The 288,358-nt window shown below is 43.5% G+C and overlaps 6 protein-coding genes, 2 long non-coding RNA genes and 1 pseudogene across 17 annotated transcripts; 7 read left to right on the forward strand and 2 right to left on the reverse strand.

Annotated features, from left to right (window-relative positions):
* Nucleotides 1–10,174: 10,174 nt before the first annotated feature.
* MRAS (muscle RAS oncogene homolog) lies at nt 10,175–67,571 on the reverse strand. Of its 3 annotated transcripts, none has more exons than XM_037061199.1 (6): nt 67,306–67,571; nt 39,784–39,994; nt 20,686–20,839; nt 19,213–19,312; nt 14,863–14,942; nt 10,175–13,544 (listed from the first exon to the last, which is right to left on the reverse strand). In XM_037061199.1, exons 2-6 carry the CDS (start codon nt 39,974–39,976, stop codon nt 13,445–13,447), a joined length of 627 nt encoding a protein of 208 aa, XP_036917094.1. In that variant the 5' UTR covers nt 39,977–39,994; nt 67,306–67,571; the 3' UTR covers nt 10,175–13,444. The 3 variants fall into 3 exon arrangements, with proteins under 3 accessions (XP_036917094.1, XP_036917093.1, XP_036917095.1); XM_037061198.1 differs by lacking the exon at nt 67,306–67,571 and adding an exon at nt 66,911–67,219; XM_037061200.1 differs by lacking the exon at nt 67,306–67,571 and adding an exon at nt 66,750–66,880.
* Nucleotides 67,572–78,656: 11,085 nt separating this feature from the next.
* On the forward strand, nt 78,657–129,676 carry NME9 (NME/NM23 family member 9). Of its 6 annotated transcripts, XM_037061206.1 has the most exons (12): nt 78,657–78,802; nt 79,155–79,191; nt 84,676–84,733; nt 85,539–85,642; nt 87,161–87,232; nt 88,842–88,958; nt 90,073–90,148; nt 92,805–92,887; nt 95,152–95,244; nt 96,225–96,379; nt 97,789–97,925; nt 99,745–100,200. In XM_037061206.1, exons 2-12 carry the CDS (start codon nt 79,159–79,161, stop codon nt 99,897–99,899), a joined length of 1,083 nt encoding a protein of 360 aa, XP_036917101.1. In that variant the 5' UTR covers nt 78,657–78,802; nt 79,155–79,158; the 3' UTR covers nt 99,900–100,200. The 6 variants fall into 6 exon arrangements, with proteins under 6 accessions (XP_036917101.1, XP_036917105.1, XP_036917106.1 ...); XM_037061210.1 differs by lacking the exon at nt 84,676–84,733 and having other exon boundaries at nt 78,658–78,802; XM_037061211.1 differs by lacking the exons at nt 78,657–78,802; nt 79,155–79,191 and adding an exon at nt 81,298–81,317.
* On the reverse strand, nt 102,680–203,845 carry ARMC8 (armadillo repeat containing 8). 3 transcript variants are annotated; one of them, XM_037061201.1, is made up of 22 exons: nt 203,547–203,845; nt 179,580–179,656; nt 168,358–168,429; nt 166,844–166,986; nt 166,644–166,741; nt 162,211–162,303; nt 157,093–157,173; nt 155,529–155,604; nt 155,342–155,432; nt 153,428–153,488; nt 151,298–151,498; nt 146,078–146,173; nt 130,799–130,881; nt 130,413–130,494; nt 126,829–126,915; nt 124,024–124,116; nt 121,469–121,618; nt 120,202–120,297; nt 112,079–112,174; nt 110,569–110,641; nt 109,109–109,202; nt 102,680–105,101 (listed from the first exon to the last, which is right to left on the reverse strand). In XM_037061201.1, exons 1-22 carry the CDS (start codon nt 203,589–203,591, stop codon nt 105,068–105,070), a joined length of 2,022 nt encoding a protein of 673 aa, XP_036917096.1. In that variant the 5' UTR covers nt 203,592–203,845; the 3' UTR covers nt 102,680–105,067. The 3 variants fall into 3 exon arrangements, with proteins under 3 accessions (XP_036917096.1, XP_036917097.1, XP_036917099.1); XM_037061202.1 differs by lacking the exon at nt 179,580–179,656; XM_037061204.1 differs by lacking the exon at nt 151,298–151,498.
* Nucleotides 162,319–184,967, forward strand: LOC118997532 (40S ribosomal protein S8-like; annotated as a pseudogene).
* LOC118997534 (uncharacterized) lies at nt 172,845–173,631 on the forward strand. Its single transcript, XR_005068678.1, has 2 exons — nt 172,845–173,093; nt 173,310–173,631. It is a non-coding gene; the product is annotated as an uncharacterized LOC118997534 (long non-coding RNA).
* Nucleotides 203,846–213,290: 9,445 nt separating the features above from the next.
* DBR1 (debranching RNA lariats 1) lies at nt 213,291–227,928 on the forward strand. Its single transcript, XM_037061205.1, has 9 exons — nt 213,291–213,354; nt 216,605–217,057; nt 217,808–217,932; nt 219,246–219,326; nt 221,900–221,985; nt 223,469–223,693; nt 226,143–226,223; nt 226,466–226,611; nt 227,054–227,928. Exons 2-9 carry the CDS (start codon nt 216,861–216,863, stop codon nt 227,745–227,747), a joined length of 1,635 nt encoding a protein of 544 aa, XP_036917100.1. The 5' UTR covers nt 213,291–213,354; nt 216,605–216,860; the 3' UTR covers nt 227,748–227,928.
* A 12,104-nt stretch (nt 227,929–240,032) lies between these two features.
* Nucleotides 240,033–251,651, forward strand: A4GNT (alpha-1,4-N-acetylglucosaminyltransferase). The gene is made up of 2 exons (XM_037061167.1): nt 240,033–240,443; nt 250,905–251,651. The coding sequence occupies exons 1-2, from the start codon at nt 240,033–240,035 to the stop codon at nt 251,517–251,519; spliced, it is 1,026 nt and encodes a 341-aa protein (XP_036917062.1). The 3' UTR covers nt 251,520–251,651.
* A 10,477-nt stretch (nt 251,652–262,128) lies between these two features.
* DZIP1L (DAZ interacting zinc finger protein 1 like) lies at nt 262,129–277,629 on the forward strand. The gene is made up of 8 exons (XM_037061171.1): nt 262,129–262,686; nt 265,908–265,996; nt 267,444–267,450; nt 269,211–269,429; nt 270,037–270,186; nt 272,013–272,147; nt 276,976–277,194; nt 277,462–277,629. The coding sequence occupies exons 1-8, from the start codon at nt 262,186–262,188 to the stop codon at nt 277,627–277,629; spliced, it is 1,488 nt and encodes a 495-aa protein (XP_036917066.1). The 5' UTR covers nt 262,129–262,185.
* A 4,588-nt stretch (nt 277,630–282,217) lies between these two features.
* Nucleotides 282,218–286,437, forward strand: LOC118997537 (uncharacterized). Its single transcript, XR_005068679.1, has 3 exons — nt 282,218–282,250; nt 284,805–284,938; nt 286,378–286,437. It is a non-coding gene; the product is annotated as an uncharacterized LOC118997537 (long non-coding RNA).
* The last annotated feature ends 1,921 nt before the right edge of the window (nt 286,438–288,358 follow it).

The raw sequence follows: 288,358 nt of genomic DNA on the forward strand, positions 1-288,358 counted from the left end.
AGGGGGAAATGGAATAGCTGTTGGAAACAAGATCAATCATGCAATCTGATCATCTGTGAAGCTGGCTGTCACAAGTCAGGGTTCCAGTTGCTAAGCAACTGTAATGAAAACATTTTATGTTTTCATCGAGATAAAAACTAAAACCACAATAGCTTTGAGCACCATCATATGGGGGCACACCACACAACCCACCAACCACAGCATTGAGAAAACACTTCCACCCCACACTTCTAGTAGGTCTAGAAATGATGAACTAGACCTACTGGACCTCTGGAGAGAGAGATTTGGCAATGTCTGTGGGATGGGATCCTGCAGCCAGAGGTGGGCAGGGAGTGCAGGCCAGAGTGTCTCAAACTTCCCAGCGCCACAGAATCACTCAGAGGGCTTCTTAACCACAGATTGCTGGGCCCCGCCCCACAGTTTCTGATTCAATAGGCCTAGAGTGGGGAGAATTTGCCTTTTCCTACACGTTCCCAGGTGATGTTCAACAGTTGCCCCGGGACCTCACCTTGAGAACCATTGGCCCGAAGTGGGGCTTTGGAATGTGCCTGTTAATAGGCTCCATCTGTGGTGGAGGTGCTCATTCTGTAAAACGCTGGCTGCTGAGTGAACAGGTCAGCGGTCAGGGACTTGGGGTCTTCTAAGGTGGTGGTAGCGGTGGGACTGTGTGAGTGTGTGTGGAGCCTGGTGAGAAGCGAGTCAGGAGGAGCCTGCCTGAAACTCCATGGGGCCCCCACATTTCCTTGTATTTACCTGGGAAGCCTGAAGCAGATGAAGCAATCCATCCCCAGAAGGCGTTTGAAATCAGCCAAGAGGGATTAGGGTTTGGCTGTTAGGGCGAAGTGTCCAGCGGAGCCAGCCTTGTCTGAAGTGAAGAAGCTGATATGATACACAGAGGGCTTCGTCAAACGGCTTCTGAGAAGGCCTGGCCCTGTGCGAACGCATTAATTGTGAACTTGCTACGTTCCAGACCCTGAGTCCCCAGGGTGTACATTTATCTGGGTACAAGCAGCCCTAGAGGGCAGAAAGTCCCAGAGGGTAGGGGTGAGAGCTGGGCAGGCGGTACAGGGGTCTGACCTGTGCTACTGGGTGCGGGGCGGGAGCTCCGTGGGAGAGCGAAGGCTTCCCTAGTGGAGAGGAGGCTGGGAACGGACCCACTTGCTCTGCGCTGCTGCCCCCTGGTGGACAAAAATAACACTAGTCCGGCTTCCCCCACGAGCTCCGAGCAGGCAACGAAGGTGGGGAGGGGGCCCAAAAGGCGGATAATAATACCAGCTGGAGCTACTTCAATAATAATGCTAACTCTGGGGTATTGAGAACTTTCTATGTGTGACAGGGAGTAGTCTAAGCTCTTTGAATGCACCACCTTATTTAATCCCCGCAACAAACAGATAAGGACTCGCAGGAGCCCTGTTATCCAGATGAGGGCGCTCTGGCACAGAGTTGAAATAACTGCTAAGGTCACGATGTTAGTGAGAAGTGTCCTTTGAGCCCAGTTTGGGGTTGGCACGGAGGGTGCGCTTAGAGTCCTGGCTTTGCCAGTCGGGCCGGTGAGACCTTAGGAGAGTTATTTAATTTCTCTGAAGCCCAGTTTCCTCACCTGAGAGATGTTGAATTCCTCCTCAGCAGACTCAAGGAGGAGTAACCTGGTGGAAACCTCGCAGCACTTGCCTTAGCGGCCCTGCAGGCCGGGGGGCGCCATTCACAGAAATACCCTGTCAATCAATAGTGCTCTCTGCGCTGGGCAACCCTCGAAAAGTGGCATTCAGCTCTCCGCCCGGCCAAAAAGAGTCATCTCTGTCAATAAATCCCTCGCCTTCCCTAACCTCTGACACCATGTCCCTCAGAAAAATGTGTGTCACATCTGAAAATCTTCCTCACAGAGAAGGAAGAATTAACATTTTTGAGCTTTAGACCGTGAAAATCTGGCTTATACTGGGCCTAGGAATCAGCTATAGCCAGATAGCCTCGCTGGGTGACCCAGGGGGACAGAGAACCCCTCACCCTCTCACTCCCACCCTGTGCAAAACAAAGGCCCTTTCCTTTCCTTGGCTCCTCCTACTGGTCCTGCTGACTAGGTTGGGGACTAGTGGGTGACCTTGGCCAGGAAGACTCAGTGGGCTTTGGGAAGAGTTGTTGTTAGAGAAAACAGGAATCTAATTGGCTCTAGGGCCCAAAGTGAAGGGTTTGTAGAAAGACTGATGTTAAGAGGCTGAACCTGGGCTGTGATTGGAGATAGCAGCCAGCTGAGCATGTCTTGCTCTGCACCCTACCCTTGGGAAACCTGTTGGAACAAGCTCTTGATCTTGGGAAGAGTGAGAGGATGAGCAGGGAGTTTTGGAGTAGCCAAAAACTCCTGTACATTCTGGCGCACACTTTTTGATGAGGACAGAATGTATTATTGAATAAATGTTGGGACAACTGCCTTCACACAAAGCTAAAACATATTTCACACCTAACTCCAGAGTAAATTTTCAAGGATTAATGTTTAAATTAATAATAAAGTACCTACTATGTGCCGGTGGTTGTTTCTAGAGCTTTCAGTGAACTAACACATTTAATCTTCACTATGAAGGTATGAGGTATGAACAATTTCATTGTATTATTTGATGGATAAAAGGTCATCTAGAAAAAAGTGTAAATGTAAAGTATAAACATATACATATATGAGGAAAGACCCCGTTTAGTATTACACCAAAGGCAAAAACCATAATGGATAAAATGAGAGCTTTGAATGTTTAAAATAAAAATATCTATAGTGTAAAAATAAATTATAAATAAAATTAAGAGAGAAATTACATTCTATAAAAATTTTTTGCAAAAATGTAACATATAAGTGGTCAGTAAACTTAATACATAAAAACCAACAAATGAGGAAAAATGAAATCTCCAATAGAAGTCAAAGAGGGCATAATAGCATTTCTATGAGAAATAAAAACTGACAAATCATAAAAAAATCCAATCTTCCTGGCAGTCAAATAAATGAAAATAAAATGGAAGTCGATGTCACTTTCTTCATGTTTCCACTAAGCAAATCTTTCAAAAAAGATGATAACATTCAGGGATGATGAAAGTGCAGGAAATGCTGGTTCCTATCCTGGTTCACACACCTTCTCGTACAGCTGACAATATTCCATTTTATGGGTAGAACATTATTTATTTAATTAGTCCCTGATTATTGTTCACTCAGATCATCTCCAAGTGTCTTATGAATGCAAAGATAAGCTTTATTCATTATTCTTTGCATCTTTGATGATTTCTGTAGGAGAGTGTAATATTTAGGGTAGATCATTTTAAGCCTCATGATGCCTACTTGAAACTTGCCAGCCATGAAGGCTGACTCTGATTTGATTTGTAAGAGGAACTTGGTGAAAGCAAAGCTCAGAAGAGCCCTGGGACCCAGGAGAGGCGAGGGCAGCTGGCAGAGTGAGTGGAGTGTGGAGGCTGCTGCCTTTCACGTGAAGACCACTGGGACATGGGATGAGGCAGACAGGGGAGAGGCTTGAGGGCAGGAGCTGTGTCCAGAGGAGGGGGCCGAGCCAGTCATCTACGGGAGAGTGGGGATGGGGTGAGGCTGGGCCTCCTTGCTGATGCCCCAGCCCGAGGCCTGCCTGACCAGGGAGGCAGAGGGGACCCTAGAGGACAAGTTGGCTGGGACTGGGATCCTAGCACCCCACTTACTGGGGCTGAGTGCTTGGGCAAGTCACCCAGCTCCTCCAGGCCTAAGTGAGGTGACCCACGCAAAGCATGATGGCTGGTTACTTGCTCAGGGTTCAGTAAGTGGTCACTGTAGTTACCAGCAAGCACTCCAAAAACATTCAGTGGTTTGATTCTGGGATCTTGGCTAACTAACATTTAAATAGATTCTATGTGCCGGCCATCCTTCTGACAGCAGATATCTAATTCAAACCTGACAACAGACCAATAACCCAACAGTCCAATTACTATCATCTACCCCAGTTGACAAATGAGGAAGTCGAGGCATAGAGAGGTGGGCCATCACCAGCAGCAAAGCCAGGCCAGGGTACTGTGCCCTCGCCATCACACACGCCCACACAGCATACATGCACCAACAACGTCAGAATCTCAGCAATGCCAACCACAAAGACACAACAAAAATTCTAGACTTTTATTTTGGAGGGGGTGAATGTGCAGGGAGATGAGTTGCTATATTAACAAAGAACAGTCGTAGTGCCCTTCATCAAGGACTCCTGCAGGCTGCCTACAAGGGAGTAGGGCCAAGCGGGGTCCCTGTCTGTGGGGTGCTCCCCTGGGCTGGAGACCAGAGGCCTTCAGACTGCACTCGAGGGCTCAGGTCTCACCTACTCTGCTAAGTGCCGGGCTGGGCTGGCCGGGCCTAGCTGAGAAAGGGCTGGACGAAGACAGCAGGAGGGACAGGGCTTGAGGCTGTGTGCCTGGAGGAAGTCCAGTGCCAGCGTTCGGGGAAATGACAGTGAACTAGGTTTAAACACTGCTTCCGAGTCACCAGGGGAAGTTGGTCTGCATTCAGCTCACTTGGAAGAAGGCGGGGATGTGGGAGAACATGGAGAGATTTTCCTCAAACAAGTTGAAATGAGAAAGGGTGGGGTGGCTAGTGGAGAAAACTTGTGCTCAGCATGGTGCAGGGCAGGGTGCAGCCAGGGCAGGGGAGGGGTGGATTGGTAAACTGAGGAGCCAGATAGAACTGGGTGCAAGTTCAGGCTCAGTCCTTGGACCTCAAGTTTCCTCTCTATATGACAAATACCATATCACCTACCACACAGGGTGCCTGCCTGTGGGGATTAAATGAGATAATATGTATAAATACTGTGGAGCCTGGCTTTCAGTAAGGGCTCTATCAAACATTTGCTGGTCACTAGTGTTTGCTGTGCATTTACTCTCTAAGCGTGTAACATGGGGTATAATTCAGGATTAACAAAGTGTGGTACCGGACCAGTCACATTACATTTCAAAGAAGTTGCAATGAGTACAAATTCTCAGGCCCCATCCCAGACCTGCTGAATCAGAAAAGCCTGCGTTTTCACCAACCTCCTAGATGCTGATGAAGTCTGAGAACTCCCACCCAGCAGTGATTCATACTGTTATAGAACAAGGTGAGCTTTGGAGGAGGGAGGCTGGGGAACAGGCAGACGTGGAAGTCGCTGAGAGACCGACCCTGGGAACTACAGTATTTGAGGTCTGCAGCTGGTCTGGGGGCTGCCATAGGCCAGGGGGCTGGGAGTGCAGAAGGGTAGTAGGAGCCTGTCTGACTCAGGTATGGAGGCCCCTGCTGATGTCTGCAATAGTCATCAATTAATTTAATAAACACTGTGTTAATTTGGTACCACCGGGCCTTCCACAGAAACGGAGGGATGTGAGGAATGCAGTATGATGGTAGATTCTGACTGGATGGATCAACAGGTCAAAGCCAGGCTCTGAAAAAACCCGCTGTGATGAAAAGAGGTAAGTGTCCACTTACAAAGGGCTGGGAAGCTTTGGACACGGCTCCCCCAGGCAGTTGTTTCTTCTACTAACCAGTCATCCCTGAGAAGCCATTGTATGCAAGGGACCAGAAGGCCACAGAACCCTCTCGTGGTGTCCGCCCTGGCCGTAGGGCTGAATCACCTGGGAGCCCGAACCAGTCTTCATACCTGGGCCCCCACCCAGGCCACTTGCTCCAGGTTATCTGGGGTGTGGCTTGTGCTTCAAGATTCCTCCCCCTCCTCCTGAAGTGACTCTAAATCTAGTACACAGTCCTTTGCAAACCACTGGCACAGGTGGATGGGAATACGGGATGACGGCATCAGACTTGAGATGGCCTTGCCGCCTGCCTCACATCTCTCCTCAGCCTCCATTCCCCAGCTGGGCTCCCACCCAAGTAGTCTCTGGGCCGTCACAGCCTCAGGATTTCCTCCCCCTCTTTGCCAATTCTGGACCAGGGTGTTGGGGGGGCCTGCGTGGCAGGTGGTGCTGACCGCGGTGGGGGAGGCAGGGAGTGAGTCATGCGTGGGTCACACACTTAGTCATTCGGGGGAACTGGGAGATGCCAGGCCGGCCCCCTCCCTCAGGGCGTTGTGGGGGTGAGTGCAGGGATGTGTCAACCAGAGCTTCTTAGAAGGGGAGATGGATCTTTGCTCTTTCGTTTCCTCTTCCTGTTCTCAGCGCCTGTGAAACTACCAGAAGGGTCTGGATTCAGAAAAGGAGGCTCAGGAGGCCAGTTCATTTTTCCGCGAGGCACTCACGACGGGTGGCACTGTGAGACTCTGATAAAATGTGATCGTGTCTCCGAAAGACTGCGTGTGCCTGCGGAATTCTGCGTGATTCTGACAGGGGCAGGGTGCCAGCCAGCCCTCCTATCGCCCCACAGAGCCAAGGTTAATCATCCCTGTCCCAGGGTCCCTTGAGTCCAGAGGCAGGAAGGAGGAGGAAAGGGCCTGGGCAACTTTGTGGAAACAGCCAGCTGCTGCCATTTACCTGCAGGTAAGGGAATTTTTAATTTTGACCTCCCTGTGTTAATTCAGGGGTTCCAAAAGCTTAGGGGGCATCCGAGTCTCTTGGAGGGCTTGTTAAGTCCTCCTCAACTCCGAATTGCTGGCTCAGTGGCTCTGAGAGGAGGCCAGATAATTTGTATTTCTTACAAGTTCTCAGGTGACAATGAAGCTGCTGGTCTGGGGACCAAACCCCAAGGACCACTCATCCAGTTGTTTTACCTCTGCTGGTCCGCTCAGGCGCAGGTCCCACGACTGACCAGGAAGCTGGGTTTGAGTCCGAGTTCGTGGTTCGCCACCATGTTGCCAGGATATACATGCTACTGAAAAGCATCCATCAGTTCTTGGATCCGTGTAAACTCAGCCTTGTGTTTTGATTGTTTGTTTGATTTTCCACATCAGCATGATAATGAGCAACTTGGCACAACGGGAGCCCAGGGAGTGAAAGTCCCCGGAAGGAGTATCTCCGGTTTGCGCAGAGCGCTCACCGCCTGCCCGAAGCACAGGCCCTGCGAGGGTTTGCAGCTCTGATTGTTCGAGTGTTCTTGTTTTTCACGAGGAACACAGCTGCCCACCTTTCAGGGAAAATGCTAGAGCGTTTGAGAAGCAAACAGGGCGCCCACTTGCCTTTGCGTAAAAACTTCCCACAGTCAAGGTGCTGACAGCGGGGACATTTCTGAGCTCGCAGCCTGGCCCGGCAGAATCGGGCAGCGGCTGCTGACAGAGGAGCAAACCAACTGCTGAGAGGAGTGCCCACGAGGCTTCTCCTGCTTGGACGTGGTTGAACTGGGCCCCGAGGCACAGTGTGTCCGGGGCTGGATTTCATTCTGATGCCGAGCTGGCGTCCTAGGGCAGTGACACTCACACCTCACTGTGCACTTCGATCACCTGGGGCTCTTGTTGAAATGCAGATTCTGACTGAGATGTTTGGATCAGGGCCCAAGCGTCTGAATTTCCAACAAGCTCCTGAGAGAGGCAGATGCTGCAATGCGGACATGGGTGACACCTGGGAACTTCAATCCACTGCATCTTCAGACATTTGTGAAGGTGGAGGTGGAGTTTAAATAGGTGGCTCTGGTATGTACTTAGGAACCTTAGAAAGTGAAACCTATAATCTTCAAAAGTCGCGTAATTAGTGGGCCCAGTGTGCACCTGAAATTTTCCTCTGGTCAGTGAACAACCTCCTCACCTACAAGGTTTATGAAGCTCCTCCCTGTGGCTCCCCCAGGTTGGGGAATTCCTCTCAGTGCACAGATCAGGGTGGTTTGTCATCCGTGTCACACTGTGAACCCCTGTGACAGTCATTGGGTTTTAATGTCCTCTGTTGTCCTCCTGCTGTGTGTCTCAGAACTCAGAAAGTATTTGTTGCCTGAATAAACATATCTGATTTCCTTTCTCTTGTGGGTAACGAACACCAGCCCATTACTAAGTGTTTAGTAGCGTAACCCACTGAGACATGTCTTAAAAATAAGATAGAGAAGCCACTGGGGGTGGGGAGGGGGAGGCATCATTTGACTTCCATTTTACCAAGCTTTCCCTGGTTGTTGCATTGAGAAGGGAGTGCAGACAGACAACAATGAAACAGGCATGAAAGCTGGTGGCTTGGGCAAGAGCGTTAGCAGTGGAGATGAGACACAGGTGGGCTCTTGACATACTGTGCAGGCAGAGTCAGCAGGATTTGCTGACAGATGGGATGTGAGGTGTGAGAGAAAGACTGGAATCGAGGACGACTGAGGCTTTTGGCCTGAGCAACCGGAAGCACTGAGCTGCCCTCCGCTGAGCCGGGGAAAGACATGGGCATGTTCACTTTGAGAAGCTGTACTTGAGACATCCAGGGGGAGATGTCAAGTAGGCAGCTGGTTATACGTAGGGGGTTTGGGAGCTTCAAGCTGGACATAATGCTTTTGGGAGTCAACAGCATGTAAAAGGCCTTTAAGTCTCGAGATTGGATGAGATCGCCAAGAGAGTGAGTTCAGGCAGAGAAGAGGACCAAGCGTTGAGCTCTGGGATGCTCCAAGGTTAGCGGGTTAGGTGGCAAAAGAGGAACCAGCAGAGGAGATCAGGGGAGCAGAAGCAGTAGAAGAAAGTTTAACAAGGAAGAGGGAGTAATCAACTGTGTCAACGCTGCAAGGGGTCAAACATGAGAATAAGAACAACCACTGAAGTCGGCATGATGAAAGCCATTGGAAACCTTGAAAAGGGTGGTGGTAGAATGACGGGTGAAATCCTCTTTGGAGCAGTTTAGAGAGAAACAAATGAGAGGACTTCATGACAGTAAGTATAGGTCACTCTTTTAAGGTAGCTTCCTGCGAAAGACAGCAGAGAAGCAGGTGTGGTATTTAGCACAGGAGGTGGGTCAGGAAGGTTTTGTTCTTATTTTAAGATGGGGAGGTTCCAGTAGAGAAAGAACTGATGGTACAGAAGAGAGAGATGGCTTGGCCAAGTAGTCACCAGGTCCAATCAATACAAAAATGAGATCACATTGTACAAAAGACTGCAATCCTGTGGATGGGGGCAGGGGCGGTTCCCATGAAAAGCAACATCAGGCAACCCAATAGGTGTCCTTAGGGCCCTGCCTGGGCAGCTCAGTTCGATAGAGTATCATCGCTATTTACTAAGGCTGCAGGTTTGGTCCCTTGTCAGGACACACACAAGAATCAACCAATGAATGCATAAATATTGGCCAAAAGGTCCATTATGTTTTTTCCATATGATGTCTCTAGTAACACTTAGTTGTCTTTAACTTCATTCAAAACAATTTTGTTAGATAGCATTGTGACAGCTGTCATATATATCAGCATGCACTTAAAAAATCAAAATTGGTGAGTTTTTGTATAGCCATTTTAATATTGAAGATGGAAGAAAATATGCAACATTTTTGGCATATTGTGCTTTATTATTTCAAGAAAGGTAAAAGTGCAACTGAAACACAAAAATTATTTGTGCAGTGTATGGAGAGGTGCTGTGACGAATTTGTCAAAAGTGTTTTGTGAAGTTTCTTGGTACTGTTGCCATTTTGGACAAATAACTCTTTGCTGTGGGGCTGTCTCATGCATTGGAAGATGGTTAGCAGGACCCGTGGCCTCTACCCACTGGAAGCCAATAGCCGGAGACAGCCAACCTACTCAAAATATCCAAATCAATAAAGTTATTGGTCAAAATGAAAAAAAAATTGTCTTTTATTTTGTGGAAAAAAAGTAATGGACTTTTTTTCCAACTCAATAAATGGAGCAGCAAATCAATGTTTCTCCCTCTCTCACGCACTCCCCCCCCTAAAAATCAGTAAGTTAAAAAATATTTACATTAAAAAAAGCAAACCCAAGAGCACCATTTTTAGCCTCCTTACCATGAGCTCACATGCCTAGCTGCGGCCCTCAGTCTACTAAGGAGCTGCACACTCCTGGTCCACTCGCAGGCAGGGCGACTGAACTTCAAAGCAGGGAACTTGCTCAAAGGCACAGAAAGGCTGGTGTCAGAGCTCAAATCCAGGGCTGCCAAACATGGGAGGCCATGTCTCCACACTGCTGCACTCACCTGCCTTCCTCCTCTGGCTTCTTGGAGGAAGGAGACACTTCGAGCGGCCCCCAGTGGTCTCCTTACTTCAGGTTCTCCTGCAACAGATGGGTGTCCAGAGCCAGACACTGGCAACTCACAATGTTTCCAGCGAAAGTTGAGGAATATTGGAATAAGAGGAAAGAAGACAGACAGGTGTTCCTTGTTTCTTTATTAATGAACTGAAATACACAAAGACTTAATAAAAAGTTACATACAAGGCTCAAGCATCGCTGAGATCTTCAGGCATCACTCTCGTTTCATGACAATGTCCACCTGTTACTACTGTGTAACAGAATCTGGGCGCTCACAAGCGCTCCGTTATTCAAGTATCTTTCCTTTTAAGTAAACCCGACATGGAATTTCAAATCCAAAGGGCTGCTGATGGAGGAAGCCTCTCTATGGCTCTGGATTTCCTGTAACACACGAAGGGCCTCTGAGTTAGAGCTGCCAGGTGTTAGTGGGTCACATCTGGCAAAGTGAGACAGGCCACACTGGGCCACCAGGCACTCTCCACAGCAAGCGCCACAGGAAGGTGGGAGGCAAAGTCCTAAGAAAAACCATCTAAACTTCCCCTGTGTGGCAAAGTGCAGAGGAAGTCAGTGGCCATACCCCCAGGCTGTGGGGGTGGGGAGGATGGCTAGGATTACCTGCTGGGGAGAAAAGGAGCCCTTGAAGGGGGTGGGTGTCAGAATTTTAGAAGGAAATTTGAGAGCACACAGTGCAAAGGCATGGGTTATAGGATTTCAGGAAGGGTGTGCTCCAGGGGATGTACCATTCAAGCAGTTTGGAAAAATAGTGGGAACACTGGATGTCATGAAAGATATGAGTCCCACTGGGCTCCTCAGTCATGGAGTAGCACAGCCAGCTGCTTCCCAGACTGATCCTGCCAGGTGACCATGGAGAAACTGCACCGGGGATGCCCCAGGGCACACTGGCCTATCTGAAGCCTTCACTCCCACAAGGGCCCATGATTCTCTAAAACACAAAGAACTATCTTTTAAAAGTGTTATTCACCCATCTCACCTATGAGGAAAATGAGGTCACAGGAGATGAAGGTTGACTATCGGTCAACAGCAGAGGTTGCAGAAGGCCACGCCCTTCACCAGTTTCTCCCTAGGGCACTGCGGAGTTCAGCTGTGGGATGAGGGCAGGATGATGCCCTGCAAGGCGGGGCTGGGGAAGGGGCAGGTGCATCACCCCTGTTTGGTGGGGTTGGGGTGGTGGACTAGAAGTAGTTGGAACCCCATTTGCCTGGTTACCTTCCTGGCTACGGGCTTCATTCTGCGTCAGCTGATCTGCCTCTAAGACTCTCCGTGTAGTGTTCAGGGAGTCGCCGGCTCCACAGAGGACCGGGTGTGCTGGTGGTGGTCTGTGCCCCGGAGATGCTTTCCGACAGTGGACACTGCCCTGTGTGCGGGGCTTCTGGTCCCACTCCACCACGGCCTAGGTGCCAAGCACCTCCATCCTGACTCCCTCCCTCCTGCCCTGCCTCTGCCTGACCTCCAGTTTGCAGCTGCCGTCAAGCTGCACACGGCTGCTGGCTCAGGAGCATCAGGGTTGGAAAGAGCCTTGTCCTGCTCATGTTTAAGTGCCCCTCAATGAACATTATAGGATCTTGGGAAGCTGTGAGGTGCCTGATCTGGAATGTTCTTTGTTACCATTTCTTTTAAGATAACAGAAAAAGAGGCCATTTACACCGATAAAGAAGTTCGATTTCCAGCAAAAGTCTCAATGGTTTCATTCTGCAGCAGGATCGCTCTTGGGCTGACCCCACGGTGCTGGTGATCTCGCTGAGGTAGCAGCTCAGCACGCTTTCAAAACTGGAGGACCCAGGTGTCCCAGCATCCAGCTGGGCACTCCTTTTCCCCGGGGTCTTTTCTCCAAACAGTGGCCAGGCCACCTGCTAGGGATGCTCTGGTTTGCCTGGTGACCTGACACGTAACATTTAGGAAATCAGGCTCACTAGCTGCGCTGCCTGATCTCCCGACCCCCTCTCAGCGGTGCCCTGCTGTTCTGCTGCCCCTCCTCTGCCACCCCGGCCCCCAATTCCAGTCTTTGGATCTCAGCAGCAGCACCTGAGAGGGAGGTGGGCATCATCAGGGGGCCGGGGGACTGTACCCTTGTAGAAACAAGCGTATGAGAGTGGTAACATCACCTCCACCTTCCTTTCTCCTCCAATCACGTGTTACAGTTAAGATCCAAGGGGATAATCAGAGCAGGTGCCAAAAAGGCAACCGGATGCTCAGTTTGCACAGGCTCAAAGGGGCCGTTATTTACTGGGCATGAGACGTGGCCGTCAGTTGATCAGAGGGAAAACGGTCTCAGGTGTTGGTGCTGTCTCAGAAAGAGCGGTACCGGGTCACTTTTGGGTGAGATTCAGCACGAACCAGAATTTCCTGGATGGCGTCCACATCAGCTCACTCTGATGTGGAGAAGCGTGCAGACCTGTGTCAGTAGGTCGGTGTCGGAGAGGCACCAGGCAGCGAGGACAGGAAGCCCTGTCACCGGCCGGGAAGAACGGAAGCGAACCCACACTGACTGGAGAGGAAAGGAACATACACACAGGCCTACCTGCTCACTTGAGTTTATACATTTCCAGGGTAACAGCGCCCCCTTTAGAGCAGACATGCTCCTGCCAGCCACTCCCCTTGGCAAAATAAAGTTGGTTCCCAACATCTGCAGTAAAGCCCTCCAGGTAAACATGTCTCTCGTCTCTCCAGTTCATAGGCCATGAGCCGGGCCTGCTTCTCCCGAGGCCTCCAGCTGCAGCCTCCATTCACTTCCAGTCTCATGGTCACTGTACTTTCATACTGAGCTGAGTTTTGGCACTGCTGGGAAAACTCAGTTTAAAAAAAAAACACCACAAACTCACAATATTCCAGACAGGTTGTCAGAGAGATCTGCTGAAGACGTCAAAGTTCACCAGGCAGTGGGCACAGAACCCCTTGATACAATAATAATCACTAAAATAATTTAAAAATCTACAAAAGACACCCAATCTCAGACACCGTGGACTGGAGACAAGGGGTGAATTGGGTCATGGCTTGTTTTGCACCCTGTATGTGGTGGATAAATGCTTCCACCTCAAACCAGCACTACGTAGTAAAAAAAAACAAAAAAAAACAAAAAAAAACCAGCAGACACCAAGGGGTGGGGAGGAATCGGGCTGAATCAGCATGAGGGGCTCGGTGCTGCTTCTGTGTAGTGGTGCTCCCCTGTGTCTCGTGAGACACAGGAAGGCCTGTGCCCTTTTGGTGAAGCCAAACCCAACCTCCTCCCTGCCCACCCTCCCTCTCTCCCTTCCTGTGCCAAGTCCTTGGGTCAAGGGTCATGGTTAGAAATGGTTTTCAGTGAGGTTAGGCAGCAGAAGGGTCCTGAGGCCTGGCCAGTGCGTGGTCACTGTGCCCAGGGCCTCAGGCCCATCACAATATCACACACTGAAGTTTGTGGGTGCCAGTGGCCCGGTCTCCCCGCCATTTGGTCTTCTTCTTCTTCTTCTGGTTTTTTTCTGGAATCTGCTGCCTTTTGAGACAGTGAAGGGCAGAAAATCCAAGTCAGAATGGGCTTTGCTTCTCCCTGTTCCTTTCCTCCCTTGGCCCTGGGTCTGCAGGGCTGGGGGCTCATGAGGGCAGGATGGAGGGAGCTGCCTCACTGGCCAACCTGCAGGCCCCGGGGAGAGGGTCGGGTGGGGAGGAGGCTTGGGGATGGGGGAGGGGGGGGAGACACAGGTGCTGCTGTCCTAGGTGCTCAGGAGGACAAAGCCTGGACAGTGTCTCTGAGGTGAGGGAAGAGGGGAGGGGGAGAGGGCAAAACCCGCCATCATTCTGTGGCCACGCTGATCTAAATCATGCTCTACCTTATGTGCTACATAGTGTTGACCTGCATTTCCATGTTTCGTGTTTTAAATAAAATGGCAGGTCAGCCGAGTACAAAAGCCTTACACATATTTTCTGTTAATTTTTCCCATGCCTCGGAACTAGAGGCCTGTGCCCAAGACTTCACCACCTCCTAGTGATAGCACATCCTAAATGGAGACAAAATGTCCAGGAGGAAAGTAATTTCAAGAGTGCATCGGATGAAGCTGCAGCGTCTCACTCCACGCTGGGAGGCTGTGGAGCACCTGTGGCTGCGCCTGTTCAATGTGCTGGGGGCTGTGGGGTGGCGGGACTGGAAGGACAGTGTTAGAACGGGGTTTCACAACAACCAGCCGAAGGCAGAACGCTGAAGGCATGGTGTTTGGGGACCTCTGGTTAGGCTGCTCTGTGCATGAAGATTTTGGAAATGGGAAAGGTGGGCCATGGGGAGAGCCGCCAGGAGGCTGTTTCAGTCACCGGAGCACGAGGTGATTGAGGCTCGAACCCTGACTATGCAGAGGACTGTATGAGAGACTGCTGACTGGGATCGTGCTGCTTGAAGACAGACCGTGTGTGGGGTCTGGAAAGGGACACACGCTCTGCAATCTGGGCCAGAGAGTCGGAATGTGGCTCGTTCAGGTGAAATGTCAAAGGGCAGCTGCGGGGCTGGGGACACATGAAGGCGGGATGGAGGGGCTTCCTCACCAGCTGACCTGCAGAACCCAGGGGAGGCCGGAGGAGGCTGAGCTGCTGCCTTGGGCAGAAGGCACTTCCCTTTGGCTGGTGATGGGGTGGGCAGTGGAGTGGGCAAGGGTAGGTAGGGAGAGGGGAGGGATGAGGAAATAAATGGAGGGGCAAGAAATCTAAAAACAGGCCCCAAATGCCCAGCCTCAGCCTTGGATCAAGGAACCTTGTTCCTCCAGCCCTCCTGGTGCCCATCTTGCTGCAGACAGAGGCCCGTTTCTAGGGAGGCGTGTGGTACTCACCTAATTACTCTAACCAGGTCATGGAAGGCTTTGTCCACGTTGAGCGGTGGGTCCTTGGCACTGGTTTCTATGTACGAAATCTGCAAGGCAAAGCTCGCTTTGGGTAAAAGCTCGCTTTGGGCACTGAGATCCGCACAGACCTGTTCCCTAAAAACTTGAGTTCTCAGACATCTTGAGGAACCGTTTGCTTTTAAAGGCCCCCCAGAACCCCAGCTCCAGCAACCCCAAGGCCCTTCGGTGGCTTCTCACCAAGGCCGGGAAGTTTCACTGACAGTTTGTTCAAGTCCCTCTTGTTCTCTTACCACAGAGATGTTTAATAGCTCCCTAAAAATAGAATTAAAATGATCTTTTTATATACTTGAAGACTAAAGACTTTCATTTGTCAAACCAAAATATGTTCTGATTCCACTCCTTTCTCTTCCTGAGGTCTATTTCTCGACCTTGGGGGGACGTCTGTCGCTCTTCCCAGACCTCCAGAGGAGACTCGGCAGGAACAGCTGAGGTGAGGCTGTGCCACGGCCAGGATGCTGAACCCCGGGGACTGCTGGCCGGTCTGCACCTCCCACCCTGACCAGGCTGCCCGACCCAGCTCCTCTGTAGCCCCCAGCTCCAAGCTCCGCCTCATTTACTGAAGGCTTGTATCTGCATGTTCGATGCACAGTAATCAGCACTGGGCTGAAAGGCAGCCACGCATTGGGAGATATGGCCAGCGTGACCCTGCAGAAAGGGTTGTGAGGGCCATGTCCACACCAAGCCTGGCAGAGAGATGAGAACAAAGGCCCCGTGAGGTCAGGACACAGCCCTGAGCACTTGTCCTCACCCATAACAGGTACCCCACAAAGTCAGGAAGGGCTCACCCCCATTGCCCCAGGAGAGGATCACCCAGCACACACGGGCCTCTGCGCATGAGATGGAGGTGAGCCAACTGTGACGGGACTGAAGGACTTTGGAATTTTTCCTCATTTCTTCCTCATTACAAAATTAAGACATTTCATTATAACACATTTGAAAAAGAAAAGCACAGTAAATAGAATAAAAATGATCAGCACTTTAAACACGGGGTGGGGAGGTAAGTTGTTATTTTAGAGGAGTATTCGCAAACACGTCCTACTCATTCTTTCCATCAGGTATCCCGGTGAGAGGTCAGACGCTCACACAGGGCTGCGGCATCAGCAGGAGGAGGGTCCCCTGGTGGCCACTCAGACACAAAGGTCAGCGCGCAAAGGCAGGGCTCGCCTCAGAAACACTCATCTGACTAATACTTGAGCGGCTGATAAGCCCACAGGGAAACTGCCCTGCCCCACAGGCTGACGGACTTAAGGATGTTCTGTGAGATGACCGTGGGCTTTTTGGCCTCCCAGGTAGGTGTCAATATCCCTTACCTCCCTTAACCCTATCTTAACCATCTGAGGTGAGCGAGCGTCTCCATTTTGCAGCTGGAAAAACAGAGCTTAAAATGGCAACATACCTGCCCAAGGCCACACTGTGGAGATTCAAGGTTTGAACCAGGTTCATGTTCCACTTCCCACCTGGCCTCCCCAGGGTGGGATACTGAGGTCACCTTTGGAGCTTCTTCCAGGTGTGGTAGGTGTCCCAGTACACCTGGCACCAGAGTCCTGTGTGAGTCCAGGACCATGTGCTTCCCTGTGCACACCCAGAGGGGAAACGGAACGGCACCTGCAGCTGTGGCTGAGCCCTACCTGGAGCCCTTGCGTGTCCTACAGTTCTGCCAGCCCTGTGAGCCCCAGGTCCCAGAGCCTCACACCACAGCCGTCTGTCCCATCGCATCACTCGGAAGTACGCGAGCTGTAGTGTCCCCAGGTCCCCAACACTCTCCACCTCCTTTCTGCGCGTCCTGCCTCTACCACTGAAGAAACACTGATGTGTGTTAGCTGGCTCTTAGAATTCTAGGATTTGGGTAGCGACAAGGATTTCGGTAGCAACAAGACCGAGACCAAGGGAGGCCCTGCAGTGAACAGGAGTACCACTTGACTCCACCAAAAGACTGGAAATGCCACCTTCCTGCACCGGGTGGGGCCACCTGACTTGGTCCGCTGAAGAAAACTGGTTTTATGAGCTCTAAGATGAGCCTGTTGTCTATAGGAGCTTGCAGAGTATTTGGCCAAATGATAAATGAGGCAGCAGCACTGTTTTTACCCCAGGTTCGGGGTGGGGAGGGTACTACTCAGGAGTGTGAGGCCCCTGGAAGCCACCAACCTCCTGGGTCTCCTTCACTTTGATTTGCTGTGCCCTGCTCCCCACCCCCCACCTGGGGCTGCTGGGAGGAACACAGAAGGGGTTTGCAAAAGGCCTTAGCAAACCCTCTTCAGGTCGCTGTATGAAGCTCAAGACTGAGTGGTGATGGCTCCTCAGGCCTCTCTCTGTCTGGGATGTTGGGCCAGTGGAGGGGGCCTGAGTCTAATGCTAAATCAGTGGTCAGTTCCCAAGCCTCATCTAGAGACTTCTGAGCAGCGCCCTTCACGGCTGGTCGGCCCTGTTCTTGAGGAGTGGACTTTGTCTGGCTCCATGACACGGCATTCTGGTCCTCAAACACCCCTGAGCGCTCAATCCCTCCTGCTGCTTCCCCCTCAGTCCCCCACGTCGCAACACCCAGTGTCCCAGCCTTGGTTCCGGGCCCCCCCACTATGTGCAGCCACTCCCTCGGGTGCTGACTTACCCCCATGCTGCTGACTGCCCGGGTTTACCTCCAGGCCGGTATACCTGACTGCTGTCTCGGCATCTCCGCTGGATGGCTGCCTGGCTACTCACACTAACGAGATCTAAAGCCCAGCTCCTTGTCTCCCCCAGCCCTGTTACTGCAACTTCCATTTTCCGAAAGTGACTCATGCCCCACATCTCGGAGTCATCCTCGATTCCTTCCCTCCTCTCTCCCCCCAGCCAATCTGTGAACAGGTTCTGTTGGCTCTCTTAGAATTGCATCCAGAAGGCAACCATTTCTCACCACCTTCACGAGCTCCACGTGGGCCCACATTAGCCTGCACCCCGGTTATGGCAGCCCCTAACTGGTGCTCCTGCTCCCACCCGTGTCCCCACAGACCACTCTCCACGCGGCCACCAGAGTGAAGCTCTTCAGCCATGTCTCAGGCCGCATCGCTCTTCACCAAGACTCTCCAAAGGGGTCCCCTCACCCCGAGTCCATAAGCCTTAAACCACCTCCCTGACTGCATGCCTGCTACTCACCCCTCCCATTCCTGCTCCAGCTACGCAGGCCCCTTTGCTGCTCCCCACACGCCTGCCTCAGGGCCTCTGCACTGAGTATTACCTCTGCTGGAACATTCTTTCCCCAGATACCCACAGGGCTATTTCCTCGCTGACACACAGTCTTCCCTGCAAGGCCTTCCCTGGCCACCCTGTTGGGGGAAGCACCCCCTCCACCCCACAACCCCAACCCTCTCCCCTGATTTACTCTTTTCTCACAGTGCATGTCACCTCTGACACAGGCTAACTGCTTTGTTTATTGTCTATTCCTGCCACTAGAAGGAAAGTTGTGTTTCCCAGGGCCTGGAGTATTGGATGAACGTGTGAAGAAGTAGAAGGCAGAGACAAGTGGGACAACCTCTCAGGGAGCCCCTTCCTCTACTCACAGAGCCGGGCCCACTGGGCAGAGAGCAGGGGCCAGCCGGCGGCCTTCCTGGTAGTCACGGCAGACTTCCACATAACTGACCAGTGAGGCCCAGGGCCGGGCTGTGCCAATGTGCACAGAGGTGGGAAGTCCAGTGACCCCACCAGCACCATCCAGATGGCAAAGAGGCATCACAGTGAACTAAAAACAGAACCAATGTGTCTGCCGACACTGCATGGCCTGGGAAAAACCTTAGGTTGAGTACTTGTAAAGTGGAAATCATTGCATCTACCTCAGCGTGTGGCTGTGAGGAGTGCCCCCCCAGCACGACGCCTGGCACAGAGCCGGCTTAGTGGATGGCAGCAGATCCAAGAATTCTGAGCATAATCAGGCAGCTGGCTCAGAGACGGGACAGAGCCAACCCTCCGCACAGCCCAGAGACCAGTCTGCTGCGTCGGGGGCCAGGAGGGGGCTTGTACGCTACAGTTCGCAGTCCACTGTGTAGGCACCCGCTCCACACGTTACAGCCTGTAATGACTGACACGAGGGTGCTTTCTCTCTGGGCTGTTGTTTCATTTCACAAAATACCCCACGTCACATGTGTCCGCTAAGCCTTTCCGTAGAACCCAGCCCACCACGCACGAGGCTCGAGTTCCATTCACACAGACAGGACTGCAGGAGTGATGGGGTGTTGACTTCTGTACACCCCCTGGCACCCCCCAACACACACACACACACACACACACACACACACACACGAAACTTACATTGTGTTTGGTTGCCATTTCCTTTCCTTGCTCCCTGGTGATTTTCCTCAAATGCATCAAATCGACCTTGTTGGCCACAAGGATCATGGGGAACGACTCCCTGGAAAACAAAGGATCAACAACTCGAGAATTTTCGCTGCCCCCACCCTGTGAGGCGGCACAGCCATATCTCAGGCATCACACAGCACAGAGCAGCAGCCTCCTCGGTGGCCTGGGGCTGACTGAGTCCTTTCTTTGACTTTCCGGGGAGGGAAAGAGGCCTGAAGGCAGCTGGTGGTCTTGGTTTAAAGGCTTAGGACTATTGCAAGACGAGTCAGGGCCCCCCGCCCAAGGGAACCCCTGGCTCAGAACTGTCAGCGAGGGCACCAAAGGGCTGCTAGCCAGGGGCTGGGTTCCCAGACCTGCTCTGTTCCATCTCTCCGTCACCCTGACGCACCAGCCATGCAGGGCTGCGGCAATGACTCGTGAAGAGCACCAGGGCCAGGGTGCGTCACACGGCTGGCACTCAGCGTCACGCACGCAGCTGCAATCAGGATAGCTCTCAGGAAAGGAAGGGCGGGATCAAGGGACATGTCTACCCTGAAGGTTCCCCCTGGCATATGTGGCCGAACTGCTGTCCAAAGTGAATAAAATGCCAGTCTGGCAGCAGCTGCATCAGCACTAACTATTTTTATTAGGAAAATTATAATTGGACACGTAAAAATGTACTTTATTATTTTCCCTTGCACTTCTTTGGTTAGCTAGAAGGATAGATAGTTATGTACATCTCAGTCATTTCTATTTTCTCTTTTGAGATTCCTACAGTCAGGGGCTGAACCCACATTTCTCTTCTAGAGTTTTGTGTGAGTGTGAGAGTGTGTGTGTGTGTGTGTGTGTAGAGAGAGAGAGAACTGTGTGTCCCTTTACCTTGTAAAGTTATTAACACTTTGCCTTTGAAGTAAGTGTTAACTGAATTTTTTAAGTTTACTGAGATTTCCTCAAAGTTTGCCCTTTTTACTTTCTTTACATTGCTTTTTTAAGGCACCGTTAACTGACAAAAACAGTCAGGCTTAAAACAGACTCCAAATTATTTAACTATTCCATATAATGCTAAGAAAAAAAATAGCCTTTAATTAGGGGCTTACATTCAAATGTGATTTGACCAACTACAATGTATATTGGAGGGAAAAAACCTTCATTTTTTCTTTGTAGTAAAAAAAGTGGTTAAATTGGAGCTGAAAAACAGAGATGTTTCTTATAAGCCCTTAATTCATTGGTGGGATCATTTAGGAGGGATGGGAGGGGCTGACGCCTGGAAGCTGTTTGAACCTGTAGAAAGAACTAGTGTAGGAGTCGGAGGGACCAAGGTCTGAATTCAGCCTGCCCCTCCACACCTCAGCTTTCACCTGAAACATGAGAGAGAGACAGAGACAGACAGACAGACAGAGCCTGCTCTGAGCCCGGAGCCGGGGAGCTGGGCCCAGCTGTGCTCACCTGTCCTTGACACGCAGGATGAGCTGGTGGAAGCGGTCCACGTGCTCAAAGCTGGCCTTGTCCGTGACGGAGTAGACGATGAGGAAGCCATCCCCTGTGCGCATGTACTGCTCCCGCATGGCGCTGAACTCCTCCTGCCCAGCCGTGTCCAGCACTGGGTGGGAGGGGGCCAGTCAGGGCTGTCACCAGCCACCCTGCAGACCTCCACGCCACTGCTCTGTTTCCTAACATGGGGATTGTCAGGGCTGCTCTGAGTTAATGAACTAAGGCCCTCAGAGCCACGCCTAGCACAAAGATGCCCTGCAAGAGTGTCTGCTGGGAGCTTGTTCTATCTGCCTGGGGCCCTCTCCGCATGTCTGGGCCTGGACTCCTTCCCCTGAACCCTCCTTCTCCCCACTCCCCTTGCCTTGGCAGCTGACTCTGACCCACAGCATTTTGCTGTCTGAGCCCCCGTGACTCTCCGCACCTCTGTACAGACCCTTCTTGGCACTGTTCTTGCTACCTGTTTAATGGGCGCCCCCACTTGACCCTCAGCATCCAGTGGCAGGGACCTGGTTGTGCAAGTCACCCATCTGCTCCGGGGGAGCCTGGCACAAACAGCACCCAAACAAGAGCTGACTGAATAAATGAATGCGAAGTCTATCCAATTTTGATCATCCATGTATTCATTCCTTTAAGAAATATTTGAGAGCCTACTACGTGCTGGGCAATGTTGTAGACACTATCGATATAGGGTGAGGGAAGCAAAAGCCTTGCTCCCAGCTCACTCTACTCTCTGACCAGACGGAACTTTCTCTCTCCCCAGAGGCAGTGGAGCAGCTGGTCCCAGATAACAAGTACTTATGATCTAGTAGGGAGACAGATACGTGAATAAATAATACAATGTCCAGTGGAGATGACCACACACGATAAAGAGCCCTGCGGCCGGTTGGAGGTAACTGGCAGAAGTGGGTGTCATTTTGGATAGGGAGGCAGGGTATCTCACAGGAGGTGATATGTGAGCAGTGACTAAATGGTGGCAGGCAGAGGGCCATGTGGCCTCAGGGCACAGCGTTCCAGGCAGAGGGGACGCAGGGAGGAGGCGTGTGCCAGGGCAGGCCTGATGGCCTGGGGAGCTGGGGGGCAGGTTTGGGGGCCTGCTGCACCAGGGTAAGGCCTACATCATTCCAAGCAAGAGAGGGGCCCCTGGAGAGTCTGGGCTGGAGAGTCACATGATCTGAATGAAGGACATTTGAGAAGCCTCTCCTGGATCCTGGGCAAGCGCAGACGAGGAGTGAACGCAGAGACATGAGTTAGGAGGTGGTTAGTACATAATCCAGGCACCAGGGGGTGATATGGGGGGGGGGGATGCTGTGAGAAGTGACCCGATTCAGGTCATTTTCTAAGACAGAGCCAGGGCTTTCCAGAGGGACTGTGGGGGTGTAGCGGGTGAGAGAGAGCATCACTGAGGACAAGGGCTATTTGGGCCTGAGCCAGCTAAATAGTGACGTCAGATGCTGTGATGGGGAAGACTGGGTGAAAACAGAGTGTGAGAGGCTCAGTTCTTGACACAGGCTTGTTCTCCTCCCATAATAAACAAGGGGTCGGGCTCCTGAACTTCAAGTCCTTCGAGTTCTGACACCCTGGAATTATTTGATCTGGATATAAAATGAAGGGGCTCAGAAAACAGTATCAACGGCTGAGGACCAGTAGGGGAGACTGAGGCAGTTTCCTCAATACTTCCCAGGGAGGGACAGGAAGACCACATGTTTACCTGGAAGGAGTGAAGCCTTTTTTCCTAAATAAACCCCACTCAGAACTGCCATTAAAAAAAAAACCAGAGGAAATGGCATGGATTTGGCTGAAGGAGGGGTGGGAAGACCTGTATTGAACAGCAGAAGATATTAAGGTAATATTGTAATTAATGTACTCATAGATTTTGAGTGTGTATATTATCTAAAACAAAATCTAGAGACTTGGGATATTAAAAATACAATTATTCAGAATAAAAAAAGTCTTGGTAGGGAGCTGAAAATCAAAATGGACCCTCTGGAAAGAAAAAATAGTCATTTCAGACATCAGAGTTCTTAAAAATTATATTATACATGCTTTCTAAAAGAATTCTTGGAGGATATACTCCAGCAAAGTGAAAAATGAATCTACAAAAAAGAAAGATGATTACTGTAAATAATAATAAGCAAACACAAAATGCAAGCATTAAGTTTAAATATTGTTACAAAATTTGAAGAAAATGAATGAGTTTAGAAATAAAATCTATGATGATCCATAAGCAAAGATGGGGGCTGAGAAAAAGTAAATCACTACTAAGTTCTTGCTTCATTTGGGATTACATCCCAATGATGACAGAACAATGCAAGTATCCACACACACACTTGTGTATGTATATGTGTGTGTGTATGTCTATACATGTGTGTGTGCATGTATAGAATAACCACTGGGACAGAAGTAAAATTCAGAACTTCCAAATACTTAGAAAGGGAGACAGAACAAAGTAACTGGGACCAATCCAACAAAAGGCCTTAATAAACTAACCAAACATATGAAAATCGAAACAATAGCTGTGAAATAAGATGGCAGAAATAAATCTAACTATAACTAGTTACTATAAATGGAAATGGGCTAAGTTCACCTATGAAAGTAAATATTTTGTATCTGAGCTCAGGGTTTTCTGGAGGCTTTTTTTATTATTATTTTTTTTTTAGGTTACACATATAAGTTAGATCATATGATTTTTGTCTTTATCTGATTTATTTCACTTAGCACATGCCCTCAAGATACAACTATGTGGTTGCCAATGACAAGATTTCATTGTTTCTATGGCTGAATAATATTCTATTACGTATATACATGGAATAAACACTTAGGCTGTGTCCATACCTTGCCTCACACATAATGCTGCAATGAAGGTGGCATGTATCTTTTGAATTAGTGTTTTCATTTTCTTCGGGTACATACCTAGAGGTGGAATTTCTGGATATGGTATTTCTATTTTTAATTTCTTAAGGAACCTCTCTACTGCTCTCTATAGTGGCTACACCGGTTTACATCCCCACCAACAGTGTATAGAGTTTCCCCCTTTCTCCACACCCTTGCCAACATTTCTTATGTCTTGTCTTTATTCTAACAGGTAGGTGATATCTCCTTGTGGTTTTCATTTTAATTCCCTGATAATCAGTGATGTTGAGCACCTTCTCATGTACCTGTTGGCCTGTGTGTCTTCTTTGAGAAAATGTCTATTCAGATTCCTCTGCCCATTTTATAACTGGACTCTTTTCTTTTTCTTTTTTTGCTACTGAGTTGTACGAGTCCTTTATACATTTGCAAATACTTTCTCCCATTGCTGTCTCATTTTGTTGTTGGTTTCCATTGCTGTGCAGAAGCTTTTTAGTTTGATGTAGTCCCGTGTGTTTATTTTGGCTTTTGTTGCCTTTGCTTTTGGTGTCAGATTCAAAATCATCTCCAAGACTGAGGTCAGGAGCTCACAGGTACTCGGAACAAATCAGTGGTCAACAGAGGCAGGGAGGAGAGGTGGGGGAAGGGGGGTGAGCAAAATGGATGAAGGTGGTTTAAAGACACAAATTTCTAGTTATAAAATCTATAAACCATGGCTAGAATTTATAGCATGGTGACTATAGTAAAAAAAATACTGTATTGTACCTTCCAAAGTTGCTAAAAGAGTAGATCGTATAAGTTCTCATCACAAGAAAACTTTTTTCTTAGTGTGTATAATGACAGCTGTCAATTAGATTCACTGTGGTGATCATTTTGCAATATATACAAATATTGACTCATTACATGGTATGCCTGAAACTAATATGTTATATGTCAATTATACCTCGAAAAGCAGATAATGAATATAAAATCCATTTGTCTACTACTACAAAGATATACATATATAAAATTAAATGTCACAGAAAGATAAAAAAATGAAAGAATATGCCAGCCACATGCATCCACAAACAGACTTCAGAGCCAAAGCAATAAACAGGAAAAACCAGGGTATTTATAATGGGAAAATCATGAAGTGCCAAAATCACAGATCTAAGCATCTAAGAATGTTGCCTAAAATATAAATAAGTATATGTATATGTGTGTATATACATACTTATTTATATATACACATACTTATTTTTATATATAAGATTCTTAAAAACAGGAATTGACAAATTCCATAATCATTGTGGGAGAATTGAATGGACTTCCCTTTGAGATAGAAAGACAATTGGACAAGACACAGAGAACTTCACGCTCAAACAGGAAATAAGCATTTTTAAATACACATGAAATCATCACAAAATTGGCCATATGTTAGGCTATAAATAAAAAATGTCAACAAATTCCAGAAAGCAGAAATCATATAAGCTATCTTTTGCCTATAATGCAATAAGATCAGAAATTAACAGAAACATGAGCATAAAGGAATCTACCCACTTGAACATTTTGAAAGCTATACGTCTCTAGAACCCCCCAGTTAAAGGGAAAAGCCAGTTAGAAATGTCCACCAATCAACAGTAACCAAACCTCTGATGTGAGGCCACAGTGATACTCAGAGGAAAAATACAGCTTCAAATGAATTTTTGAAAACAAGAAAGACTGAAAATTAAGTAAGCATTTAAATCAAGAGTCTAGAACAGGAAACATAAATACAACCAAAGAAATAAGAAATCATCACTAAAAGTAGAAATTAGGAAAATGGGAGAAAGGAAAGGTATTGATATCTACAAATAAAAAGTTCCTTGAAAGGACCAATAAAAAAAAACACTACCAAGTCTCATCAAAGAAAAAAAAGATAAACATTTGGAATTATGAAAGGCCAATGATTATTAGTATATATATATATGTTTAATTATGAGAGAAAACTATATGCAGTTTTATGGCAATAAATTTTTGATTCTTGATGAAATAGATAATTTAAGAAAATATAAAGAAGCACAATTGGCTCAAAAATATATAAAAGTTGAATAGGCCAATGATTATTGATGAAATTGATGAAGTAAAATCTACCCCATGAATGGCACAAAGCTAATCTTGTAATCTGCAGATGGTTCCAGAGCATGGAAAACACAGAAACTTTCTGACTCACAGTCAGCGCCCAGTGTAACCCTGACGAACTGGACAGAGAGGGCATGTGGGTCTGTGGCGACTGCCAGACCCGCCCACTGCAGGGAATGCAAGCCACCCACATGGGGACCCGGGGAGGCATATTCGGTCATCCATTGTCCAATTCTTTTCTTTTTTTAAAGATTTTGTTTATTTATTTTCATTTTAAGCATGCTTGTTTAAGGGTTTGGAACTTAAATGTCACCTCTTTACATGCACATGCCAATATCAACATTCACCCCACAGCTCCTTTTTAAACAGCAGTGGCACTGAGGTACAGTCCCTATGTCAGTCTCCCACGGCAGCGTACAACACTGCAGTGGTGCTTCATTGACAATGTTGTGTGGCCTTCACCGCAACTGGTTTTAGAACACATTCGTCACCTGGAGAGAAACCTTAGGTCCACAGGCACACATTCTCCACTTCCTACTGACACCATCTTCCCTCCCTGCCTCCCTTAAACTTGGGCAGCTACTCATATGCTTTCTTTTCTCCAGAATTGCCTGTTCTGGACATTATATAAATGAGATCATACAATATGTGGTCTTTGGGAGTGGCTTCTTTCACTTCACCTCATGTTTTCAAGGTCCGTTCATATTGCATGTATCAGTCCTTTATTCCTCTATTATTGAGTAACATCCCACCGCATGGATACGCGGCATTTACTTATCAATTCGTCAGTTGAGTTTGAGCTGTTTCCACTGTTTCCTTCAGACAGGCCAGGCTGGTTTTTGAATATTTGTGTACAAGTTTTTGTGTGGGCATTCATTTCTTTTGGATAGCTGCCTGGGAGTTGATTTGCTGGTCATATGGTAACTATATTTAATCTTTTGAGGAACTGACAAAGTATTTTCCAAAGTGGCAGCACCGATTTACAATTTATGAGCATTCTAATTTCTCCACTTCCTCATTAGCACTTGTTATCTGTTTCTTATTACAATCATCCCCACGGGCGCGAACTGGTGTCTCACAGTGGTTTTGCATCTCCAACGGCCAATGATGCTGAGCGTCTCTTCATGCATGTTGGCTGCTTGTACATATTTTCTGGAGAAATACTTATTCATATCTTTTGCCCATCTTTAAATTAGGTTTTTGTGTCTTTATTATTGAGTTGAAGGAGTTCTTTAGGTATACCACATGCAAGTCTTTTCTTATCAGATACATGGCTTGCAGTTTTTTTCCTTCCATTCTGTGGGTTGTATCTTTACTTTATGGTGAGCTTTGAAACACAGAAGTCTTTAATTTTCATGAAGTCCCATTTATTTATTTAGTTTTAGAGAGGGAGAAGAGAGGGAGAGAGAGAGACATTGAAGTGCAAGAGAAACATCAACTCATTGCCTCTAGCAAGCCCCCAACTCGGAACCTGGACTGCAAACCCAGGCATGTGCCTTGACTGGGAATCCAAACGGTGACCTTTCAGTTTTCAGGCCAACACTTAGTCCACTGAGCCACACTAGCCGGGACACCAATCATTCTCTAAGCACCTAGTCTGTACCAACTGCTTTGCGTGGTACTTTGACTGGTGAAAGACTAAGATGCATCTGGCTATCAAGATACCTAGAGGGCAGCTGGACTGAAGAAAAATAATAAAATGAAGCAGAAATTGGTACATATATGGGAGATCTAGGGAAGGGTGGAGGGGCGGTTTCTTCAGCTTGGAAGGATAACGGAAGGTTTAGCAAAGAGGAGACATTTAATCCTGCCCTGGAAGGAAGAACAGAATTTGACATGAAAAGATGGGGCCTGGGGAAGGTCTTCTGGGCAGAGAAAGAGCATGAGCGAGGGCCTGGAGGCTGGGAAAGAGACCAACAAGGAGGCTGGGTGCTGGGGTAACAAGGTTTGGGAGGGGGAACAGGAAATCGAAAGAGGAGACAGGGACATCTGGTATACCTAAAGAACTTCGGTGCTAAATGAATATGTTTGAACTTTGTGGGCCCTAGAAAGCTATCAGAGGTTCAGAGAAGGGAAGGAATATAATCAGAGTTTGGCAGCCAAAGAGGGACGGTTCTGGAGGCAGGGAGACCCTGGAGGCAGGCAGGTGTGTTTGAGATGAAGTGAAAAGAGCGAATGGGGCACAACAAGGACACAGAACACAGGAAGTGGTGGGGGGGCCTCGGGGAGAGAGAAGAGTTGAGGGCACCTCGAAATCCCAAACCTTGGGCCCCAAGAGGGCAGGTTCAACCAGGGAGGAGGACATGGGGGCTACGCTGGGCCTAGTCTGGGGTGAGGTCCATTCCTTGTTCCCTCCCCGCACGTGCACCTGGAAATGCCTGGCCACAGGCCCCTCGTCAGCAGTTCTGCCTCCAAGGCTTCCTGGAGGAGGCTGAGGATAGTGGGCAGCGATGCTCTTAGGAAATGATTCCGCCTGTATTCCCCCTGCCTGCTGTCACGAAGGTGGGAGGACTTCCGAGACAGAAAGCATTAGTCACCGTGGGAGAAGAGGTGTTCTGCTAGTGCGAGTGTGTGTGTGCACAAGTGACAGAGAGAGTGTGTGTGTGTATGTGTGACAGGCAGCCAGGCTGGGGAAGGAGGGAGAAGTGAGTAACAGAGATTCTGGAGACAGAGGTCAGCCCTGTGCTCCTCTGCTGGCCTGCCCCAGTCCTCCCACCTGAAGGTTGATGGGGCAGCAGTGTTGCTGAGGGAGATTTAAGTAGAAACCCTTGGGCTGCTCTTGGATCTCGAGGATTTCAGAAGCCGAGCTCCACATGCTTGGTGTGATGCATGGGGCCCCAGGCAGGGTGGCCAGCAAGGAGAGGTCACCAGCCTGAGTCTCTGCTGAGTCCTCCTCCCCTCCCCCACTTCTCTCTCTCCCTCCCTTTCCTCCTCCACTGCCCTGCTTCTCCAGGGCTTCTATAATAGGGAGGCAAACCCTGGCATGGGGTCTGGGGTATCTGACCTTGGCCTGCAGCCCAGGGTATAGTCTGAGCTCTTTGGCTAAAAGTAGGTCCATCTACCATGTTCCTACTGGCAGCAAGCACAGTGCCAGGGACCTTAGACACACACCCCTCTCAGTCCTCCTCAGGGCCTTGGAAAGAAGGTATTATTGGCCCCTAGTTCAGGTGAGGAAACTGAGGCTCAGGGAGTTAAAGGGATCTGTTTAAGGTCATATGCTGGGAAGGGGGGCGCTTCCGGGTACCCAAGGCCCAGTTGCCCCAGCTGGTTCAGCCTTTCTTCTCCAACCAGAGGGTGTGGGTGCAGCCCCCTTTGTCCTGATTCTGAGCATTTGCCCAAGCCTGCCCAGGGCAGTCATGGCTCCAATGCCCTGGAGCTGGCCACAGTCCGCCCCCCTCCTCAGGGCCAGGCCTCTGACCTCCGTCCCTGAAGCTTCCTTACTGTGTGTGCCATCAGATCTCCGAAGTCTGTGCCTTCAGGTCTGGCTCTGCTCCCTACTGTGGGGTGGAGCCCCAAAGGGGGGGACCCCAAAAGCTTTAGCACCAAATGAGAGCTCAAAAAGGAACTGCAGGACGACTGCACAGATCCTGGGCGTGCTACACCACAGGGGCTGTTGTGCTCAAACAGCCCAGGCCAGCGCTGACGTTTTAACTTCTGTAACAGACTCTTCAGGGTGACGGAGAGTAGAGATGATCATTTCTAGAGGCAATATGCCTCCAAGGACCATGCCTGTTGTGGTCTATGTCTCTGATCCACAGGCGCCCCATGGGAGGCAGAGGGTTGGTTGTGTCCATTTTACAGGGAGTCTGGTGGGGAAGCCTGTGTGCCCTTCCTGGGAACAGACTTCAGTGAAGTAATGCCTCCTAGTTGAGCATCAAGAGTGATGAACACTCTTTAACACTGTAACTTGCACGCCCCTTTCTGGGTAAGGGCGTGGATGGAGTAGGCTGGGTGCTGGGTGGAAGTGCTATTCCCAGAAAAAGAGCTGCTTTCTTCTGCAAAGTGCTGGCAGGGCATAGCCGAGCCACTTGGGAGTCTCCGAGGGTGGAAGCTAAAATCCAGTGGCTGGTGTGGCTGGCTCACTGGTGCAAGGGGAAGATTCCCTCTGGCAGTGGCTGAAATATGCCAGTACTTGACTTCAGACAATATCAAGAGAGAAGTGCTGACCACCCGACCCTGGGACCCAGCTGGGGACTGGGGGCACTTGGGACATGTTTTCATGAGGCCCACAAAACCTGAACTGGCGGACAAATTGCATGTATGGGTGCATGTTCTTTCAGGGAGATGGACCATGGCTTTGGGGGATTCTTAGAGGAGCCTGGGACATCATCCCCCCATGTCACTCTCAGGGAGGGAAGAGAAGAAAGAGGGGAAAGGGCAGCAGGAGGACTCGGCCGTGCAACCAGGAGCTCAGGAACATGCAGGGACAGATGGCAGCCTGAGGGGGGCAGGACATAGAGAGGGACAGGGAGGCGAAGTGTTGACCTATAATCCCGTTCCCCCACATGACCACTCTAGGAAACCAGTATCTTACAGGTGCAGAGGCTGAGGCAGGGCAATGTTAGTGACCAGACCAGATCAGGTTCATACTGCTAATGAGCAGACGAGGCACAATTTGAACCATGCTGTCTGGGTCTGAGCCTTGCTGAGCTCTTGACACCATCCTGTCTTTAACTGGGGAGCCAGCACTGGGGCCCAGAGCTGGTGGCGTCATCCAACATAAGGGCAGACAGGTAAGATCTCAAACCTGCTGGGCTGGTGCATTCAGCTCAAACTGGTCATGTGTTATTCTTGAGTTAGGGCAAAGCGCAAAATGAACTACAGGAGTACAGGGCCTGACTGTCAGCAGTGTAAGAGGAAAACCACCTGGGGTGTGGGGTGCTGACAAGCTTGGAATGACTCCAGGCTGTGCTGGGACTTTGAAGGGACAGGGCATATGTTGCATTCCACTTTCATCACTCAGCCTTGTTTAGCTGACTCTGGGTCACTGGCTAATGGTGGGTCTCTCAGCTCCCAGGCAGCCTAGTGGGGCTATGGTGAGCACAGAGGAAGATTAAGATCCTTGGCTTTGGGGTCAGAGGCAATGGGGCTCCAATCAGCTGTGTGACCTTGGACATGTTACTTCCCCACTCTGGGTCTTATGCCCTCACCTGCAGAGGCTTGACCAATCAGAGGGCTGCTGGACAGGCCTTGGGACCCTTGGGGACACAGGGCAGCAGCAATGGCAGCAATTTTCCCATGATACAGAAGTATTTCGCCATTTTACCAACCGGTACAGTAGGAGTGGTGCATGTGGCTGAAGAGCAGCCATGCTCGCCTGCAAAGTGGTACACTCCAATTCAGCAGCACTGTTCCAAGGATGAAATAAAACAGTATTTGCAAAGCCCTTAGCCCTCGGTCTGGCCTTCAAGGAAAGTCTGGTCACTGGTAACTGCTAACACTGCTGGGAGGGCAGAAGGAGCAATGGTGAAAGACAGCCTGGGAGGCAGCTCTGGCCACAAGGTGAGGAAGGAAGGACTTTCTACCGGCCAGCACTGCCCCCGGCGCCTTGCAGATCAGTGAGCTCACATTCCTAGAAGCGTTCAAGCAGTGATGGCTGATGGAACCAGGATAAAGGTCAGGCAGGGGCCTGCAGGGCTGGACTTCATAATCTCAGGCCAGTAGAAAAGAGGAAAATTCCTTCCATATCACTGTGAGGAGGAAAAGGGGAGGATACACCCCACCCCGAGTTGGAGCCATAGAGAAGTGCCCACTGTGTAGCTGACCTGAGGGCTGCCAAGCATGGAAGCCCACCGTGCAAAACCCTGGCTCAGAAAACTTTCACCGAATGATCCTTTTCCTCCCACTGCCCTTCCAATGTCTTCCCTTTGCTCTCCCTAGAAAAGAATGTGGATTCTAGTGTTCGGGGAAAAGCCAGGTCCAGGCCCCTCCGGGAAGACAACAGCACTTGTGTCTGAGGTTTGGGCAGAAGCCAGGGTGGAAACGTCCCAGCTTCTGAGGGTGCAGGAGAAGAGCCAGGACTTTGGCTCTTTGCAAAGACTGAGCCCCTGTGGTAGATATAGGGCACCGAGTGGCCATAGAGCTGGGCCCAAGAGCCCCTGGGTAGGATGGGTGTCTGGAGACTCGGGAACCACTGCTGTTTTCTGTAGATTGAAAGAAAGATGAAAGGTCCCAGAGGCTGGCTGGGCACAGGATGGGGCGGGAGGTGGAAAACGAGTGTGAGGGCCCAGAAACACTTGTTCTTATTATAAGTGGGCAGAAGATTTCATCATCACCCTACCCTGTAAGCCCGAGACTTGGGCTGGCTTAGGAGGTAGCAGGACAGGACAGGGGTTGTGCTTGGCAGAGTTAAGAGCCCCCAGAGCCCGGCTCTGTCTCTGGCTAGGGCTGGCCCTAGGCAAGCCCTTCTCCACGTGCACCACAGTTTCCTCAGTGTAAAGTGAGGGGGCTGACACCACAGAGCTCCGTGCCTCCCTGCCCCAGCCCGACCGACAAAAGGGGCACGCGAGGCTCCAAAACAGACAACTGAAAGCAGGCACGGGGGCAGGTATTTGCACACCCACGTTTAGCATTATTCCCAACAGCCAAAAGATGGAACCAGCCCACGTGTCCATTGCTGGATACAGGGATACACAAAAGGTGGTGCATACATACCACGGGATATTATTCAGTCTTAAAACAGAAGAAAATTCTGGCACATATGAAAATATGGATGGACCTTAATGACACTGTGCTACATGAAGTAAGCCAGTCACAAAGGACAGATACTCTTTGATTCTGCTTATATGAGGTCCCTAGGATGGCCAGATTCACAGAGACGGAGAGTTCAGGGGTGGTTGCCAGGGGCTGCAGGGAGGGGGATGGGGATTCGTGTTTAATGGGCACGGAGTTTCAGCTGGGGAAAGTGAAAAGTTATGGACGTGGCTGGTGGTGGGGTTGCAGAACAATGAGAATGTCCTTAATGCCACAGAAACCCATACTTGAAAATGACTAAGATGGTAGATTTTACGTTGTGTACATTTTTCTGTCTAGACACACACACACACACACACCCCTCCAGGACTCTGCTCAGCCTCCGGTCTTTCTGATTCACGAAGCCTGAGAACTGGGGTACAGTGATCCACACAGTTGAAAGCCAGGGTGAAGCGGGGTCCGAAGTCAGAGCCCAGGAGAGAGGGCCAGAGAGCCGGTAAGTGGGGGAGCTGATGTCACCCCACAGTGAAGGTGGACACCTGACGGTGAGAAGATGTTCCCAGAGCTGGGCCCTCAATAGAAAGAGGTGAGACAAAGGTCCCAAACACTTGTGGGAAAGAACTCGGAGTGGACTTGCTCCAAAGCCTGGGGGTCTCACAGGCACTGGAGAGGCTGGCTGCTGGCCCCAGAGTCAGCTGTCTCCTGTCTGTGGTATTCTGGGAGGACTAGGGCCATGAGGCCCCTTGAGAGAAAGTAAGAAACAGGTTTATAATTCTCACAGAGAAGGCTTCCTATCAAACTCAGGAATCTCTGAGATTCACGGAATCTCAGGAACCTCAGAATTCCTGAGATTCCTGTCAGGACAGGAGCCCCTGACCCTCTAAAGGACCTTGGACCAGGAGGAAGAAGGGCAGGTGAATGTGTAGGTTGGTCCTGATAATGGAGGCCACACCCCCTGCCCCCCTCCCCCTATTTCAGCTCTCATTCCTGGAAGCACAGGAATCAGCTGTGCGAGGTGCGAGACTGAGTGTACAGGAGACCAGGGGGAGTTCAAACCACTGCTGGCCCTCTGAACCTCTGGGCTTCTCCATCCAAATGGAGATAACATTAGAAGCTACCGCAGTTGTGTTTGTACGGATTGACAGAGAGCATATGGAAAGTGCTTAGCTTGGGCCTTCTACACAGTAATTGCCCAATAAATATCTTTATTGTCATCGTAATTATCATCCTCCCCTCCATCATTGTCATTGTTGTCGCTATCATTAGCAGTATCATGCTGCTATGCTTTTGCTCTTTCTAATTTTGGAAGAAGAGAACCCCAGAGTTCAGAACACTTGGTAGGTGCCCCAGGCTTAGCCACCCCCTCCCTCCCATGGTGTGAACTCCAGGGAAGCAAGGCCTTAGGGTTCTGGATGCCCATGGAAAGTCCTGTTCACCCCAGGGCTGCAAATCACCCCAGAGGGGTCAGAGTTATACTTGAGACTAACCAACCAGCCTTTGATTAAAGTTCCCCAAATATGACGCATCTTTTTAAACATTGGACTAATAAATACTTAGCTGCAATGTTTTAAGCCTTCCTTTTCTTAGTAGAAGACCTAGTAGACTGGAGAGGTGTGCTAACCTGAGAGTGGGAATCACACCTTTGCTCCTGAGGCAGGCCTGGGTGGGCGATGCCCTAAGTCAGGCCTGACCCTGGCGGAGGATTAGAGGGGTGGCACCTAAGGGGAGCCCAGGGGCTTCAGAACACAGGCTTTCCAAACCCACGTTACACAGCGGTGCCCGGCCGTGCTGCCCTCTCCCGCTGCTACTGCTGTCGTCGTTATCACAAAACCTTGCTCAAAACCCCCCTCGAGGAGAAGTTTTGTTTCCCCTCGGAAGTAAATAGAATACAAGTTACTTTTTAAAAAATGTGAAAAGTTTTTGCAGGTGCAGAGAGAAATAATATTTATTGAGCTCTAACTAAATACCTGGCGTGGTGTTACTCTCTTACATCCATCATGCAATGTTTTCCAGAATGTTTTCGGTGGAAATAGCCTAGAATGATGGGCAGAAAATAGTCTCTTTAGGAAACCCTAAAGACGATATATCCCACCAGCAGGCTTGTAATGTATGTTCATCTACTGAAGGTTAAGTCCTATAGTAAAGAAACCTGTTTACATTCCTTTAATTCAGTATGTCCCAAAGTGCAACATCTGTCCAGAAGGTATCCAGCCATGCAATATGAAAAATAGAGACATTTATTGAAGAAGATAAAAGATACAAGAAACACTGTACAAAGGATAATAACACCTCAGTCCCCTTTAAAATAGGTGCCTTGGGACCTGACACAGTTCTCCCAATCACCATCAGCTGCCCAGTTGTATTTTCCTGAATCTCGTCAGTGGTCTGAAATCCCTTCCCTCTCAAAAGTGATTTTAGTTTTGGGAAAAGCCACAAGTTTACGGGCACCAAATCTGGGCTGTATGGGGGCTGAGTCACCTGAGTGATTTGATGTTTTGCCAAAAAACTCTGTATGAGACGTTATGCACGAGAAGGCACACTGTTGTGCCGAAGCTGCCAATCACCAGGTGCACATAGCTGCAGCCTTCTGGACCATCCAATAGTTTCCATGGAGGAGTGTTCAAACTTAATACAAAATTTGATGCAGATTCATTGCTCTACTTGCTCAGTCCTTTTGAATGTGACAGCCACACAGTACACATGCTCCCTCAACAGCATCTACCACCCCCACTGACTAGTACAGTGATGTCATCACTATTCACGCATGGGCATTCCAGTCCACTCTCCTCGGCTCCTAGGTTACACTGATGTCATGCAAATCATTCTCATTACATTAACAATGGATGCACTTCTTCTGGACAGACCTCATACATATTCGAATAGGTGGTGTATGAGATGATTTTAGAAAGTTTATAAATTTATTTTTTTTAATTTTAACTTGATTTGAGAGAGAGACAGAGAAATATCAGTTTGCTGTTCCACATATTTATGCATTCATTGGTTGCTTCTTGTATGTGTCCTGACCAGGGATCGAACCTGTAAGCTTGGCCTATTGGGATGACACTTTAACCAACTGAGCTAACCAGCCAGAGCCATACAGCTTTAATTTGAATAGTTATATGTATTTACTTTAACATGTGTTAGAAATAATATAGCTAGCACATCAAACCCGTGCCTGCACACGTATTGTTCAGGATTCACTCATTCATTCACTCAATCATTCCACATCTACCAGGAGCCGAGCAGTATTCTACATGCTGAGGATATAGAAGTAAATAAAATAAAGCCCCTGCTCTCATAAGTGTATATTTTAGTGGGGAATGACAAAAATTGAAGCAAACAAATAAACACATTAAACAAATATATGCTCAACAGTAAAAGGGAGAACCAGGAAAAAGCCAGGCAGGGGCACAGGAGTGAGGGGTAGGGTGGGTACAGCTGTCGAAGGCTTGCTCAGGGGAGGCCTCTCAGATAAAGTGACATTTAAGCGGAGGCATGAGTAAAGCAATAATGTCCTTCTGTAGCAAGAATGTTCTAGGAGGAAAGAACACGAACACAAAGTCCCTGAGGGGGAAATGTGTTTGGAGCCATCAGGTACCTGATGGAACTGTTCCAAGGCCCAGGGCTGCAGGCAGGCCCAGGAAGGACGGCGCTTTGTAAAATCAGGGTATCATTCAGAGAGGACAATAGTCATCCTTCAAAAACACTTTCACTTCAAAATTCAGTGGCTTTTAGTATATACACAAAGTTGCATTTTTTTAACTGATAATTTGGTCTGGTTCTGGTCAAGGTAGAGTAACAAGGACCAGATTTACCTTCTCAGCTGAAACAACCAAAAAAAAAAAACAGACAAAAATACATAAAACAATGGTATTCAAGACACTGAACATCCGGCAACAAAGAGTGGTGACCCCTGCGACGTGAGATAAAGCAGGTGAGGGCACCTGTTAGTGCCCGATTTACAGCCTGGAGAGAGTGTCCAGGCCACAGTGCAGGGAGGGAAAACCAGAGTCAGAGAATGTCATTTTGCAATAAAAAAGGGGTCAGTTCATCAAGAGGAGGCATTGGCCTCACACATTTATGCACTTCATAACAGGTGCCCAAGTCCCGGCAGCAAAAACTGATAGGAAAAAATAGGCAAATCCACAATAATACTCTGAAATTCAACACCTCTCACTCTCAATAATAGACGGCACAACTAGACAGAAAATCAATAAAGAAATAGAAGACTCTGACAACACTATTGACCAACTTGATCTAATTGACAGTGATCAAAGACTTCATCCAATAAAGCAGAAAACATGTTCTTTTCACGGCACGTGGAATGTTGCCCAACACAGACCATATCCTGGGCCATAGGACAAGCCTCAATGAGTTTAAAGAATTCAAATAATATCCTGTATGTTATTTGATACAATGAAATAAAAATAGAAATGAATGACAGAAAGATCTCTGGAAATTTACTAAATACTTGAGAACGAAATAATACATTTTTAAGTAACCAGTGGGTCAAAGATGAAATCAAAGGGAAAATTAGAAAGCATTTTGAACTGAATGAAAATAAAAACATAACTTATTATATTTTGTGTGATACAGCTAAATGAGCCATTAGGGAAGATTTATTGCATCAAATGAATACCTAGGAAAAAACAAATGTTCAAATCAATGACATCAGTTTCTACTTTAAGAAATTAGGAAAAGAGAGAAAATTAAATCCAAAGTAGGCAGAGAAAAAAGAAAATACTAAAGATGAGAGTGGAAATCAGTGGAGCCAAATGGGAAAAATCAATGGACTCAAAAGCTGATTCTTTGAGAAAATCAGTGATATTGGTAAACCTCTAGCCAGCAGCATAAGGAAAAAAGAAAAGACACTAATTACCAATATGAGGAATGAGAACAGTCGCATCACTACAGATTTACAGATAATAAAAAAATAAGAGAATATTATGGCCCTGGCTGGGTGGCTTAGTTAGTTGGAGTGTTGTCCTGTACTAAAAAGGCTGCAGGTTCGATCCCTGGTCAGGGCACATACCTAGGTTGTGGGTTCAAACCTCGGTTGGGGTGTGAACAGGAGGCAACTGATTGATGTTTCTCTCTTTCTCTCTCTCTCACCCCTCCCCCACTCTTTTCTCTAAAATCAATAAACATTTCCTCGGGTGAGGACTTAAAAAAAGAGAGAATATCATGAACAACTTTATGCCGATAAATTTGATAACTTTGATGAACTAAACAAAATTTTGAGATACAAACTACCAAAGCTCACTGAAAAAAAAAATGAAGAGATTACCTGAACAGCCTTGTATCCATTAAAGAAATTGAATTTGTAGTTTAAAGTTTTCCTAAAAAAAACCCCCTCAGGCCCAGATGCCCTCTTGGGTAAATTCTACTAAGCATTTAAGAAAGAAATAATACCAATTTTGTTTAGACTCTTCCAGAAAAATCGAAGGGAGCATGCTTCCTCAGTCATTCAATAAAGCCACCATTATTCAACATTACAAGAAAACTACAGACCAGTATCTCTCAAGAACATAGACACAAAAATTCTAAACAAAATTTTAGCAAGTCAAAGCCAAGAACATATACAAGTACAATTCATCACGACCAAGTACAGTTTATCATGGGGATGCAATGTTGATCTGACATATTAACAAACTAAAAAAAGGGAAAATCATATGATTATCTCAGTAGACACAGAAAAAGCATTTGACAAAATCTAACATCCACTCCTGTTAAAAACTCAGCAAAAGAAATAAGCCACCCAAACTGGAAAGAAGTAAAACTCTCTTTACTCAGACATGAACATCTATGCAGAAAATCCAATGGAACCTACAAAAAAGCTAGAATATGTGAGTTTAGCAAGGTTGTAGGTTATAAGATTAATATACAAAATTCTATAGTATTCTATACAAAAAACTCAAAACTGAAATATAAAAAAAGTATCATGTATAACACAGATGTAGGTATAAAGCTGACAAAATATGTAAAAGGCCTATGCACTCGGAACTGCAGAACAACCAGTGAGAGAATTAGAGAAAACTTAAACACAGGGAGAACACTAACAGGCTCAGGGCAGGGAGCTCAATATTGTTAAGATGTCAGTTCTCTCAAGTTGAGCTACAGATTCAACATGATCTCAATCAAAATTTAGAGTTTTAGAATTTAACAGATTCTATAATTCATATGGAAATGCAAAGGGCCTTGGCTAGCCAAAACAACTTTGAAAAAGAACAAAGTTGGAGATTTAACAGTACCCGATTTCAAGACTCATTATACATCTACAGTTATCAAGACAGACATATAGATGCAAGAAATGAAATCTATGGATGAACAACTTTCATCACAGGTACAAAGTCAGGAAAGGACAATCTTTCCAACAAATAGTGCTGGAACAATTGCATATTTGTATACCAAAAAATAAACTTTGTTCCACACCTCATGCTGTATAAAATATTAACTAAGGGTAGATGATAACCCTAAAACCATTAAACTTCTGGAAGAAAATACAGGAGGAAACTTTTGTGACCTTGGTTTAAGTGACAACTGCTTAGATTCAACAGCTAAAGCAAGATTCACAAAAGAACAACTGATACAGGGGACTTCACAAACACTGAAAAATCTGGTCTTTGACAGACCCTACTAAGAGAACGAGAAACAAGCCACAGAGTGGGAGAAAATATTTGCAGATCACATATCTGACAGAGGACTTGTATTCCAGCGGTTTCCAAAGCTTCCCTCCTATAATGACATTCTATGATCAATGGCTCCTTGTTGAAGAGAGAGACACAGCGAACAGAGTAATAATCAGGAAGAATCTGGAGTAGTGGTCCCTAACTTCACCATTACCTGGAGAGCTTATTAAGACACAGACTGCTGGGCCTCACCCTCAGAACTGCTGAGTCAGTAGGACTCGAGGTTTTTCATTTCCAGTAAGTTCCCTGGATGCTGAGGTTGCTGGCCTGGCTACCACACTTGGAGAACTACTAATCTCGACCAATTAAGCCTGAACTAGAAACACAATGTCAGATGAGAGTTTTTTCCCCCACCAAGGGACAATTACCAAATAAACTATACTGATTAAGAAATTTATCCCTCCCCCCCTTTTTTTTATTAGCTAGAGACATCTATAAATGCTAATCAGAGCTTCTGACCAGCAAGAAATAAGAAATATGACATTACTGAGTTGGCATGAGTCTAGCCCTGCCTCTTTGTTGAATACACATTTTGGTTTCCACAAAGCTGTTCAGAATTCACCTTGGAAACCATATATGGCCTTGAACCAAATGTCTCGTAATACCAATTGTTTCCTAAGGGCAACTTGCAGAAAACCATCACGCCCCACCAAAGCCTGTCGGCCGTCCCTGACCCTCTGCACCGACCGCCTCCACCCCCGCAAGGGCTGTCGCCAGGTCTCACCGTCCAAGATGGCCCACTGATTGTCAATCTCTGTGTGTTTCAGGTAGGAGTCTTCGATGGTGGGGTCGTAGTCAGGCACAAAGATCTTCTGGAAAAACTGGATGGTGAGGGCACTCTTGCCCACACCCCCATCCCCCACCACCACCAGCTTGTACGTGGGGAGGTTGTCACTGGGGACGGCGCTGCTTGCCATGTTGCTGGTGGGTCAGACCTGGGGAGGCAAGACAGGTGGAATGAGGCAGGAACCTTTTCCTCTCTGACCTAGGGGTAAATATTCGTGGCTTCTCTTGCCTTTTTATAGCATGATAACCGCTCCCAATTATAGAAAGTTCTGAAAATAAAAAACTGCAGAAGAAAATTAAAATGTCACCCCTGGTCCCACCATCCCAAGCCAATCATGTTAAAATGATTTATTCGATCATTCGCTGAATACCAGCTTTGTGCCCAGCCTCATCTTGGGGAAACAGTACTACCAGATGCCATGTGATCTTTAATAAGTACAGCCAAAAGCCATGTCAAAGCAGCTTTCCCACCACGAACCTGCACCCCATACCTGGGAGGTCGTTAGTCTGAGCGGGGATAGCACAGAGGGTCCCCTTTCACACCAACTCTGCTCCACTGGACTGCCGTGCTAAAAGGGTTTGAGGCTGTCTTTGCTTAGAGGGAAAGAGGGCCCCAACAGCTTAGCACACCTGAGCTCAGAGTCTCAGGGGCCCCCTCCAAATCTCAGAATTCTGTCATCCTGGCTCCTGTCCCTCGGTCTTCTTGAGTTTTATTATGCACAAAGTCATGCTAGAATCTCGTGGCATCTGGTCAACCCTGTTCTAGTTGGGGAGGGGAGGAGCAGGGCTTGGCTTTGTTTTAATGACATGCAGCCCTGCTAAGGCAAGAGTTCTCAACCAGGGGAAATTCTCCCCTCCACCCTGGGACATGCGTGATGTCTGGAAATATTTTTTGGTTGTCAAAACCAAGTGGGTGTTACTGGCATCCAGCCAGCAAAGGCCAAGAGTGCTGCTAAACATCCTATAATGCACAGGGCAGCCCCCCATGACATAGAGTTGTCCATGTTAAAATGTCAATACTGCCAAAGTTGAGAGACCTTGGGTTAAGGTGACTAGGAGGGAGCTAGAAATATGGGGCCAGGATACGGAGAATAATTGGGCTGTAACAGCTGAGGAATGATTGTGAAGAGGCAACAGAAATAAGGAGTGACCTTTGGAAATAGTGTCACAAAGTGACAAGGAGAGGCAGGCAGGGGGCAGGGAAGAAGCACTCAGAAAAACAGAGATAAACCAAAAAGGGAGCCCACTGGCTCCAGGAGGAGGGGGGTGACAGACCAAATGTTAAACACTGGTAGGGGCGAGGGGACAGTCACCTAAAGAACAATCTGAGGGCTGTTGCCAGGGACCTGCACTGCCAACTGTGGGCCCTGCCAGAGAGAAGCAACACCACTTCCTGGGTCGCATGAGCACTGACCCTCAGCTGAGGAGGTGAAGGCTTCATCCTCCCCAGTGTATGTGCAAGTTGGGAGAGGCAAAGGCACAGTGAATGTGTGACCAGGAAATTTAAGGACGCATAGCAGAGTGCAAGGAGGTAGTGGCCTTGGGGGGACACTGGACTGGGTGCCCGAGTGCATTACTACGGTCTGGGAAGGCCGCTGACCTCTCCGAGCCATGGTTCCCTTGCCTCGCAGATTAAAGGGCAGGCTCTGTGCAGTTATTTCCAGCCCCAGAAGAGTGCTCCGGTCTACATTTCAACAGAAAGGGTGTTGGACACAAATGTGGGCTATGTGGCCACACTGATTTGCATGGGGTTCCAGGCGAGAGTCGTTGTGTAATCTTCCGCAGTTACTGAAGCTTGATGTTGACATTCAGGATTTCCCTGCAGCGTGGGGAAGGAAGGGTGAAAGTGCAAATCTGTCCACAGACCAAGACTGTGTCTGCTGGACCGAGACTGCACTTGTATAAACATATCGAAGTTTCAAATGGACATACCCTGTCTTGCAGCTATACCAACATGTGAAAATTTATTCTAAGCTGATAGGCTGACAAGCATAAAAGATGTTAAGAATTGGGAAAAAATAAGAAAATAACTTAAAGGTTGGGAGGGGTAAGTTAAAGAAAAAGTTATCCACACAATAGAATAATATGCAAGTACAGCATAGGAAATACAGTCAATAATACTCTAATAAACTATATATGGTGTCAGGTGGATATGAGATGTATTGGAATAATCACTTAGTAAATTATATCATGTCTAACCACAACGGAAACTAACATAATATTGTGTGTCAACTGTAATTGAAAAATAAATGATTTACATTAAGTACCCATGACTGCATGTCCATGAAACTACGTGTCTGTGAACACACACATCTAGGTGTGGGTCCAGGCAGAGAGAGGACTGGCAGGTGACTGTCTCCAATGCAGATTTCAGAGCACTTTCTTAGTTTTCTATTTTCTGTAAGAAGCATGTCTTATGTTTGTACACCAGAAAAGCCTAACAATATTAAAATGTTCCCAAAAAAAACCAAATGTTCAGGCCACCTTAAAATGCCTGATTCTCTCTCTTGCAAGAGGGGATTTAAGCTCCTTTGGTACAGGATAGAGGGAGCAGGGGCCAGCTGTAGCCTAGGATTCGGTTCCTAGTCTCTCCACAAAGGTAGGGTAGGCTGACGCATCAGTGCACTGAGTTCTCCCACGTGATGGAGAAGGAGGGTCAAGGGGCCACTGAGGAGTTGGAGGGAGACAGACTTGGGGAAAGGTGGGAGAGAGCCAGCTCCCTCTTTCCTTTACCTTTCAGGTTGGGGGACAGTGGTGTCAGCTCCTCACAGTCCCTCCTCAGCTGCTGTCCTGACTTGGGGTGAATGGTGACACTGAGCAAGGGCAAACGTGCTTATCCGTGAAGGAGGCTGTTTTGAAAGCTCCCTTCCACTCACTGCTGGCAGCAACATGAACAAAACATACTAAGTGGGTGGGAAGGTATTGGGAATGAAAATTGTTTCTCTTGATTTTCTTCTCAAAATAAAACAGGATAAGAAATGCACTAGTAAATGTGATAGACCACATGAACTGAACCTTTGAGTCAGCGCTCAGACCACCCACAACAGAATCACCTGGGGACTTGCTAAAAACTGTCCTCCGCTTGTCATGCAAGGAGGCCAGCAGAGAGCAGTCAGATGAGGGCCCCCTTCTCCCATGGTGCCCAGTGCTCGGGGGTTGAGTTCCCAGAGACCACAGGGAGCCAGCTGAGGGTTCCTTCCCAACTCAAACTGTATGGAACAGGGTTGGACCAAAACTGGACTGGATCCCTTGTGGTGAAAAACCCTTCAGTGCTGCCCACAGCTGATGGGTCGAGTCTGGGCTCCAGCATCGCCTGCCATTACTGACCTCTCCACTGGGCAGTACCTGTGCTGCAGCCTCTCATACTCTGCTCTCTCCTCCAGCCAACTTTGTGTTCTTCCAGTGTGCCCTTTGCTCACACTGAGTCCTCCGCACAGCCCTGAGGCTGCAGACAGAGCAAACACCTCTTCACAGGTCAGGCCTGAGCCCTGGAATTGCATTCCCCTGAGAGGCACTCCCTGTACCCTGGGATGGAGACCCAGAGCTGCTGGTGCAGAGGCCACCGTCACACCCAAAATCTACACATGTATTCTGCACCAAAGGGCAGAGAGTGTATCTGGCCCCTGTCTGTACCACAAAGCCTGGCACAGCACCAGCATGGAGCAGATGCTTGCTAAAGGAACTGGAAGCTCAACCCTGGCACTTCCGAATAACCGTCAGACCACCTGCGGGCCACAGGCCTGGCCTCTAAGGAGCAACCCCCCCAGCCAGGGATTAGGACTGTCTCCCTCCCTCTACCAAGTTGAACCAGTCACACCAATAAGATCTTTCTGGAACAAGTTGTGAGCCCAGGAAAAATATAAGGCATTGCCAGGATGAGAGAAGGAGCCCAGAAAACTTCCTCAATTCATACCACTCTCAGCTAGATCTTCTGATGAACATGTATTTCCAGTCCTCAACCTCTCCCCAACACTCCCTGACTAAATGATGTCTTTGTAAATGGGGAGGGCAGTCAAAACGCCAAAGAATGTAGTGCATACTACACTCCTACAAAATAGGCTGGTCTCCTGTGCACAGAGAAAGATTTTTTAAAAGTCACCACAGACTATGTCAAAAAATCACCACAGGTTAGAAAGTTGATTGGTAGTTGAGGAGTGAAATGTTTATATTCACAGTCTATTCAACTAGACAGCATGTTGGAGATCACTCTAGAATATTGGTTCTTGACTTCTAGTCAAGATGGCAGCATAGGTAAATGTGGTACTCAAATCTTCCCACAACTACATCAAAATCACTACTAAACTACAGAACAACCATCATTCAGAACCACATGATATCTAGCTGCATGGAAGTCCCACAACTAGGGATTTAAAGAGGCCAGAGACTGGTAGGAGGGGTGAAAATGCTGAACAGGTTGGTCCCACACCCACATGTGGTGGATAAAAATTGGGATATTTTAACTGCAGAGGTCCCCCTTGTGGAGTGAGGGGTCCAAGCCCCACACCAGGGCTCTAGTGCCAGGAAGAGAAGTCCCCATAATATCTGGCTGTAGAAACCAGCAGGGCTTGTGGCTGAGTAAGACAGAGGACTTCTGGAGTGTCAGGCATTCCTCCTAAAAGGCTCACACATGGACTTACCCAGACTCACTCCCTCTGAGCTCCAGCACTAGGGCAGTAGCTTGAAAGGAACACGGGACATACAGGAGAAAGTGAATTGTCTGGCAACAGGGAGAGAGCTGGGAGGGCAGCTTTCTGCCAGACAAAAGTGCTGGCAGAGGCCATTGTCCCTTTTCTGAGCCCCTCCTCAACCACAGAGCTGGCAACAGGGAATCAACAGTAGACTAGATGAAGCCAAGAATCAAATCAGAATTTGGAATATAAGGAAGCAAAAAACACATCCAATCAGAACAACAAGAGAAAAAATCCCCCCAAATGAGTACATTGTAAGGAGCCTCTGGGAAACCTTCAAGTGTACCAGCATTCAAATCATGGGGATGCTGGAAGGAGATGAGAGAGAGCAAGAAATTGAAAACCTATTTGAAAAATTAATGACAGAAAACTTCTCTGGCCTGGTAAAGGAAATAGACACTAAGTCCAGGAAGCACAGAATCCAAAACAAGACAAACCCAAAGAGACCCACACTAAGCTGCATCATAATTAAAATTCAAAAGTTAAAGACAAAGAGAGAATCTTAAAAGCAGCAAGAGAAAAGCAGTCAGTTACCTACAAGGGAGTTCCCATAAGACAAGTCAGCTAATTTCTCAACAGCGACTTTGCAGGCCAGAAGGGAGTAACAAGAAATATTCAGAGTGATAAAAAGCAATGACCTACAACCAATATTATCCCACCCAGCAAAGCTATTGTTAAGAGTCAAAGGACATATAAAGAGTTTCCCAGACAAGAAAAAAACTAAAAGATTTCTTCATCACCAAACCAGTATTACATAAACTATTAAAGCGTCTTCTTTAAGAAGAAGAAGAAAAAATTAAAATATGAAGAATAAAATGGCAACAGATACATATCTACCAACAACTGAATCTAAAAAATAAAATAAATAAATAAACAAGCAGAAGAGAAACAGACACATAGATATGGAAAACATTCTGATGGTTGCCAGATGGGAGAGGGTTGGGGAACTGGGTGGAGAAGGTGAAGGAATTTAGAAGTGCAAATTGATAGTTACAGAATAGGCATGGGGATATAAAATACAGCATAGGGAATATAGACAATAATATTCTAATAAGTTTGTATAGTGTCAAATGGGTATGAAATTTATTGAGATGATCACTTAGTAAGTTATATAATGCCTAATCACTAGGGCAAAACTAATATAATATTGCATGTCAACTGTAATTGAAAACTAAAAAAGTATTAAAAAGTTTTAAAGTTAGAATAGAGTCTAAGGTACAATATGTGCAACGAGCGAGTCATAGCTTTAATGTTAGGATGTTAAAATATTCAATGATTCTTATTCTGCTTCATAAAAAAATAATTTACTATAGGCATACCTTGTTTGACTTTTTATTTTTTCAATTTATTCATTTGAGAGAGAAAGGGAGAGAGAGAGAGAAACATAGATGTGTTGTTCCACTTATTTATACATTCATGGGTTGCTTCTTGTATGTTCCCTGACTGTGGATTGAACCTGCAATTTTTGCATATTGGGATGACACTCTAACCAACTGAGCTACCCAGACAGGGCCATGCAGACCCTGTTTCACTGCACTTCACAGATGTTGTGATTTTTACAAATTGAAGGCAATACCCTACACTGGCAAAAATATTACAACTCACTTTCCTGCAACCCTCACGCTATTGTGGTGGTCTGGCTGCAGTACCTCCGAGACCTGCCTGTAGCAGCTGTTCTCATTTATCTCCCCAGTTATTAAAATGCTAATAATAGGTATTGCTGACCTTTTACTATAAATTTAGGATATTTAGACAGGGTAATTAATTTATCACTATCTTATTTTTTTTGGAAAATAGTTTTGAAAGAATTGTAGTGTCATTAAACATATTGATTTTCACTTTGTTCAATGTCAGAAATGGTAAAATGATATACGTAGGAAACTGAATTAAGAGGAGTTTAGACAAATGCATATGAATTGAATTCACTAAAATAATTTGCTAATGCTCTGGCCAGTGTGGGTTCAGTGGGTTGGGCACTGTACTATAAACTGAAAGGTTGCCAGTTCAATTCCCATTTGGGGCATGTGTGGAAGGCAACCGGTTTCTATCTCAGATCGATGCTTCTCTCTCTCTTCTTCCCTCCCTTCCCCTTTCTAAAATCAAAAATAAAAATAAATTAAAAAACCATTTGTTAATGGCAAATTGTGAACGGAGTGACAGTCCAAAGTAAGATTTATATACAAATAATTAAATTATATTTGTATCACCTCAAGCATATATTTGCTTCAAATACATGAATGTTTTTAACTCAATACATTTTCTGGTGCTGCTTCATGTGTCAGAATTTCTCCCACTGGAGAATATATTAAAGACTATTGTTTTCACTGATTTTTATTGCTAAACTACTACCTAAGAAATAAAAAAATTATAAAAAATAAAATGTTCATTCTTTACCATTGAGGGGTGTCATGGATGGCCCCTTTGAGGTGGGAGGTTGGTGGTATAAGGTGGACCCAAAGTTCTCCTTAAATTTCCCCACCAATTTTCCATGCTAGATTCTCTCCTCCAAAACAGCTGACTGATTTTGAGTGCATTCCCATTCACAGCCTCAGTTTCTTATTTGTGAGATGGGGTTGGTTAGAAAATCATATTTTGCAGAATTACCCAAGCATATAATTTAAATGTCTGAAACTCACCCAGCTGAGAGGAGTTCAGATTTTGTTCTCGAGCCTCACTGTGTGTGTGTGTGTGTGTGTGTGTGTGTGTGTGTGTGTGGTGTGAGAGAGAGCAAGAGAGAGGGAGAGAGGATTTTCCCATGGTTCCTCTGCTCTGAGGGTCCCCATTCCAAGCCTCCTGCCTCCTCCCCTTTCCCGCCATCTCAGCCCCATTGCAGCCAGATTAAATAAGCCTGTGTGGGAACATCACCCATCATTTAGAACATTGTTTCCATGGGAAATGGCTATGAGGTTCCAAGCAGCCCCCTCCACTCAGAAACCAACTTCTGGAACGGCAGCCACTTGGCAGATGGGTGCTGGCTCCCATGGCAACCACCTCTCAAGAGCCCCTCCCAGCACACAGGCAACCCAAACCCTTGCTTCCACTGGGAACTTCTTCCTAAAAGGCAATACCACTGCCTCGACAACTCTGATAATGTGTCTGTGAAAACTTCAAGCATCTTTAAGCCAAGAAATAAGTGTTCGAGGCTGCTGCCTGGCCTTTGCTCCTTTCTCTCCCCATGGTTAGCACCATCTTGCATAATGTGAAGTTGTTTCCTGAGTGGCAGATTCACCAACCCTGAGTGTCTTGGAAGTTCTACGAAGACAAGAGCCATGCCTCCTCATGTCCTTGCCTCTCAGAGGACTGGGCAGGGCCCAATCTGTGTTCAAGGTCTGTTCAATGACTCCACACTGCCCTGAAGCAACCTTCTACCCACTCATCCTCCCTCGGGCCAGGAAGCAGAGGGTGGTGCCTGTTCTTCTCATAGGCAGGCTCACGTCTCTAGGATGACCCCAGAATAATTGCCTCACCCAGCAATTTCCAAGTGTGCCTGGAGGAGGGGTGGGGGCCCCAGACCTCCAGAGAGCAGTCTGGTGCAAAGCCCCCGTTGGATCTTCGGGGGGAAAGACTGGGCAGAAGAACAGCCTTCAACTCTGCAACCTGGTTGCTGGAGTTCACTCAAGCCCCCATACAGACCCCTTGTATGACCTAAAGCAAGTTTCTTAATTTCCAGGAGACTCAGTTCCCCCATTTATAAAACAGGAAAACAGGGTGCTCAAGAATGTGTAAGGTCCCAGTTTAAGAAAAAAACTGGGGGGCTCCCCAGCAAGGGCATATATGCAGTGACATGCAAAGCAGTTGTACCTGGTCTTTCTCCAATGTGGTAGATGCCAGTGATTCAGACCATTTCCCTGCCCCATCCACAGCCCTAAGAGTACCTAGGGCTGCCGGATGACTCGATACCATGTCAGATATAATGCCTAGGACAGCTGTGGGCTCTCAGCACATGGCAGTCCTCAGTGGTTATTGTTAGGGTGGGTGGGGATAGGAGGAAGCTCCAGCTGGACTTTGCCAAGACGGACATCCTCACAGTAACCTGAGTCCGAGGAAGAGACCACCAATGCTGTATTGCTTCTTTGTTCAGAGGGCACCAATCCCCAGCTCCCACAGGGAGCCAACGAAAATAAAACCCCACTACATTCCCTGCTTGGGTGTGACTTCTCCCGGCCTCATCCTGCAGACCAGGAGAATCTCACCGGGGTGCGCAAACCCCAATAAAGCTCTTTATTGCCTATTTTATGGCTGACTGGCATTTCTTTCTTGGTGGAGCCTAAGAAAACCTCTCAGTTATATCACCAAGTTTTCCCCTTCTTCCAAGGTTCCCAGCTTCTAGGGCTTCTACAGATGTTACTTCCCAAAAGAATACCCCCAAACACTGCCCATTTTTCTAGGTGGGCATGTGAAAGAAATGGCTTCAGCTGTAGACATTGCCAAAGATCCATGGGCGTCCTGGCCTCTCTGTGTGCTGCATCTCCACAGCCACCACTGCTTCCTAAGCAGTGTCAGACAGTCCTGGCCAGAACAGATGGTACCTGGGAGAGGCCACCGAGCAGTAGCATCGCCACCATTTAGTGATGTCTGCGGTGGCTTGGTTGGACACCAAAGGTCATGCTTGGAACCATCACATCACACTGCCTTGAATTCTTTTGGCAATTAACTTTGCAGCATCACAGGACTTTGCTTTGATTGTCATTGTGACTCACTGACCCATAGGGTTATCTTTGCACCTGCTTCCCTGGCCCTGACTCTAGGACACAGACTCAAAGCTGGGGCAGTGGCCAACTCAGAGCCTCTCCCAGGGATGCTGCCGCCTTTATGGAAGGTTTAGTTTGTACAGCTTTTGCTTCTCTATTTCTATACTAATCCTTTTGAAGATTCTCCTGAACCCCATCAAGTTGTTTGAACTACAAGTTGTTTGAACTACAAGTTGTTTGGGTAAATAAGGCTAGAAGAGGGGGACATATTCTCTATTAACAGAGCTCTTGGGGGAGTGAATGGACTTCTAGTCACATTGAGCTGAATCAGCCCTGGGAAGCTAATTTCACCTCTCTGATATCTGGGTGTGCCCAGCTCGGGGTGGGGGGGGGGATGAGGGCACAGTGGGGGGAGTGACCCAACCCATGTAGAGGAAATGGCTCTGAATTCCAAGAGCTGCCCTTCCCCTCTGCACAATTCCCAGAAATGGGCAGCTTCCCCAGGGCTGCTGATTTGCCACCTAAATGGTGTGTGGCCCTGCCAGGGTCCAGGCGACTTGGCCTCCCTTAGGACTTCACTATCCCTTCCCCAAGACTTTGCTCTAGCCCTTTGCCTCACACTCTTGCTGATCCAAAGCCAGCACGGCCACTGCACTACGCAACCCTTTCAGGAAGCTACCAGTGCCCTCATCACACTTCATTATTAAGACTTAACCACCCACCCAACTTTGTGTGTTATTTTATGCTGTAAAGGATGTTCAACACCATTGGCTCTAGATGGCGAGTCTGTGACATGGGTTCAGCCCCTCCCACAGCCATGGCAGACATCACTAATTGATCACAGTCCTCTTTCCTGCTCAGTCTTAGAACCCTTTTCACACAGCACCCTTGGCAGCCAGAACTGGATGACTGATTGGTCCAGAGAGGAAATTTGTTTGCCAACCCAGATCTACACAACAACTCATCTGGTCCCCTTCAAAACATCCCACCTGGTAGCCATCCTGTTCCATGGGAAGAGCTCAGGACCTTTAGGGGTAGGTAGCCTTCCTGATTACATCTGGAGATAACCCACAAGGCTTCACTCTCTCCTCCTCGAGACTTAGCTCCAGCCCTTTGGTCTCTTTGCCAATGCGAGCCCAGCATGTCACTGCGCACTCTGGAGATAACCAGGTCTCCTGTTGGCTAACAGACTGTATTACCTAAGTCTTCTGTTAGTGCATCAGCCCCTGCTTTTCTACTGCATCAAATCCAAACTCCTCTGCTGGGATCACACATCACACCTGAACTGCTGGCAGAAAAGGTCAGACTGGGTCCAGAGATCCAGGCAAAGGCCAATGCCTGAAGTTACCCAGATGTGGGACACAATGCCCTTGGGTTTACTCACAGCCTCCAAGTACCTCGTGCTTCCTTCTACCACAGTTGTTAACACTGGTCTTCCCATTAGTGTGAAAGTGCCTCCTGGACAGGGCCTGGAGCTTGGCATCTACACCCAGCACTGAGTCCCAGAGCAGGTGCTCAGAAACCACCTGGTGCAAGAATTGTAAGAGTGATCATGTTAAAATCAATACCAACACTTAATGTAGCAATGTGCCTGATGCTATTGAAAGATTTTACAAAATTCACTCATTTAAATCTTCCACCAGCCCTGTGAGGTGTGACTTTGATTATCCCCAGTTTACAGTTGAAGGAAATGAGACATGAAGGAGTAAAACGACTTTTCTAGGGTCGTGCAGGCATTGCAGGGACCTGGAACCACATAGTGTGGCTCCAGAGCCCAGGGCCAGCCCATCATGTTGGGCATTCTGTGGAGGCTGCCAGAGGCCAGGTGGGTGTGGGGTCAGTCCAGGCAGCAGAACCAGGAGTTTCAGTGGAAAGGTCAGCAGTGAGCCAGGGAGGTGGTGAGACAGTCAGAGAGGCCCCCAGGCCACAGGTCCCTGTGGGAGGAGCAGCTAAAGATGTCAGTGCCTGAGAGGCACCCAAGGCAAATACTAGTCACTGAAAGCAGAGATGCCCTTCATCCCCACAGGGACAAAGTCTACAAACAGGACACAGGTATCATACTGCCAGGTGGCCTCCTGCACCGAGGACCAGGGAGGAAGCTGGGGGCATCAGGCAGCTGCCTGCATTGTGGGAGCACCAGGTGGCTTTGACACCCTCTTTTCCCAGCACCTGCATGTGGAAGCCTCTCCACTGTGCTGGCCGCTGCCCCAGCCCCATCCTGTCTCCTTGCAGTCCTACACATAGGCTGCTCCTTCCCCAGCTTGGGGCTAGCTTCCCACCTGGAACCCTTTACCAAAGAGCTTAGGCTACAGACTCAGATGACCTACAACCTTAGGCAAGTTCTTGACCTCTATACCTTGGTTGCCTCTTCTGTAAAAGTGGGGACAGTGGCAGCATTTGCTTCATGATGGTTGTGAAAAGCAACACATTTATTTGCTTGGCTCAGCATGTGGCCCATAGTGAGTGCTCAGTAAGCATCAGCATCCTTCCAAGTCCCCTGTCCTCCAGGAAGCCCTCCCTGCTCTCCTTCCTGAGTTCACGCCTGCAAACTGGCAGGTTCCACAGGTGACAGCTCAGCTCAGCCCATCACCACACCTTCCTCTCATGCCACGTGCAGCCTGGTCCCAGCTCCCCCATCCCACCTTGGGGGGCAGCATCACCACTCAGCCTGCTACTGTCCCCCCTCACAGCAATGCCATGGGACAGCAAGCCCCCATATGATTGCTGGCTGAATGATGGGAGAGATTTAAGCTCCTCAAAGACATTTCCCCAAGAATTCAGGAGATGCTTGTTCACTGAGTAGAGTGCAAAAAGATACCAACATACTGGGAATTCAGCATAAACTATGGTTTCCCTCTCTGGTCCTTAAATCTGAAAGTGCTCTCCATTGTAAAACCCATCCCCTCTCTGGCTGCCTCCTTGAAAGGAAAAAACAGGACACATGACACCTGAAAGGGCCCAGTTTTATGATGCAGGAAGAGCAAACTGGACAAGCCACCAAATTTGCAATACACACATGCTCACACTGCCGAAGCCTTGCACACCCAGTAAGTGCTTCCAGAGCACATACAGTGTGCCTGGTCCTGGGAGCTGGGGAGAGCAGGCTGAGTGAGCGCAGGCCGCTGGCCTTCAGGCTCATGGTGTGTGTGGTGTGGGAGGGAGCAGACCGAGAGAGGGTGACAGCACACAGAGCTAAGTTCTGTGGGGGCACAGAGGAGTGAGAGGCCTCTTACCCAGCCTGGGGCCACTGCAGAAGGCTTCCTGGTAAAGAGGATGCCAAAATGGCATCCTGGAGGCCACATAGGTGGACAATAAGAGAGAAGCTATCCAAGGCAAGGAACAAACTGCAAAGATATAAAACAGTGCGGTGTGAAAAACCCAGGAGGCACCAAGTGTAGCAGGCTGGTGGTGGCAAGGAGAGTGGGAAGGAGGCTCCTTTTGGCTCCTAGACAACTAGGGATCTTCCTGGTTGCATCTTTAGTACCAAGTACAGTGCCTGACACACGGTGGCTGCTTCACAGCCCTGAATAATGCAGGAACCAGTGCCGGGCTACAGGGCGAGGCAGGGGAGAGCACAGAGGCCCCATGTGCCCAGGAGGCCCTCCGACCCTGCCCTCCACACGGGCCTGCAGGAGCACAATGGCCGCTGACTGGAGAGCTGCCCCATCCATGGACTCCATGACCTTCTGATGACCACAGTGAGGTTAACCAGCAAGAAATGACCAGCGGAGGCTGGATAACCTGCACAGGACAAACTCTCTAAGTGTTCCAGAAGCTCAGAGGCCAGGGGAAGCAAATGGAAAAAGGCTACAGAGTCAGGTGGGAGCAGGAAGGTCACACAGGGTGTGGCACAGCCCCAGAGGCCTGAAGGCAAGAATGTGTGCAGTGGAATTTAATGTCCCCATTTTGCCAGCAGGGAGAGGGGGAGGGGGAGGGGGAGGGAGAGGGAGAGGAAACTGAAAACTAAAATTCTGCCCTGCTCACCACCCAGCTAGTTCAGGGCAGCCCATGGGTCTCAGAACCAAGGGACCAACGAGGGCCCCAGTGTCTCAGGGTCCACACAACCCTTCAGAACGACGTGTCCCGCCAGCATCCCTGAGTCCTGGGGATGCTGCCACCTGGCCACTTGACCCTCTTGGTCACAGAGCTTCCACCCTAGGCTCCCAGAGTGTTCCCATGCCCAACCACTGAGAACAAGGATGTTCTCAACCCAGGGGTCAGAGGCAGGGCTCACCATCTCCCCTCTGTCACAGCCTGGCTCACAGCTTCCTGGAGTGGCAGCTAGGGGCAGAAAGGAGGAAGTCACTTTATGTTTAAATTTTTATTTTCAGTCCTGGGGGGCTATTAATATTTTCCTAGGGCTGGGAAAGTCTCACTTGTAGTTACACAGAACTTCTCAGTCTTAGACAGAAATCTGCATGTTCACTGGAAAGTCATGCTGGTGGTCACGCCATCAGGGAAGGCCAGCTTCAGGACGCTCTGGGATTCCCCCAAAGGAGGGTCCTCTCACTCCCCGAAGCCTGGCAGGCCCCTCCAATTCAGATTCAGCTGCCCCCTAAGCCCCCACCAAGGGGAGGCCCCTGTGAGTCCGTGTCCTCACTGTACCTCTTTGGGCTGCTTAGGCCCCATCCCTCATAAACTGGACTCAGCCCGCAGCGCCCACTGCCCCCTGGCCTCCAGAGCCCCTTTCCCACCTTTTGGCCTGGCATTCTCTGTCTATTTCTCCTGCAGAGGCTCAAGCATCCCTTTACTCAAATCTGAGGCCAAGGCCTAGCAACTGCCGAAGCCTCTGTGGCTAGGCTCTGATCTCTGCCCAGGCCACCTCCATCAGCACCGCCCTCCTTCCATGCCAGCTCCGTTGTCTCTCAAACAGTCCCTGAGCACACACACTGTGCCTCCTGGAAAAACCACCCTCGGGTGCCTGGAGCTCTCCTTGCTGACAGGGCACGCAGGCACCCCTACTCTCTGGTGCAGCTTCTGCCCCCGCTTATTCCTCATACAGCATCCTTAAGTACGGGGGTGGCACTTGACTTGTCAGGGCTCCAGCCCCGGGCAGAGCACCTCGAAGTCTGCCAACGAATGTTCTCTGCCTGCGCTGTGTTTCCTCTGCTGGTGAAAACACCCCCTCTGTAAGGAGTGGCTTCCCTGTCTTCCCCAGGAAGCCTTTCTTAAACCCAGCTTCTGGAAGTTATCCTTCCTTCTCCTTCCTGGGCCCTGTCCTACCTCTCCAGGACTCCTCCCACCGAGCCACCTTGCTTGTGTCTGTGGACGGCAGGTGGCAGCCCAGGGGGCTCTGCAGCCGCTGCTCCCTTTGGCTGCTCTCAGCCACCTCACCGTGGAGGCGCTACTGTTTACTCTCTGTTAGTGATGAGGGGCCCTGAGGTCACAGAGGCTCTGTGGCTTGTCCAAGGCTACACATCTCCATCTGCAAGTGACCACAAGCTTCTGCCTCTCCTGGGAGCATGCCCCTTTCCCTTCCCCCCCACTCAAGGAGCAGGGAGTTGTGTTCCTGTCACAATTTCCCTGCTAGGTGGGGCAGAGGGCACAGAGGGCTGGACCTCCTCTTCGTTATCTCAGGGTCCCCCTAGAGCCCTGGGACAACTTTCTGCGCAGAGACGTTCCATGTGGCTGCTGTCTGCATTTCCAAAATGCAGGGTTGGCATGGAAAACTGGGCAGGCGTCTGGCTTGGGAGAAAGGCAGGGGAGAGGTGGCGGGGGTGCTATGCCCGTGGGCCACACGGAGGCCAGAGGAGTGAGTTGGTGCCTCTCCTCAGGGAGATGCCATGTGAGGATTCCCACCAGACACATGGGCACCAACCCAGCCAGAGGAGTAGGTGACAGCAAGGGGCTCCTTTCCTGCCACCTACGCTCCCAAACACTGAGCACCCTGCTGCTCCTGGGGCCCAGTGACACCCCACCCTACTCCAAAGTCTCTAGATGGCAACAAAGCAAACCCTCTCGTATGACCTTTCTCCTGAGCGGGCTGTGTGGAGCTAACCAGAACACAACTTCATGCGTTGTCCCACAAGGCTGTCCCAGACCAGGGCTCCCTGTCTCATGGATCCAAACCAGTGCCCTTTGGTCAGTGGCCTGGGAGAGAAACAGAGGTGGCGAAGGAGAGCAGAGGGAAGGCCTGGATGCCAGAGGCAAGGGTCCTTCAGCAGCAGCAGCCCCTGCCTGTTGGGTGGATGCTTCCTGTCAGGGATGCCTGTGGCTACACCATAGCCCCCCAGGTCCTGGCTGACCACATCTCAACGGCTCTACCCTGCAGCAGCAGAAAGGGGGACTCGGGAAGCAAAAGGACACAGGCCAGGCCCTCCATCGTGAGAGAGGGAGGGCAGGTAGAGCAACAGGAAAAGGCGGGGCCTGTGGCTAACAGGAGACCACCGCTCCCCCTCCCCCGCACCAGTTAAGGCTGCAGCAGGGGCACCTCTGTCACGGGGCAGCCAGATAGTCTGCATTTTGAAAGAGTAGCTAGGAACCTGGATTTTTATGCAAGACTGATATTTTAACGTTGGCAACACATTAAAAGGTTTTACACACATTATAAAAGCTGAACAAATCACCGCCCTGGGTGGCCCCAGCCCACAGGAGCACCTGCCGCCACCCCTGGCTGCCTGGAGTGTGCCTTGAGCACGCGCACACACCAGATGGCGAGGCCACTCCAAGGCAGACGGCTCCTTGCACTGCTTTGGCCCGGCCTGGCTTTGGCCACCAAGCAGTGTGAAATCTCACCACTTTGGAAATGGAAGTGGCACTGGGGAAGAGCAGGCTTACTCAGCCTGAGGGAGACTCTCCCGTCCAGCAGTTGGCAGGGGACGCCTGGAGTGGGTCAGAATACGGAGAGGGGGTGGGCAGAGAGGCACATTCAAAAGTGACTGGTTTGACTTGTTTCCATCAACTACATTCAAATTATTAAACACCATTAATGAAAAATGTGGTAATTTTTACGTTTGACCCCCCAAAATGAGAAGAAACAGGGTCTGGGCTCTTTCCTGAGGTGACCTAGTCTCCNCTCTCCAGTCCAGCAGTTGGCAGGGGACGCCTGGAGTGGGTCAGAATATGGAGAGGGGGTGGGCAGAGAGGCACATTCAAAAGTGACTGGTTTGACTTGTTTCCATCAACTACATTCAAATTATTAAACACCATTAATGAAAAATGTGGTAATTTTTATGTTTGACCCCCCAAAATGAGAAGAAACAGGGTCTGGGCTCTTTCCTGAGGTGACCTAGTCTCCATTTTAAAAGAGTAATCAGACTTAGAGAAGGAGCAAGGGCAAAAAAATAAGAGGGAAACTTCCTGAAACGAGGTGGGCATGGCAATGAGCAGCCTGGGGCGGTGTGGGATTTTCCTCTGCGGAGGCTGTGAAGCTGGCCTCGGAGGCGGGTCTGGCTGGCTGGCTCTGGAGGTGAACAGGTTTGCAGGTGGGGAGGGGTGACTCCTCAGGGACTCTTCTGAACTCTGGATCTTGAGCCCATTCAGCTGGGAGGGCAGGAGGCCACTTTTCACATCTCTCTCCCCAGTCTCTGAAGAGCTGCAGCATTTTCCCTGCCCTGGTCAGCAGCCTGGCCAGGCTGGACAGCAAGCCCTGGACAGCAGAGAGGGGACGAATGGCAGAGCAGGGCAGGCCCACTCCATCCCCAAGGGGTAGGACCCATCCAGAAGCTGCTGCTGGCGGAGGGGCCAGACTCCTGTCCCTTTTTCCTACATATAGCACTTTCATAAAAGGTCATAAATCAAAGCATTTGCCCCTCTCCTAGGTGTGCGACCTCAGGCACATTGCTCAACCCAATTGTGCCTCAGTTTCCTCACCTGTGAATAACAGTATCCACCTCACGGGATTGTTTAAAGGACAGAATGTGCTAGAATAGTACCTGGCACATGAAGTGTTTGCTATTATTATTATCATCTGTATGCACGCCGTAGAAACTCTTGCCAAAGACCCCACTTCACCAAACAGGCCAGAAGAGTGCCTGGAGCCACATGGAACTGTGTTTTCTGGATCACCCCAAAGTGCTCGGGAGAAGGGAAAGGAGGGCGACAGGTGTTCCCTTTGAGTCACAGCTCACTCTACAGGGAGACTGCAGGCACTCAACTGGGCTGAAGTATCACTGCCGAGCCCCCCCAGGGTTTGCAAAAGAAGCGCATTTCATTTCTGAGGACTGGAGGAATGATCACAACCCACAATCCATGCTGGCTTGTTTCAGCGGTTCAGGCAAAGGGGAAAGCTGTGGAGCTACATCCCACCCCACAGCCCACCTGATGGGGACGATCCACGGTGGATGAAGCAGGGGGAAGAGCAAATGTTAGGAGAATGGAAGTGGATCTGAAAGGCCCAGTTCTGAATCATGGCTGCGCCACATTTCAGCTGTGTGACCTTGGAAATATTATGAACCTCTCTATGCAAAACTATTATTGGTGAGTGGCAACAGCAACCATCTGAAGGTAGAATCAAGCGGAGTCCTGTGGCCAAGGTTGATAACTACAACGCATGTTTATTAAGTCCTGACCACGTGTTAAACACTTTCCATGTACTTCCCTGGCCACCTTCACCAGCCCCCACACCAGACTAGGTCGTACTCTTACAAAACACCCAGCTGACTTGACGGCACTTTGCATCCTGGTTCCCCATTGCTTGATTGTTTATGAAGTAATGATCCCCACTCAACTGTCGGCTCCAGGAGGGCAGGGCCTATCCGTTTTATTCTCCACTGTATCTCTGGTCACCAGCACATGCCTGGCATAAAGAAGGTGCTCAATAAATATTTGTTGACCTACATTAGCACTAATAATCACAACTACTCTGCAAAATGTTCTAACGGGACTGGGTGGGAATTAACACTTGGGTTTGCTCTGGCTATTGGGAAAGAAGACCTGACCTAAGTAAGAGCTTGGTCTGGCCAGGGTCAATGACAGCACTAATCCCAGAGTCTCTGCTGGTCTCACTGCAGGTAAGTAAAGGTGTAGGGCTGGGGTGGAAACTCTTACTTAGACTAGATCTGTAATGGCTCTTTTCAGATGTAAAAGTACAGGCCCACAGCCCAGTCTAGAATAGCCATCATCATCGCTCTGCAATCAAAAGTAATGGAAATTGGAGTTTTCAGAAGTTCTGGGGAAAGTGTCCAGGAACATTGGCTCCTGGAACAGGACAGTAAATGAGGTTTGAGGAGACAGACAGCCGGGGAGAAACTCTCCAAGGGCGTGAGCAGACACGGAGAGGATGTCTGAAAAGTTTTAACTTCTGCCCTGTTCTGAGCAATGGGTAACCAACCCCCTTTCTTATCAGCCCTTGGTGAAAGCCTGCTACACGCAACAGCCTAAAGGCTTAGTGGGGCTTAGGGAATGAAGAAGCCAAAGCCTATTGTGCACATGCAAAGTGTGGCAGCTGACCCTGCCAGAGGCCAGACGGCCACTGGGCACAGTCCTCACCCTGCAATTCCTAGAAATACTGCAGACTTAGTTGATGCTTGAACAATTTTTTTAAAAAATTATATACTCAGAGGATTTCTACAAGGAGAAGTGCTTTGGGAAGAATGACGAAATATTGAGGGGAGCACCTCCCCTTTTCTACATACATGGGATGAAGGCCTGACCCACACAATCAGACCGGAGCACAGAGAGGGACGGGGTGGCTGGGTCATCTGCAGCATCGTCCCCTGTTACAAACATGGCAAAGGAGGCTCACAGCAGCGGGGACTCACCCAAGGTCACACAGACAACAGGGAGGGGGCAGAGACTGGAGCCCCTGCCCATCCACGTCCCTGCCCGCTGTCCTGTGGGTCTTCCAAGGAGGGACGGGAGGACCGAGACCTCCTCTATGGCCCTGCTGGCAGGTCCAGACTCCCACCCAAGACCCTCCCTGGGGCACCCCTTCCACTCAGAGAGGCCCCCCAGGCTTCCACCCAGCTTTCCTACTCAATCGCACTGACTCTAAATAGAAAAATGTCCCTGTTAAATGCTTTATCAGAATGGTTGTTTTGTTGAAGTGCCAAGTGACCTGCTCCCGCTCCCCCTTTCCATCCCTCCAGCCGGCCCCCATGTGAGTCCAGAAGGAACACAAAGGCTTTGTTTCCTTATTTTGATTTCCTCCGTAAAATCTCAAACATGCAGGAAACACCCACCCGGTCCCAGAGAAGTGGACTCAGGCCGCTGTCCACTTCAGGAGGGTGGGGCTGGGGGTCAGGGAGTCGGGGGAGGCAGGAAGGTTCTGATGCCAGCTGACCTTCACCCTGGGAGTGTCACCGGGGCACCTGGGGCCTGGCTTCCTTAGCAGGAAAAGAAAGGCTTTGGTGTGAGGGGCCCGAGGTCTTCCCAGCTCTGCCGCCCAAGGACTGTCAACCTGAGGAATGTGGGTGTGGAGGGATGGCTGAGCAGACAGATCTCATACAAGGTTTTTATTTTTTATAGATGCCCCAAGGCTTTGGGACAGAGGTTCCACCCTTNGGGGGTCAGGGAGTGGGGGGAGGCGGGAAGGTTCTGATGCCAGCTGACCTTCGCTCTGGGAGTGTCACCAGGGCACCTGGGGCCTGGCTTCCTTAGCAGGAAAAGAAAGGCTTTGGTGTGAGGGGCCCGAGGTCTTCCCAGCTCTGCCGCCCAAGGACTGTCAACCTGAGGAATGTGGGTGTGGAGGGATGGCTGAGCAGACAGATCTCATACAAGGTTTTTATTTTTTATAGATGCCCCAAGGCTTTGGGACAGAGGTTCCACCCTTTTCCATCATCTCCGGTTCCAATAAAGCAGGCATTGAAAGAAGAACATGACAGAGGCTATTTTGGGCTGCTGAGCCTACTTGTGAGGGAAGGGTACGCGCCAAGAAAGATGGGTTTGCCTCCATCTCTTCCCTGGGACCTCATTTCCAGTGGAATGGAAATATAAAGGAGGAACGTGTGCGTTATCTAAAACAGAGGCTTTTAAAGAAGATATGTTGATATTCTAAAGAATAAAAAGGAAAAAAAACCTAAACTGAATTAAAATTAATTTTCTTTTGAAATGATTATGGAATGCTCTGGGGAGGCAAGAACCTGCCCCAAGGACTCCCCAGAAGGGTCAGCACCTAAGGGGAGAGTAGGCCTCCCCAACCCACCACACCTTCAGCAACCGCTACACAGCTCCGTGTGCCTGTGCAAACTTCCACTTTCCATCTGGGTACCTGAGGGGCAGCCTGACACATAGTGTGTACAGCGGCTTCTTTTAAAACCAGAGCTTTTCTTGAACACATGGGCCTGCAGCCTCATTTCAAATAAAAAGATTGGGGGGGCAGGCTTTGGGGGAGGCACCCTTCTGCTTCATTGACCTGTTTATTCCTATCTCAGAGCAATGCAACTTTAATTCCTCTAGTTCTCTGGTGTGTTTTAGTAGCTGGCAGGGCTGGTCCCTTCTTCTTACTCACCGACAGGTGTCTAAGTAAGGGAGACACTTCATTCTGGCCAACTTCTGGATGGGTTTAGAGTGGGCCAAATCAGAAACAGAGGAACGCTTGCAAGGCTTTTGCAGGAATCTGAGTGAGAGAGGTTCCGGCTGGAGCCAAAGGGGAGAGAGTTAGAAACGAGGGGAGGAATTTAAGAAATAACCCAAACCATCAGGATTTGAAATTTAAAAAAAGGGGGGGGGGTCTGCAAACAAAATGTGTATGTGTATTTCTGTATCGTCAGATAGGAACCGGCTATAATGTGTTTTATAACGTGTTTAACTGCCTTCACTGGTATAGTCTCTGATCACTTCTATGGGGAGACAAACCCCAACAAAGCAGACTCGATCGAGGTCTTTGGGTGCCCAGCCCTTGCTGGCTTTGCAGCGTCTCCCTCAGGTGAGGGAGACGGGCACAGGCCGTGCTGTTGTTTGTCGGCAATTCGGGGGCAGAAGACACTTCAACTCGTTTTCACCACTTAATGAAGAGGATTCTGGGGCCACCTCAGGCCCCTAGTGGGTTGTGACTCCCTGAAAGTGGGATCTGCCTGAGTGTGGAGGCTTTTCCAGAAGTGTTTGAATCTTTTCTGCCCAGATTTAAAAAGCACTGCTCTGCGAAATGTTCTAACTCCAGCCCAAGCTCCACACAAGTGGGATGGCATCAGGCTCCAGCTCCGGAGGCAGCGGGGGGGTGGAAAGGAGAAGGCTGTGAACAGCTGGGTGAGAAATGGCTCCCGTTGTCATGGAGAGCTTCCACCCTCTGCAGCTGGAGGGCTGCCTCTCCCTCCCCCACCCTCCAGGACCAGGGGCCAGGCACCTGGGCACCTTCTTCCTGGGCAAGCAGAGGGAAGGGAGAAACGGAAAGGTGAAGTTAGGAATTAGAAAGGTTCTATGTTGTACTGCCGTCTTCCTTCCTTTAAAGTAGTTCTAGACTTTAGAATAGAAATGTATTTTGTTAAAGATCATTTCAGATGAGCTACTCAACGAGTTGCTGTCATATAGTTATAAAAGGAAAATCATATTCCTTCTTTCCCCTTTCCAAATATATACACCCACCCTTTAAATGATAGTTCAGTTTGGGCAGCTGCCGCTAAATTATGCTCTGCAGTCTGGCCTGAGCCCACCAGGGTCAAGGCAGGTGTTTTCTGAGGGCAAATCCACTTTTTGGAAAAAGGTTAAATCCAAAAATGTATGCTCATCCTGCTCCCCTGCGCTCTCTCCCCATTGTGGTCACAGGCAACAGGAGGACCCATCAACACCTCGATGGGCAACCAGATGGCATTTCCAAAAGGCCACCGCAGGCTGAGGACAGGCCCACATGAAGGATGAGGGACATGTTCTAAGTCCTGCAGTGCCATGCAAAGGACTGAGTGGGCAATGGGTACATAGTGTTTGTTATATTACCCCTTACATTTTTCCATTCTTATTTTTTGTTAATTCAAAAATCCACCAGGTGCACAAATGATTCAGGGGTTCGTGGCTAACTATCTTTGGGTTCCCTTGTCTGCCTGCCAAGCAGCCGCTTCTGCGTCTCTGTGGGTTCTGCTGCCTCCTGACGTCCCCTTTCCTCCTGAGGCCTTTGCTCCCTGTGGCACTGATTGCATATGGTCAGGCCCCCATCGGATGTGTCCTATGAGCAGCAGGAGAGAAGAGATGTATGGTTTTCAGTCTTCCGGTTCCCGGAGCAGTGCAGAGTGAAAGGAGGAGCATGTGCTCGGGACCAGGCAGACCCTGGGCAGACTCCTTCCAGGCTCTGATTCTCTCCGAGTAGGACTGGGAGTGGTCTGCTTAAACTCTCCAAGTCTCAGGTCCCTCATCTGTAAAAGGCTAACAGCCAAACTGTGAGGCTTGGAGGTGGTGAATACAGAGTGTCTGGCCCACCAGTCTTTGTTGAAGGAAAGATGGGAGAGAGGGAGAGGCGGGCAGATGGACACACGGAGAGGCCGTCTTTAAACCACACCGTTTGAGGAGCAGTTGAAGTAGATAGAGCTGCTGGTGCTGGAGAAAGGCATGACTGTCAAAGTTTCACGTGAGACAGATCCAAAGGGACAGCTTAAGGGGATAAAGGAAGAACTTTGCAAGGGTGAGAACACCCCCTCGGGGGCAGACTGACTTGAGAGGCAGCAAGCTCCCTGAATCTAGAAGGATCCAGCTAAAGCCTCACAGGCTGCATGGGAGGGACTCCCCTGTCCCAAGTTTCCCAGCCTTTACTCAAGGGATCATTTAAAAATCTTTCTTTAGCCTTAGTCTGAGCTAAATATTCATTAAAAAAAAGATTTGATATGATGCCTACATTTTTAATAGTAAGTATAAAACTAGTAAGCGTTGCATGTGTCCCCACGAGAATCATCACCCTCACCACTATGAGAAACGTGCTCTACGGGTCGGAACCCAGTCTACATAGGCTCCAGGGGCCCCTTTAGGACTAGGATCCTGTTATCTGAAGGTTGCCTGAATGCTGATAATACTCTTCATTGTATAACCCTTTCTGGTTACCCAAGCACGTTCTCATCTGTGTATTTCATCTAATCCCCTTGACAACCCTGAGGGCTCAGCAAAGAAGTCACACATGGTGCCTGGGGCCCTGCAGCATGGGACCCTCCCAAGGCCCTACAGAGAGTCCTGAAGGGCGGCAACCAGAGTTCAGAGTCCCCTGCTCTCCACCCCGCCCTCCCTCGCTCTACACACTGCACAGCTAAATCATTTTCTGGTGCTTTCTGAAATCTCATTAGCAATACAACCCAGACGTAAATTTAGATAGACAGATGCCAGGCTCTCTTGATGAGAATATGCCCCTCTGAGACCCAGAATGTCACCTCAGCAACCAATAATGGCCCACATTGTCATTTGGCCATTGGCCATCAGCAGGCCCCACCTAGTGAAGCTACCAAGAATATTAAAAAACACTGAGTACTAAAGGACATTGCTACTTCATGACCCCCGCAAGACAGATGGCTGCAGGAAGCCGCCTTGGATCATGCTAAGCGGTTAACAGGGCCTAGGGGCTCTTTGAACCCCAAGGTGGGGGCTAGGCCAAGGAGGGCCCTTTGGTGGAGTCTCTGAGAATAGGCCGGAAACCTCATCACAGGCAGCAGAAATGCTACCCAGAAGACTGGACATGGGCACCAAGGAATGCATAGCGGGCAACAAGGAGGGCAACATTGGTTTGTCTGAAGCATGAGGTGGCAGAAGCATCGCCTTCTTGGTCAGAGCTCCACAAGACAGACTCGCTGGCTGACTGCACAGACTTCACCTCAGGCGGAGAACTGACAGCTGTCCCACTCTACTTTCATTCTTGACACTGTCTGTACCACGAAGGCATGCTGGCCCGGTGGGGAGGCAGAGTAAGTAACACAGTAAATCCTAGGTAAACAGTAGTGAAGCAATCTCGCTTAGACCAGGGGATCTAACAGGGATCCAGGACTTGTTTTCAGAGATCCCCAAATCCCCTGAATTGTATACCCAAGCAATTTTTCTCTGGGCTTCTCACTGGCATATTCAAGAAACTGCCTGTCCCATGAAAGGACTTGCTGGATGGAAGTGGCACTGATTTCCCATTCCTGTGTACACAGACCTCATATGAGCTGAGAGCATCTTTGGGAAATCTAAACTCTGTTTAATTCACTATTACTTGGGGTCTGTTATTTGCAGCCAAAAGCATCCCTACTGATCCAATACCATAGGGCCCAGTGACATCATCCATGACTACGAGGATTAGTGAGTCCTCAGAGTCCACCAACAAAACTTCTCAAAGCTTGAATTCTCTGCTCAGCCTCTAGAGAATGGACACCTGCCAGATGCCCCAGGTGCTGGGAACTCTGCCAGCTCCTTCCTTTTTTTCATTCCCAGACAAAGGTAACTGTACCTTTGTATAGCCAGCCAGATTCCTGTCTTGGGCCTGGCAGGAACAGAGCTTCTGGAACTCAATGCACACCCTCTGGACGCTTGAGAACATTCCAGCTTTGCCCAAGAATGTGTTCCCACTTAGTTCAGATGAGTATGGTTTGTATAAATGATACAATGCTCACAAGTAGGTATGTTTCCAATCACTTATAGGGAGGTACACTCCATTTGAGGGTATTTCATGGGTAGAACAATGATCACACCAGATGTGAAATATAAAATAGAGGTCACATATCCCTGAGAACTCACTCAGTCTAGCAGGCTGGTTGCCGTGAGATCCCGACTGACGTTAGGGCCCGGAAGCTACTTCAGCTCCTCAGAGCCCAGTGGTCCTCCCTGGTTCCAGGATCACTCAAGCTCAGGAACCAACCCCAGGGATAACTACTGATATGTCACTTTATAAGCAGCTCAGATCATGAAAGGTGTAAAATACTTGCAATGAGAGCTAATAATAAAAGTTATACCTGTCACAGAAATGTTTTATGTATACGAAAACATGAGTAGGGGAAAAATACAAACTGCTCTATGCAGAGGCAAAGCTGGCAACTCGGGAAGACCTTCGCTTGCCTCACCAGGGCTCAGCAGAGGGCCTTGACCCCCCTTCTCCATAAGGAAATGTTGAGGCCACGGGGTTGGGGGGGGTGGCGGCAGGAAGGCAGTTCCCACCAGAGCATCAGGTTTACTCAACACTCACTCCTCCCCAGGAAGAGGCTGGCAGACCCTGCAGCCTTGAAACCCCCAGAACATCAAAGCCCATGCTGCCTGGCCTGGCGGAGAAAGGACAAGCACCATAACCCACAGACAGAGAGGCCATAACTGGCCGCTGGGCAGGGAGAGCAGACCCAAAGATGAAAATCATGGCCTGAAACATTTTTAACCCCAGTCAGCAGGGACACGCGATTTACAGGAAATTAGGAGATTTACAAAATGCTGGCCAGCTCAAGTTTCTTCCCTCCAAAGAGGAGCAGGAGAGACTCTAAGAACTGTCTCAGTGAAAGTGCTTCATTCAGAGCAAAGCCCATGACACATGTCAGTTATTAATACACAGCAACAGCTCACCACCCCACACATCCACCCACCAGAGTCAGTAGCACAGAAGCATAACACAGGCTGCCCCTGGAGCCTTCGAGCCGGGCACAGCCCGAGACCCTCACAGGAGGGTCCTGAACAGCTGCATGGTCTAAAGCATGATCTCTAGAAAGGCCCTTGGGCACATTAGTGACCGTGTAGCACCAGTTCACCACCTGCATACGAGGATAGTAAAATCTTTTCTGCAGGAGGCTTGTCCAAGGATGATGAAGCACATCCATGTCTGGTCTGCGTGAGCCCTGTTGGCTGCTGTCATTTCAGTAGCACTGAGGGGTTTTCAGGTCAGATATCCTTATTACTCCTGCTGGCAGGGAGGTCATTCTTTTGAGGGCTTGTTGGGGGGGGCGGGGAGGTCAATGCCGAGCCTTGTCCTGGTCAGGTCCAGGACAGTGGAGTCCTGGAATGGAAAGAACTATTCTAGCCCAAGCAGGGACCCATGGTGGGGAAAAAGGACAAGCCCAGGGCTCTGTGATAAGGACCACGATGAAGTGGCCCTTGTCCACCTTTCCAGGCTCGGCTTTGTCCCCAGCCAGCACAGACTTTGGTTCCAGCCACAGAGTCTAACAGGGCCGTTGGATGCCCCTGCCAGGCATCACCTCCTCTAGGAGGCCTTCCCTGACCTTCCACGCTCCCAGAACCCCTGAGCTTTCCTGATCCCAGGCCCGACCACGCTAGGCTGTGGCTGGGTTTGCGCCCCTACCTTCCCCTTGGACCAGCAGCTGGCACTGTGCCCCACACACTGTGGGTGCTCCAGCCACGTCTGGTCAATGAATGAGCCCGGTCCTACTTGTGAACAGAGCCCCAAGCGCAGCTTAGAGTTGCTTTTGAAGAAGGCTGCTTTTTGTTATTCAGCTGAATTTGACAACTCCACCCGCGGATCCAGAGCTTGTTAACGCCATTTTAAAAGGGGAGAAAGGGCCCCCCACCCCCCACCCCACAGCCGTGTTGCCCACCTCCTCTCGGGTTCTCGCCAGGCAGACAAGGAACCCAACGGCGATTATCATAATAAAGGCTCTTTGGGAGGTCAGCAGGCCCTCCCCACTGGAGTCTCAGTCGTGGCCGATTTCTCGATCGAACACCGTTATTCGTTTTTCGGGAGCCTGTGGTGGAGTCTAAAGACTACTTACCGCCGGTCCCAATCAATGCACACTCAGCTCGGAGAGCGCGGCCGGGCCAGGGGCGGCCACACCTCCGCCCCGGAACAAAGCGCCAGCCCGGGCTGGGGGCCGAGAGGGCCAGGCGCCCTCCCTTCTTCTCTACTCCTGCGCCCGCTGCCCCGACCACTCACTGTACGCTCCAGCCCCCGCTGGGCTCGGGCCCTCAGGTCGCCTCCCCCATGCTCCAGCCCGACTGAGGGCTCTAGCCCGCTGGTCTCTCTGGCCTGTCCCCACCCTGGCGCCTCCTTAAAGCGACCGCGCAGCCCGCGAGCGCCCGGAGCGCCTGCCGCGCGGCGCATTCCTTATATTGCAACAGCGCCTTCTAAAAATAGAGCGCTGCGAGCGCGGGGGTAGCCGGCCCCACGCCGCTACCCAGCTGCCCCCGCCTGCACCCCGGCGCCAGGACGCGCTGCCCTCGGAGTGCCAGCCACCCGCGCAGGGTCCCCAGGACGCTGCAGGGCGCGCACGAGCCTGGCCATGGGGCCGGTGCCCCCTCCCCCCACCTCCCGCGGCCCTGCGCACTTACCCGAGTCCCACTCGTGGCTCCGTGGAGCTGACTTTAAGGTGGACGCAGAATGGGAATTTTTCCCGGCCCCTTTAAGAGCCTCTGCGCTCCAACCTTTAAATCTCCACTGGGCCCAGCCAACTTCTGAGCCTCCCCAGTCCTACGTGATCCCGAATTCGATTAGAATCTTAACCTTAACCGTATTCCTTTAGAATCTCCGGGCGTGTGTCTTTCTACATCCTGCCTCCAGGGTCGCTTTTCCAGGCCCTCCTGGGGCACCGAAGTTCGTTCAGATGGATGCGACGGGGATAGGCGACACGCGCGCGCTCCCTTTCCTTGTTTCAGTTCCGCTAACTCGTCCACTGGCGCCATTTATCCCTCTTTTAAAAATAAAGATAGAATTCGCATATTAAAAAAATCTACTTTTAAAGCCTTCAACTTAGCGGTTTGTAGTTTATTTGCAAAGTTATGCAACCCTCACCATCACCAGTTTCCAGATCATTTTCATAACTGGCCCCCCTCCCCCGCAAAATCATACCCACTTGCAGTCACGCCTCCTTTCCGCCTCCCTCCACCCCTGGGAAACCACCAACCTACTTCTGGTTTGCCTCTTCAGGACATTGCATATAACAGGAGTCATACAACATGTGGTCTTTTGTGACCAGCTTTTGGCCCTGCACGATGTTTCCCAGGTTTATCTGTGGAGCAGCACTGATAACACTGCTTATCTCGACTGAATAATATTCCATTGTATGCGTGTGCCGTGTGTTGTTAATCCGCTCATCAGCTGATGGACAGTTGGGTTGTTTGTGTTTTGGGGGCATTATGAATAATAAAGCTGCTATAAACGAGTCTTTGTATGAACATATGTTTTCACTTCTCTTGGATGTATACTTAAAAGTATAATTGTGGGTCATATGCTAACCATGTTTAATATTTTGAGGTCTCCCCAAACTGTCTTCCAAGGTAGCTACACTGTTTGTCATTCTCACTAACCACACGTGAGAGTTTCAGTGTCTCCATGTTCTCACCAACACTTCCTACCATCTGTCATTTTTTATTAGAGCCATCCTAGTGGGGGTGAAGTGGTATGTCATTGTACTTCTGATTATCAGTGTCATTTTTTAGACGTTCCTTTTGTGGGTGGACCTTTATAATGACTTGGAATGACTTTTACACATTCAGGGAACCTTATCATTTTGAGACCTTCACCCTCCACCCCAGGCCTAAAGGGACCTTACTTCCCTGGGTTCCTCATGCCCTGCTGGGGCTCCCAGTGTGATGCAGGTTTCGATTGGCATCCCAGGTAGTCATGCAACCAGTCTGTGAGAGCTACTCTGCCCCCACCATCCCCTGCCCCCTGCTGTTCTGAAGGCACTTCAGACCCCAAGAGTCCCCATGCCAGGCGGATGTGGATTGAGTGCAATCAAGAGTATGTCACTTTCATAGGGAGTAGCCGAACTGATCGAGGAGGGACCCGAGGGACAGATGTCCATCTTGACTGGCTGGGCCTTGCCCTAGGAGCTGCCTCTTCCTCTCTCTTCCATTTACCACAGGCCGTGGGGGAGGCAGGCAGGAGTCTGAGTGTTTTGGTTGTCTGTCAGCCCTTGATGGGTTCTTCTGTGAAGACACTCTCTCCTGGGCCCTGACTGGCACAGTGGCCAGACTTGCTCGCAGCTTGAGTGGAAATGTTTGCACAAGAGTCAAAGACTTACCCCTTTCTACCACTTCCATACCAAAATCTTTAATAATTTATCTCTTCGGAAATGGAAGTACACAGCTAGTGATCACACACAGGTACCCTAGATTCACTGAGGATAGGATTAAACCCTGCAGGCTGTGGCTGGGGTCTTCAGCAGGGAGCCTAGCCCATTTGGGCTGTGTCCTCTGCTCTTCAAACCCCGAAATGAAACACGGCTCAGTTGCTGGCAGATAGGGGTTTCAGAGCACAGGGTCACTGAACAGAAAAGTGAGACCTGGGCTTGACAGTTCATTCACTCAGTAAACACCGTCGGAGCACCTACTGTGGACCAGATGCAATGGCAGAGCCTGCCTCCAAGCAAAAGCAGAGTGCCATCGAGGCATGAGTGGTGTGGAAATCACTGGGAGCCCTGACTGGTGTGCCTCAGTGGCTTGGGCATCGTCCTGCAAATGGGAAGGGAACAGCTGGAGAGTTCAATTCCTCACCAGGGCTCATGCCTGGTTTGCAGTCCATGTCTCAGGTTGGGGGCACACAAGAGGATTGATGTTTTTTTCTCCCTCCTTTCCTCTCTCTCTAAAAGTAAATTAGTGAAAAAATGTAAAAGGCACAGAGTGGAGATGGCACAGGAGCCCAGAAAAGGGTATGGAAACCAATGCTGGAATGAAGAGGAGAGAGAGGCGATGATTGAACCAGGGATTGAAAGACTAATAACAATCAGATAAACCACTCAGAGACAGAAAATCTTATATGCTGAGGCATGAGTGAGCCGAAGTCTTTCCAAAAACTCCAGCAGATTCGAATGGCTGAGTAGGTGTGCTTGGGGCATGGCAGAAGCCAAAAACCCAGGCAAGATTCAGGCCCAAGTTTCAGGTCCTGAGGGCCAAGGCCAGCCACAGGATGTGTGTTCCCGGGATGGGGCAAACATCAGAGGCTCTGGACTGACCCAGAGTAGAACTTCCCTGCTCAATGACATGAGCAAATGTGCCTCATCCACCGTGATGTATCCTGTGCTTGCCTCTGTGTCCTGAGACTTGCTGAGTGCCATGCTTAAGAGCAGAGCCAAGCTGCACCTGGGGGTTAAGTAGGCAAGCCTGGAGGGTGGGGGCACTTCAGGGCCAGGAGTCAGCCAGGTCATTGTGACATAATCTTCCTCCAGAATTCCCAGCCGCAGTGTGGTCCTTGGGGGTTAAAGCAGCCCTGGGCTCCTGAGCACTCAGAGTGTGCCCGACATGGGCATAGTGATGGGCCTGCACACCTCCCAACGACCTGTGTTACCCACCCTGTCTCAGACATAAGGAGACCCCCAAGCCCAATCCCACCCAGCCAATAGACTGACATACAGTCTATTATGTCTTTGGCCTCGATGCGCCAGTCAGTGGCTTGTGTGTTTGGTGTTGGGAAAGCAGGGAGAAGGTGAGGAAGGATACTAACACTCGTTCCGCCACAGTCTCTCCAGGCCTGTGGCTGAAATTGGATCTTTTCACTGACCCTGAAAGCACCAATTATGGGTTAGCAGAGGAGCCTCACCCACCCCATGCCTGTTCATCCCCTCAGCTGACCTTTGTTCCGTGCCAAGAACAGGCCTCTCTTCCTCGGGCTGCCCATGATATGGCACCAAGAACTACATGGTCTTTGCTCAGGGTTTTCATGGCCTTTACTAATCCATGTTCAGTCAATTCTCGTCTTCAGCTTTCCTTGTGACCCCTCCCCACCCTGCTCCTGGCCTATTCAGAGCCAGGCCTACTTTCCCTCCCTGAGGCTCACGGCTCATCCCTCGCATGGGCTTCTCTTGCTCTCTAGTGGCCGGAAGAACAGTTTTCAACCAGTCTACTTCCCCCTCATGGCCAAACTTTTCCAAAAAGTTGTCCATACTCAACTAATATGTTTGTTTTCACCCCCATGGCTCTTCCTTTGTTTAAATTAAAGTCCAGTGACTTTTAAATATTTTGGGCTGCAACTCAGAGGAAAGATACAGGCTTGCATTGCAAACGAGAACGTACACATACACACACAAAAATTTCATGAAACGATACTTATCTTGACTATGTGTTGCACTCTGATCTGTCCTATTCTGTTTCACTAAAAACTGCCAACAGGACCTCTACATTGATTCCATGGGCGGTGACCTACAGTCTGGAGAACATTGATTTGTATTTTGACAATCCAGAGCCTCCAGGGCGTGACATTACAGCAGAAATTTGCCAAGAAAGAAGAGTCAACCAACTCTAAGATTTTGAAATACATGCTAGAACAATAGTTTGAAAAGAGAAAAGGGTTTGGGTTTTCAAAGACCTAGGAAATTTTCTCTCCTGGGCAGGATGGAGTAGGTTGTGGCAGCCCAGGGCTCCTTCTGCAGTGAAAGAAAGTGAGGCTCTCCAGCTGTTCCCTCCCTCCTCCCCCAGCGCATTTGCCAGTTAGGGGCTCTGGCTAATGATCAAGCTTTGCCCAGAAGGGAGATCTCTAATGGAGGAAAGAGAAACCAGCAAAGCTTTTAGTGGCCACATGGTACTTGAATGACAAATTGGAACACAGGTGGCCTTAAAAATACAACCAAGTTTCTCCACATGACATTTGCTGTGTTCTGGGCCTGGGAATGCGTCTAGCAAGCAGAGTGAAATCTTCCGTAGTCCCATCATGCTTAAAAAACAAAGGCTCCCCAGAAAGAAAGGGCCTGCCTCAAACACAACGCCAGCACCGCCCTCGTGATATTTGCCAGATTTTAAATCCCCACGGGCACAGAGCCCGGAAAGGGGGGTTGGGAACCTCTGAAGAGCAGACCTGAACCTCCACAGTCCTTCAGGGCTGAAGATAGAGGGACCTGAAGGTTCCTAATCAAAATCCACATGTGAGGAATAGGTGTATTGTATTTTTATAAGACAATCCAGGGATGGATTGTCTTATAAAAATTGAAACTCAGCCCCAACCCAGCTCAATTTTTCACTGGGTTGAGATGATCATCCCTCACCCCTCTCTGCTTAAAGGAAGAAAGTGGGAAAACTTCGTTTGGCAGATCACATCGTCTGAAGTCTCTATATTTCCTATATACAATAAAAAAATAACTAAGCAGGTGAAGAGGCACGAAAATATAATTGATAAGCAAAAGGAAAAAATAGACAATAGAAGCAGATACACAGACCATTCAGATGCTGGAGTGAGTAGACAAGACTTTAAAATAACTGTGGCAGAAGGACTGGCGCGCTCAGACAATTGCTGGCAGAAGCACAAAGTGCTATATCCACAGTAATTCGGACAAGGAAACTTTAATGTACAGAATTATTAAGTATAAGAGGGGACTACCTACTAAGGGAAAAGATGACTCTAAAGAATTATGGTTAAAGCAGACAGAGAGGGCATCCCCCAGGGCTAAGGCAGAACACCCAAGGAAGGAACAAACCCGTAAGAGGCCCTGACCCTCACTTTCTACCACCAGGCTAAGAGTCATACCTTTTTGGTGCCTCGCTGGGTGATGGAGTTCGTCAAAGTTCCATGCAGGTGAAATTCACTGGAAAGCATTCTTCTTTGGTGCTGAGGGAAGCCTTTCATGGAAAGGTACTGCACTGTGGAAGTTGCTGGAAAGTTGCCCTCTGGGAGATTGGAGGAAGCTGCCAGTAGAGACAAGCTATGTTCTTCTGTGCGGCCACAGGTGTAACAACCCTGTGCTGCAGGAACCCGCCCTCAGGACCAGGAAGAGAAACCTTGCTCCTGCAGTGCTGTCCGTACTCTCTACTGACAACACTTAACGTTATGCCAGATGACAAAGAAGAAATGTTGGTGGGGTACAGCTCCATTAACACCAGGCAGGTAATTAAGGTTGGATTTGGAGCTGAGAGGCACTACTGGCTTTGAAAAACTGTCTAGTAGACTTCCAGCTGAGATGGAGGTGTAGGTAGACACACTGTGACTCCTTGCACAACCAAAAGGAAAACAACAAATTTAAAAACAAAAACCAACCAGAACTGCCAGAAAATCGAACTGTATGGAAGTTTGACAAGCAAGGAGTTAAAGAAGAAACATTGATCCAGACCGATAGGAGAGGTGGAGACGGGTAGCCAGGCGGAGAAGACTTGTAGCAAGGCAGTGGCTGGAAGAATGGGGTGGGCAAGGCAGCAGCTTGCAGACGGGGTGTTCCCACATTTGGGTGCAGATAAACCGAGAGGAACAACTGGGAAGCAAGACATACTGCACAACCCACGTTTACAGCTTAGGGAAATAAAGCCTCAAACCTCTGACTGAAAAAACCTGTGCGGGTTGAGGCGGAAGGAGAAACTCCCAGCCTCACAGGAAAGTTCATTGCAGAGACTCACAGGGTCCTAGAACATACACAAACCCACCCACCCAGGAATCAGCACCAGAAGGGTCCAATTTGATTGTGAGTATCAGGAGAAGTTAGTGAAATCCAGCAAAGAGCAGAGCAAGCAACACTGTTCCCTCTTGGACCCCTCCCCACATACAGCGTCACAAAGGAGCGACCTGGGTTGCCCCTAAGGCTCTGCCCCTTTCAATGTAACAGGTATGCAAAGACAAAAAAAAAAAGGCCCAAATGAAAGAACAGATCAAAGCTCTAGAAAAAATACAACTAAGCCACGAAGAGATAGCCAACCTATCAGATGCACAGTTCAAAACACTGGTAATCAGGAAGCTCACAGAATTGGTTGAATATGGTTGCAAATTAGAGGGGGAAATGAAGGCTATGAAAAGTAAAATAAAAGAAAATGTACAGGACACCAGCAGTGACGGGAAGGAAACTGGGACTCAAGATCATCTGTTTGGAGTAGAAGGAAGAAATAAACATTCAACCAGAACAGAATGATGAAACAAGAATTTAAAAAAATGAGGAAGGTGCTTAGGAACCTCCAGGACAACTTTAAACATTTCAACATCCAAATCATAGGGGTGTCGGAAAGAGAATAGGAAGAGCAACAAATTGAAAACTTATTTGAACAAATAATGAAGGAGAACTTCCCCAGTCTGGCAAAGGAAATAGACTTCCAGGAAGTCCAGGAAGCTCAAAGAGTCCCAAAGAAGTTGGACCCAAGGAAGCACACACCAAGGCACATCATAATTACATTACCTAAGATTAAAGATAAGAAGAGAATCTTAAAAGCAGCAAGAGAAAAGGAGACAGTTGCCTACAAAGGAGTTCCATTCCCATGAGACTGTCACCTGATTTCTCAAAAGAAACTTTGCAGGCAAGAAGGGGCTGGAAAGAAGTGTTCCAAGTCATGAAAGGTAGGGACCTACATCCAAGATTACTCTATCCAGCAAAGCTTTCATTTAGAATGGAAGGGCAGATACAGTGCTTTTCAGATAAGGTCAAGGTAAAAGAGTTCGTCATCATCCAGCCCTCATTATATGAAATGTTAAAAAGACTTATCTAAGAAAAAGAAGGTAAAAACTATGAACAGTAAAATGACAACAAACTCACAGCTATTAACAACTGAACCTAAAATCAAAAACAAAAATGAACTAAGCAAACAACTAGAACAGGAACAAAATCACAGAAATGTAGATCACATGGAGGGTTATCAGCAGGGGAGTGGGAGGGGAGAGGGGGAGAATGTACAGAGAATAAGTAGCATAGATGGTAGGTAGAAAATAGACAGGGGGAGGGTAAGAACAGTATAGGAAATGGAGAAGCCAAAGGACTTATATGTACGACCCATGGACATGAATTAAAGGGGAGGGGGAATGAGGGTGGGAGGGGGTGTGCAGGGTGCAGGGGAATAAAGTGGGGGAAACAGGACAACTGTAATAGCATAATCAATAAAATATACTTAAAGAAAAGGAAAGCTATTACAGTAGAGTCTACTAAAGCTAAATATACACCTACCTTCTGACTTAACATTTCTACTTTTAAGTATACACCTAAGAGAAATTAGTAAATATATTCACCAAAAAACATTTATAAGAATATCTATAGCAGCCTTATTCATAATAGCTAAAAATGGGGACAACTTAAATGTTTATTAGCTGAAGGGTGAATATATTCTGGTTTATTTATACAATGAAATACTATACTTCAGTAAATAACAAGGAAGTAGTGACATGTCAACAACACAAATGAATCTCACAAACATTATATTAAGTGAGAGGAGACAGATGGGAAGGACAACACACAGGAAGCCCAGTACAAAGTAAAAGTGACTGATGGTGATAGATGTCAGAAAAGTGACTATCTCTTGGGCAAGGGCGGTGCCAGCCCAGTCTGAAAGAAGAGCCTGGAAATGTTATGTTATCTCGGGTGGTGGTTATGTGGACATACACAAACGTGAACATTCACCAAGCTATGCATTCATACTTTACATATTTCAATGTATGTGTTATATTTAAAAATTCAAATTATCCCCACCTACATTAATATGTTGAATAAAATAAAGGAAAATGTTGAATGAAATAAAGGAAAGCATTGATAAAATAGATGAAAGGGTTAAATGGTTTGCAAAACCAGGCTAAGATCCTGGGTTCTCAACTGCTGAGGAAACCAGAACGCAACTGCGCAACTGCGTGAGGGACACCCGGCACATGCCCCGCCTGGATAATGCGTGGCACGTGAACTAGAGCGGTGTTCTCCAGACTCCAAGACATCCAGTTTCTTGCAAGAAACCCTGGCTGCTCAGGAAGATGTGCCCCTCCCCCAGAGCACAGGCTCGGGTGTCTAGAGAGGGAGCCCACCCTGCAGGGGCTCTGGGTGGAGCGTGGAGAGGCAGCCAGGGAAGCAAGGGAGACAGGAGGGAGGGCTCCCCGACACGGGGCTCCTGCGGGCACCACGAGGAGAGGGAGTGAGTATATGTAAGAGATAATAACAAAAACACGTTAGAAGGAGAGATGAAAGCATTCTTCATACATTCTTCCTAAAACCAAAGTACAAAAGTAAAATAAAGACTGCTGGGAGCAAAAAAGGGAAAGAAAATGTTCCTGGTGTGCAATCTGGATCACAGAAAGGTTTCCCTTGAGTGAATCGCCACCTTGTGGCAATGAATGTGACTTGCAGGATAAAGAACAAGGGTTTGTTTTTTCAATCTTTGGATTCCAAAAGCAAAATTAACGATGAAAAGGACCTCCTTAGGGTAGGCCTAATTAAAGCAGATGTCTTTTAAAAAAACATCTGACATCTAACCCTTTTCAAAAAAAAGTGTCTGTCTTTTGGTGTGCTGACAGGAAGAGTTTAGTGCCTGGTTTAAATTTTACTTGGGGAACTAAGTTCAAAGAGAGATTTCAAACCATTCCAGGGCTCGAGTAACCACCATGTAACCACCGTGTGGCAACAAACACCACTTGCATCCAGGAGACCTGTGCCTTACAGACATTATTACATGGATGTGCCACAGTTTGATTATTCATTGACCATTGAAGGACACCTTGATTACTTCCAATTTTTGGTGATTGTGGATACAGCTTTTATAAATGTTTACATGCAGGTTTTCATGTGCACATAAGTTTTCAGATCAACTGGGTAAAGATGCAGGAGCATGACCACAGATCAGAGGGTAAGACTATGTTTAGCCTTGTAAGAAACTGCCAAACCGTCTTCCGCAGTGGCTGCACCATTTTTTGCATTCCCACCAACAATAAGTGAGAGTGCCCGCTGCTCTGTGCCTTTACCAGCATTTAACACGGTCAGTTTGGGGGATATTGGACAATCTTATAGGTGCATAGAAATATCTCGTTATTGTTGTGATCTCTAATTCCCCAGTGACAAATGAGATTGGGCATCTTTTTCATTTGTTTACTTCTCACTGTATATCTTCTTTGGTAAAGTATCTGTTCAGATCTTTTGACGGTTTTTAAATTGGGTTGTTTTCCTTTTGTTGAGTTTTGTATACTTTGGGTAGAAGTCCTTTGTCAGATATGTGTTTTGCAAATACCACTCCCAGTTTATGGTTTGTCCTTTCATTCTCTTACATCTTTTGCAAGGCACAAATTTTTAATTTTAATAAAGTCTAACATCACTTTTTTTCTTTCCTGGGTCATGCTTTTGGTGTTGTGTTTAAAAAGTCATTGCCAAACCCAAGGATTGCCTAGATTTTCTCCTATGTTTTTTCCTGGAACTTTTGTACTTTTGTATTTTACATTTATATCTATGATCCATTTTGAGTTAATTTCTGTGAAAGGTGTAAGGACTGTGTCCATATTCATTCACTTATTTATTTATTTATTGCAAATCGATGTTCGATTATTCCAGCACTGTTTTTTAAAAGATTTTCCTTTCTCCACTGACTTGTCTCTGTCCCTTCATCAAAGGTGAGTTAACAGCATTTGTGTGGGTCTATTACTGGATTCTCTATTCTGTTCCATTGATCTATGTAACTATCCTTTCACTAATATCACACTGTCTTGCTTATCGTAGCTTTACAGGAAGTCTCGAAGTCCACTGGTGTGAGTTTTCCAACTGTGTCAACCTTCTTCAGCCTCGTGTTAGCTGTACTGCATCTCTTACCGCTTCATATAAACTCTAGATTCAGTTTGTTGGTTTCCACAAAACAGCTTGTTGAAATTTTGACAGAAATTGTGCTTAATCTATAATTATGGAGAGAAGAATTAACATCTTAACACTACTGATCCTTCTTATCCACAAACATGGAATTTCTCTCCATTTATTTAAATATTTTCCATTTCTTTTATCAGCTGTTGTTGATTTCTAGTTTAATTGTATTGTTTCTAGTATGATCTGAGAACATACTCTGTATTATTTTTATTCTTTTAAATTTGTTGAGATATGTTTTATGACCTAGAATGTGGTCTGGCTTGGTGAATGCTCCATGTGGCCTGAGAAGAATCTGTCTTATGCTGTTGTTGGGTGAAGCATTCTTAAATGTGGATTATATCAAGTTTATTGGTGTTGTTGCTCAGTTCGACCATATCCTTGCTCACTCTCTGCCTGCCAAAACTGTTCAGGACTAGAAAAGTAGTGCAATGTCTGAATATAATAGTGGGCGTGTCTGGTTTTCCTTGCAGTTCTATCAGGTTTTGCCTCATGTATTTTGATGCTTTGTTAAATGCATGCACATTAAGTATTGTTGTGTCTTCCTGGAGAACTGACCCCTTTGATATTATGTAATGCATTCTCTTCATCCCTGATGCATTTCCTGCTTTGCCTGAATTAATATCGCCATTCTAGCCTTTTTTTTTATATCAGTGTTAGTATGGCATAGCTTTCCCTACCCCTTTACTTTTGAATTATATGTGTCTCTCTATTTAAAGTGGTTTTCTACAGACAACGCACAGTTGGGACTAGTTTTTATCTACGGACAATCTCTAACTTTTAATTTGTGTAGACTCTTCACACCATGTTTGTAATTGTTTTCTATGTGTTTTACTTGACTTTCAGACCTAATTTTGAACTTGTAATTTTGTATTCTCTCTTAAAGGGAGCCCCTTAAAAACTGAAGTCACCCTGCCTGGTATGCATTAAATAACTTTTAAAAAAAAAGTGCACACCAGCCCTGGGGGGACAGGAGGGATGCAGGGATTCAGGGACAAAGCTGTGTTGTGTCTCCGTGCCCCGGGTCTCTGCTGGGTGGGTCCAAATCCCAGTTACTGACGAATACTTCAGCCAATGAGGATGTTCCTTTAGTCCAATTCTGAGGGCAGGGGGCGGGACTCCCACCTGCCCTTTCACTGGGCCCAGAGTGGGCGTGTCTTACATGTACGAATGTTTGTTGCCTGGCTCACTTCACTTTGGTCTATGTTGCCATGACGACCGTGGCTGGGTCGCGGAAGACTGGGTTGGAAACTCTCGCTGCTGCTCGTTGAAGACTTCGTACCCGTCGAGAGATCTTTCGCGGTGGTTCAATTTCCCAGGAATACGTTTTAACAGTAGGAATAACAGCGTTCTGTGGCCTTTCCCTCCCCCCAGATTCTCTGGCTGGCACCCCAACTGAGGCCTCCGCGCGTGCCCCTCAGTGGGCTCCGCGGCTAGGAAGGATTTCATAAATCCGCAGTAAATGCACCCTGACCCCCGCCAGCCACGAGAGTCCCGTGGGCTGCAGGCTCCGCTTCCACTGTGGGGTGTTCATTTTGCATTGGTGCATTTATTTGCTATCACTTATATTTACCTTAAAGAGTGCGGGGGTGGGGGTATTGGGGCGGGGGTTTTGTCAGCAGTTTGTCATGAATCTGTGAAGGGGGCAGGCCCCAGCCAGCAATAACAGGGCTTCTGTCTTTGCAGAGCCATGGGCAGCAAGAAGAAGGAAATTGCCCTGCAGGTAAGCCTCAAGGGGCACATGCTTCCANCCACGAGAGTCCCTCGGGCTGCAGGCTCCGCTTCCACTGTGGGGTGTTCATTTTGCATTGGTGCATTTATTTGCTATCACTTATATTTACCTTAAAGAGCGCGGGGGTGGGGGTATTGGGGCGGGGGTTTTGTCAGCAGTTTGTCTTGAATCTGCGAAGGGGGCAGGCCCCAGCCAGCAATAACAGGGCTTCTGTCTTTGCAGAGCCATGGGCAGCAAGAAGAAGGAAATTGCCCTGCAGGTAAGCCTCAAGGGGCACATGCTTCCAGCACTTGGTTGGGGTTGGAGGATGAGGAAGATGGTATGGAGCAGGAAGTTCAGTATAGAGGTGATATTCTGTTTGCCAGCAGCGTATGACAGGCGAGTTCTCAAACGTGAATATAGACCTCAGATTCCGAGTGATGACAATGTTTGTGCACCTAAATATACCCAAACATAACATTCGATTTAAGCTCTTTATGTTTATAGTGCTTATGCAACCCTGAAACTCCAACATGGATTAAAATAAAAGTACAAAACCAAGCAAATGTTGATCAATATAATGCAATGTGAAGTATTTTTTATTGAAATATAACTGCAACTTGCTGCACAAATATGATATAGATTCTCCTTCATTTGGGCATACCTCTGTAACTGTGTGCTCCGGAGACTTAGTTCTCCCACGACTGATCTGGTCAATCATTTGCTTATTCAACACTGTATTTGATATTTTATGTGCTGTGCATTTGTCATGTAGAGTGCTTCACTGCACTTGCCCTTAGGACAAGTGAATCCATAGCCAGCATCCGCTCTTTCCTCCTGGTCTTGGACAGTAAGTTGTGGGTGATTCTAAGATGATGGTAAAAACATACAGGCATGGGCTGTGGAATTGGGGGGGGGGTGTTTTGTCATAAGGGATGTAGGAGAGCCAGGAGGAAGATAATCTGCAATATGGGGACACGTCTCATAGTCAGCACTGCCCATCGGGACAAATGCTCAGGCTATAGGCACCCCCTAGAGAGACAGGCTATTGAGACGCATAACTTCACTTCCATCGTTCTCAGTGGCACCAGCATTTTGCATGTGAATTTCAAAAGCCTAGTGATTGAAAAAAAAGGAAAAAGCAGTGTCACTTGAGGGTAGTACATGGATGGGGAGGGTGTAGGGAAGGGAAGAGCTTCAGGCTGGAAGCCTAAAGACTCGATGTATTTCTTGACTCTCAGCCAACTCTGGGACTTTGGATGAACCACATAACTGCCTATCTGTAGAATGAGGATGTTGGGGGACTTATCCCTCAGGGACTTCCATCTCTAATGTTCTAATAGTCTATAGTTAGGAAGCTTGCCCCCTGTATAGATTTTACCTGTAAATAAATACTAAGTACCTGTTCCTAGCACTTACTGTAGCATACATCATGTCCTCAGCCTCTCTGTACCTCTATAACCTTTATGTAAATGGAAGGGGGGGAATAATCCTTAACCTGCAGAGGGAGCCATTGTGACAACACTTCTCTGGACACTTCCAGGCTGGTCTGAATACCGTCTGTGGTAGCTGTGAGACTTTTGCCTCCTGTGATGCTTTTCATGGGTCTATATCTATAGGGATATGTCCCTGTATCCTGTTTGGGGCTAATAACATTTTTTCTATTGAGAATTTTATTTTCAGTTATTTATAATTTTAAGATTTATTTATTCATTCATCCATTCATTCATTTTTAAATATTTTATTTATTTATTTTTAGACAGAGTGGAAGGGAGAAAGAGAGGGAGAGAAACATCAATGCATGGTTGCCTCTTGTGTGCCCTCTACTGGGGACCTGGCCCACAATCCAGGCATGTGCCCTGACTGGGAATCGAACTGGCAACCCTTTGGTTTGCAGGCTGACGCTCAATCCACTGAGCCATACCAGCCAGGGCCTAATAACATTTTTTTAGCAATTTTTTTCATGTGTTTCCCCAGAGCTCTTGAGTTGAATGCAGCACTTAGAGTAAATGTTCCATATTCTGAGGAAGGGGGCAGGGGGTGTGCCCTGAGGCATCTGTGCTGACTCTCCACCTGGTCAACACCTTAAAAGCAATGATCTCGGGTCTGCCAACCGAGGAACCCTGTTCTCTCTCTGGGTAAGACTATTTAGAGTTCCTTCTGTGGCTGAGACAGAAATGACAGGACGTCCAGGGACAGTGTAGTTGAAAGGTGCCACACATTCCCCATTCATTCCCTACCCAATGTAGGGAGGGCTTAATAGAGTCTGGGTGTTCCTCATACTGTCCTGCTCCTGCCCTGCTCCCAGGAGGGAGATTCTTCAAGTGTCCAGAGAGTCCTGGCTGCACTGCTAGTGCAGCTCACTCCCTCACAGGGGTGCTCCGCCCCCAAGGACAGCTGAGCCTCTGAAAGTGACTGTGACGAGAGACAGGGTGGGGTTGGGGGTCAGGGTGGCTCTTTGGAACCCTTCTATCACTTTCCTCAGGACTGTAGTTGTGGACCCAGCATACAATCTACTAGTTACAAAGGGAAAGAGAATAATTTCACGGTGGAGGAGCCTGACAGGCCACCTTAATCAAGTGGTCAAAGTGAACATCAGCCGTAATGAGGCAGATGAAAATTGTATGTCACCTGATAGGAGGAACACGCTTCTACCCAGTTCCAACCAATTCCAACAAGTTCTAACCAGCTCCAACCAATCCAACCGGCTCCAATCAATTCCAACCAATCCAATTAATCCAGCTCCAACCAATCCAAAGATGCACAGCCTGACTGATCAGGAGGAAAGAGCAGACACACCCAAACTGAGGAACATTCTACAAAATAACCAGTATGCACTCTTCAAAAGTGTCAAGGGCATGCAAGGTCAAAGAAAGACTAAAGGACTACTTATTCCAGACTGAAGGAGACTAAAGAGACCCGACAAATCTGGTACATGATTCTAATTAGAGCTTTTGCTACCAGGACTTTATTGGGAGGATCGGTAAGACTTGAATGGAGTCTAGGATTACATAGTAATAATATATGTATTTATATCCTGATTTTGGTGGTTGTACTGTAGTTATGTAGGGTAATGTATTCAAGAATAATGGAGTAATATGTTGGTCGTTTACTTTCAAATAATTCAAGAGAAAAAGTTATTTATATTGTACTTGCAAATTTTCTTTAAGTTTGAAATTTTTTCAGAATCAAAACATTATACAAAATATACACTATTTATAAAGAAGGATAATATGTATTTCTCCTTGTATTTAATTTTTGATGTAAAAACAGAATACTTTGTAGATTAGAGAAAAATGTGAAGAAATGGCAATAAATTCAACTGTCAATTATTTTTGATGTGGATGCTTGCATATAGTTTTTAAAAGATGTGCAAAATGTATACACCAGCTGCAACCAACCCAACCAATTCCAAACAACACAACTGGCTCCAAGGAATTCCAATCAACTGCTGAGAAAATTAAGGAAGATTTAATAGATGATGAGAAACATCACATTCATGGACTGGAAGACTTGAGCTAATGTTTCACTTGTTTGCTAAATTGATCCATAGACTCAATGCAATCTCAATTAAAATCTCTGCAGGAGTTTGTGCAGAAATGGCCAAGCTGGTGCTAAAATGTTCATGGAAATACAAAGGACCTAGACTAGCCAATACAATCTTGAAAAAGAAAAAATATGGAGGCCTCACACTGCCTGATTCCAAGACCTATGGTAAAGCTATAGCGATCAGAATAGTGTGGTATTGGCATAAAAATAGACAAACAGGTCAATGAGGGTCAATGAAACAGAACTGACTCCAAAGTAAAGCCATACTTATGCTGTTAGTTGCTTTCCAACACAGGTGCCAAAGCAATATAGCTGGAAATAAACCTTCTGAACAAATTTTGCAGGAACAACTGTGTGTCCTCATGGGAAAAATTAACTACAATCTTTCCCTTGCAACACACACAGAAATTAAGTTCAGATGGATCACAGACTTAAATGTAAAAATTTAAATTCTAAAGCTTTTAAAAGAAAATAGGAGAGCATCTCTGTGACTCTGAGGATTTTTTTTGGAGGCAATGGAAAGCACTAACCATAAAATAAAATTTCATAAATTAGACTTTGTCAGTATTAAAAACGTCTGTTCAACAAAAGACACTGTTAAGGAAATGAAGAGGCAAACCACAGACTTAGAAAAAATATTCACAATACTTGTATCTGACAGAGAATTTTTACCTAAAATATATTAAGAAACCCTCTATGATCTAGTAAAAAGGCCAACGATCCAGTAAAGAAAGTGGACAGACCAATGGGTATCTTCTCAAAGAAGATATGCAAATGGCTGATTAATACATTAAATATGTTGAACACTATTAGTCACCATGGAAATGCAATTAAAGTCACAATAAGATACCACTATATTATTGTTAATGTGGCTAAAACGAGAAAGACCTACATCACCCAATTTTCGTGTGAATGTGGAACATCCGGAATGCTTAACCCTCGCCGATGGAAGTTTACAATGGTACAACTGCTGTAGGAAAAGCACTGGAAGTTTCTTATTAAACTGAGCATACATTTACCCTGTGTTCCAGCAGTTCCACTCCTAGGTCCTTACTCATCAAAGAGAAAGGAAAATGAGAACACAGTAAGATTTAACAAGAATGTTCGTAAGTCTTTATTCATAGTAGTCCAAACTGGAAGTAACCTAAATATCTATCAAGCAAATTATGATACAGTCATACAGTGGAATGTGCTCAGGAATAAAAGTGGACAAACTACTTACACACAGCTACACCAATGGATCCCCAAAAATACGCTGATGAAAGTAGCCAAAATGATATATATGTATTATTTCATTTATGTGAAGTTAGACTAGGCAGAATGAGTCTGTTGTGGCAGGAAGCAGGTCAGGGTTTACCTGGAATGGGGAGCGACTAGGAGGAGACCCGAGGAAACTTGACGGGAGGATGAAAGTGCTCTGTATTGTGACGGGGGTGTGGTCGCATGAGTGCATGCATTTGCCCAGGGTCATTGAACTGTAACACTTCAGTTCTGTGTACTTCACTACACATAATTTATATCTCAATAAAATGTATAAGGAGACAAATGAGTACCACTCTGTGCAAATATAGATAAATGTCAAAACTTAATGTTGAATGAAAACACAAATTGTAACAAATATCCACAGTATATTACTATTTATTTACATTTACAGGCACAAAATTATTTTAAATATTGCCTTTGAACAAGTAGCAAATAAAAATTATTTTCTTTAAAATTCCTGACATTTTCTTAGTATAGGGGTTATTCCTAGAGGAGGAGGTAGGAAAAGAGGGAAGGAGAAAAGGAGATTGGGAGCAGAGGACAGTTTGAGTTGTATTTGTAACTATTTCATTGACACAGAGAATGAATATGAATGAATATGAAGATGAATCTGGAGCAAATATACCAAAGTATCTCCCCCTCAGTGCTCTCAGTAATACAATACTTGTTCCTCTTTGATGTCAGGTCAACATCAGCACCCAGGAGCTTTGGGAGGAAATGCTCAGTGCCAAAGGATTAACTGGTAATTTAAGATAATTGTCGAGATCCATCCATTTCAGAATTGCTAAATGACAGATTTACTCTGAAGAGAAAACCTATAATGAGCACCATTTTCCTATCACCTTGAATTTCATGAATAAAGAGCTGGGTGATTTCTTCATGTATATAGATCTGGCCTGAACATCTGCTGGTAAGTTCAGATCAGGACACTAGTTGGTACTGTTGGAAAGCAGGCCGCGGGGGCACGTGCAGTAGAAGACAGGTACCCTCACACCCCACCCTGGCTCATGCCACCGACTGGACCGAAGAAGACAAGGGCATCCGAGTTCCACCTAGGTCTCTATCACATTCACTTTCCAGGGGAACAATGTTGACTTTATAAAGCAGATAAATGACTCTACCCAAAGCAAGTCATTTTTAATCTACAGGGGAAAAGGTCAAAGCTGTGTTCATTATCAAGGTAGCCAAGAATTTATTGTCTGCTGACAGGTCACCTGCAGTGACTTCCTTTTAGAATAGGTGGTTTCAGTACAATTGAAATATTTATTGAAGGCTACTCATTATGGTAAAGGGTCCATGTTATGTAAATGATTTCCTACCTTACCTACTTTGCTGTTTTGAACTCAGGCCACTGAGTTGCTAAGGAGGAGGGGTAGCTGTGTTTCCACGTTTGTTCATACTCTGATGGAATAATAAATCCTTATAACCATTAATATCCCTGCAAACAGACATCCATCTGAGGGAAGTAGAACATGCAGGTACAAATTTTGCCTCACATGGCAGACTCTGGCGCTCACTGAACCTTCCTGTTCCCCGGTTCTGCCCAGTTGTTGATGTCTATCAAGGCTGGTGTGGCCCCTGCAAACCTGTGGTGAGCCTCTTCCAGAAGATGAGGATGGAAGTTGGCCTGGACCTTCTGCACTTTGCATTGGTAAGGCCCTCTCTTAGCAGAATGTCAGACTACATCGTAATAAGAATTAAACATTTAGCCCTGGCGGGTGTGGCTCAGTGGATTGAAGACTGGCCTGCACACCGAAGGGTCGCCTGTTCGATTCCTGGTCAGGGCACATGCCTGGGTTGTGGGCCCATTGGAGTGTATGCGGGGCAACGGATCTGTGAGAGGCAACCAATGTTTCTCTCTCCTAAGGATGTTTCTTTCTCTCCCTCTCTTTGTTTCTCCCTTTCCCCTTTTCTAAACATAAATTTTAAAAACCTTTAAAAAAAAGAATTAACCATTTAAAAACAGGAACAGGAAGAATAGGCTCCCTTTTCAGATCATTGACAAGGCATCAGCTGTGGATTTCATATCTGTCAGGATGCGTCCCAGTTTGTCGGGGGATGAAGATTGCTCCCCTGCCCCCACCTCACGGACAGCCAGTCTGGGCCCGGCCGGTCAGGGTGCTGTGCACAGGGAAGGAAAGCGTGCCGCTCCAACATGCGTGCTCCTTCCTGGCTCACAAGCACCTTGAACCTTGAAGTTTCACTTTCAGAGCGCAGGCTTTCGAGATTTCTATCCTCTGCTCCACAAAGGGGAACTGTTAGTAAACATTTACTTGGTTCTAGTATGGAAATGGAGCAAATTCCAAAGAAGTGTGCAAGAGACACTCCAGGGGTTTGAGGTTCATGGACTGAACGCAGGAGAAAATACGTCTCATGCTCATTTCCCAACGAGTTTGACTTCAAGGACTTTGTCCTTCCTGTCTCCGCGAGGAGTCAGTCCGGACGCTTCTGCGGGATGTGTGGAGGGAACGCCGGGACTGGACCGCCGGGCGCTGCGGCGGTCGGAGCACCTTCCGCCTCGGAGCTTGCCCGTGGTGGCAGCCGCTGGATTTAGGCCGTGAGCTTCCTTGTGCTGGAGGAGAGGCTGGGTGCAGAGCAGGAGACACCCTGTTCCCCTCTCCTTTGTTCCTCAAAAAAGTATATTGCCAACAATTTTTGCCAATTTATTGACAGGACAGTTGTTATGATTCCAATGAAAAAACAATTGGAGAGGCATGAAAGCACGTCAGGGCTTCATCTGGGGAGAGGCAGTTACGGGACGTGTGACGTATGTGTGTGGTGTGTGTTGGTGTGTGTGGCATGGCAGTGTAATTCATGTAGTTGTATGTGTGTGATGTGTGGTTGATATGTGGTATGTGTGTGTGGTGTGTCAGTCTGCGATATGTGATGTGTGTGCTGTGCATGTATGTGGTATGTGATATGGGTGATGTGTGTGATGTATGGTGTATGTGGTGTGTGGTATGTGGTGTGATGTGTGTATATGTGATGTGTGTGTGATGCCTGGTGTGTGTGGTGTGAACCTGTGAGTGTATAATATGTGGTATTGTGTGTGAGTGTGTGTGTGATGCATGGTGTGTGTGGTGTGTGTGGATTGTCCCGTGTGGTTTCCTGCCACCGTGCCTTTGCTCCTGCTGTGCCCAGGGTCCTGATGACGGCTGGTTTTCGTTAGGCAGAGGCAGACTGTCTTGACGCCCTGGAAAAGTACCGCGGGAGGTGTGAGCCAACCTTCCTGTTCTATGCAGTAAGTACATTTTCAGAACCAGAACTATTTGATGGTTGTGTATCATTAGAGTTCAGACAGATGAGTATTACTGGCCTTCATTCTCACTGGGAGCACACTGATGCAAACAAGTGTTCTCCTTGACTGTCCTTGTGGCCGAGGGCACTGCCCACTGGCCTGGTAGGGAGAGGCCCCTCTGAGCAGGGCAGCTTCCTGACTGGCCGTGCAGGGGAGAGGGCAGGAGTCACTGAAGTGCTCCTGGCTCCCGGACACCCTTATCTGAGGTTTCACTCTCTGAATACAGAGTTTCAAACGTTCTGTCCTCTGCTCCATAGAGGGAATCTTACAGCAAACAGGAACACTCCTTTATGGGGTGGACAAGCTCTGCATTCACTGTTTCTTAATCATAAAATGTGAAGGTTGCTTACAGAAAGCCAGGAATGAGAAAAACTATTCAGACTGAAGATAATTTGGACGTCTTCAGGTGTGACATCCCTGCTCCACAGCCTCAGGGCCCATGTCATACATGGCTGCCTGAAGGCAGCTGACTGACCTTCCTCTGACCCAGTCCAACCCCTCGTCATACGTCAGGGAAACTGAGGCCCATCTTCCCAGGCCTCCTGATAGCCAGGCCAGGTTTGTTTAGTTTGGAAACCTTTGGGCCACTGCCCTTAACAGGACAAGGCCTGCAGATTGGGAGTTTATGGTAAAACAGTATTTGAGCCTTGAGTTTTAATAAGGAGACTGAAGGTACGTGATGAAACATGGGTGGGGTAAGAAGAAGTGGGAAGCAGCTGAGGTGAACATGCCCCCAACCAAACTGACACGGGGGTGATTCGCAGAAAAGGGGACATCACCACAGTGGTTTTCTTGCTTGAGCCCCTGGTGATGGAAGCACCACCACAATCGGCCGTGTTGGCGCCTGTGACCAGCGGGCGGGCAACTTTACAAGCTCTCACCCTGTGGTGGTCCACTGAGGGGCAGATGGAAATGGAGGAGGACCCACTCTGTGTGACCTTCTCCCTCCCCAGATCACTCCTTCGTGAGCCATATGCATAGAGACTGTTGAGCAAGAGAAAGCAGGAAACTCAGGTTCACCCCAAACACCATCTCCACTCTGAGGTGTCCCTGACCACCCAGATGGAGCAAGGAATTGCACCTCCCCGAATTCCGAGCATCCTGCACATCCCCTATCAAAGCAATGATCTTATTTTATTGTAATTGTTTGGCATGATCACCTTCCTGCCTCCACTCGGATCCCCATTCAGGGAACAACTGTGTCTTTTGATGCTTAGGGCTCATATTCTTCACCTCAGTCTCGGTACTTGGCAGAGTAAGTGCTTAATAGGTGTAAGGTGAGTAAATGGGCCATGTATAGGCAACTCACATCCTGTGTGGCCCTGTCCCTTCCTGAGCTGACTCCCCATTGCCCTGAAGGAAACTTTGAAAGGAGGAGCATGGGGTAAAAGGCAGAGAAATGGATGGAAGCTCTGGGCCTGGGGTTGATGGCCCTTGACCTTGGGCACACTCCTAATCAAAGCGTTTGGACACCCTCGCTGGCTCTTGAAAGAGATCAGTACCTGGGAAGAAGGTTTCGTGTGGTCTGAGTAGCGCATTTGTCCTGTCCCAGGGAGGAAAGCTGGTGGCTGTGGTTAGAGGAGCAAACGCCCCACTGCTGCAGAAAACCATCCTAGAACAACTAGAGGCTGAAAGGAAGGTGTTGGCTGGAGACGCAGAACGGAAAGGGGTAAGAAGGTCACCCGTGCAAACGGTAGATTCCTGGGTGTGCTCGAGGCCAGCCATTCCCTCCCCCTCCCCCTAATGTTCCTGCAGCTGTCAGCTGGAAGCTTCATTAAATGCCCACCCAGGTCCTCGCTGAGAGCTCAGGGGACAGCGTTGTACCCACTATGACGTGTGCATTTTGAAGTCTTTAAAAAGTTGTCCCCTTCATCCAGAATACTTTAGCTTCTTTTATCCATGTCCCTTTCCTCCCTCACTTCAACTTGTCACAGGGCTTTCTGGGTCACTGACAAGTCAGAAATGAAAATAAAGTTATGAAATCGAGAAGTGGTCGGTGGAGTCCAGCCTCAGGGTGAAATCTATCCTGGTGACCTGCTCCCATCACCCCACATTCCTGAAAGTTTTACTTGTGATCCCTGAGGGCTTGTGTCTTGAATTTTAGGCATTAACTCTGTCAGAGCCATGAGAAATGGGGTCATAACTTGTGGTTTTGATACACTATTGCCATGATAAGGCAGACTGAGTTTTTCATAAATAACTGACTTTGAAAAACAATGCACCTTAGGTAGAGGGAGGTATTTCCTGGTGCTTTGAGTATCTGCCAAAGGAGCTTTCATGTTCAGTGCTCATTGTCAAGGTCTCATTCAATTCCAAAGAGCAAAGCCCTGTTTTCATAGACTGGATTAGAATCTAATCATACCCACCCCCCCAAGAAAACTGGCAATTTCCCCCCAAGAAAGTCGATCACAAATGCTGGTGCCTCCTCCAGGGAAAATGAGCTCCCTCTGTACCACTTCCTTGCACTGTGGAGCCAGTCGCTCAATATTTACTTGCATTTCAATTCTTCCTTTGTCTTCTTGCCAACTCTGTGTCTGTATCTGTGCCTGTGAAAACAGGCAGAATCTAAACCTTAAGATCAGCACCGATTTCCTTGTCTTCAGACCCACTCACCACCCCGCCCCCACCGCACAACTACTGAAAAAGGATCTCGTGGTTTCCCAGACTGAAAATCCTTTTTTTGCTCTGCATTTTGAACTTTTGTTGTTTTGGCTTCTGCAGGAAGGCTTGGTGGTGATTTCAATTAGTGCTAACTCCTTCTGTTGGTGACCAATTTGTGTCAGGTTAAAGATGAGGTGCTTTCTGAGGAAGATGAATGTTTCTCCCACGAAAAGGACGATGGTGAAGATGAGGACGTGGGTGAGTGCAGAACCAACGTCCTGGGCAAGAAGGCAAAGCAGACTCAGGTTTGATGTTTTGTAAAAAATGTGAGTAGTCAGTTTACCAGTCAATCTTAACTCTGGGAAGATTAACCATAAAACAGTTTGTCTCCGGTCACCTGACCTCAAACATCCTATCAGACCTCCCTGCTGTCCTTTAATGGCATCTTGGGCACTTTTCACAGCTTTCTGATCATGTTTAAATATAACAAGTGTGACTTTCACAGCAATTACTGGGCATCAGGAAAAGCACCATTTAATAAATGGAGGACGGCGACATTAGTGTTGCAAATTAATGATGTTGGTGTCTCCTCAGTCCTCATTTGAGCTGAAGAACTCAAGTTTCTCTTTTTTACCTTTTTCCTGAAGTGTCAGAAAGTCAGCTATACTGAACACCTTCCCTCCCCTAGCCCTGTACCCTCTGCTTCTTATTCCCCATGTATCGGCTCACGATTCAATGCTGCTGGACGTGGCAGTTCCTCCTGAACCTCCACTAGGAGAAGAACTTGACCTGAGAGTGTGAAGAGAAGCCAGAAGCTAGCAAGGCTGTGGCAGGAAGGAGGAAGAGGCGGTGACGCTCCAGAGGGAACCAGGACTAAGTTCCGGAACCCACCTGGAAAGAGAAGGGAGATTTTGATTACCGCTTGAAGTAGGAAGGCTGCTTATCTGTGTGTGGATAATGAGGACAGTTTGAGTTGGCTTCTAACAAGTAAAGAGGTCCAGTTTAGGAGAGCAAGAAAGGTCAAGTGTGCAAAGAAGGATCATTGATTTGGCTTTTGTAGGAAATATTTATTGCCTCCTTTTTTAGATTATCTTCCGTTTCTGCACCCTCTCCCCGCACTTCATTATTTCCTCTCGAATCAAGTCTCTCCACCTAGAAAACAACGCAAAACCCGACCACTGCCCTTAGCCTGCCTCTTCATCACGCCGAGCTTCCTGAACACTGTCCGCACTCCTTGGGCCACCCCACCTTCTGCTGCTGCTTTGACCTGCTGATCTGGCCTCTGAGCCTGGTCCTCACCAGGGCACCAGGGACCTTCTTTATGTCAAATCCAAGGGACAGTTTCCAGTCATGTTCTTTTTTAAAAGATGCTATTATTTACTTTCAGAAATACAGGAAGGGAGGGAGAAAGAGAGGGTGATAAGCATTGATGTATGAGAGAAGCATTGATTGGTTGCCTCTTACATGTCCCCAACCAGGGACTTGGCTAGCAACCCAGGCATGTGCCCTGACCGGGAATAGAAGCGGTGACTTTTCAGTTTGCAGGCTGACGCCCAACCAAGTGAGCCACGCCAGTCAGGGCCCAGTCATCTTCCGCTGCATCTTTCTGTAGACTTGGATGCCACTCACCATGTCTTCCTTCTCAAAATCCCCTTCTGTCTTGGTTTCTGAGACAGCATGACCTTCCTTGTTTGCCTCCTATGTCGCTGGCCTCTCCTCAGCCTCCCCTTCACACTGGCTTCTTTTCTTTTGCTCCCTTTTCAAGCTGGAATTCTCCAGGCCTCTGCTCTGGCCAACTCTCTTCTCACTGTATACTCCAAGCGGATCTCACTCACTGGTCAATTCAGAAGGACTTTTATTGTAAGAGTCCCTCAAAGTCTGAGTGTTCATAGGATGCTATAGATAGTACGCACAGAAAAATGAAGTTGTTGCTTAAAACAACTCACACCTTTGCAGTACACGTTTTTAAGATTTTCAAATCGTGTCAAGTTTCATTACAACAGAACTGTAAAAGTTGAGAACAGAAGGTAGATAGGGGGATACAGAGTCTGTGCAGAGTGGAGGTTGCTCACCAAGGCCAAGTTCGTACAAACAGGAGTACAACGGGGACAGACTCATGGACTGGACATGGGCTCCCTCCAGCTTGTGTGGGCCTGAGCAATGGATTGTGATTATGTGGCATCTCTCTCAGCGCCACAGCCGATGGGACCTAAGTAAAGGACAGCCAGTCGGGAGACTGGTCAGTGAGCTATGACAGGTGTCTTGGCTCCAAACAAAAAGCTGGCCAATACAGTCTTCTCTCAGGGGAATCTGAATGGAGACAGCGAAGACTGGAGCTGCAACTTGGTCAATGTGCTGGCACTGAAAACTCATGTCAACTCAGGCCTCGGGCAGCCATCGCTGCCACATGCCAGGAAAGTTAAAAAGAAGCTTTGACAAAGGAGCCAGTAGAGTGAGAGAAGAACACAGTAGTCAGCAGCTAGAGGTCAAGAGTCGTGGGAGGGTGATAGGAAGGAACAGAGTAGCCAGGCCTGCCTTGCTTTTGCTCCTGCTCCCCACTCCCTGCCCTGCAGGCCTACTCTTTCAGCTGTTTCTGGATTCCTGGAGAATCTTTGATCTCCTGGCTACTCCTGGCTAATCTTTGATCTCCTCTCCCCACTCCCTACTCCCTCCCTCCCAGGTTTGGGTCCCTTGCATGTCTCTGTCCCTTGCAGCCAGGTTGAGGTTGAGGTTTGGAGCCAGACCTGTGCTTACACGCAGTCCCGGTCTGCAGGGGCACACCTGGGAGGCCCAGCGAGGGAGTCCCAGGAGCTGTGTGCAGAGGTTGTATGGCCCCAGCAGACGGCCTCCTGAGGGCCTCAAAGATGGGCACTGTGAGCCCAGCATCTGAAGCACCATCATTGTCTTGTTGCAGTTTCATCAGAGAAGACCTGTACCTTGGCAATCATTAAACCAGATGCAGTGGTCCATGGCAAGACTGGTGAAATTATTATGAAGGTAAGTGAGACAACACTTACCCTACAGTCTGTCCTCATTCTTCTCTGGTGGAAAAACAGGTGGGGCACCGTGCACCCTGTCCTTCTTAGAGGGAAAAGAAAGCTGTGAAGGAGCTTAACCCAAAATTTCACTTGAGTAAATTTAAATTTTAAATCTAATCAGGAAAGATATACTGAAGATGAAGGTTGCCACTGCTTTCTAAAAAATATATTTTATTGACTATGCTATTACAGTTGTCCCATTCCCCCCCTTCATTCCCCTCCACCCTGCATACCCCCTCCCACCCACATTCCCCCCACTTTAGTTCATATCCATGTGTCATAAGTTCTTTAGCTTCTACATTTCCCACACTATTCTTATCCTCCCCCCTGTCTATTTTCTACCTACTTCTTCTCTGTACCTTTTCCCCCTCTCTCCTCTTCCCATTTCTCTGTTGCTAACCCTCCATGTGATCTCCATTTCTGTGGTCTGTTCCTGTTCTAGTTGTTTGCTTAGTTTGTTTTAGGTGTGGTTGTTAATAACTGTGAGTTTGCTGTTCACTGTTCATATTTTTCGTCTTCTTTTTCTTAAATAAGTCCCTTTAACATTTCATATAATAAGGGCTTGGTGATGATGAACTCCTTTAACTTGACTTTATCTAAGAAGCACTTTATCTGCCCTTCCATTCTAAATGAAAGCTTTGCTGAGTAGAGCAATCTTGGATATAGGTCCTTGCCTTTCATGACTTGGAATACTTCTTTCCAGCCCCTTCTTGCCTGTAAGGTCTCTTTTGAGAAATCCACTGACAGTCTGATAGGAACTCCTTTGTAGGTAACTGTCTGTTTTTCTCTTGCTGCTTCTAGGATTCTCTCCTTCATTTTTATCCTGGGTAATGTAATTATGATGTGCCTTGGTGTGTTCCTTCTCGGGTCCACCTTCTTTGGGACTCTCTGAGCTTCCTGGGCTTCCTGGAAGTCTATTTCCTTTGCCAGATTGGGAAAATTCTCCTTTATTATTTGTTCAAATAAGTTTCCCCCTTGTTTTTCTTCCTCTTCCCCTTCTGGTACCCCAATAATTTGGATGCTGGAACTTTTAAAGATGTCCCAGAGGTTCCTAAGTTTCTCCTCATTTTTTTCGAATTCTTGTTTTTTCATTCTTTTCTGTTTGGTTGTTTCTTTCTTCCTTCTGGTCCACTCCATTGATTTGAGTCCCAGTTTTCTTCCCATCACTATTGGTTCCCTGTACATTTTCCTTTATTTGGTCTTAGCATGGTCTTCGTTTTTCCATCTAATTTGCGACCAAAGTCAACCAATTCTGTGAGCATCCTGATAACCAATGCTCTGAACTGTGCATCTGATAGACTGGCTATCTCTTGGTCACTTAGTTGTATTATTTCTGGAGCTTTGATCTGTTCTTTTGTTTAGGCCATTTTTTTTTGTCTTGACATGCCTGTTATGTAGTGAGGGGCAGAGCCTTAGGTGTTCACCAGGGCGGGGCAACCACACTTCACTGGGTTGTGATTCTGTATGTGGGGTGGTGGGTCCAAGAGGAAACAATGTTGCTTGCTCCACTCTCTCTCAGATTTCAGTCCCTTCCCCCACTTCCCCCAAGCAAACTAGGCCTTTCTGGTGTATGGGTTTGTGTACATTCTAGAGCCCAGTGGGTCTCTCCAACAAACTCTCCTGTGAGGCTGGGAGTCTCTCTCTACGCCTCAACCCACACAGGTGTTTTCAATCCTTGGTTTGAGGCTTTATTTCCCTGCGCTGGGCCCTGGGTTGCTCGGTCTGTCTTGCTCCCCAGGTTCACTTGGTTTATCTGCATGAATGTGGGACTGCCCGGTCAGCCAGCCACCATGCATGCCCTTTCCTGCTTCATAATCGCCGCCTCGCTGGGTCTGCTCGCTGCCATCTTGTGCGCCCGAGGTGCCTTGCTCACCCAGTGCCACTGCTTTTTGTGCCGCGACCCCTCTCCACTCAGCCGCCAGACTCCGCCCCACCACCGGTCTGGATGAATGTGTCTATTTTAACTCGTTGGTTGTCTGACTTCCAGACAGTTCAATTTTCTGTCAGTTCTGGTTGTTTTTTTGCTTCTAAATTGTTGTTGTCCGTATTTTGGTTGTGCGAGGAGGCACAGTGTGTCCACGCACGCCTCCATCTTGGCCGGAAGTTGCCACTGCTTTTAATGTTGCTTTTCCCATGATCTTCTTTTCCTTTTCAACCCATTTCAATGTGAATTTGAGCTTGATTTACCCTCTCGTTCAGAATTTGTGTATATACATCCTGCAGATCCAGGAAGCTGGGTTTGACATTTTAACAAGTGAAGAGAGAACCATGACCGAGGCAGAAATGCGACTCTTCTACCAGCACGGAGCCGGGAAGGTCAGCTCACCTGCTCCTGCGCGTCCGACGCACTCGCGTTCCTTCCTCTTTCGAGTGTGCTTACGGGTTGCTATTAGTTGGGGAGAGATAGAGTATTGTGAAGAACAAGAATATGAACAGCTGTGAATTGGCTCTCAGGATAATATGATAGGCTGTATCAGGTAAAAGTTCTTTGGTTGCAGGAAGAGATTTTGATTCTACCTTAAGTAATGAAATAAGGAATATCATGAAATGATATTCCATGGCTCTTGGAAATGAAGGACTTGAGCAAGGAGGTTCTGGGGAGAAGACAAACCAGGACAGTTGCAGGGATCTCAGGAGCCAAACCTCACAGCAGTCACTTTAGCTGCCACTGTTGGAGAACTCAGGTGCACCCAACTCTCCATTTGTGTCTGCTTGACTCACCTACTTGGGAGGGGGGTCCGGTGGGCCTGGCGTGGGTCACAGCCCCCTCTCAGGTGACGTGGGTGTGTGGGAGGTGCGGATAGATGTTATAGTTGTCAGCTGGACTAGGGCCAAGTGATGGAGAGGCTGCTCCCTAAAGGAAAACCAGAGTGCTGTTCCTTGACGAAGGGGAAAGGATTGCAAGGTACTACAATAATAATAATAATTATAATAATAATTATTATTATTAAATAAATGAAGTCTCAACTATACCCTGCCCCTTGGTTATCCAGTGTCCACATGATTTTTATATATGTGGTCTTTTTAATACCCCTACCCAATTTATTATGGTCTCATGCTCAATCCCAAACAAATCAACTCAAAATCTCATCTTCTGCCTTCAGCTTACATTCAGCTTCTCTGGGTGTGGTAGGGTATCAACAACACCCTTCCCAGCCTCCCTCCATGGGCATGCTGGCTGCCAGCAGGGCCGCTCGCTGGTCCCCCACCCACCCTGTGGGTGGTATGGGCCCTGCTGACTACCTGCAGGCCCAGGGTCCCCGTCCTGGATCCCTGTTTCTCTTCCCTGTTTCCAGGAGTCATTAGAAACGCTGGTACATCACATGTGCAGCGGACCAAGCCACCTCCTGATCCTCACCAGGCCTGAGGGCACTGAGGATGCTGTCACTGCCTGGCGAAACTTCATGGGACCCTGTGACCCCAACATGGCAAGGAGGGAGCAACCTGACAGGTGACATCACAAGCTGGGGTCCTATCATCCATCTCATTACCTGCATCCAAGGAAGCTGAGAACCTTACTTGATGCTAAGCCCAGTATCGTGGGTAACAGAGGGTTCTCTGATGGCCACGACCCCCCTCTTTTTTATGTATTTGGGGAGACCCTGACAGCTTCACCTCTGATCCAGTCCCCAGCCCTTCACTGCCTGTCTCCTGTGGCCTGCCTCCTTGCTGCCTCCTCTGTCCTCTTCTGAAGGCTGTGGCTGGACCCAGGCCTCACTGCCTGCTCTGCAGCCAGAGGGTCCCATAGTGTGGTCTCAGGACCACTTGCAACACTCACTCCGGACATACAGACTCCAGGCCCCCAGGCCTGCCAAGTCAGACTCTGGGTGGGGCCTAGGAATATGCACTGGACTCAACACCCTCCACCCCTACTCCCCACCCTGGGTGTCCTGAGCATAATAAGCACACTGTTCCATATACTGTGCCGAGCTGCCTTGGTCTGTGCCTTGCCCCCATGCGTTTCCAGCCTGGCACCACCAATGCCAAAGCCACTGTGTCTTTCCCTTAAAGCTGAGAGAGGCCTGGCCAACAGGAAAGAAATGAGCAAGAGGTTAAGTTAAGTAATGGAGGCTGTACTTTGTAGTTGAAGGGGCTGGGAACATTCATACATAAGTAGACCTGGGCTAGTGAAGGACAGCCCAGTGCTCAGAGCCTACGTCACCACAGATTTAGGCAACCCCTTCTCTGAGCCTCTGCTCTCTCATCTGTAAAATGGGGATATGAGCATCTATCATGGGAAACCCTAGAGTGTCATGGTTGAGACAGACTTCAGAATTTCTTCCTCTGTGGGACCTTGGGCCATGCTTTGATCTCTGCCTCAATTTCCTCATCTGAAAAATGGGTACTAGTGTGGGACCTACGCTAGATGTCCATGGAAGAGTAAATGGGCACATGCATATGTATGAAGCACATAGGACAGTGCTTGACACACCGGAAGTCCTAGCAATGTTGGCATTAGTGGTGGGTTACAAAGGGATTAACTGTGCAAACCTATACGAAGCCCCGCTGGCGGCCAGCCTGTGGTTGTAATGCCAATAAAATGGTAGCTCCTGGCTGACACCATGACTCACGCCATTTTCAAACTGGGACTCACGATGGTCTCCCTCCTGGGGCTGGGGCACACATAAAATGAGAGCTTGTATGTGAAGCCCCCGGCAATATGCCCAGAATGCTGCCGTGACGGGATAGATGTCAGCTAGTATCGTCCTGGCTGTTGTTCTTGGCATTTCCAACAGAGAGAAAGCCATTTCACAGAAATGCCGGGTGCTGATTGGTAGCTGGAGACCATGTTGCCAGAGAGCAAAACATTTCTTTTGAAATGAAACAATTGTGTCTTGTACATTTTGCCAATGCTCCCAGTCTCCGCGCTCAGTACGGCACAGAAATGCCCTTCAACGCGGTCCATGGAAGCCGGGACAGAGAAGACGCCCGTCGAGAACTGGCTTTGCTCTTCCCCGGTTTTAAGTTTTCAGACCAAGTTCCAGAAGCCCCCCTGGGTAAGTCATCGAGGCAGGTTTGGTCTTTATTAAATCTTTGGTGAATATGGGATGGGGTTGGGGGACTGATAATAACTACGTAGTGATCAAGTCTTCAGTGTAGTAAGAAATTTTCCTGCTCAGAAACAGGAGCCATTATATAACTTCAGTAGCAGTCCTGATCAGTGTGGTCTTTTCATAGAGCAACAGTGGTGCTTTTAAATCACATTACATTTTTTTTCCTGCCTTCTTACTTCTGAAGCCATGTTTTTGTTGCAAAGTTACTTTGCATTTTCCTGTGCCAATCACTGGGAAAATTTAACTCAACTGGAAGCCTTTGGCAAAGCCAGTCATTCTCTCCCTTCCTTTGTGCGCTGCAGACCCCACGCTGCGCCTTCGGCGGGTCCCTGAGCAGAGGGTTACACGGAAGGGCCTCTGCCTGGAGCCTGCCGTCACCCTCACATTCCTTAGCACCCAGTCACGCTGGCTCATTCCTTCCCAATCTGGGTGAGAAACCTAAGGAGTCCAAAGTGCATGTGGCCTACCCCATTGCACAAGTGGGACAATCAGGCCCGGCCCTGCTCCTGCTGCGGAGGTCACCTGCGTTTCTTGTTTGATCCTGAGGTCAAGTGGAAGGGGCCAGAGGGTGAATATCCTGAGCAAAGCAAAGGATGTGTGTGTGTGTGGATTTTTGGGAGAACGCTACAAGCAGATCTGAAATAGTAATAACCTGTGGTGCCCAAACGTTTGGGTTTTAACCAATTTATTTACCTAAATGTTTGGTATGTTCATGGTTTTCTCAAGATCTGAATCCAGCCAAGGAAGAGTAGGTGTCCTGAGGGCAAGGTCGGGCTGGCCCTCATTTCATCCTTGTCACTGCCACCTGAGGGACTAGCTGAGAGTGCAATGGCTTAGGGAGCTGAGAAATCATGGAAAGTACGAAGTTTACACATCCAAGTCCTCACTGTGGTTCTTTAAAGCCATGCTCCTGCTGGGAGGGACTCTCGCTTTGGCGGTGGTGGCGCTGCTGTGACTGGCTTATGCACCTGACCTCAGCGAGCCCGTGATGCACTTCCTTATGGACACAGGGTCATGGGACATGTGCTTCCTTTTCAGAGGGGTGATTGGAAACAAGTAGGTCTGACTCAGATGCAAGACTGAGGAACAAGAAGAGTGGATGGGCTGGGGAATACTCATCATCGGGGCCACTGAGTTGAGTGTTGGGAGATCATGAGGCTGGCTTTGGGCCTCAGGTGATAATGGCACAGGGCACAGAATTTCAGAAGGGTCTGAGCCCAAATCCCATCTGGGGAGTAAGTGTGCAGCCTTCTGTGGGCATGACTTTGAAGCAGCCTCCCAGAGGAGTTGATGTCCTGCCCATCTGTTTGCTGTGCCATGCCTTCCCAGGGGGCAGGGGCAGAGTGTGCTTTCAACTGACCCAGCACTTTTTCTGCTAAGGGGCAGGGATCAAGGACACTGGAGACACATAATCCTGGGTTTGAATCCTGGCTCCGCTATCTACCAGCCGAATAGCCTCTGCAAAGTTAATTTACCTTTTAACCTCAGTTTCCTCATCTGTGGAATGGAAATGACAGGCCCATTATAGCCCCATAATAATACCTCTGTGAAAATAATCGTCCTCAGACGACTGTTGTGAAGACAAAAGATGTCAAGTTCTTAGCCTTGTGACTGATGCATACTAAGTGCTCAACAAATGTTACTCATTCTCCTACTTCTTTAATTTCTAGTCCCTGACACATATATCCTGACCCCTAATTTTATTGTCTGTGTAGTTAGATTCGCTTTGCCTGTTTCTTGGTGGGTGCTGTGTGGGACACAGGACTGGGACAGGGCTCTTTCGGAAGTCCTTCAGAGCGTCTGTCGTCCCACAGACCACGAGGAAGAATGAGCGGTGAGCCCCACCGAGGTGCTTCCTTTCCCCGAGGATGTGGACTGAATGGATGTGCCGCCTCCAGAGCACCTGACCTGGGGTGAGGCCCCCAAAGGAAATGTCAGTGCATTTGCACCTGCTGCACAGAAGGAAACTTCTAGGATTGCACGCTACCCTTTTGAGTGCTGAAACTTTTTTAGTTTAGCTATCTTTCATGAACAATAAAATACACAGTTTCCTGCCTTGTTAAACATACACTTTATACTTTTGCGGGGCTATTTCTAGGATTTCACTGAAATAAGTGGGTATCAGTTATTACACTCTGTTCTGTCATTTGCGGGGCACCCTGAGTTACATAGGACAGTGGTTCCCCAATAATCTATTTTATGAATAAACTATTTTAGAGCTTAACTTGCTTGAAACTATGAGCTTAACTATAAGCTTGAAAGCAGTGCACAGGACTGGCTGGGACGCGCCAGGGCACACGGACTTGGAGGCAGGTGAGATGGGCTGGGAATCCCTGTGGTGCTGCAAGACCTGCGTCCGCAGAAAATCAGGGTGTGTTCACGAAGGGATTTTGGGGATCACATTGGGAACCAGGGCCCACTGAATTTTCTTGACACTCCCTATCCCCATCTTTTTGGGTTCTCATTTTGGCTAAAGCCTAGTTTTAAAACCTGAGAGCTCCTCACGGACCCATGGACCCAGGTTGTTGTTTCCAACTTTCACCAAATCGCCTGGTTTTGTTGCCCCTCCATGGTCATGTCCTTAAGGGATACAGGTTTCCAGCAAAAAGCGACTACTCTCGCCCCATGAGCATCAGCACGCACGGCCATTACCTCTTACCAGTGTCCTCTTCGGTTTGGTTGTAAGTTCATTGAGCCCAGGCAGAACCTTCCTCTCTGACTGAGCAAAAGGCTGTGTGTGGTTTTCTGCATCACGAGGTGAAAGGAAAATGGCTGACTTTCTCCAGAACACTTTGCTCCTCTGACTTGAAGTTCTTTAAATGGGGAGTGAGTGCCCAGAAGACCGCTCTTGTCAGGGGCATTACTCTTTCCACAGCCCATAGCATAAGGCACTCTGCTGGCACTGGAGATGGGGTGGGGCGAGTTGGGCTTCATGGAAGTGGAGACCAGAGCCCCATTGTGATGGGAACACCCACGCCCTTTGCACGCAGACCCCTGTGTGGAACAATGCAGCCCGCCCCCAACAGGACGGTAGAGAAGTCGAATCCACTGTTTCCCACCCCTGGACTCCAGCCCACCACAGGGCTGTGCTCTCCCCCTTGCGAGTGGGCTCGAGGGGGAACTCAATTGCTCTGCGCTCACCTCAGAGCAGGCAAACGCTAGAACAGCTGGAGCCCTACTACGCCTGGTCTTCCACACCACAGGTGCAGAGTGGCTCCCAATAAGCTGCACTGGGGGTGGGGGCACCTAGCTGACAGCTACCTCATCTTCCCAGAAGCTGGGAGGCCAGGATCTGCCATCACCGGAGAGAGGAGCGATGGAGTGACCAAAGCCTCCGAAAGCAGGGAGGGTTAGGTGACAGGAGTGGGCCTGGGGTCGGGGAATGACCTGTGCTGGTACGTGGGGCAGGGCGGGACAGAGAACTCGGGGGACACTAGGCCAGAGGCCCGAGTAGGAGGAGTGTTGACACGCCCTTCCTTCTTTTAGAGTGGGGTGTTTTCTCAGAATCCAGAAGGATCGCAGCAGGAATGGGGGTGGTGATAATGGGGCAGGGTCCCTTTAGGAGAGTGGCTAAAATGTCAGCCCAGTCTCTGAGGATGGGACTTGCTGGCAGTGACGCTGTGCCTGGCTCCCTCCCCCAGAAGCCAGGGGCTGCAGGAAAGCCACCACTTGGCGTTAAAGCCTCTCAGCTCCTGCTGTGAGTACCTGACAGGGCGGAGGGCGGACTGCCTGGCAGACAAGGTCAGGAGCCACAGGCTGCAGAGACAGAGGGGGAAAGAAAGGCAGAGGGCTCATGTAGGCCGCACATGGCCCTTGGCGGGGTGGGGCGGGGAGCGGGTGGTGTCCCTCAGCTTTCTCTCAAGCTAGGGCACGGACTACAATTTCCCTCAAGCTGGGGACTGACATGTGCCTCTTCACTCAGTGAGGAGGGGAAGTCAGTACAAAGGGGCTGGGGCAACACTAGCCTCTATCCCAGGTGGCAAGGTGTTGGGATTGCTCCATGTTGGCTCCCAGTCAGGGTCGGGGGCCAGTCCCCCTTTCCTCTCCTTTCTCAGGCATCAATTCCAAGTTCCCCCCACAACAGGGGAATTCCCTCTCCTCCTGCCAATCACCTCACCATCCCTCCCCTGCCCCTGCCCCCACCCCTGTGCTCTGGAGTAGGGATCCTTGGCCTTCTCTCTATTTTTAGTGAGAGAGATGCAGGAGTGTGCCGCACGTCACCTCAGGAGGTGCGCCTCTGCATTTTAGAGACGATGAAAAGAAGGCGGCACAGTGCGTGAAGGGCCCGTGGATCCTTGCAGAGAGGTAGCAGCTGCTCATGAACCGTGCAGCTGGTCATCTGCCAAACTTCGGGCTGGGTCCAGGTGGCAGTGGAGGTGTGGCATACTCAGGGGAAGAGGAGAGAGGTCAGAGGGGGCAGGCACAACTTTGGGGAGATCCTGGTGGCTGGGAGTGGCCACCCAGAAAGGTTCTTCTGGCCTTCAGGAGACCAGGAAGAGAGGAGCCCCCAGACTGCCACAGAGGCCCCCCAAAACTGTGGTGACCCTTGGGCACCAGTCACCCCCTCTGAAATGCAAAGCCACTTTCTGGTTTCTTATTCACCAAAAATCACAGGTTGCAGAAGCCAGTACACGTTACCTCCTAATATTTCCTAATGTTCTAGATACTTGGAAAACAGACTCCTTTATAGAAATTGCCATGGTCTTTCTTGGCTTTTATTAGCATGTGTTAAAACCGTATCATCCAAACACTACCAGAAGAACACGTGTTGTTCTGCATAAAGTGCTCAAGGAAAAAAATGCAACTTATTAAACTGGACATTCTTTTCTAGTTCATAAATTTTGGGTTACAATCAGGGCACAAAAGGAGAAACAGAATGCAGTATTAGAGAGAGCGAGAAGCTTAGTTACGAACTTGGGTGAAGACACAAGATCACGCCCCATTCCTCCCACCTCCTTGCTGACTGAACACTGCACCTGTGTAGAGCAGCAAACAGCTTTGTTTTAATAAATACATTTTCCTTCATTCAAATCAGAGAAGTTAATTATAGTAAAGCACTTTTTCTTTGACCATATGTTTATAGCCACAGGCAAGATTTATCCACAGAGTTGAAGTGTGAAAGTATTATTTCATTGGGCCTTTAGCTTTCTGATGCTACCTGGGTTCAGGATTGTCTCAGCAATTCATTATTGGTTTCCTTGTGTTTATTACCTGGTACTTTGGAATACCAACTCTATAGTGTTTTGTGTCTCAAATGCCAACCAAGGGTGTTCTCCCACACTGACAGCTGCACAAAACCCAAGTGCCAGTTGTGATTGATCTTTAAATTAAAATTGGTCTGAAAAAAGAACAACTTAGAAATCTCTGTGTTTGAATCTTGGGTGGTCATGTTGAGGACAGGAAGAACTGCATTAAATACATTTAAAAACATTCATTTGCAATCAGACACATTTGAGTCTTCCAAGGAAGGTACAGAGTGGTGACGCGGCGGCTGTGACGCAAGCAACCTCATCAGGAGCAGCTGGTGGGCCTGGGACCCTGTCAGAGGCACGCACTCGCGGCCAGCTTCTGGGCCACAGACCACGCTTCCTGACAACAGTGCCTTTGACTTTCTTTAACAAAGGGAAAGGAAGGCTGGTTCTATCTTCAAACAGTCAAGAGCAACCTCTGTTGAGTTCACCTTGAAGCTGACCCAGCAGCTGGAGCAGACGCCAAGCTATGGGCTGCAGCAGGGCTGAGCAGCACTCGCCGGGAGAAGAGCTTATCTTCAGGCCTCCCGGGAGAGTCCCTGTCCTTCTTCCAAACTTCAGTGCTTTTGGCTTCTTGCAGGAAACAGTCTTAGCCACATCTCTCACTAAAATTTCTATATCATTTTCCAAAAGGACACTCAACAGCAGACCTGAGTGACTAGTATGGAATTTGCCACACCCCGCTAAGAGAAAAACAGCTTTCTAAACTATCCTGCGTTTGGCTTCTTTCCACAGATGGGTGTGTAGAACATTCTTGAATCTCATAGTGATATATGCTGCTTCAGGAAGCACAAGGCGACCCGACGTTGTTTCCAGGAGGTGATAGCTTGAGCATAAGGTTCTATGACTGGGTCTAACTCTTGCCAGATAACTGCTGCACCAATGACAGAACTGAGGGCAGTTGGGAGGCTCTGGGTGCCCAGTTCCTGCCAAGGAACCAGGGTTATGGCTGGGCTTTCACTATCAGTAGTTAATATTTCCCTTTGATGCTTCAAAAGACCTAAGCTGAATCTTGTACTCCACCCTGTATGTCTGACTTGAAGTCGGAGAGCTTACTGAGTCAGGCCGATACTGACGGCAGTAAGAGGCTAGCTTACTATTTTGCACAGCACCATGTATCATGCCTGTTATTCAGGCCAACAATAGCCAACCTTTCCTTTTTCTTTTTTTTTATTTTTTTGTTCTTTTATAAAGAAAATCTATGTAAATTGAGGTTCAGAAATGCATATATTTTTTACTTACAAATATTCATCTGACCAAAATTCAACATAACCTTTATGGAACACTTAACAATTGTTTTGTTTTTAAAATAACATTTCATTCAAACTGTATATAATTCAGTAAAGTTTTTTTTTTTTATACAGCAAGCAATGCTTAAACCCTGGAAAATCTGTAGAAAAGAGATTTTCACACAAAATAAGAAAAGAAAATTTTAAGATATCCCCCCTCACACATCCATTCATCCTGACCCTCGTGCACACGCACACACACAACTGTGTACACACAGACACATTCATTCTCACTCACAAAGTGGCTGCAGCATAGGCAAAAAATTGTAGGTCCAAAGGAAAACGGTCGATTGTTCTAATAAAGAGTCCAGGTAGTTCGGGAAAAAAACCAAACCAAAACAAAACACAATAGTCCTCTGAGGAAATTACTACCTCAAAAATATGTTCTCAAGATGAATTTGAGATCTAAGCCTACCAAATTGCTTTTGCAAAACAGCTCCCTGCAGTCCAAGGTGACTTGTGCAAATAGAAGGAATCAAATGAGGCTAGTTCCTGTACTTCCTTTAACAAGGATGTGGGATGCTCACAGGTGCCCAGGGTGCTCGAGTCACGCCAGGTACTGCTGCAGTGCCGTCTTGGCCCTGAAATCACAAAGTTCCTTTGGTCATCATCTCAGAAGTATAAATGAGGAAAAAAACCTAGGGCTTGAAGATGGTAGTGGGCAAAGTCTAAAATGTTAGATTCCCCAACGTGAACTGGGGTGAGACCAGCCGGGCACCTGCCCTATGGGGGCAGAAATCTGCAGTCAGAAGACACTTCCAACCCAGCTGGCTGCATCCCTCTTCCTGGGGTTCTCAGAAAGGGCAGCTCTTGTTCTTACACCTGCTGCAACCCAGTGACACTGCAGTTTTCCTTTGTCACTGGCACATAGTTGTCGCAGATCTGGAATTATGGTCTATTGCCACGCAGCTTTTATCTAGTGCTACAGGACACCTCGAAGGACACCGAAGGTTTGGTAAACTAAAAACTGACTCAGGAAGGTGTTTAGGTGCTGATTAGAAGGTACGTGGAAAGGCTAAGAGCTCATGGGAAGAGGCAGCATCATGGTTCCAATGTCTTAAAACTGGCTACAGTCTCATCGCATCTTCTCCTGATGATGACACTGATCGACATGGGGTGTGTGTTTGTTATGGTGCCCGAATGCTCACTAGTTGCAGAGGATCAGGTATAATGTGGGCAGTGACTGGAGCTAGGGCTGAGGCGGCCTCCCTTACTACTCACTCCTATTATGAGCTTAGCAAAGTTTCTAAAGACACAGCAATTATGGGAATTAAAAAGTCAGGTTTTAGTAATGGCTTTCCCTTCTATGTTAACTAGGAAAGGCTAACATTTTCAGTTACTATTAGCTGTTGAAAGCAAGTAGATCGGGCATGCAATAAGCTGGACTCAAATGCAGTTTCTGTACGGCAAAGTAATAGATATGATCTACAGTTTTAAAAGTGGTATACTTAGGGATATTCTTGCAATTATCTAAGACTCTATAAAGATAATAGTTACAACAGTTCAACCCATCAGAAGACTGTCTCCAAGTTATGAGTGAGCTAGGTTCTACAAGGAAATCTAGAGAACGAGTTTATGATTGATGTCATGTTACCCCGAATGACCATCCACCTCTCCCCCAAAACCTGATGCCCTCTGAGCCTGGGGTGGAGAGGGCTGGTCAGCAACGGTTCCTCACCTGTGTTTGAAAGTCAAAGGCTCTGGAAGCCTTAACAACAGAAGAAACCTGAGAAGTGTCTACTTTAGATAACGGGCTTTACTGTGGCACAGGGTGGGAATGTCCACAAGAGGGTCTTGATCAAAACTCTGTATTACTCTTTAAAACTGCCAATTCAGACTCCTGGATCTTTCTCAGAGGTTAGCTGAGACTGTGCCCTTACTGTTTCTGCTATCTATTATTATCTAAGGAAGCAAGGTCATCTTTCCTTGGATGAACTTAGGTAGGGTAGTTCAGGCCTTTATTCTAGAGGTTTAAGTTTAGCAACTGTTGAAAACTTATGCGCCATACAAATTTGAACAATACCAGACTGGTCTAAGCCATGTAGGCCAGGGCTCAAACCTACCCTACATCATGCTGGTGAGGCCTCTTGTAATGTTCCAGGTCATCCCAAAGGTGATTTGCAGCAGAACCGCTATCATTTCTGAACAAACATAAGAGTGCTACTCAGGGAATAATCTGGCTCTTGGCCGGAAGGGATGGGCTGATAGAGCCCATCATTTAAGCCAGCGGCTATTACTACTGCTGTGGAGGTGGAGGTGGAGGCTCTCAAGGTACAGCTCAAATCCAGCCTTCACTTCATGGCTGGCTTTGACTTGCCTTTGATGAGACACTCAGCAGCCTTGGGCTACAGTCAGTTATTCAGGGATTTCTCTCTCTTCCTTAAAGCGCTGGACTATAAGCTTCAGGAAGGCACAGGCCCAGCTCTGTGTGCTCTAGTCTGGCACAGACGTTCATCCTGGGAAGAGTTACCAAGTGCCTCTTCCCTTTGGGGGATCAGGCCAGCAGGCTGTCGACTATGACACAGTGTGGTGTGTTCTATGGGAGCAATGGAAGCACAGAAGGGGTCCCTGGCATAGGCTGGGGGTTAGAGTGGAAAATAGATCAGGCAAGACTTACTGGAGTTTTGAAGGACAAATGGCCATTGTCTAGGCATTCTCTTCCGCTTCCACGACACCTATGCACCTGGATCTCTCTGCCTGCCTCATGGGATGCTTCTTCCATTCCTGTGCTGACCTTCCACGTCTTTTCCTATATGTTCAAGGACCCCAGAGTATGGTCCTTAGCTCTCCTACCTCCTCTCCTCTCTTATTCTCCCTTGGTGACCTCATCAAGCTCCGTGGTTTTATATACCATCCAAATTTATATGCGCAGCTCCACTCTTCCAAGTCCCTTGTTTATTTAACAGGCACCTCAAAGTTGGCATGACCAAACAAGAATTCTTGATTCTCCCTACCCCTATCCAAGTCTCTTACAGTCTTCACCGTCTTGGAAAATGACAACTCCTTATGCAATTGCTCAGGCTAAAACTCTAGGCATTTTTCTTTCCTCTCTTTCTTTAACATCCTATATCAAATCCCTGAACAAACCCTGTTGGCTCTACCTTGAGATTAAATCCCGAATCTGACCATTTCTTGGTACTTCTACCACCATCACCCTCATTTCTTATGTACATGACAATAGTCTTGAACTGTTCTCCCTGTTTCCATTCTTGCCCTGTTACAGATGATTCTCTACACAGCCCCCAGAGAGATCCTCTGAAAATTCAGATCAGATGTCTCTTTTGCTCAGAACTCTCCAATGACTTCCTATTAAACTCTGAATAAAATCCAAAGTCCTTACTATTGGCTACGAGGCTCCTTACCTGCTCCCCACCACCTCCCTGAGCCCACTTCTCTCACTTCCCCCTTTCTCTTTTTCTCCAATCCATGGTCTTCCTGCTATTCCTTGAACATGCCAAGCTCATTACTGCCTCGAGCCCTTGAACTTACTGCCCCTCTGCCTGGAATACTCTTCCTCTAAACATCTGTCTGGCAGACTCACATTTCATCTAGGTCTTTGATCAAATGTCACATCCTCAGAGAGGCCTTTACTGACTAATCTGTATGAAAAGAACTTTTCTTATTCTCTAGTCCCTCAACTTGCTTCTAGTCATAGTACATCTCATTACCTGCTAGCGCATTAAACATTTGTTTATTGCCTGTCTTTTGAACCAGAATGTAAGTGCCACAAGGACAAGGACTTACATTAATTTTATTCACCTTTATATCACTGATGCCTAAAACGGTACCTGGTAGAGGTTAGTATTACAAAACGAACAAATGTCTGTTGAATGAATGGGGCATTCTGAAGAGAGGGGACTGAGATGGCAAATTAAGGTGGAACATGGAAGTGTGATACCGGAACAGGGCAGGTAGGATGGACACAGGTAGGAAGGGGAACGTAGGGGAGGAGAAAGGCAGAGCCAAACCATGGTGGGCTTCTGAGTAAGAGAATAAAAGAGTTGATGTTTCTTGCTATCATCAGTGTAACGCACAGAAGTGAGTTGAAAAGTGAAGGCTGTGTTATAGAGCGTACACGGCAAGGAAGAAAACTCTGGCTATTTCGAGGTTAGAGGAATCTCTGGAGATGACTCTTGCCTCTCACAGTAAAGGGTGAGCTCTTTGACAACAGGGACTCCTTAGTTGTCACTGCTGTATCCCCAGCAGCCAGGCCAGCACATGACAGCTGCACAGTGGGGTTTTGAGCCAATGCTTTATTAATTAATAACTTCCTTTCTGCTTTCCAAAAGGCCACATGCACTTCTATTCTAATGATTATGGATATGTAAAGGAGTAACTTCTGGATCCTCCCAGATACCTACTAAGCTGGCCCAGGCTTGTGTTAATTCAGAGTAACAGGAGGATCTTTATTAATCTGCTAATTATTAGTTTATCTCTTACTCAAACATCATAGTTGGCTCACAGAAAATTAAAAAAGGAATCCAAGAATCTAGAAGATTTTAAGTTTGGCCATGTTAATTACTAAACAATTCAAATTCTTCATAAAAGAATCCAATGTGCCCCAAAGCAAGGCCCTTTTGATACTCACTTGTCACAAAGGTTTGAATCTGGTGACTGACTCAGTTTGTGTAGAATATCTACAATGCCCATGTCTCGTAATTTATCCTGGCGTTCTTGTGAACCTAAGAGATTAAAGCTAACAGGTTACTGGGCACATGACCCAGGCAGCGGCTCTCCTTGGTGTACAGTCAACCACCTAGAAGAGTCTGCTAGTGTCCTTCGCTCTCCACCCTCCCACCCTCTTGGCCTCCCCCTCTGTGTAGTCGGAACCCCTCCTGCTTCGGTGCTCCAACAGTGTTCCTTCCAGCCAGTCTCTCGGCCTCTAGACCCTCCCTCCTGCAATTCACCCTGAGTTCTGCTCCTTGATAATTTTCTCCACAGACTGTCAGGTTCGGGTCAGATTCTGCAGCCTGGCACAAGGTCCTCTGTCATCTGACTCCAGCTTTATCATTTCTTTCTGGACACACCAAGCAAGGTTCTTCCGACCCCAAACAGAACTTGTTCTCCTCTTTAGTTTCTCTTCCTCCCTCCACTGACCCCCCAGTGCTTTGTGCTGCGTCTCATCAGCACGTGGTCGTTTCAACTTCACAGCGTTCTGGTCTATCCTTTAACTAGACTAGAAGCTCCTGAGCGGAGCCTTGTTTCCCTGGTGCCTGGATGGTACTTGGACTCTCGGGCCTGTACCTGGAATCCAGGTTCCCCTCCCCCTCTGATCGGGATGCAGTTGCTCAGTGGGGCAATCCGCCCGGGGTCCTTCCTCCCCACTGAAGAGCCTCGGTGACTCACTCATGTACTGACCCCTCTAGACCCAGTGAACCAGAATCTCTAGGGGTGGAGCCCAGAAGTCTGCGTTCTAAAAAGTTCCCCAGGTGACTTCTGTGCAGCCAACCCGCACTGAGGCCCAGTGCTCTCCTGTATCTGGGGGCTGGAATCATCTTCGGAGCTTTAAAAAACTTACACCCAGAGCCCACTCCTCAGATTCTGAACTCATTGGTTTGATGCCAAAATACCCCAGGAGATTCTAATAAACAGCCAATGTGGAGAACCTCTGACCAACAGAGGCCTCCCGACGGGATGACCGCCTCACAGCCACACTGCGGTTCTCATTCCTCACCACGGCACCCTCTTCTCCACTCAGCTTATTTGCCCCTGGTCCTTGTAAGTGTTCCTCTGCACGCAGCGAAAAGCCCATCCTCCCACTCACTCTCACCTCTCTCTTCTCCAAGTGCGTCTCACTGCCCCCCTCCTCAGCTCTCTCAAGGGCAGGGGCTGCCACTCACTTCTACAGTGTAGACTCCAAGGTGGGGGCTCAGTGTGAACTGTCAGCTGACTCAGGCTCCTCCCAGTTTCCCAAGGTGACGCTGTTGGGTACCTGGGGCCCGGGGAGCCGTGCCTCTACTCCCAGGATCTCAGGGACGGCTGCTGCCTTCCCTGAGCGGGACTTTCTTCCCATAATTTCCATCAGAACAAATTTCACCAATCTCTTACCTTCCTCTTCATTCCATATGAGGTTTGATATACAAAACATAGCGGCAAGCTGCAGTTTGACATGTGAATGACCCTATTTGATGCAAAGAATAAAAATAAAAATGGAGGTAATCTCATTTTAGATTATTTTTGTGTGTGTGACATACTACAAATAATCCCAAGAGCCTAAAAGTTTGAAGCAGGGGGTTCAAACTCAAATGTCTTGAGGGGCCACAAAGTTAGCACTGATGAGTGACTGGATTAGACTGAAGACAATAAAAAATGACGGAGGACCTGGCAAACTTGGGAGTGAAGCCTTGCCAAGACATTTACCTTCAAATTTTAGACACCCTCTGGCTGGCCACACAAAACACCTCTAGGGCAACAGAGGTGCCCTAGATAATGATATTTAGGGCATTTTTAAAATTTATCATTCACCTCTAGGGCAATTTTGTAATTTATCATTCAGGCCACACTGACATAAGGCAATTCTAAGCTTGTGGCTAAAGCTATGGTTTACGTCTATTAGGAAACATTAAGGTCACTAGCAGCCAATAATTGGATAGGTAGACATTTTGTATTTGTCCCTTCAGCTACTGATTGTCTGATTTAAATTACTCTTAGTTTTATAGGAACATCTCCAAAAATAACAAGACTGAGTCTTCATTCCCCACAAAGCAAAAGGCTGCTGGTTGGATTCCCAGTCAGGGCACATGCCTAGGTTTCTTGTTAGGTCCCCAGTCAGGGCATATATGAGAGGCAATGGATTGATGTTCCTGAGATTTATGTGTATCTCCCTCTTTCTCCCTCCCTTCCCCTCTCTCTAAAAATAAGTAAATAAAATCTTTAAAAAATAAAACAGAATGGAATGTAAGAACCTATTCTTGTGGAGAATGAGGGCGCAGGCTTGCTGGAGAATCACGGGAGGGAGCCAGGCAGTGCCGAGTGCCTCTCCAGGTTGTAAATGTGAATTCAGCACGACCCAGTCAGCCTGGCTCTGTGCCATTCTCTACAGCTGCTGGCTCTGACAGGGCAAGCGAAGAGCACACAGGTTCACCCACGGTCAGGGCTTTGCTACACCACATCAGCAGAGTAAAAAGAGGATGAGTGTTTGATACCCACATTTTGGCACCTGGCAATTCCTGGTGATACGATCAAGGGTATCGTCATAAGAGTTGGTGGCTTAAGTGTTTGTAAGTAGGTGGCAAAATGTATTCGACAGTAACCAGATCAAGGAACAGGTGCCAGAGGGCTAGAGGGTTCACCCACATAAAATCAAAGCCTTGAGGGAAGACAGGGATTGGGGGATGGGAGAAACCCGAACGCCCAGGTCTTCACTGAGTAAGAGGGAGGCGATCAGATGACAAGGGTGGGGAATAGGGTGGATGATAATACTGCCATGGCAGAAGCTTCTGGGTCTTGCTCTTGTTTCTTTTTCTTTAGGACAGAAAAGAGTTCCTTGAATCTGTTAGAAGTCCCTGCCTTCTAATGTGCAGCTAGTGCAGAGCAGTGAAAGGAAACCAAGGCCTACCATGTAATACTTGATTTTCTGCAGGATGTCATCATTGGTCATAATGAGCTCTTTTGCTGTTGTCCCATCTGCTATGTTGGCTAGGATGCACAGTGTCTGGAAAAGAACAAAGGGCCAGCGATCAAGAAAACTCTCAAGTCCTAAGGCTCAGCTATCTCAGGATTCTGGGCAGTTTCCCAGATTGGATTCTTACAGGTTCCAGTCTGAATGCCCTGACTTCTCACCCCTGGCCGCACTGCCAACAAGAGTAACAACACCTAAGGAACCCAAACATTTCAGTGGTATATTTCTGGGCATAAGACATTGCTGGGCAAAGGCACACATGTCTTAAAGTTCATGCTATCGCATAAATAAAAGAGAAAACAATTTAATATTATTTTCCTAAAACTCCATTACTAAACTCCATTCCTTGTGACTGTCCCACAAGGTTTCTTCAAAGAGGCAGTCTCTTTGGGGCAAGCTTCTGAAGTGTTCCAAGTCCCCTCCCTCTCTTTCCAAATGCTACTTGCTCACAAGCACCTGTTCTTCTGGGGAAAGGCCTGAACCCTGTCCACTAGCCATGCACTCGACTTTTCTTAAACCTATTACAGGAAAAGAAGGGAAACAAACTGTGGACTCAAGTTGGAGAAAATTATTTGAATTCAGACTCCCCCGCCCCACCTCTCATCACTTTCTTTGTGTGGTTCCTGACTGATGCTGCTCCTGGACTCGGTGTCATTCCCTCCAAGAAGCTTCCCTGACTTGCAGTTCAAGCGAGCGTGCTTACTTTGTGCTTTCTTGGGCCTGTTTTTATCTCAGTCACACCACAGTGAAATGTAATTGTGTGAAGCCTTCCAAGTTCAGGCGTGAGTCTTATTCCTGTTTCGTCTTGATGCCCTGGGGAGTGCCTGCACATTGCGGGTGCTCAGTAAAGTCTGTTGAATTGCCGAGGCCGGCACTGGCTCAGAATCCCTACTGCAGTCCTCCACCTGCACTCTGCTCCTGCCTCCTGTGCGTCTGGCTGCCAGAGTGGAAGGACAGCTAATGCAGCCAGTCTCCTCCTCTGAGAGTGGGCCTGACGTGGAGACCGGAGCCTGCGCCAGCTGGCAGGACACACATCTTGAGGACAACCACCACATTGGAACTAGAGGAAGACACCCTCAGAGGCAAATAAATCATAACAAAGAGACCTCGATATGCCCCAGAAATGGGAGAGAGATGACCTGGGGAAGATGCTAGATGTCCAAGTGATCTGGTACTTGGTGAGTCTGTCAGAAGTCTCGGCAGGGACAACACCCTTGAATTTCTCAGGACAGATAAAGCAGTCGGGGGAATAAACAGGTTGGGAATATTTTCTTCCCTAACTTTTTATTATTAAAAATTACTAAATTTTGAAACAGAACAGTACAATGAGCACCTACCCATATATTACCACCTAGATTCCACATCATAAACACCGTAACATATTTGTCCTAAAGAGTGTATGTGCGTGCATGTATGTGTTTGTGAAAGTGCTTATTTTTTTACATCTTTTTTCTGAACCATTTGAAAATTATCATGATACTTAACTTCTAAGTATTTTAGAAAATACTAAGAATAATGACATTTTCCTACATCCTACAATGCTATCATTATGCCTAAGAAAATTAATAATAGGTATGCACTCTTGGTGAGTCTCTTGTGGGGACAATCCTATGAGGGGACAAACATGAGCATGACAAATGGAATTCACAGGAGTAATTAGTTTGGAAAGGAGCTGATAGTCAACTGTTTTTAAGGGGTTCAAGTTCAAGATGACATCAGATTCATGTAACTGAGGATTGCTCATCCTACATTCTAGCCCCACTGGGTCACTGCATACAATGAGTATCCACTCCTCTCCCCCTCCTCCCCAGCCTATGTCCTAACACTCTTGCAGTCTATGTCTGGCACCATCAGGCTCAGTGATGAAGGCAAAATAAAGACTCTTCTAGTTCTGCTCTCTCTTCATGTGATTACAGAAAGGCTCAGAAAAGGAAGCTTCACAGTAATCCCACCTTCCAAGAGAAAGTCAGCAGGATGATACTCATCAGCGGTAGTGAGCCCATCCTCATCAGCGAGGTGCTACCAGACTTCATGAACACAAAACCAAACTGCAGAGGGTGCAGGCAAGTGATGGAAACAGAAGGAAAGCCTGGCTGAGAGGTGGGGAGGGGCAGCATGGGGAAGAACCATAACTACTTTCTCTCCTATTCTCAATTTTCCACCTATTCCTTACGAGAAAGACTCAGTCCTTGCGAGAAAGACTGAGTTGGCTAGAGCACCTGAGAGGAAATAATAGAAATGACTCTAACCATGAACAAGAATTTTAAGGGCTTCATGACTTGGGTATTCCTAGAAAGAGGAAAAAATGAATGACAAACACCTTTTTGAACTACCTCACTCTTACCCAGGAAAACAGAATGTAAGGTGGGATTTATGGACATATTCCTCAGAAAAGGCTGGGTCAGCAAGATAAGTGAGTGATTCCCCTTCTCAGAGTGTTAAAATATACCCACGCGTCCTCGGGCTTGTATAGCACGGCAGAGTGAACTACAGTTCGGCTTTGAAGCCCACATAACCCCTATTGTAAATATTCCTATGGAGACAAGAAATCAAATCTTAAAGAGATCTATTAGTTTGTAGGCCAAGCCAGTTTTACATGATATAGAGAGCAGAGTTACAAGCTATATGCACACACATGTGAACTGAAAATCAAAGATATAGAGTATTAACTGACAAACTATGGCCTGTGGGCCAAATACAACCTATGGCCTGTTTTTGTAAATAAAATTTTATTGCAAGACAGTCATGTCTACTTGCTTACATATTGGCTATAGCTGCTTTCAGGCCAGACCAGCTGAACAGTTGCTACAGAGACTGAATAGCCCGCAAAACTTAAAATACCTGTCTTGCTCTTTGTAGAAATAGTTTGCCAACCCCTGAAAGAGAGAATAGAAAAATAACAGAGGAGAAAAGAAATATCAATGAAACCAAAAGCTGTTTCTTTGAGAAGACTGATAGATTGATAAACCTCTAGTAAGAATGACCATGAAAAAAGGAATCACCAATAAAGAACAAAAGAGGAGACACTGCAAAGAATACTACAAACTTTAAAAAGATAGCAAGAAAATATTACGAACAATTTTATGCTAACGAATTTTAAAATGTAGAAGAAATGGACAAATTTCTTCAAAGACACATAATACCTAAGCTCACCCAAGAAGAAATTGATAACCTGGATAGTCCTGTATCTATAAAGAAACAGAATTTGCAGGTAAATACCTATCCACAAAAGAAATGCCAGGCCCAGATGGCTTCACTAGTATATTTTGCCAACATTTTAAATAGAAAGAAGAGCAATTCTTCAAAAATTCTTGCAGAAAATTGAAGGAGCATCTCTACCTTATCCCTGAGGCAAGCATTACCCCATGATCAAAACCAGACAAAGACATCACAAGAAAACTCTGTCATGAACAGAGATGTGAGCCATTCCTTACCAAATTTCAGTAAATTGAATCCAACAATATATGTAAGGGATGAAACATAATGACCAAGTGGGAGTCATGAGAGATTAGTTTAACAGCTAAAACCCAGTAAGTAGAATTTGCCATATTATTCAAAGTAAAACAAAACAAAAATATATCAATAGATGCCAAAAAAGTAATTGACTGAATAAAAATCCAAGATCCACTCATGATATAAACTCTCAACTAATTAGGAAGAGAAAGGAATTTCTTCTACCTAATAAAGGTATGAAAGATCACACCTTACCTATTTAATGATAAAAGACTGAATGCCTTTCCTTTAACTTTGGGAATACGGCAAACATGTCCACTCTCACCACCTTTACTCATTGTACAGAAGTTGTAACTAGAGCCGTAACACAAAAGAGAAATGATGCAATAGCATATAGATTGTAAGTAGTAGGTAAAACTGTCTTTACTCATATGACATCACTTGTAAAAAATTCTAAGTGATACACAACAAAACTAAAAAGTGAGTTTAGCCAGACTGCAGGATCAAAGGTCAATATACAAAAACTGTATGTCTATATACCAGCAATGGGTGACTAAAAATACATTTTTTAAAAACACTCCTTTCAATAGCATCAAGTATATGGTATACTTAGGAGTAATTTGACCAAAGAAGTATAATACCTACATACTGAAAACTACAAAATACTGCTAAGAAAAATTAAAGAAAACTTAAATTGGTAAAATACTGTATTCACAAATTGGAAGACTCAATACTAAGTCATCACTTCTCCTCCAATTGATCTACAAATTCAATGTAACCACAATCCCAACAGGATTTCTTTCTGGTAAAACCCAATAATACAATTATTAAATATAGCAAAATTCACTCTTTCAGGGTTAGTTTTACTTGAAAAATGTATGGAGCCTTACAACGACCACTACCATCTGCACTCAGCACACACAGCAGTTCTACCCCTCCTCTCCCCGCGATCTCCCCGCGCTGCCCCTCGACAGCCAAATGCTTCCCCTGCCTTCAAGCCCTGGAACCCTGTATCAGCATCCGTCTGTTTCTATTGCTGAATGGTATTCCATTATGTGGGTATAACAGTTTGTATTGTCCTTACCCAGTGAAGGGATGTTCGGTTTGTTTCTAGTTTCAGTAATTACAAATAAAGTTGCTATAAACTTTTACATACAGGTTTTTGTGTGAACATAGACTTTCATTTTGCATGAATAAATGTCTAGGGATGGGATTGCTGGGTTGTGTACTAAGTATATGCTTAACCTTATAAGACAGTGCCAAACTATTTTCCAAAATGTATCATTTTGCATTCCCATCAGATGCCTTCACCCTTGCTAGTAGTACTTGTGTTGTCTGTTGTTTTAAAAAGTATAGTGATTCCAAGTGATGTGTACAAAAATTTCACTGGGGAGTGTCTGTTCATATCTTTTAATCAGTATTTTTTTAAGATTTTATTTATTTATCTTTAGAGGGGAAGGGAAGGAGAGGGAGAGAAGTATCAATGTATGGTTGCCTCTCATGGGTCCCCTGCTGGGAACCGGTCCGCAACCCAGGCATGGGCCCTGACTGGGAATCGAACCACGATTGTCTGGTTCGCAGGCCCACGCTCAATCCACTGAGCTACACCAGCCAGGGCTATCTTTTGCTCAGTTTTTATGTCTGGTAGACTGTCTTTTCTATTGTTGAGTTTTCAGAGTTCTTTATATCTTCTGAACACAAGCCATTGGTCAGGTAAATGATCTCCAGTGGAGGACTTTTCATTTCATTCCCTGAACAGTGCCTTTCACACAACAGAAGCTTTAAATTTTGATGGAAGTCCATTTGCCTTTACTAGATGATGTTTTTAGTGTCACATCTACGAACTCTTTGCCTAATCTAAGATCTCCAAGATTTTCTCTTGCATTTCTTTATAATAGTTTATAGTTTTACCTTTTATATTAGGTCTATGATTCATTTTGAGTTAATTCTTGTCTAAGGTATAAAATAGAGTTCAAAGTTACTTTTTTGGCAATTGTTACCATGCCATTTGTGTTTTTAAAAATTTTTTACTGAATTTATTGGGGTGACATTGGTTAATACAATTACACAGGTTTCAGGTATCCAACTCTATCACACATCATCTGTACACTGTAGTGTGTGTTCACCACCCCAAGTCAAGTCTCCTTCTGTCACCATTTATCTCTTTACCCCTTCTACCTGCCCCCACCCCCTACAGCACCACTTGTTGAACAGACCATTTTCCTCCACTGGACTGCATTTGCATCTTTATTAATAAACTGGTCATATCAGTGTGAGTCTATCTCTAGATTCTACTTGGTTCTATTTACATACATGTACTATCCTTTTGCTAACAGCACATTGTCATGATTGCATTACTTTTATAGTTAAGTCTTAAAAGCAGGTATTGTGAATCCTCCAACCTTGTTTTTTTTCTCCCCCCAAAACTGTTTTGGTTATTCTAGTTCCCTTGCCTTTCCCAGAGATTTTATAATCTATATCTACAGAAAGAGGTTTCAGATATTTACACCTGTATTCATATTTACCAAAAGTCATGGTGGGATTTTGATTAGGACTGTATTGAATCTATAAACAACTTGGGGAAAACTGACATTTCAACATAGTATATACCTCTTCATTTATTTAGGTCCTGGGTTGCTTTCATTATCAGTGTTTTGTAGTTTTCAACATATAGATCCTGCACCTGTTTTGAGAGATTTCTACATAAGTATTTCATTTTTTCTGAGCTCCTGCAAATGGTACTGTTTTTAAAATTGCAATTTCCACTTGTTTGCTGCTACTATCTAAAAATAGAGTTGATTCTTCTACAATATCTTGTGGTGCTGCTTAACTCACTGATTAGCTCTAGCTTTTTTGATGAGTCCACAGCATTTTCCACATAGAAATTCATGTCTCCGGGAATAGTCTTCCTTCTTTCCAACCTGCATGCCTTTTCTTTTCCCCTTTTCCTTACAGTGCTTGGCAGGAATTCCTGCACCATGTTGAACAGGGTTGGTAAGAACTGTCTTGTCCCTGATTCAAAGGCAGTGGTCATTTCACAGTGTGTGCGTATCAATTTATCACATTCTACATTTTAAATACCTGCAGCTAATTTTATACCAACACATCTTAATAAAAAAGAAAACAAAATTTATCAGATCCTTTTGGGAGGAATTAAACTTCCAGCTAACAACCAGACAGTTTAAGCCTTCCATAGCTGCCTACTTTTAAACCATCCCCAAACTCTGTAAGCATATTATGTGTGTTCTGCCAAAACACATTACTGTTGATGTTGCTGGTCTTTTCTTTTGACCTCACCCAACTCTTGCCTAACCTTGCTTCACTTTTCAGGTTAGTGGAATTCTATCTAGGTGAGCTGTCTTTAATACACGATATTCGTTCCTTTGCTCTCTCCAGGCAGAAAATTTCTTTTGCACAATGTGTGAAGCTCATGGTTGTAGTCCAGTAATAAATCTCAATAGACTTAATTTCAGTGATGCTTATGAAATTGTACTTTTTTGTGTGTTAAATTTTTGTTCACCAAAAAACAGTTGTTATTGAATTTTAAGAGAAATCATCTGAAGCATCCGTCTTAAAACAGCTTTGTCAAATGTACCATGTTTTCTTGCTCACAAATTCAATCTCAGCTCCTAAGTCCCCCACTCTGACTTTCTGGGTTGTTCTTTAAAGCCCGCCGCATGACTCGAACTCCAGAGCTGTCGAACTCGGCAAGTTTCTTCCTCCGTACGTGTAAGTGTATAGCTCAATGAATTTCGAAAGCGAACACACCCACAGCCAACACCTATGCTAGATATTTGCACATTATCTCTACCTTAGATCTTGTGTAAAAATTTTAAGTATGCAGGTGACTTTTAAAATTATAAAATAAAGTATGTACTATGTTAAAAGTATAATAAATTCTAGGAAATTACAGAAAAGTATTTCCCAAATTGGCCTCTCATGAATACATAGCTTCTGTTTTTTGTTTGGTTGTTTTTTTGCCTACCCTAAACCTACCCTACTGAAATTCAATAAAAAGTAGGGGTAAGGGATACAAATGAAGAACAGAAACATATAAGAATAAAGAAACAAAGACTTTTTTCAGCGTAAGGGGTTATTTTATCAGGGAGCTCCAGGAATTTGAGGTTGGAGCACAGTGGTAGAAAGGACTAGAAATGGTGAACCCTAAAGAAAGGGTTCACTCTAGAATGACTGGAGGCAGCTGTCCCTGTGGAGACAGAGACTGTGTGTACAGTACAGGACACGGAGGGTGAAACTGCACACTCTGGTCATGTTCTCTACTTCAGAGGGAAGAGTTCTTAAAGAGAGTTGAAAGGGTGGTAGAAAACCTTTCGTGGTATAATCAGAAGATATTCCTCAGCCCTGGCTGGTGTGGCTCAGTGGATTGAGCACGGGCCTGCAAACCAAAGGATCATGGTTTGATTCCCAGTCAGGGCACATGCCTGGATTGCAGGCCAGTTCCCAGCAGGGGACGCATGAGAGGCAACCACACATTGATACTTCTCTCCCTCTCTCCTTCCCTTGCCCTCTAAAGATAAATAAATAATAATAATAATAATAAAAATCTTAAAAAAGATATTCCTCAAAAAAAAAAAAGGAACACGTACCTGTTCTTTGACTTCAATGTTATGTTCTCCTTCCAGAATAAGAGTGACAGCTTGCATAATCTGCTTTCCATGAGTACTCATTATTTTATCTATGTGCTGCAAAACAATGGGAAATCCACAACTATCATCTGGGGACAAACCAGAGGATATAACAGAAGGCTTCTAAATACACAACTACTACAAAGAGAACAACATAGCATAGAGAACCAGATATCAAAGAACAGTGCGTATTACATTTTAAAGCTATATTTTGCCTTTAACATTTTTTCTGATGACCCGAAGATGAAGAGAGCATAGACTAGTCTTGATAGAACATAGAATGACAATCACATGGGATCCTTGAGCCCAAACATATGAAAGAAAACAGGCATACAAATGGGTGAAGGAGATGGGGGAAGCCAGAGACATGGACAATATGGTATAGCTATACTTGCTATCTGGGGCATAAATGTATAAAGATGACTCAAGAAACAAGTGATATATACATAATAATGCATAATAACATATACAAATATTTTTATAGAAATTAGAAAATTAAGCTCATGGATACAGACACAGTTTTATGGTTGTCAGAGGCAAGGGGTATGGCATGGGGTGGGGGAAATGGGTGAACTGGTTTTTTTTCTTTTTCTTTTTAGTTTAAATAAACTAATAAAAGCAACAACAAATGAGGCACAGAGAAGGGACCATTCATGTTCTTCCATCTACATGAATGGCCACCGACACTGCTGCTCAGGGCCCACCAGGGAACAATGAGCAGGGACCCCGCAGCCAGGCTCGGCTTCCCCTGTTCCTCCATATACCCACTGTTCTGCACAATGACACCTTCCGAGGTAATCCAGTACAGGAGGGCTGGGGTGTGTGTGGGGGGGTGGGGGTGGCTAGGAGATGGATGTCTACGGAACGCCACCGAGGGAGATTCTCTAAAGTGAAAGAATCAGAGGCCTCAGAGATAACTGATTAGGCCGTAAGAAAACCCTCCATGGCTAGCAAACCAGGTAAGAATAAAATAACAAATTAAGGCAGGCTCATACGCAGCAAGGAGGAAGGGAAAGGAGACAGGACAAGCAGTGCAGGAATGAAGGGTCAGGTGGCACTTTGGTGAAGCAGCTTCTAGAACATCTATGAAGGTGACAGGTCTAGACATCAAGTCCTTGCTTCTCTGGGAAGGAGTTTTTCGATCACACTTGGAGAGGACAGGGAAGGCAATGTTTCACAATGTATATGCAGGGGTGGCTAATCTGGAAACCTCAGTGATTTTACTCACAGGCCGAGTAGAGAGGAGATTTCTAAGAAGTCCCAGTGTCTTCATCAGCACATTCAAATCTGAATCTGATAACAACCGGAATAGCTGTTCAGTACTCAAGCTTCGTAAAATATCTGCTTTTATTTTTTGTTCAGCCTGAAATGCCATATTCTGAAAGGGTTAAAGAAATTTCAAGAATTATGTTTACATTCGCTTTATTAAATTATATAGTAACGCTGATTATTTTCAAAGTACTAATAGGATCTGCAAAAAAACCTCAAGTATAAGTCACATTATTTTTCTGATTCCTGTTAATTATCTATAATTGTGTCTGTCAAGGGAAAAACAATGGTCACTTCTGTATATACTCCTTTATTAGGAATATGACTGCCTCCTGATACTGACATTGGAGTATCTTAAGATTTCTCAAATAAATTCAAAATCCATTATTACTTTTGAGATTATCCTTATATTTACCAAGTGGCCTTCTGTGCACTTTAATAACAAAATGACCATTAACAACTATGCATACTGTGCCGTGCATTTTGAGGACGACTTAAAGTTAAGGTTTATTATGGAAGAAAAGAAATAGTGGGTTTTGTTAACTTCACTGGCATGAAACCTGTTGTGTTCACAATCCTATGCTGGCTGTTGACACGGCTGGGCCACGTCACACAGGAGGCAGGGGCTGTATCCAAGCAACCCACCAGCAACCCCAGATGGCCAGTAGCTATTTTCTCTTTTTTCTCCTTTCTGGATTATCTCAGCTTCACCTGAAGTTTTAACTGCATGTCTGAAGGAAAAAAAGTGGTATATTCCAAATAAGTTGTAAATCAACTTTGGGTACAAAAATCTCTTGTAAAGTAGAGACTTATTACAGTATGTGGCTACTGTCCTCCAGGAACTTATTTTTAATTAAAGAGTTAAGATGTATGAAAGATCAAGATACCTAATGATGCAAGGTGGCATGGAAGAGTAAGAACAGCACTGAGCAAGATGTCAAGAGACCAGGCCAAAGATGATTCCGTTTTACACTAAGTGGAGAGGGAACACACTGGCTGGTGATAAATTGATGAGAATAAGAATCGTCAATGTGGATTTGAGGAATAGGATGATAACTTCAATTTTCAATACTAAAACTGTACACATCAGGGAGCCCTCAAATGTAGTCTCATAGGGTAGGTGATAGAACTGGGAACAGGGAGTCACGTCTGGCTACATACGTTTCAAAGTAACCTCATCTGTTAGTGGAAGTTGAAACCACGAGAGTGGATGAAGCCCCTGAAACCGAAGTGTAAAGGGAACTGGAAACCGGGAACTGAAATTTTGGGAATGTCCTCTGAGAAAACTGCTAAAGAGGAAGCTAGGTAGAAAAGAAATTGGAGTTTCAACAAGGAAAAGTGCTAAAAGCTGGTGCAAAATTAAGGAGAAAAATAAGTGTGAAGCTACTGGATTCACTACTTTCTTAGATGATTTTTTTCCATCCCAAAGTTCATGTGAAAAGACAGCAGACATAAAATGGAACAGGGAGAAGAGTAAGGGCCTGGGACAGGTTCAAGCCCATTTTCAACACTGATTGGCTCTGAGGCCTTAGCCAACTCACCCTCCCTGTGTCCCTGAGTCCCAGTATCCTTGCTGTAAGGTAGATGCATACCAGTGTAACTTAGAGTAAGAAGTAGAGATAAGCATAAAACACCTGCCTAGTGTCTGGTACATGGCAGTTAAATTGTAATTACTATAATTGTGTTTTTTAAAAATCTAGGTAGGATTTCAATTTCAACAAATTTTACTTTACTAATCTTAAGGATAAATGGTTCTTTGGCTTCATAGTTACAAATTTTAAAAATTTATATTATAAATCATTTCCTAGAAACATTTATGTACCAATTCTATTACCATGGAGAAGTTACTCAATCACTCTGTGCCTTAGTTTACTTACCTGTAAAATATACATACTCCCTAGCTTATTTCACAAAGTTGTTATAAAAAGCAAAGGAGACACATACAAAAAAGCCACGGGGGCGTCAAGTACAGCACAGATATACAGTCAATAATATTTTAATAATTATGTATGGTGCCAGGTAGGTACTTAAAATATCGGGGGTGGGAGTGGGATCACTATATGAAGTATACGATTATCTAACCATTATTCTACATACCTGAAACTAATACAAAATAATATTAAATGTAAACTGTAATTTAAATATACAATTTTTAAAAAGCAAAGGAGACACAAAAGTGCTTTGTAAAGTAGGTAGCCCTAGACATATATCAGTACGTTGATGATAAGGAAAATTTGTTTTCCAAAATTAGGTACGTCAAGTTTAAACACCTGTCCACTTTCCTTAATAATAAATAGGAGAACAGAGGCACAGAGTGGCCAAGTAAGTTGCTTGTATTTGAATCTGAAAGCTGAATATGGAGTCTTCTAGGTCCTAGGTCATTAGAAAGCCGAACTAAAATAGCAAGATTTCTAAAAAATCTAGATGTTTCAAATAATACATTCTTTCATTTTACCTTTGAAAAAGCTCTATTCTCTTTGTAAATGATGACATACAGAAAAGAGTGAAACATACCATAAGAGCCCAAATTCCATTCACTCGTAAAGCAGGATTTTCACTTTGGGTCAATCCACAAAGTAGCTCTACAGCTCCTGATTCTAAAATTGGCTGCCATTGGAAAGGAAAAAAACAAACACAAAAACACAGCTTAATTCAGGCTTGCACACTAAATGTACACATACAGTGGCGCTCTGCTTGTGACTTTGTTCCCAATTTTACCCAAATCCAAGCAACTTTCATAGAGCAGGGAGTGAGGTGGCCATAAAAATCACCTTGAGAAGGGCAAAGACAGTTATTCCCTCTCAAATCCAAAAATACAAATAATCCCTGTCATTTCCTGCTTTTCTGGGAGTCCTGAAAGACTCAGGAGATAGCCTAATCATCTGTCCATTCCATACACACTCTTTACAATTCCACGATCCAGTTCCACACTCTCCTTGTCACCATCTTCTGAGAGCCCACGCTCCTGCTTTGTGTAGGCATGTTATCCCACTAGGTCATGAGCTGTTTACAAGCTGGGACTATGAAGCAACAGGCTGATTTAGAATGGAACTTAAGATAATCCATCTTTCTTCCAAATTGTCAATCTTCCTCCAAACAGATTTCGATTTTAAGAGCTACTTTCAGGACTACTTCTCAATAATTCAAGCAGAACAGTGTTACGCTCACAGTCATACCACTGAACACACTGGTACACCTAAAAATAGCATGCCTTAGCCGATCACTTAGTTTATGACACTTAGCTGAAAATGAGTTTTGTTAAGTTTGTAAAAGTTCAAATCCTAGAAGACTGATTTGCATCACCAATGAATGCTTAAAAGGCCATTTGTCAAGTAGATTCTAGAAAATGTCTTAAACAATTGAGACTTATATTCCAAGAAACAGAGCAGTGCTTTTCATGCTGACATTTTCAAAGGATACACATTCCTCTACTTGTACAAATTGTGTTATTATTTTCAGCTAAGGTCAAACTTACAAAGTAGCAAGATTGATACATGGAACTTACATAAATTCTTTTCCCAGATTAACCAATTTTTAATATTTTGCCATATCATTTTGCTTATTCATTATCTCTTTCATTCTATAAACCTATATTTGCATTTTTGCTTTTTCAAATGTTTTATTGTTTATGCTATTACAGTTGTCCCACTTTTTCTTCCTTCACCCCTCCTCCCCCCACTTCCATAATCAGTCCCCTCATGGTTGTCCATGTCCATGGGTCCTTCATGTATGTTCTCTGACTAATCCCTTCACCTGCCTTCAGTCGGTCCCCACCTCGCCCTCCCCTCTTAAAAGCTGTCAGTACATTTATTTGCCTCTTTTATCTTTTCTGAACCACTTGAAAGTAGAGTGAATACATCATGCTCCTTTACCCTTACTACTTCAAAGTGTATATCCTAAGAACAAGAATATTCTCCTAGCTAACCACAGAGCAATTACCAAATTCAGAAAAGTTAACATTAAAACAATACTTTTATTGAATCTATAGTCCATATTCCAATTTAGTCACCTGGCCCAATAATGCTCTTATAGAACTTCCTTACCTTCCAGTTTATTATTTATTTATTGAAATATAACTGACATAAAATATTATATTAGTTCCAGGTGTAAAACATCCCTCAATATAAGTATGTATTGCAAAATGACCATCAGAGTAAGTCTAGTTAAAATTCATTATCACACATAGCTACAATTTTGTCCCTTGTGATAAGAACTTCAAGATCTACTCTCTTAACACCTTTCAAAGATACAATACAGTACTGCTAACCGTAAGCCAGCTTACTTTTAATCCAAAAAATCCACTGTATTTATAATGCTATGCCTGCCTTCATCCACCTTACTTCGTTACTAGACCCTCACTACTCTGAAGGTGGACCTGAGGCATCACAACAGCTATGCAGGATGACGAACGGTGTCACACTGACTGCGCCCGACCGTCATCAGACCAAGTCCCCCACCACCAGGGCAGAGAAGAACTGATGGAAGTGCTGGCACCCTATCTCGCCTTTGTCTCCTTCAGAATAATGATCAGTCTTCCCTTTCTGTTCCAAGATTATTACTGTTTGTTGAATGGCTATCTCTGAACCGCCACCCGTTACTAATGCCTTCCGATTACCAGTCAAAAGTCTGTAGGTACTACAATGCAGAAAAGAAGTCCAACAAAAACGGGACTTCTCAGTGCACAATAAAGACAATGTCTAAACCTCAGTTCACGAATGGGCACACCAGAGACACTTCCACACGACAAAACTGACTCTATAAGGTTTCCTCCTTCCTTTATTACAGTTGATTGTAATTTTCCCTGTTAGAATAATACACGCTCAAATAACTTATAAAATGCATAAAACAAGGGAAAATATCTCCACATTTAATCCTTGTCCAAAAAACCACCATTAACACTAAACATTAAAAAGATTATTTTCTGCTGCCAGCAGTTATCTCCTTGAAATTACTTATAATCTTGGTTTACAAAATTGAGTCTTAATTTACTCAGTAGTAAATGTAATTTGAAAATAGTCTTATTATTTTTGTAATTATTTCTTACATTTGCAGTAGCAGGCAGTTTAGAATGACTGTAAACTATAATATTTTAAAAATAATCTGAATATGCCAGGCAGAATAAAAGGTGTAATAGAAAATAATAACCATATTTAAAAATGATTTATTTTGCTGCCCTCCTCCTTGTAGCATCAAATAACTCAGAAGTAGGTTTTTAAAACCAATCTTCAAATTTCAATGTCAACTACTGTGAAGATCATTTGACTAAGGTCTGTCTTTGTAGGACCGAGCAAGGTCTAGGAAGAAAAAATCAATACTAACCTCTTTGCTTGGAGAAAATTCAAGAAGAAGATTACATAGCATGGACGATGCTACAACTAGGATTTCATCTGGTGCATTTTGTAAAACCTAGGGAATTTTAAAAAAAGGGGATGCTATTAATGGTTTGGACACATGGAGGTGAGATCTTAAGAATAAATGAGGAAGAAAGGCCCACTTTATCTTTCACCCTGATTTTCCATATTAGAGAGCTGGTTAGGAAAGACCCACATGACATAGCGTGAGCCTTTACCCAGTGCTGGAATCATGACCCTCACATCTATCTTGCTGGAGAAGCTACAGCTCCACCACCGGCGGGGTGGGGGGGGGGGTTGTTGCACAGAAAAGCAGACAGACACAAGACAGGCAGTGGTGCCCTATGTAAAAAGTCTGAAAACCATGGGACTGGTTTAGGGAAAGTAGCTCATTCTAGTGTAACAAATCAGGCCAATTATGAAACCACAAAATTGTCCTAGGGCCCAGCATTTCTGAGGTGTCTCTAGAAAGACTCATTTGACCAGGAGCACGGGTGGAACAAGCTGCTGCGCAGGCAGGGTATGTGGGAAGCTGGTCCTGGAACTGGAATCACTTCCTCTGGTTCCAACTCTCACCCCGCACTTACGAGATGTGTGCACGTGGGTACATTTCCTAACCTCTCTGCGCTTTTGAGCTGAATTAAACAACACTTCCTCGACAGCACTATCAGGATAGAATGTGACACAGTGAATAACAAGGGATGCATCACGGCACAAAAGATAAGAACACAGGCTACCTGAGTGACAATTTCAGTTCAGCCACTGAATAGGTATATGAACTCCTTGGCTGTCAAGTGGGGTTAATAATTGTACCTGCTTCATAAGGTTGCTGTGAGAATTAATAAATGAAAAGATCTTTAGAATGTTTTCATTCACAGTACCTACTATAGAAGTAAGGTTTTAGAAAGGTGATTTGTTGCCACAGTTTGTGCTGTCAGTGAGCACAATACCAGGCATGTGGCAGGCACCGAGTGAAGTAAATGCCACAAACTCACACTGAACTGAGAAGACAACACAGCATGACGACAAATGTTAGCCACCATGAGCTTTCATCAGAACCTGTTCTTTCTAGATTCTGAGACAGAGGGCTTCATAAACAGTACCACTTACATGCAATAACCTTTCCACCTAAATCCTTTGCATTTGGTATCCAATCTGCATAAGGCTTGTGATCCCAAACCAGTCCTAGGAGCTCTAGCTATGCAAACTGGAAATGGAGAATTCCCCCCCAAAATTTAGAGTTAAATATATCATCTGCTTCTTTAAATATGTATTTAGCTTCTTCAGCTAAATCAAATGCAAGAATTACAAAACAGAAGCAGTTTTCCTAAGATACTGTTTTAACTTGCCTGTGAATTGTTAGCTAGTTGATAAAGATCAAATCTTACGTATTACACTGATCTCTGTGTGTGCCGCCACCACCCCCTCTAAGACCCTGGTCACCATCCCTTGCCTTCCATGACCTTCCTACATCTCTCCAGGGCACCCCATACCCATGCCGTAAGGCCATCTCCTTCCAGAAGCCTCCGTGGAGCCCTCCCAGCAGAAGTCCTTCTGTTCTCCGAGCAACCACGGCCACCGTCTGTGGCCTCTCCTAGGACCCTCATCATAGCCCACACTGCTCAAATCCTGTGCAGCCATGCCCATCTCCTTTTCTATTAACAAATTTAAGCTTCTAAAGGAATAGTCTATATACCTATGACCTAATTTATCCTAGCCGGTATCAACCAAATGTCACAGCACAAGATGGGTGTGCAATGAATTTCTGTAAAATAAGAGCAATAATCATTTCCAAAATCACACTACTTAGAATCACTGGTTTAAATACACGAGTGCGTAAGAGGCTTTAAAAAGCTGCTTTGCTTGATATGATTCACTTTTTAAAATGTTTATTGTTTTATAGAAATTAATGTGCTTTTATAAAGTTTTATTTTCAAATTAGGTAACACGAAATAATAAACTAAAACAGAAGAGAGTCTATGAAATTCTTAAAAGCATTTACTCTGTGTAGGATAAGATACAACATGTGAAACTCAGAAGCTGACATCTAACTTTGACCAAATCAAGTTTCACAAAATATTTGCAAAAAATGATCAGATAAAAATTTTAATTAAAATCAAATGGCTACTCTTTTGTGGTTTGCTAACCAAGACATAAAACATGGAAATGAAAAAGGGTAAAAATCAATAGACATGCAAACAGTCTCTGAAGTAAGAGGAACTGAAGTATCAAAAATAAATCACTGACCTACTTCCCAGCCTCTAATGCTGTCTATACTTTAAATGTACAATAAAGCAGTAGTTTGGTAGTAACTACACCCACATGTACCCAAGTGCACAAAAGCCCTCCAGATTGCTCACCAAACCCCTCCCAGGTAAAAGGGGTGAGAAACCACAGGTTACTGCACCTCTGATTCACATGATAGAGGGGTACTGAGCTGAGCCACGGGGAAGAAATATTTAAAGTTATTAGGGAAACAGGGAAGACTTAAAAAACTTTTGAATGGACAGAACGAATAAACCAAGATGAAGCTGCTGTGAAAAGGTGTGATCTAAGGACAAGAAAGAATGGCAACAAGAGAACCACCCAACTGAAGACAGCACCGCCGACTCTTCACCGGGGCTCATACCCGACCCTGCACTACAGTCCTGGAGGCCCCGCCTGCTTCCTGCACAAACCCTAATGTAATGTTTCTGTTCATGCTGCTCCTCTCTCTTTCCACAGTCTTGCTGCCTGAAGCCTCCTGGGACTATTTCTACCACACTGATGCTTCCAACTGCAACCTGATGCTTTAAGCTGAAGGCAAGAGCTCTACAGTAAAAAGAAGTGTAGCCTTACTGTGCCCTGAGGTACTGTGGTAGCCTTACTGTGCCCTGAGGCTTTCTTAGCAGGTACTAAAAAAACCAAAAACATAAACAAAAAATTCTGTTCATTGAGTGCAAGGTGTATGGTCACTTAAAGAAAAAAGGATGGACCAGAGGCCAAGTTGACCTGTGGTTCTGTAATGTATCAGGAATAATACTATTCAGCAACTTGATGCCTATTCTGAGTCTCAGTTCAGATTTAATTGACATGAACAACCTCCCCCTGCACCAAGAAAAGACCTAAGACCAAAAGAAGTTATTTTGAAGCAGAAAAGCAGGAGGCAACAGCTGTGTTAAAAAATATCAAGGGAGTGCCAAAAGACTAAGAACAGATTATATCTGTAAATGGCTGATTCATCTCCTTTTATAACTAAAAATTATAAAGATGACTGGATATAAGTCCCAAGTGTAATACTAAACACATAGGGAGATCAGATAAATAACCAACGTTTTATTTAGTAAAAGAAGCCCAGGTAGGCACGTCCTTGTCACACATGAGATGCCGACCTCAGAGACACATTCTGCAGGTCTAGAACCTGAGACTCGGGGAAATGGAAATCACTGTTTGAAACGTTCTACACAAAAAGCATGCGCACTCCTAGACCACGGAATGCCATCGGCCAGCTACCTCGACTCGCTGAAGGCTCCATGGGAACGGGTGCCGCGTGCTGACCCTTTCTTTCCTTACCTTCATCAACGGTTTCCACACGGCGTGATCCTGGAAACTGGTTCGAAGCTGCTGCACAGATCTAGATAAACTGTGCAAACATCTACAAAGGATAACCAAAATTAGCCTCACAGGAAGCTGAAACTCATACTTTTCAAACACACTGCTTGGCATTTCACAATTACTAACATCCATTTCAAGTATATCCAGACATTACTAATTCAACTACATCAGAAATCTTCGTGGGCTTTCTAGACTAGCTTCTGTTTAAAATGGCACACACTGAATTCACCTGAGCAGACTTTCGAGTAACACCTGGATGCTGTGCTTACTTGGTGAAGGTCCAGAAAGGAAACGGGTTAAACATATGGCAGGGGATTTTTATTCAGACCATTTAAAGCTCATACCTGACAGCAGCTAACCGCACCTTGACACTAGACTCAGACAAGCCAGTCACAATTCGGTCCATCATATTTTCAGTCTCAATGATCTGGAGAAAAAGGTTAATGCTGCATAAATAACAAAACAAAGATGACAAACTTCACTGCTTGTAAATGCAAGTAAGATACGTCATTAGAAGTTTAATGGTGTTTTGAGCAAGAGTTTTTACCTCTGGAACCATCACTTTGTGGTGGGGGCAGGCATCTCAGAAAGGCTGGGCTACCCCTAAGGACCTACCAGGCTGAATGACAGGTGTAAGGGGCAGACTGTTTGATTATTAAAAAAAAGAAAAACACTTGAAACAAGAATTACATGGCATGAATAGTGCAGAGGTGTTGCATAAACAGTCTTGAGAAAGTGTGAAAGACATAACTGAACTACTTATTGGCTCTTGCCAGCCTGAGATTCTAGGAAAACCACAGTCCACACTCAGCCTTCATGAAATGAAATCTGTGGATTTCTGACAGAGTCACTCTCTGGCTACTTTCTTACCAAGCAAAGGGAACTAAGTTAAATATTTAGAAAAGTACTCCTTGCCATTTTTCACTACAGCACTAAGCCCTGCGTGTACGCAGTCCCTGCAATCATGAAGCTTTTTCAAACACTTAAAAACAAGGTAGCCTACAATTTCCCTTCATTAAGCAATGTGTACATACAAAATAAATAGTGTGGTGAAGAAATTAAGTTTTCAACTTGTGTGGTCCCAGGGAAAGGCAACATAATAAAAATGCTAATACAATCACAATACAAATATTAACAAGACTAGTATTTTTTGAGTACTTTGTGCCAGGTGTGGTGTGAATAAGTACATTACATTATCTGATTTGTCCTTTTTTGTGGGCATGACTCTGACTCTTCCCACCAGCATATTAAGAAACTAGGACTAAGGTAATAACAGAGCTTGCCTGGAATCACAGAGCTGAGACCAGGACCCAGGCAGCTGACTCCAGAATCCTTATGCTTAGCCATGCTTATAACATGGTCCTGGTTAGAGAAGCAGTCCTTTGCTCACCAGATAGTTCCCAATATGAACAACACATTAATGGGAGTCACTGCTCCCATGGGAAGATCACCTTGGGAGCTGTAAAAAAACAAATCCCAGGCCAATTAAATCAGAGGCTCTGGGATGGTGGGGCCCAGGGACCTACATGGTTTTTTTAAAAAGCTCAAGTAGAGTCCAGGGCACCACCAAGATTGAGGATCATTGACCTATTCTAAAATGAAAGGAGTTAGAAGGCTGACCTCAGAGTAGGAGGGGGTGGGAAATCTCAGGATGTTCAAACCAAATGGGAATAGAAAAAAGGAGCTGAAATTAAGGGTGATGGGGAGAAGAACACGAACTATTAAGTTCAGGGAACCACACTGTAGCTGTAGGGTAGTAATGGTAATTTTTATACAGAGATTTGCAGGTTTGTAAGTGGCTGAAGAAAACACACTATCTCGATCTATTCTCTCCCAAGACCAAACTTAACCTCTTCCTTACCTTTCCGCACATCTACCCCTTGTCCTCGGTGTCCCTTCTAGCCCCTAAACTCCTCCCTTTCTCACTGCCTACTTTTTTGACTCTCATATAGCTTTCTCCCGGACCTGGATTTCTCGCTCAGATACTCCACTTGGTAGACAAACACCTTCCTTTCACTGCCCTCCCACCAATCATTCCTGTTTCACACCCCAAACTACTGATACTGCAGTAGAAAATCACCAAACCCGGCTGCCTGGTCTCTCAGTGTATGCTGCCCGGTCTCGGGGGGACCTCCCTCTGCTCCCCAAGCCCTGCACTCACCTGCAGGAGATTCCCACATCCCCTAGGATGTTTACGTCCTATCTCAAATTCTCCCAACCCCTCTCAACCTGCAGACCCTCTGCATCCACCTCATGTTTGCAGGCACACGGCTTTCTGTTTGGGACACAGTTGCCTAAACAATTCTTCTCGTTAAGATGACTCCATACTTTTCGTCTTCATTCTTGTTACCCTGAAGCTGGGTGCTCCAAGTACTTCAAGCTCAAAGCCCTTGCACCTTGATCCAGAAACCACTTTCCCACACCTCTCCTGCATCGTTCCTCTGCCCCACCGCACTGGGTCCTTTCCCTTGGCCTGTGCCACCGCCCACTTCCGCCCCTGTTTAAAAGACACATATGGCCCAACATTAAACTCTTTAAGTCCTCTCTCCCATACCTTCCTTAAATGGGTGTTTCAAGGTTCCCTCCATCTCTCACTCTACACATATAACAGTGTTGTGACTTCAACATTAGCTTGATACGGATAGGCCTCTGCATTTTAACCTGCAGTTCTGCCCCAGACTTCTTCCCTGACCTCGGGCTCCCTATTTCCAACTGCCTGCTAAACACAATCTGGATGTTTGATGCTATGTCCCATGTTGAGTTTACCTTCTCTCTCTAAACCTGCATTTTGCCTACGTGTCTGTTTCTCTCTCTCTGCTAATGATGTTTTCATTTCCCCAGTCATCCAGGTACTAAAATGATGTTAATTCTGATTCCATCTCTTCCAGAATGCGCAGTCAAGTGACTCTGCACTGTGACATCTGTTCATTCCATCACCATTCTCACTCCAATAAATCAGTTAGGACCTATTACTATTTCCTTGGGGTAAAGATTGGTTGGCTGACAACTTACTTCAGTCAAACATTAGTCACTGTTCTGGAAACAATCAAAACCAAATCGGGACCTTCAGCATGGAAAGGACACTAACCTGGGACAAAAGTCTCAGACACTGGGTAGCATACACTGAAGCCTGAACGCTCCTTCCTAATGGCTTGAGAAATTATTTTTGCTTAGGAATGAGAAGTGTAACTTGGGAGACAGTTGGCTGTACTGAGTGTAACTATATTATCAGAGAATGAAATGGTGGTAGCGGGGGGGACAGGCACACATGGTCACTCTCCAGGGGACTCCGGGACTTAGGACACAGACAAGATCAGAAAGAAGCTTCTGGATAACGTTTACTGGCCACATTCAACCGAAGATGTAAATCTGCCAGGAAGAGGGGAGGTGCAGCACTCATGTAGGCATGAAAGATGCGCTCTATTAGCTTCAGCAACTCACTGTAGCTCCCGGGGTCTTCAGTAAATGGAAGGATACAGCAATGATCATTTTACCTCCAATCCTCTGCAATCAGTAGGCAAATGAAAATGACAGTCTGAGCCAAACTATAATGCTTTTCAGAAAGAGCATGGGAAGAAAGGTATTAAAAGAGATGAGATAATGCAGGTCTCGTTAGGGGCTCAAAACCACAGAGAAGGCAGGAAGGGCAAATAGGGCACAGCCCCCACTTGCATGCCCATTTATTTATTCAGCGAATATCTGAGCACACACTGACTGCAAAGCATGGTTTCGAAATGTGAAGACACAGTGGTGAGGGAGAGAGAGCCCGTGCTCCCACCAAGCTTCCAGTACTGGAGAGGCACACGCAATCACCTGTGAACAAGTGCCGCCGCCCTCCCTGCTCCGTCAGCGAGAGCACTGTAGGAACAACATGTGCCGTGGGGCTCACAGCTGACAGAGTGAAATAAGCATCTAGAAACATCTACTTTCAAGAAGGGGAGTTTTACTAGCATTTGGTAAAAAGCCACTAATGGCCTCACTAAAGGCTATTCCAGCTCAGGACTTAGGAGTATAGAGAACTATGTTAGTAACCAATTACAGTAATGTGAGAGCAGAGCTCTCAAACTTTCAAACTTTCTCAGGGTGTGGTGGCTGACACACTTTGGGAGGAAGTATGGCTGTAAGGTGGCTGGTAACCCTCCCCTGAACTAGGCTGCAAAACAGTAGAACTATCTGGAGGTCTGCTTCCTTCAGGCACTAGGTCATCCTTCTTAGGTCATAGTCTATCAAAACGTCTACAGCAGGAGGCGTGGACTTGTAACCCTGCTGGGGTTGCAGAAAGCACACTCCTCGAGTGTCTGGTTCACTTCCATATCAAAATCAAAATACCAGCCTAGGAGCAAAAGAACAAACATATGAAAATCAGAATGTGAACCTAGGGTTGCAATCCACACAGATCTCCTAAGAGGCCACGTGAATGAGCAACATGACCTAACTGGTTTTATATGCTTGAGGACATTGAGACCATCTCAGCAGGGATAAAAGGAGCATTGTGAAATACATACACTGACCAAAGTGAGGATAAAAATGTGATTACAAGACAGGGAAAAGTTTGGAACTGAATCCAGAGACAACTTTCGGGTCAGCCGGGAGGGGCTGGCAGTGGCTGCCATCCCAACTCTTTGACTCACGTGAAGGACTAACAGAGCCCCAGTTTTTCAAATCTGGGGTTGGAAAGCAGAGAGCAATATAACACCGTCTCCATGGTGCCTTTCAATGACCCTGGTACTGTGCTACACAGCCTTGGTAATGACACAGAGTCAAGTCCTAGCGCCTGCAAAGGATCTTAGGTCCTTCTAGGATGTACGAGCAATGCCAAATGGAGCCAGAAGTTGTTCTGCCTCATTCGAGGTTCTTGGAGACTTCTCAGCCACAGCTCAACATATGTGCCCTGGGGCAGCTTGCTGGCTGGCTCTGCTTTGAGAGAGAAGGAGACCCTCTGTCACACAGGCGGGAACAGACTGAACCCTGACAGTGGAGGAGGACACCGCTTTCTCTGCTTTCCCAGGGACCTGGGCTATAAATTTAACTACAGGATTAAATCACATTAAAAACAAAAGCAACATCCTAAACGGAGCCAGTTTTAGGTTCATGGACCAGATGTTTGTCCATCTCTGCTGGTGTCTGTAGTCTTCATGACTACATACTTTTGCTATGCTTTTTGTCTCTGACATTGCAGCTTTTGCGGGGGCAGATGAGGGTCTTCTGAGACAGAAACAAAGACCTCTGTCATTGGGACAGGAGATCCCTGTGGCCTGTAGGAGAGAAGTGAAATCAGCCTAGAGGGTGATGGAGAAAACACAAAATTTAGATAATCTGAATGCAGAGAGATCCACTGCATACACGGGATATTAACAAGATGGCTTTGGCTTATGAGGGAATCCCCAACACGCCATGCGCTGCGGTGGACCCACAACTCGGCTGTGACCAAATCAGTCACTACCTTTTCCTTGGAGCATGTGAAGAATTAAGACAGTCAGAGATGGGGTCTTTGAAAACAAAACAAAACAAAACTATTCTTCCAGTGTGATCCACAATAAAGTATTTTCCAGGTACTAGAAACTTCAGCTTGGATTTTGAACCAAATCCAGCAGAGGATGTGAAAACTAAAACCGGATTCTTAGTGGTGCCACCAAACTTCTCAGAAAATTGAAAGTGGGTGGACAGGGAGGTAAGGGAACTGGATGGCAAAGTTGGCATTCTCTTAGCATCAACTATTTTTGCTAATGTACACAACGGCCAGGCAAATATAATTTAATTCCAAATAGGCTTTTGTGAAAAGTGCTCAGAAAGAAGATAACAGTTAGGTAGAAGATAACAATTCAGAAGAGGCCAGAAAGAATGAAGACTTAGAATTAAACTGTGTATGTTAGAGCAGGCAGCCATGTAACATCTAGGAGACTGAGGTATCACATTTGGAAAGTCTGGTTAAAGCAACAGGGACAAAGCAGCCAAGGAGGATGCAGCACAAGGAGGTCAGGGAGAAAGACTAGGTCTGGAGAGAAAAAAGGATCTACAATAGAGACCGAACCTGTAGGGGTGGGCAGCAATGCTTCCGTCTCATTAGTGCCAATGCGGATGAGTCCAGGGCACACTGAGTCTTCCCTCCGAGGGCCCACTTATTTAAGGTGCAGCCTCTCATCTTAACTTTTTCAGGAAAATAAACCCTATGAACACAGTTCTGATGTCAATGCAATCAAGAGACTGGTTTTGGAAATAGGGTAGAGATGAGGAGGAAGAGGAATAATGAGGTAACATGTGAGACAGAAGAGCAAGATAAGCACGTACACCCAACTTATCTGGTGGACTGAGTAGGTATCAGTAGGGGTCTGCGAAGGATCCATTCCTAAAAATGGAAAACCAAGCTTTTCCTAGGTTTCAGGAAACGCCCAGAGCGATTCTGCCACAGAGTAATTAACTAAAGGACACGATGCTGTGCATCTCACAGAAATGCTTGAGCACCTAAAATTATAACTCCTGAGTGTAATCTAGGCCATTTCCCACTTAGTGAAATGAAGCAAAACCACCAGCACCAACACTCCAACAGCACATGGCCGTCCATGCATCAAGCGAGGGCAGCTGCAGAGCTTGCTCTTAAACAGGTTCGACTGGCTTCTCAGTTCTTCTGCACGGTACTGATGGCCGCAGATGTGACTATCTGAAAGGACTGAACACACTTACGGCTGTTCATTTGGTTGAATAATGTTAAAATCTGAAGGAGTCTTAGGAATAAACTCATCCAACTTCTTTTGTTATTCAACGAAGTCTCTTAAGTCCAGAAAGATTAAGTTACTGGTCCAGGTTTTCTCAAGCACATTGGGAGAGCTGAGGCTCCACTGTGTCTTACTTCCAGTGTGAGATCCTTTCTACTCACTATGCTGTAAGAATGAGATTTTTGCTTGGCCTTAATAACTAAATTGCAATCTGACTTTTAATACTGGGAAAAAAGAGAACTTAAAAATTCTAGGCTAATCAAATTCTAACTAGTCTTGATTAGTTAGAAGCCAAGAGAGGTTACCTTTAATAAACTGAACTGACAAAAAAAAAAAAAAGATACTCATCATAGGACCTCCAAGAGAGAAAGTGACAAATTCAGCCTGGGTTATGGGTACAAATGCTGAGAGTCAGAGAGGATGCAAGCCAATGACAAAAAGATAAGCCAAGAAAACACTGTGAAGAAACCAAGAGAGTAAGATCCACTCACTTTTCTATTTAAATCTCTGATGATACGCATTCTAGAATCAGGATCTAGTTTCAACAAATACTACTAAATGGAATTAACATTCCACTACTCACAGGCCACAAACCACACCTGTTCTGGATGAGAACTGCAGACTTTCCCAACCACAGCTTACTCTGTATCTTTGTTAATACGCCAATGTAAGATTTTTTTGACATTTTCCTTATTTATATTTTAAATAAAGGATAGTTTTTCCAAAGGCTTCCCCCCCAAAAAAAAGATACACAGCTTCTCTTGAAACAGATAGGTTACATTCTGGAGTTTAAACAAATGTTTCACAAAGTATTTCTTCCCCTTTTTCATTCTTCCAATTGCTATTTACATCCACATTCATACAGAAATTCATTCAAATTTCTCTAACTCCACAATCTTGGGAGGCAAGAGGTAGAACTAGTGTGTCTCTTCTTAGCCAGAGAACTAAAAGACAAAACCTCCTGAGCATTGATCTGCAGGGCCTCCTTTGGTCCTTTCTCTTGAAGGCACTGAACTAAATTAACATGAGGTTTCTCCTGGGCCTGATAGGGCCTGGGAGCAATGTTACTTCCCTCTAGAGCAAAGAACATAGGAGGGGGTTCTTATGGTGGGACTGACTATTCTTAAACTTCTATATTTTTCTTGTGTGTAAGACTTGTTAGGTGGTATTTTGTCATTTCTACATCAGGATCTGTTCATCTTAATAGATGGAAAACTTTCACTTAACGTTAACTGTGAGAAGAGTATTCCAAGTTCTAAACTTTTCTACATTTTGGAAAAAAAATGGGGGCTCTCTTAGCCTGACTTTTCCTTCCCCTCAAACCAAAAATATAAACACACTGTGTCAGAAATACTGATAATGTCTAAAACTAGATCAATATTTCCTCTATACAAGATTTCTCTACATATATAAGTTCAATTTTTTTTTAAAACTTTATTTTTAGACACAGGGGAAAGGTGGGAGGGAGAGAAACATCAATTCGTGGTTGCCTCTAGCATGCCCCCTACTGGGGATCTGGCCTGAAACCCAGGCATGTGCTCTGACTGGGAATTGAGCCAGTGACCCTTTGGTTGGCGGGCTGGCACTCAGTTCACTGAAGCACACCATCCAGGGCAAAAGTTCAATTTTTAAAGTTCGATAATTAACTTAATGGCAGAACAGAATCTAAACGCTCACTGAATTATCCTTTCATTTTAGCACAGAAATAAAAACATTGTAAATTACTACTCAAAAGGGAGAACTAGAAACTTCCCCTCTGTCTCTGTTTTCCAGGGATCTGACTGATGTGCTGAGCAAGAGCTGTGCGACAGACAGAATGGCCCTACTCAGTCCCTGCCAGTTGGCTGGCTGAATTTTAACATCCCGACATGCACAATCTACTCAATAAATACAAGCTACTCTGTGCTAAATACTGCTTCTATGGAGCTTAACTCCTAGTTATGAACGTTACAGTTTGACAAGAAAAGGGAAACTATCAAAAGAAGTTCCAAGTTTTTAAAAATGTTGCCTCATGTTTAAATCTATTGCATACAGAAGCTGTCTACAAAATAAAATGCTGAAATAGCACCTCTGTGATATAATTTACTCTGGAAGCCTCCTTCCTTTCTAAAATATTAATTTACGATGTAATCACATTTAGGCAGGTCCCTTAGAAAAATGTTTTCAATTGACACGGAAGTAACACAAATTTTGTGGTCAAACTTCTGAAACAATTTTCATGTTTTGGAAGAATTAAGAATGCTTTCAAATGAACTTCTTTATAGGAGATGGACTCTTTCAGACTCGTTTATATAGACTATTTTAATTATAGTCGCATCTTAATCATACCTAGGTCTAACAGTCATGGCAAAACTGGCTTTCAGTGCAGACAAGACATTTTATATACACACGAGGCCCTGGAATTACTATATAGCAATTTAATGTCTCATCTCTTTAGCTACTTTAAATTGTAAGCTCCTACAAGATATACACGAGCCTTCTCCTTTATTCTTGGGCACACAGGAGAAGGTATATCATAAATGCCAGATAAATAAACAGATGTACTTAAAGCATCTCATTACCCACTTTGTACCAAAAAGTATGTGAGATAAAGGATATATTTTTCTGGTTCTGATGCTTTGTAACCAGATAACAAAATAACCAACCTGTACTTAATACTTTAAAATAAGAACAAGAATTGTAATCAAATGGTTTATGCAACTAGAAGACCACTATTAATAGTGTAACACTCAATGTTATGTCTCCATTTAATGAAACTCTGAAATCAATATTCATTACTTATTTTATAAATACCTCTGTTATGTATCTAGCATTATCACCCCCCAGGTTTGCTTCTTGCAGCTTGCAGAAGGCAAAGGGTCTCAATACTGTGGGCAATGGCCAAACGTGGTCCTGCCATGGTTAACTCGTTAAAAATACTTACCAGTCTGAACAAATGCTGCAGAGCTCATTTAGAATTCCTTGGCAGATTAGCTTTAAGACGATAACTAAAAATTTTACCACACATTAAGTCAATGGATTCTGAATTTTGAACGAATTTGTTGTTATTCAGTAACAGAGCCAGGTCCTGAAGGGGCGCTACTTCTGTGGTGCCGTCGAAAACCTTCAAAATGTGGGAGGTGTTTATGTCAACTTGCAGGCTAAGGCTCAGAAATAATTCCTTGCATCTGCCTGATTTCATGGCAGAAACAAAATGCAGAACTTTGACACTGTGCTTTTAATTGACCACTTAGAATTACTGAACTTTGCAAATATTAAAAACTATAAACTCATGGTATAATTGTACTGTTGCCCAAAAGTCTAATTAGTAATAAAACCAAGGTATAACAGATGATTAAAATGTTCAAAGTGAAATGCTTAGCAAGTTTCTGAGATGGCAGAATATATTTTTTAAGAATTGAACTAAATTTTAAAATATACCAGTACTTTAAAATCTTGTAACTTTAAAAATATAGAGAAGAATTTACATTTGTTTAAAATTTGAACATATGTTATTTAAGAGAGTTTCATATGAATAATAACTCTTTGAAGAAACAGTACCTATGGCAACCAGAAGTCAGATGATCAATACTTGGATGATCAAACTTAGAATCTGGCTTCCCTACTTCCCTAACACAGCTATTACCTACGACTTCAACACATCACTGATTTACATTGTGTGTTCTATTCAACTTCTAACCACCCCTCCTCCAAGTTTTATGTGGTGCTTTGAAGGGTATGCTATAAGCAAACAAAACATTTTGAAAACTAAAATTTTAAATATATTCTAAATTGTAAGAGTAAGAAGATGTCTTGTCATTAGTAAGAGATAAGCTAAAGAAAGAACCTCTATCCTTCTGAAGTACAAATATTCTTTTTACTATAAAGAATAAATAAGAGTACTGAAAATTTATAGCATAAAGTCACTGTATTCATTGCAAACCATTTTTATTTATGCCCCCATGTTATTCAGTTTTCTAATATACTTTAAAATATATATTTATTTTTAATTTTCCAATAGATTTAAGATATTCTAAAAAATGCTTCCATTTGTTAAGTGCTCAAAGGCACCATGCTAAGTATTTTAAATACACTGTATCGTCATCTTCACAGTGACCTTGTAGATATAACTTCTGCAGATAGAAGACAAATACTCATTCTTGTTTTTTTTTTCCTTTTATTTTTCTCTGCCTATACTTATTTCAAAAACTGTTCAGTTTAAACGGAAAAAATACCCATCCTTGGCTACCTTCTTGATATGTCCTATAAAACCACTGTGATTGGATGATCCCCGCAAGGAACAAAACTTAATTTTTTATGTTTTCAATTCTTGAAAGTATAAAATAAAAGGCAGTTAGAAAACATTAAAACTGACAAAAATATTAAATTATAAATTATTGGTTCAAGGACAACCCCACTGATATCACCGTGTCCATTTTAACTGTTTCCAAATAATTCCTCAGCCCCCAGCAAATTCTTACTGGCCATTCTTTACTCTTCTCCGACTTACAGGTTTTATTATAAACGTGGAGTTTTAAGGTTGTGTCTTATTACTCTTCATCTCACCGCACTGCCTTCTCTCCTCCCTCCTCCCATCAGATAATGTTTACACAATGTAGGCACTTCAATCAGTCTATGTAGAACTGAATTAAATGACTGACCTTAAAAATCTGACATTCATTAATTGGGAAGATAATTACTTTATACAGCTGTATTTTACAGAACAGGTTGATTCCTGAGTCAGGCTAATTTCTACAAACCAAATCATACTTTTATCCCTAGAAAACAAATGGGCCCAAATTCACACTTGTGAATAATATACATTATTATAAAATGACACATTTAGAAAGGGAAACAAACCTAAGAAATGATTAAAATTATTTCAAAATTAAACAAGTATCATACCATAAAACATATTCTCCTTTATCTATATCAAAGTGAGAAGACGACATGTCCTTGGGATTTTCTGTCTCTTGAAAAATGGGAATTTCCTGCATTTTCATTATGCTAAATATAGTGAAACCCCTTGCCTTACGATCAGACTTTATTTCTCCTATTTAAAATTTTCTCTCTTTACATACCCAGAGACCTGCTAGTAAAATGATAAAAGTTCTTAATGTAAGGAAGCCCATATACAGTCTAAGGGTGTTTAATAATGTAATTGAGTGCTGACTATGCACCTGGCAGTGTTGTAGATGCTGAGAATACAGTGATGAACAAAACATACAAAAGCCTGCCCTCACGGAGCTGACATCCTAGTCCCTCAAAAGGGTTACCCAGCTTCAATATTAAGTACTCAACATCCACGAGGAAAGCTTCCTGAAAGGCTCCACTAGTCAGACACCTCGGAGGAGCAGAGGGTACACTAAGTACTACAGTTAAGATTTGTAATGTATATTATTTTTTATCAAAATAAAAATAACATCTTGTTAAGTTTATTAATTTCCTCGAATTTTGATTTATATTTACTATTTCTAATGTTCCTCAAATTGTACTTTCTAACTAAGAAATTCCACTAGTTTCTTAAAGAGGGTGAAGAGAGACAAGCCTTTAAAATTTCCATCCTCTTTTATGATCGACAGGTACCAACCAAGTGCTGCTCTTCACAGGAGCAATTTTCTCTTTTAAGAGACTCGGCTTCACAATCACAGGACAGTTTGCCACCGCTACCTCTGCATGACTCAACCACTGACTGGGGTTTTAACTGAAATGCCAGTACCTGAAATAATTTGTTAGGTACCTTAACTTCTTTTTCACTGTCCTATTAACTGAACTTATGCTTCCCAGTCAGCATTAGTATGTGGTAAAAACTATTCAAAACTAGACTTTCCCCATAGCAGAGACCGCAGTGAATTTTTACCTGGCATTGCTGGCAGCATAGTTACGGCTAATGTGCCCTGGACCCTTCTTCCACTGAGCTCTCCATTCCTGCCTCCACCCCTGCTTACCTTAACCAACATTCTTGATATTCTAACTTGAATATGGCCAGGCCACATCTATTGTCAAGCCCAGTGGTCCACCTTTTCTTGGGCTTCTGCCTCTTCACGGCACAGCCAATGGCAATGTTTTCTATTCTCACCTGCAGAACTCTTCACCCTCCTTCACTCTCTGACAGGACGCCACAGAAGTGAGGAGATCTGTAACTATGCCACAGAGCAATAAAGGATGTAATGCTAGAAATTAGAATGCCAGCTTTGCTCTGTACAGGACACAGAGATCCAGGCATATCGAAGGAAATGTCACTCTGTGTATGATTTCTGCATTTTCACTTCTGTATTTATTCAACAAATATTTACTGGGTACTTATTAGGTTCCAGGAATTTTTCTATACTTGATATCTTTTAACAGGATATGAGGGTCATATCTCAAGTCTTCAGCTTAATTTCGTCTGGCCTAGAAAGAAGGTGTTGAGAAATGAAATCACAGCAGGCCTTTAGAGGTCTTTAGGAGCAGTAAGATAGAGACACAACTCTACAAAGAGGGAAGGCCTGTATCTTCTCCTTTACAGCTGAGCTGTGTCCAGTTCTCATTGCCTCTACTCTTAGCTTTAGTTTTTTCTTCTTCATTTTGCCTCATTTCCTGAACTGATCATAACAGGGCAATGGAATGTATGTTACTTCCTGTATTTACTGAATTACAGTCCCATTTTCAGTTAAAAGACAGATCAACTGAACATTTCATATTTTTATCCTGCAACAAAGTGTTTTTGTAGCTTTTTTATTTTTGTGGGTGGGGGGTGGCTCTACAGCCCTTGAAATCTCTTTCAGAGATTTTCCATTCATTAACTCAGTGAACTGAAATTCTATCTTGACAAGCATAAAAATTGCATTAAAACATAAAATAATACATACTGTACTTCAATAAAATAAATATAATCAAAGTTAATAAGGTATAAGTATAAAAGGTAAAGGTAAATAAAAATCTATACAAATAATTATGTCAACAAAAAATGAAATAGAAATAAAGGCATTCACAGGAAAAGGGTTATCATCATTTTTTACGCATTGAAAATAAGGATTCTCCACTCCTAAGAACATTTTCATGTAGATTTTATCACAAAATTATTTATATTTCCCATTTTACAATTTCTCTCTTCAGTAAATGTTATGCACTATAAATTATTCAAACACTTAATTTTGCAGAAATTAAATATCTTCCTAAAAATTCTATATAACCCCATTATATAAAAGTATCACAGTATCTTTTCTTCATCACACAAAAAATTATAATAATTATAACTTATTCTTTATTTGTCATCTTTCTACAGAAATTAACCAGGATTTAGACTTACCAGGAAATTATACACATTATAAATACAACTTTTAATAGACTACTAATCGTCAGACTACTGTGTTGTATTGCTAGAACATGATATCACAGATTAAGTCATTATTTCCAAAACAACAGTTTATTAACAAAAAAGTACAAAGAAGTACAATGGACATCCTATTCTCCCCAGCCCCCCATTATGGTCCATCTATCTACCTCCCTTTCAGTCCATGGCATGCCCTTCTTGAGCCAGGGAATGGGTAAAACACTTCTAACGAGCCCTAATAACCATCCCCAAACAAATCAATATGTATATGTTATACAGTCCATATCAATTTTTAAAAATGTTTTATATGACTTGCCATAAAAGCCTCTTCCTTTGCAATATACCACATACCTACACTGAATGGAACATATCAGAATCGACATCCAGAAATCATGTTTGTCAGACACAAGGAATACCATATGACTAGTATGTTTGCCTCTAAGTAACAGTTTACAGATGAAAGCTTAGAGGTGTTAAGAAGGATTTCATAGATATTTACTAAAGAACACTTCAAGTCAAAAATATCTTGTTAACTGAACTAAATTGAGGTACATGGAAAATATTCAGCGTAGCTGTTTTTTGCACTAATTTTAAATGAAAGTTATTCACATATCTAATCTTATTGCTTATTTCAATTTTCTTCAAGAATGGATCCTTTTCAATTTATTTCATTAAACTATGGTTGTTCCATACTTCCTATTTACAAGGCTGAGAACTTCTCTGAACCATGGTAAATTTCCAGTACTTTGTGATTTCTCTTACAAATATCAACCCAGATGGACAAATTTAGTATTTGCCATGTTTGGTAAATAATTCCCAATTTATTCTTCTTCTATGGCTCATCAAGACAGAACATGTGGGGTTACTTTACTGGTGGTTCCTAAAAGCCTTGTGTTAAATTTATTAGACTATATATTTTTTTGAGTGATAGGTTCAGTCTTTTGGTTTGAGGAGGGAGCCAAGTCAGAGCTTACCCCTATACTTTATTTTTTGCTTAACACTATTCTCATCAAGAACATGAGTTCAGTGTAGGACTAGGCTGTAAATAACATAAGGTGCTATACCAGTGATACATTTTTGGGGACCTAGAAATTCACATGACCACTCACTAAACATAAAATCATCATTCCACAAAGATTTTATTCACATCAAACTTGCACAGTAGCAAAAAAATCAAAACATAACTAAGCCACATATCAAAGAACAATATACAATAGATTTAAATTTCTCAATGATACTGGAAAGTATTTCCATAAATAACATTTACAATTCTAGTGTTAGGTCTTTCAAGGTGTCTGAAGCTTCACAGTGCTAGAATTGATTTTTATCAGAACACATGCAAAAAGGTGCAACACAATAATCCATATTAATGACACAAAAAAGCACACCAGTTATTTGTCATTCCAGCACGGCCATGCCACTCTATGTTCTAAAAACAAACAAACAAACAACCCCCCAAATCCGGGTCCCATTCATTCTTCAATTACGCCTTTAGTCACTCTGCTTTATTATATTCAAACAGTCACTGTTAGTGCTCTTCACCACGACTTTCAGGTAGACGTCACTCCCTGCCTGCTGGCTGTCAGGACTGGGGGACGCCCCTCTCCCAGACTCACCTTCTTCCGGATGTCTTCATCATTTGCTCCGAGAGAGGCATAGAGCTTGAATGCAGCCTGGCGGAGTTCATGAGCATGTTTTAAGTCATGATCAAGCTATGGGAGAGGAGAAGAAGATACATTCCAAATCAGTCCACAAATTAAATTTTCAATGAAACCAATCAAGCAGAGTTGAAAAAAAAACGTTTAACACCTACTGACATTCTAGTGCTCTCACTGAATTCCTGATTATTTTTGCGTTCTGCTCACACGACTGAGGCCTAGCTGTGTTTGTGTCAGCATGATCTGGAATACATGCTGCTTCTGCCTAAAAGTGAATGCCACAATATTTGACACAGGTATATGCAAAATTTTTGTGAACCTCCGAACCATAAAAATCCAGTGATCCTAGATGGCAGCTTTAGTGGCACTCATGTTGCTTACACGGGCTCTTTGAAATGCCCTCCTCAAAAACAGGGCACACCCAGGCCGTGCTGGCCCTGGAATATAGCTGACAGCTTGACTGCTGCTGCAACAGTGTCGTTGGCAGGTTTCCCAAACATTAAGAGCGGTGCCAACTTAATTTCACTATATAAATGACTTCAGAAACAGTAAAAACTTTTGTGAAAATCCTTAATAAACAATGTATCATGGTAATCATTATTATCTACTACAGTTATCTGTGATTTATGTTCAGGGGGCTTTTTTGATAAATTTATTAAAATTACATACTGCAATTACACAATGCTATCTTTCTATATGTGTAGCTGGCTTCTAAGGTATCAATTTTCCATACACCTGATTTATCACCAAACTATCACTAATAAGAAAATAGAGGCATCTTCCCAGGACAATTTTAGTGACTAAGAACCAGTACATATACAAGGCATATTAATAATGTAAATAATTTTATAACTAAGAGAGATAACTTCCTCCAACTGAGTACCACTTTCTTCAAATGATTTGCCTTCAAGAGGCTCACCCTTATGAAAAGATATATAGGCGTTACTGAAAACATTCTGAAATCCTCTTTTAAAACCTTCTTAAGAGCTAACTGTCATATTAGCTACAAACCCCTGACTGTAACATATAAAGAGTTTGAAGTTAACTGTCACTGATAGTAGTGTATGAAGATGGGGAAATCCAGTTGGGTGACATTTACAGTAACAAAAAAAAGAAAATAAAACAATCCTGAAACTTCAGGGGATTTTTGGCCAAGACGGAGGCATAGGTAGATACACCGTACCTCTTTGCACAACCAAAAAGAGGACAACAAATAATTTAAAAACAAAAAACCACCCAGAACTGCCAGAAAATCAAACTGTAAGAAAGTCCAACAACCAAGGAGTTAACAAAGAAAAATTCATCCAGACCAGTAGGAGGGGCAGAGACAGGCAGCTGGGGTGGAGAGGACTTGCCATAAGGCAGCTGGCAGACTGGGTGACCCAACATTTGGGTGCAGATGAACCGAGAGGAACAACAACTGGGGAGTGAGACAGACCACACAGCCAGGGTTCCAGCACAGGAAAATAAAGCCTCCCACCCTCTGACTAAAAACACCTGTGGGAGTTGTGGTGATGGGAGGAACTCCCAGCCTCACAGAACAGTTTGTTGGAGAGACTCACAGGGTCCTAGAAAGTACACAAACCCACTCACATGGGAATCAGCACCAGAAGGGCCCAATTTGCTTGTGGGTAGCAGGGGAAGTGACTGAAAGCTAGTGAGAGCTAAGCAAGCAGCACTGTTGCCTCTTGGAACCCTCCCCACACAGGGCACCACAATGCAGCAGTGTGGGTTGTCCCGCCCTGGAGAATATCTAAAGCTCCACCCCTTACTACATAACAGGTGCGCTGAGGAAAAAAATATGATCAAATGAAAGAACAGATCAAAGATCCAGAAAAAATACAACTAAATAAAGAGATAGCCAACCTTATCAGATGCGGAGTTTAAAACACTGGTGATCAGGATGCTCACAGAAATGGTTGAGTATGGTTGTAAAATAGAGGAAAAAGTGCAGACTATGCAAAGTGAAATAAAGGAAAATGTACAGGGAACCAACCGGGACTCAAATCAACAGTTTGGAACAAAAGGAAGAAATAAACATTCAACCAGGACAGAATGAAGAAACGAGAATTCAAAAAAATGAGAGGCTTAGGAACCTCCAGGACAACTTCAAACGTTCCAACATCCAAATCATAGGAGTGCCAGAAAAAAAAGAAAAAGAGCAAGAAATTGAAAACTTATTTGAACAAATATTGAAGGAACTTCCCCAATCTGGCAAAGGAAATAGACTTCTAGGAGGCTAAGAGAGTCCCAAAGAAGTTGGACCCAAGGAAGCACACTCCAAGGCACATCATAATTACATTACACAAAATGAAAAACAAGGAGAGAATCTTAAATGCCAACAAGAGAAAAAAAGACAGTTACCTACCTACAAAGGAGTTTCCATAAGACTGAAAGCTGATTTCTCAAAAGAAACCTTGCAGGCAAGAAGGGACTGGAAAGTATTCTAAGTCATGAAAGGCAAGGGCCTACATCCAAGATTACTCTATCCAGCAAAAGCTTTCATTTAGAATGGAAGAGCAGATAAAGTGCTTCTCAGATAAGGTCAATTTCAAGGAGTTCATCATTACCAAGCCTTTATTATACGATATGTTAAAGGGACTTTTCTCAGAAAAACAAGATAAAAAATATTAACAGTAAAATGACAACAAACTCACAACTATCAACAACCAAACCTGAAAAAAACAAAACTAAAACAAAGTAAGCAAACAACTAGAACAGGAACAGAACCACACAAATGGAGATGACATGGAGGGTTATCCGTGGGGAGGGGACATGGGAAGAATGGGGGGAAAAGGTACAGGGAATAAGAAGCATAAATAGTAAGTACAAAATAGACGGGGAGGTTAAGAATAGTATAGGAAATGGCCCTGGCTGGTGTAGCTCAGTGGATTGAGCGCAGGCCCACAAACCAAAAGGTTACTGGTTCGATTCCTAGTCAAAGCACATGCCTGAGTTGCAGGCCAGGTCCCCAGTAGGGGACACATGAGAGGCAACCACACATTGATGTTTCTCTTCCACTCTTTCTCCTTCCCTTCCCCTCTCTCTAAAAATAAATAAATAATTTAAAAAAAGAATAGTATAGGAAATGGAGAAGCCAAAGAACTTATATGTTCGACCCAAGGACATGAACTAAGGAAGGTGAATGTGGGTGGGAGAGGGGGTGTGCAGGGTAGAGGGGAATAAAGGGAGGAAAAATGGGACAATTATAGTAGCATAATCAGTAAAATATATTTTTTAAAAAACCTGAAACCCATTTAGGGTAGTTTTGAAGAAAATTCTTAAAAGTAGTTCTAAAAATATTCTTTTTTAAAAAATATTTTAAATTTTTTATTTATTTACTTTTAGAGAGAGGGGAAAGAAGGGAGAAAGGAGGGAGAGAAACATCCATGTGTGGTTGCCTCTCACATGGCCCCCACTGGGGACCTAGCCTGCAACCCAGGCATGTGCCCCGACTGGGAACCAGTGACCCTTCGGTTCTCAGCCCGCACTCAATCCACTGAGCTAAACCAGCCAGGGCCAAAAATATTCCGATCAAAGCTGTCATTGATAGATTATGAGAGGAACCTCTCAATATATAATGAGGAATACTCATTTTGATGGGTAAATTCTAAAATACTTATTCTAAATGTCTTAACTACTTTCTAGTCATAACAGATATTAGAATACTGACTTGGACTGGTACACCATAAAAATCATGTGTTATTAGCATGTAAGAATTTCTCTGTCTGGGTTAATTATTTATCCTTTCATGGTCAGAAAGCACTCAATAATCCATCATTAAAAATAAAGATGACAAAACAAACTAATATTCAAGTTTGGCATAAGGAGATAATTTTTAAAAGTTATTCTAGTTTTACTGTAATGAAAATAAGATGGCAGAACCATAATAGAAAGGATAATCTATACACTAGTTAAATGACTTGCATGTGCATAGGCTAGAAGTTCTCATAACTGTTCCCTCACTCTCGTGTCCAACAAGGTGTTCTATTTGCTTTGCTGGGATGGTCAACTAAGGCTGTTCACGAGGCCACAGTTAGGACCTGCATGCGTATCTCTGTACCAGTGAGACACGCTCAATGTGGGCAAGTAACCAGAGGGTAAACAGATAAAACAAATGGTTCAATGTCACCAATCAACTCTACTGGAAAACAATCGTACTGAAGGATGAGCACACACACCACTTTAATACACAGAGGGCAGTATATATCAGTATAAATATCAGTGAAGGTATGCCAGGCCCTTCCTGAGACAGGGAAAAGATATACTCTTAGTAATTTATTAATTTTCAGTATTAAATGCTAAAGGAATAGTTACCTGCCAGATGAATTGTTTTGGAACTCAGGGGCATGGAAGAGGTCAAGAAAATCATTTTTAAAAGTTTACCGTTGGGACCACTGGTATCAAAAATACAGTCACATACATGAAATAGTACTGGTTACTAATTAGGAAGCAATGCTTCGTCTACCATGACCTTCCTAAATACACATTCCCTAACATAATATTTCTGTCTTTTGCTTAGAGAAACAGGTATGACAAACAGCCTCAGAAAAACAAAGTCAAAGAAATATCTACCCTACCCTAAGGAACTTACAGTTTAGAAAAAGTCAGCACAATTTGGTTCTTTGGTCTCAGTCTAAAGATTAAATGATGGTTTAGCTGTTACTAGCAGACCCAAAGGACAGTATGAAACTACAAAAAGTAAAGAGACCAAGATGGCAAAATTTAGAAGAGGCAGAAAAGAAGACGACAGTGGTGAAGAGTAAAACAAGGCCACTCAGTCACACGTAACAAGAGATCACCCTTGACCTAAAGAATGAGAACAATGCAAGAGAGGTGACTCTGGGAACTTCAACAGGATGACATAAATATTGATACAATGTCAGTAACCAGTTTAGAGACCAGACCCCGCTATGTTGGGGTTTTAGTTGGGGATTAAAGATCCAATGTTACGTTTTCCTAATTATCTCCTTAATAAAATTTTTCTGACAATAAATATGAAACAAACTGGACTCAAAAACTCATAAAGCTCTATTATCTATGTTACCAAAGGTAAAAGATTCCTTTATTTAAAAGGGCTTTGAACTATAATTAGCAATTGGTTCAAAGTAGTGAACAGTTAAGTAAAAGTTTTACAAAGCCCTTTCTTTAGCTGCTGAAAAGGAAAAGAGAACATACCCTTTTAATGTCAGTGATGGCACTCACTGAGCTGGGATACTTGAAATAATCAGCAAGCATGGCAATGAGGTGATCAGTAATGCTAGCAATTCTCTGTAGCTCAACATCTGGTTCAATCAGATAGGCGAGTGTCTCAGCTCCTTCAACTCTCTCCTCTAGTAATCTCTCCTTACTGCACATTCGAACCAAACAAGGCAATGTCTGAAAGGTAGTGAAATTAATTATTTGCTTTTTGGTAAAGGCAAAAGATTGGTGGAGAGCATACAGTGACTGAATCAACTCAATGGCTTTTGGGGGGAGTCATGCTTGTGATCAAATTCTCAATAAAGACTTACAGAGAATAAAAGTTTTTTAATGTAAAAATATATAAAATTTGGTGCAACTGAATCATTTATGCTAGTACAATAAACTTTAATCATATAATCACAGAACAATACTATAAACTCTAATTAGGCTTTGGGATCAATTAAGACTAAAGTGTTACTGTACAACTTTATAAAAGACATTTCGGAATCCCTAATAAATCATGCCTGATGCTCCTGTACCACATATGTATTTATTTACCTGCCATGCAGCAATTTAATCAGCAACGATTTTGTCTTAGAAAAAGAATGCTATTTTTTTCTCTTAGTAAGTAATATAGCTGAGCCAACTTTCATAGTTTATTTGAGGATTAATACTTACAGTTACAAAAAAATTATCACTTTAATAATTCAGTGATCTTACCACTACTCGGATTCCACTGGTTCTCCTATAATGCAGGTGAAATGAATTAATTACATTACCTATGTTTCCCACAGAGCTCCTTGGAAAGACTAATATCTAGTCGTCCAATTTTACTTCTGAAGTCCTTCAAAAACCTTGGTACTCGCCTTGGGTGGTTATTTATCTACATTAGATTCCCAGTAAAAATATCCCATGTGGAAGTAAAAAACCGAAATGTTATAGTTATAGGAAGACTTCCTCAACTACCACAGTCAACTGTGCTTTGCTCTTTTCTAAGTTCCCATTCTATCTTTACCACAGTTTAGCACTTTACTGCTTACTACTGATTTCAGGCTCACTCAATCTTTTTAATACAGGCCTAGGCTTCCAAGAGAAAGCCTTATTCTTATTTTCCTTTGAACAGTTACTAATGTTTATCAATACCAGAAATTCTGGGATTACTGAATTTCATGCTCATGACTACTACACAGAGAAGATACTATTAACCTAGTTGTCCAATGAGGAAGAAAAGGACGAGTAGAGCAGTTAAGAAAATAAACCAAGGTCCTTGCACAGAAGTGCTTAGCACTGTATGCAGAATTGTTTACTAAAGCAAACATCGATCTTTTACTCTTGGGTCAATTTTGAATGCTGATAGTAAGAGAACTCACATTCATAAAAATGACACATAAGCAATTTATTTATACTTGTTTTGCTCTTTCTAGCTAGTAAGACATTTAATATGTTTAAAATATTGTTATTCTCTCCATAACCCTGTGGGAAAGATGGGCAGGAGCTGTTGCCTCCATTTCCACAATCAGGAGTCTGAAGCACCAAAATACTAAGGGGTGCACACAAGGTTACCGAGCTAGGCGGTGGCAGCAGTGCAAAAATCAGATTCCAGGTCTTGGGACTTTTAGGGCCAGTCTCTTATCTAGGTATTTTTGACTTCAGGATGATTTGGACATCAATAATAGTAATTGTATTCATGTGTTATTTACTTATTCTTTCTCATTATGCCTTTTGATTCATATGCCATTAGGGTAATACAAAGTCTTTATCCACAGAGCTAGTGAACTATTTCCTACAAAATAATGAAAATTAAGGGTAAAATATATTTTCTGTTTTACCTGAATTTTACATATTTTTACAATTTTTACATCCTCCTCATTATCACAAAAATGAAAAAGGTATGACAAGGAAATAATTATTTCACTTTGACCTTCAAAACATATCTAAAACTAATTTTTAAAAACTACACAGCATTTCATTGAAAAGTGAAGGTATGGTATTTACTATTATTTTATTCTATGCACACACATCATAGTGACAAATGTGTAAAAAAAAAAGGAATGCCAAAACTTATTTTCAACATTTATATGATTGGATAATTTTCACATGCTTGTAGAGAATTAATCAGCTCACCTTCAATACAATACAGTTGTCATCTGTCCGAATTGCACCAGCTCTACACATGTAAGTTAAACTGGAATGAGAGGGCAGAAAGTTAGTTTTCTCTTGTGTTTTAAAACTTTAAAAGGAAAATTACTTGCCTTTAAGATTTTATGGGCCAAAATGGGACAATTACTCTCATTTATTTTGAGTGAGGTTTTGACGTTCTCTTAATTGAGGTTCTGTTAATTTAACAGTCAAATAAAACTAACTGATATACAGATAGTAAGCCAGATATTTTTTTAAAAAACACTACAAAATTGTTTTTAAATAAATAGCCTAATAGGTGAATAAATTTTGAAGCTAGGTGCTTGGCACCTTAGAGTTCTTTATACTTTTCTCTATATATTTTTAGGTTTTCATTTTTCCATAATAAAAAGGAAAAACATTACAATATAAAGCTAACAAAATAAGTTTAAAAGAAGTTGAGATATTCCAACTTCAACAGCAAAAGTATCACAGAAGAAGCATTTAACTTTTAACATGTATAGGTAGGTATCCATAAGGAATTAACTAACTATTCGGAAGTTACTAGTGGCTTTAAAAATTAGCCAATGATTTGGTTCTACTGAAAAGCAATTTACCTTCACAAGTATATCTGGCTTTGAATAAGCATACAATTACTTTGCATTCTCTAAATAGGTAATAAACATTAAGCACTTCAGAAACTTAATTTATGAATTTCCTTTTTCAATGAGATTCCTTTAGTAAGCTGGGTGGAAAAAACAAAAACAAACAAACAAACAAAAATGTCCCAGCTTCTAGGGAATGCAATAAACAAATCAATAAAACTTCTTTACTTCTATTATGGAGAGTTGAAGTCTTTATAGCTATTACCATTATCTTAAGGTTTGTTATACTACTGAGTTTTTAAGTCAGTTCCATGACAGGACTACCTTACTAACAAAGAATCAAATACTCAGAAGAATCCAACAAACAAAAAATGCAAGTGATATAAAAACATAAAATAGCCCTGACTGGTATAGCTCAGTGGATTGAGCGCGGGCCTGCGAACCAGACGATCGCGGTTCGATTCCCAGTCAGGGCACATGCCTGGGTTGCAGGCCAGTTCCCAGCAGGGGACTCACGAGAGGCAACCATACATTGATACTTCTCTCCTTCTCTCCTTCCCTTCCCCTCTAAAGATAAATAAATAAAATCTTTTAAAAAAATGCTTTAAAAAACATAAAATAAAAACAATTCACGGTTCATGAGTAATTCACTGAAAATTCCTCATTACCAAAATATTAGAGTCACAGCTTCTTAAATGTTGAAATGAAATCATCTATTTAGCACTGAACCTTAAACAACAGTTGTTCAACCTATCTGTTAATGTACTGATAACTGCAGAATTAGCATATACTGAAGGCTCACATGAGCCAGGAGTTACGCTAGTAAGAACTTTCCGTAACTATCTTATAAACTGTTACATCTCTATAAGGATTTTTTGTTTTGTTTCTTCTAAAATGAGAAAATGGCATTCTCTGAAATCATGCCTTGGTTATCAACGTCAACTAATTCTTACTCCATATTTCTGTATCTTTACATTTTCGTGGCTTAATACTTTTAATATTTAGCATAATATGTGTTGGTTACTTCTCATCTAATTCTGTATTATCTCAACTGAAATACAGAAGGGGAATATAATAAAGTAATTTTATGTAGATGATCTTAGATGCTATAGGCGAATTCCTGTTCTGCACACTACTGAGTAAATGAAGTAAAAACTCACATCCATTTAAGGAAATGTGAGACAACTTTGTAACTTTCAAATTTCAAAATCTCCAAACAAGATGGGGATTGAGACTGAACTAATCAACCTGTCCAAAAATTCTCTAAGACACTGACAAAACCCTATCTTTCTTTCCACATTGTCTTGACTTTTACCATTTTGCGGATGTGAGTTGCATCTCAATAGGCTTATCCCTCTGTAACATCTTCACAAAAATTTGTGGTAACAATTCTCCATCAACCAAAACTAGAAATAAAACAAACAACAAGAATTAAGGACTTCTTTAAATCTACAAAGTTTACGAATTAAATCACGTACGTGCCACTGAAAGTACCAGCCTACCATTCACCAGGGTCATCGATACCTGGGGGTTTTCAAAAGCTAAAACCGAGAAGCATTTCAGTGCTTGCATTCGAACCTGTAAAAGTAAATGAACAATTTATTTAAATTTTGTAAACATGGATTTTAATGTCTCATAATCTACACTCTTCTGAAGAAATAAATATTTAAATCTGCTAGAGTACTAAAGGAAGGACTCAAGGGAATAGAAATAGGACTGGTATATCAGAAGAGTGCAGTTAAGTTCAAATTAATTTTGAAGTAATGAAAAAGTAAAAGCACTAAAGTAACACTAAAATTGAACTAGGTAAATCCCTAATCAAATTTAAAAAAACACTGTACAAAATACAATGTTGGTAAAGCAAAGGGAACTTAATAACAATCACCAACTGCCTTTTAAGTGGGACATTTCTTCCCAAACTACAAAAGACAGACCTGAAGGAGGAAAAAAAAAGAGTATTCTTGTAGTTGTACATGGGATGGAGATGAGGAAAAAAAGGACACAAAGTTACAACAAAAGTTTGAAAAGAACTAAACTAATTTAACTTTTAACTAAAACATCTATAAATTTTGCTACCATTCCTCAAAACCAGGTGCGGTCAGGTCTGGGATGATACCAAGGGCCCAAACTCTTGGCCACATACAACATATTTTACAATCTGCTGGGGCTCCTATGAGAGCTGTTATTTTTTTAGCCTTTCTGTTCAGTTTGCACCAGAGGGTCTAATCCTTACTTCCTTGGCTGAGTCCATATTCAATATTCTTATGTGAAACCTGGGGCTGACAGGACAGGTAGACAAGGTGTAAAGAAACATGTCCCTCACTTGGGCAATACTCCTGTCCTAGTGAGCTCTTTACCAAGAGCAAACTTTGGGCATCTGTGGTCGGGACAACATACACAGTAGCAAGCTATAATAAAGCTAAGGACCAAAAGAGCAAACCAGAATCAGTACAAATGGAGAGAAGACAAAATAACGACTTCTCTGCTCTGCAGGAAACTCCTGGTATACCCAGCTCTAATGTGACACAGTAAGGACAACGTCCCAGTGTTTGCTATAATTTGCTAGTTGAACAATGAAATGTCTACAGTTTTACCTAAATGTCTGATAATATATCATGATGATACTTACCTATATATATATATATATATAAAGATAGTAAAAAATTTAATTAAATCTGAAAACTCTTGACTTTTTAACTCAAAATACAAAACAATATATTTTATGTTGACATATGATGCATATGTGCTATAAGACTGAGTGAGTCGCTGTGGCTAAATAAACATCTCAAATATAAAATCCAAAGTCTTTCCTGACATAACAAGCCATTGCTCCAATATACTTTAAGGCATCAGCTTTGGCACAGACACCTTAACTGAAAGAGATTATTAACGATCACAGGTGAAAATCAATAGCAACTCATGCCACAACCATATACTGGAGAAAAAAAAAGGAAAGACAATACTGATCATAGTATCTATCAAGAAATAAAATATGTAATTTTCTAGAGCGATATTCCAGCAATCAAATAAAGTATAAAAATCTGGACATAATGTTTAACATCTTACTTTGTAAGATACTGAGGTTAGTAGGTGAGCAATATTCTGAACTGCACCATGGTTAAATAAAATTGTTTGATGATCTGGACCCTATAAGAAAAGAGAACACAGTAATATATTAAAAAGAGCAATGATTCATTCCAATAAAACATTTACTTCAATGTAGAAAACCATATTCCATTCAAGGCAGAATTCTCAGTTACCCTTCCTTCTCTTGCATAAACACATTCCCCCAAAAGGAAGGTAGACACTATTTTTAGTCTTGCAAGGGGCTGCCATATCTTACTTCATCCTAGTTACGTAAAATTATTGCCTCCTTCCCTCCTCCCAACAAGGAAGGGAAAACAGAAACTATTCTGGTACAGGCCCTTTGCAATTCTTAAACAGACACTATCACAGCAACAGAACTATGAATTCTGCATTTCATGTGCACACCCTCAGCCACGATGGTAGTCTTTCCTACAACTGATGAACTAGTGAGGTGAATTGTAAAACTAAATAATTGCAAGAGGAACTGGAGTAGGGACTAACCAATATCAACACATCAGGCAGTTTGAGCAATGGATGGTGGTAAACACAATAATCCATAACTGAGACGTGAACAACATGTTTTGGTTTCTATCTCATTTCTCTTCTTAAAATTACCACTTCTTAGGGTAGATAGGTATAGAACAGAGAAGTTCAAGTGTTTTATTTTTCATCAACTGTTTTCTACTAATATATTTACTGAAGCTCTTTAAAGCGGCAGAAGCTACAGATTAAAGCAAGGCTTCGAATTTGCCTCAGGTTTTACTCACTGATTTTATGTTCTACCCACTCAAATAATGAAAAGTCAATTAAAGCCAGGACAAGGGTGGTATGTTATACTTATCATTATTCAGAAGAGAAAAACATAGCTCTGAAAGGTAGACTACGTGTTTGGGTTTACACAGGAAACCAGATACTACTGGAAAAAAGCTCTCAGACCAATTTCTCCGACCCACTATTCAGCCAAGTAACAACTATTTTAAGGTGCTCATTCCTTCTTAGATCAAAATACCCGTCATTTGAAGTGAGGAGATTAGCATTCATACTTCTGAATAACAAAACAGCCATATTCTACTTTATGAATAATAATTCTCTAAATGTTTTATATACTATCAAGAGTCCTTTTAAAAAAACTTCAGCAATCTCTTAATTTCATACATTTCTAACTTCTAATTTCTTATTTTTAATCAGTGTATGATATTCCATGGTTTACTCAGACATACCCCAATTACATATTTTGGGTAGTTTCTAATGTCTCACTATTATAAGCAATGTTTTGTTGACTTTTATTAAAGCCGTACCCCAATGAAGATTGTTAGGGAATGAGGACAAATTCCCACAGTACAATTACTTGATATATTTATCACTATACATCCATTCAGAACAGTGCAAGCTTGCCTTTATAACTGAAAATACTGGCATTCTTAGGACACAGGCTGAAAGTGTGCTCTGTCTTCCTACCTCATTCTCATCCATGCACCCACAATTATAATTATAGGTACTTCTTATTTACTTGCTATGTGCCGGGCACTGTTCTAAATGCTTTACTTTGAACTGTCTCACTTGAAACACTGGCGAAGCTGGCTGATGCGTTATAAAGATGGTGGTGACAGCAAAATGGAGGCAGACTCACAGAGAGAAAGCAGGCTGGGGGAGGGGGCAAAGAGGGGATGGAGGGGTCAAGCAAATAAGAAAAAAGAAAGAAAAAACTCATGAGCATGGACAACAGTGTGGTGGTTATAGGAGAGAAGGGATGGAGGTAAGAGTAGGGAATGGGGGGATAAATGGTAATGGAAAACACACGATAAAAAGTAAAAGAAAACAGAAAGGTAGTGGTGGAGACTGTAATGGGGGAACCAAGAAAAAGAAGGGTCTCTTAAGAATCTGAGCCATTTTTTTCTTACTTAGTAACAACTAAGTAGAATAAACTGTGACGATGAGCCTAAATTAGCCTTGGCTGACATGTCAGAAGACTAAAATTTTTTTGCCTTCCTTATAAATTTTAACATCCCAATTTAAACTGGCAGTGCTTGTAGAATAGCTAAGTAGGCAGGGTGTCGCCTCTGCGCCTTGTACATCATTGTTTTTCTACCTCTGTATTCAGCCAACCTGTTCCCCTGCTTTAGGATGACTTAATATTAATAGGCTTTTATACTCATCAAGATATTTTATACATATACAAATATGTAAGTATATTCTTTCCCATTTTAACGCAAATGATATTTATGTATATACTATATATATTTATAGTACTATATAAATTACACATATTGCCCTAAACCTTTTATTTCTTTTACTTTTTCTTATAATATAGCTCAGAGATCATTCATATCAGTGCATAAGAGCTTTCTCATTTCTTTTCTTTTTTTTTTTGGCCTTATTCCATTGTATGAATGCCCCATACTTTAGTACTCTGTAGTGAGACACTTAGATTGTTTTCAGTTTTTTACTATTACAAACATCATGTCAATGAATATCCATGTGCAAGCATCTTCTCTTCCCTTCCAATGGATCACTTATGGAATATCTTTACTGATGGAGTTACATTTATAAATGATGACAAGGTCAAGCACAATGCAATTCTCTGAACAAAACTGTTCTCTGCTGCTACCAAGATGAACTATACTTTTTTAATCCCTCAAATTCTTTGCCCCAAAGATTACAGCAAATATTTATTACAAAAGCTCTTCCTCCTCTTTGTGGCCTTACACAGGATTGTGTAAAAATAACTGCAAGGAAGGAATTAGTGGCTGCAGCAACTAGAAAGGAGGAGCTATTGTTTGATTCCTAGCAAGTCTCTCTAGTCTCTCCGAATCAACCTGCATGAACCCGGGGTTACAAAGGCAGCATCCACAGGGTATGAGGCACATAAGCCCTCGTGATCTAAAACTCCAAAAGACAGGTGTCAGGAATTTGAGTAAATACTTAAGAAATGACAATTAAGAAGTTAGAATTCCACATAATATTACTACTAGCCTTTTTTGCTTCTTAATAAATCAGGGAGAGAAAATTTCAAAGATATAATTATGATTAGCTTCTTATACAAACACTTTAGTAATCTTTACTCTTTTTCTTTACTCTCCTCTTCCCAAACTACGTAAATGTATTTAATATTGATACCAGTATATGTAAACTCATGAATCAGTCTTAAAATTCTATTATGAATCTTATATGTAAACTGAACAAAAAGAAAATGACATGTTTTTATAATGACAATATAGAAATCATCAGATCAGTTGTTTTCAAAGACACATATTGTTAATATCTCAGTAGAGAAATTAATATTGTATTTTAGGTTATTTCTATTGTCACTAGGTTTATAAATGCTATGTTTCCTGAGGTCTAGTTATATCTCAGAATACTTGAATTTGGTCATTTAATTACAGTGGCAAATGCTCTTATCGGGCTAAAAGCAAGCTGAGTTAAGATGAATTTCTCTGTTATCGTTAGTTCTATTAGTGGCATTAGGGTGCCTCTAAATTCCTGCTCAGCCTAAGTTTCTCTCTAGCACAAGAACTTGTGACTTAATGGTTTTCCTCTATCTATGATTTTAGCTAAAACAGCACTGGTAAGTTTCAGATGAGCAAGCTTAGAAGTGGTGAGAAGTTTCTAATGAATAATTCTAGAAGTGATTTGGGTAACTTCGGGAATGGGATTTTTCAAACTTCTCATAATTTAGCATAATTTGACATGTAGTAGTTACATACATACATCCAGGTCCAATTTTCAGTGCCCTTTTGGGTTTACTCTAGTTATAACTAGTAGATGCTATGTTCTCAAACACTCAGGTATCGATGCTCAAAGATTTTTAATGAGGCATAGAGTTCTGGAGCATCCTTTCCAGCTGCCAGTGCTGGCTACAAGACATTATTTCATTGTTGGAAGATTCTAGACCCTGTTAAATTTGCCTCATTTTCAGTAAATGAATTGCAACAAAAACGATGTTTTCTCAAAGCCTTTCTTTTCCCACCTCAAAAGATTAAGGGATTACCTGACATCCTCAGTCCTCTGAGTCAGAGCAACCTGAGAGGAGAAACCTAAAAAAATGTTTGACAAAAATCTTAAATTCTAAATGTCTTAAACAGATTTATGTAGGCTGTGATATTCCTCTAAGATCTGAGAAATGGTTTAAACATTTAAATTATAATCAACGGATAGTTTTTCTGGAACAAAATTATTTAATTTTCATTTATCTGGGAAACTTCTAAAATGTGATCTGTGATATTCCTAGTTTAGTATATAGGTGTTCACGTCTCTTTCCCTTCTCTCTTATAGCTCCTCAAACTCCTCATTTTGTATTTGGATTCTAAATGATAGGTAAGTACTGTCTTGAACAACTTACAGCATCTTCAGATGATAAACTATTTGGTTAGAAGCTAGAAAATGTGTAGAAATTCTGAAAGATCTTAAATAATCACCCACTGCTAGCAAAAGAATAATGAGTGTGAACTATGAAGCAGAGTACACCTCAGCACCTCCCAGCACTCTTCAGGCTGGGTTCAGGCCCTTTTAATGACAGAAATTTCCTCAACTCAGAGCAGAAGAACCTCCCAGTTCTCCTTGTATGAGATCACTTAAAATAATTTTGAACAATGTGGAAACTGAGGGGGTGGGGAAACCCTCACACACTGCTGGTAGGAGTATAAAATGGTACAACCTCTGTACAAGACAATACATGGTAAAGTTACAAATGCACACACTCTTTGACTCAGCAATTCCATTTCTTGTGAAACATCTTACATACAAGGTATTGCTTTGTAATAATATAAAACAGGAGACAAGCTAAATGTCCAATAATAGAGGAGTGGTTAAATAAATTACTGCACATCTATACAGTAAAATATTATATGACTGTTTATAAAAAATGAATGAGGAAGCTCCTTATGTACTGATATGCAATAGCATTCAAAATATGTTAAGTAAAAAATGCAAGATGCAGAAAGTATGTATGGTATACTTTATGTCAAAAAAGGGGGAAGGAAATAGATACATAGTCTGCTCATATGTATAGATTACCTCTGACAAGATACACAAAGAAGGCACATCTCCTGAAGGCATATAAAGTTTTACATTACAGAGAATATTTATTCCAGTTCTTACTTTACAGCAGTGCGAGAAGATCTGACAGATGTACTCCTGGGTGTAACGGGACCTGCTAAGCAGTGCCATGAGGTGTGGTATCACCGTAGCATCCTGGAATGGAAGGGAAGGAGAGCACAGCAACAAGGAACTTAGACACTGTGGAGTACATCTAACACACTATTTCCATGAGCAGGTACTGTGCAAGCCTCTTAATGACAGTAAATCAAGTCTGCTTAAGGAATACAGGAAAACAAAACCAACATGGCCATCAAAGCTGTCTGGGCAAAGAAAAAGGAAAAGGGCTTTAATATTTAACCTTAAGAACAGAAAACTCTCAAATTTCTTTCCCAAAAATAGCCTACATCCCCACAATAAAAGAAAATCGTTTTAGTAAGGCTTGACAGAAATTTGTTCTGAAACCAAATGTGAGGTAACTAGTAAGATACAGAATAGATAGCTTCTAGGGGGGAATCAGTTTATAAAAATAAAATTTGCTTATGACCTCTGAGACATTATGATAAGTATCAGTGATCAGTTACAATCTCTCATAATGACTAGTTAGCTAATTTCAATCTTCACAACAGCAACTTCTCTCTTACAGTATACACTCTATCTACTGTTGACACTTAACATACATGATGGTACAGAAGAAAAGAAGAAATCCACCCAACCTGCTGCAAGTTTCTCAAGAATTCTTTTTCTTTTCTCAGAATGCAAAAGAAATGAAAAGTTGAAAGGATATCTGAAATGAACCAGAGATGGAAAGGAGACTACGCTCAAGTATCCTTACCAATGCTATCAAGAGTCCTAGAGCTATGCTTCTGAAGTATGAACGTGCATGCAAACTCCAAGAAGATTTTTTGTGTGTGCACATTATGCCTCTGTAGGTTTGGAGCAGGATCTAAGACCATCCATTATAACTAGCTTCCAAATGAGGCCAATATGGCTGGTCCACAGACCACACTTTGACAAAAGAAAACGGAAGGCAGCCCTGGCTGGTGTGGCTCAGTGGACCGAGTGCCGGCCTGCAAACCAAAGGGTAGCTGGTTTGATTCCCAATCTCAGTCGCATGCCTGGGTTGCAGGCCTGGTCCTCAGTAAGGGGAGGGCTCGAGAAGCAACCGCACACTGATGTTTCTCCTTTCCCCCTCTCTAAAAATAAACAAATAAAATATAAAAAAAATAAAACAGAAGGCAAGGACAGAAACTTAAAAGAATAGCACTGTTGGGATGAACAAGATTAGGGTTTCTCTGAGAAAGAAAAGAATGTCCAAGATATATAAAAACTAAGTAGAAAAAGAGGCTGTTGATTCCCAAGTAGAATCTTCCCCCCCTCTCCTTGTTAGTATAATCCTGTGTGTCGCCACAAGCGGTTTAAAAACAAAGAAAACTTAGAAAAACCTCAAAGAAAGTCAAGTACTAAATGCATAGAAGGAAGAGAAAGAGTGTCCTGACTGGTGTGGCTCAATGAGTTGGACATCATCCCATGAACCGGCAAGTCACCAGTTCAACTCCCTGTCAGGGCACATGGCTGCATTATGGGCCAGATCCCAGGTTGAGGGTGTGCAAGAGACAAGTGATCGACAATTCTCTCACACATCAATGTTTCCCTCCCTCTCTTTCTTCCTCCCTTCCCCGCTCTAAAAATAAATTAAATCTTTTTAAAAAAAAGAAAGAAAAAGGAAAAGAGAATCTGGGGGCTGGAAGCAGAAGATGGGAATGTAGGTAGCAGCTAATATAGATCAGGCAATCTAGAGGAAGATTAAAAAAAAAGCCTCTATTAGGCTCCTAAAACCACTTCCACCTCCTTCCTTGCCGCCATTACTCTTATCTCTCTGTTTTCCTGTTACTAGAACCCTTATGCTATTCTTCACACCAGGCTCACTTTCTGCCCATTCTGTTATATATCTGTAGTTTATAGTTGAGTAAACAGGAAAAGAATAGTTATAATTTGCCCACTGGATAAATGGAATTTCAAACTAGACATCCTGCCCTTTTCCAATTCAACTGCTGTCTTCAGTTTAGTGCCTGAGTTACCACGCAGCTGACCTCTTCAGTATCCAACTCACAGATTACAGTTAATTACATTGAAAACTTCACTCTCTGTCATTATTCTACCCAACATTTTTCATGAATTCCCCATTGTCTCTGAGGCATAAAATTGAGATGCTTTGCCCTGGCAGGGTTGCTCAGTTGGTTGGAGCATCAGCCAGCCCCTTCACCAAAATGTCATGGGTTTGATCTCCGGTCAGGGCATATACCTAGGTTACGGGTTTGATACCCGGTCAGGGTGTGTAAGGGAGGCTACCAATCAAGGTTTCTTTCTCTCACTCATTCTCTCCCCCACCCCATCCTCTTGCTCTAAAACCAGCAAATATACCCTTGAGTGAGGATTTTTTTTTAAAACTAGGAAAAAAAGGGAAGGAAAAAAACTGAGATGTTTCACAATTTACATGTTCTTACTGTGAAAGTCACTTAATGTCCCTGAGTCTTAATTTTTCTCATGTAAAAAAGTTAGGATGGCGTCAACCAGAGTCTTCCAAGTTATGCACCATGATTCATTAGTAAGTTATGAAATCAGTTTACAGTGTGACGAGGAAGTTAAAACGGTTGGCCAGGATAAATTTCTCCCTCTATTACTGGGTTGGGAGCTAAGAGGAAATTTCTAGGGGACTGATTTTCAACCTTTTTCATCTCATGGCACACATAAACTAACCACTAAAATCCCAAAGCACACCCCGCAACATAGGTATAATTTTGATTCATTCACACCAGATGGCTATTGTTGTGTTGGCTGTCATTTTTTAATTTGACAAGCTAAGGAAGAAGAGGTCAGTGCCTGTATGAAACAGTCATGTTTGTTCAGAACTGCATGTTTTAAAAATTCTTGAGGCATATCTATGTGCCTCTTGCGGCGCATGGGCTGAAAACCCTGTTCTAGGGTAAAAACCAGTGGCTGTTCAACCTCTTTGTAACCAGGACCATAGGAACTTAGGAAGATGAACTGGTGGAATGCTTTGAGGAGAATGTTTCCAATTTATAACAGCTTACAGTATCAGTGGTTCTCAAAGAATGGTCCAAGGACCAGCAGCATGTGAGCTACCTGAAAACTTGTTAGAAATCCAAATTCTGAGGCTCCACCCCAGACTTAGTGAATCAGAAACTCTACAGGTAAGGTCCAGCAATCTATGCCTTACAAACCCTCCAGGCAATTCTGGTGCATGTTCCAGTTTGAGAACCACTGTAGTAAATGATTTACAGATTTATGAGGAGTGGCTCCCTGAAGAACGTCACACAAATCCCTGAGGTATAAAATTAGTATGTTTCATCATTCAGAGCCTCCTTGCTGTATGAGGTGACTCACAAATCTCCCTTACAATACTGATGTACCATTGCCAGCCAGAAGAACATGTGCCTGATGTGGGAATCACAGATTATGAGGCTATGTGACATGTCCCCTCTTCCTGATTATTTCCCTTTGCCTCTTGATTCCTTATGTTCTTGAAATATGTGTAAAGCATGATTCTCGGCAAGATCTCTGATTTATATGTGTCTGATTTGACATTCTGATTCTTTGTGTTAGCTTAGAGAATCACAACCAGCATGTTTTAAAAATGAAAAAGGATATAATAGGAATCAGAGGGCATCATTTATAGAATTGCTTTGTGAAAATTGCCTCAGGATTCTCACTCACATTCTCTCTATCTCATACCCAAATTCACAATATGCACAGTGTAGCAATGGAAAATACATTTCTTACTGTGGATCGTGGATAAGAGTATTTGAAAAATACTGGTCTGAATAATTTTCACTAAGAAAGCCCAAAGTTATCAACAGATAAAAAACACTTTCCTCCCAATAAACCCTGAGGTTTGCGAAAACTACTGAGTGATTCCAAAGATCTTCAAATACTCACATGCGATTCCAGCCTTGCAAGTAAGCCTCTTGTGAACTGATTCTGCGTCATCTCTCCAACTGAAGCTAATACTCGTGCCCTTCCCACATTAGACTATCCTGACCACAATCCTGCATATTCTCTTACACAGATCTTTCTTAGACTGGCCTCTTTACTCTCTTAATCTTATGCATTATTCAAGACCCAGGTCAATTTCTAGCTTCTCTATAAAGTTTTCTCTCCTGGATTTAGCCTAGAGTGAACAAAACCCCCTATCACTCATTTTGCATTACATAAATTGTCTTAACTTGCATATATTAAGAGGTCAAAATGGGTCTTTAAAAAAATAATAAAGCAAGCTTGTAAATTCTTCAAGTTCTGAGACTTCTACTTCTTTACAAAGCCAAGATCACTTGACATTTGCAAATTAGCAAGAATTCAAGTACTTCTTGAGATTTTTTTATAACATAACATCATTGAGTCTTGAGATGCTAAGTAAATTAGAAGTAAGATGTTAGTGAAATGTAACAGATGATTCAAAAATGACTAAAACTCACTGTATACAATAACTCCTCTGGAGTGACGGGACTGGTGAAGATGGTGCGCAGGCACCGGAGGCAAGCTTCAATGAACTTCAGGTCTGGGGACAACAGTCCTATTAATAGAAAATAGATTTGAGACTTATCTTTTCAACCCATATTCAAAACTGCAAATTGTTTCTAAGTTTTACTTGTATAAAAATGACTTCCCTACATACCTTGCAGTAAGGCAGGGATAATATGGCAATCTAGTAGAGACTTGACGTTGTTTTCAGTACCCATAGCAAGACTTCCCAATACCACTGCACATTCAGTTTTCAGCTCTGTACTTGAGGTTTCTTGCTGAAGCAAGTACAACAATCTAAAAAGAATGAACTTGATAAACAGAAGAGACTAAAAAACTTAAAAGTGAATTAGCTGAAAGTAATGTCACAAAAAAGGCTACCAATACATTGTGTATACTAAAAATATGGTTGATAAGTTTATAAAGGGTAGGAAATGGTCATTTGTTTTATCAGCTGCTAATTTAATAAAGAAATATCTGGCGAAAATCTAGAAGAGATTTTTCTTAATTTTGAGCAAAAAGAACTATCATATATTCTTAAGAGTTTATCAGAACTATAAATCTGAAAGTTGTCCAAAGTGGCCTCTGTAGAAACAGCAACATCACAAGTTCATGTTACCTGCCACTTCAGAATGTGAAAACAACCAATGCCAAGTGCTGCTGGGTCTTCCATTCAGACTAGAAATGAACCTTAAACAACCAGAGTTATAGTTCAGAGATGACAGAGGTCTAGTCTAGAGGGAGTCATTCAGGTCCCTGTGCAGCTCTTCAAGCAAGGGAAGCTCTCTTCCTTCTCCAGTTCTCCCATTTGGGGAGTCAGGGGATCCTCCCATTTCCATTCCAGCCCAGCCTGATGAGTAACTACTCTCCAAATTCCAATCATCCACCACTTGTGACTACCTCTCTCGTTCTAATACAGAACTCTCATGCTCCCTAAAGCATATTTATATAATGACCACTAATTCCCTTAAAAAGGCTACTGACTGCTTTATGGTTACCAAAGTATATATTTGAAGTTGGTTATGATAAAAACAACACAACCATTAATCCCATATCAAAAGATAAAAAAAGAACAGAAAAAACCAAAATACTAAAAAATTCTAAATGAAAACTTATAAGAACTGCACATAAAACTTAGTTCTGAATAGCAAAGGCAAATAGAAAGTTATACAACTGTCATTATCCACCAAAAGGAAGCTTATTAGGTCATGAGAAGAAATAAACTTTCTGTTAACTTAAAAAACAGCAACTTTATTATAAGTTGATGTTTTATTAGAAATCAAATAAAGAAGAAGAACAGAAAACCAACCAATTCTCTCTCTCCCTCTCTTTTAATTTACAAAAAGATTTTGAGAAACCTGAGAAATCAAAAACTGCCATGGCTCTGAGTAGATAGGGAAGAATGAATCAGGCTGGTGCGACACATTCTTCTATTACAGGGTCAATGATCTTGAACTTCTAAAAAGTATTCACACATTCACTTCATAGTCCATTCTCTGGTACTTTGACTTGTTTTATTTCTTACAAATGCTCCATGAAACTCAGGAAATTTGACGCTTTCCAAAAATAGAATAGGCAATACAGGAAAAAGATCATTCGTATGGTTGAGAATGAGAAATACATTAGAATTAGCATGAACAGCAGAAAAGGAAATGATACCAAACATACCTTGGAACAGCTCCTAAAACAATGAGGTTGGCTTTCTGCTTGTTGTTTCCAATTACGGCATTTTTCATGTCTCTGAATTCAGGGGAGGAGAAAGGGTAAGGTATATTGAGACATCACACACACAAAAAAAATCGAAGATCAATCATTCCCCTTTATCTTTATTATGTAACATCTTGGATTGGCAAGTACAGAAGTCGGTGACAAAGTCAAAGCGCTGACCCTTTTCCCCCTGGAAGGCCAAAGGGAGGGAACCTGAGGGATGTAAAACACATACTGGGGTGGGGGGAGTGGGAGATATCCTGAGTACTGGGTAAAAGACTCCCAATGAAAACAAAACCAAACCGAGTTTTTTTTAAAAGGCCACTGAACTCTTGAGTATAAAGAAATATATAAAGCATATACACATCCTCACTCACAGATCTGGGAGTACAAAGTAAAAGCAACCAGCCCACTGACGTATCTGACCTTGTTTCAAGGAGAATGACTTTGTTCACTCTTTTTTGTGACTTCTTATGGACTGAGTATTTCTTATGATTCTACTTTATCTCCTTTATTATTTTGTTAGCTGTACCTTTTTGGGTTTTTCATGTTTGCCTTACAATCTATAATGTGCATGTTTCAACAATCTTCAAGGGATACCACCCCCGTTTCATGGGTATTGTTAGAGCATTGCAGGTATAATACTTCCATTTCCCCATCCATTCTTTGTGCTGCTACTGTTACACACTTTATTTTTAAAGTAATTAGAAACAACCTAATATAGTGTTACTATGCTTGTTTAAGCAGCCAATTATCTTTTAAGGAGATTTAAATTTTTTAAAAAAATCTTTGATGTTTCTTTCATATTCACCAGTAATTTTTATTCCAGCTACACTCAGATCTCTACTTCACCAGGAATTAAAATTTTGTTAACAGAGTATCTCTATCAATGACCAATTGGTTCACAAACCCGGTTAGTTTCAAAGGACGGGTAGGGGAAAAATAGCTTGAAATAAACCTAGTACTACTAATAAAATGTTTAATAAAAAACAATACATTTAATAAAATTTTTAAAATACCCTAACTGGTCAGTAGTCCTATCTTAATATAAAACACTGGAACACTATGTGATCTCCATACCAGTGATTCTCAAAGTGGGAAAGAGGGCAGTACAGCCCCCTAGGAACATTTCAAAAGTTTGTGAGGTATCTGGAAACTTCTGGTCATAGTTTTACAAATATAAAGCATATTTTACAGTTATAAAATTATAATTTTCAGTACGCACCCTGTAAATAAAAGGAAGGGTATACTCTTTGTTAAGAGTCACTTCACTTTGGAAAACCAGATCACTAGCACAGCGACACTCCCGGTTCATGAGTCATCAATAGCACACACCTATATCAGCCCACACCTGCAGCACCTGCATTTACACTACTTCACTGAAGTTTTCTAATACAGTCACACCTAAGCATTTATATATTGGAACATTATAAATTACCTTCTTCTTAAATTTTCCTTTACATTACAAGGAGGGAAGGCATTCTTTTTAGAGTTATATACGAGAGTAGGTTATATTATTATGGATTTAATTTCAGCATACTACAGGGGATGTTACAAAATATTTATAAGGGGAAGTTAGGTGTGATAGCACAAGGCCATTGCTATAGAGCCTCAAAGTTCTTAACTCACCCATTTCTTTCTAACCCAAACTAAGCTCCCCTAGATACCTGACCAACATCTCTTTGACCCCCTCTTTGAGGTGGCAGAACTCTACAATATACAAGAATTTTTTGCCAACATTGAAGATGAGAATCCTGAAAGAATTCTATAGTTGGCAAACCATGATCTTGTAGAAAAGCAGAGTAGGAAACAGAGGGAGAAAAAGTTACTTTAAAAAAATCAACAAGTAATCATGACAGTCGCTATGTATTTATAAAACCAAAGACATTTGCTGGCATAAAAGCCCTGGTATTAATTATATCCTTCTCCTCAATTACCTTCTTAGATCATTGAAGAAAAACACTACTATGGCACAGTGCTCTGCTGAAAGCTTATTCTCCTTACAAGTTTGGAATAGCATTTGCACAAGTCTTGAGGCAAACACTGCACACCGGCCTAGTCTTCTTCCACTAGCGCAGTGCCTGAGGGTAGGTCTATTTTTCAGGCCATATCTCTCTCTATAAATTATTCATCAGATCTTCCATATGGTTCACAGGGACTAGTAGGAGTATTTTTTGTTTAAGGGTACTAAATTGAATGAATTTACTGAGGTTTTTACTAAGTTCTGATATATGATATTAAAATTATGTGATATCAAGCCTCATTTAGCAAAGCACAGTTGTGGCAGACTGTACATCTAGGCTCCCGCCTCCTTACATAGAGACTTACTTTGCAATCATCAGCTTATAGACCCTAACCCAGCAGTTTGCCATTTACTCTCATCTTATTCCCTTTTCTCAGTATGTTCTGCCTGTACCAGGGCAGCTCATTCATTTATTCAGCCGCTATCTATACAGGGTCTCTTTTGTGCCAGGTTCCATTCTGGATGCTCTCTCTATTCTGGAACTCCCAACCATAACGTTTCCCCAGATTTCTCCCATTCTTGCTAAACTAAGCAGAAATGAGGTATTCCCGCATTACCATATGAACATATCTTAAATATCTGAAACCATGTCAGAGTAAATGTTTTTATAGATAAAAGCAAACAATAACCCTCCCAAGACCAACTGTCCAGTTCTCTTAATAGTTTGCAAAAAAAAAGACATGAAGGAGCCAGCTGATAGTTACAGAGTAAATCTAGACTAGAGAGAACACAATTAATAACATGGACCAATGTCGAAAGAAAGCAATTCTTGCCCTGGCACTAATAAGTAAAATATTTCTATGCTAGATAAGGAAGAAGAAATGTTAATGCCCAGCAAATAAATTCTATTCTGCTACTACTATAAAGGGATACTACTATAAGATCATTTCTATAAAAGAGTTAAACCAAAAAAGATGATAATTATCACATATACCCATCTTCAGCAGTTCTAAGTACAGTGTAGGATTCCATTTCAGAGCCAGCCAGATGCAGATTATATTTGCAAATTATATTATATTCTTGTTATCAGATTATAGCTATTCTTCTCTCATCTCCTTAGCCCCTCCCTCATACCTTTATACCCTTCCCAGGCTAACTCCTCATTTTTCAGACCTGAACGTTGATGTCATGGCACATCCTCTTAGACACATGCCCCAACCACTCCCAGGTCTGGGTTAGGTGTCCCTCCCCGGTGCCCTCTATCATAGCACACTCATTACTTTGTTAGGATAGAAATCTGCCTTGAGAGGCAACAAAGCCAGCCTGACCTGGAACTATCAGAGAAGTTACTATCAGTAGATCATAAAATGTGCCACACAGAAATCCGTATTTTTGTAAAATGCAAACTTACAACTATTACCCAAGATGGAAGCACAGGTAAACTATGCAAGATTTATTTACTACTTTGAAGTTTACAAAACACTCCATATTTATTAAAAATAAGGTATTTTATTTAATATTCATCACAACCTTGAGTAAGATTACACTTTACAGATGAGGAAGTTAGACTCAGCTTTGGGGCTTTTCTCAGAGCTCCACATTAAATGAGAGAGCTGGTCTAAACCCGTATTTTTTATGCCAAGTATTATCTCCACTGCCTCTGGTATATCAAGCATTTAGAACAGTCTAATAAAAAAAGAAGTCAGGAAATAGGTTTCCCCTTTTCCTCCTGCATTTCAATTTTACATTTTTATACAAAATAAGAGTATTCCTAACTTTCAGTAAAAGACATATTGTTCCCACTAAATCAAAGAAATATAATCTCATGTCTACCACCTTTTAACGTTGGGAGAAATAATGCCCTACTTATACACTACTGAAATTCAAGTTAGTTTTGTGCTCACCATGTGCTAACCTCTATAAAGGACACAAAAGCAGCGTATAATGAGATGCCTGACCTAAAGGAGTTTACAATTTCCTTGGAGAGACCGAAATAGCACTAACAATGTAAGGCTATATTATAAGTTGAGTGCTTATAGGGCTGAGGAAAGTAGACGAAGAGGATAAGCTTAACAGGTTTTGAGACAATGGTGAGAACTAAGATGAACTAAGAAAATGGCAAGGATTTTGACAAATGGATAGGGAAAGCAAAAAGAAAAGCCATTCACAGAAGACCACACTGAAGATAAAAATGGTGTATTTCTGGGGCCGAATTAGGAGCCTGGATTGAAAAGAGTGTCCCCTTTAAGATGGCACGAAACATAAAATTAGAAAAGTGATAGGGAGAACAGACAAATAAAGGGAGGTAGATTAAGGAGCAATCATGTTTTTGATCAGAAAACAAAAATGAAGAAAGCAATAACTAAGGAAGATAAGCTAAATATGGAATGGATTAGAATGCAGATAACACTAAAGTCAATGGCTAATGCCCTTCCTTTGTGGTCCCAAGACTCCCTACACTTATCATTATCATAACATTCACAATCAAACTACTGTGGACTGTCTCTTTAGCTGTCTCCTCCTTTAGACGTTTGCATCCTTCAGAGCAATGAGTACATTGTTCATCCTTATTAATTCCCACACTAGCATGATGCCTAGTACCTGGTAGGCACATAACACATGTTTGTTGAAGGAATTAGTCAGTCTATCCAAGTATCTGGTTCTGTGACACTGGTTAGGGTGGCAACCACAGGAATCATTAATACAAAGGATGTTTGAAGAAGCACTTAAAAAGGTGAGTTGACCTGGCTGGTGTAGCTCAATGGATTGAGCACGGGCCTGCGAACCAGAGTATCGCGGTTCAATTCCCAGTCAGGGCACATGCCTGGGTTGCAGGCCAGTTCCCAGTAAGGGACACATGAGAGGCAACCATACACTGATATTTCCCTCCCTCTCTCCTTCCCTTCCCCTCTAAAGATAAATAAAGAAATAAATCTTTTTTTAAAAAAAGGTGAGTTGTAGGTACAAGAAATGTGTTATGTGACATATCTTGAGTGAGTACTTCAAGTCTGCGTACTTGGGTATAAGAACACTAAAAGTTTGGAGAATAAATCCCATAGGAAGACAAGGATCTCTCTTAATTTTGGACACACTGAATTATCTCTGAGGTGAGATAAGAATATCCAGATAGAAATGCTAAAAAGTAAGCCTTGGGGATATCCCATTCTTTGAGGACTGGAAAGGAAGAGACATGAATTTGTCAGGGAACATTTTTTAAAGCTAAAATCTAGCTACAATCTTAAATTTGCCCACTAATGTGAGGGAGGACCCCCCCCCCGAAAAAAAAACAACAACAGAATTATCTGCTGGAGGACGAGCCCTTTGTATTACTGGCTTCCACTGCTAGGTGAGTGTTCCAGGAACTCATCTGTATCTGTGTGCCAGTTGACATTAGTGTGAGAGGCTGCATTTGGCTTCAGTGAATTTTTTTTTGAAGATTCTCTCATCAAATTTGCCTATTTCATGATGGGGATTTATGAGCACATTTGCCCATACCAGACTGAGCGTTCAGCAGTTTTTGACCAAAACACAGCATAACCCCTCTGCCCCACTCTCCCTATTCACTCAATCTCACCCTGAGTGACTGTTTTTGTTTCACCTGATGAAAAAAGTCCTCAAAGGGAAACATTTTGCTGATGTGGAAGAGGTGAACCAAAAAAACAGCAGAAGCACTAAAAGCCATCAAAATCAACAAGTTCAGAAACTGTTTTGAGCAATGGAAATGTTTCAACAGGTCGACTGCATCAAGTGGAGAGTACTTGGAAGGTGACTGAAGTTTAAACATGTAAGAATAAATACACAATTTTTGGTCAATAAATTTCATTTAGGGGGCAATTTCCCCTCATATATGAACTCAAGAGGCACCTAATTTTACATGGAAGCTAGCCTTTCTGCTTCCTCTCTTTGCTCTGAAAGAGATGAAGCATGGTGAAGAGAAAGGACTCAGATATCAAAACAATATATACAGTGCCTGCAACCACGTATGTCTAAATTAAGAGCATAATGATAGTGATCAAAACCAAGAAAGAAAGTATACATTGCACAGTGCCATTAAAACAGTAGCAAAAGTAAAAAAAGAATTAAGATCTAGATCTGCAGGGGAAACATAGTTTCAGTCAATCAGGTATAAGCATATTTATTCCCAAACAATCAAAATAGCGTAAGTTTTACATGAAAACATACTATTATCTAAAACCAGAAAATTGCTGAAGATGGAAACCTGTAGCTAAAAGGTTCATTACGTCATTTTCACTTTGAATCAGTATTATTTTTCGCTTACCTGAAGAAGCTCTTATTTGTAATACTGTACATTCATTCTTGATCTAATAGATATCAAGTAGCCAAAGAATAAACTGGATACTGAAAACTACCATCTAAGTATAAATAAAGTCTGACCTACTTATGAAAACTCACTGTTTATTTAGACAGCCATAAAATAAGGAAAAAATACATATTTGTGACTAGCTAGAACAAGGCAATGTGGTAAATAAACAACTTACTAAATTACTGGGACTTGACAAATCACAAACATAGTCACTGCTCTGTCCCTTTAATTATAATTATTATAATGTTATTTTTGATGAATATAATATCCAAACATCCAAGTACAGTTAAGTTTTCTATTATCCAGCATGGTTAGGAAATGGAATACAGTCATATTCCAATTAAAGTTACTATTTCCATATATGAACTGCCAATTTTAAAAGAACTTGATAATGATGATCAGTAGATCATCAAAAATATGTAAAACAGATGATCAAAAATAAGTTATGTTTAACATAAGGCTTTAATCCAAGATGCACCTGAGAAGTTTATAATGAACTTCAACTCAACTCAGCTATTTATTGTGCACCTACTATATGTATAAATTGAACAGAACTGAGAATTGGCAGTAACTTAGTTCATTCTTATAAACAAATTACCCTATGGTGTAGATTTTTGGAATGTATGTAGTATCAGATATAGTTGCAATCTATATAAATATCTGCTCAGAAATTAGGAGTTACTTTATTTCACTCTTTATTTTAGTAATATATGATTATAAAGCACCTGATATTCTCTAATATAGAGTGGCATTTAATAATTGCATTAAAAATGCCAAAATAATAATAAATAATTTGAATACATGTAATCATTCTGAAGAACGTCAAAAATGTGTTAGAGCACTGTGGAATAATATGGCTATGTATAATATATACATAATATGTTATATATAACTCTATATATATTTAGTTAAGTGGTTTAGAAATATGAAGAGACATGCGCATTTACAAATACAGATATTCTAGATATCAAAGTTAATTCCACATATACGAACAGCTTATCTAAACTGTATGTAAAAACTATGTCAATCTGATCTAGTAATTTCTGAAGAATCTTGCAAGCCTTTAAATCCTAATTCTCTGACTGAACTGTCTCAGAATACACAGTTTTAAACAAGACTCAGAATCACTCCATTTCATTTGGTATTAAAGTCATCTTTGTTTATGTTTACCTATAACACTTCTTAATCAGCTTAACCTATAACACTTTTTAAAAGTAACTGATTAAAAACTATTAAGGGAATAAACACATGTAAATACATATGTATATATTTCTTTATGAGGATATTTGTTTTGAATTATTCTAAAACTTACCCTTTAATTTAAAATTTCTTAAAAACCAAACGCTTAATTTTATGGGAGCTTTTATCTTCAGCTCACGTAAAAAAAAAAAAGTAACCTCCCTGTATCAGACTGAAACCAGAGGCACATAACTTCCTGGAAAGTCAACTAATCACTAGTAAAATAACCTTATTTGATCAGTACATCAAAATATACTTCAGAAGACACTTTTTAGCAATGGCCAGTTGGTGAAAACTACACAATAATTCTACAACATCCACAACTGTCTGCCTGAGTTTACCAGAAAGATCTGGTCTAATTTTCTGTTTCTGGTTCTATTACTTACTCAACTGAGTAGGTAAAATGGTCCTTTTATGATGTTATCTACAAAGAAGTTCCCTATATTTTAGGTTAAGGTTATACGCCTGTAACTTAGCTGAACAGATTAGTTATAAACCATAATAAAAACTCACTATTCACCTTTAACTTCTTCAATTTTTGTTTTTCCTGCTAGTATGTTTTATATGTTCACAATCTTATTGGGAAAAATCAGTTCAATACAGCTATAAAAATAATAAAAACTCTTGTTGTCTTGCAGCTAAAGCTAACTGTCAATTCTTTTATATCTTTCTCATAGGATATTTTGGATTCAAAGCCTATTACTTCAGCCTCTGTCTTTTCCTTCCTTATATTTCATAGGCCACCATGGTTGTTTACACTCAGTGGCCACCTCCCTTCTACCTACCTATTTTGGTCTAGTAATTGTCTCTGGTTGACTCAATAGTGTCTGTGTAATGTGCATAAAAAGGAAGAAACTGGTCGATTCTCTTTTCCTAAACCTCATTTTGATTCCCCCTTTCCTCTATCAACACTGCATTATTCCAATATTAGATAAGATTACTTAAAAATAAAAATATAATTCACTTATTCTCTTGACTTTACCAGGTCCAGCAGAAGTAACACCTGCTTGAGTATGGTAGGTAGGGTAATTAATATCGGTGTAATAATTTATAGCTTTAATTTAAACATTTCACCTAAAATGTCATATGGTGTGCTTAAGTGTGATATTGTTATGTTATAGAATAACATGCTTATGATTTTATAATAAAAGATTCTGTAATTAAAAAAGGGGTGTTATTTGTGCTGGACCCTGTATATAAATTAATTTTCAGACAGTTCCAAAATTCAGAAAAGAATTAAGTCAGAAAAAACAAATATTTCTCTCTGAGGAAAAGAAAGCTTTACCAAATCACACTACAGATAGCCCTATAAGGCCAGCTCTATTCTGACATAAAAATAGAATGATTCTGGGTGATCTGTCTTTTTAAAACTATAAACAGATATTAGTATTATAAGTAGCAATAACGTTTGCCAGAATGTGTTATCACCTGCATTCTCTTCTCTGAATCAAGAATTCTAGCCCTTCTCCCTCTTCTCCTTCAGTTTGAATTGTTTTATCTGTTTGATTTTTTAATTTGTATTTTCCTTCCTCTTCTTTGAGGAGAATCATCTAATTTTTGAAGTTGGTTTAAATTGGGGCCAATACTGATTAACCACTTAAGTGCTAATTTGTAGTATCCACAACATACCAGGCACTGAATTTTGTATGTCTGGTTTAATTCTTACAACTTGGCAACACAGGCAGTATTACTCTCCCTTTACAGATGATGAGGTTAAATTAAGTAACTTGCCTAAGCACACAGAAAGTAAATGACTCCACCACAAAATGTCAGAACCAGGAATTCAACATACTGTTGTCCAACTCCATATTCTTTCCACCCCCTCACCCCTTCACAAAAAACCTTTCTTATCTGTCTTAGCGGACAGCTAAATGTCTGAAATTTGATACATTTTTAAGAGGCACTAAGGATAGAAAACTACACTTTAACTGGTTGTTATAAGGCACTTTCCAATTTTATACGCTAATTGATATTTTATCAATTTTCAAGAAGCTACAGTGTTCTTTAGTAAATAGAGTTTCTGAAATAGACAAGTTAACAGTAGAATTAGCTACTCATATCAAATACAACTCAAGGTACAAGTCTTTTACACAAAATCCTTGATTGATAAATTTAGTTATTCTCCCAAATGCTACTACTATGGTTATAGTACCAGTGATAAAAATAATAACATCATCTTCTACTATCAATCAATCACTGAGCACTTAATGAGTCTGGCATTTTCAACTATTTATTGAAGAGTCTTAAGTGATTCTTAATCTAGGTGATTTGATTAAATCACTTAGTTATTTCCAGGATTATCAATCTATACCGTCTGATTGTGTGTGGAGTACCTGCCTATCTAAGGAGAAGTATTAAATTAAACCTATCCCCTCAATTAATTTGTGTATGTAACTACAACCCAAATTAATTTAACAGATTCATTTAATACATTTCCTAGTCTCAAAGAGGCTCATTAAATCATTATAAAGTCTCCCAGTTAAGGAGACAAAAGCAAAGTTAACATAATGAGAAAATATGAAGTACCATCTCCTGTTTCTGTAATCTAAGAAGTTGTGAAGATAAGGTGGGTGTCAAGTATCCCAGATGGGTGTCCATCCAGCTCCTAACTTTTCTTTCCAGTTCAACTTGAACAAACAGCTTTATACACTTGTATTCAATATTTTGCCTCCACTTTACAAATCCACATCCCCAAGGCATCCCTTCTACAATGGCTTGGTGGTCGGGGGTGAGAGAAGGGAGACTGGGGTTTGAATAAGAACTGCAGTCAGTAAAAATTTCTATACCATGGGTGAGAAAGAGTCAACCTGAAGGTACTATTGGCTAACACTAGCAGAATGAGAGAAGAAAGGGACTCATTTGTACCTTTGCTGCTATCCCAAATGTATCTCATCCTGACCCTTTTTTGGCTTCTTCCTCCGGACAGAGTTCAGGCCTGAAGGTGCTACGTGGTTTCTGACCCTGTGAGGAGTTTCAGGCTGGACCTCATCCTTTAGAAGTAAGGTGTGGAGAGCACGATAATCTGCTCTTTGAAGAATTCATTTTTCAATCAGCTGCAATCTTATACTTGTCCCACTTAATTTTTTAAAGCATAATCACCTCAAGTATGTTGCTTAAAAATGTTTCCTCTCATTAAACACAGGGGAATTTTGGAGAAGGACATTTATGTTATCAAAAGTTTATTTAAATTTTGTAATGAGTGCTTTCTAACTTCTGATATTTAAAACATCACCATGATCACCATGATATTCAAACCTTAGAGATAGTCAACAAGTTAACCGAAATCAAAGCAAGCAAACAAAAAATCCTCTGAGTTACCGTCCTAACCCTTTCCAATGATAAAAGATCAATTTTATTCTCTTGCTTTTGCTAGACTTTAAAGTCACAAAAGCATTCACCAAAGAAAACATTCTTTAAAAAATAAAACAAGTATTCTCAAAAAAAAAAAAAAGAAGCTCACCATGTTGAGCTCAGCTTTTAACAACTATAAAAAGGCAATTTTTAACAGTACAATATTAAAGTCATGACTGTTAAGGGGTCTTTCCAAAACAGCAGAAGAAAGTTATAACCCTGCATTTTCAGAATTATAATATTCGGTAGATTCAAACATGAAAACAAACAAGACTTTTGATAGACTCTTAAATACATACTACTTACATGACACCTTGTAGAACTTTCTGGGGATCAGGGTCAAATAGCCTGTCAACATAGTGGCGACTGCTAGCTGTTACTTCCTAGAAAGTGGGGGGAAAAATTATGACATCTGAAGCCATGCAAATCACAAATTCACAGCATCACCCACATCAATAGCTATATAATCTAAATTAAGGTAGATGCAGTAGAATTTCTATAAAATACTTATATTAAATCATTCCTAGAAAAGCATGTGACAAGTTAAATAAGATAAGGAAGCAAGAAGACACCTCATTCTCAGTGAAAACATAACTGGACAGTAAGACCTTTATGGTGAGCCCTGCGAGCTTTGCCGACAGAAGAACAGGGTTAAGCGTTAAGAAGCAGCTAAGTTTCTTTTCTTAACTAACTGTTGGATGTCACCTACATATGAATAAGAGATAGGAATGTTGCTTCTGTTTAGTACCCACTAAAGGGAAAGAAAATCTGGCTTTCAGCAAGGAAAAAGGATAAGGAGTTCATGAATGGTCTACGAGGAATAGTCTAGGTGCAAGAGGAAAACTCGCAGACTGATGCACCGTAGCTGCGCTGCTAGGACACATACACATGTAAAAATAAAAAGGAAAACAAAGGAGTTGCCACACTTTCTGTGAGGGGAAGACAATTAAGAATTAGAGTGATTTTTCAGGTCTGAGACAGTTTGCTAGTCTGAAATGGCTAAAGCTGGATAGAGAGTTAGAGCATAAAGGGCAAGGAGAGACACTTACCTCCTTTTATTTGTATTGTGGGGCTCTCTCTATACGTTATTTCTTGTAACACTTATTTTTGGGAGGTAACAATAATTTTTTTACATTTAATTTTCAATACTTAATATTATTTAAAACAAAGAACATTATTCTTAGTCCAAGAACCCGAGAAAAAGTATTCTTGTCCCTTGCTTTTTCTTCCTGATGCCTGCTGGAATAAGCTCATGTACTCATTAGCAAAAAATTATTAAACTGAGGAGAAAATACTTTTCCAGTTTACCCAGAACCCTATCAATAAAAAGTTAATTGCCAACACACAGTGCCAGCTGAAGCTTCTGAGTCACCAAAAGCAACTCTGAAGAAAAACCACATATATTCTAATTTCCTGACAATATAGTTAATCCAAAATCAAAGCATATTTCCACATTATAAGTGTGCAACCAAAATATACTCATAGTTTACCCAAATACCCACTTTAAAATGTACTCCACTTATAAAGAACAAAGCTGGAGATATCACACTACCCAATACAGAGCTACAATAATCAAATTATTCTATAGAGCTACAGTAATCAAAACAGCACGGTAATGGTAGGAGAACAGATACACAGACCAATGAAATGGAACTGAGACTTCAGAAATAAAACCACATGTATATGGGCACAAAAATTTGGACAAAGGAGCCAAAAACCACACAGTGCGGAAAGAAAGCCTCTTCAATAAACGATGCTGGGAGAATTGGAAAGCCACATGCAAAAAAATGCATCTAGATTACAGTCTGTCATCTTGTACAAAAATTAATTCGAAATGGATCAAAGACCTAAACATAAGAATGAAAACAATGAAGTACACAGAAGAAAACAGAAGTACTAAACTTACAGACCTGGGTCATAGAAAATATATTATGAATTTGACCCCAAAGGCAAGGGAATTAAAGGCAAAAATAAATGAATGGGACTCTACCAAACTAGAAAGCTTCTGCACAGAAAAAGAAACCAACAACAAAACAAAAAGGCAACCAACCGAATGGGAGATGATATCTGCAAACAGCTCTAACAAAGGATTAATATTCAGAATACCTAAGAACTTTTACAACTTAACACCAAACGAACAATCCATTTAAAAATGGGCAAAGGACCTGACACACACCTCTCCCAAGAAGTCATATAAATGACCATCAGATACACGAAAAGATGCTCAACTTCACTAGCTTTAGGGAAATGCAAATCAAAACTATAATGAGATACTGCCTCACACCTGTTAGAATGGTTATTATTAATAAGACAGGTAGTAAGTGTTGGTGAGGTTATGGAGAAAAAGGAACCCTCATTCACTGCTGGTGGGAATGTAAACTACTACAACCTCTATAGAAAACAGTATGGCAGTCCCTCAAAAAACTTAAAATAAGAGTTACCACATGACCCAGCAATCCATCTTCTGGGTGTCTACCCAAAAAATCTGAAAACATTTATTTGCAAAGCTTTGTGCACCCCTATGTTCACTCCAGCATAATTCATGGTGGCCAAGAGAGAGAGACAACCAGAGCATCCTTTAATAGAGGACTGGATAAAGCAGATGTGGTACATATATTCTATGGAATACTACAGCCATGAGAAAAGATAAAATACTGCCATTTGTGACAACATGGATGGACCTTAAGAATATTATGCTAAGTGAAGTCAGTCAGTCAAAATTAAGAACCACATGATTTCACTCATTTGCGAGATATAAACTCATAGACACACAAAGACAACAGTATGGTGGTGACTAGAGGGAAGGGGTTGAGGGGGTAGTAAAGGACAAAGGGGGCCTAATATATGGTGACAGAAGATGATTTGTTTGACTTTGGGTGATGGGCACACAGCGCAATCTACAGATCATATACCATAGAAATGTACACTTGAGTTCTGACTGGTGTAGCTCAGTTGGTTGGGTGTTGCCCTGCAAAGTAAAAAGGTTGCTGGTTTGATTCCCAGTCGGGGCACATACCTGGGTTGTGGATCCAGTCCCCAGTTGGAAAATGTGTGAGAGGCAACCAATAGGTGTTCCTCTCCCTCTTTTTCTCTTTCCCTTACCCCTTTCTCTAAGGATACATACAATCTTTAAAAAAAAAAAAAAGGAAAGAAAAGGAAGAAATATACACTAGAAACCTATATGAAGCTATTAACCAAGGTCACTTCAATAATTTTTTTTAAAAAGTGGCAGCAAAAGCAAGACTGATGAAAATTCTTGTGCATAACAGGGTACCATGAAAACACCTGCTAACTGGGTCTGGTTTCCTCAAAATCACAGAATCACAGAATCAGAAGGACAAATCCCTTGGTTAACAAATGAGGGATGATCTGTATCTAGAAGTCAGACCGTCAAATGTGAAGTAGGGATGCAAACAACTGTACAAATACATCAAGAGCAACATCCAGGATTAAAATGAAAATAGTATTCCTGTAATAAAAACAGGTAACTTTTGTCACTCCATTTGAGCACGTGTGTTTTCCTGACTTTCTAACATGGTACGTTCTGAGCACCTCAGCCCCTCAGCCTCCCTCCTACTTGGGCTTAATCTTTGATTTTACTGCTCCTCTCAAATGTATTTTCCCACAGCTTCTACATCTCTTACCTCTCATTGTGGTTTTTAAAAAGATAGTTGAGTTTAAAAATCTATATCTTAAAAAACACAAATTTTGCCCATTAATAGCTATTGTCTTTGGTGTTCTGTGCCTACTTCATTCAATGTAAAAAGCAGTGAGTACCTACTATATGTAAGGCACTGAAGAAGACATTAAAAATTGAAAAAATTAGTAAGGCTTGGTCTCTGCCCTCAATAGTGCATTTTCTATTGTAATCGTGTTTACATATTTATATTCCCCACTTGAACACAAAACAGATGTACACAAACATAAAGGCAGCACTGAGGAGGGAGTTAATAAACCAGGAGATTCAGTGAGGCCTTCTTAGAGGAGTTGGTTTTGGAAAAGGAGTAAGACTGCACAAGAATGGGCAGGGAAAGAAAAAACCAGTGTCACATCATAGCCACAGGACAAGCGAAGCCGATACCCACATAACGTCAGCAAGTATACCAGGTGCTGCATTGAAAAAGGAGGGGAGGTAGACAGGTGACCACAGAATGTAAAACACAAAAGGCCAACCAAGAGGTGACCCATCAGTGCAGAGTTCAGATTGGCTTTTGGTTTAAGTTCTGTGCTAGGTGCCAAAGAAAGTAAAAGAGAATGCTATGGCAGAGCTTTCCATTTAAGGAGCTTATAGTCTATAAGGAGGTCAGTCATGTACACAAAAACTAATCCTCTGAGTTGCCTAGGTATTAGCAAATTGGGCAATACAGTCACTTTTTCATGTTTATCTTACTCTGTGCTTCTGCCTAACATATTCATTTGTCTGTATGGGACAATTCCTATTATTTCATTGCTTTCTTTTGTAAATCAGGTCATCTCTCCCCTCTCAGCTCTCTTCTCTTCTTTCAACAGAGCCTGGATTTGTAAAAATCAGAGAGAGAAGGCAATTGGTACAGATATTAAATAGGTTGCTCAGGAAAAGCCACCCCCTTCTCCCAAGGACCCTTCTTTTGCCTCTGTAACTTATTTCCTTAACCAATTTCTTCTATGGCTCACTTTTAATTGCCCCTGGAACTTTCTAAATAAAATCTCTCAATAAACTTTCTCTTATAATTTGGGGGAAAATAAAAAAAGGTAACGTCTGAAGAAGGTAGAGGACTAAGTCTTGCAGCTATCAAAGCTTTTTAAGCAAAGAGAATAGCAAATGCAAAGGCTCTGAAATGCAAGTGTCTGCTGTGCTCACACAACAGAGGCCATCACAGCTGGAGCAGAAGCAGCAAAGGAGAAAGCAGGAGACTTTCTGGTCAAAGAGGGGCCAGCTGGTAAAGAGCTGTGTTGTCCCATATAATTACCACTAGCCTACATGGCTATTGAGCATTTGAAATGTGGCTAGGAACTGAACTTACAAAATTTTTAACTTTAATAACTAAAATTAAACTCTAAAAACCAGTACTGGCTCTTTCCAGGTGGCACCAAGCCATGGGCATCTCTTGGGACAACTGGTACAAGTACCGCAAGGCCAGGGGCAAGAGAAAGCCATACCACAAGAAGCAAAAATATGAGCTGGCACACCCTGCTGCCAACACTAAGACTGGCCCACACAGCACACATACAGTCCACATACCAGAAGGTAACAAGAAGTACCGTGCCTTGAGGCTGGATGTGGACAACTTCTCCTGGGGTTATGGAGTGTTATACAGGCAAATTAAGGATTATTGAGGTTGTCTACAATGTTGCCAACAACAAACTGGTCCACACCAACACTAGTTAAAACTGCAGCATACTGAACAACAGCATGCTGCTGACAGTGGTGAGTCCCACTACGCACTGCCCCTGGGCTGCATGAGGAGGGCCAAACTGACTCCTGAGGAGGAAGAGATTTTAAACAAAAAATGATCAAAGGAAATTCAGATGAAATATGATAAAAGGAAAAAGAATGTCAAAATTAGCAGTCTAGAGGAGCAGTTCCAGCAGGGCAAGCTCCTGGCATGCATTGCTTCAAGACCAGGCCAATGTAGCTGAGCAGACAAGGATGTGCTAGAGGGCAAGGAGTTGGAGTTCTATTTGAGGAAAACCAAAGCTCAGAAAGGCAGATAAGTCCTCCTCCCTCCTGTCTTAGCTCATGTAAAAAAGGTGTTTGCTCCCTGGCTGGTGTAGCTCAGTGGATTGAGCGCGGGCCTGTGAACCAAAGGATCGTGGTTCGATTGTAGGCCACATGCCTGGGTTGCAGGCCAGTTCCCAGCAGGGGACACACGAGAGGCAACCATACATTGATATTTCTCTCCCTCTCGCCTTCCCTTCCTCTCTAAAGATAAATAAAATCTTTTTTTAAAAAAGTGTTTGCTGCTCTAGAAAACAAGCAAACAAAAGCAAACGAACACACATTGGATTCATATATTAGAAAACTTTTAAGAATGTTTAGAACTACTTAGGTATGCAAATCTACTTTTTCAACAGCAAACTTTATGAAGCCTAAATACCAAACAAGTATTTCCAATCAAAATTCAATATCCAAATTGTGTAAGATACACCCCAGATTTTGAAGACTTGCTATAAAAAAGCAAAATAATTTCATCAATAATTCCTTGTATCAATTACCTGTGGAAATACTATTTTGATACATAGGTTTAAATAAGATATATTAAATTAATTTATTCTATTTTCTTTTTACTTTTACAGCACAACTACTAGAAAATTTAAAATTACATGTGTGGTTTGCTTTTCCACTGCATAGCACTGGTAAAGAGTCCTGTTGGTAATTGCAAGAATTTTTATTTTTATGGTGCGAGTTGGAAAGCAATTAGAGTTTTAGGAAAATAGAGACATGATCTGACTTGTTTTAAAAGAATCTCTCTGGCTGCAACTTTAGGAACAGACAAGTGTGTGAAGGGAGTCAGAGAACAAAAAGCAGGGAGGCTAGGAAGGAGGCTATCTCAATAATCAGAAATGCTGTTATTTCAGAGACATGACAGTAGCCTGGACTAGGGCAAGAGTTTTGGAGGTAATGAGATTCAGGCAGATGCCAGATAAATGTTGAAGCTGAAATGACTGTCAAATTCGATATGCTGTCAGACTAGATGTGGAATGTAAAAGAAGAGAGAAAGTAAAGATAAAACCTAAGGTTCTTGCCTGAGAACCTATAAAGATTGAATTGCCAATTAATGAGATGACGAAAATTGTGGGTGGTTCAGGCTTGAGTGAGAAGATCAAAAGTTCAGTTTGGGACACGTTAAATTAAGAATTTTATTAGACATGCAAATGAGAATGTCAAGTTGGCAGTTGGATACAAAGTCTAGAGTTTAGGAGAGAGCTGTGGGCTGGAGACACAAACTCAAGAAGTTGTCAGCATATAAGTGGGATGAGTTCAATTAGGGAGTGACCACAGATAAAGCAACCCTTGAAGACTGAATTCTAGAGAACTTGAAGTAGCAGCCAGTGTGGTAGAAGGAAATCCAAGAAGCCAAATGAGAGAATATTTCAAGGAGGAAGTAATCACAGATGCCAAATACTACTGATATGTAGCTTAAGACGATAACTAAAACCTGACCATTGGATTTTGGAACATGAAGGCCATGGGTGATCTTGACAATAACAGTATGGGTACAGTGGTGGGGCCAAAATTGCTTTGAGAAGATTTAAGAGAGTATGGGAAAAGAGGAATTAGAAAAAGGATATACAAACAGATCTCTCAGGGAGATTCATTACAAAGGGAGTGAGGAAATAGAAGAGTGGCTAGAAGGAGCAGTGGAGTCAGGACAGTTGTTGTTTTTTAAAGATGAATAAATTAGAGCATGCTTATTCATTGGTGGGGAAAATTTTTAATAGAGAAGAAAAACTGCTGGTGCAATGGGATAGGGGAGAACTTCTGGAACAATGTTCATATATAATTCAGAGGGAATGGAATTAACTAACCAAATACAGCATGAAAAGTACAATAACCAAAGGAATTTAATTAGGTGATTATGGTAGTTGAGGGCTTGTGGACATTCTCTGATTAATTCTTTTTTTTTTTTTTTTAGAGTGAAAATGGTGAGGGTGGAGATGGGGCAGGATAGAGAGGTTACTGGTCTGAAGAAAAAGAAGGAGTAAGACACTGAATGGGCCAGAAGTATGTACCAGGATTGCCAGGCAGCACTAACTCTCTAAGGGGGTCATGATTACAAATGTAAAGTGAGACTAAGTAAGCATGGCTATGTTTTCCTCCAGGTACACTAAAATATACAGATGTAAATGAATAAGAGTTAAATTTAGCCAGGGCTGGATACTCACACCGAGGTTCCTTTCTGCCCATGCAAAAAAATTAGGAGGGTTTCTGATATTCTGATCTTTCAAGATGTGGCTTTATTCTCACTTAAAAAAAACAATGCCCTTTTAAATTACTTTGTGTATATTGCTTCCAGTAGCTGGAAGGAACTGTATACATGGTGATTCCTCCATCTTCCCAACCAACAGAGTGAATGTGTCAAGTAATCAGCTAAAAACTCAGGGCATACTATGTGCCCACAAAAAAAAAAAAAAAAAAAAAAAGCAAAGCTAGCCAGGGTCAGACTACATGACCTCTGCCTTTTGGCAGAAGGTTTCAAACAAATGACCTAGCAAGCCTTCAAAACCCAAATTCATTTTGCACATTCAAAACTGTAACAGAGCCACCACATGGGTTGAGGGGCAAAAGCAGGTTTACAGTTGGGAGTATGCAAGACTGTCTATTCTTATATTAGTATTTATCTATTAAGCATTGTATTACTTGTATTATCTGTCTTACTATTTTGTATCTTTACTTACAATTTACCTTTTAGGTAACGGCTGGTAATCTAAGCAACAACCAACAGAAGTAGATACTTAAACCTACTTTTGCCCACCCTTGCATGTTAAAAATCTATTACATTTTATGCTTAATAGCAGTCCCCCAAATTATACTATGTGAAAATGTACATAGACCCCTTCAGTATAAAGTTTGTAGACAGCACATTTATGAATTAGTTTCTTCTAAGAGTTGAATCTACTGTGTGCACAAACAGGTAATCATTAAAAAAGAAGTTGAAAGTAAATTTCTTCTTGCAAGAAAAAACAGAAACAGGTAATGAATTGCATTCCACTGTGTGGAAGCAACTTCCCTTGTATTAGAGTGACCATCTATGACGGGTAGCCTCTGAGTTGGTCCCCAATGATCCCCACCTCCTGGTATTCAAGCCCTGTGTAATATCTCACCTTGAGTGCAGACTGGATGCAGTGACTTGATTCTAGCAAATGTGGAGAATGCAGCAGATGCAATGGGATGTCATCTCAGTTCTCTCTCTGACAAAGCCAGCAGCCATGCTGTGAGATGCCCTCTATGAAGAGGCCCACATGACATGGAACTGAGAGAGGCCTCTCTCTGGCCAAGAGCTGGCAAGGTATTGAGGTCCTCCTCAGTTCAACAGCCCACATGGAACTACACCCTGCCAGTAACTTGGAACTGGATTCTACCTCAACTGAGCCTATAAGTGAGATGCGGCTCATGATGACTCCCTGACTGCAGCTTCACAAAACTTTGGGACACAGGCACCAGCTAAGCCACACCTGAATTCCTGACCTATAAAAGCTATGAGACAATAAATGTTGTGTTAAGGCAGCTAAGTTTGGGGGTAATTTGTTACACAATAACAGATAAACAGACCTTCAAGTTTATCATAGTGAAGGGGCACTGTAAAAACTGTCACAGAATAATACACATAAACCAAGAGCTTTGGGCTGCAGGATAACTCTCCCTGTTATCCTTCTTTAGTAATACAAAAGAAAAGAGGAAAAACTTAGTCAGAAAACTGGTCAGACATCCTGAAAAGGCAAACTAGAATAGTCTCCATTTGCCCTTCCAAATAAACTACCCATGACTGGGGTGAATTAAAACCTTGCATTTTGCAAAACAGATTTTTCAGGAAGGGTTTTGAATGCAAAATTACTAAGTCCTAGACTTACCACGAATGGGATTTAACTCAAAAAGTAAGCCCTGTCTGGTGTGGCTCAGTGGATTGAGCGCGGGCCTGCGAACTACATGATCGCGGTTCGATTCCCAGTCAGGGCACATGCCTGGGTTGCAGGACAGTTCTCAGCAGGGGACTCATGAGAGGCAACCATACATTGATATTTCTCTTCTCTCCTTCCCTTCCCCTCTAAAAATAAATAAATAAAATCTTAAAAAAAAAGAAGTGTGTGCAACTGAAATTTGGGAGTGAAAAAATGAGTGTATTAGACAATGAAAAATGACAATTTAAGATATTAATAATATCAAACTACTTTTTATTTCACTAAAGTCTCACTTCATGTATATCTGATTACAATATAATGTTCTTATTTCGAACATACTCAGGCATTATGTGGTAGAAAGAACAAATGATTTGGCATTTAAGACCTAGGTTTGAGTCCTACTTTTACCACTTAACAAGCTTTATGACTTAGGGCCAAAATAAAATTCTGAGACTGTTTCTTTGGTTATAAAATGGTAATGTTACCACATAGCTCACAGTGTGGATCAAATGAGGTAACATAAGGGAAAGCCTTTATAAACTGTAATACCATGCAAATACAGATTTCATGGAAATTCTATTTTTGTACAAAAAAGATAAATGGCTTTAACGACTGTGCTAATGCTCCTCTTGGTTACTCATATTCTTGATTAAATTCTATTATTCAAACAGAAATATCTTTCCTACTACCAGCTTTCTCAAAGAGAAAGCTATGTACTTAACAATACGCATTTGAGTGCTAACCTTAAAAACCTAAACTTTTCATTACTTGGGATTTCTAAAAACCACTAAAAACGTATAAAGTAATAACACGTGCAGTTTTTATCACTAACTTTAGGTGTTACACCATGGACACTGAGAAAATATAAGATCACAGTTAAGACTATCCATGTATAATTTAAGGAGTAATCATTTTATATATAGTGTTCTCTCTCCCATACAACCAACACCCCAAGAAGAGACAGACAACACCCCAAAAAAGACAGATAAATATTTTATAATACTTGACACTTGTTTAGTATGTTACTGTTTGCAAAGCATTATCCTATCCATTTTCTCATTTAATTCATATCTGTCTGAAGTGTAGAAATTAAAATACTACAAGGGTAAATTGTGACCCCTAAGAAATGAAACTTTAAACTAATGATTGCCAATCAATCAAATTTTAATATCAATTATTCCACAAACTACTAGGGACTTCAAGAAAAAATCGTTATAATGTTCATCATTCAGCACATAAAATATTGGTTGGGGGAAAAATGAAAGAAGTACAACCCCAAAATAGGAAGTTTAAGACCTCTTACAGACAAATTCAACATGTGAATATCTTTAATTTATCTGGTGTTATGCTAGGTCCTGGTAATAGAGAGATAAGATAGTCTCTTATTCTCAAGGCATCCACAGCACAGAAAAGAAGCCGATATGTAAGCAAGTTACAAATATAACCTGTAACACATGATTGGTGTAACCATAAAAGTATCGACTGTTAAGTAACCATATAGTATTGACTTATGTAACCATAAACCATACAAACTCAAAGATACAACCAAGAGGAAGTACTGAAATTAGGAATGGAATGGGAGGTGATGCCTACACAGTGAGGATGAATAATTTGAAAGACTAGTATTAATTTGCCAGGTGAAAAAGGAAGGAAAAAAAAAAGACAAGGACTCTAGGTGGAAAGCACAACACATGCAAAAGAGACTTCTGAAGCGATGTGGTGTGTCTGAGAAATGCAATTTAGTATTATAACGATATGGTATGCACTTAGAAATACAAAACAAAGTTGAAGTTGTACTCTTTAATTCAGTCAGTCAACAAACATTTAAACAGCTATGAGGCACTGTACCAGGTAATTAACAAAGACACTGTCCCTTAAGGAAAAAAGAAAAGCCCACACTTGCAGAGCTTACCTTTTAGCATGGGCAGAAAGATAAAAAGCAATAAACATAATAAAAAAGTAATGTAGCCCTGGCTGGTGTGGCTCAGTGGATTGGGTGCCAGCCTGCAAACCAAGGGGTTGCTGGTTTGATTCCCAGTCCAGGGCACATGCCTGGGTTGTGGGCCAAGTCCCCAGTAGGGGTACACAAAAGACAACCACACATTGATGTTTCTCCTCTCTTTCTCCCTCCCTTGCCCTCCCTCAAAAAAAATAAATAAAATCTTTTAGAAAAAGCAATATAGAATATTAGAGCGCTATACATACTAATGGGAAAAATGTTTAATCGAAACATTTTTTTCCTTTGTCTTTATACTACAGGGTCTAGCAGAAGGAATACCTGATTGAGTCTGGTTGGTAGCATACATGAATGTCTTTCATGAGATGGACGATTTAAACATTTTACCTAAAATGTCATATGATGTGCTTAAGTGTGACATTGTTATGTTACAGAATTACATACTTATAATTTTGTAATAAAAAGGGGACATTATTAGTGCAGGATCCTGTATATACACTGTCACAAACTGGGGAAAGGGAGAAGTGCAGGAGAGAAAGAGGGAGGGACACTAAGATACAGACACCGCTCAGAAAGTTGCATGCTCCCAGAATCTCAGCAGTCCGAAACACAGGCAGCACTATTCTCTAACATACATTTTGTAAGTCCACAGCAGTGGTCTGGCTGTTAAAACGACAGCAGGTGCAACTAGTGGGCAAGGACTAAGGATACTAGGTTTTCTACAATACGTGGGACAACAGGCCAATGTTTCCAAAAAACTTTCCATTAGGCAGTCATGTAGGAAAGAAAACCATTTTTAATGATCCGAGCTTACAATTTAACTCCATTTTTTGCGTATAAACACAAAACATGTTCCATATCATTTTACTATACAATTTTCCAAGAATGTGACTCCCGTGTGAATAAAGTTGTACTTTGTCTTATTAGGAACTTAACCAAACATTGTTCATTTCAGAAAGTCACATTTAAAAAACCCACTTATTGTATATAAGTAACCATTACATCATAACTTTATCAGTGTGTAGTGTAGCAGTCATATTTATAGCCAAATTACATATATTTGCAAATATACCACTACTTTATTATTCTTTCTAGAAGAGCAGTACCTGTGTATTTACTTATTTAAATGATATATATTAGTTTCCTGCTCTTTCTTCCTTAATACAGCTGGGACATTATGCCAATTCTCAAAAAGTTACACGTGAGGATAGTTAAGTTATCTATGAATTTCACTCCAGGATAGACAAGTTGGTGCCACAAAATATGTTTCAAGAAAAGGGGGTTAAGTTTGGTACATTTGGGAACCACTAACTAAAACAGCTCATGTTCCAGTCTGCCAGGAGCCCCCCAAAACCTGTCTCCATCCTATAAATGATTTGAAACCAAAATGTGATTTTCCAATGTCTCCAAAACTCTCAGTACAAAAAAAAGGCTTCTTTTGGTTACTTTGACAATTTCATGAAATGCCAAATTCACAATTATTCATTTTCAAGCCCAGTGACACTTGATGTGTTTGTATTTGTCCCTAAAGAGATTAGGGCTGCCATAATCCGGTATATCAGAAATCAGCATTTACTAACTTTGATATCAGTATATTACTAACCTGTGCCTTAATTTCAAATCATATGTCCTCCTCTTTGTTTCTGGTGAGATAGTTAAACTCACAACAACCTAAATATTGCTGCCTAAATACTGTTACTTTGAAGAGTTCTGGTGCTACATAGTATTTCTCTGCTAGAGGGTTTATTCTACTATTAAACCAAAATAACTGCTACACAGTTCTTTCCTAATTTTGAAAATATCTGCCTCCCTCTGAAACAGTACAATAAGGACAATACCATCAACAAAGACTGATCTTTTCTTAAAGACAGCCATCATGGCTTTCTAATGTACTCCAAAATTCCTACTTGCCTCCAAAAGGAAGAAAAAATAGAACAAAATGCCCAAGTACTACTTAAAACCCAAGACTTTGGGTTGTTTTCTTTTCTTTTAGTTCTTGTATTCTGGTAAACTTTTGGTCCCATTAGAACTCAATCAGATTCTCATTCAATTATTTTAAACCCATCACACAGTACTGTAACTATTTTTATCCTTAAAATTTTTAAATCATGAATTCACTCTTTGGTGTTTCTAGAGGCTCACAGCATCCTCTCTCCACCCCTATTAATAAAGCCCTGCTTTTCTGTAGTGTCTAGCAACTTAGACAAGTTTATAAAATGGCACTTCACAGTCGGCTGGGTCCCATCAGTATGGAAGTAATATGCTTATGACAATCAGGATGCCTGGAGTATAATCTGCTTTAGTTTCACAAACATGATCATGAAAATACTTATCTTCTCGGGTAAGAGGCAACCCTGACCTCTCAATAAACAACTGACTGAAAATCAGGCTTTACATGTTAAGAGAACATATTTTAAAATAAATAATAAATAAATCAGTGCTCATCAAGTCTGAAAATAAAATTCTAAAGTGTAAGGCTGTGCACACAACTTTTCTTTTAATTTAGGTGTTTGGCAATCTGACTCTGACACTTTATATAATGGCACATGACAGTGGGCAATTCAACCTCTTTGGTTGTTTTCCCCAATTAAAAAACAAATGACAAGAATGAACTACAGATTATCTGCAGGTTTCTTCCAGGCAAAGATTCCATAATTTTACACCCCCACAAAAAGGGATTGTAACAATAGAAAACCCAGGCACAACTAGATTAAAAGGGACATGAAGAGTAGCCTTTACTTCACCTGTAGTGAGTTTTTATTTTATTTACTATGATTTTCTATTTTAATTGTTCAAGTACAGTTTTCTGCTTTTTATAGTAGTGAGTTTTTAAAGTAATGAAATATTACTATAGTCCTTATATAATATCAACAGTTGTTATGAACGTACTTTGGGTGGTCACAAGAACTGAAAGTAATTTAGTATTCATGCTTCTTTCTAATCAGGTACAACAGACACTGTTTATCCTTTTAAGGTATGGTATAAACCATAAATAGTCCTATGCATCTAGGTAACATCTAAGCCCCCCCCCCACTATTAAATTCTATTTGTTCACTCTTCAGTGTAGACAGGAATGTCTGAAGACTGAAGGCCAAGAAGACATCCCCCCAGACAGAGTAAATAAACTAAATAAGAGTGTATGGTACAAAACAGCATAACCTGAAAGTCTAAGAGAGCAAAAATCTCTAGGGCATAAGAGTGAGAATGGCGGTAAGGAGTTTTATGAAGATTGACATATTCTCTGGGTTGGCTGGGGTTCATTTAAATGCCTCCAAAAATAATAAGCAACTTCAGGGAACCCACTAGGATGTATTCAAATTCCTGTGTCTCAATGAGTGAGGCTTCTCAGACGCATGTGGTGTTGTCCTGAACCATAAGAATAGTTTAAATTATTATTCAAGATTGCAATCATGTAATGACTTGGAAATTCTGGGTACCATCTCTCACAGTATACCTCAGTAGTATTGTCCAGACAGGCTAACTGTCTGCTGATTTTAAAAAGGCCTTATTTGCTTCAGATTCTTAGAGGCATTCAACATCCTTGCCTCGGAGCTATCCATGGTGCTTGACTCAGAGTCAGCCCACCACTTTCAGCAAGTGGTGCATTAGCTTTCCTATCATAATACCATTCAGGAGCTGTCTGATCCATCACCCACACTGTGGCCTGTGACAATCATGCCAATAATTATGAGCCACTTGTGACCTCCATCTAGTCCACTCCACCTGTGCCCTTCCTTTGTCCCAGCTTGGGTCTGCAGCTAACCTAGCTCTGCCCCCCAGGTCTGCTACACCGTCAGCTACACAAAGCCCTTTCTGTAGATATAGTACACCTTTTGGAAGATCACTAACATACTCTGGGCAACAGATCATGGTTCTTCAGATCCAAGAATCCCACATAATATCTTATATGAGTTTGAAAATGATTTTAAATGGCTTTAACATTTTGACATGTATGATTTTGTGACTGACTTTAGGACGAGTAAAGAATAGGAATTGTAAACTCAAAATTGATGTGTGGGTTTCAGGGAATCCCTGAACCTCTTGAAAATGTGTGATTCCTTGGGCGGATGTATGTTTTTCTGGGAAAGAGGACGTTGAGACTGTTACCCTTAAAAGGTTAAGAAACTGATAAATATGCAGATAACTTCCAAATAATGATCACCCCAGTTTCAAGCACTAGACCTTTGTATCTGTGGTATAACAAATATACTGGGTTTTTGTCCCAGTTCTTGGCATAGATCTCATAAAATTATTTTAATTTCCTGACTCATATGAATGTCTTTGGTTACTCAGAAGGAGCCCCTTTTGAGCACATGAGCTAATGCTAATGAATGATTATGCTGAGGCCCCAAGATAGTGTCAGGATGGAACTCATTACCAGAAAGACCTAGCAATTACAGGGTTGGAACTTTCAATCTCACCCACCAACCTCTGGGAAGGGGAAGAGTGAGGGTCTGCAGAAAAAAGTTCTATATAAATTCCTGAGTAAAATTTGATGAGCTTCCAGGTTGGTGAACGCATCCACATGCCAGGAGGGTGGCAGACCCCAGTTTCACAGGAACAAGAGTTCCAACACTTGGGACCCTTACAGACCTTGCCCTATGTATTTGTACTGTTCATCTGTACCCTTTATAATAAACTAGTAAACAGAAGTAAATGTTTTCCTGAGCTTTGTGAACTATGGTGACAAATGACTGACTCTCAGGAGGGACTTTGGGAACCTCTGATTTTAGCTGGTCAGTCAGTGGTACATGTTGGGAACAAGAAAAATAGTCTCAGCCCCAAGGAGCCTGCGTCCCTAGCAAACATCCTGTAAGTTGATTGCCATCTGTTTAGTTTCAAAATTTTCCTTTCAGTTGAGTCAGACCCCACCCTGTTTCCGAGCGCCGGCTCTGTAAGCCAATAGCTAACTGCCACATCTGCTTCTGTGCAACGTTTGCTTGCTTGCCTCTATATAAGGACTTAGCTGTAAGAGCTGGGCGCGACTCTCATTTGCAGCCCTTGTGGGCACTGTGTCTCTGGACACTCTGAGAGTTCGACTCTGCGCAGGTTAAACTTGGCCAATAAAGTAACATCTTTGAAACCCTGAAGTCTCCGACATTTGTTCTCCCGGGTGGTGGATGCAACAGTACAGAAGAACAACCTGTACTTGCAACTGGTGTCTGAAACGGGAGCAGTCTTGTAGGACTGAACCTTTAACCTGGGGGTCTGACACGACCTCCAGGTAGATCGGGTCAGAATTGAGTTAAATTGATTTATGGGAACTAGTATAAAGGACACATGGACAAAGCTGGAGGGGGGTGGAAATGGGAGGGAGGTGGGGAGCACTGGGGGGTGGGCTGGGATGGGAGTAGGGGACAGAAAACTGTACTTGAACAACAATTAAATAAATTTAAACAAACAAACAAAACGAAGTGAGTTAAATTGTAGAACACCTGGCTGGTGTCCACAGAAAATTCAAGAATTGCTTGGTTGTACTGAAAACACTCCAGAATATGCAACTGTTTATTGGACAACTCTAAATGGATGTCCAGAAAACACTTCCAACTCGGCATGTCTAAAATAAAATTCATTTTTCCTCCTTACTACCCTAACACATTCCTTTCCTAACTCTTACATCTCAGTAGATACCACCTAGCTGTAAAGGTAAAAACCCTGTGAATCACCCTTGATCTTGATTATGACACTTTTATTTTCCTCATTCCCCGAATCCAGTCAGTCACCCCTTACAACTTTTCAAAGACAAATAAATTCTTAAAACACTCCTAAAACAAAAGAATCAGGTTTTCTATGATCCTTTTCCAGGTGGTAAAGATCTCCAAATATTAACAGATCCCAGAGGCTAGAAATTCTTCCCAATAGACCACAACTTTATATTTTCACAGAAAGCATGCCAAGCTCATCAGTCCCTCTGGTCCTGTATTAGGAACATACTAGAGGGTATTCTAGTATATTCATACTAGAGGACAAATACTAGTATATTCTAGTATAATTATAGTAGAGGATAAAAGTATTGTGCATATACTACAGGATAAAGCTAATTCCTGATTCTTCTGATGGAAGAATCCTCATTTATGGAATCAGGTCAAAACAGTTTCCTTTATCAAAGAGATAAGTGGAGGCTGTTTCTGAAAAACAGCTCTTACGTTGAGACACCTCTTATTCCTATCTAAATGGTTCCAATGATCACAGTAACACTGTTCAATGAAGGCAGCTATTCTCCAATTTCCAAAAAGTAACAAATTTTCCTTTGTCAGTAATTCCTTACCTTTACCCAGAAGCCAGCATGACGGATGGCACTGCAAAACAACTGCCAACTCAGACATCAAAAAGATATAAGTCAAAATTGCTGAAATTCCTGGCCCATGACACTATTTTAAAATTCTTAATGAGGATACAGGAAGGCTAGATCTCCAAGTGCAATCGAAGGGACCCAAGATGAAGATACGCCTAATTCTCTTGAGCACTCATTTTCTGAATTCAGGTAGCAATCTTTCCTTAAAGAGACAGCAAGACGTCTGGAAACAATGGACATTAAGCATCTCCCATTCTTCACACATTGCCAATAAAGATTAGGAAATTCATACCATCTCCAGATATACCCAGTGCTTATTGGTGTTTTGTAAACTAATGGCAAACTTTAAAATATGCTGACCATATACTACTTTGCATTTATTACTAAAAATCAAGAGAAGCCAAATTTGTGCATATAAAATAGCTGGGCTTAAAATCTCTCAGAAAATTTTTTTCCTAAGTATTGTCAGTTGTCCATGTAAGACAGCAAATCAATATGCAACATGAGACCAACAAAATACTTATAGACATTAGGAACAGAACAAAATCAAGGAATATCCAAACATGGAATACACGATACAGTTCTAATAGCTGCTTGTCAAAAAGGTGTAACAGTATACCGGGGAAAGATTGTAAAGATGACAATTACAATTAATAAGTGCCTCAGCTGTCTTTATCAGCTACACTCTGATTCAAAAGCATTTTATTACCTTGCCTCTCTCAAATAATTACAAAGTGACCAAAGCAAAATGCAATCATCCTTTTAACAAGGTCTTTTAACAATGCACATAAAGCATGTATTTTCATTTTAAGTCCAATTATCAATCTTTTAAATTAAAAATATGTCATGCTTTTGGTGTTATGTCTAAGAATTCTTCACCAAACCTAAGGTTCTGCAGATTTTCTCCTGTTTTTTTTTCCTTTAAAGTTATATTTATTTTTACAATTAAATCTATGATCCATTTTGAGTTAGTTTTTGCACGAAGTGTGAAGTTCAGATCAAAGTTAATTTTTTAACCTATGGTTAAGAGGATAGAAAGATAAGCTACAGGCTGGGAGAAAAATATTTGCAAAGCATTTGACAAAGGACTCTTACCTAGAATATGTAGAGAGCTTTCAAAATTCAACAGGCAAAAAAAGTCCAGTTATAAACTGGACAAAAAGACATGAAGAAATATTTCACTGAAATATTTCATTCATATTTCAATAGACTACAGATGGCAAATAAATAATGAAAATACTTTTTACACTACTAATTATTATGGAAATGTAAATTAAGACCATGATAAAAAATTACTACACATCTATTAAAACTGCTAAAATAAAAAATGACAATATCAAATGTTGGTGAGGGTGCAAAGAAACTGGATCTCTTATACATTAAAGGTGGGAATATAAAATGGTATAGCTACTCTAAAAAAACTTGCTGGTTTAAGAACTAAACCATACAATTTAGCAATTGCACTCCTGGCCATTTATCTCAGAGATACCAAAAGTTATGTCCACACAAAAACCTGTGTATGACCATTCACAGCAGGTTGTAATAGGCCAAAACTGTAAACAACCAAAATGTTATTGTGCGCTGGTCTCATCCTATCAATAAGAGATGCCGGGGTTGAATGGGCCTTTGTGGTACTTCTCGTGTTTGCAAGATGCTCTTCGGCAATAACCATCAGAAAGCTACCCAAGGGTTTATTCCTTGCAGGACCAGGGGTGAGGGAATGGGAAGCACAGTGCACGTGGGGCCTGGAGTTCTGCTTTTATTGAGGAGGAGGCTGGGAGCCTAGGGTTTCACTGGCTCACTCTTTATTGGTGAATTTAAAACACAAAAGCCAGAATTTGAATCTTGGGAAGAATGAAAACAAATGACCCAAAGGGCCTACTATTGAAATCAACCAAAATCTCTAAAACAAAGGCACCTCAGAGTAGGGAGATGGCCTGGCTCTTTATAGAGTCTGGTGGCTGGCAATGTTTTTTGGAGATAGCCATCCCTGAAGTGAATGCTTCTTAGATGTGGATGCCTCACCAACGAAAACTGAAGTCAGGCACTTACATTACAAAAGAAAAAAAACTGTCAAACTTTACAGTACAAAGGTCTAAGAGCTGAATGGCCAAACAAATCACAGGACATTCATGCTATGAAATACTACTTAGCAATAAAAAGGAACAAACTACTGATACACACAACAACTTGGGTGAATCTCAAGAGTATTATGTTGAGTGACAAAGCCAAACTCAAAAAGTCATATACTGTATAAGTCTATTTATGTACCACCATAAAAAGTGACAACATGATAGACATAAAGAGATTAGTGGTTGCCAGGGATTAGACAGTAGGGGAGAGGGAGTAGAAAGGTGTGACTATGAAGAGGTTGCATGATCTTTGGGATGACAGACTAGTTGTGCATCTTGATGGTGGTGGGGGTTACACAAATATACACACATGATAAAACAATACAGAGCTATACACATGCTTTTATCAATATCAATTTCCTGGCTTCAAAATATACTACAGTTATACAAAATATAAGCAATGGGGGAAACTGAGTGAAGTGTACACAGGAATCTACACCATCTTTGCAACTTTCCTGTGAATCTATAATTATTTCAAAATGAAACGTTTTTTAAAAATGCAATTAATATTACATCATCCAAAAGTTTGAGAAACATGAGAGAACTTATAAATTTGTTGTAAAGGGCCAAGTGAATCCAAAGAGCAATATAAATGATCATGGTGCAGCCTAGAAAGAGCTGGAGATTTTGTTCAATTCTCTAAAACAGACAGTTCAAACATTTATTGAGTACCCAGTATATAAAACCTGGTGCCATAAATAGTCGTGGGATTAAGAAAGAGAAATTAGCCCTGGCTGGTGTAGCTCAGTAGATTGAACGCAGGCGTGCGAACCACACAATTGCGGTTCGATTCCCAGTCAGGGCACATGCCTGGGTTGCAGGCCAGTTCCCAGCAGAGGACTCACAAGAGACAACCATACATTGATATATCTCTCCTTCCCTTCCCCTCTAAAGATAAATAAATAAACTCTTTTTAAAAAGTTCCCTTCCATACTTCATTTAAAAAAAAAGAAAGAGAAATTAATCTACTAAGAAGATAAGATAGAATAACCATTAAAAGCATAAAGGGCCCTGGCTGGTGTAACTCAGTGGATTGAGCATGGGCCTGTAAAGCAAAGGGTCGCTGGTTCAATTCCCAGTCAGGGGACATGCCTGGGTTGTAGGCCAGGTCCCCAGTAGGGGACACATGAGGGGCAAGCACACATTGATGTTTCTCCCCCACCCTTTCTCCTTCCCTTCCCCCCTTTCTAAAAATAAATAAATAAAATATTTTTTAAAAAAGCATAGAGGCCTCTGCAAAAGCAGTTCCCATTTGCCTGGAATACTCTTCCACTTTTCTGGTTTGTTCTTACTCATCCTTGAACTCTCAGCTCATTGTCACCTCTTCGGGAAATCTCCCTAACTCTTCTCATTGCCCTCCACATTAAATCAGATTTCCCTACCACATGCTTATAACAGCATCCTGTATTTTTCATTCATATACTAACCTCCACTCGCAAACAAAGAACTGTGTGACAACTTGGTATCTACTCCCCCCAACCCACCCCATTAGGCTAAAATCTCCAAAAGGGCAAAAACAGGTCTCTGTAGCTTGCCACTGTAATCCCAAGCCAACACAATGCCTGGTAAATGACAAAAGCTCAAAGTATATCACATGAATAAATCTATACAAAGCTGTAATTTATATGTAGAGATGATTAAACAGACAGTAAGTTACTGGGATTTAGAAGAACCCTAGATCACTTCATCTTGAGCAAGCTAGTTTATATGAAATAGAAGGTTTATGTAGAAGGATAAAAGCAATCTTATACTCAAAGCTGAAAATGAAATGTCAGCCCTTCGGCAATAAAAACCCACTAAAAATTGAAGCAGGGGCGTGACACATCCAATGAGTTCTACAGGAAAATTAATGTGAAGAATGAACTTGAACTGAGAGGGTAAGACATTAGAGGCAGTAAAAATACTTGAGAGGTCAACGTATGAATGCAGGCACAAAATGTTAAGGCCCTGAATGAGAGAGTGACCATGGGAACAGACAGATGTGAGAAATACTAAGAATAAAGAGCCAATAGAACTTAAGAACTAATCAGACATAGAGGCATAAAAGAGGAAAGAGTCTATGACAACTCAAGGAGTTTACAGTGAATAATCAGTTAAAGACAGTACCATTAATAAAAATAGGAAGTCATGACCAAGTCCTTTTAGGAGATGAACTGTGCTTTATTGGAAGCCATGGATAACATCCACACAACTGAAGACGTGAGACCAAATGGAGAAAAGTCAAGGTTGGTAATGTACACTTGTGAGCTGATGATCACAGTTAAGGTTACAAGGATGATGAGTAAGATCTCAGTAAGATCTTTCAGAGAGGAGAAGGTAAAAAGGGCTTTGAGTAAAATCCTTTAAAACAACATGATTTGCCCCTTGCTTAAATTATATTTATCAAACTATAGAGTCACTCAGACAGTGAGCTCCGTTGAGGGCATACCCTTGCATTCTCTATAGTATACATTACAGGGTACTGTACCTAACTGGTGCACAGTAAGTAGTCCATTAAAGGAATCAGTTATTTTCAAGATACATGCTGATTAATATTTCCTGTTCCACCTTACTTTGTATTTCAAAAACTTGAAAGGAATGTACTTCACTTTAAATTAGTATAATCAGTGACTTTAGACCATTTAAGTCATTTATCCAAAGATATGACTTCCCAAAGCTGTAGGACTAAAGAACAGAGAAACCAGACTTGGGGACTGTGAAAATCTTTTTAAAAAAGTCCCCAATGAGACTAGGGCTAAAGCAAATCTCCACTAGAAGTAGGGAATACTCTTCAATAAGTTTCTGAATAAAAGTTATCAAATATTTACTGAGGAAGTGAAGTAAATCAAAATTCTCAATCGTATGTACTATACAAGTTGACAATGTACAAAAAGTAAATAAGCTTCAGGTGAAATGAAAGATAAACAAGATAATAAAAGGGAACTGAGAACAGTGGAGATGCATACTCTCCTAAAAACATATGTAAGAAAAGTCACTGGCCTGCTCTCCCACAAAACATTCCTGGATATTGCAGTCAAAGGTGGAGTAATGGGCTAATCTGATTCAACATTTAGATGAACAGTATTTCCCAGATGCAGTTTGAAAATAAGACAAAGGACTACTAAAACGGATTAGGGGAGAAAGTTGTTAACAGCCTGCCCCCCCCCCAAATAAATGACCAAGGCTGCAATATGCCATAACGCTCTAATCCTGAATCATAAGCAAATGTCTGTTCTAGGTGCTTCCTGATAGCTGAGTGTATTTGTGGGAGAAGCCAGGGAAGAGAAAAGAAACCAGTTGGAGTGACAGACTCTAGGAACCTGACAAGTCATCTACAATCCAATTACCCTCTTAATATCTGAGTGCCTTCCACAACAAGTCTAAAAGACGGTCAACCGGTGTACGCCTGCGTGTCTCCAGCAATAGCAGAGAGACTATGGATAAAGCGACCATTCAGAATTAGTCGGATCTAATTTGTTGCAGAATCTTTCGAAGTTATCGCAAAGTAACTTTCACCTCTGGTCCTGGATCTCTCAAGAGCAACATAATGAAGCTGTGTTTTGCTTTTGTTTTTGTTCAAGCTTAACAACAACTAGGTATTACTTCCTGGCGTGTCAGTATGTTCTCTGCTTTCAATAATAGGAAAATTGGATTTTTCCTCCCAAGATCTCCCCTTAAAGGCAAAAGGAATGCCAAGCACAATTTCCTTTAGATTCAGGGCTGCAACCTCCCCAATAGAGAAAAGGGTCTTAACTAACTACACACACTAGATGTTGTAACTGATATGTAATCTCCATTGCCAAGAAAGAAGCTGCTCCAGCCAGTGTCCGAGTGCTGGGACGCGATAGAAGCCACACAGACCTGGCCTGGCAGCTCTGAGGCTGTGGAAAACAAGAAGCCCGAATCCCTTCTTGCCAAAGCCGCGAGGGGCAGGGTACGCGCTCCTTCCCAGGCCACCGGCAAGCCCCGCGCCTCACGGGACAGAGCCCTCAGCCCCGGAGGATTGGCATTGCTGAGAGGAAAGCCCAGTGAAGCGCCTGGCAAATCCCAAACCAGTTGGCCGTTCGCCCAACCACCCGGCCTGCGGGATGTGTACTGAGAACCGGCACCGGTGGGAGCTCCGCGAGTAGACGGCTGTGGCCCGGCCCGCGTTCCGTCTACCACACTCGCCCACCCTCTTTTATTCCCCAGCCCAAAGCTGAGCCGCGGGTGACCCTAGGCGGTAATGCCCCAAAGGCACACCGCGTTTGGGGTAAATGCTGCGGGCCGGGCCCGAGCTCCCAGGCTGGCGGCTGCAGCAGGTCACTCACCGAGAGGACGCTCATGCGGATTGGGGTCTCCAACAGGCACGCCATCTTGAGCCTTCCCACCCGGCTGCGGCGGACGCCGGTGCGGGGGCCGGCACTTTCGACAGCAAACTCTGGGCCAACAATAGACACCTCTACAGAAAGTCAGGCGGGTAGAGGACGACAGATCACGCTCTAGACACCGCCGAAATACCGCCAGAGCCCGCGGAAAGGAGAACAATGGAAGACCGCGCCTGGGGCCTCCTTACGAATCGTCGGCTAATAAACAGCAACTACTCTCAGCCTTGGTTAGAGGTGGGAGCGGACAGCAGTTCCGCATGCGCAAAGAAGAGCTGCCGGCCCCACCTGCCGCTCACTGTGGGCGGAGCCTCAGGGGCGGAGCCTCACTCCGCCTCTACTAGCTTCAAGACTGATTCGTAGCAATTTTGAGTTCGCATATTCGTATTCCGAAAAACTGGTGTGTGGAGCCACACATATAATTTGGAGTTCATTTGCACATTTTTCTACTTCTTTGCACGAAACTTGTAGCTTCATTATCTCCGTTTTACCAATGGAGGAACCGCGATCTCAGTACAGTCTTCTGCCACGAATAAGAGTATTGCACAATCCAACGCTGAAGTGTGACCTGCTTTACATTGTCTGCCCTACCCGTTTATTCTAATATTTTGTTAAGAATACATACTCCCGAGTCAGAACACTGGTGTTTAATCTTTGCTACTTCATGTAGCAGCTGCAGTACCTCTGGCAAGCTACTTAACGTCTTTTAAAGTCAGTTTTCTCTTCTGTTAAATAAGGGTCATGGGGATGAAGAACTCAAAGGTCTTAGAACGTGCCTGGAACGTAGAAAGCGTTATGTAAGTATTAGTATTTCTCTAGCCTTTGGGTCAAATGGGGGAAAATGGCGGCAAATAGCTGAATAATTCACGCTAAAACGCTCTGACAACTGAAGCCAAATTAAAAATACATACATACTTCTAATTACAGTATTTCTGATTGATTAACTCCACTGTGTGTGTGCCTGTGTGTATGTATCTACAAAACTGCCCTGAGCCTGGCCGGACCGGTTTCACCTTCGCGATGCTAGCAACCAGTCAGGTTTTTACAGGATGGTTGTTATGAGTCTGTTATGTTACTTGTTCTTCCGTTTCCATAGTCATTCTCTAACTCAAACTGTTATCACTTCTCCCCTGGACTACAGCAATAGCTCTCCAACTAATCTTGTAGCCTCTAGCCTCTCCTTTGCTTTGCTCCTCACTGCTTCCCTATCTTCTCGGGTACTTGATTTCTAAATTTATTCTAGCGTTACCCATCCTTGCTTATGGGTCTGTGTGTCCCTGAAAATGATGAAATGAAATGAAAGCAGGAATTTCATTTTAGATTTTCCTTCTGCTACAACACTATGCCCCAAACTTTAGTAATCTGCGTACCATCCCCACAATCTTTGCCAATCTGTATCCAGGTATTATTCACTCCATATTTTTCTAAAGCCAATTTCAATTCATGAAGTAGTTTTAGCTTCATCCTAAGCTATAATACTCTGTAAAATCAAGTTTATTGTAATCTCTATTCTTATTCTGGTACACTTTAACATAATAACCACAAAGAAGTCTAAACAGCCATCCATGTATCACTTAAAATCACATCACATGCTACATACCACAACAGTGCAGAGCATAACCATTACACAGAGATATCAATTCAATGTTCAGTTGATATTTGCATGATATAAAATTGTTATAGGTGTGTTTGATCCACACTTCATCTATTACCGCAAGCCATACATCCTGCAAGAATCCTCGGCCCCCACCCCAAGTTTAGGTTAGGTGACTCCTCTCTCATGTCTTCCTCCATCTCTCTATTCTTGCCAATAACACAGCATCTCTAACAATACATTGTGTTTTTGATAATTCTTTACTTGTTTGTCTCCCCTCTATACATTTCATGGCAGGGACTAGGAATTTTATCTTCTAGGTCTTCTATCTCACTGCCTATCATGGAATAGTCACTTACTAAGTGTTTGTTGAATGAATTTTTGCCGTAGTTTAGGGACCCCAAAAGGCAGATCCTGGGACAATGATTTGGATATTGATAGTTTGAGAAGAGTTTCCAAGGAACAGAATTGATGGATCAGGGAGAGTGAGAAAAGAAAGAAGAAAAAGAAAGGCAATATAAACATCCATTATTGAAGGCACTGCTTATTTCTTGAGGACCTTTGAGAAACATGCAGCATGCCCACATACATCTTGAGGTTGGAACATTTATTTACCCCTTTCATCCTGTACAACTTGTTGACAGGTTTTCTCTGGGGCTGTTAACTCTCTATCCTCCTGAATTGTTCTGTGCACAGAATAGAGAGGACTTCCTTACCTGATGTAAAAAAAGCACAATCTGTGGGCAGATGTGTTTTATAATGGAGAAACAAAGATAGTTTAAGCAATTGTAAATCTGATCTTTTCACCATTCTCATTTTAGTATTGGAATCTAAAAGTCATAAAACCTATAAAGGAGAGATATTGTGTGTGTGTGTGTTTTCTGATGAAATTAGAAAGTCTAATGAAATGTTTGATGAGTTTAAGATTCAGAGGCTAGAGACACCATACAGAAAGTTCTTTCATCCTGAGTTTTGCTTATATTTAGTTGGATCACTTCAGACGTGCCATCCTTAGTTTTTCTGAGTGTGCTGCCATCTGATGGTGGTAGGTGTCATAATCACCTGGTTCAATCATAAGACGAAGATAGCGAGGATAGATGTTTTTCCTGATGTTTGTAACCTTTTACAGACTGATTGAAGACTCATTGCTCGGAAATCTCCATGGCTCATTCATTTACTCATGAAGGTTTCTTCCCAATATGTCACCATACCAGCATGGTCTTCCAGAACCATCCTACAGTTATTCATAAGTATCCTACTACCCTCACCATGGCATTTCCAACCTCCTCTCTCTGCTGTTTTCAATCATCCATCTTTTAAACATAACTCTTCCTTTCTGAGTCCTTTATTTTTTTTATTTTTTTTTAGTTTTGCTTTTTTAAAAAATATATTTTATTGATTATACCATTACAGTTGTTCTATTCCCCCCTTCATTCCCCTCCACCCCCACACTCCCTCCCCCACCCTTCTCCCCCCTTAGTTTATAACCACGTGTCTCAACTTCTTTAGATTCTATATTTCCCCCACTATTCTCGCCCTCCCCCCATCTATTTTCTACCTACCATCTATGCTATTTTCTGTGCCTTCTCCCCCCTTCTCCTCCTCCCACCCCCCTGTTTCTAACCCTCCATGTGTTCTTCATTTCTATGGTTCCACTCCTGATCTAGCTGTCCTCTCGGTTTGCTTTTGTTTTAGGTGTGGTTGTTAATACCTGTGTTTGCTGTCCTTTCACTGTTGATATTTTTCATCATCTCTTTCTTGTATAAGTCCCTTTAGCATTTCATATAATAAGGGCTTGTTGACGATGAACTCCTTGAACTTGACCTTGTCTGAGAAGCACTTTATCTGTCCTTCCATTCTAAATGAAAGTTTTGCTGGATAAAGCAATCTTGGCTGTAGGTCTTTGGATTTCATGACTTGGAATACTTCTTTCCAGCCCCTTCTTGCCTGTAAGGTCTCTTTTGAGAAATCCGCTGACAGTCTGATGGGAACTCCTTTGTAGGTGACTGTCCCCTTATCCCTTGCTGCTTCTAGGATTCTCTCCTTCATTTTAGTCTTGGCTAATGTAATTATGATGTGCCTTGGTGTGTTCCTTCTTGGGTCCAACTTCTTTGGGACTCTCTGAGCTTCCTGGATTTCCTGGAAGTCTATTTCCTTTGCCAGACTGGGGAAGTTCTCCTTTATTATTTGTTCAAATACATTTTCCACTCGTGGCTGTTTCTTTCCCCCTTCTGGTACCCCTATAATCCGGATGTTGGAACGTTTAAAGATGTCCTGGAGGTTCCTAAGCCTCTCCTCATTTTGTTGAATTCTCATTTCTTCATTCCTTTCTGGTGGGATGTTTTGTTCTTCCTTCTGGTCCATTCCATTGATTTGGGTCCCATTTTCCTTTCCATCGCTATTGGTTTCCTGGACATCTCCCTTCATTTCAATTAGTTTAGCCTTCATATGTTCCTCCAATTTGTGACTGTACTCTACCAATTCTGGGAGCATCCTGATAAATAGTGTTTTAAATTGGGCTTCTGAGAGCCTGGCAATCTGTTGGTCACTTAGAGTTATTGGCTCTGGGACTTCTTGAGCCATCCTTTGGGTTGTTCGTGCCGTCCCCGTTGAACGGTTTGTAGCTGTTGGACTTCCGTATAGTTCGTTTTTCTGGCCTCTGGGTGTGTGTTAGTTCTCCAAAACTTTTGTTGTATCCAAACTTGGTTGTGGGAGAAGGCACAGTGTTTCCACCTATGCCTCCATCTTGGCGGAAGTCCTGAGTCCTTTATTTTTTTTCAACTCTTGTTTGGCTGGATTTTATTGTCAAGTCATTTTTTTTCCCCAAGAAGGCCTGTGGATATTTTCCTCCTGGCCTTTTGTTTTATTTTTTAAATGGTTGGAAACACCGGCTTATTGCTTCTTCCTTGAACAACATCTTGCCTAATACAATGTATGAGAAAACAAAACATACTCTAGGTATTTTAAGCACAAAGATTACAAAATAGCTGGAGAGACTAAAGATGCCAATAGGGAGGGAGAATTTTATTTGGGGTCAGGAACATCAGGAAGTTCACCACCACTGAAGGAGGCTGGGGTGCTAAGCTGCCACCATCACTGACAAAACCAGAAGAGAAAGAAACCTTTCTTCTATCTTCTAATCTCTGACAAGAAGAAAAAACTGAGATGTTGTAAACTTAAAAAAAAAAAAAAGCTGCCGGAGAATGGGAGACAGACAGAAATGTTAGGCTGTTAGTAGTTATGGATAAGCTATGACAATTCCTGTAATCCCACGAGCCTCCACTTCTTATTTACATATGAATTTTCCAATCTGTTTCCCAAAACTAATCCACAGGAGTGTACATTTTAAAAAATATATTTATTTATTTTTAGAGAGGGGGGAAGGGAAGGAGAAAGAGTAGGAGAGAAACATCAATATGTGGTTGCCTCTCACGTGTCCCATACTGGGGACCTGGCCCACAACCCAGGCATGGACCCTGACTGGAAATTGAACCGGCAACCCTTTGCTTCACAGGCCCATGTTCAATCCACTGAGCTACACCAGCCAGGAGGAGTGGACATTTTTTTGAGGATGCTGATGCACCTATCCCAGAACTAGCCCCACTTCACCTTCTTCCATTTCCTTTGCCTATAGCTAATCTAAATCCTTTCAGAAAGGCTAATATCTTTCTGCCCCCTATTTGATGTATTAAAAACACTTGGAAAATTCTGGGACAAAGGACATACTTTCCTGCCTAGCCATGCTGTGGGTAGCTTAGGCCTTACACCCCAAGCCCAATCTTTTTCTGTTTGTTAGCAATGTTTCTTAGTAAAACATTTCTTTTAAAGCAACTTTTAGCCTTGGAAGTTAATGTGGGTTTGTTTGTTCAATGGTTAACAAACATGTTTCTCATTTGCAAACCCTAATTCAGACCTCAGCTAGCACAGGGTGTCTAGGAAATGGAATGTAGTTCCTTTTAATTTCTAGAACTGGAAATACATAGGTGGGCCAAGAACTATCTTGTAGTTCTTGATATATAAGTATATACCATATGTTTATGATATATATTTAGAATTTCAGTGTATTTACTTAGAAAGAAAACCAGAAAATCTCTTATATAACCAGACTAAAATCATCAAAATCAGAAAATTAAGGACTTCCGCCAAGATGGAGGCATAGGTGGAAACACTGTGCCTTCTCCCACAACCAAGTTTGAATAAAACAAAGGTTTGGAGAAACAAAGACACAACCAAAGGACAGAAAATTGAATTATACGGAAGTCCGACTACATCTAACCCTTCAACGGGACGGTAAGAGGGGCGGAGCCAACAGCGAGCAGGGGTCGGGCAGGACAGGGACCCTGACCCAGGCGCGCAGGTGGACGAGAACCGGCTGGGGAGCGGGGCAGACCGCGGGTGCATATTCGCGCACAGTGAGACGGACCACGCGGGCCCCAGGGGGCGAGGGCTGATGGCGGTGGCACACTCGCGAGCAGTGGGACGAGACGCGTGGGCCAGGTGACGGCGGCGGCTGCGGCACCGGTGAGGGCCGTGGCAGCAGGCGGCGGGCAGGACGCCATAGTCCCTCTTTGACCCCGCCCCCACATACAGCGTCACAACCCAGCGACTTAGTTGCCCTGCAATACCAGTGAGAGCCATTGTCGCTCTTTGACCCTGCCCCCACAGACAACGACACAACCCAGCGACTTAGTTGCCCTTCGGCACCGGTGAGGGCCGGGGCGGCAGGCGGCAGACGGGACGCCAGAGTCCCTCTTTGACCCTGCCCCCACATACAGCGTCACAACCCAGCGACTTAGTTTCCCTGCAATACCGGTGAGAGCCATTGTTGCTCTTTGACTCCGCCCCCACATACAACGACACAAACCAGCGATTTAGTTGCCCCGTTCTAGTGAACATTTTAGGGCTCTGATCCTGCTATGGAACAGGCAAGAACAACCCGAAAGATGGCACAAGAACTCAAAGTCCAAGAGCCAATAACTCTCAGCGACCAAGAAATTGCCAGCCTCTCAGAAGCACAATTCAGGACACTATTTATCAGGATGCTCACAGAACTGGTAGATTATAGTCACAAATTAGAGGAACAAAGTCACAAATTAGTGAAACAAAGTCACAAATTAGTGGAATATATGGCTAAACTAAATGAAAAGAAGGGAGATGCACAGGAAACCAATAGTGATGGAAAGGAAACTGGGACGCAAATCAAGGGGGTGGGCCAGAAGGAAGAACAAAACATCCCACCAGAAAGGAATGAAGAAATGAGAATTCAAAAAAATGAGGAGAGGCTTAGGAACCTCCAGGACATCTTGAAACGTTCCAACATCCGAATTATAGGGGTACCAGAAGGGGGAAAGAAACAACCACGAGTGGAAAACATATTTGAACAAATAATAAAGGAGAACTTCCCCAGTCTGGCAAAGGAAATAGACTTCCAGGAAATCCAGGAAGCTCAGAGAGTGCCAAAGAAGTTGGACCCAAGAAGGAACACACCAAGGCACATCATAATTACATTAGCCAAGACCAAAATGAAGGAGAGAATCCTAGAAGCATCAAGGGATAAGGGGACAGTCACCTACAAAGGAGTACCCATCAGACTGTCAGCGGATTTCTCAAAAGAGACCTTCCAGGCAAGAAGGGGCTGGAAAGAAGTATTCCAAGTCATGAAATCCAAAGACCTACAGCCAAGAATGCTTTATCCAGCAAAACTTTCATTTAGAATGGAAGGACAGATAAAGTGCTTCTCAGATAAGGTCAAGTTCAAGGAGTTCATTATTACCAAGCCCTTATTATATGAAATGCTAAAGGGACTTATTTAAGAAAAAGAAGATGAAAAATATGAACAGTGAAAGGACAGCAAACTCACAGCTATTAACAACCACACCTAAAACAAAAGCAAACCAAGAGGACAGCTAGATCAGGAGTGGAACCATAGAAATGAAGAACACATGGAGGGTTAGAAACAGGGGAGTGGGAGGGGGAGAAGGGGGGAGAAGGCACAGAAAATAGCATAGATGGTAGGTAGAAAATAGGTAGTGGGGAGGGTGAGAATAGTGGGGGAAATATAGAATCCAAAGAACTTGAGACACGTGGTTATAAACTAAGGGGGGCAGAATGGTGGGGGAGGGAGGGTGCGGGTGGAAGGGATTGAAGGGGGGAATAGAACAACTGTAATGGTATAATCAATAAAATATATTAAAAAATAAATAAAATAAAATAAAAAAAAAAAAAAAGAAAAAAGAAAATTAATACTGGCCCTGGCTGGTGTAGCTCAGTGGATTGAGCACCAATCTGTGAATCAAAGGGTCACCTGTTCAATTCCCAGTCAGGGCACATGCCTAGGTTGCAGACCAGGTCCCAAGTAGGAGGCACATGAGAAGCAACCACACATTGATGTTTTTTTCCCTTTCTCTCTCCCTCTCTCTAAAAATAAATAAACAAAATATTTTAAAAAGAGAAAGTTTAAAAAAGAAAATACTGATACAATACTAATTTACAGAGCTTATTCAGACTTTGCCAGTTGACCTAATAATGTCTTTTATAGCACCACATTGCATTCACTTATCATTAATCTTCAGTCTCCTTTAATTTTTAATATTTCTCAATCTCTTCTTATATTTCATGATTTTTTGGTTAAAAAAGGCAAATTATTTTTTAAAAATCTCAATTTTAGTTTGCTTGTTACTTTTTGAGACTAGATTATATATTTTTGGTAGAAATACAATAGATGTAATACATGTGATATCAGAATGCATATGATGTGGTTTGTCCATTTCTGGTGAGATAACCTTTGAACTCTGTTAAGGTGGTATGGCCTGACAGCTCTAGTGTAAAATCCCTCTTTATCTTTGTTACGTTAAGTAGCTTTTGGAAAGACGTGTTGTGACTATGTAAGTAGTTTCCAATAATAGATACGTTGAGAGTGGGTAAGTATCCTACTACTCTTCAAAGTTTTACCCAGTATGCTGGCATTCATTAAAGATTCGTGCTTGAAACAATTATGATGAAGATAATGATTAGTGTGATGTTTAAACAGTGCTTTCTAACTCCAACGTTCTTTCTATGTTTATCAATCAGCTGAAGGGGACCAACATTTTGCCACCCAAAGATGCTTTTGGGGATATTGATTTTTATCTGGCTATTAAGAAACAAAAGACTTGGGAAGAAATTTTGGCCCCGCCACTTACTTGCCTAAGAGATTCAGGTGGAAAAGCCTGCCTCAGAAAGGAAAATTTAGGGTGTTCCCCTTAGCCTAATCTGAGTATGATAGATGGGAAGGATCCAGGCAGGGGCCTGTAGCTAGATCACCCTTTGTCGCATTGAAACAGGAATTTACCTGCCATGTATGTTCTGTGTAAATTGCTCATTTCCTTTCAAATAGCAGGCCCCTGCTCTCCCTTTCTCCTTTGGCCAAAATGACACATAAACCCAATTTTACCTCACTGTCTTTGAAATTTTCATGCTTACGTGAATTTACCATACATGCACCTATTCAGACCTTATTTTCTTTTGTTGATCTGTATCTATTAATTTGATTATTAGCCCAGCTAGGAGAACTTACAAGGTGGGAACAAAAGTATTATTATTTTTTATCCCATACACACAGCATTCATAATTAATAAGAATTCTTTTTTCCCCATTATTTATTTTTTATATCAGTATGAGATAATAGACTCCTAATTTACTCATTAGGCTGCAGTCTGTTACTATTAATATGCATTTTGATGTTGAAATTGTTTCAGGTTTGGTGAGTAGAAAACCTTCCATCGTTATGCTTTGACATCCCAGATTCTTTGAACACGTCCTTGCTTTCTGGCACAAGATGCCATAGGCTCATTTTATACTTTTTCTGCCCTGGAATTAACCACTTCAATAAGCACACTTGATTTCTTTTAGAGGAGAATAGCATTTATAAACTAAGGTCTGGTTGTGCCTAAGAAGTTTTAAATAACAGTTCTGCTCAGCCTTATGCCAGTTTATGCTTTTTTCAACATGTTTCCGTAGTTGAACTGTGATTCCTTTTTCATCTTGCTTATTGTTGGGTGCCTGTATTTACATATTGTGTTTGTTCTGATAAACTCAAGGAATTTCTTTCCCATCAGATCTAAGACCCGTTTGTTTTCACCATGGAACCACATACACAGTTTGAGAGCACCTTCCTGTTTGGTGAGTAGCCCTTCACATTCATCAAAAAGAACTATCTTCACTGTTTGTTCCCTCCATTTTTCTCCAACAACCAATCCATTTCTTCTCATTCAGAATAGGAAGGGGTGAGGCTTTCTATTTAGTTTAATGCTCTCTGGATTTGAGAAACTCGGTGAGAATTTTCAGGTCTGTTGATTTCCTCATAGGGTGTAGTTCGGGAGAAGTAGGCGGCTGAGCCACAATGCACTTATTTGCTTCTATTTATAACCTTCTATTTCCTTCTTTGACTACAAAGTTTTGCATGTTATGGCATTAAGTTATTGTTTTTTATCCATCACAAAAGAAAAATTCAAATCAATTTGTATATTAAAATTTTGTTGTAAAACACACATGAAACTTAAAGGAGATACCATTGCACATCTAACAAAATCGGTAAAATGGAACAGATAATACTAAGTGCTGTTGAACATATAAAATAATTGGAATGCCCTTATATTAGATAGGAAAGTGTAAACAAGTACAACCACTTTGGAAACTGACATTAACTATTAAAGCTAAACATGCACCTACTCTATTACCCAGATTCCATTCCTGGGCATAATAACCCAAGGGAAGTAAGTCCCATATCCACCAAAAATTTTTTATAAGAATGTGCAGTGTCTTTATTCATAATAGTCCCAAATTAGAAATAATTAAAATGTCCTTAAACAGGAAGATATATAAATAAATTGTGGTATTTTCACACGATGGAATACTACACAGCAATCAGAAACAGCATACTATGCCTATATCTACAGTATAGATTCATGTTTGAATGTCACAGACATTAAGTGAAGAAAGGCAGACACTACAGAGTACTTAATGTACACAGTTGTGGCTGCATACTGATATTTTGGTCAGTGAGGAACCACCTATATGACAGTGGTCCCCAAAGATTATAACGGAGCTGAAAAGTTCCTATCACCTAGTGGCACCATAGCTGTTATAATTTCACTGCAAAGCACATTACCCATGTCTGTGGTGATGCTGGTTTTATAAACAAACCTGCTGCACTGCCATATATAAAAGTATATGTGCTGTAAAAGTATAGCACAGAAAATTGTGCACAGTGCATAATACTTGATAATGGCAGTAAATGGCTACATGACTGATTTGTATATTTACCAAACTGTATTTTTATCATTGTTTTAGAGTGTATTCCTTCTACTTATTAAAAAAGTTTGCTCTAAAGTCATATGCATGGTTTATGTTTAAAAAAAAACTGTATGCACTGTTACATTGGGAGAAGCCTCATAGGTTTTTACCAAATTTCTTGATGGCAATCACTTTATTTTGTGTTTGATTTCGTATCATGTTGTTTTGTATAGTAACAGGCTGTACAGGTTTGTAGCCTGTGAGCAATAGGCTATATCACATAGCCGAGTGTGTGTATAGTAGGCTATACCAGCGATATTTAGCTGGTGTGCTGGGGCACACTGGTGTGCTGCAAGAATTTTAAAACACGCAACACCTGACTGTTGTGTCAGGGGCACTGACCTCTTTTCCCTTAGATTGTCAAATTAAAAAAATGACAACAGCCAACACAACAAGAGCTGTCCTGTGTGAACGAATCAAAATTATACCTATTTTTTGTCAGATTGGCAAAAAAAATGTTTTTCAATGTGCCGCAGATTTTTAATAGTTAGTTTTTATGTGCCAGGAGATGAAAAACGTTGAAAATCACTGGGCTATGCCATGTAGGTTTGTGAAACACCTGTGAAGTTCACGCAGAGGAAATCATTTAATAACACATTTCTCAGAATGTATCCCTCCTTGTTAAGAAGTGCCTGGCTGTATTGACATTTATATGAAGTTTAGAAACAAGCAAAACTGATCTATGGAGACAGAGGTTAGAAGAGTGCTTTCCTTTTGGGGAAAGGGCCTTGGGAGGAAGCACAAGGGAATCTGTCAGAATTTATAAATTAAATGGAAAAAGCTAAATTTAGCAATATCATAAAAAGCATAGATTCTTAAATATTTAGAAATATACAAAGTGAAAATGAAATGTTAAAAATAATTGAAAACATTAGATTTCCATCTCTTTTTTTAACCCTCTTGATCCATTTAAATATTATGAAAGTTACATCTTCTTTATAAGTTTGAAAGAAATTGCCCACAAATCAGCCTGGGTACATTGTCTTTTAATGGATTTATGTCTTGACAACTTTTCCAGTATTGTTTTATTGCCATTGTTCTGCATATATCTACCTCATTTTGAATTAATTTTGGTGTCTGTTTCTAGAATATTGTTTATTTCTTTATTTGTTTTTTCAAAAATGCTTGACTTTGGAACCATGATTGAGAAGGTCGACATTAGGGTTATGATTGTCTTTCGTGGCAGGTTACTGAGCGCCGCGCTTTTGCTCCTATGCTGCCCCCTCTGTGTTTACTGCAAGTTGGCCAGCATCTTGAGCAAACTGACGATCAGTGAGCGGCGTCGACGAGAGATCCCGGCCGGCGACTCGGTGCCGAAGTCGGTCCGACTCGAAGGCCGTCCGGAGACGCTCCTGTCTGCGCCAAGCGGGCTGCCGGCTCCCCGCCACCCAGAGGGCGGCGCTGCGGGAACCGCCTCCGGAGACAGGGGCGCCCCAGGGTCTCCCGGTCACAGGCCTGTCTTGTGACGTACGTTGTCTACGCCCGGGGGAAAAATACCTGCAGAGATTGATTAGCTACCAACTGTATTATCTTGATTAGATTTGCCGGAGGTGTTTTATTTGTTTATGTCTTGGCCACTCATTCGACAATTGACAGTTCTGTCCTTTCTCCTCCTGGACGTTTTCGAGACTCTCATCTCCTTTAACTGAGCTTGCTGTTTAGTTATGCAAACAACGATTTGCTAGGAAAATGCACACTCCCTGGCAGCTGAGCGAAATAAAAGAAAACAAACAAAAAACACTTGTAAATTTAGAAAATTTTTGGAGGGATAATTTTAAAATCCTCAGTGAGTTTTTACGTTTTACTTTAAAATTATATATTTTTTTGCTCTTTAATTTTTTGGTTTGTTTGTTTAATTTCTAATTTATTTTCAGGTATTTATCTTTGCCCTGAGAGCTTCATTCTAAGGAATTAGCCAATCGCACCTGCTCACTTATTTAGCTTAGTTTAACTTTATCAGACTAAACTCTTATTTCTGGGACTTCAATTTTATTCTTATTTTATTCTTATTCTTATTTATTCTTATTTTTACTATTGTCGTAATTTTTGTTATCTGTCGGATTGCTAAAACTGAAAGACTCGCGAAGACACGCACAGCGGAATCCAGTAGAAAACTCCTCGGAACCGAGGGGGTTAATCCTAATCCCGCCTTCCCATCGTCCTCTCGCGAGATTTGAAGCCGGAAGTCAATTATAGTGCAGGAATCTCTACGAGGTGGCAGCTCTGCTGAGGTTGGCGGGAGCCGAAGGTATCAGTCTGATCTTTGCTCTCCGACCTGGGCTTGCTCCGCTCCAGGGGGTTGCGGGCAGTTCTCCCCGCCTCGGGCCGGCAGGATGCGGGTGGCTGTGGCCGGCTGCTGCCACGGCGAGCTGGACAAGATCTATGAGACTCTGGCACTGGCGGAAAAGCGGGGTCCCGGGCCGATAGATCTTCTGCTGTGCTGCGGCGACTTCCAGGCGGTGCGCAACGAGGCAGACCTGCGCTGCATGGCGGTGCCCCCCAAGTACCGCCACATGCAGACCTTTTACAGGTGAGGTGCGCGGCACGGCCCTCGGGCCCTGCGCTGCGAGGTGCGACTGGCTAGCAGTGGGGAAGAACCCGGGGTGTCCTCGACTCCCCTCTGCCACCGGCTAGCTGTCTCCCTTAGTTCCCATCTTTGTTCAAGCTGCGCGTCTCTCGGAACCCGCTTTTACTAAATGTCACTTTTCTTCTCTCCATTCACCTGGAAGGAGAAAGACCCCTTATCTTTCGGAAGGGGTCGCAAACAGAGGGCAAAATGTGAAGGAAGTAGTTGACAGGTTGATCAACTACTTGATAGGTCTCTGGGACTAGTTCATTGAATGATCCTGAAGTTTAAATTGGATCCGTACAATGTGCTAGTACCGGTTCTAGAAACTAAGGTTATAGCAGTGAACTAACAAAGTTCTTGACCTCAGTGGCTTGAAACTCAAAGTGGCAGCCCTTAATTCTTAAGGACAAAGATAGACAAGTTTTTGAATTGTTTATTTTATTTTTCAGTTACAGTTTACAGTTAATATTATTTTACTTTAGTGTCAGATGTGCAGCATAGTGATTAGACAATTATATACTTTACAGAGTGACCTCCCATGTGGGAAATTTGTTTAAAAAGAGCTTTTTAACTTTTCACGGTGAGCTCAGATTTTTCCTTAAGACCTTATTTTGCTTTTCTCCTATGTCGAATTGCATAGGCACACTTAATTGCTTTTCTATATGCTTCATTTCTGCTGTGCCAACTGACAACTTTACTCTTATGTTCTAGGTATTACTCTGGAGAGAAAAAGGCCCCAGTTCTCACAATCTTCATTGGAGGAAACCATGAAGCTTCAAATCATTTGCAAGAGTTACCATATGGTGGCTGGGTGGCACCAAACATTTATTACTTAGGTATGTGTTTGTGGGTAAGTCCTTGGTTTGATAGGATGGAAGGGTCTGTTAAGATTTGTATACCAGTTGGGAAGTGTCTTGAGATGTATGGTGTTTTGGCAATTCTCTCAATGTGGGAATTTAATTAAAATGGTTAAGTAGGTACATGAAAATATATCCATGCTTCATCTAGTGTTTTAAGCAATAGTTAATATAACTGCAAAGACCTTCCACACTGTTTTCACTTGCTTTATTTTCACCTCACTCTTTTTATTAAATTAAAAAACTTACACATTTTTATATTGGAAATTGTTAAACATACACAAAAATAGATAATAGTAGAGGCTTCCCCCACTCTCTGAGAGTAGACTGTTTCTATGAACACTTTCATAAGGGGAAAACTTTCATTCATTTACATGCAAAATTTTTGAGTGTTCCCAGACCCAGAAGATAACCTACCAAATCCTACCAGTATGCTTAATCACATCCAGTATTATGCTGAGTGTAACTTTCTTACAAGCTCTCTTAGACTTTTGTGCTACTGTAGAACACACCTTGCTAGTGGAAGCACAAAATAAATCCAGATAAAGTACAAATGCTTAGATCCAGTTCAAAGCTATGGTGGCTTGATGCTGACTGTAGTTACTGGGGAAGGAGCTTGGTGGGGCCACTCTCCCTGCTCTGGGTGCACCCTGCAAAACAAATGCTGAATGCTCTTTTGGCTTTTCACCTTTTTTGTGTGTGTGTGCAAGCAAAAATCCTCTTCACGTTTCTTTCAGTTACTTAAAACAGGTACTAATGTAGGTGTTTCATAAAAGTGAAGTGGTGTAATACAAATTTTTGAAAAGCTGGGGACATCTGTATAATGAATCATTATACCTATTAACTAGCTTCAGCCACTATTATCATTCGGTGCCCTTATTTCAACTCATTTTCCCCTAAACTATTTTGTGGGAGAAGGTAACTGGGGTATATTAAAGGAAATCCCAGCCATGAGATTATTTCACCTGTAAATACTCAGTACATATTTTTTAAGTGATAAGGATTTTTTTAAATACCATTACTATGGTACCATTATTACACCTAACTAAAGTAAGAGAATAATTCCTTATTACCTGTTGCCTAGTTCATGTTTCAATTTCCCTAATTATCACAAAGATGTCTATTTTACAGCTTACTTGTTCAAATAGGATCCAAACAAGTAACCTCATCATGATACTCTATTTTCAAATAATTTTAGGACTGCATGGAATTCTAGGCCTCTAAACGTCATTCAGTTAGTAAAGAGATTGATTTTGCCTATAGTAATCTTATTTAACTGTGCAATTTCTCAGGTTTGGCAGGTGTAGTAAAGTACCGGGGTGTAAGGATCGGTGGAATCTCTGGTATCTTCAAATCTCATGACTATCGAAAAGGTATCGTTGTTCTGAATTGTTTTTAAACTTTAAAACTTGAATGCCCCGGGATAATTTAAGCATAATGTATAGTATGACTTTTACATTGGATTTTTTTATGCACTGACTGATTTATTCTTAAATTTATATTATAAAATATGATATGCATATGGAACTATAGGGGACACTAAAATGTATTGTCTGTGTATCCACCATCTAGCTTTGATCAAGTCTTAGTATTCTTGCCATTTTTAGTTTTGATTTTTAAGAAATATCCCTGACTGGTGTGGCTTAGTTGGTCTGGCATTGTCCTACAAAGCAAAGGGTCTCCAGTTCAACCCCTGGTCGTGGCACCTGCCTGGGTTGCTGACCACATCCCTGGTTGGGGCTGTGCAAAAGGCAGCCGATTGATGTTTCTCTCACACATCGATGTTTCTCTCCCTCTCTTTCCCTCCTTCCCTCCTTCCCTCCTTTCCCCTCCCTTCCACTCTCTAAAAATTAGTAAATAAATTTAAAAAAAGAAATGAAACAGCATAGATAAAATTGAAACATTATTATCAGTGCTCAATCCCATTCCTTTTATCCCTCCCTTTCTTCATGAGGCTGTCACTATTCTGAATCTGGTGTTTACCAATCACTTGATCATTTTGTATAATTACCATTACCTCATATGTAACAGCTTTAAACAATGTATTACATAGCACGTTTTCAACGTCATATAAATGTGTCATTTTGTATATATCTTTCTGCAACTTCTTTGTTTAATATGTTCTTGAAATTGATGTTGATACATGTAATTCCAATATATTCATTTTAATTTGTGAATAGTATTCTGTTGTATAAGTACAGTTGATCCTTTAACAATGCATGATCAAAAATCCATGTATGAATTTCACTGCCCCAAAACTTAACGTGTCCCTTGGTATTTGTGAGGGATTATTTCCAGGACACCCCATCACCACCACCGATGTGGATACTGAAATCCATGGATGCTCAAGCCCCCTATGTAAAATGGTATAGATCAGTGCACACATTTGGCCCTCCACATCTGCGTACTCCCAACTGCAGACCAAAAACAGTATGGGTATTTATTGAAAAAAAAATCATCTGTAAGTGGACCTGTGGACTTGTACAGCTCAGACCCATGCTGTTCAAGGGTCATCTGAACACCACACTGTACTTATTCGTCCTGCAATATCTGAATGAATTATACCGTGGTTTAAAAACTAAAGGAATAGTTTGGATTCACATTTGATTAAAAAATTTCTTGAATTAAGTTGGTCACTTAAAACTTACATCCTCAATGTAACTGTTAAGTTACAAGTCTGTTCCCAGTGCCCTGCTCTCCATGATTCTAAGCTGTCTCTTACATGGCTGGTGAGCATGCAGATTGGAAACAGTCGTTGGAGGGACAGTTGGTTATCTCTGTGGAAATTATAAAAGTCCTCCAACTCAGGAGTTCTATTTCCAGGGATGTATCTGTAGGTAGATTTCATATGTGCAAAATGATGTCTGCACATTTATTTATTTCAGTTTTATGTGTAATAGCAAAAGGTAGGAACTTGTTAAATACATCTTGGTATATAACTATATAGTATCATGCTATGAAGCCATTAAAAATATAAAGGGGAAAAAAATCTATGTGTAACTAATAGGAAAAGAACTCCAAAATAAGTTAAGTGGAAAAAAAAGGGCACAGAACATGTATAAAGTCTACCGCTATTTGTATAAAAAGGGGGAGAATAAAGGCATAGGTAAATTATATGCAGAGATGGTATTCTGGCATAACATAGGAAACCTGATTCACATTAGCTGCCTCTGGGTGGTGCTGCTGATGGCTGCAGGATAGGAATAGAAGGGCCCCTCCCATTGTTCTGGCAATTTTAGTTTGGTAAAATTTATATGCCATTGTAAGTATATAATTCAGTGGTTTTAGTAAATTTATTGAGTTGTGCATTTAGATTTTACCACCATCTAAATTTAGACTATTTCTGTGACTCCTAAAAGTTTTTTGGCTATTTGCAGTTAGTCCCTGCCCCTGCCCGCCCTAGGCATCCACTCGTCTGCTGTCCAGGAGGAACAGTTTTTACTCTATACCTTTCTGAAGGTATTTTTTTGAGTTTGTGAATAAACAGTATACTCCAAAATGACATACAATTTAATTAAAAAATCACAAGCCCCCAATTATCTAGAATTATAGTTTATGATCACTTACTAGTCAAAAGTGTCAATATATTAAGAGCACTGTTTTTTACAAAATTTTTTTTAAAGATTTTTATTCATTTCTTTTTAGAGGGGAAGGGAAGGAGAGAGGGAGAGAAATATCAATCTGTGGTTGCCTGTCATGTGTCCCCCGCTGGGAACTAGCCTACAACCCAGGCATGTGCCCTGACTGGGGACCAAACCGCAATCGTCTTGTTTGCAGGCCCGCGCTCAATCCACTGAGCTACACCAGACAGGGCTGTTTTTTTACAAATTTTTAAGAACCAAAAGCATTGGTAACAGACATTACTTTTAGGGAAATGTATATATCTATTTATAGTTGAAGTACTTAAAGGTGTTGAATCCTGTTTATTTCTTTTCTTCCATTGAAGGTCATTTTGAGTGCCCTCCTTATAATTCAGCTACCATAAGGAGTATATATCATGTGAGAAATATTGAAGTCTATAAATTAAAACAGGTATGTAAAAAGTACATTATGGCAGACATGAAAAAATGTTAAAGGTACTTTGACCAGTTTGGTTTATTACTCTCATGAAGAGCTAAATTCATCATTTCTGAAATTTGGATTTTGAGTTGTTTTTAGGAAGTTCACATATGAACATTAAAATTTTTTATGGTTATAAATTTATTTTAGTGAGTAAATAAAGCATTTAATTCATGATTTCAGATATTTTTACTTAGGATAACACTAAAGAATATATATCAAAATAAAGCTACACTTTAAAGAAAATATTAAAACATTTTATTTTAAATAATGGTATTAAGTAGAAAATAAATTATAGTAAAAGTGACAGAAATGTGGGGAAATTGTGAAGATGGTATTGAAACACTGACTTAACTGGAGAGTTGGCGAAGCTAGGTTTTTGGCTGAGAACCCATTCAACACCTGACACTGGGCTAAGCAGTTTGCACACATGGTGTTTCATGTAATCATTGCCACTCAAATTCTGTCACATTAAGGATGAGAGGCCAAGGCTCAGATAGATAAGCATCTGCCCAAGATTTCCCCAAGTAGTTAAGTGCTAGAGTGAGTCTGAGTGAACTCGGGCACTTGCCACCGTACCACGCAGCCTCTGTGGGAGATGAAGGGTGCTCGTGGGCATTTATGTAATGCCCGGCTCATAACACTTCCTTACTTGGAATGATTTCCCCTTTCACTTGTCCAAAACCCACCAGTCTTTGAAGACCCAGTTTAGATACCACTTTCGAACCAGTGTTCCAGTTTAAAATCATCACATTTCACTGAATTTTCATTGCACTTATTGTCCATATTAGTTATTCAGTGGTTAGTCATATCTTTTTTGTATTTTGTATTGTTTTGAACAGTTACTTATTTAAATTTAGTTTTCTAAGTGTTTGTTTCAGATTACTTGCAGGTGCTGGGATCAGTCAAATATAGCATATACTTTGTGTCTACCATGAAGACACCAGCTACCTTAAATACACCTGATACGATTTATGTAGTTAAGAGGGGTCTTTTTGGTGTATACTATGTGAGTCCATTAGAAAAAAAAGTAGATTCTATCTTTAGGTTTACCATATTGTTTATGTTAGATGTCTTATGAAATCTGGTGTCTGTGGATCTTAAAACAGTTTCTTTACCAAAAAGGGTTATTACATATTTTAGAATCCTAATGCTAAAGACCATGGCTGATTGACAGTTTAATTGAAGTGTGCTTTTTTTGACTTGCCTTCCTGGAAAATAAGGATGATTTGTGAGGCAGAGAGAAAGCTGTTTCTTTTTGCCTCCATGAGTGAGTAGATCAGTATTTCTGTGACTTCCTTACATAAAGACCCTTAGAATGCATTACACAAAAATTCAGAGATTTCAGTGGGTAAATGGTTGTGTGGTGGTGGAGAGAAGGAAGGGGAATTGCTTGTGGTTCATCTGTTTTTAAGAGTTTTGTGTGGGTTTTTTTGTTTTTTGTTTTCTGTTAAAGCTGAAGCAGCCTATGGACATATTCTTATCTCACGATTGGCCAAGAAGTATATACCATTATGGAAATAAGAAGCAACTTCTTAAGACTAAATCTTTTTTCCGACAAGAAGTGGAAAATAACACCTTAGGAAGTCCTGCCGCCTCGGAGCTTTTAGAGCACTTACAACCTACTTACTGGTTTTCTGCCCACCTTCATGTGAAGTTTGCAGCCTTGATGCAGCATCAGGTAGAAAACACAATATTTATTCTTTCAGTTAACAAACACTGAACATCCATGGGCTACGCACTGTTGACACAGTTGTAAAGTTAGAGAAAGAAATGCAACATAACGTCCTTTTGCGAGTAACTCAGTCTCCGGTGGGGGGAAGAGACAAGTGAGCAATGATAATTAGTGTAATAAGTTTGTCACAAAAATCCTAGGGTGCGGTGGGAGCACCTGAGCTGGGAAATGGTGACATGGGGTGTGGACGGAGAGCCGAAGAGAGAAGCTTGTCCGAGGGAATTGGTGGTACTAGGAAGAAGGAGATGATGAGGGTAATCTAGGAAGAAGGACCACAATGTGTGCGAAGGCAGAAGTCTGAGCACACGGTGCTTTGGGAGCTGCAGCTAGTTCCCTCGGCTGAGGCACAGCCGCTGGAACAAGATCGCAAGTGCCTTCTGGGTCACGCTCTGGAGTGTGGGTTTTCACCGGAAGGAATGGGGAAAGTTGGAGAGCGATGAAATCAGGTTTCCATTTTTGAAAGATTAGTTTGGCAGCAGTTTTGCAGCTGGACTGGAGCGATATAAAATAGGAGGTAGAGAAGACTATTTAAGCAAAAGAGGAGATTCTAACCTAAGGCCAAGGGAACATCGAGAGTGAAGCAGGGTCTAGAGATTTTGGAAGTAAAATCATCAGGATTTGGTCATGGAGGGAGGAGGGAATCTAGGATGACTCTTAAGTTTTCCTTGGGTAACTGCATGGATGGTAGTGTTTGATGGAGATGGAGAATAAATATATGCCTACTAGTAGGCTTTTATGGAAATATGTGGTATTTTCTCTCACCTCTGATTCCAACTGAACTCTGATTTTCACATAAAATATTTCAAAGGGAAAACATTTAGAAAATGCTGGGTTAGCATAGTTAGAGATTTCTTCTCAGAGGCTCTATAGAATTTCTGAGTCTTTACTGTGCTGATGGGCATTGCCTTACTCCAAGTGTGGGATGGGATTTCCAGTGCTTCCCAAACTTACTTGACCAAACACTTTTCAGTGGTAGAGATGCACTTTATGTTCCTCAAACACAGTTTGGAAGGTTCCATCTCGAAACATTCCTGTAGGCCCCTTCTGCTGGGGACTTATTCTCCCCAGTTTCACTGGGAGAAGGAGGCGAGGTTACTCCTTTCATTGTCCAAAGTCCAAGTCCTCTCTTTGTATCAGTCACCTTTTCCACATCTGTCTCTTAGGCTCCTGACATGCTTGGATTTTTGTTGAAATATCTGATTTGCCACTCCCCCCCCACCCCCACTCCATGTCTTGTTGTCTGCCAGAGACTTGTCTCTGTATTAACAACATACCTGGTCCATTTCCCTTGGCTTTGCAACCTCCTCTGACTTTGCCAGTGCCCTCTTTCAGCCCTGCCACCAACACAAAGATGACCTTTCTTCAGAACTGCCCTGCAGCCAGGATCTGCCGTAGTCCTCTCAGTCCTCGTGTCTCCCAGCTCTCAGTCCTCGTGTCTCCCGCCTCCCAGTTCCTCTTCACAAGTGAATTTTGATGCCTGGTCCTCAGCAGGGCGTCTCCCAGCTGGTTTCCTTGTAGTTTTCCCTCCATGTGCCTTACTATTTTCAGTGAGCCATTTTTCTCACTGCTTCCAACATGACCTTTATGTTTGTGACCCCTTACATATTTCTTTCTGACAATTGACTTTTCAAAAAATAGCTTTATTGGTGTATTATTTACATAAAATGTATTAGTTTAAGTGTATCATTTAGTATTTTTTGTACAAACACGAGATAATGTTTAGAATCTTTCCATCACCCCAGAAGATCCTCTGTGTCTGTTTGCTGTCAGTCCTTGTTCTCATCCTCAGCCCCAGACGACCACAAATCTGCCTTGTGTCTCTGTGGGTTTGCCCTTTCTGAACCTTTCATATAAATGTAGTCATAAAGTGTATCGTCTTTGGCATCTGGTTCCCTGTATTTGCTTGTTTTTGAGGTTCATTTAGGTTGTAGCATGTATCAGTATTTTGTTCATTTTTATTATTGAATAGTATTTCATTCTGTGGATATTCTGCATCTGCCTTTGATGTGTCTAAGAAATCTTTGCCTGACTCCAGGTAACGACGGTTTCTTCTCTGATTTCTTTGAAGTTGTGTACTTTGAGTTCTGCCAATTTACATTTAAACTCCTCTGTTATCTTTATCCTTTTGTTATATGCTTCAATTTATGTGTTTAGTGCTCTGACTTAACATTATCATCATTATTTTCTGCTCTGACTTTTGTAAGGAGATCGAAGCCCAGAGAGTTTGAGTGCCATAGTTGCACAAGTGAGTGTACAGCTCACTTGCTTTGGAAAAGTAACAGTTGTTCCACTGACCCACAGCTTTGTGTAACAGAGATTGTTTCCATCCTAGTCAATGTATGAATTATCTGTGATGTTTTTATATTCTTACCTAAATCATGGTTCGTATGTTTAGGCCCAGGATAAAGGACAGACTGCCAAAGCAACCAAGTTTTTAGCCTTGGACAAATGCTTGCCACATAGAGACTTTCTTCAGGTAAAAAGAAAATGAAATAACTTTGAAATATAGTTTTACTCTTCCGATAATTTAAAAAATTAATTTTTGTTTTCTCAATTATTAATTAGTGCTTTTTGTCATTTATGTTGTCTGAGAATTCTTTGGGATATTTATACTACATTAATATTTTTAGGCTACTGAATTAAATTCCTTTTAACTTTGGTTGTTGTATTGAAATCCATAGAATATTATTCCTTAAAATTACCAATTTCTTCCTGTAGGTAATAGAAGTAGGTCATGACCCCAGTGCTCCTACTCACTTGGAGTATGATATTGAATGGCTCACTGTTCTCAGGGCTACAAACAATCTTATTAATGTGACTGGGCACCTATGGAATATGCCTGAAAATAATGGTCTACATTCAAGGTAAGGAAGTATGATCTTACTTAGGACTTGCTCTCACCATGCATGAAAGGTTTTTGTGTCCCCACCCCCTTTTTTATTTTGATTAAAGGGAAAACTGTTAAATGAGTATAAGAATAATTCAGGTTTTATAAGAAAATAGATTGTTGAACATCAACCCAAATAAGTGTGTAAGTGATTAAGTGTGCATAAAACTATAATGTGGTGGAGATTTGGTTCACATGTTAAAATAATTTGTACTTGCTTTAGGATGTAAGGACAGCTTTTTCTACTAATTGTTTTTATTTCAAAATCGTCCTTTACTAAATTAATTATAATTTTACTAAGTGGAATTTAGATATATGGCTTATTTTTTATCCTTGCAGCTGAAGTTCATAGTTAGATTTCATCATTTATTATCTGAGGCCAATAAAATATAAAATACTCTTCTTTTGTTCTTTTATAGGTGGGATTATAGTGCAACAGAAGAAGCTATGAATGAAGTATTGGAAAAATTGAATCGTGACCTTCAGGTTCCACTTAACTTTAACATGACAGCCGCTTGCTATGACCCCAGCAAGCCACACACACAGATGCAGCTGGTTCATAGGATCAGTCCGCAGACCACTGAGTTTTGTGCCAAACTTGGCATCACAGACATTAATGTCCGTCTTCAGAAGGCCAAGGAAGAACACCACTTGTGTGGTGAATATGAAGAACAGAATGAAGCAGGGAATAATGACTCTGGAGAAGATCCTAGTGAATATAACACAGACACATCTGCCTTGTCCTCTGTTAATCCCGATGAAATAATGTTAGATGAAGAAGAGGAAGAGGAAGATAGCTTTGTGAGTGCACATAGTGACGTGCGTACAACATCCCCAGAACCTTCTTCTGATCAAGCTTCCGACTTCTCTGCAAGCTTCTCTGATGTCAGGATCTTGCCAGGTTCCATGTTTGTTTCTTCTGATGATACTTTGGGCTCCCCGATGGGCAGAGAGGAGAAACCCGGTGAGGCTGTGGAGTCTGCAGCTGGGAAGGACTTAACGGGAGTGCCCCTGAAGAGGCTGAGTGACGAGCGTGAGCCTGAACAAAGGAAGAAAATGAAGAGGAGGAATCAAGCCATCTACGCTGCGGTAGATGATGACGGTGCAGCATAAGGCAGTTCATTTGTCTTAGTATATATGTAGATACGTGATTTTTACTACTGTATTTTTAGAGTTGGGTTTTTGACTCAGGACTGAACTTTATAATGATGAAGTTACATAGAGAATTGATTTTGCCCTTAGGCCTTTATATATTTCAGATACAAACATATTAAAATTTCATCTGTTTACTTGATTGAGTACCCTTTTTTTGAAGATGGACATTACTTTCATTTTTTTCAGCAAAGCTTATTGAATACCTACTTTGTGCCAGGCGCTCTCCTATAAGACGGCACTATAAAGATGGCTAACACAGCTTTTTTTTTTTTTTTTGCTCCCAGGAATTACTACTACTGTGAATATTTTGGTTAATAAAATATGGCATATTTCTATTTTGTTTTACAAAGTGAAGTCATTATTGTATGTATAATTATGTATGGTTTCTTTTCATTAATTGTAAATATTTTCCCTGGTTGGCTCTTAATGTCTGTCACATGAAACTGAAGATGGGAAATAAGATTTCAGGAAATTAATTACTTTAAATGCTGAACATTGGTAAACAAAAAAATTTATGCTGAAGTGCTGCAATTAAGGTAACTCTTGACTTTTGCACATTTCAGCCTTAGCCTTAATTTTAATGTGACTGTCGTGCATATATCACAATGTGTAGGTTGTTTTCAGCACAGTTCAGCTTCATGTTAATTATGAGCAGGGATGGAGGTGCACAAATCCTGCTCTTCATGCTGCACAATGGCTGCTGTCATTGAAGTATTTTTAAAGAGCCATGTGGAGAAAATCCACCTCTGTCCTCTTCCTAGGGAAATTGCCTAAGGAGACTGTGGCCCTGCACTTTGGGTCAGGAGTCATGGAACCCAAAGACCGTTCTAGGCTCTCACAATCCCACAGTGGTGCGAGTCCAGGAGGCAATCTAGAATGATGGCACAGATGGCTGCCCTTTTGTCAGCTTTTGACTTGAAAACAGTCTAGGACTTGGGGATTTTTATCTGAATTGCCTTCCATTTTTTTGGTTAACTTTCTTATTTGAGTTAAGTACTTAATTCACCTACTTTAATTCTCTTTATTTATATAAAGTATTTAAAAACTACTGATTTCACCATCACTGATTTAATTAAATCCCATAAGTCTGACATTTAGTATTTTTCCTCAGAAATTCTTAATTTAGATACAAGAAGAGAGTATGTAATTAGATATAAAATAAGTAATAGCTAGTAGATGGTGATTCTCAAAAGAAATGGATAATTTCTATAGCTTATGCATTAAAATGAAAGCACAAATACTAAAAAATAAATAAATGAGAGAAATAGCCACTGAAGCAGGATATTTACATAAACATAAGATTACTCTGTGTAGCTTTATACAATATATATAAATTTGATGAATGATTAATTTCCTATGAAAATCAAATTTTCTGAAATTTATCCTATTAGCGGTAAAAGGTGAAAGCATTTCCATAGAAAGAATACAGAAAGTTATCTAAAGATTACCCCTACAGCCCTGGCTAGTGTGGCTCAGTGGATTGAGCAGTGGCCTGCAAACCAAAAGGTTGTGAGTTCGATTCCCAGTCAGGGCACATGCCTGGGTTGCAGGCCAGGTCCCCAGTAGGGGATGTGTGAGAGGCACCTATATATCTCTCACTCATTGATGTTTCTCTCCCTCTCTCCCTTCCCCTCTGTCTAAAAAAGTAAATAAAAACATTAAATAAAAAACGTTATTGCTATTAGCCCAGATGGTTTCAGGAAGAAACTACCAAACCTTTTTAAAGACCAGATAATCCCTAATGTTAATAAACTTTTCCAAAATACAGAAAATGAAAGTTTTGTTTTATATGAAGCAAGTACTGTATAACATTGAGACCTAAGTTTGATAAAAATGACACATAAAACAAGCCAATTTCACAGACAATATTAATGCAAAAGTCCTAAATAAAATAAAAATAAAAATAAAATATTAGCAAACAATCTATACTGTATTTCCAGATCATATAGCATGACTGATACTTTGACAAATTTCAAGGGCCAATTCTGATTTTTTTAATAATAAAATCTAATCTGTTTAATAGGGAAATACTGTCAGTCAAGAAGCAAAATGACACCTGCTACTTCTGTCACATTTTAACATTGTATTGATGGAAAGTGCCATCGAACAAAACAAGGAGGGGAGTCAGAAGTGCAAAGGGGGCACATTCATGTGTTAAAATATTTTAACTTCCATGGCTGAAAGTCTTTTAAAAGAAAGGGTTTATTAGGCAATTGCTAGCCAGAGACCAGTCTTGGGGAAGGGAGTTGTAAGGAGTAACAAAAATAGTATTTTCCCTCTCACTCTCTAAGTATTGGGGACTGCCCTTCTTGGTTTCAGAAGCTGTAACCCGCCCATGGCTAAGGCTGAGTAAGAGACCTTGGGACCATAAGACACTAAAGAGACAAAACATCCTCCTGGCAGAGGCACAGCCTCTGCCCCCTTTACTTCACCCTACTTGGCCCCTGGAGGATGGCTGGATAGTCAGTCAATGACGGGTAATATTCCTCAAGGGAGGGACAATGTAAGACAGCCACAGTTACCAAGGGACCATCAGGGAAAGACTTAGGGGACTATAGAAAAGGGGTGATGGACCTTCACCCCTTTGCCATAGCCTGAGTCTTCATTCTATCTGTAAAAAGTCTAATCTTTTGGCTGCCTGAATCCCCCCGCCTGACTCAAGCCTGAAACTGCCAGAGGCAGGTGTGGCCCTGTGCTAGAATGAGGTTTCTGGGGCAATCAGGCCTAATAAGAAAGAATGCATGAAATCCTGTGAAACCTGCCTTGCTAAGAATACCCTCAATTTAAATGTTAAGGGCCCAAGCATAAAATTGAGTTTGTTCCCCAAAGTTTTATGGCCCTTTGGCATCACTCTATCTGACCCTGACTCGGAATAAACCTGATCCAGACTCAGAATAAGCCCTTATAGTTCTTTGAATGTTATGTATTCCTTGATCATTACTACCTGACAGTAATTGATGAGCTTTACCTATATGCTCCATATTACTATGCAAACTAAACCCCAAAAAATCCCATTGAGAAAGAGGCTTGAGGCTCTTCTCTGAGAGATTGGCCACATTTCCTCGCCAAGCAGATCATGTCTTGGTAGATTTATTCTCATCTGCAGTGTCTGGGAGGGCCCTGTGAGATGGAGGCCCCCTACATCTAAGTTCTAGCAGGGCTAATTATCAAGTTAACAAAGTAAGAGGAGAAAATCAGATTTTAATACAAGTGCATGGGAAAGTCGCATATGCATAAAAATTCCAAAGCTGGACAAACTTGGGCATGTATGTTATTTGGGACAAAGGAGAAAGTGGGAGGGGCAGGATGGGATTTCCAAGAGAGCTGAAGATTTACAGGTGGCTGAGGAAGAGCAGAACACACATGACAGGTAAATTTTTGCTAGGTGATCCAGAAAAGAAAGACATGGGGAAAAGGGTGGTCCACAGGCTCCAACTTAGAGTCTTCCTGTCTAATGCTAAAGTGATCATATTAAGGTTCTCTAATCTCTTAGGAAAGCGGGAGGGTCAATGGTTCTGAGTTTTTTGTTTCTTAAAAACCAGCTTGAAATCAATATCCCAAAAGGCAAAACTCTTGGTCCCCTTCAGACTCTAAACCACCAGTGGCATGACTTGACTAGGTAGGAAAGACATGTCCATTGTCCGGGAGTTTTGCAAGCATGTTTATACCTCAGGTAGAAAGGAGGAAGATGTTAGCCTTTCTGAAAGGATTGACATTAGCTATAGACAAAGGAACAGGAGGAGGTGAAGTGGGGTTAATTCCGGGATAGGTGCATCAGGGTCCTCAAAGAAGTGTCCACTCCTGTGGATTAGCTGTGGCCAGCAGATTGGAAAATTCATGTGTAAATAAGAAGCAGAGGCTCCTGGGGTTATAGGAATCACCAGAGCTGGTCCATAGCTATTACTAAGAGGCTAACTGTTCTGTTTCTTTCTCTCATTCTCAGGCAGCTGAGTTTTTTGTTGGTTTTGTTTTGTCTTGTTTAATTTAGAACATCTCAGAATCTTTTTTTCTTATTATATATACAGATGCCTTGATAGCTTAGGTAGAAAACACAAGGAAATCAAAACTGAAACTAATACATTAAAGTAAGCACATATGCCCTGGTTGGTATGGCTTGGCAGATTGAGTGAGTGCCTGCCTGTGAACCAAAGAATCACCGGTTCGATTCCCAGTCAGGGCACATGCCTGGGTTGAGGGCCAGGTTATTGGTAGGGGATACATAAGAGGCAACCACACACTGATTTTTCTCTTCCTCTTTTTCCCCTCCCCATCTCTATCTCTAAAAATAAATAAATAAAATCTTAAAAAAACAAAGCTGGTAAATAATAAGATATAAAATTAACATAACAACCCAACAGTTTTTACATACACAATTACTAGTGAATGACATAATATAAACAGCAACAAAACGTTTAACATGAAATGTGCAAAACTTATACTGATGAAAACCTTAAAATATACACCTGAAAAGTACAAAAGGAGACTTAACAAATGAAAAAGATCTCTCAGTTTTGGATAGATAAGCTGAACATTTTAGATACCAGTTCTTCCTAAGTTAGTATATGATTTTAGAAAGATTCCCAATCAAAATATCAATGCATGTTTTTTTTTAAAGTTTTCTTTTTGTTTTGTTTTCTGGAGCTGGATGAGTTGATTTTAAAGTTTGTGTGGAGAGATAAGTTTAAACAGGGAGAAGAAAGCAGAAAGTTAACTCATATGTGAAGCGCTGCTCAAACTCTAACTTAGTTACCAGCGAAGTGCGATTAAAGCAGCGGTGAGAGCCTCGCAGTGACGCGGGTGCACTGCTGAGAGCTCGTTGGTCACCTGCCCGGAACTGGGTGATGCGCGCATGAGTGCAATGACTGGGGCCGGGAGGGGGTGGGGGGGCGCAAGAAAGAGGCCACGCACTGGTCCGGTAGCATAGACCCTCCTCCCCAAGACTGACCTAACTTTTCTGCCTCTGAATGTTCAACTTGTCAGCGACACTGAGTCCTTCAAATGGTGCTAGTCCTTGAGGACCCTGGCTGGCTACTTGGTGCCTGGGTGGTTGATTACATTAGGCCTCTTCCAATGGTTCATCACCACAGGGATGAACATTCTGGGTATGAATTTGCCTTTCCTGTCCGCACAGCTTCAGCCACCGCACTACCTGGAATGCTCGACCCACTGATGTGGAACTTCGTATAGCACAGCATTCGACTGCAGGCAGGAGGCACTGTAGAGTGAAGGTGCAGGAGTGGGCTCCTGACCGCAGGATCTACTGGTTGTTTCACGCATTTCACCAACCAGAGGCAGCTGTCCGGAATGGCCTTTCTGGAATGGCCGAAGTGCTAGCTTGGAGAAAACACTCTGAGAAATGTGGTGCCATCTTTCAAAACACAGAATATTTATATCAATGCAGAGACCTATGTATGGTGCTCTGTTCCTAATAGGAACAGTGCACAGACCCAGGAACTAAGGGGTATAAACAGGAGTGGCCCCACTGATAGCCACTCCTAATGACCTACTGGAGGACTGCATACTTCTGTCCCTGCAAATCCAGGCTCTTCAGTGTTGGAACTTCTGATCCCAAATAGACTAGTTGCTTGCCAGGTAATACTGCAAGGGACTCACTGAATTACAAACTACCAAAGGACATGTTGAACTTCTTGTGCCTAGGGACCCCTGAATAATTTATCTTTTTATGTCATAGCAGCCAGGAGGAATATAAAGAGGTCCACCATGGGGTCTCCTGGTGCTTCCTTCCCCCCTATAACTATGAACAGGCCTGTGAAACAACCCTGAACTGAGAGAGGGCGTGACTATCAAAGGCTCAGGCTTCAGGGAGGTGAGCTGTGTGGACAACCAGCTAAGCTACTGACATCTGCTGAGGCGGCTCTGAGGGTGAAGGGAATTCAGAATGGATATTGGAGGAGGGAGCAACCTGTGTTGCAGCCCTGAGGTCAATTACAGTGACAGGGGCTGTAGCTGATCCCTCTAACCTTTTTTTATTAGTTTCCCCTCAGGAAGAAGGGCCTGTGGGAACCAGGAAACACTGATCCCAAAAACTATGTGGAGAAGGAAATCTGTGTAAGCCCAAAGGGTGTGCTATGGCAGCTGTGAGTATGTACCTCCCAGACCTGCGCCTGGAGGGAGCATCCCTGACCAAAGGCCCCAGCTGCTGGCTGTGCTGCCAAATGCCCCCACTGAGCTGTGCCCAGGCAACCCCTCCTGCAGGCTTCTCCCAGCCGTGGCTGTGAAGCAAGAATACTGAGGTAAACCTGCTCCTGGGAGACACAGGTGTCCGTTAGTGGCTGATTTTCGTTCCAGGACTCCCTGATGGCTTTGCTGAACCTTCCTGAGACAAGGACAGCCTTGGGTAAGGCAGCCTAGCATAGTTCTTCCCAAGCTTCTCTCAGACTCTCTCTGTGATTTGACAGCTGCCCAGCCTCACACAGCTCCCTCCCTATTTTCTCTCACACAGGCATTTCCCCTAATAAAATCTTGCACTGTTCACCTCTTCTTGGGGTCTGCTTCCTGAAGGATTTAAACTAGCATAGCTTATACCAGAGGGAGAGAGAAGAGTCAAGCACGACTCCCTGGTTTCCAACTTGGGAACAGGGGGCACGTGATCACCAGGTACTGAGATGAGGGAGACCAGGGTCCTCGGTTTGGAGAGGAAAGGCATAACAAGAGGACAGACTGAGGGGCATGTGGAAGGATAATATGAAGGGAAGACAGAGGTCTCAGGTAGGGAGGACAGTTCCACCTGTTACAGGTTTCTGTTACAGATGAAGTTTTCCTTTCCCCGCTGGAGGCCTGGTCTTAGTTCTCCAAATCTTAAGTGCAGCTCCAGACTCCTCCATGGTTCAATACAGATTCTCATGAAAACCTATAGAAGGAGATTAAAGAGAAGCAGCTTACTGTGGGGCTTCTATCTCAGCTAGGGCTGCTGTAAGAAAATACTGCAGACCGATGGCTTAACCAACATACATTTATTGCTCACAGTTCTGGGACTGGCAAGTGCAAGATCAAGGGGAAGAGCAGGTTCCTGGAGGGCACCCTCTTCCAGATTTATAATAACTGCCTTCCTACTGTGTCCTCACGTGGCCTTTTCTTGGTGAATGCTCCTTGAGGGGGAGACGGAGAAGGAGAGGGAGAGGGAGAGAGATCTCTCCATCTTCTCCTCCTTGTAAGAATCCCACCTTCACGACCTCATCCAAACCTAGTGACCTCTGAAAGGCTACACCTTTAAATACCATTACACTGGGGGTTAGGGCTTTACTGTATGAATTTTGCTGGTGGTGGTGGCAGGGGGCACAAACATTCAGTTTATAACAGTTTCTTTCAACCACATTGGGTGGCTCTCTTCCTGGAAGCCACTCAGTGTTTATATAAAGTTCCCCTGCCATGTGGACACTTGGCATAGGTGGCTCTAAGATACTTCCGATTCCTTACAGAAAAAAGAAACTAAACGCTGACTGACAGAACTTAAAAGCACAGCTCGTTCATGCAGCCCTCGCGCTCAGACTGGAGCCCTGTTCTCTGTCGGCTTCTGGCAGACCCCGTTCTCCAGCCGGAAGGTGGAGTCTGGCGCACAACCACTTCGCTGAGAGCAACGGTTTTCCCTTATCTCCCTGCCCTTGTCCCCATCCCTTCTTTTATCTGCAAGTACATTTTAAATGGGGGGAAGTGACAGGTTGATCAGAGTAATTTCCAGAACGAACCCAGAAATGCATTCTTCATAGCTGGGCATGGCTTTGTAAACAGGAGCAGGTTGGACTGGTGAGACTGAGAGGAGAATAAAAGGCACTATTGTCAGAAATGCAAGGCTGGAACCATTTTCTTAGAAATGCAGAATGGCTTAAAATAGTGTCGTGGGACCAGGGGAGTTTGTGCTGGCATGAACTCACTGATTTCAATGAAAAAATTCTCTTTTTAGGATTTAATGTTGTTACTGCCACGCGCCAACGTCCTTTAGTTACTCTCACTTGGGCTCCCAAGTGTTAGGCCATAGATTCTACTTCTGCACGAACTGCCTCTGTTCCCTCACGTAAACCCAGGTCTCCAGTCTTTGCTGCAGCTTCAGAACAGTGGGAAAGGAATTGGCAATGTCGATAAGATACCACACTGTGCATCGGTTTTGCACTGTTAATAGGTGAAGGCTTTAACAACTTTATCAGTCCCACTTGCTTAACAAATATGTTCAAAACCAGAACTGTGGTACCAAGGGCTCCAAAGTAAATAGAACAAGTATTGCTAGCTTGAATATTTCCTCCTTGCAATAAATTGGAGTTCAAAGGAGCTAAGAATTAAGAGGTGCACTTTTCATGTGTAATTCAGTTTAGCAAACATTTATTGTTAAAAATTCCTTTAACTTTTGCTTCTTGGTACAGTGAGTCCTTTGTAGTGGAGGGAGTGTAGGCCCAAACACTGAAGTTGTCCCAGTCGGGGTTATCAGAGGTTATCTGCAGGGCAGGAGAGCTGCGGAAATCTCTGCTCTGTTTCATGGTTTTCCTCCCTATACTGCCTTTTCTTCAGATTGGCTCTGAACATCCAAAGAACATTGTTGAAAAATAAAGAGAATACTGAAATCATATTGAATATAAAAAAAGCCCACTGATTCACGTTTTCCCCCCGAATCCTGTCCATCTATTTGGGGCTACCTCGATCCACATTTCCTGAGGTCTCATCAGTCAGTAACAACCACCCAGGCTCCAGAGTCCACTGTGCTCACCAAGTCTGGCCTACGTTATAGAGGAGGGAGCAGGAACTCTCTCATAGGAGGCAAAACCTCTTGGGNATACTGCCTTTTCTTTAGATTGGCTCTGAACATCCAAAGAACATTGTTGAAAAATAAAGAGAATACTGAAATCATATTGAATATAAAAAAGCCCACTGATTCACGTTTTCCCCCCGAATCCTGTCCATCTATTTGGGGCTACCTCGATCCACATTTCCTGAGGTCTCATCAGTCAGTAACAACCACCCAGGCTCCAGAGTCCACTGTGCTCACCAAGTCTGGCCTACGTTATAGAGGAGGGAGCAGGAACTCTCTCATAGGAGGCAAAACCTCTTGGGAAAGTAGACAATACTGGGACACCTGGGTGGCTTTCGGCAGTGTATTCAGACCCACCCACTCCTCGAAGACGAATGACTCTGTACATCTCTACTCAGATATCTACTCCTAGCAGTTGCTTGGCTGTACAGAGAATGCCTGGTTGGTGTGGTGAAGGCAGTTGGAGGAATTTTGAACAGAATTAATGTCATGGAGGGTCAAAGAGCAGGGACCTCCCTTTGGGCAGGTAGTAGCAGGAGCTTCGCATCACTGGCACCCAGGGTAAAGGGACTAATATGAGTTACAGCCCCAGGTTTTCCAAAGCCCATCCTGGGAGCCTCTAAGGACCTGTGGCATCCAGGTAAGGAGCTGCTATTGTGGCACCTACCCTCACAGACAGAAAGATAATGTGATACAGGGCAGGTAAGGAGGAGAAGGCAGTTTCATTCACACCAGAGGGAAGGGCTGAAGGGATGGGACTGGGGGCCCCAGGACCTTCCTGGCAGAGTGGCACAAAAGACAGGAGTCCTCTTCAGAAAGACTCAGGAAGGACATCAGGAAGGTGATGCTATAAAGGCCCCAGGTACCAGTGACTGGCTGCCAGCTTCTGTGCACATCTCATCAGCTTTCACACAGGGCTGAAGACTTCCCTCTTAAAGGTTCCCAGGGAAATAGATTTCACTTATCTGAAAACAACAACAACTTAATGTTTGTCACCAGAAAGTCCCAGTGCCATCCGCAGTAACAGTGTTCTATTTTTCTCTCCCTGTCCGTGGTGAAAGCGAGAGTTGCTTCTCTGCTTTGCCGGGCCCTTCCACCTCCCAGTGAGCCAGAGGTCAGGCCCTTCCCACACTGGGCAGTTCTGGGACTCACCCTGGTGCCCTCAGCCCGTGGCACATGGAAGCATGACTCCGAGCTCAGGGCCTTTCCTACCCCCTACTCGGTTCTCAGTCAGGCAAGTCCTACTTTCTGTGTTTGGGATGTCACTGAATCACTAATGCTCACTTTCACCCACATGACAAAGACCACCATCTACTTCTCTGTTCTCTGTCTTGACTGCTTGTTCAATAGTTTTGGCCATTGTGCCGACAGTTGGGAGGCACTGGGTACGTGACCCACCTGAAATGCCCTAGGAACATGTCACTCGACAAATGGAGCCCTCTAGTTATCCCAGAGCAAGGAGCCAGAGCTCTGCTCTACCCATCCACACCCCGCCACCCCCAACCCGGAAGTAAAAACAACCCATCCATCCAATGCCAGGGAACTTTGTAAAGATGCCAAGGTACCCTGAGCCTAGAAGTGATGAGATCCAGAGAAGAAATTCAGCCCCAAATGGAAAAGGAGTGTGTGCAGACCTAAAGAGCTATTGCTGGAAAGCCTCAGGCACATAGAAAACAGGAAGCCATCAGTGAGTGGGCAGCTTTACCTCCTTTGATGTAGGACCTACTGTGTCAGAATCCAAAGTCTGCTCAGGACAGGACTTCCCTGGTCACACCGGAGCATCCGAGGGGAGCTGTGCACACCTGTTCACGGCTGAGGGAGGCTCTGAACTGCAGGTAGGCAACTCCCGGATGGAGGGCGGCTTCAAAGAGGATCACCACACGCTCATGTCAGGGGTACTGAGGAGCAGAACACAGGAGGCTGACACCAGCTGTGGACATGTGGGCATTGCCACATTGTGGAGGGTGATGAACCTCACTGACCTGTGAGACCTCACAAGGGGACCTCAGGGCAAAAGGACCCTTGTTGAAGCCACTGCAGCTGAAATTGGAGAGTGAATTCTTGTTCCAAGTCATCAGGACATTGGACTATGGGATTGTTCTTTGTTTATTTGTGGGGATGGATTTCCTGCCTTTTAAAAAAAACCTCAGACCTTGCGCTTGCACAGTTTGGACCAAGTTACAGGGTTGTCTGGTGATGAAACTTTCCCAGTCTCTGCCCATGATTCTGACCGCAACAGAATTGCACAGGTGCAGTGTCTTTTGGTTCCAGGGTTATATACAGTCAGTCTTCTCCAGGTGAAATCATCACCCTGTAACCCTCCTGAGAGATGCACAGATAGGCAGAATGTAGCATGTGGGTCACCTGAAAGGTTGTGTGAAGCCCTTATTGTTTTTAAGTCTCTGTGTTTGGGGGGAGGAGCTTCTTATATGTATCGTTAATCTTCTGCCAATGATTTACTTCCACCAGTTGTTGAATTGGAAGGTTAGGTGGTGATTTATCAAGAAGCACAGCAGAAAAAACTTGTCATCATTGCTGAGACCTCAGATATTGGCAGCTGCAATTTTCAGGTAAGAGGTAAGCTCTGATTCACTGGTTTTGTATTTTCTAAAAGAGTCATATGGAATTTGAAAACAGACCACTGAAAAAGTGAGACCTCTGTTCTGAAGTCGGTCAGAGTGAGAGCTAACACTTCCAGAGGAGGGAGGGGACACAGGGGACAGAGAGACCCAAATTGGAGGCAGGGGTCTGCTCACTGTGTGGTCTTGGCACATTATTTAACTCTAGCCTTCAGTTTGTTTCCTCGGTTAATTTTCTCCTTAGTTCTATCAGTTTCTCAGTAAATTATCCTGAATTTTTTAGGTGGGTAATCATATTTTCTACAACTACTGATGCTTTTACCTCTTCTTTTCTAGTATTCATAGTAGACATTCATTTCTCTGATTTCCTTGGTTTGGTTAGACATAGCAGCAGTGTCCTGAGTGGAAACAGCGGTAACAGACAGACCTGTGTCACATTCCTGGTCTTAATGGGGACGTTTTAAATGCTTCATATTAAGTATGATGATTGCTGTATGTTCTAGTGGACATGGTCGGATTAAGCAAGTTTCCTTGTGCTTTTTTAAAAGTTAGGTGTGGATGTCAACTTATCCTGTTCTTGGCATCTATTCCTCCAAATGATCATATAGCATTTCTTCTTTAAGCTATAAGATAATGCATGTGATCAACAGTTTTCCTATTAATGAGCTAATTATTTTCCTGTTTCGAATCACCTTTAAGTTCTCCAGTTAATCTCTAGTTAATGCATTTTTCTTTTTAATATTGTGGGACTTGATTGGGTTATATTTTATTTGGGATTTAAAAAATGTAGGCTTCAAAGTCACATTCTTGTATTGTTTTCTGTGTGCTCTCTTTGTCTGGTTTCATGAGTGCAATCTCTAATTAATCGTGTTGGCTTAAAGGAGCGGCCAGGAGAGAGAGGTGGACATGCTGAAGGAGCGCCAGCTCTTCCTGTCGACCATCCTGCTGCTCTCCTGCGGCTTCCTCTATCAGCTCACCCTGAAGTCCAGCTGCCTCTTCTCCTGCCTGGCCCCCAACAAGTCCCAGCAGGGGCTGGGAGCCCTCCTGGGCAAGGGGCGCAGCATTGTGTTCCTAGAGACCTCTGAGAGAACAGAGCCTCCCCCGCTGGTCTCCTGTGCTGTGGAGTCGGCTGCCAAGGTTTATCCTGAGCGTCCAGTGGCGTTCCTCGTGAAGGGTCTCAGTCATTCCATGAAGATGCCTCCAAACTCCACCTCCCCAGCCTTTTCCCTCCTCTCAGGAATAGACAATGTTTTCCTCTTCCCTTTGGATATGAAAAGGCTGCTTGAAGACACACCATTGTTTTCATGGTACAGTCAAGTAAGTGTTCACAGAATCTTGGAGTGCCCGTGTTGGGAGGAACTGCAGAAAATGAGTCCAACCTACTCCTTTGATAGATGGGTAAACTGAGGGTAAGGACTCAGTGTCAGAGGTGGGACTAGAGCCCAGATCCTTTAGCCCTGATTCAAGTAATTTTTTTAAAACTCACTTATCTTTATTTTTAAACTCACTTATCTTTAGCGGGGAGGAGAAGGAGAGAGGGAGAAAAATATCAATGTATGGTTGCCTCTCATGTGTCCCCCACTGGGAACTGGCCTGCAACCAAGGCATGTGCCCTGACTGGAAATCGAACCACAATCCCTTAGTTCTCAGGGCCGCGCTCAATCCACTGAGCTACACCAGCCAGGGCAAGAGAGACTTAAGTTAGACTCCCCTTTAGCCTGCTGTTTTTTGCATCCAGCTTTCTACCTTAGTATCTGGGTTACATTTGAGACTATTCTTAACTGGATGAGTTTCTGTACCTTTTCCACTGTCAGTTTTAAACTCATCCATGTCAAACTTCTTTGCATCTGAAGGGGAAACCAAGCAATATTTCTCTTGAAAATTATGTAAATAGAAAACCCACAAAGGATCAGGTGGAGTGCAGCTATATGAGACTGGGTTATGGTAAGACGATCAAGAAACTGCTGGAACTCTCAGGAATTTTGTAATCTTCAACTTAGTAACACAGCATAATAGGAAAATAGTATCTCAATTAAACATTTCTCTCATGAGGACCCACAGTCCGGTAGCATTTAGGGAAATTGCAGGATAACCACTCGACTCCACTGTGCAGCCTCCGCTGTGTCATCTTGTGAAGACTGGAAAGTGGGATCAAATACTCCAACGTTGTGAAGTGATCACGATGATTTTACCTATGCAATGCCCCTCCCCCAATCTATTTGATGAGGATATGTCAGTTTTATAAATAAAATTGTTTTTTAAAGTAATTAAAAATTGACATCCACATGCATGGTAACACTTGCTTGCCACGTAAAGCCCTAAATTCCAATCCTAGGCAAGATCCAACGTCAGAAAGTCTTTTCTCTGCAAAGATCCAAAAAGTCAGGACTCCAGGTTTTTCAGGCCAAGAACTTGAGGCCGTTTATGAAGGCACTTGTATTAATTTCTTCTGGGTGCGTAACAAAATGTCACAACCTTGGTGACAGGAGCACAAACAAGTGTTCCCTCACAGTCATGGAGACCTGAAGTCCCAAATGAGTTTCACAGGGTGCATAGCAAGGAGCCAGCGGGGCCCATTCCCCGAGCTGTTTGTTGGTGGGGTGTCTAGGAGAGCTTCCTTCCAGTGGGTGGAGGGCGGGGGGTGTCACTGCTGTCTCTGCCTCCCTCTCTATACCCCTTGTCCTGTGTGTGTGAACTGCCCCCACCACCACTATGTAAAGACACATGTAATCGAATTCAGGACCCATCAGGATAATCTCCCCATCCCTCCACCCTCAGTTTACCACATCTGCAAAGACCTTTTTTCCATGAGGTAACAGTTGTAGGTTCCAGGACTCAGGACCTGATACCTTTGCATGGCTGTTATTCAGCCTATTGCAGAATTCATGCCTAAAACAGGGAGACTCCTGCCCACCCCACCTCATTCCCCTGGGGCTTTCCTGGGTGGAGGGCACCCTTGTCCCTAGGCACTGCCATATGGAGACATTTTCTAGACTAAGGAGCAGGACTGAGTTTACAACTGTGTGTGGGGGGTAGGGGGGCAGGCAGGGAATTAATCAGTTTCACTCTTGACCCTGTGACTTTAGATCCCAGTCTTCCCACCTTTTCTTCTGAAGCGTGTGGAAGTTTCAAAGAGGGACCCATGAGGAGGAGGTGCTCACCTGAGACTTCGCTGCAGTTGCCAGCACCCGATCCTAACAAACAGGTGGTGACTGCTGTGGCCCTGGGCAGTGGCAGGACAGGACAGGCTGCAGTCAGATGCTGGTAGGGGGCAGGACCCAGTACAGGGCACAGGCCTGTTGGGTCTCTGCGGTCTCAGTGCTCTCCTGCGAGAGGGCGTTCCAGGACTGTTCAAGACCAGGCTGTCTGCTGGGTCAGAGCTGTGCTGCCCCACTCCTGGGCTCAGGGAAAATTTTCCATGTTAAACTGTGCTCCTTCGGAAAAGAAACCTCTACTCAAATTGTTTTGGGAGATGCTACACAGTATTCATTTCTCACAAACTAATCGTGTTCTTAAGGAGATTAAAGGCTCTCTGTAGTTCTGAACCAAAGAGACTTTGATTCATACCAGCATTTTACAAACTTATCTGAGCATGGACCCACTTTCAGGATGATGAAAATGTTTTTTTTTTGGAAAACATTTTATGCAACACAATTTGGGTTTCTCTAAGCTCAGCTTTGCTATGTTGGGCATTAGAGAAAAGATGGGCCTTGGGACACAGCTCTTAGGTGTGTCTGCCCCATTTAAACCTGCTGGGCACTACACCAGGCTGAGCTCACTACCCTTGAGGCAGGTGGGTGTGGCATGTTCTGATCCAGTGAGGCCACCTCAGGATCAATGGGGGCTAGCTGTTAGGGGTGGCCCAATGTGTCATCAGCTGCTGGTGACCGCCAGGTGTAGTGCATTGATTTGGCATCTGTAGCCTTTGAAGATGCCTAGGGTTGAATCCTGTGGGGGAGGGAGAGGGTGAGAAGCCAGAACCCCAATGCCCTGTCCGGTGCTCACCCTGGGGGCAGCTCTTAGGTTTTAGGCTGATATCAGTCCAATGCCCACATTCAGGCTGGCTCCTGTGTCTCTGGGTCAGTTCCCTACCCATCACCACTTCACTAACTAATCAACACAGTTTCTGCTAAAACCATTTTGTTTAAATAAGTAGATATCTGGAGCCAGATTGCCTGGGTTCAAAGTCAACTTCTGCCTGACTTTGGACAAATAACTAAATTTCTTGATCCTTTTAGTTTTTCACTTGAAAAATGGGAATAATCATAACACCAATCTTTGATAATTGTGCAAATTATAAAAAACTTAAGACAGTTTTTTTTCTCTGTGCTCCTTTTATTTTTATTTTTTTGTAATTCTTTTTTTTAAATATATTTTATTGATTATACCATTACAGTTGTTCTATTCCCCCCCTTCAATCCCCTCCACCCACACCCTCCCTCCCCCACCATTCTCCCCCCCCTTAGTTTATAACCACGTGTCTCAAGTTCTTTGGATTCTCTATTTCCCCCACTATTCTCGCCCTCCCCCCTATCTATTTTCTGCCTACCATCTATGCTATTTTCTGTGCCTTCTCCCCTCTTCTCCCCCTCCCACCCCCCTGTTTCTAACCCTCCATGTGTTCTTCATTTCTATGGTTCCACTCCTGATCTAGCTGTCTTCTTGGTTTGCTTTTGTTTTAGGTGTGGTTGTTAATAACTGTGTGTTTGCTGTCCTTTCACTGTTCATCTTTTTCATCTTCTTTTTCTTATATAAGTCCCTTTAGCATTTCATATAATAAGGGCTTGGTGAAGATGAACTCCTTGAACTTGACCTTATCTGAGAAGCACTTTATCTGCCCTTCCACTCTAAATGAAAGTTTTGCTGGATAAAGCAATCTTGGCTGTAGGTCTTTGGATTTCATGACTTGGTATACTTCTTTCCAGCCCCTTCTTGCCTGTAAGGTCTCTTTTGAGAAATCCGCTGACAGTCTGTTGGGTACTCCTTTGTAGGTGACTGTCCCCTTATCCCTTGCTGCTTCTAGGATTCTCTCCTTCATTTTAGTCTTGGCTAATGTAATTATGATGTGCCTTGGTGTGTTCCTCCTTGGGTCCAACTTCTTTGGGACTCTCTGAGCTTCCTGGATTTCCTGGAAGTCTATTTCCTTTGCCAGACTGGGGAAGTTCTCCTTTATTATTTGTTCAAATACGTTTTCCACTCGTGGCTGTTTCTTTCCCCCTTCTGGTACCCCTATAATCCGGATGCTGGAACGTTTAAAGATGTCCTGGAGGTTCCTAAGCCTCTCCTCATTTTGTTGAATTCTCATTTCTTCATTCCTTTCTGGTGGGATGTTTTGTTCTTCCTTCTGGTCCATTCCATTGATTTGTGTCCCCGTTTCCTTTCCATCACTATTGGTTTCCTGTGCATCTCCCTTCATTTCAATCAGTCCAGCCCTCACACGTTCCTCTAATTTGTAACTTTGTTCCTCTAATTTGTGACTATAATCAACCAGTTCTGTGAGCATCCTGATAAATAGTGTCCTGAATTGTGCTTCTGAGAGGCTGGCAATTTCTCGGTCGCTTAGATTTATTGGCTCTGGGACTTTGAGTTCTTCTTGTGCCATCTTTCGAGTTGTTCGTGCCTGTTCCATAGCAGGATCAGAGCCCTAAAGTGTTCACTAGAACAGGGCAACTCAGTCGCTGGGTTGTGACGTTGTAGGTGGGGGCGGGGTCAAAGAGGGACAATGGCTCTCACTGGTCTTGCAGGGCAACTCAGTCGCTGGGTTGTGACACTGTATGTGGGGGCGGGGTCAAAGAGGGACTATGGCGTCCTGTCCACCGCCTGCCGCCACGGCCCTCACCGGTGCCGCAGTTGCTGCCGTCACTGGGCCCACGCGTTTCGTCCCACTGCACGTGAGTGTGCCACCGCCGTCAGCCCTCGCCCCCTGGGGCCTGCGTGGTCTGTCTCTCTGTGCGTGAATATGCGCCCGTGGTCTGCCCCGCACCCCAACTGGTTCCCGTCTGCCTGCGCGCCTGGGTCGGGGGCCCTGTGTTGCCCGACCCTGCTCGCTGCTGGCTCCGCCCCTCTTACCATCCCGTTGAACGGTTAGATGTAATCGGACTTCTGTATAATTCAATTTTCTGTCCTTTGGTTGTGTCTTTGTTTCTCCAAACCTTTGTTGTATTCAAACTTGGTTGTGGGAGAAGGCACAGTGTTTCCACCTATGCCTCCATCTTGGCGGATTAAGACAGTTTTTGATAAATTTCAGCTATTATTATTTACGAAGTCTTCAGCAATTGTATGTAATATGATGATGTGAAAAACTCTTGTGAAGATTTCTGCAAAGTCTTAGATAACCTGTTTCATTTGGCTTTTTATTTTTCTTTAATTATTTTTAAAATCTTTTTTTTTTCTGTTTTTAAATTGTTGTTCAAGCACAGTTGTCTCCGTTTCTCCCCCACAACGGCTGTCGACATGAGCCATCCGCACCTTCCACCCTAGATCCTACCCTCCTTTTGCTTTGGCTGTGTGTCCTCTACGCATGTTCCTCGACAAGCCTTCCCCATTTTCCCCCCATGATGCCCTCCCATCTCCCCTCTGGTGACTGTCAGTTTGTTCTTGATTTCAATGTCTCTGGTTATATTTCGCTTGCTTGTTTGTTTTGTTGATTAGGTTCCACATACAGGTGAGATCATACGGTATTTGTCTTTCACTGCCTGGCATAATGCTCTCCAGAGCCATCCAAACAAAAGGTAGAAACTCATTTCTTTCTGCAGCATAGTATTCCATCCTATAAATGTACGACTGTTTTTTGGTCCACTCCTTTACTGATGGGCTCTTAGGCTGTTTCCTTGTACTTGGCTATTGCAAATTGTGCTGCTATGAACATTGGGCTGCATAGGTTCCTTTGAATTGGTGTTTCAGGATTCTTATGGTATAGTCCCAGCAAAGGAATTGCTGGGTCATAAAGGAGTTCCATTTTTAGTTTTCTGAGGAAATTCCATACTGTTTTCCACAGTGGCTGCAGTCGTCTGCATTCACACCATCAATGTACTAGGGTTCCCTTTTCTCCACAAACTTGCCAGCACTTATTGTTTGAACAGTGTGAAGTGGTATCTCATTGTGGTTTTTTAAAAATATTTTATTTATTTATCTTTAGAGGGGACGGGAAGGAGGGAGGGAGAGAAATATCAATATATGGCTGCCTCTTGTGTGTTCCTTGCTGGGAACTGGCCTGCAACCCAGGCATGTGCCCTGACTGGGAATCGAACCATGATCCTTTGATTGGTAGGCCAATCCACTCAATCCACTGAGCTACACCAGCCAAGGTTCATTGTGGTTTTAATTTGCATCTCTTTGATGGCAAATGATGCTGAGCATCCTTTCATATGTCTCTGGTCCCTCTCTAGGTCTTCCTTGGAGAAGTATCTGTTCAGGTCCTTTGCCCATTTTTTAATTGGATTGTTTGTCTCCTGGAGTGGAGTCATGTGAGTTCTTTGTATATTTTGGAGATCATACCCATGTCCGAGATATCATTTGCAAATATATTTTCCCAAACAGGTGGATCCCTTTTCATTTTGCTGATGTTTTTGTTAGCCATGCTGAAGCTTTTATTTTGATGAAGTCCCATTTGCTTACTCTTTCCTTTATGTCCTTTGCCCTTAGGGGCATATCAGTGAAAATATTGCTGTGTGGAATATTTGAGATTTTTCTGCCTATGTTGTCCTCCACAAGTTTAGGACTTTTATGGTGTTGTGATTTATATTTAAGTCTTTTATCCATCTGGAGTTAATTTTTGTGTATGGCGTGGGTTGGTTGTTGAGTTTCATTTTTTTGCATGTAGCTGTTCAGATCTCCCAACACCATTTGTTGAACAGACAATTTTTACTCCATTTTATGCTTCTGCCCCCTTTGTCAAATATTAATTGACCATAGAAATGTGGGGTTATTTCTGCACTCTCTATTCTGTTCCATTGATCTATACGTCTGTTCTTATGCCAGTGCAAGACTACTTTGATTACTGTGGACTTGTGATATAGTTTGATATCAGGTATTGGGATCCCTCCTACATTGCTGTGGCTGTTTGGGGTCATTTACGGTTCAATATAAATTTTTGAAAAGTTTGTTCTATATCTGAGAATATGTCATTGGTATTTTAATAGGAATTGCATTGAGTCTATAGATTGCTTTGGGTAGCATGGACATTTTGATGATGTTACTTCTTCCAATCCATAAACACAGTACGTGCTTCCATTTGTGTCTTCCATTTCTTTTTTCAGTGTTGTGTAGTTTTCTGAGTACAGGTCTCTTATCTCCTTGGTTAGGTTATTCCTAGGCTCTTTATTTTTCTTGTTGCTGTATCAAATGGGATCTTTTTCCTGGTTTCTGTTTCTGGTATTTCATTGTAGGTGTACAAAAATGCCTTTGACTTCTGAATTGGTCCTGAGAGGAGGTTAGTGTGGCTTCCATTCAACTCCTCTGCCACCTCCCCCCTTAAAGCTCATTTGGCTTTAAAAAATTTAAATGTATTGCGGTGGCATTGTTAAAGGGGTTTCCAGTGTACATTTCTATGACACTAGGTCTGTATATTGCATAGTGTGCCACCCACCTACAGTCAAACCATCTTCCATCACCATATATCAGGCCCCTTCCACCCCTCACCCCTTTCATTCACTCTGGCAACCACCACGTTCTTGTCAAAGCCAAGGGTTGCTGTTTAATCTTTTAATCAACATATTTCAATGTAGAAAATTCTATTTTGTTTTCCTGCATTCAGAGTTTAGCATTTGTTTGGGAGCACTGCCAATTATTATGAGTTATTTGTATTCTTTTATAAAGTATTTTCCATGTTGCTCATCTTGGAGCACTTGCAGTCATGCAGCTTCTCCCACCCCACATCCAATCCATCAAAATCAGATGGCTTGCTCTTTGCCATGTCTCTCACCTCCTCCACTATTGTCCTCCTTCAGCACCACCTCTTGGCTGGATAATTTCAATAGTCTCTTAACCTGCCTCTTTGCTTTTGCCTTTGCCCCCTCTCAACCCCCATCCCTGTCTGTTTTCCACAGAGCAGTCAGTGGGGCCTTTTGAAGACTAATTCAGATCATAGCCTCCCTTTCCTCCAAATCTCCCAAATAAGTTTAGTCTTTTTTAATGTTTTACTTTTATTTTTATTTTTTATATATTTTATTGATTATGCTATTACAGTTGTCACATTTCCCCCCCTTCAATCCCCTTCACCCTGCATACCCCCTCCTGCCCACATTTCCTCCCTTTAGTTCATGTCCATCTGTCATACATTTAAGTTGTTTGGCTTCTACATTTCCTACACTATTCTTACCCTCCCCCTGTCTATTTTCTACCTACCATCTATGCTACTTCTTCTCTGTTCCTTTTCCCCCTCTCTCTCCCTCCTACTCCCCTGTTGCTAACCCTCCATGTTATCTTCATTTCTGTGATTCTGTTCCTGTTCTAGTTGTTTGCTTAGTTTGTTTTTGTTTTAGGTGTGGTTGTTAATGATTGTGAGTTTGCTGTCATTTTACTGTACATATTTTTTATCTTCTTTTTCTTAGATAAATTCCTTTAACATTTCATACAATAAGGGCTTGGTGATGATGAACTCCTTTAACTTGACCTTATCTGAGAAGTGCTTTATCTACCTTTCCATTCTAAATGAAAGCTTTGCTGGATAGAGTAATCTTGGATGTAGGTCTTTGGATTTCATGACTTGGAATACTTTTTTCCAGCCCCTTCTTGCCTGTAAGGTCTCTTTTGAGAAATCAGCTGACAGTCTTATGAGAACTCCTTTGTAGGTAACTGCCTCCTTATCTCTTGCTGCTTCTAGAAGTCCCTCCTTCATTTTAATTTTGGGTAATGTAGTTATGATATGCCTTGGTGTGTTCCTCCTTGGGTTCACCTTCTTTGGAACTCTCTGAGCTTCCTGGACTTCCTGGAAGTCTATTTTCTTTGCCAGACTGGGGAAGTTCTCCTTCATTATTTGTTCAAATAAGTTTTCTACTTGTTGCTCTTTCTCTTCACCTTCTGGTACCCCTATAATTAGGATGTTGGAACATTTAAAGATGTCCTGGAGGTTCCTAAGCCTCTCCTCATTTTTTTGAATTCTTGTTTCTTCATTATTTTCTGATTGGGTGTTTCTTTCTTCTGTCTGGTCCACTCCCTTGATTTGAGTCCCAGTTTCCTTCCAATCACTATTGATTCCCTGTACATTTTCCTTTATTTCACTTAGCATAGCCTTCATTTTTCATCGAATTTGTGATTAAAATCAACCAATTCTGTGAGCATCCTGATTACCTGTGTTTTGAACTCTGCATCTAATAGGTTGGCTATCTATCTCTTCATCACTTAATTGTGTTTTTTCTGAAGCTTTGATCTGTTGTTTGTGCCATTTTTTTGTCTTGATACACCTGTTACATAGTGAGGGGTGGAGCCTTAGGTGTTCACCAGGGTGGGGTAACCCACAATGCTGGGTTGTGACTGTATGTGGGGGAGGGGTCTGACAGGGAACAATGGCACTTGCTCTGCTCTCTGCTGAATTTCAGTCACTTCCCCCATTTCCCACAAGCAAAGTGGGCCCTTCTGGTACTGATTCCTATGTGGGTGGGCTTGTGTACATTCTAGGACCCTGTGGGTCTCTGAAGCGAACTATCCTGTGAGGCTGGGAGTTTCTCCTGCTGCTGTCTCAACCCCCACAGGTGTTTTCAATCAGTGGTTTGAAGCTTTATTTTCCAGCCCTGGGATCTTGGGTTGTGTGGTCTGTTCTGCTCCTCCTTTGTTTTGCCTGGTTTATTTGCATGGGAATGTGGGACTACCCAGTCTGCCAGCCACTGCCTTGCTAGCCAGCTATAGCCTTGTGCACCCCATTCCACAATTTGCCACCTTGCTGGGTTCACTAGCTGCCACTTTGTCTCGAGTCCTCTCTGACCTGGTTGCCTGACTCCGCCCCTCCTACCAGTCTGGATGAACGTGTCTTCTTTAACTCCTTGGTTGTCAGACTTCCATACAGTTTGATTTTCTGTCAGTTCTGGTTGTTTTTTGTTTTTAAATTCTTGTTGCCCTTCTTTTGGTTGCGCAAAGAGGCACAGTGTGTCTACCTACGCCTCCATCTTGACCTAAAGTCCATAAGTTTAGTCTTTACCCAGCCCACAGAGTCCACCCTCCTTCTCTACCTGACACCTCTCTGATCTCATCTCCTACCCCTCTTCCCTCACTAGTCTGCTTTGGCCACAGTGTCTTCTTCCCACTCCTGCCTCAGGGCCCTCGCACTAGCTGTTCTCTCTACTTAGAACCTGCTCGCAGGTGTCAGCACAGTTTACCTACCTACTTCCTTCCAGTTTCTGCTGGAAACCGGGTACGATTTTGCTCCACCCTGCCCTCCTTCATAGCCCTCTCACTCAGCTTTTTTCCTTCACAGTCCTTACGAACACACGTTACAACCCATTGAAACTGACTCATAGAGTTCATTGTGACATCCCTCCTGGGTTTCTACTTTACCTTTCCACTGCTTTCATTAAAAAAAATAATTTCATGAAATCTTTAAAAGCCACTAAAGTCTTCCTATGGATACTGATTGCTGTCAACTGTTTACTTAAGGTCAACTTTTTGGGGTGGAAGAGGTAAGTTTGGTAAATTCTCAAAATTGGGCTTTTGACCAATAGAGATTTTGGAAGCTGGCTTGCTGGGCCCTCCCAAGGCCCTAGACCCTGGCCTCCTGCTGTGACTCCTGGGGGGTGGGAGGGCCCTTCCCTGCTGCTGGGGGCTGATTCACACCTGCTCCTGCAGATCAACGTCAGTGCACAGAGAAACTGGCTGCAAGTCAGCTCAGATGCGTCCCGCCTGGCCATCATCTGGAAGTACGGGGGCATCTACATGGACACTGATGTCATCTCGGTCAGGCCCATCCCCGAAGAGAACTTTTTGGCTGCACAGGCTTCTCGGTACGCTAGTAATGGCGTGTTTGGATTCCTCCCCCACCACTCCTTCCTGTGGGGCTGCATGGAGAACTTTGTTGAACACTACAACTCTCACATTTGGGGCAACCAGGGACCGGATTTGATGACAAGGATGTTGAGACTGTGGTGCAGACTTGAAGACTTCCAGGGGGTGAGCGACCTCAGGTGTTCAAACTTGACCTTTCTACATCCCCAAAGATTTTATCCCATCTCCTTCCGAGAGTGGAGGCGCTACTATGAAGTCTGGGACACAGACCCCATCTTCAATGCCTCCTATGCCCTGCATCTGTGGAACCACATGAACCAGGAAGGGAGGGGCGTGGTTAGAGGCAGCAACACACTGGCAGAGAATCTCTACCAAAAGCACTGTCCCAGGACCTACCAGGACCTGGTTCAAGGCCCAACAGGCTTGGTGTCTGGGAAGTTGGGCCCAGGGAACAAATAGAGCCAACACTGGTTCCTTGCTGCTACGTCAGGAAACTAAGCCACGTTTTCCTTGACTGCCACTTTCCCCTGGGGTGTGGGGCCTTACCCACAGGTCAGTTATGATTAGCTTCCCCTGTCTGAAATAGACAAGTCCCAGAGACCTTTGGCCTGATTGTTTGTCAGGCACTGACCCTGGTGCCACCAAATCATGTGTATGTGCTATGGCAGAGGTGGCACCTCAGAGGGTGGCAGCTTCCCAGGGCAATGTGATCTAGTCCTCTATCAACTTTTGGGTTCCTTCGAACATGGAACAGAGCCTGACACACGGCAGTGCTCCAGAACTCTCAAGCGTAGTGCGTGGCAGGTTGGCATCAGCTGAGACTGGAGTCTTTCTCTTTGGCCTCACCAACAGGAAAGACTGGGGTACATGTCAAGTTCACTTTCGCACAATGGCCCTGCAAAAGAGGGCACTGCACTCATGCACGGGGAGATAGAGGCTGGTGGATATTGCAAACACAAACAGGCACCCTCACAACTACTTTCTGCACACTTAACTGGGAAGAGAGCTGGCAAGCAAAGGCTCCCCACAGATTTCCCGCTGTATGAACTTGGAGAACACTCCCTGACTTTCAGAGCCTGGGCTGATCCTAGAGATGCTTTAAGTTGGTACTCAGAATGAGTACCAGCTACTCAGTAGAGTTCATTTTTTCCCACTTTACAGAGAGGTTAAGTGACTTTCCCAGGGTTGCACTGCTTGGGAATGTGGAATGTAAATGAATCTTTGACTCCAGAGTCCATGCTCTCTCCTCCCCTGCAGTGAGCAGGAGGAGTCCCTGGAGAGAAAAAACATGCCCTAACCCTGAGAGGAGGAGAAACAAGATGCCCCATCAGAGCAGATGTCCACAGGCCTTCCCACTTGGTCCTCATCCTTGTACCACCACTTGTTTAAAAAATGTTTTAAAAATTGTGATAAAATGTACACACCATAATGCTTGCCATTTTGACCATTTTAAAGTGTGTAATTCAGCAACATTAAGCATGTTCACATTGTTGTGCAAACGACAGCACTATCTGCCTCTAGAATTCTTCCATGATCCCAAAGTGAAGTTCTGTGCCATTGAACACTAACTCCCCACTCCCTGCCCACCCCCTCTCAGCCCTGGTAACCACTCTTGTAGTTTCCCGAATACCTCTATGGATTTCACTATTTTAATATGATGTGTAAGGAAGATTCTCTAACATGTATCAGAATTCCATTCCTTTTTAATTGAATAATATTCTTTTGTATGTATGTACCACAGTTTTTAATCCACTTGTATGTCCATGGACACTTGGGTTGCTTTCATCTTTTGGCTGTTGTGAATAATGCTGTTATAAACTTGTATGTGCAAACACCAGAGTTTCTGCTTTCAATGCTTTTGAATACACAGCCAGAAAGGGACCTGCTGGACCCTATGGCAATGCTGTGTTCAATTTTTCGGGAATCGCCGTTCTATTTTCCACAGCAGCTGTACCAGCTTTTACTCCCATCAGCAATGCATGGGCTTCCGATGTCTCTGCACCCTTGCAACATGTGTTCCCACGGGATTTTGCTTTGACTGCCCCCAAGATACAGAGTTTGGCAGATTGAGGCTTCAGTGGGAGAAAGGCCTTAAAAAATTCCCAGAAATGCGAGTCTCAGTAAAACCAAGGCTGGCTATGAGATGGGATGAAGGACTGGTACTAGAGAGACAGAGCTCTTTGGTCCTGGGTTTCACAGCTAGATGCATAGGACAAGCCAGCATGTTAGGGAAGGGGTATAATGGACATGAGACCAAGCCTGCGGCTCACCCCAAAGACTAGAGTAGGGCCAGACCAGGAAGGTGCCTTTAGTTTAGGACTGGTGGCCTGGGACGTCTGCTCAAGATTCCGTAGGTTTTTGTACCCCTGCTTTTGTGCCATTCACATGGATCCTGGATTTTCCTAAGGGATTAAACATGACTTCCCTCCTTTCACCGCCTATCAAATCTAAAAATAGCTCATCCCAGAGCAACAAGGGGAGAGGCTCCACTTCTCATAGTGGGGTGGGATGCCTGCCTGGGGAGAGTGATTCCATGGACAGCTCAGGCATGAAGCTACTGATGCTGAGAAGTTCTCTTGTCCCTGTTCCGTTGGCAGCAGTGAGGTGGCCCACAGCTCTGTTTCCACCCTCAACACTAGGTGGTTTCTGAGGGTGAGGAAGCATCCCCACCTGGAGCAGCCAGGTAGAGCCAAGTGGATTCTGGCAACGGCCTGGGGCAGTCAGAAGCTATTGGGTGCCATTGAGCTATTGAGCACAGCTGAGTGAGCCGGGAGGCAGGCAGGGTCAGGCTGAGCTGGGGAGCCAGTAGATGGGGAACTCTGCCCACTCTCTTGGTTCCTGAAACAGGTGAGCCAGGCAATTTAAGAAAGCTGCCAGGAATTAGGCCCTGGGTACAGATGGGGAGCATCTGTGCAGTTCCAGTAATCTCTGCCGCCAGTGGCTGGAGGCTAAACATTAGCAGCTCCAGAAGCCCCTGAGGGCTACAGATTGATCTTTAAGAATCAGCCAGAATTTAATTGAAAAATCCACTGTTTCATGAGTTTTATAGAAGTTGGTGGACAGGTTTTAAAGAACTGCAAAGTCTCCCAGGAATTGTTTCCCAGAGGGATTTCTGCCTTGTGCGGTGGTGAACCTCCCTCACTGGGAATGTGTGAAGCAAGGGCTCCCTTCCTCGGCTGTGAATTGCCCCAGGTAGAAACGATCTCTTGAACAAGGCAGTGAGTTTTGAAATGCTAGCATAAATACCATTCTTTTGGGTCCCACTAATTCCTGGCATTGGTCTGGGATTAGGATGTTTCTTGAGACCCATCAACGTATCAAGAGATGGTTGACAAAGCTTCAGATTTTTTAATGACAGTCATTTCTGCCTGTGCTCCTCTTCCCAGATGTGGGAGAAGCAGTCCCCTGCTCATTTCCTGTGGAGAAACTAAGTGTTCCATCCCCTCCCCCACAGGGAATGTGGTTTCCAGGTAACCAGAAACATTCTCATTTCACTTTGTCTTCTGGACTCAGCTGTGAAGTTGAGTCTGTGGAGATCCAGGGAGAATCGAAGGTCTCCAGCACTTACCGTATTGGGATTCGCTGTAAACTTTCAGTCCCTGCAGTCTGGTGAAGAAGCCTCAGGTACTGTAATTTCCATAATGAGAAATAATTTACGTATCATCACCACCATCATCGGGAGGTAGTTTGGCATACTCCAAAAGCACCAGAGTCAAACAGAACTTGACTTGAAGGTTGGCTTTATTACTTAGTCGCTGAGTGATTTGGGGGAAGTCCTTTAGCTTTTTGAACTTCAGTTTTTACATTTTTCTGTTGGGACAAATGACAGCCACATACAAGGCTGTAGGATGGCTAGAAGCAGCACTCTGAAAGGCTGGCACATAGATAGGTAATAAATGGCGACTGCTGTCATCATCCTAATCCTCAATCTCCACGGTTTTGCTCACCCTTTGATGTCAGAGCCTTAGGACAACTGAGAATTGGACTGTAGGGATTTCAGTGGAAGACAAGAATGAGAATTTGGGTGTTAGTAAAACTTCATGAACTAGGTCCATGAATTCAGAATCCTGTATAACTGGGAGTGGGGCTGCCACCATCAGTTTTAGAGAGTGGACTCTGAGTGTCAACGTGAGGGATTTAGAGCTGCTCGGGAGGCAGGCTACAACCCTGTGCTCACATCTTGAAAGTGAGTATGGGCATGGGGGCTTCTCACTAGTAAGTCTGAACCCACCCACAAGGGCTCCTGAACTTACGTTAGTGGCCAGTAGGATTAAGCTGTGGAGATGGATGGTCAACAAACCAATCACTTTACTAAGTATGAATAGCCTTTGACTCTGAGGAGCCCAAATTAAGGATTCCTAACTCTATTCTTATTCTTTCTCCTAATTCTTGGTGGTCCATAGCCTCACTTCTCCAAGACCCCAAGAATATAGAATTTTGAGACAGATAATCTAAGATTTTGACTATTTCATTTTAGTTCAAGATGTGAATAAGCAAGGTTCAGCTCTTGTGGACCTCACAGCTGGAGGAGTTGAAGGTGGGGTGGGGGGAGAAATGAGACAGAAATATCCTCTGTGTGTGGCCCCTCTTGGTTCTTCCACAACACTCTATCCTAGCCCCTATCCTGACACCACTCTGCACAGCAATTTCTGTGTGGTTTTGTTTGGAGAACAAACTCTGGAGCCAGACAGCATCGCTTACTAGTGGTGTGATTGTGGGAAAGTCATTTGCCTTCTTTGTCTATCTCTCAGTTTCTTCATTTGTGTTCTGGGTTGTTGTGAGAATTAAATGGGATAATACCTGTAAAGTTTTATATGTGTGTGTGGAGCAAGCGTTGGAGGAAGCTTCACAGGTTCCTTTGATGGAGCTGGAGGTCATGATCCTGGGGTGGCCAGGAAGGCCTGCCAAGTATTTGTGAGAAGTCTCCCATTTGATTGTGCATGGAAGATGCCAAAAGACAAACTGAATGAGCCTGGCCATGTGTTATATGCTGACATCAACATGGAGGATGGGAAGTCCAAGGGGTGCCTTGTGGTTAAGTCTGAGTCACCAGAGGTGGGAGAATAAGCCTGCTGGATGATGAATGGGGTGAAGCTGAGTGGCTCAATGACTGATGTTCAGATTGATAGAAATGCTTAAGTTGTTGCCTTTTTAAACATCAATACCAGACCTCTGGAGTGGTATTTTTTTATTGGCAACCTTTTTAATTTGTTGGTGAATATATAAAGATATTTTAAAAATTCAGTTGTTTGTTGGGGTAATTTGAACTACTTTTTTCATCACTGGGGTTCCATTTGACTGTTTGCATTGAGATTGCAGTGTATGCAATTTTTTGGGTAGTTGTGGTATATTGTTCTACCGGGCCTAGGGAAGTGGCATTAAATGCAAGAAAAGTGTCAGGTATAAGGGAAGCCACAGTACAAGCTTGATGATAAATGGCAACTGATTCTGTCTTCATGTCCAAGATACAATCAGGCAGCAGATCTCCAAGTGTGGACCCTGGACCAGCAGCATCAGATTCAGCTGGGACCTGGTGAGAAATACAGATCTCCAGACTTATTAATTCAGAAGCCCTTGTTGACATTGAATATGACTTTGATAAGAAATACCAGTTCCTGAAAAAAATAAGGTAGACAGCAAGTACTATAGTAAGTGGAAGATGTAGCTAGGAAGGTGTTCTGGAAAGAGTTCCAAACAATCTGTGAATGTCTCCTTAAGGAATTTGGAATTCACCCATGAGCAACCTGTAACATCCATTCCCATGTGGATGAAGCTCAGTGGTGGATGCCTCTTTGAAACAGGGCGTGCACTCCCATTTTGCCACAGTGCCTAACACTCCCTGTCCCAACACTCCCTACTGCAGTGGTTCTGAATTAATGAGTCTGGAGATCTGTATTTCTCACCAGGTCCCAGCTGAATCTGGTGCTTTTGTACCTTGGACATCAAAATGGAGAACCAGTTGCCATTTATCATCAAATGTGTGCTGTGGTTTCTCTTACACCTGGCATGCTTCCTGCATTTAATGCTACCTTCCTGGCCTGGTAGAATTTGGATTTGCAATTTGTGGTATAATCAGTATTGGAAGGTTTGTTCTAATGGTCCCAAGAGACAGGTTGACCAGCAAGAAAGAGATTTGGGAGTGTCTGTGTACTTACAACAGGCCTATGGTAGCTGAAGCTGTGGGTAGTGTAAGCTCATCCCCAGAGAGACAGTGCAAGGAGAGATGAGTGTGGGTGAACAGCAGAATATGACAGGGACATTGGGACACTCAGTCTTAAAGGAGGAGTGAAAGGGTAGTAACTGTTTTGCTAGCTGGAAGCAGCAAGGTGGGAGGAGAGGTGAGAGACCTGGTGATGGAGCATTCTAGGCCTTATTTTTAGAGAGAAAATTGTGAGCAAACATCTGAAGAACAAAGCTTAACTAGGTGAACAGTGAGTTCTCTGTTGAGTTTCCTAGTCTGAAGGAAGATAGAATGCAGGTGTCCTGTTGCCCTGAACCACAGCATGAGCATACTCGGTAATCTGCTGTTACTTCTTGTGACAGTTGTCTCTGAGGTTCTGGTGACATGGTGGTAGCTTGAGCTGAACATGGTGTCATCTAATCCACTTCTGTTTTGTTCTCTTGCCTTGCCTTGCCTTTTATTTCCTTTTTTTTTCAAATAATATGACACAGTAAGTAGAAATGTGCCAGTCTTCTCCTCATGGCCATGGTAGAGGTGCTTGTGGCTGGAGGGCTTTGTTTTTTGAGTGCGTTGGGAAAGTGTGTCCGAGAAAGAAGCATGGGAGCCAAAATGGGTGAGTGGCATCCTGGGGGCAGTCTCCCAGAGGAGGATTGGCCCAAGAAGGCATCTATAAATGCAGGGGAGTGAGTGAGTGAATGAATGAGTTTGATGGATAAGGAGTGATGATCTGATCAAAGCACATTTTTAGAACAAATGGTTTCAAAAATCATGTTGGGTGTTTCAAAATTCACAAGCGTTAGATGTACCTCCAACTTTCTTTCATTTTGGTTTTGCTACCTGGGACAAACCACTTAGCTCCCCAGAAATCAGTTTCTTTGCCTGTAGAATGGGAACAGCAAGAGCTGTTTGTAGGTTTGTATTTAAAGGTGGCATGTAGCGCAAAGGCTGGTACTCGCTGCAGTGCAGCTGCTGTTAGTACTGAGTTCATTCCCTTTGCCTGTCCTCAGTTCCCACAGCACCCTGGGGGTCTGAAGGGCAGGGCTCTAACCCCCCTTTCCTAAAAGAAGACAGAAGCTTAGGGAAGTCACAACCTTTCCTGGAGGCCCTTCCCCTCTTCGCAAACTCACCACTACCATTTCTCCAAGGCCTTTCTCCTTCCTCAGTGACCTTTCCCTTCTCTTTCTATTGCAATTAAAATTCTGAGTCATATGATCTAGAAAGAACTTAAGGATAATCATTTGTACTTCTTCTTGACCCTGAGTATAAGTTCCTCAAGGGAAAAATTGTATTTTTTTCTTAAAAATTATAAAAGTAATAGATGATGATGCATAGAACTGTAAATAGTATGGAGAGGTAGAAAGAGAAAAACAAAGGTCCCCTAACTTTCATTTTTTTGCCCAGAGGTAATGATTTGTCTATTTTTCTAGAAATAGTCTATGCTTATGAAATAATATACCATACATCATACATTCATATATTTTATTAAATTTTATTATACATGAATGACAAATATGAATGATTCATATATATATGATCATCATTTGTCTGTGGAAGGCCTGTCTATCTATGTATCTGTTAATATGTGTAACTATTTACCTATCTCCTACCTATGGACTACCCTCTGTTCATTTATTTATCCTCATTTAACATTTCCACTTAGCTCTTCTCACATAGGCAACCATTATATTGTGATATCTATACATATTCAAATATATCTCTATATATTCATACATAGATATATGAGACATACATATCTCATATTTATAAGATATTAATGTAGTATATTAATATATCATATAAAAAGAAACAGAAGTATATATATATATATATCCACATATATAGGCACACACAGATACATATAATCCCATTATTCCCTATAAGTACATATAAAGCTGAATTATTCTCATCAGGGGATGCATAGTGTTTCATCATATAGAGATACCATCTGTGTCCTCTATCACACTTTGTACTTTATTTTCTTATACTTCTTCTTATACTTTGCTATTACAAATAATACTACAATGCCAACTTTTACACAAGCACCTTTACACACTTGTATGTATTTATCTATAGAAAAATGCTGAGTTAAAATTTGTATTGCTCTTGCCAAATTACTTTTCAAAGAGAGAGAACAATCTCTATGCTTAGCTAGAAAGTGGAGATTAGAATATGAGTCTTTGACCAAAAACTGGAGCTCTTTTCTGGAAATCATTAGGTGTGATAAAAAAAAGGCCATCATGGGACTTCTGGCCAAGATGGAGGCATAGGTGGAAACACTGTGCCCCCTCCCACAACTAAATTTTAAGACAGCAAAGTTTTAGAAACAAAAACGTAGCCAAAACAGTGAAAATTAACCTGTATGGAAGTCCGACAACAATGAATCACTCAGCCAGACTGGTAAGAGGGGCGGAGTCAGCTTCAGAGTGGGATCCGGCTGGAAAGATATTTCAGCCCAACCAACCCGGGAGCAGAGGTGGTTGGTGGATCCCAGGCATGGGGTGGTGATGGGCGGACCCAGTGAGGGGCATAGGGTGGCTGGTTGACTGCAGACACACATTAGTGCGTAGATAAACCAAGCAAAGGAGCAAACAGTGAGACAGACCGCTCAGGCTAGGGCCCTGGCAATGGGAATTAGAGCCTGAAAGCACCAACTGGACAGACTTTTGGGGTTGAGGGGCCGGGAGAGGCTCCCAGGCTCACAGAGAGTTTGTTGGAGAGACCCACAGGGTCCTGGAGAGTACACAGGCCCACACACCTGGGAACCAGCATCAGAGGGGCCCAATTTGCTTGTGGGAAGCAGCAGAGGGGACAGAAATCTGAGAGAGAGTGGAGTGGAGCAAAGCGCCATTTTTTCCCTCTCTGACCCTGCCCCCACATCCAGCATCACAACCCAGCGACTGGGTCGCCCCTCATTCATAACAGATGCAAACAGACCAAACATTATGACTCAAGACGAGCTCAAAGCCCCAGAACCTATAGTTCTAAGTGACCAAGAAATAGCCAACCTTTCAGATGCACAGTTCAAAACACTGGTGATCAGGATGCTCACAGAATTGGTTGATTTTAGCCACAAATTAGAGGAACATATGAAGGCTAAACTGATTGAAATGAAGGGAATTGCACAGGGAACCAATAGTGATGGAAAGGAAACTGGGACTCAAATCAAGGGAGGGGACCAGAAGGAAGAAAGAACCAATCAAACAGAAAAGAAGGAAAAAACAAGAACTCAAAAAAATGAGGAGAGGCTTAGGAACCTCCAGGACATCTTTAAACGTTCCAACACCTGAATTATAGGGGTACCAAAAAAGGAAGAGGAACAGTCATGAGTGGAAAACTTATTTGAACAAATAATAAAGGAGAACTTCCCCAGTCAGGCAATGGAAATAGACTTCCAGGAAATCCAGGAAGCTCAGAGAGTCCCAAAGAAGTTGGACCCAAGGAGGAACACACCAAGACACATCATAATTACATTAGCCAAGATGAAAATGAAGGAGAGAATCCTAGAAGCAGCAAGGGATAATGGGACAGTCACCTGCAAAGGAGTACCCATCAGACTGTCAGCAAATTTCTCAAAAGAAAGAAGGGGCTGGAAAGAAGTATTCCAAGTCATGAAATCCAAAGACCTACATCCAAGATTGCTCTATTCAGCAAAGCTTTCATTTAGGATGGAAGGACAGATAAAGTGCTTCTCAGATAAGGTCAAATTCAAGGAGTTCATCATCACCAAGCCCTTATTATATGAAATGTTAAAGGGACTTATCTAAGAAAAATAAGATAAAAAATATGAACAGTGAAAGGACAGCAAACTCACAGTTATTAACAACCACACCTAAAACAAAAGCAAACTAAGAGTACAGCTAGATTGGGAGCGGAAATATAAAAATGGAGATCACATGGAGGGTTAGCAACAGGGGAGTAGGAGGAGGAGAAGAGGGGAGAAGGTACAAAGAATAAGTAGCATAGACGGTAGGTATAAAATAGACAGGGGGGAAGGCAGGAATACTATGGGAAATACAGAATCTAAAGAACTTGTGACACATGGACATGAATGAAAGGGGGGAATGGTGGGGGAGGGGTGTGCAGGGTGGAGGGGAGTGAAGGGGGGGAATGGGACAACTGTAATGGCATAATCAATAAACTATATTTTAAAAAAAGACCATCATGGATTGAGTTCAGTCTGAGTGCAGAGACACAGTCACTGTTTTAAGTCCCCCTCCCTCCCGCCCCAGGCAGTGGTGGACGCCATCTCACTTACATTCTCCTAGACAGAGCATGGTCATGTGATCACATCTTACAGCCAAGGAAACTGGGAAATGTAGCTTAGCCCTGTCCACTACAATCTAGTAATTAGAGGACAACTGGGGCGGGGCATTGGAGAGTGTTGTAGACCTCAGGTGACTCTGCCACCCATAGCAAGTTGTGGGATTTTATCCTGAGGTCACTGTAGGATTGCATAGGAACAACTTCTACAACTGACAGTTTTCTCTGAAAAAGACCTATGGCAGTGGTCTTGGGCATGGGGGATTCACTGAGGACCTATTAGGTGCCAGGCACTAGGCTAAGTGCTTTATCTGCCTCATTCCTAACCACAAACCTACAAAGTGAGCCCCATAAGTCTCAACATAACTGGAAGGCTTGAAGATGTGAAGAGACTTGCCCAGGCTGAGGATCTTACTCCACGGCTGAGTGACTGTAAAATCTATACCCTTGCTTTCCACGTCTCTGGCCATGTCAGTGTGTAGCATGCACACTACCACTATTGTTCAGGTCCTTCACCTCACCCCACTTACACTCTTGCTGGTCAGGTGTCTGGTACATGCAGGCTATGCACCTTGCCTAACTTGGACTCTCTTCTTAATTTTCAGGTTCTATCCAGCTCATTTGCTGGCTACAGTGGCCTTGGTGGCACCCTTCCAAGGGGGTCACCCCAGGGCTTCTGTGACCATGCAGTTTCTTGCTACCATTGCTCAGGGTTCCCATCATTCCATCTTTGGAACCTACACAGTCCCTCCCTTCAGGTTCCTGCCTCGCAATAGGAGAATGGACTGGAGGCGCATGAGTGTCCTGGATGTGGGCCGTGTGACACGGGAGATGGATGTGGCCACTCTGCAGGAGAACCTCACTGATATTGCCTTCTGCACCTTGGACCAGGAGGTGTGCAGCCACTGTTCACAGCCTTTAGACCAGGCACTGCTCAATGTGCTGAGCCTAGCCCAGCTCACCATTGAGTACCTGATGCACGGCCAGGACTTCCTGATGACCAGGGTTACCCAGCTGGAGCTACACCTGCAAGCCAGCCAGAGCCAGCAGTCACAGAGTCAGCAGGAACTGGACCGCCAGGCTGAAGAGCTCAGAGCATTGCGGGAAGAAAGGCACCGGCAACGCAAGATGATCAAAGACCTGCAGCAGCTTCTCCAATGGTCAGGTGGCCAGAGCTACTATATGGTGAGGAATATCAACAGGGCGAGGAGAGTGGGAGGCCTGGGTGCCTAGCCACTGGGCCACCTGGGCAACACCATCCTCTGGGCCCTGAGGCTGCTATGGGCCATCGTCATTGGTTTGGAGAAGATTTAAGAGACACTGTTCATGACCAGAGAGCCTGAATGTCTGGTTAGGTTATATCTACTGCTTGTTGGTATAGGTTATACAGGTGTGCCAGATGTGTGTATGAAGGATGTGTGTGCATAGAGTGTGTTTTTATGGAGAGGTTGTATCTAAAGCATGCTTGAATGTATGGAGGGTGTGTGTGTACACTTATGGAAGGAGTAAATTTGTGTTCTGATGTGTGTATGTGAATATTTGGAGGGTATGCTTGTGTATGGTATGTGTGTGTAGTGTATGGTGTGTAATGTGCTCATGAGTCTGTAGCAGTGTGCATAGAAATACATATTTAGGTTGTGTGAATGAGTCAGAGTGTACATATGTCTAAGGGTATGTGTATTTGTGGTAGGTATGAGTGTGTGCATGAGGGCTTTGTGTGTGCATGTTGAGGGTGCTGTATAAGGGTTTATGTAAAAGAGAGAGAGTATGTGTGTGTGTGTGTGTGTAAGATGAGTGTGTGGTAAGGGACTGGTAGAGAGAAGCCCATTCTGGAAAAGGATCTTCATTATTTAACCAAGTGACAGTTTATAAGCCAAAATGGAATTTCAGCTTTTGCATGTATTTTCATGGAAAGTGTGGTACAGGGACAGTTGCCCTGTAATAAACTGTCATGTTGGCCAGGCTTGGAGCCAGACACTGAGGATATAGTCACAAGTCATGCTGGTTCAGATTTTCAAGAAATTCATAGTTTGAGGGTAGGTGGGACAGAAGGAATCATTTCAATAGAGTGGTAGTTGATGTATTATTAATTGTGACATGAAGGTCAGAACCCTTTCAGTAGTAAGTGACAAACAACAATGTGAGCTGGGTTAGGCCAAGAAAGAGCTTATTGGTTGAGTTAACTGAAAAATCCAGGTTTCTGGTGGCATGAAGGTGTGGCTTTCTCCCAGGAACAAGATGGCACCAGAAAGCTCTTTCTCTGAAGCTCTTGGCAATTCTTCCTCAGGGTGGATTCTTCCTTCCACTGTGAGAAAGAACCTGATCCTGTGGTAGCAAATTGGGCCACAGTAACACCAACTTCTCATTTTTCAGGAGTTAAGGCTGCTGTGGCAGAGGGCCAAAGGTGTTCCCAGCTCCCCAGCTAGTAGTTCACTGTCTCAGTGCCTCGGCCAGTCTCAGGGCCCTGGGAATGCAGGGCTCTGATTGGCTTTGTTCTCAGTCACCTGTTTCATGGAGCTGGGGTGGACTGAAGCCCATGGCTTAAGAGTAAGGGAAGGGTAGGTCCTCAGAAGAAAGCTGGGTGCTCTTATCAGAGGAAGAGGGTATGGCTAATCTACTTCCAGAAATAAATAGAGGTCCTTTAGTTGGAGAAAGTGTTAAGAGAGGTGGCTGAGGAGCTGCGGGAGCACAGAGGTGGGAGGGAAAGAGTCTTCCTGAGGTAGTGTTTAAACAAGCCTTGAATGTTGAGCACAATTTTGTGAAGGAGTGTTATGGGCAGAGGCAACCAAGGTGCTAGTGTGAGAGGGGTGCTCAGGGTAATGACACTGGACTTCTTGAGGTGGGTTTGGCAGGAGACAGGTGAGAGCTGTGGCAGGAGAGGAGAGCAGAGCTGGGTCACGGTGCCCTTAAATGTTGTGGAAGAGAGTGGATTTTAGTCTGAAGGCAGTGGCTGCTGTCCAACTTCAGGTGTCTGGCTTCTGAGTGGGCTGCTTGAGGTGGGAATGGGGAAGCTGGTAAGGGTCCTTCCTTTGGAAGGACTTGAAATGTGGAATAAGATGCTTTCTAAACTGTGCCCCACCCCATTCACCTTATATTCCTGCTGACACCTAGAAACTCATTTGTGTCATTTTAGAAGTCCAGAGTGAGCTGAGTCTGTCAATCCAGGGTGTGTGTGGGGGGGGGGGGCTTGCATTTGACTGTGGGTGATGGAAAACCTCACCATATTGTAGTTATATGAATCAGGTCTAAGTCTATTTTTCCCTCTTATGAACACAGTCTAGAGGGAAGCATTCTGGAGCTGGTATGGAATGCCACAACCATTGAGGACCCAGTTTTTTATGTGTTTCTCTGCCAACCTTGTCCTGTGACTTCTGCCTCGTGGTGCAAGATAGCTGCCCAAATTCCACCTCCCAAGTCCATATTCAATTCAACATGGTGGGGCAGGGGGAGGAATATCATATCTCTTTCTTGAATGACACCTCCCAGGAGTTTCATGTCCTCCTTCTGCCTGCATGTCATTGGACCAGAGTTAGTCCCATGGCCACACCTGTTGGCAAGGGAGGACGGGACATAGTGTTTGTTCTCATCAGTTCTATGACCAGCTAAAAATCAAGGTGTCTATTGCTAATGAAAAATAGAAATGGGTATTGGGAGACCACTGGCCATTTCTGTCATATTTGCCCTTGTGTAAAGACTGCAGTTAATATTTCCCCATCCTCTATTGGCTGGCAACCTGCAGTGCAGTGATGGAAGAAATTCAAAGTTGCACAGTGAAAGGATAATGAAGATTTGCAGTATCTGAAATATGTGAGGAAAGGGAGGTGGAATCAGAGATGCTGTTATTAGCTATCCTTGTTTCGGTTGGTATCAACCCTGGGGTGTGACCTCGACCCTGGTATCTTTTAGAATCCTTTATGTTATGAAAAATTTCAAACATATACAAGAACAGAGAGAGTAAACGATGAACCTTCATTTGCCCTCTACCCAGCCCCACAGTTACCAACTTATGGCCAATGTTGTTGCACTCATTCCCCTACCTAGTTTCCCCCACCCCTGATTTGTTTTGAAGTATATTCATCATACGATTTTCTATGTAAATATTTCAGTATATATCTCCAAAAGAAAAGGGTCCCTACTTTTAAATGGAACTAGAATGTCATCATCACACCATAAAAAAACCAACAAAAATTTCTTAGTGTTTACAGTTCCCTAGGATACTGGTAGTGGTTTAAAGCTGAGTTTATGTATCTGGGGAGTGGACATAACTGCCTTACTCAGTAAATGAGTTTTTTTGTGTCTGAAGCAGCCTGGGAGACCCAGGGTAGTGGGAGTTGTGACATAGGGAGAATCCCAGGCGGACTCAGGTGACTGACTCCTGCACTTCCCACTGCTTCCTCTCTGTGTAGTGCCATCTGTGTGAGAAGACGTTCCGCAGTGCCTCCTCTCTCCAGAGCCACCTTCAACACAGGCATGAGGGCGCAGTGCAAGGCGGTGAGTCCAGGTGGCCCTTCTGGGGCTGTGGAAGGACCTTGACTGGAATTCAGTGGGTGGCGGCACATACGTCACCTAAGCTGCCCTCGGAACCTCATCATAGGTTGGAGGATGGGATGATCCCCCCTCCATCCTGGAGATCCTACTTGGGGCTGGGAGGGTTTCTGACCACGTGTGTAGAGCTGAAGAGCTGGGAGTCACACAGGTAGGTTCCAGTCTTAGTTTTGTCCCTTCAGTTCTGTGACTCTGGTCAGTGCTTCCCACTCTGAGTCTCAGTGGCTTTCACTGTGAATGGGGCAGTTAGACTGAAATAGAAAGGGCCTTCCTCCCTCTCCTTCAGTGAGTCTGTGGTTCTCTGATGCTAACCTCGAATGAAGTTAGATGGGGTTAATGAGCAGTCATGCCAGTTCTGTGACTTCATTATTGCATAATCTGATTATGACATGATCACTTTGAGTTTACTGTTTTGAATTCCAAAGCAAGTAGCCAAGCTGTATGTTGTATCCATGGAGATGTTCACATGCTGTATAAACACGTTTTAAGGGTTAATCAGAAATAGCTGTTGGCTCTGGCTGGAGTAGCTCAGTGGATTGAGCATGGGCCTGTGAACCAGACAATCATGGTTCGATTCCCAGTCAGGGCACATGCCTGGGTTGCAGGCCGGTTCCTTGCAGGCTTAACTACCAGCAGGGGACACACAAAAGGCAACCATACATTGATGTTTCTCTCCCTCTCTCCTTCCCCTCTAAAGATAAATAAACAAATAAAATCTTAAAAAAAGTAAATTTCCCTTAAAAAAGAAATAGCTGTTAAAACATAAAATATAGACTTGAAAATGTAAATATAAAAATTCCATAATAAATCTGTTTCTTATTCTTCCCTCATCTTAATTTCCTTTTCAAAGAATAGACTTAAAGTTTTAAAATAGCACCGTTTACCTAGTCACTGTGCATTTGCTACATATGTAACCCTTCTTGCTTCTGCATTGGAGGCTGCTAAAGAAAAACAGGTTTTCCAGTTGTTAATGTTTCTGAGGAAAAATATTTCTTTAAAAAATATTTGCATGCCCACCTTTATGGCAGCATTATTTGCAGTAGCTAAGATGTGGAAGTAAGCCAGATGTCCATTGAAAGATCATTGGATCAACAAAATGTGGTGTATATGTGTGTGTGTGTGTGTGTGTGTGTGTGTGTGTGTGTGTATACAGTGAAATATTATTCAGCCTTAAAGAGAAAGGGAATTCTGACACACACTGCAACGTGGCTGAGCCTTGAGGAGATTCTAAGTGAAACAAGTCAGTCACAAAGGGACAAACACTGTAGCGATTTTAGTTGTAGGAGATGCACAGTGTCATCGAACTCATAGACCAGAGAGTAGCACGGTGGCGTCAGGGGCTGGTGGGAGGGGGATGAGAAATGACTGTGAAGTCATTATAGAGCTTTTTTCAAGAGGAGAAAAGTTATGGGGATGGATGGTGGTGTTGGTTGTACAATGTTATGAAAGTATTTAGTGCCGCCTACAAATGGTTTAGAATGGTAACTTTTAAGTTACAAGTATTTTACCACAATCAGGAAATCAAGTAAATACCACTGATATAGAAAATTTAAGTATAGGAGGTAGAGGAGAGAAAATAAAATTCATGAACAGTGTACCTGCAGTTAACATTTCGGTGTATTCTCTGTGATTATTTTTCTGTCTACATATGTAATTGCACAGTATGCAGTATCGATTATTGTTTATTTTCATTGAAGTATATATTACATATTCCAATGTCATTAAATCATCTTTGTAAATGTGATTTCCCCACCCCCCCCATGCTCCCCCTCCCATTTCCACCCTTGTTAGTTGTTGTCCATGTATCCTTTATATTTGTTCCTCTAAATCCCTCCCCTTTTCCCTGGAAATTTCTCCCCTCTCCCCTCTGGTCACTGTCAGTCTGTTCTCTATTTCAGTGTCTTTGGCTATATTTTGCTTGCTTGTTTGTTTTGTTATTTAGCTTCCTGTTAAAGGTGAGGTCATATGGTATTTGTCCTTTAACACCTGGCTTATTTCACTCAGCATAATGTTTTCCAGTTTGTAAACATGATTTTTAATGGCTGAATGGTATCTCATCAAACAACTACCATAATTTATTTCCCAGTTGAATTATTTCCTAATTTATGTGGGTTGCTCCAATATTTCCCTGTTAGAAACCACATGACGATGAACATTCCTGTGTGTAAGTCTTTGTGCATATGCCTCATCATTTCCTTCAGTTAAAGTGCTGTAAGGAGAGGGAAGGCATGTTCCTCAGGCAACTCTGCTGTGTCAGTGTCCAGGACCTTTTCACTGGCTCCTCAGCTCTCCTCTTCTACACTCACCTCAGGTCACCTATCAACCCAAACCAATTTATATTGCATCTAAAAAGTGGGTGTAAGAAAAGCCATCTCACCCTTCAAAAAGCCTTAGAGTTTGAATAACAGTGCCATCTACTGAATAATTACTAAATGTACTTTAAAAAGTAACAAATGTACAGTTGCCCAAACCCCCATTGCTTTATCAGCATGCAGTTTAGTTAGAATGTTCTTTTATAATTCCTTCTGAATCTCTTTTATAACTTAAAAAATTTCAAGTATATACTTCAAGTACTTAAAGGAACCTTGGCTAAAATATTCTATTATAATGCATGGTGCCTTTCTTTCACTTGAAATGTAAAACTATGGGTTTAAATGCCATTATTAAAAAAGTGGACTTACAACTACAATTAATTCCATCACTTCACACTCCTGTCTGACTGCTGTCAGGACACACGGACGACGTGTTCTTTCTCTGCATAGACCGTGTGTGCGCACTGTTGGGAGTTCTGCTGCTGCTGCTCTAGTAACTTCGCACTCCCGTTTCTCTGACTGAGCTCTGTCAAGGAGTTCTGTTAAATGACAGTGAGAGTCCACGTTTATTGAGCATCACGACAGGTACTGTGCTCAGCACTTTGTATGATCATGTTCCATCCTCACAGCAACCCTCCGAGTTAGGTGCTATCACTATGTCCAACTTCCAGTTGGGGAAAGTGGGGGTCAGAGAGGTAAAGCCATTTGCCCAAGGTCAATGTAGAAGGTAAGTGGCAAAGCGAGTCCCAGACCACAGTGTGTGATTGATGACATAGGCGAGGGTGTGCACTCCACTGACTTTCCCCCCTAAACTGGTCATCCTCTGCTTGCATGGGCCCCACAGAGAAACAGAAGCAGGAAGAGTCTATGGAGGAGGTGGTACAAGACCTGCGGGCCCAGCTGACATCAACTCAGGAGGAGCTGACAGCGCTGTTGAAGAAGCAGCGGCAGCAGCAGGTGGGCGTGGAGAAGAGACAGCAGGAGACTTCGTTGTGGATGGTCCAGAGCACCAGGATGCACATGGATCCCAGAGAGCCAAGTTCTGGTGGTTTTATGGAGCTGGGAGTCAGAGTTAGAGTGGCATCTTCCCTAAGTGTAAAACAACTTTAGGTCGCCTGGGAAGGAAACTTCAGTTATTTTGCCAGACTCCTCTGGCCAAAAGTAGAGCATTATTGAGTTGAGTTTCCTGCATTATTCAGCACCCTTGGGAGGTATTGAACCTGAATGTTAACTTCTTACACTGCGCTCTCAGCTTTTTGAGGACAAAGCATGGGTCTTGTTGTGAAAGCTCCAGAATCCAGCCCAGAGGAGCTTCTCATTAAATATTTGTAAGATAAAAATACATAAATTGTCTTACTCATTCCTTCCTTTATTCATTCCCCATTCAGTCTCTGAGCATGTATTCACAGAGCATCAGTCATGTCAGGCCCAGTTCATTCAGAGGACCTGAAAGACAGAAACGACACAATCTCTACCCTCAAGGGATTTGAAAGTTCAGATCAAACTCGACCCACTCCAAGTGCAAGCCATGGGGACTGTGGGACAAAAGTTCTATGGGTCTCCATGGTGACTTGCATGACAAGGGGCCCTAGTACTTTCTCAGTAGATATTTGCCAAACTGATTAATGATTCTATTGTTAGGAATTAATGGTTCTGTTGTTCTTGATGTTCTTTCTAGGAAGCAAAGACCGCCTGTCAGAGGGAAAGAGATGCTAAAGCCATGTTTGAGGAGTGGAAAGAAGAGCTCTCTGAGGAAATAGACCAACAAAAACAAGTCTTTTGGGATGAGCTGAAAAGTTCTGTCCTCCCTAAGTCTCCGTTAGAAGAGGTACCCAGTGGAAAACACTTCAAATTTCGTTTGTTGAAAATGTGCTTCTCTGTTCTCAAAGTTCATTTCCTTGGTCTGTGCTAGTTTTATTTCCTCTGGCACTGTGGGGGCTCAGGGACCGTGAGGCCGGATCCCGGAGGCCAGTGCCTGGGTTTGTGGCTCTGCTCTATCCCTCATTAGCCGTGTGACAGTAGGGAGTTACTGAACCTTCCCGTGCCTCGGTTTCTTTTCTGTCAGATGGGTTCCTGAGAGAATTAAATTAGAGCACTTAACATTATCTGGTATATAGCAAGAACTTCCTAGATATGATTCTTCCATATGCAAAGGGTTTTCATCACTGGACAAGAAATGAGGCAAAATTTAAACAAATTTATGTTTTTCTTTCAACATAAATTTGTTGGGTACTGCCTGCATGACAGGAAGGCTGAGGGGCTGTGGAGGTCACACACAATAGCTAACACTTATCGACTATAACTACTGTTTCCATCACCTGTGCAGAACACCTCATGGACATTAATTTCTAACCCTTTTAACTATCACACACCATACCACTTTCAAAGTAGGTACCTCGTGAGCTCATTCATTTCTTTTTTCAAATATTATTAACATTCTTCCTTTACAGGTCAAGATGTGGAGGCCACATATCTTGCTCAAGTTCACACAGCTATTAAGAGACAGAGCTGTGCTGGGGTTGGAAACTAGCTCTTTAAACCTCAAAGTTCCTGCTTTTCTATTGGAAATATTATTGAGTTTATTCAGGAACCCTTTATCAAAGTTATCCCAGGACTGTATCTTAGCATGTAACCTGTATGACTGAAACTGTTACAGGAGATAAGTTTTAAGGACAAATATCTTCAGAATGTACTTTGCTCCTGTGGGTCATCCTAACATCCAGGAGAATCTGGTTTTTGAAAATGAACTAATAGTGTTTCTCATAATCATTCTATGTTTTGCCTAAAAAGGCAATTTTTCTGGAAGGGTATTGTCATGGGCTATGCCTGGAATCTTGGGGGCTCTGTTGTCTCACTGTGAGTGGGAAAGTGGAGGGTGGGAGGTGGCGGGGTGGAAGTGAGAGCTCTGTGGGTATTTACTGTAGTGACCAGGACCCTCCTGTCCTGAATGTTTCCCCAGTGTGGTCAGGGATGATTTGGGGAAATAAGGTGCTGCTTCCCCAAATGGACCTCATGCTTCCAAGCCCAGCTCCTCAACCCTCTTGTTGAGATCATTTCAAACTTCCTGACTCCACCCTCCCCTGACACAGTGCGGGCTGACCAGGTATTCGATACCTAGGCAGGAATTTGAATTTGGAGTTGTTCAGAAACCACCTTATCAAAGGTCAAAGGGTGACTTTCAGTTAGGAAATCCTGAGTTTTGGTAAATGAGAACATAATTTTTATATCTGCAGTTTCTTTTGAACTTGAATCACATTCTCCTAAATTTTAATTCTACTGAAGTATAGGAGCCAAAATGGATACCAAATTCTGTATAGGTGGATAATAAGTTTGTTAATACACTTTTTAAATTCTTCAAAAAAAAAACACTGAGTAATATTCCATTTGGAGTGATTGTGAAAAACACTGTAAGACGGTCCATTTTCTGCTCTTCTGTGGGAACTTGCTTCCCCCGGGCCAGGCCGGAGCCCTCGGGAGACACTGGAGAAGGAGAACCCAGACTGGCGTGGGTGTTCACAGGTGTGCTGATATCTAATGAGGGCAGGTTGGGGTTGTGGTTGGGGTAAGATGTGCCCATCTGACTCTGCTCTAGATGTCAAAGACAAAACCAAGGCAGGTCTTTGTCTAAACAAAATCATGCTCTGGCCTTTTCAGAAACCAGCGGCCCTGCAGTCCCCCAGTGTGATGGGCTCCAACCTTGAGTCTCTGCAGGATGTGGAGTGTGAGGAACTGCTCAGGCAGATAATAAGGCTTGAGACCCTGAGAATTCTCAAGGAGATGAACATTCAGGTGAGCAGGGTCCTGTGTAGAAGTTCTTTGGCTTCTCCATTTCCTGTATTATTCTGAACACACCTCTGTCTAGTTTGTACCTGACAATTATGGTTCTTTTTCTTTTTTTTTTAAGAGAGGGAGAGAAAGATCAATGTGTGGTTGCCTCTTGTGCATCCCCTACTGGGGACTGGCCCACAACCCAGGCATGTGCCCTGACTGGAAATCAAACTGGCAACCCTTTGGTTCTCAGGCCAGCACTCAGTCCACTGGGCTACACCAGCCAGGGCATAATTATGGTTCTTTTAATAAAATAAATAAAAATTAATTTAATTCTTTTAATTTAAGGAATATCAATATATTATCTCAAATTATAGTTTTAAGGCTGTTACACATGTTTCATAGTAGCCTTTTAAAATTAAATCTTGTTTATTCTTATTCTATTACAGATGTCCCAATTTTTCTCCCTTTTGCCCTCTTCTGTCTTTCCCACTCCCACAGCCAATTTCCACAATGTTTGTTGTCCATGTCTATGGGTCATTCATACATGTTCTTTTTCTAGTCTCCTCCTTTTTTACACCATTATCTGCCTCTCCTTCCCCTCTGGTCATTTTCAGTCTGTTCTGTATTCCTATGCCTGTGGTTCTATATTGTTTGTTATTTTATTTTGTTTATTAGCTTCCTCTTATAAGTGAGATCATATGGTATTTGTCTTTCACTGACTGGCTTCTTAATCCCTGCACCTCTCTCATCATTCTTCCCTTTCCCCCTTCCACCTCATACCCCTCCAAATGATCTCCATATATATGATTCTGTTTATGTTCTGGTTGTTTGCTTAGTTTGTGTGTTTCAGAATCAGTGCTTGATAGTTGTGGATTTGTTTCCATTTTGAAGTTCATAGTTTTGATCTTCTTCTTTTTCTTAAATAAGTCCCTTTAACATTTCAGGTAATAATGGCTTGTTGATGATAAATCCTGTAGTTTTACCTTGTCTGGGAAGCACTCTATCTGCCCTTCAATTCTAAATGATAGCTTTGCTGGGTCCTTGCTTTTCATCACTTTGAAGGGACTTCTTGCCAGTCCCTTCCTGAAAAGCTTCCTTTGAGAAATCAGCTGACAGTCTTCTGGGTACTCCTAGTAGGTAACTCTGTGCTTTTGTCTTACTGCTTTTAAGATTCTTTATCTTTAACGTTTGGTATTTTAATTATGATGTGTCTTGGTGTGGCTCCCCTTGGGTCCTACTTGTTTAGGATTCTGTGTGCTTCCTGGACTTGTATGTCTATTTCCCTCACCAAATTAGGGAAGTCTTCTTCCATGATTTTTTCAAATAAGTTTTCAATTTCTTGCTCTTTCTCTTCTCCTTCTGACATCCCTGTGAATCAGATGTCAGTATTTTGGAGATGTCTAGAAGGTCCTTATAGTATCTTTGGTTTTCTGAATTCTTTTTCCTACTTGCTGTTCTGGTAAATGATTATTTCTTTATGTTTCACACTGTTGATTTAAATCCAAGCCTCCTTCCTTCTACTGATGGTTCTGGTAGATTTTTCTTTATTTCACTTAGTGATTTTTCTTCCTTTATGTTGTTGCCATACTCACTGAGCTCTTTGCGCAACCTGATCACCAGTGTTTTGCACTCTGCATCTGATAGGTTGGTTGTCTGCCTTAAGTTTAGTTGTTTTCCTGGGGTTTTGTTCTGTTCTTTCATTTGGGCCATATATTTTTTTCTCCTCAATTTGGCAGCTTCCCTGTGTTTGTTTCTGTGTATTAGGTAGAGTTACTTTGACTCCTCAGTAGTGTGGCCTGTTGTTGAAAAAGCACTGGTAAATTATGTGGGGTGGGGCGTTAGGCAATAGGCAGGGTAGGGCAGCCTGGGTCACTACTTTGTGGCTCTGTATGGGGAGAGGGCTCAGAAAGAGTCGTAAAAAGAATGAAATCTTTCCATTTGAGACAACATGGATAGACTTAGAGGATATGCTAAGTGAAATGAGCAGACAGACAAAGACAGATGGCATATGATTTCATTTACAAGTGAAATCTAAAAAACAAAGTAAATGAGTAAACAAAATAGAAACAAACTTGTAGATACAGAACAAATGGATGGTTGCCAGACTGAAGGGGATTGGGAGGCTCAGTGAAAAAGGTGAAGGGATTGAGAAGTACAAATTGTCATTTCTAAAAGCAGTCACAGGGAGGTAAAGTACAGTATAGGAAATACAGTTGAAAATATAGTAAAAACTATGAATGGTGTCCAATGGGTTCTAGACTTATTGGGATGATGACTTTGTAAGGTATGTAAGTGTGTAATCACTGTGTTGTATGTACACTAAAACTAATATAATAGTGTATGTTGACTGTAATTAAAAAATAATAAGTAATTATTGATGGATAAGTACTTACTATTGCTATTTTGTTGTTTTCAGACTTTTTAAAAAAGTTGCTTTGTTATTTTCTTTTTCTGCTGCTGTCATCTTTTTTGATTTGATGCTTTTTCCCCCTAGTGGTATGTTTTGATTCTTTTCTCTTTTTATCATTTTTGTGCCTGCTATAGGTATTTTTTGTGATTACTATGGGGCTTCCATAAAACATTTTATAGTTCTAGCTGTCTGCTATAAGCTGAGAACAAGTGAACATCAGCTGCATACAAACACTCAACCCTTTTCCCTTCTCTCCTCCCACCCCTCCTGGTGTCCACAAGCCACCCAGTAGCCTCTGTGACCACCTGCTGAGATCTGTGTGGAACAACCACCCACCAGTTTCAGCCATGCCCACCCCCTCTGTTCTGGGGGCTGTGAGAGAGAAGTGGGCTTCCTGGGCAGCCTCCCTCCAGGCTGGGGCAGTGGGTGGATGCTTTTTCCCATGTGGGATAGTTTGCGAGCTTGAGGAGCTCCGTCTGGGCACTGAGCTTTGCTGTCTTGGGTGAGGGTTGATGCAGAAATGGGAGACAGTTCCTCTCCTGTCAGTGCATCTCTTCTCTGCTTTTTGCTCCATCGAGGTACCGGAAGCTTTCAGCTGGATTCCCAGGTTCCCATAAAGGTCATCTCCTCTGTGGGTGGTTTGAGAGGTGAACCTCTAATTCTACGATATTGCTGACAGTCACTAATATTTTTATGTTCAAATCTTTGAACCACCTCTACTTTATTTCAGTTAATGATATGAAATAAGGATCCAAGTTCATAGTTTTTCTTTTTTCAGGCACTTAGCTACTTGTGTAAACATTGTTAGTCAGAAGTCCATCCTCCCCCAGACTGAGATTCCATGTTTTCTTCTGTCTGAACTTCCTATTCTTTTTCCCAGTTCTGTCTTCATCATGATGAGCCAGGACTTTTTAATTCTGTAGTTTTATAATATATACATTTAAAAATATCTTCGTTGTTAATTTTTAGAAATGGGGAAGGGAGGGAGACAAGGAGAGAAACATCAATGTGTGGCAGCCTCTTTTTTGCCCCCTACTGTGTCTTGGCCCACATCCCAGCCATGTGCCCTGAGCGGGAATGGAACTGGTGTCCTTCTGCTTCACAGCCTGGCACTCAGTCCACTGAGCCACACTAGTCAGGGCCGTTTGATAATATATTTTAATCTGTGAAGGAGATGTCATTTTTTTTTCAGAAAAGAGAACTGAAGAGGACATTTCATAAATTGGAAAAAGAGCTGGCAGCTAACAATAAAGAGGTAGTTTTCATCGAGTGGTTCATGGGGGAGCTGGGTTCCCATGATCTCCCCCCAGCATACTGTCCCCTGCCGACTGGAACTGGTTGGCAAGTATTTTGTTGCTGGTAGTGTTCCAGGTTGCTGACCTTTATCAACATGCCAAAGGGTCAGCTGCCCACAGTAGTTTCCCTGGCCAGGAACAGGGGACTCCAGGCCTTCTCTTCTGAACCACAACATCAGTTACTCTGTGGTCCCTGGGCAGTGACTCCAGGAGGCCCTCCAAGGATGCTTTTGCCATAAGCCTCTGATGAGTCGCCTGGTCATTTTGTGCTCAGGCCCTCCTTTGAAATCCCACCCAGGAGAGAACCAGGTGGCTGTGGACCTCTGTAGTAGTTCAGTGGTAGTGCCAACAGAAAGGCTCAAATACCAGGACCAGTGAATAGAAAGCAACAGGCTTCAGGGCAGAGAAACAGTGTCTATAAAAGTGCCCCTGAGGAGGAGGCAAGTTGAAGAGGAAGCCCATTAACAGCAGCCTCAGGTTCTGCCTGCAGAGAGCCCAGAGGGTCAAAGTGCATGAATCAGAGTGGGGCACATAGTAGCCACCAACTCCAGTAATCCCATCTGATGAGTGTATTGCATTTGAAGTACTTTAAAGTGGAAAGTGCATTTACTTTTATTACTAAAGCAGGAGAAATATATTAAGGTATACTAAGTTTCCCTATCTTTATCTACCGGTCCTCTATACCCACCATCCACAGATGACCACTTTCATTCTTTTCTTACATATTCTTCTAGAGTTTCTTTATGAAAATATAAGAAATTTTTTCTCTGCTCTTAACTAGAGGCAGCATGTTAGCACATTTTCTTCACCTTTTGTGTTCACCTAAAAACATCCATTTGATGATTCTGAATGCCCTCCACTTCCCTGTGCTTCTGTGGGTGGCCACACCAGAGAGACAGCCTGTGTGCCCCAATCTTTGCAGCCTGTATTCAGCTGTCCCTTCTCAGGCACAGCTTAACAATGTTTCCCAATCTGGAAGGTTGTCAGTCTTGTCAGAAAGCCACCTGCCCAGGTCAGAAAACCCTCTACCCTACTCCCGATAACACCCTGAGCAGTGTTTGCCTGCAGGGTCGGCCCCACAGCTGCAGGGAGCTCAGAGAGCCCTGTCATTCTGACTGACTATCCACCGTGTGCCCACCAGCTACAGGATGAGAATCGGGAGCTGCAGAGGGAAAACAAGACACTGCGGAGGGAAAATAATAAGCTGCAGGAGGAAAAGGAGAAGATGCAGAAGGAGAATGAGAAGCTCCAGAGGGACAGTGAGAAGCTACAGAAGGTGAATGAGAAGCTACAGAAGGTGAATGAGAAGCTACAGAAGGTGAATGAGAAGCTGCAGAAGGAGAGTGAGGAGCTACAGAAGGTGAATGAGAGGCTACAGGAGGAGAGTGAGAAGGCACAGGAGAATGAAAAGGTACAGAAGGAGCACGAGAAACTACAGAAGGAAAACGAGAAGCTACAGAAGGTGAATAAGAAGCTACACAAGGAAAAGAAGAAGGTACAGAAAGAGAGTGAAAAGGTACATAAGGTGAATGAGAAGCTGCAGGAGGAAAGTGAGCAGCCACAGGGGAATGTAAAGCTACAGAAGAAAAATGAGAAGCTCCAGAAAAAGAGTGAGAAGCTGCAGAAGGAAAATGAGAGGCTGCATGACATGCTTTGTCAACTACACATAACAGCTTCCCAATCCCAGCAGCACATCGTGTCCCTCAGCACCCAGATGCAACAACAAGCCAGGCTCATTACCTCACAGGAGATGGTAGGTCTGCCCCTCCTCCCAGGCAGCCTCTGGTGCCCTTAGGCCTCTTCCCTGCAAGGGCCTCCTTAGATTCTTCTGGACTTCCTGCTATTGGTCTCATTAGTCAGGTTCTTTAAGGAGGGAGGAATCTTCAGGTTTGAAGGGCACAAAGGGGTGAGGATACAGCCTGCCTCCCTCCAGGCTGAAGATGTGCCTGTTGGCCTCAGGGGCTGTGGGCAGCAGGGTTCACACTGATACCAGGGACCATATTCAGTGTCAGCAACCGCTTGACACTTGGCTTGTTGCTCCATGTAAGCCTCACACCTGCCCTTCAAGGCAGACTTTCCTTATCCTCAGTGTCATTTGACCCACAGTGAAAGAGGCTGGAGAAGCCAAGTGCCTCAGGGAGTCCACACAGGGCACTCTGTAGTGCCAGGGGGCAGATTCAACACCAGTGGGGCAGGTAGGGTGCAAAGTTTGTGCTCTTTTCACTGGGTTCTCAGACCTAACTTCTTCACCAATAGACTTCTGACAAATTAACAGCCTCTGAGGCAGTGGTCATATAAACTAGTTTGATGAAAGGGGGGGGCCTTTCATCAAAGGCCCCTTTTATTTACTAAAATCCCTTTCCCACACCTGGCCCTCTGAGTTTTTGCCTATTGCTGACAATTCTCTGCTCAGCCAGGCTCACCTCCCCAACCTGAGCCCCAGGTCTATAGAGAAGTGTATCTTTCCCCAGCTGAGCTCCTCCTGTGGCTTCAGGTCATGGCCCTGGTTCTGATAACACCCTCCTGCAACTTCCTGGGGGCTGAGCTCCCACTGTCCCTGTCTAGTTCATTCTTTCTGTACTTGCCCCCTTGCTGTCGATGCTTTTCTGTTCTCCCAGCCACAGTTCACTCAGTGACGTACATTACCCACTCCTCTGCTGTGTTTCTCACTGTCAGCCCCCAAAACAGTAAGCTCTTCAGTGCTGTGGCTGCTCAGGTCTCAGTCCGCAGGTTTCTTCCTTATGTTAGCAAGAACTCTTTTTTTGTAAATGTTTCAGTTAGGAACGTATGGCTAAACAGAAGAGAGTAGGGTGCTCTTTAAAAATTGTATCACCAAATGAGGTGAGTGTTTTGGCCTTGTTTTAGCAGCACATTTATGCCATTGGAAATCCAGACTCTTTTTCTCTTTTTACATCTTCTACATGTTTAGTTTTTGTTCTTGTGCTTGCTCTCATAGTTGCAAGACTGCTGCTATAGCCCGAACTATCACTACCATATTCTATGGAAGAAGTTTGTGAAAAAGTCTTTTTCCAAGACTTCTACTAAGATCATATTGATAACAGCTCTATCTCATGTATAGCTATAGCTGCAAGGGAGCCTAGAAAGTGAATAATTTGTTTCATAGTGTCTAGAATAGACAGAGGTAAAGGAGGAAACAGTTGGGTGAATCTTTAGCCAACAGATAATAGAAAACAACTCAACTTAAGCAGAAAAAAATATCTGTTATGAGGGTAGATATGGTGTCCCTTAGAACTCAATGTAGGTTCTGGCCAAGATGGAGGTGTAGGTGGAAATACTGTACCTCCTTGCACAACCAAATTTAAGGACAACAAAGATTTAGAAACAAAATCACAACCAACATGGACAGAAAATTGAACCGTACCGAAGTCCGACAACAACGAACCATTCATCCACACTGGTAAGAGGGGTGGAGATGGTGGCCGGCAAAGAGGGGTCACGGCAGGAAAAAGTGGTGGCTGCCAGACTGACCCAGGCATGCAGGCAGCAGTTGGCAGATCCCAGGCGTGGTGTGGCAACGGGTGGATCCAGCGAGGGTATAAGGCAGCTGGCTGACCAGGGTCACACATTTACATGCAGATAAACCAGGCCAAAAAATGAACAGTGAGATAGGCTGCACAACCCAGGGCCCCAGCGCCAGGAATTAAAGCCTAAAAGCACTGATCAAAAAACTTTTGAGGGTTGAAGTGCTGGGAGAGGCTCTCAACCTCACAGAAGAGTTCATTGGAGAGACCCACAGGGTCCTAGAATGTACACAAGCCCACCCACATGGAAACCAGCACCAGAAGGGCACAATTTGCTTGTGGGAAGTGGAAGAGGGCACTGAAATCTGAGAGAGAGCAGAACAATTCCCCTAGCTCCCTTTATGACCCGGCCCCCACATACAGCATCAGAGCCCAGCCACTAGGTTGCCTGGCCCTGGTGAACACCTAAGGCTCTGCCCATCATATGTAACTGGCACGAACAGACCAAAACATTATGGCTCAAGCAGAAGAACAGCTCAAAGCCCCAGAACCAATACTCCTAAGTGACAAAGAGCTAACCTATCAGATGCACAGTTCAAAACACTGGTGGTCAGGATGCTCACAGAACTGGTGTATTTTAGTCACAAATTACATATAAAAATGAAAGCTACACTAAGTGAAATGCACAGGGAACCAATAGTGATAAAAAGAAAACTGAGACTCAAATCAATGGAGTGGACCAGAAGGAAGATGAAAATGACCAAACAGAAAAGAGTGAATAAACAATGATTCAAAAAAATGAGGAGAGGCATAGGAACCTTCAGGACATCTTTCAATGTTCCAGCATCCGAATTATTAGCATACCAGAAGGGGAAGAAGAAAAGCAACAAGTAAAAAACTTATTTGAACAAATGATAAAGAAGAACTTCCCCAATCTGGCAAAGGAAATAGACTTCCAGGAAGTCCAGGAAGCTCAGAGAGTCCCAAAGAAGGTGGACCCAAGGAGGAACACACCAAGGCACATCATCATTATATTAGCCAAGATTAAAATGAAGGAGAGAATTCTAGAAGCAGCAAGAGATAAGGGGCCAGTCACCTACAAAGGAGTTCCCATCAGACTGTCAGCTGATTTCTCAAAAGAGACTTTACAGGCAAGAAGGGGCTGGAAAGTAGTATTCCAAGTCATGAAATCCAAAGACCTACATCCAAGATTGTTCTATCCAGCAAAGCTTTCATTTAGGATGGAAGGGCAGATAAAGTGCTTCTCAGATAAGGTCAAGTTCAAGGAGTTCATCATCACCAAGCCCTTATTATATGAAATGTTAAAGGGACTTATCTAAGAAAAAGAAGATAAAAAATATGAACAGTGAAAGGACAGTAAACTCACAGTTATTAACAACAACACCTAAAACAAAAGCAAACTAAGTGGACAGCTAGATCAGGAGTGGAACCATAGAAATGGAGATCACATGGAGGGTTAGCAACAGGGAAGTAAGAGGAGGAGAAGTGGGGAGAAGGTACAGAGAATAAGCAGCATAGATGGTAGGTAGAAAGTAGACAGTGGGGAGGGCAAGAGTAGTGTGGGAAATGTAGAAGCTAAAGAACTTGTGACACATGGATATGAAATAAAGGGGGAATGAGGAGGAGGGGGTTTGCAGGGTGGAGGGGAATGAAGGGGGGAAATGGGACAACTGTAATGGCATAATTGATAAAATATATTTAAAAGACAAAATATTTTTAAAAAGAATTCAATGTAGAAGAGCAGTTGAGTGTGGGAGTAAGCTAGAACCAGGGACATAAATATGGTCAGGAGTTTTCCTCTGCTGTGTGTCTTGTTCCTTCCTTTGTTTCTAAATCAGTTTTTATGTTATTTCGAAGATCAGCTTTCATTCCTTATCTGTTCCATGTGAGAAAAACAAAAAGCAAACAAACAAACAAAAAAACCTAAACCATAACCAGGTGGCTATCATCATCTCTTGGCTTTACACATTACCAGTCCAGGATTCCCTGCCCAGACCTGACCGGTAAGCTTTGGCTGTGGTGTGGGGTCACGCTGTCACATGTATCTGCCCTATCTACATGGAAGGGTAGCTGAAAGGAGGTCTGGCTGCCTGTTGCTACAAAAGCTAATACTCAAAAGTCAGGTGCTGATGTACAGTCCATTCCGATAGCATAAGTAATGGTCCGGTGTGCATCATCCTAATTAATCATCCTGGCTCCATGGATGAATGTCAGCCAACTTAGAGCTGTGATGTTTGAAGGTCAGAGTCTGTATCTTCTGAAACTAGTTCCTAGGAATTTTACATCCACATGTTTATCTATAAACTATGTAGTAGTCAGAGTCAGCACTTACAGAAACAATCCCCCCAAAATGATGGGATGGGTTACAATAGCCCACCATTGCAATTTTCACTATGACAGAGGAGGAATAAGAAGCACTTTCTGGAAAAGGGTTTGATCCTATGGTTCAGTGACCACATCACTCCTCCTAGCTCCTAGGGGCATCATCCCAGGGGCCCACATTCCAGTAGGGGTGCCTACCTTGCCCTGTGTGCTTTCTACCCATTGTACCACCAGTATTGACTGTCCCACTCTGCTACCATGGGACTCCTGACCCTCCAACCACAGTCCCTCTCTGAAGAGGAGGCATTCTTTCCTCCCCACCAGGGGAAAATAAAGAACCGGGCCATTCTGGTTACTGCCATTCAACCTTGCTGCCATCCAACTCACATACAGACGTCATGAGATGTGTTGGTGTTGGGCTGGTGAACTGTGAGCGCCTTCCAGTTCCCAATAAGGGGTATGGAAATAGTGGCTGTCCTTTTTCTTGGTGCTAGACAGAACCACTGCTCAGAGCAGAGTTCCCTGCTGGTTGTAACCTGCTGTGTTCTACATCTTTGCAGACCCAGACCTCGTTGTGCAGGAAGGTGAAGGGTAAGTCGGCGTGGGGTGGATTGTCACAATCTCAGCTGTTCTCTTGGCCTTTTCTCTTTCCTATCCCTCACCAGTCGGTCTTTAGGATTAGGCTGAGGCCATGTGGTGCCAGGCTGTTCAGCTGGGCAAAGGACAGTGAGAAAACCTTTCCATTGGGACAGACAGGGCTCAAGCCTGGCATTTGTACTGAGGGTGTTCCTTGCAGCAGCTGCGTTTCTTGCCCGGCCTTCTCTTCTCTGTAGGGAGATGGAGACATGGGGCAGGGGAAGATTCGTGGGGGCAGTGTTTGGTGGGCAGGGTCCACAAACTGGCTCCTCCTAATTCACTTTGTCTGTGGTTTATTTAGGCCATCCACCTTCCCCTTGTTCCTGGTGTGTAGCAAGTTCACACCAGATCTATATGAATGTGGCCTGATTGGAATATTACTCTCTTCTTTTGGGTACTCTGGTGTGGTGGTGAGTGTGCACATGAGTGTGTGAGTGTGTAATGCAGTGTAGGTGCTGGCATCTAACGGCAGGCAGTAAGCTACAGGCCACTGCCTTCACTTGGCCTCCCCTAATGAAACTGGCCCCTTTTACTCCATCCATCCTGCCTCCCCTTTCATATCCCTATAGCTACCCTTCTGCCTTTTCTTGCAAACCCACAAGTCTCCTCCAATGCCCTGCCTTGAGGCCAGACAACTCCTTCCCTCTTTGCAATAATTTCAGAGACGCACTGTTCCTGTGACCCTGAACCTCATGGTCCTGGGGTTCAGATGAGCCCATGAGCTTCCTCAGCACTTCAGATTCATTGTCTCAGTACCCTGTCCCCATGGTTTAATGTGGTGTCAGCATGGATATCTTTATTTTCTAGAAGAGGAGAATGAGGCTTAGAGGGGTTCAAGGTCTGGCCAGGTAGTGAGGGACAGGGCTGGACTGTGAACTCCACACGTTCAGACTCCAGTGCCTGTGGCTGTGACCACTGCTCCCGCCTGCCGCTCTCTGGTGCAGAAATGACCAGTGGCCTTACTGCTCCTGACTGGCTCCCACATGCTGTCCCACACTTTCTCTCAGCTGGGGATGGGGTCCAATGCACTGGAGCCAGTAAGTGTTCTTTCTTCTCAGGGAGCCCTAAGGACCCAAAGGCTGTGGACATGGACAAGGACTCTTCCATAGAAGGTGGGACCTCACTTCCTTCCCTGGTGACCAAGACTCAGACAGATTTGCTGCCCTCTTCATTGTTTCCATGGTCTCTTCTTAAGTGTATCTGGCCACCGGACCCTAGGGTGAAGGGAACTAGAGGCATGAATGCCAGGGTTGAACAGTGGAAAGGGGGCCCCCTTACTTCTGGGCTGTGGGGCTCCCCTGTGAACTGTGGATTCAGTAAGTCTGGGGTGGGGCCTGGGAATCTGCATTTCCCACAAGTTAGTAGCAGGGGCCAGTGCTGATACTCACACTTTGAAAACTACTGCTCAGGAATTGTTGGTTCTCAGGCCTGGCTGTCTCTTAGAAGATCTGGGGAGTTTTAAAAATAAATATGAAGGGAAGGGGCCCACCCTCAGAGATTCTGATGGAACTAGCTTGGGATGGAGCCCAGGTAGTTCAGACGTTCAGCCCGGGTTGGTTACCACCTTTGAGTGTGAGGGTTTGAGGGTTTTCTCATGTGGCCCTAGCATCCAGCACTGGCCTGTTCACACTCATGTGACTTGTCAGTAAATGTGCCCTGAGTGAATCCAAGGGCTGGTCCAGTTCTAACTGCAGGGCCCCCACTCTGGACAAAAAGTGCTCTCAGGGGTGGGGAGCTTCCCTGACTGAACCTAGATGGCCTGTCCTTAGCAGTTGCCACATTTCCTTGTCATTGCCTGTTTTGTTACCCTGTGGGTGGGTATTTCTTAAGCTCTGGTCTATGGCTCACTTCCACCAGAATCATCTGGGCAACGTAAAATGCAGATTTGAGAGCCCTTCCCCAGACTGATGGAGTCAGCATCTCTGAAGGGGGCTGGGGTTGGGAATATATGTGCCTCAACCTCTTTGGATTTGGATATTTACTATATCTAGATTGGAGGGAGGGCATCTGACCTAGACAATAAACATGAGAGAGCAGGAACCTGTGTGTCCTGAACACCATGTTGTCCTGGCAAAAGGATAAAATGTGATGCAGTGATGGGGTGAGGGTGTCAGGGGCTGGTTGTGGCTGCAGCCGGCAGCTGACAGGGCCTGGAATCTGGAATCCAAGTGGAGTCAGGGAAAGAGCTGCTGCCAGGACTCAAGTGTGAGGCAAAACGTTGCAGCTCCAAGTTGTCCTGGGAGCAGGACTGAGCCCCGATCTTAGAAGTCTAGACTGGAAGGGAATAAGAGTCCTGAATGTGGGTAGGGGTCTGAGCAGTGGTGCCCAGGAACAGAAACACCACAGCTTCTGACCCAGGATGGACACGCGGACTGGATCAGTGGCCCTGAGTTCAGGAGCCGAAAACCAGGACCCCTGGGAAAGGGAGGGCCAGGTGGGTGCAGTGGGGCTTTGGGGATGGAGGTCTCAGGTAGCCAAGGCTGACCTAGGTGATTGTTTTGTGCTACAGAGTCAGAGGATTCCCAAGATGAACAGCAGAAGGAGCTGGAAGCTCAGGGGCAGAACATCAGCTTGTGGAAGATATTTGGGCAAACCCTGGGGAATGACCTGCAAGAGAGACAGGAAAGCACAAGGAGAAAGAGAGTAAGTACCAGGGCCAGCATTTTACTCAGGTTGTTTTTAAACTGATGAAGGTGCCATAGTTCTTTACATTGTGGGCTTCTTCATCTTATTTGTTCCAGTTGGGGCACCTTTGGTGTCTAGGATGGAAACGCATGAATCTTCTCTTCTTATGTCCCAGTGGCAGTGGGGTTTCTCTCCTCTGATTCTCTCAATGGTTGCTTCAGATGCCACCCTGTATGCCGAACTCTCTGTGCTGCCTGCTCATTGGTTGCTTTCTACCTGGTCTCTACTTCTGACGGAGGGAATTTAATTGGCTTAGTCTGGCCTCTGCATGGGTCCCTGGGTGAAGTGTCCATCACTGGTACATGGTGGGGCACGCACACTGAGCAGGTGGCTGTGGGTGAGCCAGGCTCTGAAAGCTCTTGTCTAGTTCAGCCTAGGACTTAAATGCTGTTGCTTCCTCATGACCCTTTTAAACTAGAGCATGCATATTTTCATTAAAGGCTTTAATGAAATCTCTTAATATTGTTAAATAAAAACACCCTATTATTAATAAAGATGGACATGATGTCTTTGAAAATACTATCTGTGTAGAGTCACATTAGTAGAAGGGTGGGCACCTAAATTACTTCAGTAATGATGCTCTCACCTCTGACTGTTTCCAACCGCTGCTTAATCTAACTTTGGCCCTATGTTCAGGCCTGATTAAAACATTTCTTTAGTGAAACTAGAAGAGATTAGTCAAAGAACACATATGTATATGCACATAGCCCATGGATAGAGACAACAATGAGGTGAAGGCCAGAGAAGGCTGGGGACTGGGGAGGTGGGCCATGGTGGGGACAGGGAGGGAGTGGGGTATATGTGTAATAATGTCAACAATAAGAGTTGTCCTTCTAAAAAAATAAAAATAAAAGCTTTCTTTCTCATTTTGAAAGCGTCCTCACTTTGCATATAGATGCCTCCCAAGAACTTCCCATGGGCTCTGGGTAGATGTCAAAGCTCCAAGCAACTTTCAGGAAGTCTTAGAAGGGTACCTGGCATTTGTTTCTGGAAGTAGTTTTTCCGAGCATTGGTAGCCACATTAATATCGACATGTCTGGCATAAGGATAGTGCCTGAAGTGCAAAGAGGAACAAGCCATGGGCTCCCATCCGAGGACTGTCAGGTGGTGGAAAGGCATGATCTAAGACTCATATACAGTGACGTCAGTGGAATTGCGCGCAGCCCCTTTATGCCATCTTGCTCTGCACATTTTACTGAGCCTCCCAGACTTGCAAGCAGCACTCTTTCCACAGTGTGTGAAGCTGCTGCTGGCTCTGCTCTGCCGCTCTTGTCCTGCTCATCCAGAAAGTGCCTGGTACTGGTCCCAGGGACTCCTGGGTCAGCAGCTGGTTTTCAGGCTTAGGGGAGCAAGGAGGGGCACCTCTGTCTCCAAGGGGGAACTTTTGTCTCTTCTAGGATGCAAAGGAAGTCCCCACAAGGACTTTCAGACACTGCATGAAGCAGAGCGGGGAGAAGAAGAAGGGGAGGTTTTCTGAGTGGTGCAGCAGGGCTTCAGGTAAGCTGGTGAGGGGGCTCACTCTGGGGCTCTGACCTGGGAGGGTCCTGGTTTGTTTGCACATGTGAAGGGTAACACAGTGGTAGGGTCCTCACAAGTGACTGAGTTTGAAAGCCCTCTGTGAGGCACACAGAGTCTGTGGTGGGGAGGACAGGGGTGGACACAAGGGTCCCTTGGGAAGCACAGGACAGCCAGAGTTCCCGCAGGTGGCCTGCCCAAATGCTCCTGCTGGGACTGGTTCTTTGCTGGGCAGCTTAGCTCTGCTTTGCTTCACCTGCTTTGACCACAAGTTGAACTTTGCTCCCACAGAGAGAGCAGCTCGTTGGTTTTCAGGGTCTCGAAAGAGGTCCAGGCAGCGCTGGTAGAAGGCCCACAGCCTGGGAGCTGAAGCTGCAGGCAGAGGTAAGAATCAATGAACACTGCTCTGAAGCAGCGGGAGGGCAAAAGGCTGGGCCAGTCCTGCCTGTGGTCAAACCCTCCTGCAGAGCTCAGACTTTTCCCTGTCTGGTCACTGCTGCTGCTTTGCTGTGGGGGGTGATGACAAGGGAAGGCAGGTGGTTCTTTTTGAGGTTAAAGGACATGGGCTAGGAACCTCAAATGTCCACCCTTAGTTACCTTTGGAAACAAGGGAAGTTGTGTTTCTGGGTTCAGAGGCCTCCCCAGTTCTAGAGGATTCTCATTCCACTGGGCTACTGTATTGGAGGCTTGGAGTGGGATGGAGGGGCCTCAGTGGGTCTGTGTCCGCCCATGCAGGGTGATACCCCAGCTCCTGTGACCGGGTCTCCTCAGCCATGGACATATGTGGCCAGAGGGAGGTCACTGCTGTGTTCTCCCTGTGTCCAGGCAGGCCCAGCCTGAGCCCTTCATGCAAAGGAATTTTCCAAAGTATGACCTGGGTATCATAGGAATAGGAAAAATAATTTTGTTTGGTACATGGATGAATAATTTTAAAATTTAATTCTTTTTCTTGTTTATGTGCACTAGAAAAATATTACTAATAGCCTTCTGTGAACTCATGGAAATTATTTCTTGGATAAGCAACAAGTGGGTATTTTATGTTTAAAGGTAGTTTCACCTTATGCAAAATGTCAAATAGACAACAGAACACTTGGTATGAGAATATGCTAAATTGTGTCCATAATATGGGAAAGTCTGTCTGGTTTAAGCTTCTGATCTTAAAGTGTATAAGGAAGGGACAGTTCTTAGTCTTGCGCAGAAATCAGAAGAAGGGTATTTGTCCTGCTCACTAACTTGACTTTCACAGTTCCAATTGAGTTCCTAGCCCTCTGGCTCAAATGTTCATTCATTCATTCATTCATTTCGCACAGTATTTGTTGAAGTTTGTCTCACCAGGACCTGCCATCTTCACTGGGATGCAGGACTCAATGATATGAAGGAGTGAAGCAGAGGGTGGTAGAAATGCAGGGGAGTAGGGGACAGGCAGTTAGGAAAGATGAATGGGAGCCCCCTCTGGGTCCCAATCCCACTGTCCTGTTTATCACATCTGCAGAGACCTTTTCCCAGAGGTAACAGGATCCAGGACTCAGGACCTGATGTCCCTTTGTATGGCCGTTACTCAGCTTGGCTCAGTATTCACGTCTGAAAACGGGAGAATCTGGCCCACCCTGCTTCATTCACCTGGGGCTTTCCTGGGTGGAGGGCACACTCGCCCCTAGGCACTGCCATCTGGAGACATTTTTCTAGACTAAGGGGCAGGACTGAGTGTATGACTGTGTGTGAGGGGGAGAAGGGAAGTTAGAGGAATTAATCAGTGTCATTCTTGCCCCATGTGACTTTAGATCCCAGTCTTCCTGCCTTTTCTTCTGAAGAACCCAGAAGTCCCAAAGCGGGACCGTGAGGAGGAGGTGCTCACCAGACAGA

Source organism: Sturnira hondurensis, unplaced genomic scaffold (genome assembly GCF_014824575.4).
Source record: "Sturnira hondurensis isolate 20B ecotype Veracruz unplaced genomic scaffold, ASM1482457v3 Scaffold0013299, whole genome shotgun sequence".
Taxonomy (NCBI): Eukaryota; Metazoa; Chordata; class Mammalia; order Chiroptera; family Phyllostomidae; genus Sturnira; species Sturnira hondurensis.

Coding starts and splice junctions, on each gene's coding strand:
- MRAS (XM_037061199.1), bottom strand. CDS start 39,976: ATGGCAAGCAGCGCCGTCCCCAGTGACAACCTCCCCACGTACAAGCTG. Junction 20,840..39,783: donor TCAGTGGGCCATCTTGGACG/GTGAGACCTGGC, acceptor CCTCCCACCCAG/TGCTGGACACGGCTGGGCAG. Junction 14,943..19,212: donor AAATGGCAACCAAACACAAT/GTAAGTTTCGTG, acceptor TTTGCCTTGCAG/ATTTCGTACATAGAAACCAG.
- NME9 (XM_037061206.1), top strand. CDS start 79,159: ATGGGCAGCAAGAAGAAGGAAATTGCCCTGCAG. Junction 92,888..95,151: donor CTGGTGAAATTATTATGAAG/GTAAGTGAGACA, acceptor TACATCCTGCAG/ATCCAGGAAGCTGGGTTTGA. Junction 95,245..96,224: donor ACCAGCACGGAGCCGGGAAG/GTCAGCTCACCT, acceptor CCCTGTTTCCAG/GAGTCATTAGAAACGCTGGT.
- ARMC8 (XM_037061201.1), bottom strand. CDS start 203,591: ATGGCGTGCCTGTTGGAGACCCCAATCCGCATGAGCGTCCTCTCG. Junction 157,174..162,210: donor TCTTCTCGCACTGCTGTAAA/GTAAGAACTGGA, acceptor CTTTTCTTATAG/GGTCCAGATCATCAAACAAT. Junction 109,203..110,568: donor CATATGGAATGAAGAGGAAG/GTAAGAGATTGG, acceptor TTAATCTCTTAG/GTTCACAAGAACGCCAGGAT.
- DBR1 (XM_037061205.1), top strand. CDS start 216,861: ATGCGGGTGGCTGTGGCCGGCTGCTGCCACGGCGAGCTGGACAAGATC. Junction 217,933..219,245: donor ACCAAACATTTATTACTTAG/GTATGTGTTTGT, acceptor GCAATTTCTCAG/GTTTGGCAGGTGTAGTAAAG. Junction 226,224..226,465: donor CACATAGAGACTTTCTTCAG/GTAAAAAGAAAA, acceptor TTCTTCCTGTAG/GTAATAGAAGTAGGTCATGA.
- A4GNT (XM_037061167.1), top strand. CDS start 240,033: ATGCTGAAGGAGCGCCAGCTCTTCCTGTCGACCATCCTGCTGCTCTCC. Junction 240,444..250,904: donor TGTTTTCATGGTACAGTCAA/GTAAGTGTTCAC, acceptor CTGCTCCTGCAG/ATCAACGTCAGTGCACAGAG.
- DZIP1L (XM_037061171.1), top strand. CDS start 262,186: ATGCAGTTTCTTGCTACCATTGCTCAGGGTTCCCATCATTCCATCTTT. Junction 269,430..270,036: donor TTATGGAGCTGGGAGTCAGA/GTTAGAGTGGCA, acceptor TGTTCTTTCTAG/GAAGCAAAGACCGCCTGTCA. Junction 272,148..276,975: donor TCAAGGAGATGAACATTCAG/GTGAGCAGGGTC, acceptor TGTGCCCACCAG/CTACAGGATGAGAATCGGGA.